Source organism: Cynocephalus volans, chromosome 7 (assembly GCF_027409185.1).
Source record: "Cynocephalus volans isolate mCynVol1 chromosome 7, mCynVol1.pri, whole genome shotgun sequence".
NCBI classification, from domain to species: domain Eukaryota; kingdom Metazoa; phylum Chordata; class Mammalia; order Dermoptera; family Cynocephalidae; genus Cynocephalus; species Cynocephalus volans.
The window spans coordinates 15426952-15715309 of record NC_084466.1 but is presented as its reverse complement, the minus strand read 5'-3'; the positions used below and the strand labels follow the sequence as shown (position 1 = coordinate 15715309).

The window sequence follows — 288358 nt, the reverse complement described above, 5'->3', positions numbered from 1 at the left end:
TGTTGGTGAGCTTCAAGCGGGGGTATAACTTATAGATACAAAAGGAAGTCACTAGAGTCACAATGCATAGACATTATATTATTTAATATAGAAGGATTACTCTGGTCAGAGCTACTTACGACAGATCTTCAAATTCCTGAAGTCACCTGCCCTTTTCTCACTGCATATTTCATCATGATAATTTGTTTTACCTTTTCCTCATATACACTATTTCCAAGAGCTTATTTGCTGTCCTGGAGGACCTCTTATTCCATATTTCAGAGATCAAGCACACACACACACTCTGCTTTTGAATCAACCCTTTGTAGTTTCTATGCAACGCTGAAAGAGTTCTTTCTTTTCTCTGGCACTCTCTCTGCTTTTCCTCTCTGGAAAATTTTTGTAACCACATGTGTACATTTAGTACTATGGCCTCTTCTTTAAGAGGTAATTTATGGAAAACCAATCCATGAGCATTATGAGTGCCAGTGTTATAAGTCCATGTAATCATATAATTTCAGGATCTGTTTCAGCCAGAAAACAGAAAAATCAATCTTTGGTATGACTGCACAATCTTCAAATCCGTGTTCAGAAGGGACTACTTCGTATACCAAATCATGACAGCCATTGTTTCACCTGCCTCCACTCTTAATGTTTGAGTGGAGAAATAATTTCTGCTAAAAATTATATATGGACATGCTACCTATTCTTCCTGGAAATATTTTAAAAGAGATTCCACCCACCTATCACATTGTTCTGCAGGATGAGTCATGAGCACCGTAATGCCACAAAAGGCAGATTCTAACACATTTACTCACGGCCCTCCTGGCTGGACAGATCTGCTGCTGTTCAGATCTGCCCTGCTCAGTCTTGTGACAGTGACGTGTACTTTCGTGGGCACAATGGCAGTATGATGACTCCATTCCACTTCAGCCTCTGTCTTCTTTCGAGAGCTTCATTCTTTTCCCCTCTCTCTGGCCATGGAATCTTGCTTCAGTCAGTTTCCAATATCCAGTTGCCTGCCTTCCAATGAGGGTTTCCATGACAACTTCCATTTGTCGTATTATTGACTCTGTTCCTCCCTTTGGTCTCTCCTTTGTGACACTGAGCTCTTCTTTCCATGTTAGACCTAAACATTCCTGTTCCCTTCCCAGCCTCTTTGTTCTTATATTATGCTTGACTTTGATCCCAGCCTCTGAGCTCAATTTGTATATTGAATTTTGTTCTCAGATCAACCAGAGAATCAGAATCAATGTCCTATTTTTAAACCCTACCCTATTGCAGAGTACTGGGTCACATCAAGGGTCTCCTGCCTTTTAGATGTGGTGGGCATTAATGTTCTGCCCTGGAAAACAAGGGTTAGATAAGAAAGAATCAAGGGAGATCCACCTTTCCCCTGCAATAAACATACACATACAAGGTCACCTTTCGAAATCATTCTATGTGTTTAACCAGTTGAAAACTCATTTAATCATCATTTCTTTCTTATTTAATTATGAATGTCTTTTTTCAGGTGCATTCTTCTGATTGGGAATATCTATCAGCCATTTACACCTTAGCGTAAAATGACTTTATCACCTAATGACAAATTGGAAGTCCTGAATAAAGGTGGAAGATTGAAGAGAAGTTGAGGGTGGGGAGGGCAGCAGAGGGCATTTTTAAATGTGGAAAAGTGGGCAGCAAGAAAAGAGATGATTCTGTAGGGAGATGTTCCAAAAATGAAAATCCCAGAGCCTGAAAAAATGAGACAGCACTTTTTATGAGCTGGAGGTGCTGTTGACAAAGGGAGGGAGCAGGGCAAAATCACATATTTTGCAGATTTCTTCAGCACATTGGTGGCAACACCTGCAACTGACTGCTGTAAAGCCTCCTGCCTTTTGCCCTTGGCGTGTTGTGGGGCAGTTGCTGATGTCTGTGCTTGTGCTGTATGTCACCAGATGCAATGTAATTCCTCTTTGTGTAGTATTCTTAAAGGAATAGCAGACATGCAAATGCAAATCTATCACACTCTACTTAGAACACAAACTGTTCCTTTCATATTCTCACCGTCTTTCCTCCTTTCCACTGTAATCATTTTATAAAAATGGCTCATTAGCAACCATTCCCAAGAGGTTCTGCTGGTTGCCTTCCCATCCAGAAGCATAGAGTTAATGGCATAAACATAAAAAGGCAAAATAGGCCCATTGTCTACATAGTTACATAGGATGCATAGATATTTTCAAATCCTTGAAATACCAGACATCTTTATATATTGGGGAGAGTAAAGGTTCTGGACTTAGAGTGATCTGAGTGTGGGTCCTTATCCTATCTCTCATCTAGCCAGATACCCTGGAGTAAGTTATGTCACTTCTTGGAGCCTGAGTTTTACCCAGGAAAAAGGGAATAAAAATATCTCCCTTTTAGGGTTGTTAAGATTATGAGATTAAGCTTGTAATGTGTCTGAGAGAATGTTAAGACCAATTAAATTTCAATAAATGTTATCTTTAATATACACTGGTGAAAAAAATGAAGACATTTTTAGTTTTCTTCATCTTTTGTCTAGAAAATTTTCTATCAATATGCAAATCAATAAATGTGATACACCATATTAATAAAGTCAAACACAAGGACCATATGATCATCTCTATAGATGCTGAAAAAGCATTTGATAAAATTCAGCACTCATTCATGACAAAGACCCTCTATAAGTTAGGTATAGAGGGAAAGTATCTCAACATAATTAAAGCCATATATGACAAACCCACTGCCAATATCATCCTGAATGGGGAAAAGCTGAAAGCTTTTCCTTTAAGAACAGGAACTAGACAAGGATGCCCACTCTCACCACTCCTATTCAACATAGTGTTGGAAGTACTAGCCAGAGCAATCAGAGAAGAGAAGGAAATAAAGGGCATCCAGATTGGAAAAGATGAAGTCAAACTGTCCCTGTTTGCAGATGACATGATCCTATATATCGAACAGCCTAAAACCTCTACAAAAAAACTGTTGGAATTGATAAATGATTTCAGCACAGTAGCAGGATACAAAATCAACACACAAAAATCAGTAGCATTTCTTTTCTCCAATAGTGAACATGCAGAAGGAGAAATCAAGAAAGCCTGCCCATTTACAATAGCCACCAAAAAAATAAAATACTTAGGAATTGAGTTAACCAAGGAGGTGAAAAATCTCTATAATGAGAACTACAAACCACTGCTGAGAGAAATTAGAGAGGATACAAGAAGATGGAAAGATATTCCATGCTCTTGGATTGGAAGAATCAACATAGTGAAAATGTCCATACTACCCAAAGTGATATACAAATTCAATGCAATCCCCATCAAAATTCCAAAGACATTTTTCTCAGAAATGGAAAAAACTATTCAGACATTTATATGGAACAATAAAAGACCACGAATAGCCAAAGCAATGCTGAGCAAAAAAAATAAAGCTGGAGGCATAACACTACCTGACTTTAAGCTATACTACAAAGCTATAATAACCAAAACAGTATGGTACTGGCATAAAAACAGACACACTGACCAATGGAATAGAATAGAGAATCCAGAAATCAACCCACACACTTACTGCCATCTGATCTTTGACAAAGGCACCAAGCCTATTCACTGGGGAAGGGACTGCCTCTTCAGCAAGTGGTGCTGGGATAACTGGATATCGATATGCAGGAGAATGAAACTAGATCCATACCTCTCACCGTATACTAAAATCAACTCAAAATGGATTAAGGATTTAAATATACACCCTGAGACAATAAAACTTCTTAAAGAAAACATAGGAGAAACACTTCAGGAAATAGGACTGGGCACAGACTTCATGAATACGACCCCAAAAGCACGGGCAACCAAAGGAAAAATAAACAAATGGGATTATATCAAACTAAAAAGCTTCTGCACAGCAAAAGAAACAATTAAAAGAGTTAAAAGACAACCAACAGAGTGGGAGAAAATATTTGCAAAATATACATCTGACAAAGGATTAATATCCAGAATATATAAGGAACTCAAACAACTTTACAAGAAGAAAACAAGCAACCCAATTAAAAAATGGGCAAAAGAGCTAAGTAGGCATTTCTCTAAGGAAGATATCCAAATGGCCAACAGACATATGAAAAAATGCTCAACATCACTCAGCATCCGGGAAATGCAAATCAAAACCACATTGAGATACCATCTAACCCCAGTTAGGATGGCTAAAATCCAAAAGACTATGAACGATAAATGCTGGCGAGGCTGCGGAGAAAACTCTCATACATTGTTGGTGGGACTGCAAAATGGTGCAGCCTCTATGGAAAATGGTATGGAGGTTCCTTAAACAATTGCAAATAGATCTACCATACGACCCAGCCATCCCACTGTTGGGAATATACCCAGAGGAATGGAAATCATCAAGTCGAAGGTATACCTGTTCCCCAATGTTCATCGCAGCACTCTTTACAATAGCCAAGAGTTGGAACCAGCCCAAATGCCCATCATCAGATGAGTGGATACGGAAAATGTGGTACATCTACACAATGGAATACTACTCAGCTATAAAAATGAATGAAATACTGCCATTTGCAACAACATGGATGGACCTTGAGAGAATTATATTAAGTGAAACAAGTCAGGCACAGAAAGAGAAATACCACATGTTCTCACTTATTGGAGGGAGCTAAAAATTAATATATAAATTCACACACACACACACACAAACCGGGGGGGGGGAAGAAGATATAACAACCACAATTATTTGAAGTTGATACAACAAGCAAACAGAAAGGACATTGTTGGGGGGGAGGGGGGAGGGAGAAGGGAGGGAGGTTTTGGTGATGGGGAGCAATAATCAGCTACAATGTATATCAACAAAATAAAATTTAAAAATAATAAAAAAAAAAGAGAAAGAGATGTTTAGACCACCTAAAAAAATAAATAAATAAATAAAATAAAATAAAATAAAATAAAATAAAAATTTCAATAAATGTTATCTTTAATATACACTGGTGAAAAAAATGAAGACATTTTTAGTTTTCTTCATCTTTTGTCTAGAAAATTTTCTATCAATATTCATTCAAAAATTTATCTACCAAAATAATTATTGAGTGACTCATATGTAACAGCCAGTATAAAATTTTATGTCATTTCTTTTTATGAATTTCACTTGAATATGTGACTTGGACTTATTTTGAAACCACATTGTTTGAATAGAGTCACCTTTATTAGACCCACGATATTTTTAGTCTTGTTGACTGGTTTGGCATTCTATGCTTGCTTACTGTATTTGAAAAACCAGTCATGAGTCATCGTATTGCCCAAATTGTCCTGAGAGCCCCCAAACTCATTCATTTCAATGCAGTCAGTATTTACATGCCCCTTCTGTGTGCAGAGGCTAGTGCTGCCAGATGCTGGGAGGCAAAGAGTGGTTAAGGAAAAATAAAACGCTGTCTCAAGGAACAATAAATATGGCTGAGAGCCAAACACTGGGTTAGCAAATGACTAAGAAAACAATGAAGTGAATGCAGTGAGCAAGTGGTATAAGACATACAGAGAGAAAGGTTAATTCAGGCTGGGAAAACCAATTAGGTTGTGAGGTAGCACTTACACTTAGCCTTGAAGAATGAGCAGGATCTGACCTGGGAAGATAGGAAGAGAGAGAGACCTGCGTATGCAAACAAGTTTAAGCATCTATGTTGCCATATTCAAGGAAACAATGAATTTGGCTCAAGTTATAGCTTTGGAAGCACAGAATCACAAAGTTTTATAGCTGGAAGAGACTCTAGAATCCAATTCACTCATATAAATTGCCTGTGCTAAAGGGAATTATAGGGAATATATTTAGGAAGACATGCTGGATTAATCCATGGAAAGCCTAGAATGTCACTTAAAAAGTCTGGACTTCATATCACAGGTAATGGGCATTTTCTGGAGGTTATTGAGTAACAGATTGAATGTATTTGCAGCCCTTATTTCTCTTTTGGATACTTCTATAGCAGTGGTTCTCAAACCTGGACAAATACCTGGAGAGCTTGTCAATGTACTGGTTGCTGGCCCCAGAACCAGAGTTTCTGATTCAGTACATGAGGTGGGACCCAAGAATCTGCATTTCTAACAGGTTCCTAGGTGATGCTGATGCTGCTGGTTTGGAGATCACTCTTTCAGAACCACTGCTGTATTCTATACTACTGGTTCTCAACTCTGGATGCCTATTCAAATCACAGGAGGAGCTTTTAGAAAGTACAGAGGCCTGTACCCTACCCCAGATCAGCTCATCAAGAATCACTGAGGTGGGGAAACAGCTAAAGATAATTTTGAAAAACTCCCAACTATCTTAGGTCAGCACTTCTCATATTTTCCCAAGTATAGGAATCTTGTTATGATCAGATCCCTTTTTAGTAGGTCTGGGTTGAGGCCTGAGATTATGCATTTCTAACAAGCTGCCAGCAGATGTCAATGCTGCTGATCTGTGGACCACACTTCGAGTAGCAAGACTCTAGGAAGTTCAATATTCTTTCTTGTTTTTTCTTTCATTTTTCTCTTCATGTTTCCATTCAGTGGTTAATTCAGTCTTTTTCTCTCCACCCCAAATGCCATGTAATAACGCACCATCCCCAAACCCTGATTTGAATTATGCCTAAGAAAAAAAACACAGAGGGATTCGGATTTGTTCCAAAACAGCTGAGTTGACCTGGAGGCAGGACTCTGGACAAATGCTGCTGGGCTGCATGTGGCCTGACGCACCCTGACATGGCTCAGGGGAGTGTGTGCCACCCGCAGCCCAGACGCGGACGTGTCGCCTGAAGCCTCTTGTCCCCACCAACTGCTAGGTTTGGTCGGGGCCACCCACACTCCCTCCTCCAGCTCCTTCTTACAAAATCCTGCACTTCCCTCGCTCCCCCTCTCTCAGTGACTTGCTTTTATTTGCACAAATTACTCTTTGTTATAAGCATAATTCCCAAAGAGAGAATAAGAAGCTTTCTGGAGTATCTATTAATCATGAAGGAGATTGAAAGCTGGGAATAAGGAAAGGGAAAAAGAGATCTATAAACAAAATGGAAAATGCCTGTTTGAAATGGAGACTCTCTCACAGGACAGGCCCCTGGAAGGACGCGCAGCCCTGCCCATTACCTTAAATACCTCCTCCCTTTTCGTCCTGTGTGCATGTGGGGGGGAGGGGGAAGCAGAGGGACTTTTTCCTTTTATTTTCTTCCATGAATTTTGACAATGGTTTGAAGTGTTCTTAGCTAGAAAAATATACTTGGAGGAGCAAAAATGATAGCATTTCAAGATTGTAAGGAGAATCTCCTTCTCTTACAACTTTAGGTAGATCAACACTAGGACACCCAAATTATTTCAATTAAAGGAAGATATCAGAGCACTCACTGCACTGTGCTGTTAGTGAACAAAAAAAGAAAACAGTAATTGCTTTGCTAAGCTGTGTTTATATGAACAAAAGCCTCTGGAAGCCCTTGAAATTCTTTATGGGACCTTGCTTATGACATTACTACTTAGGAGGGGGAACTGATCATTTATTTACTGATTATATGTGGGTGAGGAAATTTTTGCAAGAGTTCCAGGAGCAACTTCTAAGTGGACACGAATAGAGATACATGCAGAGGCTGCAGGAATTCAGGCCAATTGTGAGCCTCTGTGATACTCACAAATTTGGGTCATTCTCTCAATTAGTTTAGCTCCTCATCTGCGTGAGTACAGAAACAAAAGCTACTTGGAGCCCTTGCGGGTTGGCAGAGCATCTTAAAATACCCTCCTAAAGAGGCAGCGCTGTAAATGCAAAACAGACTTTTAAAGTAAACCCAGCAGGGCAGCACTTTGGAGTTTCCAAAGCCAGGCCGCCCTCGTTCCCAGCTCTAGGTGTTTTGAAACGTCAGTACTCTTGACCATTAGAATCCTCCTCAGTGAGCCCGCTTCTCGAGGGAGGAATCAATCATTCTGAAATTCAGTCCTGATGTCTACCATTCCAGATGCAAGCTTTCACAAGCTCTGCACCCTGCCCCTCTTCTCAGGCACTATCAACCTTTCCGTTGTGCAGGAGGGAATTAGGTGTACTTAGTGCGCTGGCCCGGGAGTGGTCGTGCCAAGCATTTGACACGTGAAGTTGGATCAGGACTTTAATCTTGGAAGTTGACTGGGGCCTGGAATGGTATACAGTAACAAATGCAGTTCTCTCAGAACTAAATCCAAATTCCATTCTGTTTGTCTCAGCCGCTTCTGCCACCAGAGCAAACTTTTATGTTTTGGAGCATAAGTACAGATCATCTGTTGTGCTTTAAAGTGGGTGTGATTTTTTTTTTAAAGGAGCTAATTCGGTTGTGCAATACCATCAAAAGGAGCCACTTGTAAATTATATTTAGGTGTGTGTATGTTCCCGCACTTGTGGCGATGATGAATCACGGCCATCATCGTTTCATTATGTAACTCTACACTTACAAGAAGGGCCCCAGCCCCTGCCACACATCAGAGGCCCCTACCCATGTGGGCTCCACCAGCAGAAGGGTCTCTGCTCTTCCCTCCACCTGTCCTGGCCTTACTGTGGGGAAGAGAGTGGAGTGACCAACTTGTCCCTGTCTGCCTCAGACTTTCCTGGTTTTAACTGAAAGTCCCGTATTCAAACGGGAATGGCAGGTCACCCTAACAGGCCTGACTCTTTTCCCAGTTTTGGCCTCTGGTGCTGAGGGCGTAGACAGCAGTGTTGGGTCCTGCAGCCTTGGGTTCCACCTGGGCCTCCCTGCTCCAGCAGGAAGATCCCATGCCCTGGAGGCAGAAGGCAGATTTGAAGCATGACAAGGTCTCCTCCGGGCATGCAGAGGAGGTCAGGTCTCCCCTTCCGTGTGGAACTCTGGACAGATGTGGAACTAAGGATTCCCTGTGTCCAGGGAGGGGAGGGCCCTACTGGTGAAAGCTTTCTAATTCCATTACACTGCAGCAAGAATGTAGCCAGGAATCATTATGTATGGGGGGGAAGAACATGAGGTTTGGAGCCAAACCGGGCTCAAATATTAGTCATACCACTTCTTCATTCAGTTTCTGGGGTAAATTATTTAGTCTCTCTCAGCCTCAGTTTTCTTGTCATTAAAACAGAGATCATGAATCTTAGATTCAAACTTCTCAATAGTATTTCCTGTGTTAAAAGGCTATCAATTCCAATTTACTTCTCCTAGACTTCAGAATGAGGTAGTAACCTTGGCTTTTTGACCAGGTTTGTGTTGTCTGCCGAACCTCCCTTCTTCTCTCCCCCAGCCCCCACCATCTCTTGCAAGTCTAATGTGCTTTGGCATTCAAGCAATTGGTACTCTCTGTGCTCATTAAAGTAAAACCACTGCCGTAACAAATCAACCCCCAAACTTCAATGCTTAATGCAATAGAAGTTTGTTTCTCACTGCTGGAAGCTGAACATAAGTGGGGAATGGACTGTTCTGCTCTATATGGCCATTAAGGGACCCAGGGACTCTGTCTTCTTCAGCACGATAGGTTGGAGAAGGTATATTCACTTGTCTTGGGAGCGACGCATATCACTAGAGTTCATGTTCAGTTGGGAAAAACTAGTCACATAGCCCTCCCCAGAGGCAAGAGAGTCTGGGAAATTTAGTCTCTGGTTCAATCATTTTCCAGCCGCAAACCTAACTAGGAATGGTCATTCCATGGGCTAACTTCTTCAGACTTCTAGAATGTGTGGGCACTGCTGTGGCATTCAGAATAAAAAGATGATTAAAACACAGCCCTTACCCTCAAAGAGCTTGCCTTAAATATTGGTAAACTATCAACCTTTCCATACTGCTCTTCTCTGGCTTAGAACAATAAAATTCAGCCTTTTGGATTGTCCTTATTGATGAGGGTAATAAACACAGAGTACAGGGGAAAGGGAAATCAGCTAATAACCAAATTTGAAGTGAGAGGGGTCTTGGAGGTCATCTGTACAAAGACTTTTGTCCCTGGATAAAAAAAAAAAACATGAAACCCAGAGAGTTTAAATGACTTGCCCAGATTCTCCTAGTTCATTAGTGCCAGAACCAGGTTAAAATCCTGCTTTTTTAGTCTTCCAGTACCAATGTATCGGGGTCTTTCTGATGACTGTGCAACAAATAAGAATTTATGAGCTCAGCCCTTTATAAATATGTGTTTAGGCAGACGGGGCTAATGGTGAGTGGAATTTCCCAATGTGGTGCTCTTTGTAGATGACACAGTCAGTGTTCCCCATCATACCTACGGAACATATGGACATGATTGCTTCATTGGGAAATCCTCTTGCTTCTTTGGAGTATTATCTTTACATCCAACTTGGATTCTCCCTACATTCAATCACACCTCAGCTCACACACCCCAAAACTCTCATCTTCACCTCAGGTAATACCTATCAGGTTTAGTATGTCCCATTTGAAGTCTGATGAATCTCACAAGTTTGTGCAATGGTTTGTTTCAACATACAGTTCTCTCTACGATGTATACAAAGGCGCAGGCCAAATCTATAAATTAGCTTATTTTATATTTAAAAGCATAGTTTTTGTGATCTCTCCCAAAGGACCCAAATGCATTGACCCAAATGGCCAAGTCAGTGTGATCTGTCAGCTCTGGTTGGATTGGCATTGTCAGCTTTTACACAGAGATATAAGGGGGCTTCTGATATTGGGAGCTTCTGAGAGTGAGTGGTAATCCTGACTTGCAAGTCTCCAGGCAAGTGACATATCTGATATGTAAAGCAATATTTTCCTTAATGGACATTTCCTTTCACAGAGATGCTTCTGACCTGAAAACTTTTACCTCCAGAAACTCACAGAATAGTTCATACTTCTCAATTACACACTGATTTGTGAGGCTAGAACTCAGGCTATTCCTGAAGATTCCAAATCTCCAAACTGGAAAAGTGAGAATAGTGTAGTTATGTCAGAACAAAGCAAGGAAAACCAGTTTACAATATTTTAGGCGAGCTCCTTGAGGGTAAAGTTCATGTCTTAATTATCTTTTTATTCCTGATGCCCTAGATTGGAGCTGTTCAGCAAATTCCATTTCTAATTTCAATGAATATGGCAATTGAGACCATACAGAAGCTTAATCTATGGTTCTGAAATTAAGGAGAAGCTATATATACCCTTCAGTTCTGAAGCTGCTCTTCCCAGACAGTAAGTCTACTTTGAACCAGAGCACGTCAGTAGAATTTCTAGACCAGATCAGTTTGGGGGCCTTGGAATGAATACACATAGACACACACACACGCACCCTAAAAATGTGGCACATAAACAACTGGGAAAGGTTAGAAACCCTATAATCAATTTCCCAATATGTAGATGTCTGTGCTTCTGGTTATGTGGCTGAGTTAAAATTCCCTGGAGAGTCTCAGATACTATTGCAGTCTAAAATCCATGCACTCAGCTGTTCAGCTGGAATAAACAGCACTGGATAGAAAGGCTAATTTCTTCATATATAAATAAAATGAAGTTTTCCTACAGTCTTAGACTTGGATGTTTTACCTATAAGTAATTACCTATATTTCTCCCAGAAAGCTACCAAGACATCGATTTATCTTCCACAGACCTGTTTTTGATTGTGCTAAAATGGCCAAGTTTCTCCTAAGGTGACCAAAAAAAAAAAAAAAAAATTCATTCCATGTGGCTGGCATCAGGCCCACTGAGGTTTTCACCAAGAGCAAAAGTACTTTGTGTGTATATCAAAAACAGTAGGAAAGAACTGGCTCTAATTTTCTCACCAGTATCATCAGGCTAATGGTATTCCAGTCAATTAGTTGGCGTTGTTCTCTCTGAAGTGTACATCCAGAAGGACCCAACTTAAGCTGGCCCAAGAAACCTGTCCCTTGTTCTAGATTCTAAATCTGAAGGTATATCATTTATGCCTTTTACACACAGACTCTTGAGGACTTCGTCCTACTGTTCATACAGTCAGTTATTCAACAAAGATTTATTTTGAGCTTACAGTATGTGGGGCATTATGTTGGGCATTAGGAATTCAAAGATGAGTAAAACATGGACTTAATATATTCGAAGAGCTTACCTTAATGTCTAGAGAAGGAGACAAATATGTTACCAGACATATTCATATGTCTTCATATTGGGAGAGAGACCAAGTTCACTTGGGATGACATGCAGTACTGCCCTTTTGCACAACTCCAGGGGGTCATGTTCATGATTTTCCTTGTGATTGACAGCCCTTAGGGTACAATGTGAATGATTCCCTGGAGATGTGCATCATGGTCGCTCTGGGAGGGATCACAAAAAGGCTTCCTAGAGGATGAGACACTTGAGCTGATCCTTGAAACAATAGTAAACAAAACATTGAGGGGCATTGTACGGAATAGCCCAGGCAATGGGGTAAAAATGGGGAACTGTAGATAAGAAAGGCTTGAGTTCAGTAGACAAGAAGAGGTGTGTAGGAGATGAAGTTGTAGAAGGAGGCAGAAACGAGACAGGAAGTGTCCTGTGTGCCACATCGAGGAGTTTGAAATCCATCTGGTTGGTTCTAGAGAGTCTTTATTATGGTGGTGACTTGCATTTTTTAAAGTTTGCTTTGGAAGCCATATGGAAGATGGACTTGTACAGGGAGGGGATGGAGTAGTGGGCTGGAGAAGAGGGATATTTGTTAGGATGCTATTGAAATAGCCCATGGAGAAGTGATGGAAATTTGAGTTAGGGTGATGAGGCAAACACTGATTCAAGATACTCAGAAGGTAAACTTCATAGGTTTAGGTGACCACCAGGATGTAAGAGATAAGCGAAGGAAGTTGCTGGGATTGAGAGCCCTGGGTGAATGATAAATCATTTAACCAGGATAGGCAACCCAGAATGAAGGTGCATTTGGGTACAATGATGATGAGTTTGGTTTTTGGAAATTGGGACCACCAGGAGGGCCATGGAGATAAGTCTAGAGCTGAGGAGAGAGGTTTGGGCCACAGGAAGCAATTTAGAACCATCGGGGTTTAGGGCATGGTATAAGATCTTCTCCTAAATTCCCAATTTCTTCCCTTCTCCACACTCTGAAATGACTTCTGATGAACTTTCCTGGTGACTTAACTTTTTCAAAGCCATCACTGGGAGTCTATGCAGTTTTAACTGTCAGATTAAACTACCACTTACATGGCCCTCCACTTATGGCAACTCCAAGTCCCTTCCTGAGATTTCTCTCTCTCTGTTTCCCTGATTGCTTCTAGCTAAATCATTGAATGGACTTTCTCCTGAGCTCTGGCTCAGCATTATGCAGTGAAAAAATCAAAAGTCTGACTCTTTAGTCTCCCCCTTTCAAGACATGTGTGGTCTTGTGCAAAATATTAAACTGCTCTGAACTTTGGTTAACTTACCTTTACCAGCAACTCTAATAAAAACCTAAGCAAGAGGTTTTTGAAGTTTAAATGAGTTAAAACGTAATGTTTAGTATGCCACATCAATTGATGCTCAACAAACATTAAATGTATTAGTTCATCAGTTTCATAAATCAGAATCTGTTAGATTTGGAAGGAAGCTTGTACACTATCTCACTTAATTCTATCAAAATACATAAGAGAGAACTGGGCCCCAGAGAATGAAAATGACATTACCAAGGTTACATGGCCAGTTACTGACAATCTTTGGACTCCACATCCTAAGGCTCCTTTCTTCCAGGTTGTTTTGGAAGCGTCATTAGGTCCCCATATATCAGCTTTATTGGGCTTCCTGTGGAAGACTGGAAGATGAAGGCTGTATTAGTTATTAATCACTGCACAACAAATTACTCCAAGATTAGTGGCTTAAAACAGCATATTATCTATTATCTCACAATTTCAAGTCAGAAGTCTCAGCACAGCTTAACTGAGTCCTCTGCTCAGGGTCTTACAGGGCTGCAATCAAGGTGTCAGCTGGGCTGTGTTCTCATCTGGAGGCTCAAATAAGGAAGAATTCACTTGCAAGCTCATTTAGGTTGCTGTCAGAATTCATCTACTTATGGTTGTGGGACTGAGGTGCCCGTTTTTTTGCTGGTTGTCATCTGGGGGCCACTTGCAGCAATTAGAGGCCACTCACCATTGATGTCCTCTGACTCTCTCACACATCCTGTCATGACATGGCGTCTGGCTTCTTCAAAGCCAGCAGGAGAGTATCTCTCTACCTGTTTGCCAGCAAGTCGTTTGTATATAGTAATGGGACATAACTGTAGGAGTGACATCCCATCACCTTTGCCACATTCCATTGTTTAGAAGCAAGTCCACTGTCTGCCCAGCTTGAGGAAAGGTATTACACAGGGCATGACACCAGGGGATGGAGACCATGGGGCCATCTTAGAATCCTTCCCTCCGCAGGTAGGTCATGAATTTCATTGTGAGAGCATCGTAGAGCACAGTCTGGTTGGCCTTCAGCCTCCTCCTATCACAACCCCAAACACCCAGCACGTGCACTGCTTTCAAGAGAGCTGGATCTGCAAGGGCTCTGGAATAACTGTGGGCACAGACCAAGGTGTCCTCAGGAGACCATGTTAGGCCTCTGTGATACCAAAGGACAGAGTGGAGCTGATGCCAGTGGGGGGAGGGAATGTATGTGTGTGTAAGTGTCTATGTGTATGTATGCAGATGTGTATGTACGTGTGCATGTGTATGTCTCTGAGTATGTACGTATGTATGTAAGAGAGAGAGAGTATGTGTGCATGTGTGTGTGTGTGTGTGTGTGTGTGTGTGTGTGTGTGTGTGTGTAGCATTAGAGGGGCTCTTCCTGAAAGCTCATCAAATGATACTTCCTACCATTCCGGCATTTTCTGGAATGGGTTTTTCCTGAATTGTTGGTACACTCTGTGACACGAGTCATGCTGCCTCTTTATTAAAAATCCATCTTCTCCAGCTGAGGCAAGGCAAATGTTTACCCATGTCTGACTCTGGTTCCAGCCTTAGCAAATGTCTGTGCTCCTCCATGGAGCTACCTATACACACTGGGCATGGCTAAAAAGGAGGGGACAGTCTGCTCTTTCTCAATCCCTAGGGGACTGAAAAATTACAACATGCTTTCTCTGCCTCAGGCCCCTGCCTGGAATGAACCCTGCCCACTACCACCTGAGGAGTCTTGACCCTGCTACCTGCTGCTAGACCTTTCGGTAGCTCCTCCTGTCCGAAGCCCACATGCCTCACCTTGTTCTTTAAGGTCTACCGAGCTTTGAAACGGCCTCCACACCCCACGTCTCCCCCTTCCATACTGTAATTTCCCACTGCTCCTCAGCACCCATGCTCTGGCTAAGCCAGGCATGCTACACGTGCACAATGGCCGTATGTCTACTAGTGTGGTTCTGCCGTCCCTCCCACCCCATCACAGTCCCCTCCTTATACTACTGTCCATCAAAAGTATAATGTCTGTCTTCTGAAGCCCACCTTAAATCTCACTGGCCCCCTGACCATACCACGGTGAGCATTAATCTGCCCCAATTTTGACCTCTCGTTAGCATTCGTAACACTGTGTTCTGTGAAATAACATATGTAAAGAAATCAATGTACATATATAGTGAGCCCTGCAAATCCATAGGTTTCTCAACCCGAGGAATCAACCAAGGGAGGATCAAAAATGCAGTGAGGCCTGCAATGGATGCCTCAAATGTCTGAACATGCACAGCCTTCTTTACCTTGTCATTGCTCCCTAAACAATACAGTCTCACAACTATGTACATAGCATTTACATTGTATTAGATATTAAATGTAATCTAGAGATGGTTTAAAGTATATGGGAGATTGTGTGTAGGTTATATACAAATATTACAACATTTTATATCAGGGACTTGAGCACCCTTGGGTTTTGGTGTCTGTGGGGGGTCCTGGAACCAGTCCCCCAAAGATACTGAGAGACAACTGTGTGTGTGCTTTTTTTTTTTCTTTTTCGTTTTTTTTTTTTTTTTTAATTGAAACATAATTGATTATACATATTTGTAGGGTACGGAGTTGAATATCAATACCTGTGTACAATATGTGATGATCAAATCAGGATAATTAGTATATTAATCATTATAAAACATAATCATTCTTTGTGTCCATTAACCAATTTCTCACTAGCCACCACCCCCCCCCCACCTCTAGTAACCACAGTTCTGTTCTTTCCCTTTTGAAAGTTCAACATGTTATTATGATTTTTGTTTCTTTCTTTTTTTTTTTTTTTTATTTTTTAGCTCTCTCTTATGAGAGAGGTCATGTGGTATTTCTCTTTCTGTGCCTGGCTTATTTCACTAAACATAATTTTCTCGAAGCTTGTCCGTGGTGCTGCGAATGGCAGAATTTCATTCTTTTTCATGGCTGAGTAGTATTCTATGGTGTATATACATATTTTCCTTATCCAGTCATCTGCCAATGGGCATTTGGGTGCTGTTTTGATGAGCTGTTGACGAGGTGAAGATGGATGTCTTCCCATTCTGCAATAGCAGGGGACAGGGACTGATCACTTTCAAGTCCTCCTCCTCTCCCGCAAGCTCCTCCCTGCTCCCCACGTACATTCTTCATGCTTGTTGGGAACTGGAGAAATGCTTCATGGTTCAAGTGCCTTCTTAAGCACCTGGGAGACACTTACCTGAGGCTGGTGTCTAAGGTCAGTAATGTCGTAAGTCCTGATAAATATCTGCTGAGTTGGGTGTCCCCTTCTTTTGATAGGTAATTCCTAAGCCCCATAAAACCTGCTCCAACTGAAGGGGCTCCATCATCCTAACAAGATTTTGCTGTGCTAAAAGTTAAAAATGGAACTCGGGAGAATTATCTTAAAGCTGCAGTGTGAATGTTTATTCAGTCGTGTTGCACAAACGTGGGCTTTCAGAGGGATTCAGTGCTTTCTCCGCTCCCGTTTGTGGGCGGCTCAATAAAGTGGGAAGGCTTCAGCATTAATTCCTATCAGAGTAACATTGCAAGTGGTAGAATTCATTGGTTTTCCGTTTTACAGAACGCAAAGTGCCTTGATTATTGAAATGAAATAACACGTTATGAAAGGGTCGAAGGAACTGGAGAGTTCTTGTCTGAGAGGCACCCACTGAGCCAGGAAGTCTAGTGCTGGTCACTGAGGAGGAGAAAGGGAAGGATCCAGAGGCAGGGTCCGTCACCTGCCCAAGCCACTGAGTGCCCCCAGTAGGTGTTCCAACGTTGCTCCCCCACCTTTGGTCGTGTCCTGTTTCCCTTTGTCTGGGTTGACTCTCATTTCCATTGATGTCAGTTTGTGCCCTAAATTACCTATTAAGCCATAGGCCTGCCAAATTCAGGAAGAGTCCCCAAGGAGCTTAGAGGTGGAGAGAGAGCTTTCAGTGCGTTGAATCCACAAGGTGGAGAAGAGCAAAAGGCAATTCTGTGTCTGGGAAGACCCCAGACCCATGTCATTGAGAGGAAAGTCAGTGTCCATGGTAGCTGTCCTCCCACCCATCCCTGGCCCATCCTTGGGTCAGGGCAGATTTGGGAAATTTTGGACCAGAGCTCCTGACCTCCATACAGTTCCTCTTCTGATTGCTTTCCCTCACCCCAGACTTTCTCAAGAAGTCTCCGTGAGAATTTAATGGAGAAATGGGGACCAGCAAATGACCCCTTAACTCCTTGCAGGATTTAGCAATTGTAACAGCCTCTCTGTACTGTTCTTGTCCCATGTGCCTGGCCCTGTGCTAAGCACTTTATGTATGTTTATTTGCCAGGAAAATGTATCAGAGAAGTATCCTTATTATCCAAAGTTTCTGATGAGGAAATAAGACCCAATGACAATATGTGGGTACCCAGCAGCACACAGAATAAGACAGTGTGAACCCCAGTCTCCTGACTTTAGAGCCTCAGCTCTCAGGTGGCATGCTATAGCATTCTTCTAGTCTAAAGAAAAAGTCTCCAAAAAATCCCTGTTTTAGTTTTATCTCTTCATCGCCCCATTTCCCATAAAATTTCCACTCCTTTGTACTCTCTTTTCTGCTTAATGCCCTATGTCTTTAGTCCATTTGGGCTATTATGATAAAAAATACCACAGACTGGGTAGCTTATAAACAGAAATTTATTTCTCCATAGTTCTGGAGGCTAGAAAGTTGAAGATCAAGGCACGGGCAGATTTGTTGTCTGGTGAGGGCTCATTCCTGGCTCATAGACAGCCATTTTCTGTATCCTCACACGGTGCAAAAGGTGAGGGAGCTCACTGGGGTCCCAGCCTTTTTGACCCAATCGCCCCCTAAAGGCCCCACATCCAAATACCATCACACTGGGTATTAGGTTTCAGCATATGAATTTGGGGGGGAACACAAACATTCAGTCTATAGCACCCTCCCCTCCCCATCAAACCAAAGATTAGACAATACTAATTAGTTTACTCCTAAATATACCCTCGGTGCTGAAAGTCTGTTCATACTTATAGCTGTCTCTTATTGCTGACAATCACGTGGCAAGTACAGGAGACAGAGAATAATCATCTCTTGGTCTAGCCTGATAGGGAGGTTCCAAGAAAGGGGAAGATGGTGAGGCCTGGAAAGAATGAGCCCACGGGGACTTTGGCCTGGGCTTTACAGTGACACACAAACCCTTGCTGGTGGGCAGTTCATTCAGTGAGTTTGAGTTAAGGCGTGGGATGTTTTCACAACTACACAGCACAGATTACCACCGCCTGAACTAGGTGATCAACGTCAGCACCGCGGAAAGTGGGACCGCCTGCGGCTCCCGATGCGCTCTGCAGTGCAGGGTGCAGCGTAATCAGTGAAGCAGTTTTGCCAAAAATGTGAATTAAATTTTATCTAACTTCCAGTTTACAGGAAAGATAGGGGTTAGAGAACCCGAGTAAAAGACTCAATGCTCAAGTAATTAGACAAGTCGAGAAGGTGGGGCATCCATGAGACCTCTGCAAGCCTCTTTGTCTAATCAATAACATGAAAATAAAAATGTGGAGGTAGGAGGTATGAAGGGTCTGTTCAAGATTAAAAGAGAATAGAGAAATATAACGACCAAATGCAATTTATGGACATTGATTGGATTGTACTTTGAATAAGTGAGTCATAAAACACATTTGGGGAACAATTAGAGACATTCGAATTTGAAACGGATTACATAATATACAGGTATTATTAATTTTAAGTGCAGTAAGGATATAGTGATTATATAGGAACATGTTCGTTTTTAGAGATGCTACTAAGGTCTTCAGGAGTAAAAAGTCACGATGTCTGAAATTTACTTTAAATACTACATCAAAAAAATAATAAAGTATATGCATCAAAATGTTAACATTTTCAGTTCTAGGTGATGGGAGTATGTTGTTCGTTGTGCTGTAATATCGTGATTATGATAAACCTAATGAAATGGAAAATTACAACCTTGGTTTGGCAGTGTAAAAGCAACGTAGTGATTTATAAGACCTATTTACGAGATAATTGCCATAAGTACAATGGCTATTAGGCATATTGTGAGTATGTCAGATTCATTTTGGTAAGTCCTCTTGATTCCCAAAACACCCCGTTCAAGTGCACTGCTGTAGGTGGAGTGGAAAGGATCTTCTTGTGTGGCATGGCCCAACTTTAGAAGCACATGGAGGGAACATTGAGACTCCGAGGACACCCACAGCCAGAGGCCTCAACGGGCAGATTTGGGAGGCTGTCCCGCCACTCAGCTGCCCCATCAGAGCAAGGCATAGCAGCCGCGGTGGCAGGCAGGGAGGGTGCAGTGTCCTTCTGCCCTCTGGGGTCTCCTGCCCTGACCCTCTTCCCTCTGGTTTTCACCGCTGCTGTTACATCCATCTCCTTTCCTACATGCACGTGGGCCCATTCTCTTGCTTCACTTTCTGTTACATGGAATCCATTGCTCAGTATTTTCTCCCGCTTAGATTTTCCAGGCTGGTTTTTCTCCTTCCTGATGTTTTCCACCATTTTACTGGTTCTTTCTTCAAGCTTTTCTTGTTGAATTTTTGTATGGCTCTTTCATCCCATTTTTACTCCACTTAAGGATTCTATCATGATTTATACTGCGGTTCTCTATTTGACAACTTTTTTTCCCCCTAGTACCATCTGCCTCTTTGTAGAGGACTGGTGATGTACATACACATTCACAAACATGTGCACACACACACATGCCCACACACACACCTTTGGTAAAGGCCATGTCAGATTTGACTTTGTCTGTGTACTGAGTGATGCTTAGGAAAATGCTTGGCAACAGTGAATTGTTCTTTAAAACTAGACCGTATATTTAGCATTTGGACCATGTTGGTGAGTTTCATTTTTGCTTGAAGTCACAGTATTTTCTTCCCAGTGGTAAGAGCAGCTCGAATTCACCTTCCCCTGTTGCTGAATTCTCCATTTACTTCCCTTATGTTGCATCCCAGTTTGTTTGGGGTAATTTAGATTTTGAGCCATTCTTCTCTTGTTGGAGTCTATAATGCCTCTTCTAAATTGAAATTGAAATTCTTCCTTCAGGGAGCCAAGAACTCTGATGTTTCTAAATTTACATCTGGGTAACAGATTTGCTGCAAAGTTGGACTAGTGGGGAACAAATTCAATGTTTCAGAAATTTTACAAAGAGTTGCATTCCTCAAGGTCTCATCCAGTGAGTTCCGTCATCGGGGGACAGATGGTCTACTTTAAGTATAATCAGGAAGTTTCAGAAACATGACATAATGTTTATCTCTACAAAGATTTTTCTCTTTGGTTTGGCTTCTGAGAAATACTCCATGTGCCTATCTCTCTCTCTCTCTTTGGCAGATTCTGACAAAAATAATATCTAGAAAGGCTTTGCATTGTCTTTTATAAAACAGAACATATTTGCATCTAATATTATATATTGGCAACACTTTAACATCTTTAGATTGTAAAACCTCAGTTTTTTTTCTCTTATGAAAAATAATATGCTTTATTTTGAGCAAAAGGATGACCCACAAGCTCTCTGAAAAGACACAGTTATAGGAGAAGGACCCAGAGGTCACCATTTTGACACAGAGTTGGGATCAACTTGTCCTTTGTGCTACCTCTGACATTTAGACACAAGCTCTAGCTGCAGAGTCTCATGAGTGTGCTTCTAGGATGGCAGCAAAGGATGGCATTTAATAAAATGGGTCTGACTACATGATGTATGTTCAGTAATTTATAAAAAATATCTGAAATGCAAATCAATTTCAAAACATCTTCATAAGAGCAGAAGAATGCCCCCAAAACCAACTGTGCCAGTTCCTTTTGAGGAAGCAGTATTTCATGTATTTAGAGGAAATCATACATGTTAGAATTTTTTTATTTGCTTTCTATGCTGAATGTTCTTCATTTTTCTTCTCCTGTATTTTTTTTCTCCTGTCTTGAAATGTAAATATATTTTGTCTACGGTTTGTTTGGAACATCTGTGCCCGCTACAGTTTGCACATACCTTGTCAATACTCTCTTATATTCTGTAGGATCATTTAATGTAGTTCAAAATCCTCAAAGCTTTTAGTGGATGGGCAAGGGCCAGGGAAAGAGACTATTGTGCTAAACCTTGAGTGTAAACACCCCTGGAGCACAGAATGACTCATGTTCTCTGTGACATGAGTCACTCTCATGCAAAACTGGAGTGTTAGCTACTATGTTGCCTGTGGCCCTTTGTTTGTTCAGGAGGCAGATAGAAGGCTGAGGCTTCTGTGCAGGCTGCCGGCTGACTGCGGAGCCTGGAGCATTCACTCCAATCAGAGCAGATCAGAGCCTGACCACCTTTTCTCCTTAGATTTTATATCTCAGAACATTCAGTTCCTTAGCTTATATATATATTTAACATAAGGAACTGAACTAAAGAGAAGGTTAATTTGCAAAACAAACCAAAAAAAATTGACAAGCCACTCTAAGTAGCACGCTGATAGGGAAAAGAAGAAGAAACACAAAAGGGATAAAAACCCAAAAGATGTTTGCTTTCTCATTTGATGAGAATTAAGGCTGATTTTAACACTACTTATTTATTATTAGCTGTATATAAAACTAGAAAGTGATTGATTTCACAGAAAAGTTTAAATAAGAAAGTTTAAGATAAAGTATTAATACTTGTGCATTTTTTCACTCATTAATCAATAGTACTTGATTTCCTACAAAAATGGTACTTAGCTTGTCTTATTGAGATAATGTATTCACCTCTGATTTCTCATGTGTAAACAGAATCATGAAATTCTGGAAGCAAAGCCCTTCTGTAAATAATTCCCACTGGGTTATGTATTTAAAAGTGTCTGGAACTACTATGAAAACACAGTTCTCAGGTCTTAGGTCCTCAAAACCCAGAGCTGATGAGGCTAGACATACCTCCACACACCCTGTGAGTCAGGTCTACACTCCCCACCTCCCTACACAGGTCCCCTTGAAATAGTCTTGAAATAGTGAGTGGCTGGCTGAGCATGGGGCCTGCATGTTCCCACACCTGCATTTGCCCTTTGCCGCCAGCTTTCCAAGGCATCTCCTCTCAGCCTGACCTCCACTTCAGCCCTCTATCTCAAATCAACAAATTGAAGGGACTCTTCCCAGGGAATTATAACTTGTTGACTCACCCCTAGGGGAAATCTGGGATATATCTAGTAGCTCATTGCTGTGGATTGGATGTCTCCCCAAACTCTTTGAGGCTTGGTCCTCACTGTGACAGTGCTGAGGGTGGGAAATCCTATTATGTTAATTGAAAGGGGGAGGGGGCCTTGAAGAGGTGACTAGATTGTGAGGACCATGCCCAAATAAATGGATTCATCCATTGATGGTTTAAAGGTGGTCATAAGCATGGTTCTGAGGGCTTTTAAAGGAGAAGGGGTGAGGAGTTAGCATTCTCTCTGTGCTGCCATATTCCCAATGTCACACCCTGCAGTGCAGAAGTCACCAATGAAGAGGGCCCGCACCAGATGCCTTCCCTGGACTTTATGACTTCCTGACTTTGAAACTGTAAGCAATAAATTTTGTTTTCTTATAAATTACCCAGATCTAGGCATTTTGTTATAAGCAAGAGAAATGGAATAATATAGAAAATTGGTATCATAGAAGAGGGATGTTGCTTATAAAAAATACTTGAAAATGTGGAAGTGGCTTTAGAATTAGGTAGTGGGCAGAAGCTGGAAGAATTTGTAAGAACAGGATAAGAAAAGCCTTGATGCTGATAAGGAAAGTTTGGAACGTCTTAGAGAATGGTAAAATGGTGGTGACAGAATACTGATAGAAATACGGACAGTAAAGGCTGTACTAAGGTGATCTTAGATGTAAATGAGAAGAAGCATTTTGGAAACTAGGGCAAAGATCACCCTTGCTATGAACTGGCAAGGAATTTGGCTGCATTGTGATCATGCCCCAAAACTTACAGAATGTGCAACTTAAAGGTGCTGATCCAGGTTATCTGGCAGAAGAAATTTTTACGCAGGAAAGCATTCAGACAGCTGCATGGCTACTTTTAAAAATCTATGCTCAGTTATGGTGGCAAAGGCATCATGTAAAGCTGGAATTTATAATAAAAAGAGAAGCAGAGCATAAAGACTTGGAGAATTCTCAGCCTGGCTATGTGGTAGAGAATGAGAGAACATGTTCAGGAGAAAATTCCAAGGGTACAGTGAAAGGACTGCTTGCTAAAGACATTAGCATGGCTATGAGGCAGCTAGGTGCTAATAGCCAAGACAATGGGGGAAAGGCCTTGAAGGTATTTCAGAAGTCTTCCAGGCTGCCCTTCCCATCACACCCAGAAGCCTAGGGCACCCATAGGCTCACTGCCCATGGCCACCACAGAAAGCTGCTTCCAACACCAGCACACCAGCTGATGGGGTTTTTCTGTTGCAACTCCTACTCCACAGTTTCTGCTCAGCATTGCTCTAGGGAAGGCTGTCTGAGGTGACTTCATCCCCTGCAGCAAATCTCTTCCTAGGTGTCCAGGCTTTTTCATGCATCCTTTGAAACTGGGATGGAAATTCCCATGCCTCTATAGCTCTAGCTCCAAGGGAGCCATAGCAGCTCTGCCTTAGCACCAACAGCTGGGAAACAGAGGTGTATACCAGGCTGCATCCTTCAGGGAAGAAGGGGCCTGACTAGGCCACACAACTTAGGGTCCTGATCCTACCTCTCTTCTGCTTAGAGGACTTTTATCATATTATCCCAGAGATTATGCATTAAAAACCATGAATAATTGTTAGATAGTATTCTGTTAGTCATGCCTCAACCTGTGTATTTGAGGCCAACATTATTTTTACATGAAAAGAAACTAAAAGATATCCATTGGATGGTTTGAAACTGGACAGTCCATTTATATTATGAAATCACAGTTTGTTGCAGAAAAAAAGCCTGACAAGTCATCGAGTCCTGAGTTCTTCAGCCCATGCCCTGAGGTGCTGTAAGGCTTCCCCCAGCTCTCTTAGGACTGCTTCCTGAAACAAGGCAGAGCAGACTGAGCAGATGACCTACCCTGATTTTCACCTGAGCAGTTCCATTTTTATCAGATATGTATAGCAGTCTTCCACATAAGATTTTATTGGAAGAAAGCATTCCATTTTCTAAAAGAAAAAAAGTTTGCCAACAATAGATCCAGTCCCTCTTGAACAGGGTACCACAATACTTCTCTAATATTTCATCCAAGCATTTGGTATGAAATTATCTGTTGATTCAGAAGGAAATGAGGTTTACAGCTTACAAACATGACTTATGAATGAAAAATGAATGCAGGAAGACCACTGCTGGCCAGGCATCTCATATGATCAGTGGGCCTTCACATTAGTCACTGGGGAATAAAAGACCTATGGAGAGGATTCTGCAGAAGAAGGGCTCGTTTTCTTATAAGGATGATTGATACAGGAAAATTGCCTGAAGCTTTGAATTTGTATAAAGCCTTTTCTCTATTCAGAATCCAAAACCACCTTCTAGTATTTTCATTATAAGGTACGGCTAATCTCTCCTCCTACCCAAAGCCAGGAACAGCTTCCTTGGGTGCCCAGGATGTGTTCTGTTCCCAGGGGAGCTCAGCCAGTCACCTACACATCTGAAGATAAGCTGGGCAAGACCAAAATGAAGTCTTGCAATAGTTCAACATAATCAAGTCAATAAATGTGACACACCACATCAACAAAATCAAGGATAAAAAATGTATGATAATCTCAATAGATGGAGAAAAAGCATTTGACAAAATTCAGCATCTCTTCATGATAAAGACTCTCAGCAAATTAGGTAGAGAAGGAAAATATCTCAACACAATAAAAGCCATATATGACAAATCCACATCCAATATCATCCTGAATGGGGAAACAAGAATGAGAACAAGACAAGGATGTCCACTCTCACCACTCCTATTTAACATAATATTGGAAGTACTAGCCAGGGCAATTGTGCAAGGGAAAGAAATAAAGGGCATCCAGATTGGAAAAGACAAAGTCAAATTGTTCCTGTTTGCAGATGACATGATCCTATATATAGAAAATCCTAAAGACTATACAAAAAACACTTAGAATTGATAAACCATTTCAGTAAAGTTGCAGGATACAAAATCAGCACACAAAAATCAGTAGTGTTTTTATATTCCAACAACAAACTATCAGAAAGAGAAATCAAAAAAGCTAGTCATTTACAATAGCCACAAAACAACAACAACAACAACAGCAAAACCTGTGGGATAAATTTTACCAAGGAGGTGAAAGATCTCTCAAATGAGAACTATAAATCTCTGTTGAAAGAATTAGCGAGGGCCAACCCTGTGGCTCACTCGGGAGAGTGCGGCGCTGGGAGTGCAGCGGCGCTCCAGCCGCGGGTTCAGATCCTATATAGGGATGGCCGGTGTGCTCACTGGCTGAGCGCAGTGTGGGCGACACCAAGCCAAGGGTTGCATTCCCCTTACTGGTCACAGAAAAAAAGAGAGAGAGAGAGAGAGAGAGAGAGAGAGAACGAAAGAATTAAAGAGGACACAAAAAGATGGGAAGACATTCCATGCTCTTGGATTGGAAAAACCAACATTGTGAAAATGCCCATAATACCCAAAGCAATCTACAGATTCAATGCAATCCCCATCAAAATGTCAATGCCATTCTTCACAGAAATAGAAGAAACAATCCTAAATAGCCAAAGCAATCCTGAGGGGAAAAAAAAGGTGGAGGTATAACACTAGCTGACTTATGTCAAAAGACCCCAAATAGCCAAAGCAATCCTGAAAAAAATAAAATAAAAAACAAAGCTGGAGGTATAGCACTAGCTGACTTCAAACTATACTACAAAGCTATAGTAACCAAAACAGCATGGTACTGGCATAAAAACAGACACATGGACAAATGGAACAGAATAGAGAACCCAGAAATCACCCCACATTCTTACAGCCAACTGATCTTCAGCAAAGGCACCAAGAACATACACTGGGGAAAAGACTGGCTCTTCAATAAATGGTGCTGGGAAAACTAGATATCCATATGCAGAAGAATGAAATTAGACCTGTACCTCTCTTCATATACCAAAATTAACTAAAAATGGGTTAAAGACTTAAATATAAGACCTGAAAATATAAAATTCCTAAAAGAAAACATAGGAGAAATACTTCAGGAAGTAGGACTGGGCAACAACTTTATGAATATGACCCCAAAAGCACAGGAAACAAAAGGAAAAATAAACAGATGGATTATATGAAACTAAAAAACTTCTGCACAGGAAAAGAAACAATTAACAGAGTGAAAAGACAACCTATACAGTAGGAGGAAATATTTGCAAACTATGCATCCAACAAAGGATTAACATACAGAATATAAAAGGAACACAAAACAATTTAACAGTAAAAAACAAATAACTGATTTAAAAAATGGGCAAAGTTGCTGAATTAGCATTTCTCAAAGGAAGATACATGAATGGCAAACAGATACATGACAAAATGCTCAACATCACCCAGCATCAGGGAAATGCAAATCAAAATCACATTGAGATATCATCTCACCCCAGTTAGACTGGCTATTATCAGAAAGACAAAGAATAACAAATGCTGACAAGGATGCAGAGAAAGGGGAACCATCCTACACTGTTGGTGGGACTGTAAATTGGTGCAGCCATTATGGAAAACAGTGTGCAGGTTCCTCAGACAACCACAGATATACTGCCATATGATCCAACAATTCCCACTCTGGGTATACACCCAAAGGAATGGAAATCGTCATGTCAAAGATACCTGCGCTCTTATGTTTATTACAGCTCTTTTTCCAATAGCCAAGAGTAGGAGCCAACCTAAATGTTCATCATTGGATGACTGGATAAGGAAAATGTGATGTATTTACACAATGGAATACTACTTTGCCATAAAAAAGAATGAAATTCTGCCCTTTGCAGCAACATGGATGAATTTACAGAAAATTATAAGTAAAATAAGCCAAGCACAAAAGGCGAAAAATATAGCATGTCCTCACCCATAAGTGGGAGCTAAAAAATAAATAAATTTTAAAAAACTAAAGAAAGATACGACAATCACAACAATACATTGAACTTTCAAGAGGAGAGAACAGAACTGAGGTTATCAATGGTGGGAAAGGGGGAGGTAGAAGGGGGTAAGGAAGGAATTGGTAAAAGGCCACAAAAAGCGATTACAATGTATAATGTTGACTATAATAATTCTCCTGATGTGAACGTCACATATTGCACACACGTACTGATATTCAACTCTGTACCCCACAGATAAGTACAATCAACTATGTTTCAATTATATAAAGAAAAAAATGGCTTGCAGGCTTCTTCTGGCTTGGATACTTCATTTTTTCAGGAAAAACCACACTGGCCATCTCTCAGGTAAGTCCCATTATGTCTGTTTGAGAAAAGGATGTGGGGGATGGGGACCTTGCTGTGCTATGGGTCATGGCAGACTTCTATTTATTTTGGATAGTTTGGTAGGAACAAGTAGAGAGCAGCAGCATCTAGAAGAGCGTGATGAACACCAGATTCTATTAGAAAGAGAAGGCAATGGCCGCTATCCAAACAGAAGCAGAGACAGGAACAGCATCTGGAAACTTGGAAAGTGAAATGAACCACAATGTTGGCTCTCTTGTGTCTTTGGTTGGGGGCAAATAGGCCAGTTGCACCAAGTTATGAGAAGTACCGAACAGTACTTACGGTGCCAAATGCACTGTCCGTTCTCTTTATATTATCACAGACTTAGATCCTTAGAGGAGTGCTTTCCATCTGTGGATTGGTGAAATTTCCAAATTCAAAATGTATGGAGAAATTTGGAGCTGTTTCTAGAATGCACATTCATATTGGCAGTTGTCCCTAACTATTTCCATAATCATTCTTCCCACCCAGCACTGTAACTCTGGCTGAGTATAAGGCATAGCTCACCAGTGGCTAGGAATGGCCCTACTTTGACAACCTGGAATGATTTTTATTTTCTTCCCCACTAACTAAGAAATGCTCATATTTACTTGATTCTTCAGCTTGCAAATGAAACACTCCATTTCATATCCATTTCTCACGTTGGTTAGAAAAGATATTTGGCACTGTAAAGATATAATAGAACCAACGAAAACTATCGCTTTCTCTACCCTTAACATCTAGAGGGGAAAGGAATAGCACTTTGTCCGTTTAGGTACCCAGAGAAGGAGGGCATTGGGTTCACACAGTGGAAATACAGATCTTGGTTCGCTCAATGTCCAGGGCTAGTTTTCTTGAGGAAAGAAGAAGAAATTCATGGTTTGGAGACAAGAGAGGTGCCTGATTGGGTTGCAGAGTTAAGGGGCAGTCACGAAAGACAAGGCACATCATGGGGGAGCAGGTGGGGAGTTGGACAAGGAAGGCACGGACCCCCTTACTCTAGGTAGCAAAGGGAGGGAGCGGAGCTAGGACAGCAGAGTCAGCTCAGGTCAAGGCTCTGTTCAGCCTAAACCACCAATGCACAGATTTGGCCTTGGATGGAACAGGAGCCTGCACGGCTGAGGATAAGTGGTTGAGAAAGAGGACGCTGAGCAATGGTTATTGAGAGGAAAAGAATAGCAAACAGGCTCGATTCCCAACCAATGCATTGTTTGTTGACAGTGCTCAGTTGAAACCTCTGTGAAGACAATTTTGAAAAAAGTTGGAGCCTTGTTGTATCATTAGGAAATGTTCTGAGTAGAGTGGTAGCTCTGTGTTTCTTAGCTGAGACAATTCTGCGTGTGGAACCTGGGAAGGAAAATCTCTGAATTAGTGCCCTGTTCTATCAATTTGTTAAGGCCCAAAGAAGTTTTAAAACAATCCATGGTTATCTGCCACTATACATTTGTCCAAACCCAGAGGAGGTACAACACCAAGAGTAAACCCTGATGTCAACTACAGACTTTGGGTGACAATGATGTGTCAGTGCAAGCTCCTCAATTATAACCAATGTACCACTCTGCTGGGGGATGTTGACAATGAGGACTGCTGTGCTGTGTGGGGCAGGAGGCATATGGGAAATGTCTGTACCTTCTGCTCAATTTTGCTGTGAACCCAAAAGTGCTCTAAAAAATAAAGTCTATTTAAAAAGAAAGAAAATAAATTCATGATGATACAGGCTAAGAGGCAGCATCATATAAAAGATGGATCAATATTACCATCTTCCATGGAAAATTTCAAGATTTTTATGCTAACATATACCCTGTATTTTCACTGTTAGTAAATGTTCTTCATAGGATGTGATGGAATCCAAAATGATATTCTGTAGTAATAATTACTATTATTAAAAGTGGGTTCATTAGTTCTATTCTTAGCATGAGTACATGTGCACTCGTGTATACATTAACGTACACATGCACATGTAAGACTATTCCCCATTCAAAAACAAATTAAAAAGGCCTAGACAGGAGCAAAGGCTTCAGCTCAACTCTGGACTTCGCGACCTTCCACACAATATGTTTGCTGCGTGTGTAGATGTGACGAAACACGCCTGTGCTGAAGCCAAGATTCACTGTCACTGTGCCTGTTTCTCTCGGAGATGCAGAGCTTTGCCACTGAACCGTGTGGGTGTAAAACAGAGGGGAGAGAAAGTGATAGGACAGGATTCAGCCCTGCAGGCAGTAAGGAGACGTAAAATTAGGTTTCCTAAGGTACCTTCTCATTAATGATTAAGCGAGTATACGTTCATGCTTCAAATGGATGTTTAATGCCTTGTTTTAAGTGAGGTGAAGGTAAATCCATCTGCTTTCTTGTATGCTGGGCATGGCTAGTAAATATTTAATGTCAACTCTGCATCTTCCTCAGGTTCTCTAAGTCATTCTCTGCTTTCTCAGGGAGCAGCCCTGGTACTTCCCCAGAAAGCAGACCCTGCCTCCTTGAGCTAAAGCTTCACAAGTAGCCACCTTGGTGTGTCTCTGAGCCGACTGGGGCCAGGCGTGCTACCCGCAGTAATACGATAATAGCAAATACTTAAGGAGCTTATGAGTCATCCTGTGGGCTAAGAGCTTTGCCTCTTTTTTACCTACTCCTCACAGCAGTTTTACCAGGTAGTTCTTGTTATTACCTCCATTTTACAGAAGAGGATGAGGTTTAGGAAAGTCAATTGCCCAAAGACAGTCAACTAGAAATTGGTGGAGCAAGGTTAGGACCTGCATATATCTAACGCCAAATGTCTGTGTTTATTCACGGACAGACAGCTTACTTTTCTACCCCATAAGGTACGGCTTTTTTCCTAAAGGCACTATTTTTTTAGCCTTACACAATGCAAAGATTTTTTGCAGCCTTTTACCAATTTCTCCCTAACCCTCCCTCCTCCTCCCCCTTTCCCACTCTAAAGGCATCATTTGTCTTCCTGGTTCTCATACTTGAAAGTTATTTCTTAAGAGGATGGATGCCTTTCCTTCCTGTCCCCGTAAAGGAGTTATTCTCCCCGAAGTGAGATTAGGAAATCCATTGACATGATTGTCCTGAAATGCACCACCATGTCACAAACCAACTCACCATGAAAGTCACCTGAGAGTCTGGGCCAACAATTTAGAACATGTTTTCTGATTGTACTTTGGTGCTGTGTGGCTGCCTACAGAAACAGGGGTGTTTTTTGTCTCAGAAATTGTTGCCAATCTCATAACCAAAAGTGGAGAACTTTTCCAGTCCACAGTAATCAGCCATCCTACACTCACTGCTGGTAAGTGCATGGGGCACAGAATGTGAGGAATCAGCAAGACTTTTTACTTGCCCAGCATAAGTTTGTGTTAAGTAATCTGCCCAGAAATACCATTTGTTCTCCAGAGTTATTCATGCTGAGATGCCTCCTTACCTTTTGGAGTTGAAAACTGAATTTAACAAGATGAAGGGTGTGAGCATTGAGGCTGCATAAAGCAGGTGCAAGATTAGCTATTTCTCAATTGCCAAATAAATTCTGACCAATTTATAGACCTACAGGTAGTGGCTCAAATCCATACAATCTCTTCAGGTTCCCTTGATACTTGGAAACTTTTCCAAGAGAAAAAAATATATGTATTTTACAAAGGCCGAAAAGAGTGAATTTTCAGGAAGTCAGAGAATTACCAAGTTTGTAGCAATTGGCCAAGCCTTGAATATACTCAGGTAAATGCTTAACTATACATAGTGACTCCATTCTCACTTAATGTCGTTCTGACCCTGTCCCCAGGGACAGTCCTGACCAATTATTGGGCTTCTTTATTTGCCTGGCCTGGCAAAGCTAAAAGCCATTAACTATAGTCCAAGAAAGGTGACCTTGGCTGTAAGTCTGCCCAGAAGCTTTAGAGTTACTTCTGGGTGGGCCCGGGGAAGTAGGGGTATTTCTGGACCATTCAAGACTCTTGCCCTGCCCCTAAGGCAACATAACCCCTTTAGTTAGACTTTTGGATAAAGAAGGCAGAGTGAGTTTGCGTTTATGTTGCTCTTCCCTCAAATCACTAAAAGGACTACACAAGGTGGGAAAAAAAAAAAAAAAAAGACATCAGCCCTCAACAATGAGGAGCAGAGGCAGCAGAAACCTAATTTTGGAAGCTGGCAAGCAGGTGGATGAATTGTTACCAACCTGGCAGATCCCAGAAAGTGGAAACCTAAACCAGCAGCGGAGGAAGCCAAGAAGCAACCTGAATTGTGCTTCGGAAAACCAGGAATGGTGGTGCCAGGTGCTGTTCAAAGTAGGGGTGATGAGAGAGTTGGAAATCGGAGAATTGTGTGAAAGTCTAATGAAGAAGCCATAGAACCCCCGACTCCCTCTCGCATTCTGCACAACTCCATGACAGTGTTCCCATCCCCAACCCTGGCAGAAGACTAAAAATTTATCTCTTGGAGGGAATAAGAAAGAGGAGTTCTGGCATAGGAATACACCAGATACAGCTGGGGGAAGGTGTAGTGTGTCAGTGGTGCTCTGGGTATGCTTAAGGTCAGCTTGGAGGGGGAGTCTAACCTGTAGTCACTGCCAATTGCAGTGGTGTAAATACTCCCACCAACGCTGGTTTCAAACTAACAGCAAAAAGTCTCTGTTCGTAGAGTTGGGAAAAGATACACAGAAATGTGTGTGTGCACGTGTGTGTGTGAACTGGGGCAAACCTGCTCCAGGATCACTGAGTATGTTGAAAATAGAGAAATTAAGTAAAAGTTTACACACAGAACTCTGAGAAAACCTCCGTCTTCAAACCCCTTCTTTATTTGATGCCCATTCTCGGGCATCCAAGATAATACCTTGTAAGCAGTAGATTGAAAGGTTTTTCCCTGAAGAATCTGACCAATTGGGAGAAAGATAAGAAGGACATGGACATACTTGAAGTCATGAGTTATCCCATGAAACAGCCAACCAGATAGTGAATTTCATCTAACAGCAGCTCACCCCATAAACATCTTCCAATGGCACTTTATAGGCCCACTCATATCTATGCAGATGTACAAAGACGACCAGTGATTTTAGGAAATCTGCCAACTTGAAAGTCTGAGATTAAAAAAAAGAGAGAGAGAGAGAAAAAAGAATTTGGAATAAAAAAACAACAATGGAGAGAGAGAAACTCTTCAAAAAGATTGAAAACTATTATTACATTCATGAAATGAGAAAAAAGGAAGGCTTTTTAAAGAATCGTTCAGAGAGCAGAAAGGAGTCTTAGAAATTAGAGAACAAAAGGCAGGAAGAAGAAAAATCTCCATAGATGAGTTGAAAGACAAAGTTCAGGAAACCTTCTTGAATGGAGGAAAGGCGAATAAATGAGCAATGAGAGAGAAATATTGTTTAAATGGTGTATTAATCCAGGAGGTTCAAAATTAAATGTTAAGAGTTCTATGAAGAAAGAAAGAGGAAATAGAGGAAAAAAATATCTGAGAAATGATACAGATAAAACTGTGAGAACTGAAGTTCTTCGCATGTGTATTTCACCGTTATTAAAGTACTACCAAGTGTGGACACTATACGTGGGGACAGCCCGAGCCCAAGCACACCATCCTTACATTTCAGAATACTAGAGACAAAGAAGAAATTCATAAAACTTGCAGAAAGTAAAAACAAGCAATCAAGATTCACTATAGCATTGGACTTCTCAATACTGTGCTGGAAAATAGAGAGGAGTGATCGATGCATGCCTTCAAAATTTTGAGCGGGATATGATTTCCAACCTCATATTCTATCCTCAGCCATACCATCAAGTGAGAGGACAAACTAAAGACATTATCAGACACGCAAGGTCCAAAAATTGTCCTCCCTTGTACCTTTCCTCAAGAAGCTACTGGAGAGGAAGATACTCTGAAACAAGGGAGTATTTCAATTAAAAAGGACATTGGATCTAGAAAACGAGGAATCAAACACAAAGAGCAGCCAAGAGAATCCCTCAGGGTGGTGGTGGAGAGATCCCAGGATGAAATCTCAGCAGCAAATCTAGAGAGCCTGGTTGCCGAAGGAGGAGGGCAGAGGGCTCTGGAGTGATGTCTAGAAAAAGAAGAGTCAATTGCAGACTGAATATGTGTGCCTGTCACAAGATTTACATTTATGGTAAAGAGTTTGGGGTTTAACCAATAATCAGTACTTAGAAAACTAAGCAACTCCCCTAAAAAAAAAAGGAACAGCTAGTAACTCCAGGGAGCCAAAAATATAGTATAAGAAATGTAATAACGCTCAGCTGTGAATAGTGTTTTCCACCCTCATAGCAACGAAAAACACTGTATATCGATTCAAACAAACATCATAATATAATTGTATAGGAAGAACATGGGCAGAGGTGCTTGTCTCTGTGTGTATGTGTGTGTATTCTGGGAAGGGAAAGTGTGAAAAACCTAAATTCTCTTCATCTCTAAAGAACTGAAGAATTAAGAAGAAATAATACAGCAAATGATTTAGATAAATGTAGATATAATCCAAAGAAACAGCCAAGAGATGGGATCAATCTAAAGGTCCATCAATGGATGAACAAATAAAAAAAGAAATGCGGTGTGTGTATCCAGTGAAATACTATTCAGCATAAAAAAGAGGACAATTCCTGGAGACCTTCATGCTGAGTGATGTAAGCCAGGTGCAGAAAGACGAATACTGCATGATCTCACTCACAGGTGGAATTCTAAAAAGTGTTTCTTATAGCAGAGTAAGATGGTGGTTACCAGAGGCTGGGAAGGGAAGGAGGAGAAGAGAAGGGGAGGGAAAGAGGTTGGTCAATGGGTACAAAGTTACAGTTGACAGGAAGAATAAGTTCGGGTCTTCTAGGGAGACTATAGCTACTAATAGTGTACTGTATATTTCAAAATTGCTAGAAAAGAGGATCTTGAACGTTATCACCACAAAGAAATGATAAATGTTAAGGTGATGGGTATGTTAACTACCCAGAGGGGATGACGTATGGGTTGAAACAGCACACTGTACTCCTTAAACATGAACGATTTTTTAAAAAGTTAAGGTAGTTGGGTGGCAGGTGAGAAGAGGTTGTTGAGATTTTTTTTTTAAATAAGCCTTGTAGAACAATTTTCATTTTTAAGCCATGAACACATAAAATATTGATTAAAAAGTTTGATTGAAAAGATTTTAAAATTTCGATACAATAAGAAATAAAGAGGTTATATTTAGAGGGGAAAAAAAACAGAAAAATGTTAACAAGGCTACAACTGTCTGTGAATGCCTGAGTATTCTCTGAAATGACTAGAACAACGGATAATAGATACCCCTGGCAGAAGCAAATCGTAAAGTGCCGTGTCCAGCCCCCTTGATCTGCTGCCCATTCACAAGAGGGGGGAACAACTTGATCGTGTCCACCTTATCCTGAACTTTCCTAAAATTTGGATAATTTGTCAATGTGCTGGCTTCCAGATAAGTTGTGCCTAAAAATTTCTCCTGTATGTCACCTCTGCCCTTTGACATACTTCTATGTGGAGGAGACCTGCCAAACTTTCTAATAGTGACCGATTTCTAGGTCTGTTGCATCCCCTAGATGTTGACTCTGTGAACTGAGTTTCTTGTAGTAAATATTTCTGTAGGATAAATGCCTCGTGTCAGACTGTGCAGTCTGCTCAGGAATAAAAGGTATTTATTCATTCCTTCATTAATTCAACATTTTTGTCTAATGTGTCTAGAAGCTGGGGAAATTGATAAGTGAAACAGGCAGAATTCCTTCCTCCTGGAGCCCAGAATCATGAAAGGAAAGTAGAGGTGTAAAAAAATTTAGATTGGCGATGGGCTAACCTTCCAATTCTCGTAAGAAACTTGGATAAGACTTTTAGCTTTCAGAAGAGAGTTTTAACCCCATTTTTCACCTAGTTCATTTTTTTGAGTATATGAATTAGCACCAGCAGTACAGAGGAGGGGTGATTAAATCTGCCTTGATGTAGCCAGGGAGGCAAGGCAGAAGTGTGTCTTGTTCTGCTTTTCTCTCTCGTGCCTAGCAGAGTACCCGGCACATGGTTGGGACTATGTAAATGCTTCCTGGATGAATAAATGGGGTAGGGATGGATGGATGGATGGATGGATGGATGGATGGATGGATGGATGGATGGACGGACGGACGGACGGACGGACGGACGGACAAGCTGATTCAACTGAAATTCACCTTGGTTAAAGGAGGCATTTCTAAGATTAGAGGGACCGGTACTGAGGACTGTGTAAACAGTGTTGAGGAGGTGATTCTAAGAGTGTAAGGGACTTTCTTTAATTCCAAAAAGGAAAATTTTTTGGACAGAGCTGATTCCACAGCTCCCATGCAGTCAGGACATGAGTAATTTTGGCTGCCATAAGTACAATTTTGAGATGAGCACAGACCCCCAGGGGGCCACGCTTTTTAAAAAGGGCTCATTTTTAGAGCTTTTTGTTTCACTGGTTTAGATTTCAGGGAACCAGGGGATTAATTACACACATGGACTTGGAGATATTTTAGCTATTTTTATTTGAGTTGGAAACACATTTTCCACTCTCTCATCCCAGGTTGCTCCCCTTACCAATGGTTAACATGTATTTTTAGATTCAGGTTTTAAATAACTTTTCTGTCCAACATCAAGTTCTACCTTCACTCATTCTCACCCTTGTCCAATTCCAAAGTCATTATTTTTTCTGGGAAAGAAGTTGTTTGCTTACATTTAAAAGATACTATTGTTGTTAGGGGAAAGATCCCTGCTATGACATTAACTCCAGGGTAAAAGGGCCTTCTGGAATTAAATGACTGTCTTTCAGGCCAGTGGCGTGATTTAAGCTGAGTTGTAAGGAAATTCCAAAACTTATTTAGCTCACCTTGCTTATCTGGCTGCTTTTGTGCTTGCTGCAAGAGGCAAGAAGAAGCCCCCCTAATAAATTTCAGAGTACTTTCCTTAAAAGGAATTGTTGCTTCAAGGTAAGAGTAAATGTAGGTCCACCAAAACAGGATGCCTCCCTCTTGCTAGAAATTAAGAGCAGACATGGCCTAATTTCTTTGTTTCTGTCTAATTGCATTTAGTTTGCACTTAACTCTGTGAAAACTCACTATGGGAAATGAAGTAGCACTAACTTAAGTTGCTTGACTATGAAGTGCCTAAACACACACACACACACACACACACACACACACACACACACACACACACACACACACAGAGTTAGGCAGGTGAGCTCATAAATTTGCTTAAAAGATACACGGTGCCCCAAAGTGCTGCTTTGTCAGAGATGAGCTAACAATACTTACTGGCTTCTCACTTCTATGGATAAACTCTTTGGAATGAGAATCAAGAATCTCGGCTTTCCAAACTTTTTCTTATTAGCACGGGTGCAGCAAGAGATCTTTTGGCTATATAGCCTGCTGAAGAGGGATTTATTTCATTTTTACTCAACAAGACTTTACTTCTTTAATCTTTTTTTCCCTGACACCATAGCTTAGGCAAAAATGAGAAGAGTTCATTCCCACTTAATTATTCAGATGGATAATGTCATGCAAAGTTCTATTCAAATGGTGATCTGTGAACAGTAGCATCAGGATCACCTGGAAGCTTTTAGAAATGAGGACTCTCAAGCCCTACGCCAGACATACCGAAGCCCTTCATCTTCTTTTCAACAAAATTCTCAGGTGATGCGTAGGAATAGTAAAGTTTGAGAAGCAGTGGCTTGGATGTTGTCTCTGCAGACTATGCAGACTGGTTCCAGTAGCATTCAGCACTGAGAGGAAAATGAATCCAGTTGGGTTTCGTACTCTGTCTGCTGAGAAGCTGGTATCTTCTCCTGCCCACCCACCTCTACAGGCTTTTGGGTGTGTGGCTCGGCTCTTGCTGCTTGTCTGTTATAGTCATTACGTCAACTGTTTCTGCAGCTAAGTTGCAACTCACCACTGAGAGTGAGGGTAGCCTTCAGAAGGCTCCATGCAAGTGTCGGACTTCAAGTCTGAAATTCCCAGAGTGTGTTGGAGCTTTCAGCTATTCAGTGACTTTTACACTTACCTTTAGGGCAATAACATCTTGGGGTCAAAGAGCTTCAGGTAAAATTTGTACACACAACTGAGTTTTCATTATAATTCATATTATAACTAATATTTTTATAAGTGAACAAGCAAGTTTAAGCATCATCTTGCAAGTGTCTAAAATATGCATTTGTAATGGAATAGCACACTCTAGATGATCATGAATTATATCATTGCACTGATACAATATAAACATTCCTAATACAACTGGGAACTTGAGAGCAGCTGACAAATGAGTGCTTACCGTGTCTTCATTCAACCCAAGCTGTGCAAATTACCTGGCAGTGGTAGACACACTTGCAGGGTGTTTGAAATCCATTTTTGAATACAGTCAGAGTGATTTTTTAAAAAGATAAAAGCTTATGTTTTAACACAAGGACACAGGGTCTGAGGAGTACATCCAACTGAGATCTACATCAAACCAATTCTAAACAGGAAAAGGATGGTGGGAGAGCAGGAAACAGACTGCTTGCTGGATTCCAACCCCGCATAAATGGAAACATTAGGTACGTAAGCAGTGGCTCACATACCTGAGTTCTCCCAAAGAAAAAACTCCTACATAGAGAGCTGAGTGTATTTTCTATTTAACACCTGTGACTTTCAACATGTACATTCACATATGCAAGTTTCTTTTTCTTATGACTGCAGTTCCTGCTGCTTGTTGCTAAGGGAAATTATACAAATACAAAGAGCAGGTTCTAAAACTCTGGAGTAGATGGATACCTAGTGTCTTCACTGTTCTTTCACTGTCCTTAAGAGGAAGGAAAAGAACTCTGTGCAGCTCAGCCTCTCTCCGCCATCTCAGACTAGCTGTAGTCAACATACTCATCTGTGCACATTGTTAGCAAGAGTGACAACCTGCAAAAGGTATTTCTTAGTAATTTATTTTTATGACCTAACATAAAGCAGGTTTATTTTTAATTCTTCACTTAGATCTGGGTGACCAGAAAACACTTTAGATTGTCTGGGGGAGAGAGCAGAGTCAAGGCACTTGGGGAAACGGTGGCAGAAAACAAAGCTCTTGAGAATCTTTGGCTTCCTAGGTACTGAATTCTGACATTGCAGAGAACAGGGAGGGCCCCACACTGAGATACAAGAGAAAACCTTGTCCTTTCCAACCTGAGCACACTCCCACCTTCAGCTGCAGAGTGATGAGAGTTGCAGACCTCCACCACTGCCACCACTGCCACCACGACTACCACCACCAACAAGGAATGTGCTGCGTACTTAAAGGTTTGAATGAAAACAAAGCAATAAGCAAAAAGAGCATCACACAACCAGGGTGAAGTGTCTGTGGCCTGAAGGATAATATTTTTTATGATCTGACTCACCCTCCTTTTTTCCTCTCCAGGCTAGAATATTTGTGGGCTGGAATAAGAGGACAAATCAAGGCCCAGGTACTGTGTATTTAAATTTGTAAATTGGATATTTGTATTTTTTTAATTGGGTTATTTGGGTTTTTTGCTATCGAGTTGTTTGATTAGTCCCTTGTCAGATGCATAGTTTGCAAACATTTTCTCCCAATTTGTAGGTTGTCTCTTTGCTTTGTTGATTGTGTCCCTTGCTATGCAGAAGCTTTTTAGTTTGGTGTAGTCCCATTTGTCTATTTCTGCTTTTGTTGCTTGTGACTTTGAAGTCTTGTTCAAAAACTGTGTTGCTCTGTCCAATTTCATGGAGCATTTCCACTGTATTTTCTTCTAGTAGTTTTATAGTTTTAGGACTTACATTTAAATCTTTAAATCATTTTGAGTTGATTTTTGTGTATAGTGAGAGATAGGGGCATAGTTTCAATCTTCTGCATGTGGAAATCCATTTTCCCAGCACCATTTATTGAAAAGGCTGTCTTTTTCCCAATGTATATTCTTGGGACCTTTGTCAAAAATCAGTTGGCTGTAAATGTGTGGATTTATTTCTGGGACCTCTATTCTGTTGCACTGGTATACTTGACCATTTTTATGCCAGTACCATGCTGTTTTGGTTACCACAGCTTTATAGCATAGTATGAAGTCAGGAAGTGTGATGCCTCCAGCTTTGTTCTTTTTGTTCAAGATTGCTTTGACTATTCAGATTGGTTTTTGTTTTTTTTTTCTATTTCTGTGAAAACTGTCATTAGTAGTTTGATAAGGATCGTATTGAATCTGTAGATTGCTTTGGGTAGTATGGACATTTTGATGACATTAATTTCCCAACCCATGAACAGGAGATAGCATCCCATTAATTTGTATCTTCTTCAATTTCTTTCATCAACGTTTTTAGTTTTTATTATACAGATATTTCACCTCCTCGGTCAAATTTACTCCTAGGTATTTCACTTTTTTGGTAGCTATTGTAAGTGGGATTACTTTCTTGATTTCTTTTTCAGATTTTTTTTATTGATGTATAGAAACACTATTGATTTTTGTATGTTGATTTTGTATTCTGCAACTTTACTAAATTCATTTATTGTTCTAGCAACTTTTTTGTAGAGTCTTTAGGGTTTTCTCTATATATGATCACATCATCTACAAGTAGAAATAGTTTGACTTCCTCCTTTCCAATTTTGATCCCCATTATTGCATTCTCTTCAGCAAAGGATCTGAACAGACATTTCTCAAAAGACGGCATGCAAATGGCCAACAGGCAGAAGAAAAAGTGCTCAATATCACTTATGCAGGGAAATGCAAATTAAAACCACAATGAGATATTAATTCACTCCACTCAGAATGGCTATTATCAAAAAGACAGAAAATAAATGCTGATAGGGATGTAGAGAAAAAGGAACTCTTATGCATTGTTGGTAGGAATGTAAATTAATACAGCCATTATGGAAGACATTATGGAGGTTCTTCAAAAAACTAATAATAGGACTGCTTTATGACTCAGCTACCCCACTATTGGATATATACACAGAGGAAATGAAATAAATATATCAAAGAGACACCTGCACTGCCATGTTCACTGCAGCACCATTCAAAATAGCCAAGACATGGCATCATCCTAAATGTCCATCAATGGATGAATGGACAAACAAAAAAGGTGGTATACATACACAATGTGATATTACTCAGCTTTGTTTTTTTTTTTTTTTTTAATCCTAACATTTGCAGCAACGTGGATGGAACTGGAGACCATTATGTTAAGTGAAGTAATCCAGGCACAAAAAGACAAATACCACATGATCTCACTCATTTGGGGAATCTAAAACAAACAAACAAACAAACTGTGGTTCCCATAGAAGTGGGGAGCAGAATAATGGCTACGAGAGGCCAGGTGGTGGGGTGGTGGGGACGTGGGGGGGAGGGGAAGTGGTTGATTAATGCATACAAAGACACAGTTGGATAGGAAGAATAAGTTCTGGTGTTCTGGGCTGACCACAGCTAATAATATTATATTGTATATTTCTAAATACCTAAAAAAGAGATTCTTGGACATAATCAGCACAAAGAAAAGATAAATGTTTAGGTGATGGATGTGCTATCTGCTGTAAATGAATTACTATATAATACATGCATGTATTTAAACAACACAATGTATCCCACAAATATGTACAATTAGAAATTAATTAATTAATTAATTAAAAAGTCAAAATAAATAAATAAGTAATAAATTTGTTAATTATAAGATGAGCAGTCTACCAGCTAAAGGAGCCACGTCTCCCTGGGGGCAGCCTTGGCTCTCAGGAGCCTGAGAGGGTGCTAGCGCTCATCTATCTGTGGTGGGGCAGGGTGGTGGTGGGCCTAAGCCTGACCCCTCAGCAGTGACGGGACTTGCCAAATCCAGGAAGGGGACTGACTTGTAAAACTCTACCGATGCCAGGTGGCAGGTGTCCCTTCTCCACACCTCACATTTCCAGCTTAAGGCTTCCCAAAACTTTACTACCTGAGCAGATGGGGGTGGGGAAGCTGCAGTTATCAGGGGAACCCAATTTGCCTAAACTCCCACCTAGGTGATTTGGGGTGGCCGACTTTAGACAAAAGCAGCCTATGGCTCACGAAGCAGAGGCTGTGACTGTAACCAACCTGCACACAGCAGCAACTCTCAGCAACCACCCCACCCCCACCCTCCAGCCTGAAGGACCCAGATTGGCTCCTGCGTCCTTCTCAGATAATTCCCATGTGCTCAGCTGGTCACCAAACTTGCAAATAATTTCTTCTGAAACTGAGGGGGAAATTGCTTTACGTTGCAGTGTGTCAGATACACAGGGACACTAGAGCATGGGGTCCAGTGCTACAGGGTGTACTTGCCCAAGTTCAAGGTGACACTCCAGTCTCATCTTGTGCCACTGCCAACAATAAATGACTTTTTGCTGATAGTGCTGCCTTTGCCTGGAATGCCTGTTACCATCACCACATACACACACACACACGCACACACACACACACACACCTGCTCACACACACACCTTCCCCAGCTTGGCAATTCTTCCTCCTCCATCAGGACCCAGATTAATTCCACTTTTACCCTCTTCATAAAGGAAATAACTGTTGAAGTCCTAACCCCCAGTACCTCAGAATGTGACCTTATTTAGAAATATAATGATGGAAAATGTGATGAGTTAAACTCAGATAATGTTATAACGAAGATGTTGAGGCCTTCATTCTCAGAAGAAGAGGGACGTTTGGACACAGACAGACCGAGGCAGACATGCCCATGTGATGACAGAAGCAGAGACTGGAGTTTTGCATCTACAAGCCAAGCCAGGCCTGGGACTAGGCAAGGAGGTATCCTTCCCTAGAGGCTTCAGAGGGAGCACAGCCCTGCTGACACCTTGGTCTCAGACACTGGCCTCCAGAACTGGCCTCTAGAACTTCCGTGATTTAAGCCACCCAGTTTGTCATACTTTGTAGTGGTGGCCCTAGCACACTATTACACTAACCATTCTCAAAACTTCCCTTCACAGTTCCTTGGGTGCATTTTTTAGGGCACTAAACACATTGGCGTAGTTAGGATTTATATGCCTTTTGGTGCCACTACTCTATCATGGTAACTGGTATCTCCTAGTATAGTGCCTGACACACAGAGGTACTTAATAAGCACTGAATGAGCGAATGAATGAACAATTGAGAAGGTTCATGCACAAGGAAAAATTTTTAATGCTTATTTACGAGTTTGGGTAAGGCAGCAGCCATAACACGGGGGAGAGGTGAAAATCCCGCAGTGTGAGTATCCCTGCTGTGCTGTAATCGAACAGAAACTTCTTTTAAAAGTATTACATTAATTTTTATATTCTTCCTCTTTAGAGAGAGCCAAATTTAGACACATTTTTACAATTAAGAAGCAGACGATTGATTTTCCCTGTTTCTAAATAATGCCAAGGGGAAGAACACCTGTTACTTCTAAGGAATCCAGTTCTGATTTCACCCCTGCTCTGGTGCTTGCCAATGACCAGGTCTCCTGAGCCGCACAGGAGCAGGGTTTGGTGTGGGCCTCCTGGGGGCAGAATCAGCAGCTCTCATTAAGTTCCCACACTTAGAAAAAGAAAACAAGCTCTATTTCCAAAACAAACTTTAGGGAGCTATGCAGAAATATAACCTGAGGGAAATGAGGAGGAATGAATAATTTTAATAATAATACCTTAAAAGGGGAAATGTCACCTTAATTTAATTGGGGCTTTGCAATTGCATTTCTACTCTGTCTGTGACACAGTTAAACTCTATTATCTAAAGCACTGACCCAAGATGAGCTACTTTTTCTAAAAAAAAAAAAGAAAGAAATCTTCCTGACATCATTTTACCAGTGTCTTTTGTTAGTTCTTTAGTTTTGAATTAATTATTCAGAGGAAAGGAGAGTGAACCAGAATTTCAGTTGGAAGGTACGAGGCATGCATGGTTTGAAAAGCTTATTCAACACTGCAATATACATTTGTTCCTAGATAAATAATTTTTTATTGAAACATAATTGATTATACATATTCATGGGGTACAGAGTTGAATATCGATACCTGTGTATATTATGTGATGATCAAATCAGGATAACTATATTCATCATTCTTTGTGTTCATTAACCAATTTCTCCCTTACCTTCCTCCTCCTCCCCCTTTCCCACCTCTAGTAACCACAGTTCTGATCTTTCCTTCTGAAAATTTAATGTTTTATTGTCATCTTTCTTTCTCTTTCTTTCTTCCTAGAAAAAAACATTCAAACGTTTTAATAATACAAATTATGGAAAGTAAAAAGTAGCAAATCCTCACTAACAGGGACACAAAGGACAGACATCTTCTGAGTATCAGCAACTCCCCGGCATCAAGGATACTCCCCAGGAAGGATACTGCTTATCAGAATCTTGAACTTGAACACTGCGTGGTATATTTATTTAAAAGAAGCATATGCTTCAAAAAGTATACCACTCTGTCTAATCTTCTTACTTTCTCTTCATATAGTTCACATTGACCATGACATGCAGAGTCTCCCTCTGGGGATCAAGAGTATAGAAGTCTGTTCCCAAACCCAGGAGCTGTAAGCTGACCCTTCGGGTAGACTTACTCCATCACTGACTGTGCACGCCTCCTCTATGGCTACTGTTCATCCGCATCTACAGATAAGTAAATAGAAAGCCTTCTGGTCCCAGGGGATAGTCGCTATACACACACAAAGTAACAGTCACGATGTTTGTTAGAGATCTGAAGGAGTGGAGAAAACATTGCGTGGGTCTCTTTGGAATGTCCAAATGGTATTCCATGTTGGCTAAAGACAATATTAAGAGCAGACATAGTGACCTTTTTATAACTTAGGAGATAAATTGTTTGAGATGTTTCCTCCTGAAGTAAATAAACTATCAGGTAACATATGAATATTATGAACTCAAAAAATTCTTTTAGAGTCTTTTAATACATTCGTGCACTTATGGTCGTGGGTCTCTTCCATCTTCACTTAGTACCAGGTGTGGATGAGACAGGCAGCTAAAGCATAGAGCACCCAAGAACAAGCTGACAGTTCTTTCCGACTCTGGGGAGTTCTGATTTGTAGCATGAAAAGGAGAAAAACCCTTACAACGTGAAGTTTGCACCACCCCGATGGTCTCGTTCTGCCCTGATTCTCCCCACTGGGCTCTGCTCGCACTAATGAACTTGAGATAAGAGAAATGCCTTAAATGTGCCTCCACAAAAAACTAGGGTTCAATAATATTTGTTGATCTAATGAATAAGTGAGTATTAAAATATTAGGCAGTGGCCTGCTGATATTAAAAATAGTAATGAATTGATAAAATAGCAAAGAGTCTTTCAGTTTAAAGTCTAAGGAATTGAGGCCAAAACCAAAATAGCAAACTAAGTCAAACTGAGTGTACGCAAAAGAGACTGGTAAATTGAATTGCTATCAGTATTGCCTCTTGATTGTAGAATTCACCTGCATGCTCCACAATGCTGCCACTATCCAAACATGGAACGATTAATTAGTGCTTAATTTTAAAAAAAGCAAAAAGGTGGATCTGAGAAATGGAAACAAGGAAGTATAAATTTTCGTAGAAAAATCTAAAAAGTAAAGGGATAAAGGATTAAAAGAAAAAAATCTATAGGTAATGGATTCCCTTTATTTATAAAAGTTTATTTCATCCTTTTCTGAAAAGTAACATTAACCTCAAATTGGACTTATGTATTGTATATTTTTTAAATAAATAGGCTTATTTAACATATTTAGAAAGGTTACAGCTAAATTTTATATTCAATCAGAAATCTGATGACTCAGCTAAAGGGCTGCATTCCACATGGGTCATAGGCATGGACTTAGAAATAATGTTTTTCTATCCTTCAGTGTTCTTTACGTCCCAGTGGGTAGAAGACCATTTTGAAAATAGAAATGAGGTTGAGGAAGGTGTATGTTCCACCGTGTCTCAGAAAGGATCTGTAATTGTCCCTTAACCCATATATTTGTCAAATTTTAAGTTGACTAATTTCTTCCCATCTTAGCATACATTGTGACAGGGAAAAAAAAGAGGGAAAAGTCTTAAAGTTTTTGTTTATATATACTTTTGTTAAAAAAATAAAATAAAATAAAGTGGTCCAGAAATTTTAAAAGATCAGCTTCAAAACTTGTCAAATCCAATTAATACCCAAATTAAATTTTATTCTCCTTGTGGCTCTCCAGAATTGTCAAAAAATAAAGAACAATGCAAAAAAAAAAAAAAAAAAAAAAAGGGCCGAGCCCGTGGCGCACTTGGTAGAGTGCGGCGCTGGCAGCGCGGCGACGCTCCCGCCGCGGGTTCGGATCCTATATAGGACTGACAGGTGCACTCACTGGCTGAGTGCCGGTCACGAAAAAACGACAAAAAAAAAAAAAGAACAATGAATAAAAAACAGGTATTATGTAAACAACAGAGAAATGTTGTATAAGCATTGCATTCCCCATTCCTACCTCCCTTTCCTGCTTTATTTTTTTCATAGAACTTTCTTCTAATATTGTAAATCATTCTTAATTCTGTTTATTTTTCTGTATCCCTGCTAGAAAGGAAGCTCCATGAAGGTGTGGATTTTTGTATGTTTTATTTCCTGATGTATCCTCAGTGCTTAAACAGTCACTGGCACATAGTAGGCACTTTAGAAGTATTTGTTGAATCAAATAAACATAAGGAAGAACTACAGATATCACGTAAACAAATGACCACTCAGAGTCCCAATTTTCTATCAGCATTTATTTGGAACAGAATATGATGCAGTATTTCTTCCAGGACTACCAAGTCATGTTTTACAGAAACAATCAATTAAATAACATTTCTATGGCACTTCAGCAATTTACAAAGTGATTTCTCATACATTGTCTCATTTGATCTCCCAGAAGCCTCTTGGAGAGCTTTTTCTATTCACACCATGTCACATAGGAGGTTACTGAAGCTCCAACAGGTTAAAGGGTTTGTCCCAAATCACCAAAGACAGAGGGTGCTGGAGCTCGGACTTGAAGAAAAATTCATCTACTCTCTCCTCAGCTGCATGGCTTCTCATTTCTGGATTTCCTTCAGGCTGCACAGGCTACCCAGAACTGCCCTCTACATAGCATTCCTGTAAATGGCCATTTCTGGGACCAATAACTTCTTATCAATGTATCCAGGTCAGATTGCAGAATGCTCCCTAGTCTGGGGTGACTCTTACTTGACTACCATGTTCTTACAGTTTTTACTGAACAATACTTTGTCGAATAAAATGGAGGGGCTAATTATTTCAGGTGGTTTCATTTCCTTTCATTCATATCCCCCAACAGCTGATTGAAAACAAAATGATGAAGTAATGTTTCAGGCACTGTGCAAGACAGTGGACGTACAGTGGAGAACAAGAGGACTAAAGGATGGTTTCATTCCTACCTATCGATGTTCCAACACTCCCTCAAATATCCTCAACCAGAGGTAAATTAGGTTAGAGTTTTCACAAAAACAAAATTTCTCTGCTCTCATAATTTTCTGAGAAAACTCAAGCTGGTCAAAGCCAAACGTTTTACTGTATTTTGAAAGCTTTTTGTGTCCCTAAATGGCATCATGAATTCAAAATGACCATGTAATTGTCTTTTGCATTTAAAGATTTCCATCTTTCCTGGGGTTTATGGTTGTGTGTGTGAGAAGGTCAAGTTAGAAAGTATAGCTGCTCCTGCAGGCGGCCCTTCCATTTGTGCCTGGGGCCACCACTCCCAACCCTCATCTAATGTGTATGCTTAAAAGGAGCTCCCTTATTTTACTTGGCTGCTGATGGGGTGGTTTTCTGGGAGGTTAGTTTCCTGCAAGGCTGGCCCGTCAGCATGGAACTCACTATGGTGCATTCAATTTCACAATTTTATTCCAAATGTGATGGCTTCAATTTAGTGCATCTTGGAAAAGAAATAAAATTGCTAATAAAAAAAAAAAAGCATCTGGTCATTTTCTGCTTATATTGCAACCACATCCTAACACGACCACCTTAATGCATTAGAACTCAATTGTTGTTCTGGTCATTCTGACACTACATATCTTAGGGCTATCCTGGCCCCTTTTATCTGAGATACTTTTCTGTGACCATATGTCAAATTCCCTACTTGCCTAAGTTCATCCTAAATTCTACATGCTGGGAGACAATTAAGAGTAATATGTAGGCTTGTGATGACATTTAAAGCATGTGTGTACGTGTGAATGATACTAATAATTATCACTCTCATTTATTGAATACCAACTATGAAAATGTCATTTTGCTAGGTGCTTCACATGTGCTATCTCATTTAAAACTCCCAGTAATAATTATGGGACATAATTATCCCCAGACTGAGTAAATAGCTTGTCCAAGGTTGCACAGTGGAAATGCTGGAATCCAAATGTAGGTTTGGCTGATCTCAAGCCTTGCACAGGACCGTCTCTGCACTCCAACCTAGGATTTTCTCCAGAAAATTTTCTCCAGCCATGCCCACTGAATTATAATAATAGTTAATACATAGCACTCACCATGATCCAGGAACTATTAGTGCTTGCATATTATCTCATTTAATTCTCATAAAGAACATAGATGCTGTTATCATAATTAAGGAAACTGAGACATGGTGTGGATTAGGATCTTGCCCAAAGTCACACAACTTGTAAATTGTAGAACTGGAAATTGCAATCAGACAGCTTAGTACCTACCGGAGGCTCTGCTGATGACCACCACATGATATTGGCTCCTCAGCTTACCAAATACCTTTGAAGATAGTTTCACAAAACTATTAAAAATTTTTCTTTGAAACTACCTATGTTCATGTGTACTTACACTACACACATATACACACATACACACACTTACATACTTTGTACACTTTTTTGGATATCTTCACCATATGAATCATTTAGAGTTTGAAACTCCCCAAGCCAAATATATCCCATCTGCATAGAGAGACTCCATCTAGGATTGACTCCGTTTCTCCACGCAAAGAGTCTGCAGAGATTCCTGTGGACACCAAATCAAACAGATAGAAAGGGGAATGGACCCCTGTGCAATTCATTTTTGGTCTGTCACCTTATTTTCATTGGTCCACTCCATGATGAGGGTAGAAAGCTTATCTCTGTGGCTTCCACTGAGACCAGGAATAGTAGAGCAGTGAGGAACGGGGGTGATCCAAGGCCCCGAGAGCCCAGAGCTGTGCCCGACATGAGTCAAGTGTGAGAACTCTAAATAGTCCAGCTCCTGTTCCAGGTCCTCTTCCACCTAGCCCTGGCCACATTCCTTTTTCCCCCATTTTGTTCTCCAGGTAAAGTGCTAGCAATCTATTTAGAGCAGAGCTCTGATATGGATGTCAAATAAAACTGATTGATTTTATGATTCTGTAAAGGTCACCTCAAAAGGTGAAACGATTTCTGCTGCAGAAGTGCACCCATAAATCCAAGCTATTTGTGACAAGTCTTGTCCCACTGTAGGATGAATTCTTGTATCTTCACCTAATCCTGGAAAAGACTGCACATTTTCCACTAGACTTGGCTCAGGAGCTCACACTCTTCAGGTATCAGGGAAGCTAACACATATGAAGACAGCGTAGTTAAAGGAGAATTTGTAGTCCACTGGCCATAGAGTAGAATTCTAAGATGAAAAATTAAATTTTAACACTATTCTTTTGGCAAAGCAAAAGGACACATCTCACACCCATTGGTCACCTCATTACCACTAGAACATGAGGCTCCAAATGATAGTGTGGGACCAGAAACCTTCCATCTCTTCCATAGTTCCATGAGAGTAGGGAGTTTTCGTCTTTGATGTTTCCATTTGGCCCAGAAGAGTCCTTAGCACAGAGTAGATGCTCAAAAAATAATTAAGTTGAATGAATACATAAGTTTTATGAAATCTCTGATACATCTTAAATTTCTGGTATCATCAAAACTCCTTGGGCTTCTTGGCCCCACAAATAAAGGAAATGTAAGGGAGGAGAGAGATGTGTTACGTGGTATGTGTACATGTGCGTGTGCATGTGTGTTTGTGTGTGTGTACAAGCATCTATAAAAGAGATGTGACAATGGATGGGTGGCCTGTGTGCAAACTAGTCTAAAGCAAGCAAATCCTCTGGATGTGTTCTCTTATCATTACAACTTTCCTGTGACTACCAATCAAAGGTAAGATACTAGGGGAAACTGGAAGTTGCTTAAAAACATGGAACAAGGAAAAGGAATGAAACTATGGCTGATGTGTCTATTACTATGTTGGTCATACACGGGCCATGTGATTGTCCTCTCTAATGCACAGAGCTAACCAAGAGGCAAGGACTGTGGTTCCCACCACACAGGAAAAGGTTGAATGGCTTAATCCACGAAGGAATGGCAGAGCAGTGATTCCAGCCTCGTCTTTGGCTCCAGGTGCTGTCCTTTATTCTTCCCAATTCCTCCTCTCACCAACCTGGTCAGGCCCCTATTGCCACATGTCAGTCTGCCCTGCCCTCTCTTCAGTCCTTATAGCCTGAGGAGAGATGTTTGTCATATGCAAATTTGACACATGTCACCCCTCTTTAATTCCTTGAAGTGCTACCAAAGGACCCCGTGATCCAGCCCTTGCCTTTTCCAGCCTCCTCTAAGGCCACCCTCCAGCCTCCCACTGTCCCCTTCTGCCTCTCAGTTCCCCGCATGCAGCAGGCTATTTCTCACCTCCACTCCACAGCTATTCTATTACCCATTCCCGGCATATCTGCTCCTCCTATTTCTGCCTGGCTGACTTAGAATCATCCCACAGTGTTTAGCTGAGACCTCAATTCCTCCAGGAATCCTGCCTTATTCCCAGGTTGATTTAGGAGCTGTCTTCTGTGTTTCCATGGAACTCTCTAAATTCCTGTACCATAAAAAAGGGTTTTTTACTGGTTATGAATATTCATGGGGTACAAATCAGACCATCACCACTTGTGCCCAGGACATGATGGCTGGATCAATACTAGCAGCTCTAAATACCTGTGCCATAAAAATTTACCCCATTCCATTAAAGTAGTCTTTTTGCATCATCTATCTCACTAGTTCTTTAGAGGCAATGGCCAAATACTGCCTATTTTTGTACATGCAGAGCTCTGTACATAGAGCCTATAATAAAGTAAATTTTTAAAAGTTGCTTTCCTCTATTCTCAGAAAAACACACAAAAAAAGAAGATTTCTCTTAGGTAGAGTGAAAAATGTCATCATTAATGTACACTGCTTCTGGAATGATATTGGTGGGTGGGCAGGGGGTACGAGGGAAGAAAAGTAGGAGGACAGCCGGAAGCAAATGGCCTCAGCCTCCTCCTTGACAGCCACATGCTACCAACCAACCCCAGTTCTTCCTGCCTTTCTCTGGTCCATGGAAGAGGTGGCCCCTCTTTTGCTAGGTTGCATACATTCTTTAGTTCCGCTCTCTCCCCCTCTCCCCTGAGAATAAAGGAATAAAAATGGTACAGACTCACTAGGACAAAGAAACACAGGAACAAAGTCTATAGCAGATGAGAAATGTCAACCAAGTTTGGAAGATGAAAAGAGGATGGTAAAATGGCAGTTGACTTAGCACAGGGACAGTAGCTGAAAGCAATGCGCCTGCATAGGGAAATGCTAACAAGAAGCTAATTGATTTGTCCTGCAAACCCCAGCACGAATTGGGGGATTGGAGGCATGAGGTCCCTTGGGAGGCAGGCTTACAGGACACGGGCGAAGACAGGATTGTGTGCAGATGCAGCAGACTCCTAACCTCATCTGCACATTTTGCAGCCAGTTAATGAGCTCCTGTATCTCAGCATCAGGAAGTTTCTTTTCTGGAAAAAATGAAGCAGAGAATCTCTAGACTCAGAAACACTCAGACCAGTGAAAAGAGATGGTGAGTCACTGTCTGGACATCAGGGCATTCAGCAAAAGTCCACACACTGGCAATGGCATACTAGTCCCTTCTCCCACTCAGCTCACAGATTCCGGGCAACAAGTCTTGGGCCCCAGGAAGGAGACAGTAGAATTCTTCTGTTGAGAAAATAACTACCTGTAGCAGCCGTGGAAGTGTGCCTCGGGTTTCCTTTAAGAGAATCTCCCATGGAGAGCATGGTCACTCTGAAGCCACATGTCCCTGGGCTTCATCCAGCCAATGAATGAACATTTCAGAGGTACGAGCCCCACAGGGGACTCTTCCAAGAGGCAACCTTTGGGAAGGTCTCAGGGACTTCCCTGTAACAATCTGGCCAAGACACTCTCAAAACCGCACGGCGGTCGTGTGCTCTTCCTACCCGGTCCTTCCTTTCCTCCCTCCTCCCACAGGTGCCAGACCTGCTGCAGCCTGAAGGCTTTTCCTGCCGACTCCTGCCCGCTCCCCTTTCTTCCTTCATAGGTGCCTCCCCCAATCAACCTCTTACACATCTAGTCCTGACATGAGGTCCTCTTCTCAGGGGATCTGAACTGACCAAGTGGTACTGAGAGCAGTCAGAGAAAGCGGCTCATTCACCACCAGGATGGCGAGGAGGATTCCATCCTGAGTAGACCATGGAGTAAGGATAGCCCCGGCATGGGGTAGAGGCCCAACTGCTGAAGAGTTCACGTGTGGTGACCTGGAAAAACATTCCAGTAGAAGTGAATAACCTTTGCTACTGCGATGATTCCAGAGAGCCAGGTATTTAAAAGCGAGGAGGGAAACGATGCCCACAACCACAGCAGAGCTGGCTGGTGATTACCAATTTGTATCAACATCCCACAGAGGGATAGTAAAACTGAAGGCAATGCAAGGGTACTTCGAAAAGTTCATGGAAACATTCGTATTATCTTTCAATTCTATTTTTTCCATGAACTTTTTGAAGCAGCCTTATGAAAGTGTGGTTAAAGTCTAAGTGTGAGAGCCAGAGCAACTCGCTGGTATCATACGAAGAGGTGCTGATATTGCTGCAGTTGAAGGGTGGACCCAGCTAAAGAGCACACCCAGGACCTGGCAGAGTTGCAGAGCTCCAGAGATGTTTCAATGCACAGCCAAGGCAGGCTTGTTACGCTAAGACTGGGACCCTGGCTGGGAAAACCTGGAACCCTAAGACATGGGATGGGGATATCTGGATGGACGCCCTCAAGGATTTTGGCTCTGAGCACTCAGAACCTTCTGATGTGATCCTCCCATCCCTAGTAAAAGCTGTCACTTCTGCCATGCTGGAAGATGCTGCAGAGGCTTTTCCTCTGCAAGGCAACAAGGGCCTCCCTGCTCTCCTGTCTGCTAGGCAGATAATATATGGTAAATCCCAGCCTAACCTGGCTGGGGCCATGCTAGGCCTTATAAGGGAAGGAAGAGATCACTCTCCCTGGGATTTGATTTTGAGAGTGATCGATCAAGGGGCCAGAATATAAAACTGGATAAGTAAGAATATATTGACTAGGGGACCCCTACTTGAAACATAGGATTAAACATCTGGGCCAGGATCCTAGGGATTGGGAAAAATTTACTGCTAGAGAAGGCTGAATGTGCTTGGTCCACACTGAGTAAGCTAGTAATGCCTGAATTTCCCCGGCAGATGGTAGAGCTAGGCAGAAAAGGCCAAGTAGTATAGGCCTGCTGCAGTGGATACGCCATGCGAGGCCCGAAGTCCCTCCTGAGGATTACACTCCTCTAGAGGACTCAGAGGGCGCAACACTCACCTAGGCCTCCGGGGGCACTGGCAAAAGGGTTAACAGCACCATCAAGAAGTACACCTTGAGCTGCACAAGAATGTGTAAGCACTTGAAAGGGGAAAGTTTTGAAGAATGCAAGGCTCACCTCGAAATGATTCTCTTCAGCCAGAGATCTTGGTCCCTCAAGTCCTGAATGCCTCGGTAGCCTTGTGATTCCTCCTAGTAGGTGTTTTATACATAGTGTCATATTTTTTTTAATTATAATGTATAGGAAGATTAGTCTGCAATGAGCTACTTTGCCACTACCAGGAGTGGACGTCCCTCCAAACAGCTTTTTTTAGAACCTCATTATTAAATATGAACCCCTAGTCAAGGATCCACAGACAACCGAGAAATTTCACTAATTTGAGAGGCAGAGATAAAATAAACAATAGAAAAAAGACAGATGGTGAGAAGTGGCTATAAAGCAGGGAGCAAAAGGATAAAAATATGGTTATTCTTGTCAGAGAAATAAGAAGAGCTGTTACAGCAATGAAAGAACAATAGGATATCATAAAATGAAACATGTAAAGAATAATTAGCTTTTGAATCTTAAAAATTATGATAGGACAAATTAAAAACTCTATAGAAGTTCCAGAAGATAAAGTCCAGGATAAGTAGAACAAAAAGGCAAAACAACAACAACAACAACAACAAAAACCAGGGGATTAATTCATTAGGTCCAATGTTCCAGAAAGAGGAAATAGAGAAAAATGGGAGAAGAAAATTATCAAAAAAATTACAAGAGTATTTTTCCAAAATGGGAACAAATATGTTTTTAGAAAATGCCTGACAGATACAATGACTGAAAATATAAACAAGACATTCCATCATTAAACTTCAGAATACTAAGGGTAAAAATATTATCTTAGAAACTTCCAGAAAGATAAAATGTGTCACATATAAAGGGTTAGAATGACATCAAAATTCTCAATTACAATATTGAGAGCTAGAAGAAAATGAAATGATGTCTTCAAATTCTGGCCAAGAAATGATTCTCTACCTAGAATTATCTAAGACACACTGTCAATTAAGTATGAGCACATATTGCTTTCATTTCCAGACATTTAAGATCTCAAAAATTTATCTCCTGTGTATGTGTTCTTAGAAAGCTCCTAGAGAAGTTACGCTACCAAAATGACAGAGTAAACCAAGAAAGAAAAAGACATAGAATCTGGGAAGTAGGAGATCCAACCCAGACAGAGGCAGTGGGAATGAATCCAGAGGAATTTGGCCAAGAAAATGCCAGGAAGAAGCCCTTTGGCATGAGGAGAGAGCAGCCAGGGTGGACTGGAGCAGGACGGCGGAGGATGGCATGAGAATAGCTTCAACCACGGTAATAACCGTGACGATGGAACTGATTGATTTATGTGTTTGACTGTACTGAGAGGAGTATGCCGTTCTGTTGGAGAATTTGTGCAATAATTAATGATCAACAGAGAAATTTAATGAAAAGACAAATCAGCTGTACAAGAAGGAAAAAGCAATAACGGTGTACTTTGTGGCTCAACATGAAGAATAGTTATATAGTAAACATGGAATATTTATTTAAGTAAAAAATTGTCGTAGAACCATTTTGGGAAAATAGAGAAGAAATATGTGTGTGGGTCCATAGTTTTTCTCCAATAGTATTTCAACCTCATCTTTCATAATAGGGGAGTCAATAGAAATGCCTAAAATGAACATTACTTAGAAATACAAGGGTAGATACAAAATCACTAAAAAGGTTTAATGTGTTTCTGGGAAGTAGGTCTTGGAGATGAACAGTGGAAGCAGGGAATTATATTTATTCTTATTAGTCTTTGAGTCATTTGACTTTTTAAAATTTTGTACATGTATTGCTTGGATAAAAATAATAATTGAACAAAGTATTCATTACACAATAACTAAAAATGAAAATCAATAATCAAAGATCTAGTCACTTCCACTACAAGGGTAACTCACGAACATTTAAGCATGGACCGGTCTCTCCCATGTCAATACCAGCAACACAAGCCTCCCCTGCCTGGCATTTTGTCCTCTTCAGCTACGGCTCCATCTCCTTCTCTTTACAGAACAGCCTGTTTAGTGTCGACCGCTCTCTGTCTCCACTTCTCACCGGCCATTTGTTTATCCACCAGCCATTGCTATTGACCACTTTGTTGTTCAGTCCCATAAATTCTCTTCCCTTATTTGGTAATGTTAAATAACCTTCTTTTTTGGCTTACCTACCACAATTTCTCCTGCTCTCCAGTCTCCTCTGGTCACTCCTTCCCATTTCCTCACACCCCACCAAAGGTTCTGCTTTTTCTACTTGACGTGTAAATGGGCTCAGAAGAGCACTGTTAGGCTACAGCAAACTCATTCCCCAGGGAGCGTGGGGGGGGGGGTCTTCCCCTTCCATTTCCCTAACTCAGTCTTCCCTCTGGGCTCTGTTCTGGGGATGATCCTTTAGCAAAGTATTTCCTCCCTGCTTCCTTGGGTTTAAATTCCAGACTTGCCTGCTTCCCCACCTGCTGTCATCTAAGATGAGGTCACCAGGTTCCCTTGAAAGATATCCCGAATCCCTGGGCCTTTTGCTCACTCTTCTGCCCAACCCCAACTCCTGAGAGCGCTCCTGGGCCAGACAATCCAGTTCCTGATTGTCCTGGCAAAGAAACAGCCCCAAGGAAGGAAGGAACACAGCACAACAGGGGGACAGAAAGAGAAATCTGGGGAGGCTGCAGAAGAGAGAATTAGGGGGACCGTGACTAAAGATGATGCTGGAAAGTGGGCAGGGACCCAGGGATACAGGGCCTTTTCCCAGCTTACAGACTTCTGTCTGGAAGAATAATAGAAAACCATTGAGTTGTTTGGAGCATGGCAGATGCTTTCTCATCGTCCTACTGATCTCTCTCTCTCTGCCTTGTGATCTGATTTCCTTAAAAGAGTGTGGATGAAGTACAGAGAAAGTATAAGATGTGGATGAGACGAAGCCAGGAAAGAATTGCAGAGGTGAAGGATAATGGTAGTTGGATTCAGGTGGTGACGGTGACGATGAGGAGATATAATTGAAACGGAGAGAGACTTGGTCATGACTTGGTTGGGGGTGACAAGGGAAAGGCACTGAAGATGAACCTCAGGTTTTTGGTTTGAACAACTGAGGATCTAATGGTACCATTCACAGATGAACTGGACAGCAGAGGAAGACCAAACTCGGGGTAGAAGTCATACATTTTTGAGCTTGGGATGTGTTTGAGGCAGCTAAGTGTGATTCTTAAGACTTCAGCTGGATGTACAATTCTGGAGCACAGATGAGCCGTCTGAATTGATAGATACAAAATGGTGTAGTCGCAGGTGTTGTACCAGTTTTCTGTCACTGCTGTAACAAATTGTCCCAATCTATCTGTTAGTGGCTTAAAACAACACAGATCTATTATCTCTTTCCTCTCCTTTCCCCTGCTACCTTACAGTGCATATTGGTGACATTTATGCCACTTAGCTCATAGGTGGGAGACTATTGATAAGAGGTCACAATGGAGCGAGAGCAGGAGGGACCTCACTCAGATAATGCAGGCTTGGAGATGGATGGGGTAACTGGCAAGGCTTTGGGTTATCTTCCTGTTGAGAAAAGAGGTTAGTGCACTTCTGATGTGTCAGAAGAGCTAACTTATATTAGTTAGTTTGGGGCATTTTTTGAGCTGTCTTGATGGGAATGAGGATGTGGTGGATTTTAGGAAACAACAAAAAATTGGACTATATGGGCACATGTCAGCTTTTTGTTGTTGTTGGTTTTTGTTGTTACACAAAACCCATGACCTTTCCAAGAGTATCCTGAATTCCTTCGTGGGAACTATTCCCATGGATTATGTATTTGGCCTTGGCAAGGAAATTGGGTTGATACTGGGAAGGGGGATGCATGCCAATAGTCCCACCCCACAGAAAAGGATGAACATTTATTGTAAGTTATACCAAATACACCAAGTATAGATATGTCTATTGCTATATATGGAGAATAAACTAAAGATTTTTATGATGTCAGTAAAGATTTCTGATTTCACTACTATTGAATGAAAGTATACACAGTTCACTATGCAATTACTGTATAGTTAAGCCAAGCACAAATGCAGGTGTGTCACAATCCAACATTACAAAGTAGAGCTCTGTTATCAACTGTATCTTTTCAGCAAGGAATTGAAGAAATCTTAGTCTAGAGGTGCTATGGGATGTTTTTCCAACTTGATTTTCTCCTCTGCTTTCATTGTTCAGTACTGATCTCTGTGTGTCTCTCTGTCCCAACTATTTATTCCTTCTATTATAATATTTAATAGAAATTTAGCAAATTCTCTCACAGTAATTACTCAAAATTCAACAGCTATGTTTCTCAAACTCTAGTTGCCTGTGTTCTTAATTACATTGCACAGAACTTACAATTCCTCCTGTTTCCAGTGCATCCATAAAATTCCTTCTCTTTACTTACTGTATTAGACTCGGGTCCCTCTATTTGGGAGATGCAGTTTGGCAAATGTTTTCTTGTCATCCTGCTGATGTCTCCCTCTGCCTTTCTCTGAGCCCTCTCCAATCTGCCATTACACTCTGCCAAATACCCAACGGGATCCTCTCTCTGCTCAGATAGTCACTTGCGTTCCTCCTAAGCACATAGTGGCAAACACCTGGTGTTTTACTGTTTGACAATTTCATGCCCACAGTTGAGTCCACCTTGGCCAGCTCCAACCAGAAGGTAAAAATATGCATTCTCTGTACACCTTCACTTCCCGTCTTTAATCTTTCTCTTAGTGGTAGTTTTCAATCCTTTGCTAGGTGGGTGGTATGTGTTTACCTGCCTCCTGATACCAATTGGGGGGCGATTTTGTTGTCCCACCACCTCTGGCATTACCAGTTTTTGTTTGTTTGTTTGTTTGTTTTTTCATTTGTTGGATTGCTTGCATAAACACGCTTCCAGAAAAGGGAGCTGATTGTTTGGTCTGTATAGGAATTAGACATTCAGATATGAAACAAAATCCCAGTCTCTTCTCTCCACCATTATGCTTTGGTCTAATCATGCTGAAGAGAGAGTGAAACTAAGACTTTTTAAAATGGAGCTAGAGGTTTCAGCGATGGGTATAAAATACTACAGTTTAAGTGATTATTAGAGACCACTTGATCCAAACCACACATTTTAAAAATGAGAAAACTGTGGCTCATCAAATGGAAGTATCTTTCCCACAGCTAGCTGGGGAGAGAAAAGACTATTCCCCGGTCATTGGCACTGCTTCTCTGCCCTGTAAGATACAGGTAGCATCATCTTCAGAAAATTTAAAGTGTACATTCAATAAAGTCTAGCTCTTGCTATGCAGATCTTCCTAATATTTCGATAAGACTTGATAGTTTTCTCTTCTCTCTAAAAAACAAACTTCTCTTGACCTTACAGCTCCCCTGCTTCATGACATTTCATTCTCGTATTCCCTCCCTAAGCCGTGATCTCCAGCTGATGTCCTTGTGGTCTCCAGCATAACCTGTCACCGTCTTGCCTGTGTTCCCACCTCACCCCTGAGACTGTTCCTTCCCCCCAATCACCAAAGACCATCTGGCTTCCCCATCCCATGACTCCTCCATTTTCACCATTTTCCACCTCCTTTCTGCATCTCCCATTAGTAACTTATTTCTCCATCTCCTCTCTGAGTCAGACACTTATTAATTCTTTGGCATGTCACTTTTTAAAAACAGTTTTGAATTTTTTTTAAATTATAGAATGCTTGAGAATTAGAGAAAAGGACCAAAATATGACTTATAATCCCATATTTCTAATGAAACAATTATTCATTTGATACATTCCCTTTGGTCTGTTATCATATTTCACATATGTTATCTCAATTATTTTTGTTTCTGCATATTTTTCATGCTTTTAATTATTGCATAGTATTCAACAGTGCTTATACCTTAATGTACAATAATATTTAATATCCAACATAAAGAATAAAATTCATTTCCATGATGTCCTGAATTACCCTAAGAAGATTCCCTAAATGGGAGGAAAGGACAAAGTGTAGTGGCTGGAAGTTGACCTACAATAAATAGTTCAGTTCACTGAATAAATAATAACTTAATTTTTTAGAAAAATAAATTTCTTAAGTCTGAAATCCCTTGAGTGGGAATCAGGGTTTTCCAGACGACCTTTACATTTCTGCAGTAGACTAAACTATCACTCCACCAACGATGTCCATGCCCTAATCCCTGGAACCTGTGACTATGTGACCTTACATAGCAAAAGAGACTTTGCAGATGCGGTTGAGGATCTTGAGATCAGGGGATTATCCATCTAGGGCTCAATGTTATCACAAGGGTTCTTATAGGAGGGAAGCAAGAGAGTGAGAGAAAGTGATGTGACCATGAAAGCTGAGGTTGGGGTGGCGTACTTGGAACATGGAAGGGCCCATGAGCCAAGGCATGCAGGTGGCCTCTAGAAATGGAAAAGACAGGAAAGAGATTCTCTTCTAGATCCTCCAGAAGACATGCAGGTCTGCCAACACCTTGATTTTAGCATATAAAGCACATTTGGACCAGAAATTCAAGACCATAAATTTGTGTGCTATACGCTACTAAGTTTATGACAATTTGTTACGGTGGCCACAGGACACTAAAACAATCCCTCTCCACACTGTAGGCCAAGGCTTCTGGAGCTCCCTAAAAATACCTATGACTTTGACCTAGTGGCTCAGAGTCTCCTTCAGAACTCTGCCTCCCACCTCCCATCCGAATGCTTCTCCTCGTTTCGTTCTTTTGCCCCATGCCTGGGTTTTCTCTACATCCAACCCCTTTGGGTTTGGATTAGTGAACCATATCAACTTTAACGTGGATGCTCTCTCTTGAGAACTCAGCTTCTGTGTCTTCAGTATCTGGCCTTAGTACCTGGAATCCTAGGCAGGAATAGCACCCTGAGCTCAGCGCTTGTCCAAAAGGGAAGGTGAGGCAAGGGCTTCCAAATCCACAAGACATGGGCAATTCATCATTACCCAACAACTTTCCTGAGTTCTAGGCCCTTGTGTCCAATATCTTATTGGGCTTATCTACCTAGATGTTCCCGTAGATGCTTAAACTCAACACGCCTAACAGTGAACTCATGATTTCCCCAAATCCTGCCCCTTCTCCTGAAATCTCAATCCTGGTTACTGGCAATACCCAGTCATCTCATCCACACACTGAGAGTTAGTTTAGATCCCTCTGTTACCAGAGGAGAGGGTCTGGGGAGGTCAGGTACCTGGCCTCAATTCTGTCCCTTACCAGGTTCCTGATTCCACCATGGGAGAGAATTCAAGAGCAGAGTCAAAGGAGAAGGCAAAAGCAAGTTTAATGCAAAGAGTAAGTGAGGAATACACACTTCCCAGGCAAAGTGTGGGCTGGCTCCACAGTGAGCAGCAGCCCTGCTTTTGTCCTGGATCCTACCTTGTATAGTTGGCTATCTATGCACATTCACATTATCTAGGAATATACAACTAAAGGGGCAGTGCCAGTTATGTAACTCTTAGCCTTGCGCATGCTCTGTTCGTTTCCTTTGGCGCATGCGCAGTTGTCAAATTCCAACATATACACCAAATATGCTCAAAATATACTCGGTGCTCTCTGGCACCTACAGTGGAGGGTCATTCAAGGCCAAACTCCTTTTTATTGCATGTGCACGACCACTGAAAATAATCAAAGCTTCCCTCCTAAGGTCTGTATCTTCCAGTGTTGTGCTGAAAATAGGTGCAACATGTGACAGTATCTAACTCAGGGCCCAGAGGGCGGGCCTGAGCTCCCAAGGAGTGATTTGAAACTCAGGCGAGTAGCCTGAGATCCAGACTCCGGGAAACTGAGCATCTCCTATCTCACCTCCATCTTCCTGTGGAGTATACTGCATTCCTGTGTTCCCATATGGAGAACTGTGTAGTTGTTTACTATGGGATATTAAGTTTATGCATCAATCAAGGACCCTGATTGGAATAGACTTTAGCTGTTACACGAGTATAATTGAGCTATCACTAGCATGTAATAGAAATTACATGTATTATATATTAAAAAATATAATATTATAATTGGTTTTTCAGTTAATAAAACAGACCAGAATGACTATCTAACCACATGAAGTGCATGAGCTCTCAAAAGGACAGAGCTGCTTTTCTAAATAACTAGAAAACTGTACTGGGCCTTCCTCAGTCTAACCACAAGCTCTTCTCTCTCTAACTGTGGGTACTTTCTAATTCTTCTGGAGATCATAGCAAATCATACTTTTAAGATTAGGCTAGTGTTACAGAAAGAGGTTATTTCTTTTCTCATGTTACTCTGGTGATAACAATAAAAAATGATCACTCTACATCATGACATCGGTATTGATACTTTGAGCATATACCAAAAATAAAGGGGTGACATTCTGCACTCGTCACCTGCAGTGCTCAAAAGGTATTGCTGGGTTAAGACAGAATACTGAAATTGGATCCCCAGGTCTCTCTGAACGATCACTCAAGGACTTCATTGTGTAGGGACCCACTGGCTTCCATTGCCCTATTTCCACCCTCAGTTAAAATAGTGAGTATTCTATCTCCAGAGGATTTCCTGTCCTGTGCATTTTTTCCCACAAAGGATGAGATTTCAGTGATCCTACCTGACTTTTACTAACAGAGGAATACTTAGAACTTAGAAAGTGCAAAGAATATGGAAATGCATAAACCATGCTCCTTTTGGAGTATAGCCTAGAGAACATGTAGTTCTCATTTTTCTAAATGGGATCTAGCTTTATTTTCTGTTTATAAAAAACATACATTCTCATTACCAAAAAAATTAGGGTAAGTATAGACTAATAGAGATGTAAAATAAATACCATCCTAAATCCACCACTGAGATTTAGTCACTGTTTACATTTGGTTTACATCCTTCCAGGATTTTGTCTAAGTAGCAAGTAACTTTTGTCTGTGCTAGAGGGGAAAACTGAAACAGAGAAACTAAAATTTCAAAAATAGGAGAAGCTATCTCTTATTTGTGCTGTGGCAGCAAAGTAAGGAATCAGAGCCCAGAGCCACACATATTACTCCCTAATGTAATTAGGAAGCCAAACCTTTCTGTTTCCTTCCACCATTGGGAACCCTCAAACTATGCAGTTAAAAAAAAAAAAAAAAGATGAAACTAGCACATTATCTTTCCTTAAATGTGCCAAGGAATGAGACATCAGACCCTAACCCATAGAGGATTGATATAGCCCTTGATTGACTAGAGAAATCTACCAGGGAACATTTTGTTTCTCATCACCACCACTAAGAGATTCATGCCTACAGCAAGGCTGTTTTAGGTTTCAGAGGAAAAATTCTCCCTAAATTCACCCACAGAATAATTGTCCTTCAAATGAAGCTGGGAAAGGTGGGGGGCTCCTTAGGAAGCTCTTGGGCTGACAAGGACTCAGCTGCAGCTGTGATCCCTAAGGAGACAGGGGCGTCCCTCTCCTCTGCACACCTGGGCTCTCGCCTCCGCATTGCAGGGCTAGTAATCCATGTTCAGAACACCCCACAGGATGCTTCCCCAAGTAACGTCCTATAAGTGGACACAACGGCACTCCCAGACAAGCATAGTCATGCACAAATATCAGGAATTATAGGCATTCCTGGGACCATAATCACAGCCATCATCTCAGGGTGGAGAAAATTGTGGGGATACACACTGTTGCCTCTCGCCCTGCATTTCTGTCCAGATCACAAGACTCACATCTGCCACACACAGATTGCAATACGTGATGCCGTCTCCTTAACCTGACTGCTGCTCCTTACAGCTCTCTGCATCAGCCGGCTGAGTAAACCAAACATCTGCCTGCGACTGACGCATGTACAGTTTCCCCAGAACACCGACGCAGGTGAAAGCCAAGCCAAAAGAAAAAGGAAAGAGAGCCAAGTAGAATACACATTTTTGAAGCCTTATTTTTCTCTAAGTCCACCCTGATTTCCTTGGGCAAGGGGCCAATGCTTCCCCAAGCATCAAGTCAAATCTCCCTATCCTGGTGTACAAGGTTCTCTATCACCTGATTCCTGTCACCCTCTTCTGTCTCAGGCCTCACGGTCTCAGCACTTCCCGCGTCCCCCAGGGCATACCTCACTGGCTCCTCCGCTCTCACCCCAAACTACCGAAGTTCCTGGAGGAGCCACGTCCTCTCCAGCCTCCCCACCTTTCCCACACACACTCACTCTCCCTCTTGGACTCTTCCACTTCTGCCAACACCAGCTGATCCTTTAAACCACTCATGCATCCCTTGATGTAAAGAGTTTGGCCTATCACTGCAAGGTGGGCAGTGTGCCCCGTGCTTCTTGCAACTAACCCATCAAAACACCCATCCACTGATTCCAGCAGTCAGTGTAGTCGCCTGCGTCCCTCACTGTTGGGGCAGGGACTGCGCCTTCCACTTGTGTGCTACAGGTACTTGGCACGTGGCGGAACTCAGTAAATGCCTACTGCGAAGAAGGAAGAAGGAAGGAAAAAAGGATGGAAGAAGAAAGAGAGAGAGGGAGGGAGGAAGGTAGTTCAAGGTAGAAACAGTGCGTTTTAGCTTTGTTAGGAGAAAACTGAAGGTTTTGTTAGGAGAACAAAAATATTTCCTTGTTTCTATGGGAAAGGCAATATATATATAAATGTATGTGTGTATACATGTGTGTACACGTATATATAAATGTGTATGCATGTACATATATGTACATGTTTGCAGCCACATTCCTATATACACATGTGTACCTATGTGCGCGTGTGTGTACGTGTGTATACATGCATGTGGATATGTATGCATATATGTATATTTTATGTCTATATATGTGTGTGTATAGACATATTCTGGTCCTCCTGGCTCATCCATCAGCCTATCTACAGAACCCTGAGTACATGCAAACGAAATTAATATGATTACAACGTAAAGGGACAGATAAGGACTTTTAACCAATTCTCAGCAAATGGTTATTGATGTTTGCTTTTGGAACCACATGCACAGCACGTGCAGCTGGTGATGCTGTGTGGGCCACCTGCTACCTAGTGCTCTTTCAATCATGCCTGATTATAAAGATGAGGGAGGAAAACACCAGACAGCTCAACCTGCTACCTATTTTATCATTCAATTTGTGTTTGAGCAGAGAAGTGCAAACCACGAGTGTCAGCAGCGTGTGAGATGGCGTGGGGCTCTGGCCACCTGCCACAGCTGAGCCCCGGCTTAGCATCCATGTGCTCTGTTAGCATGACAGAAAACAGATTCCAACTGGCCACAGCAGGTGACAGGAGCTAAAGCTCAGCTCTTCCTGAAAGCGACCCATGCCCTCGCTGATGCTGACAATGTTCCGAATAAATTTTCCAGTTCCCTTGTTCTGTGTAAATAAACTTTTAAAAAGAAACAATCCCTGTAGTGTTATAAAAACACTTTACGAAGACCAGCATAATTATGCTCCCATCCCTTCGGATGGCACTTCACAGTTCGTTCAGTTTCACATACAGCATTTTGTTTGCTCTCAGTAATGACAGAGAAAGGAAGACAGAATCCTGTTTTGCTTTGTTCTGTTTTCCTAGCAAATGAAGAAAATGAGATCAGAGAGGCAAAGTTAATTTCCCAGAGTTGTCCATGATTAGCCTTGAAAAGCCAGGTTTATGAGGATCGGATATTTATTCCAAAACAGAAAAGTGATGGGCATAGAAGTAGAAGGGCTTTAATTTTGTCCACATACATCTATATGACCCAAGGCCAGTCACTTACTTTCTCTGGGTCTGATATTCCCATCAGTAGAATGGATACACCTGCCTTTTGCATGTCCAAGGAGAAGTTGTCCCTGGAAGAATCTGAGAGTCATGAAGTGCCAATTCCCGTGAGGGATGGCTGCCACCATGCTGATTGGTTATCACCTGCGTGATTTTTGTCCTTCAGAAGCCAATCTGTCAGAGATCGAAGTCTGAGGCTGGATTTGTAGTATCATGAGAATACCTAAGTCCCTAACATCCGATGCAAAGAGAACAGGTCACATACTTGTGAATCAGGAACTGATTTAATCTTTTATGGTAACTTATCATCTGTTAGTGAAAATACCTCCTGTTGATTTGATTACGGATAATAACACTTAAAGTTTTAATAAGAGATGGGAATTTTCATTAAAAATAAGTCAAATGAAATTGGGAAAAAATTCATTTACTTGGAAACCTGTGCTTGTAAGGAAATCACAATATTATGTATGCAATAGTGGAATGCTTAGCTCTGATAAGAGTTGCTGCCAGCACCCTGTATATAAGTAGCTTTCAATTTACATGTGGGTTGTGTTTCAAAAATTCACTTATCAGTTGGTTGTTTGAAGTTTATCATTCAAGTGACACAGAGAAATACGTTATCCACGTTAGGTCACCCTCTCCATGCCTACATAATCACAGTGTGGGAAAATGTGAGAGTAATAATTCTGCTGTGTTTTGGATTAAAAGGATTTTTGTGGACTAATATGATTATTTACCCACTGATCCTGTGGAGAAATGTATTCATGAATGGTAACTCAATGTGCCATGAGTAGACATTCCTGCTTTCAGAACAGCGAGGGAAGATGCCACCCTGCCAGTGGGAAGAGGCTGAGGAAGAGGAACTCCCTCTGCAGCTGCACCAGGCACTTGGCACATGACCAGAAGGGATCACCCACCTTGCATCTGCCATGGCCTCCCCCCAAAAAGAAGAAAATGTCCCACCCACGCATTGGGGCTGAGCACAGGACATTCCTATATATAGGACAGTCATAATTTAGGTGTTTATAGGTCAGCGAGTGACTGTAATACATTTTCTAATTTTTATTCCCTGCAATAGATATGCAAGACAGGCAATATTTAACTGTAAGTTCTAAAACACAGAAATAAACTGACCCCAGGATAATCAGCCCTTTTACTATGGCAGCTGAGTTGGCCTTTATAGATTAACATTCAAATCATCAAATGGAAGAAAACAGTCTGAGAAAATAACATCTTCAGAAACTGAGGCAGAAATGATATTAAAGGATATTTTTTCAGAAAAAAAAAAAAAGAGAAAAAAAACTTCATTGTTCATACTTTCACAAAAACATGCCAGCTATTTAATTTAGCTTTGATCTGACCCCACTCCTCCCTTTCCAGTGTTATCTTTGCTAGTAGGATGGATATGACCCTGGGCTGAAACTGATCTATCACTAGAAGAGATAAGATCAGACCTGGCTCACCTGGCAGGGGTCAAATGCAAACAATCAGAGGCAGAAGTAAGACTGGATAGTTTGGAATTGAAGACCAACCTAACACCAGAGCTTAAAAAATACCACTGCAAGGGTGAGGCCAGTGGGAAAGCAGAGGAAATCAAGCCCCTCCATATAAAGAGAGGCTGCCCAAGAATTGCTGAATCTGAACAGTCTCGTGGGTGCCCAGGTGAGCTGTCCCAATTACTGTGCTTGGTTTGGCAACCAGGAAATTTCGGACCCTGGGAAGAGCCTTTAGACACCCAAGGGTAGAATTACCCAAGGACTCCACCTGCAGAGATTCTGATTCGATTGACTTATGGTGGGCTCAGGAGCCTGAGGGCCCCATTTTGAAAAACACTCTACTAAGTGATAGTATTAGATTTTACTCCATATAAGTTGGTCAGCTGCAACAGCCCTACAGGAGCAAGTTAAGGTAAAGAGGAAGCAAAGTCAGAGAGTGTGGGGGTGCCCCGTGCCAACCAGCAGTCTCTCTGGAAGGCTGAAACAAGCCAAGGACGCCAGCAGAGGAAGAATAGAAATTCAGTTACAAATTCTGGGCTTTTGTCTCAAGACACTTTAACCAAGAGAGACTTGGTGGATATTTTGATGTGATAACTCTGCCCCAAAATACTGTCTATTTTCCACCCAATTCTAAAGATCCCTGACATTTGTTATAGCTGGATGGTCACATAAAGGACAGGAACTGTTTTGAGAGAAGGTTGCAGTTAGGGACCCGGTGTGGAGGGTCTGACTGGATGTAGACTGCGAGGAGGAGGAGGGAAGGGAAGGAAAGAGAAGCCCAGCAGGTGAGCACCACTGTCCCATGGACTGGAGAACCCTCCTGATACTTTCCTCCCTAGACATTTGGGCTTTGGGGTAAAGATGCCCCTGCCCCCTATCAGCTGCACTTCAGTTCTGCCAGGTTGGAGGCCCCCATGATGGTTGAGGGCAGGATGTGGAAAGGCAGGACACGGAGAGGTATGTTTGGAGGCAACTGGGCTGGGGAGGACACATGCCCTTCTTGGCTTCTACTGGGATGAGCTGACAGCTGGGGAGGAAGGACAGTGCAGTGGCTGAGAGAGCAGGTCCTGCCGCTGACCTGAGTTTGCTTCTTTGTGTTACCACCTCTTAACTTTGACTAACCATGGGCAAAATACTTAAATCTCAATTACTTTATCAGCGAAAGGCAGATAATTACAGTTGCTACTTGGGTTTTAATGAGGATTAAATGTGATAATCAAAGTAAAATGACTGGCAATGATTAGACGGAGGCTACCTAAAGTGGACATTGCTACATTAAGGAGTTTGTTCTTTGTGCTCTTGGTCCTTCCTCTGTTAATCCACCCTCCTTCTTTTTAAGCATTCTGACCACCAACTCAGTTCTTCTGGCATATACACATGCTGTGACCATCTCCATATTTAACACTCCAACCCAAGCTCACTTTAAAGTGAAGCTGCTTGAAAGATCCATCTACACGCTGTCATTTTCTCACCTACCACGCACTCCACCACGCCTTCCCATCAAACTGCTCTGGCCGAGGCCTCCGAAGATCGATTTGCTGAATCTATAGGCACCTCGCAGGAGGCTTCATCTCGGGGTCTCTCTGCCCCTTGCTACCCACGCCATGAGTTCCCCTGTTTCTCCATTCCACAAGCGAATGGGACTTTCTCAATATGTCTTGAGACTGTCCCTTCACGGTTATCAACACTCCCATTGCTTTCATTCAGGGGTCCTCGTTTCTCACTGAAGTTCACCCCTATTGTAGTCATTTTCCCAGTGCGTGGGTATGGTGGCCTCCTTAACCTTAGAATGTAAAATCTTCCAGTGTCTGGAGGTCTATCTGACTTTCCCACCTCCCACACACCCCGTCAATGCTTAGTAAATCCACCAAATTACGAGCAAGATTTTATTTCTAAGGTGTAAATGAATTATGTTTCCTGTCCCATTCCCCATTTGTCCACTTTTCAGCAAATGGCTTCACCATTGGCAAAGTTGTCCAGACCATAAAACTAGAAATCAGCTGAGATTAAATACTTTCCCTCACAACCACATCCAAGTTCCAGAAGACAGAATAGTGCTGCCTCCAAAGGCATCACTGCTTCCTCTATTGCCATCTCTACTGCCACCACCAAAATCTCAGCCACCATGACTTCCTTCCTGGACAACTGCCATACACTGGTCTCTCTGCTTCCATTCCTGCCTACCTGCAACTCATTATCTACCTAGTGGACAGGGACAGGTTTGGGCCAGACTCCCGAAAGACACAATCTTAAAAACCATAATCTCAAATGTTGAGATCCCAAAAGATCAAAATCCCTAAAGTCTAAAATCTCTAATGTCTAAAATTCTGGAAATCACAATCCCCAAAAATAACAATCCTTAATGTAGAGATCCTGAAGGCTGAATTCTGGGGAAGGGATTAGAATGTTTTCAGTTATATGCAGAGTAGTTGCATCATGTTGGATGGATCTATTACCTTGCTATTGTCTTTATTTGAAAATTAAGTATGGTTTGAGGAGATGTGTATGAGTGCCACGCTGACAACAGATGGACTTGTGTACATCATTTTAGGTGCATGGACATAAAAACTCAATAAATGAAGAGATGTCCTTTTTGTACATCTGCAATTGTGAAAGATAATTTCTTAAAATCTCAGGCCTTTGGACAACTGCATATGATGTGTTGACCCATTGCAGTTTTTAATCAAAGATTGTCTGCCACAGTATTCCAGATGACCACAGTTATAAAGTGGGGTGCACACAATTACCAACCACAATGAAATGCATTTTTAGATTTCACTTTTTACCTATTTCTTTATGAATACAGTTCATCTGCCCATAACTGTTACAGCCGTGTGACTATTGTTAGCACACCTGAATGTTTATGCTTGCAAATATATGTATGTTATCATTGCCTAAAGTGACCTATGAAGTGTTCTGTTATGTCATTAAAAATGTAAATAAATGCCTTCTAAAGAAAAATTTCAATTTTTTTAAATTATATTTTTGGGATTTTCGATGTTTCAGGATTTCAGCACTTGGGATTATGGCATTCAGGATTGTGTCTTTCAGGATTATGTTTGGCACCGGCTGGGGTCCTTCATGTTATCTCACTGTTTACTGCCTTTACATGTCTTCCAAGAGCATCTCCAATGAACCTCAAAGCCTTTTGGCCTGGACTTCACAGCCTGCCAGGATCTGGCTCCCAATGACCCTCCAGCACCATTTTGGTGCATCCCTTCTTTTGCAGCGTCCCTTCTCTCTTGCTGTGCTCCAGCCTCACTGGTCTTTTAGTTTCTGGAGCCAGTCAAGCTCCTCATCCATTTCAGGGCATAACACTACTTGGGACATCCTTCCAGAACATCCTTCTTCCTGGAACATTCTTTACCCCACTCTCTGTATGAGTCATCTTTCTCAGCTTTTGGGTATTTCTTTCAATGATATCTCCTTAGAGAGGTCTTCTCTGAATATGCCATAAAAAATCCTCTCCCATGACCCACAGTTCTTAGTGCCAGCACCATAGCACTTCATAACACTAATAAAAATGTTTACTTATCTTATGCATTAAAATTGTTTTACCTTGTACATCCACCCCACTGCACTCCCTTTAGATTCTTTAAATTCTTTGAGGGGGCTTCTCCATCCGACTCAAGACTATAGCCTCAATGCCTACCAGGACCTGATACATAGGTAGGATCCTAAAATGCTTGTTCAATGGCCAGATAAATTAAAACTATTAAAAGCTTCAGTGATCTCCAGAGATTACAGAGCACAGGTCAAACACACAAGGCTCCTGCCCACTCATCCAGCTCCTTCTAACATCTCACTACATAATCCTGGTACTGCAGCAATAGCAATCCGTGGGCAATCTCTCAGTGGAATGTCCTCTCTCAGGATTTTACTTCTACCTGGAATATTCTGTCTGTGTCTTGTCCTCCTTGAGAACTCAGGCGTTATCTTGTCTATGATTTCAATCATCCCTAGGCCACCCCAGTGTGCAGCTCACACCCTCAAACCCTCTGATATTCACTCCATGATGGATGGCTCTCTACTGAGAACACTTGTCTCTCTCCAACCCTGTTCTTCTTTGTACTCTGTGTACCTCAAGAACATAGTATTTGTCACCGCACCACCAAAATCTAGCACTTTACATAGCACATAATCAATGCTCAGAAAGTTTTGTCAAATAAATAAATGAATAAATGAATATGCCTCTCTGGAAAGGCTCTTAGAATCCTAGACTATTCCATTTTTAGCTTTACTGAAATCAATATGTTGATAATTTTAGGCTAGAAATTCAATATGGCATATATGGCGGATTAGCATGATGTAAGCCATGGTACTAAAATTATACATAATAGCAAAATTATAGTGGTATCAGATAATTAGATGTGATAAGTGACTTTAAAAGGTTTTAGGAGCATTTCACTAATGATTGATTCCTGGTAATCTTGGACATGTTTTAAAATTGCCAATCGACATGTAACTTGGTGATAATTCGTCTTAGTTGTGAGAGCCTTGTATTCTGTGGCATGCTGTTTTTCTCTCTAATGGTACAGCAAGTGTTGCTTTATCTATTCATTATGTCAGACAGCATCAGTAAAAGGTAACTGGAGGATAATCTCCAAGGAGTTCCATAGTCCCAGAAAGACAAATATGTACAAGTGGCTGCATTTGTTTTAACCTAGAGAACATTAGTTTTCAAATAATTTCAATTTTAATCATTCCCTTGCCATGTCCCATATCAACCCTATAAAACAATAACGAATATAAACCATCGTTCTGTGCCCTGAAAGGCAGAAGCTCTGCTTTTCCGGTAGCCTCTGAGGGGATGATAGAAAAATGCTAAGAAATTACTGTGTTGAGGCAGAGATGGATCCAGTTGATATAGGAAACGAACATCTTTGCATATAGCCTATAATTCACTGACAATTTCTGCTCAGAAATACTAAGATTGCACTACATTTGAAGTATTATAGAAGGCATTCAGAGAGTTACAAGATTATACAGTCTTTACCTTTCAGTTTTTCATCACCATTTAAAAATTACTTAGTACTCTTGCGTCATTCAGGGAAGCAGAATCCAACTTAAATGGCTTAGAAAATTTTAAGAAGACTACTATTAGGATAAAGACAACACATGAGAGATGCGGAGGCACCTAGTGATTAGCAACAGTGGGAAGCCATTGGCACCCTCAGGCCTGAAGGGGAGAAGAGAGGAAGTGCTGTGAGGGTCACAGTGACTTCCAGAAATGAGACTCAAAACAAGAAAGGAAAATGCTTCCTTCTGGGTGTCCAGGTGATTCAATCCATAGAGGATCAACTTCTGGGAACAGAAAGGTGGGGATAAGGGAGAACCAAAAGGAGAATAATGGCAAAGTTCCGCAATTCTATTACCACTACATCCCCTACACACTTTCTCCAGAACCTTCCCCATTTCCAAGATATTCTTTGCCACCAAAGATCTGGAGATCCATCCTTGAGAACCAGCAGCCTGGGGATGCAATTTATATTGAATGTCCCTCTAATGTCCCTTCTTTGATCTTTGTTATTCAAATTGTTTACACAGACCAAGGGTCACCAATTACTTTGCCCCTAGAGCTAGATTGTGGAATGCCAGGAAATTGCTTTCAGTGATACTGCAAATTAAAAAGCAGAGTCACAGAACCTCAAAAGACATTGATTATCCAACCTGCTATTTGACTGGAGAGGTCAGATGCCTCCCGTATTAACTCTCCTATCTGCAGACTCAGCCAAACGCTTTTCTCTAGTTTGGGTAGCACATGCAATTTATTTCCTAGGTAGACAAATTGTCTTGATATTGTGCTTCTACTTCTATTTCTTAAATTATTGTTTTCTGCATGCACAAGTATTCTGTCTCATAACCTACTCTTTTACTAAATCAGGACAAACTGAAGAATGAATTCATAATCTCTGCAATAGATTCATATTTTCATAAGTGAGATTATCCATTACACTAGGTTAAGAGATGATTTCTGGTTCCTAGTTATTGAGTTTCTATGTTTATTCCATCAGTGTGTCAAACTTGACTTTCGTTTATTCACTTTCCTGGAACAATACTAATAATTTCTCAAAAGTTTTCTGCCACAACTGGTTTTCTTTTCATTTGCCCCAGAGGTAATTTTCATTTACTCAGGCAGTTTTTGATCAGCTATTTTTTCCAACCAGTTGTGCTCATTTTGTACGCTTGCTTTCTAGTATTTAACTCTCTTGTTAAATAAAAATCACATAAACCTTATGTTTGTGCTCTTTGATCTACAGATGCATTACTTATTTATTTGAAGTATTTGTAATTCCCCTAATTTTAATTTTAGTAATGTAATGTTTCTCTAGAGAATAAAATTGTTGGGTATTTGGATTATATTGGGATCCAATTAAACTAGTTAAGGTCATTAACTACTTAAAACAGTTGCCTGATTTTTATCCTTAGTTTTTGGTTTTTTTCCCCCCTCTGTGGTTATGTATTGAGCCCCTAGTTTTTCACTGTGTACAAACGTTTAGCAACTTCAGATACTGCTGTCAAGAAGATTTTAGTATAAATAAGAGTCCCCAATTTATATTTCCTGCCCAGACCTCTCTGCTGAACCTCAGACTTGTACTCAGCTGCCTTCCTTCGAGCTCTCATAAGCATCTGTGATGGCTGAGTTTATGTACCATCTTGACTGGGCCATGAAATGCCGAGGTATTTGGTCAAACATTATTCTGGGTGTTTCTGTGAGGGTGCTTTTGGATGAGATTAGTATTAAATTGGTAGATTTAATACTAATGAAGTGAAGCAGATTGGCCTCTATAACTTGGGTGTGCTTCCTCCCACCAGCTGAAGGTCTGAATAGAACAAAGGCTGACATACCCCAGGTAAGGCCAGACAGCCTTCGAACTGGAACATTGGCTTTTTTCTTACCTTCAGACCCAAACTAAAATATTGGCTCTTCCTGGGCCTCAAGCCTGCCAGCTATTAGATTTATGGAGGGGTCAATTAGAAGGTTATCGATTCAGACTGGAACTATACCATGGGTTCTCCTGGTTCTTAGGCCTTCAGACTCAGACTGGAACTAAACCATCAGCTCCCTAGGTCTCACCCTGCAGATCTTGGGACCTGCCATCTCCATAATCATGGGAGCAAATTCCTTATAACAAATCTTTACATAAGTATTTTTTTTCCAGAAAGACCCACTGGATCCATCCTCAAAATATATGCAAACCCTCCACTTTTTACTATCTTCACTCCTATGCTCTGATCCAAGCCACCATAGTCTTGTGCCTACTGCAAAAATCAATAACCTCCTAATTAGCCTCCTGATCCCACCTTTGCTCTCCGTTGCCTATTCTCAATTTGTGAGTCAGATCAGTCACTCCTCTGCTCAACATCCTCCTCCAGCAGCTTTCCATGTGACTCAGAGTAAAAAAAAAAAAGACCTTACAAATTGCTTGCAGAAGGTCCAATGTGATTTGTCCGGCTCCCTCTCTGACCTTGTCTACTTCCACCCTCCCTCTTGCCCAAGTGTTTGGGTCACACTGGTTTCCTTGTTCTGCATTGAAAGTGCCCAGCCTCTTTCTGCTCCAGGCCCTTTCCACATGCTGTTCTCTCTTCCTAGGTACTCGCCCTCCAGAGATCTGATAATCAGTTCCCTTACTTCTTTCATGTCTCTATTCAAGTATCCCCTTGTTATAAAACCCTTTCCCAACCACCCCTTTGAAAAGGACAGTCCTTAACACATGACAGTTCCAATCTACCTATTTTCTCCATAGCAGCTACCACCATCTCACATATTTCAAATGCACTTTTTGATTTGATATCTCCCCCACCAAAAGTGTAAGCTCCATGAGGGCAAAGTGTTTTCTATTGTGCTCCTTGCTGTATGCCTGGCATCAAGATCCATACCTGGTGCAAGTTGGATACTTAGTAAATATTTGTTGAATAAATAAATAGATGTGTGGATGGCCATTGCTGAATGCAGAATGTATAATTGCTACACAAGATTTATGAAAAAAAAATGCTGATGGTGTGGAGAGATTGCTTCTGGCTAGAGAGACCAAGGAAGGTTCATCCCTGAGGAACCTCTGATCCACATCTCAATGGAGTAGAAAGCTGACAGCACATGGTCAAATGCTCAGGCTTCCTATCTGACACACTTGGATTCAAATCCTTGTGCTGCCACTTACAAGTCTGGTGACCTTTGGCAAGTCTCCTAAATTTGGACTTGCACAGTTTTCCTACCTCATAAGGTTGCTGTATCATCAAGGTTTGATCAAGGAGCAGAATTGCTATGTAGGAAAAAACATAAGGGAGTCACTGGAGAGACCTTCATGCAACTGTAGGAGCCAGTGGAGCGATCTCTGCAAGCTGTTGGCTCATCTACTGTTGAACCTGAAGTGTGGTGTCTATAGGTCGGCCAGGCTGGCAAATGGAGAAGAAGGCTGGGTGTGATTGAGAGCAAGGACAAATAGGAGCCCATACTGATGAACTAGAGCCCCACAGAGTGAACTGGGATCTGGAAGAAAAATTGGAGCCTGCGTCTTTCTCTCACTACCCCCTACCTTGATGCTGGGGCAACCTGCTAGAGAAGCTGGTGCCCTTCAACACAGAGTTGCACATGCACTGGCTCCAGGCCTTGGAGGAGCTGAAAGAGCAGATCTTTTGGGAGCTGTAGGAGCAATGAATTGGGATGGTGAGCCACAGCAACCAGGGGAGCTGGTAGGTCAGCCACAACGTGTGCAACCTGAGCTCACATTGAGCGTGTAGGAAGTTTGGCGGCTGGTTCACTTCCACAGCTCACGTCAAAAGTCTCCTGTGGCCAGCACCAACTCACGGCCATACAAGGAAAGGAATCTGGGGAAACATAGTTCCAGACTAGCTAAGTTGGTGTACCACAGCTCCAAGAATTTCTACTCATAGTATTTACATTGAATAAGTTATCAGTCTGTATAGAATATTAATAGACATCAGACAACGAAAAATCCTCTTGGATTATGTTTTCATGATTTGACTGCAAACAGTTTTAAAGAAATTTTAGCCACATCTCTTTAAAATTTGCAACTTACTTAATCCCTCAAACATTACTTGTACTATATTTGAGAATCCTACTTCATATTCTAGCACCTACGGACACAACTAAAAGATGAATGAAGCAATTATGGAGTGTTTTAAACTAAGTAGACCTATTGCACCGCTGTATGCTAAGAAGCACACTGCTCTGCTCTCTGTTCCTAGAGACAAATTCCCGCTGCTTTAGGGAGGTGGACTAAATGACTCCTTGGAGAACCCAGGCTGCCTGACTTTCCACTCAAGGTCCTGCAGTGCTATGCTCTTACTTATTTCCTTTCAAACCCTACCTTTGTTTATGAAAGGTCATTATTCACCACCCATCTTTATCCTGTTTCCCTGCTATGACCTCGAACTCTCTTCTCCCTGAGATTACTTCCCCTCTCACTCATTAAGCTAATGGACTAGAAAGAGAGAGGAAAAAAACTTTCTTCGAAACGCTCCTTCTTCCTTGAAGCCCTTGAGTGATGAGCTTTTAATGATCTATCACTTTCTTCTTGGTAAAACAAGGCTGAAGGTCAGAGTTATCTGCCCATAAGAAGAAAAGTAGAACTTCAAAAGACCGTCTTATCTTTAGAAACATATAAGCCCTCCCTTCTGACTCTCATCTTAGATTTATTTTTATTTTTTTGCTTTTTCCCTCATATCACTTAACAAAGCAGTAATACTTATAATGTTGTGTCTCATGTGCTTGACTCTGTTTTCTGTTCTGTGAAAAATAATAGTTTATTTTTATGTATTCTCTAAAAAATACTTTTAGGTGTGCATCTTGCTAGATATATAGGTAGGCGCATAGATGTACAGATAGATAAATGGATTGGTAAATGGGTGGATGGGTGGATAGATAGATAATGTACTGAGTGTCAGAGAGAAAGAGCTATTTCAAATCATTTGTCTGCTCTTTTTAACACCAATAATTTCATTTTTCAAAGTTAGGAAGCTTTGTCCACTAAGGAAATTTTATTTATTAAGTAAAATCCTTCAGGGCTTTATCAATAGATGTATTGAAATTATAACCTTCAAAAAGTTCTAGAATTTGAAAATTCTGATTTATAAATCGCTGATAGTTCAAACCCCTCATTTTATATATAGGAAACTGAGGATGTAAGAGTATACATGATATACTTAAGCATAGGAACCAAAACTTAATCCTAAACTTTCTAAATCCTGTTGCTTTCTACTATGCCACGTGGAGAAATACATGGCCTAAGCAACTTGCATGTAAAATAGACTCAGTTGATCAAACACCATTTAAGTATTAATGCTGGAATACAAATGATGTGATTAGTGGTTTGGAGGATTTATTTCTTCATCTGTACCAAATGACTATACCTACAAGATTATGGCCTTGTAGTTGAACTGCATCTTGATAACTGGCTGTTTGGAGGCTTTTAATGAATTATTGTTAATGTTTTTAGATATGATGATAGTATTGTGGTTATTGTTTTTTTTTAAGTTCCCTTTTAGACCATACGACCCAGCTATCCCACTGTTGGGAATATACCCAGAGGAATGGAAATCACCAAGTCGAAGGTATACCTGTTCCCCAATGTTCATCGCAGCACTCTTTACAATAGCCGAGAGTTGGAACCAGCCCAAATGTCCATCATCAGATGAGTGGATACGGAAAATGTGGTACATCTACACAATGGAATACTACTCAGCTATAAAAACGAATGAAATAGTGCCGAGCCCGTGGCGCACTTGGTAGAGTGCTGCGCTGGCAGCGCGGCGACGCTCCCGCCTGCGGGTTCGGATCCTATATAGGACTGACCGGTGCACTCACTGGCTGAGTGCCGGTCACGAAAAAACGACAAAAAAAAAAAAAAAAAAAAAAAAACGAATGAAATACTGCCATTTGCAACAACATGGATGGACCTCGAGAGAATTATATTAAGTGAAACAAGTCAGGCACAGAAAGAGAAATACCACATGTTCTCACTTATTGGTGGGAGCTAAAAATTAATATATAAATTCACACACACACACACACACACACACACAAAAAAAAAAAAAAAAAAAAACCGGGGGGGGGGAAGAAGATATAACAACCACAATTACTTGAAGTTGATACAACAAGCAAACAGAAAGGACATCGTTGGGGGGGATGGGGGGAGGGAGAAGGGAGGGAGGTTTTGGTGATGGGGAGCAATAATCAGCCACAATGTATATCAACAAAATAAAATTTAAAAAGAAAAAAAAAATTCCCTTTTAGAAATACATACTAAGATATTTATAGATGAAATGATCAGATATCTTCAATTTACTTCAAAATAACCTTGTGTTGGGTGAAAAATAGAGGAAGCAGAACTAGCCTTATGTGATAATTATTGAAATTGGGTCGTGCATACATGAGGGCTTATTATACTATTCTCACTACTTCTGTTAGTGTTCAAACATTTCCATAACAAAAAGTTAACTTAAACACTGCCACTGGACAATTAAAGGTGATGAATATAGGCTCTGGAGTTAGAATGAGAGAGATTTTAATTCTGGATCTGCCACTTACTAACTGTCCATCTATAGAATGAGGGTAAAGTACCTACATCCAGGGTTATCAAAATTAAGTGGTAATACAGGTAAATCTCCTAAAACACTCCTAGCACATTTTACCTACAAACTCCTAAATTTTACCTAATATTACTGTTATTGCCATTTGAAAAGATGCCTTATCTTCATGGCTTTTTGTTCCTCTGCTAACCTAGTGCAATGTTTAAAAAATAAGTATTAAATAAATAAAAGAAGTGTATACCATTATCCTAGGTTTTGAGATAAAAAGATTACTCACCAAAGTTTTCAGATCACATGCAGCAGGAAAGTAAAAAAGATTAACCTGCAGGATGCAGAAAGGAAAAGACAAGAAATGCTCCTGATTATAAAGATGAACTGTTAATGAAATTACAGCAATCTGGTATCCTACACCCTGCTGAGAAGCGGGCACCATTGTTTGGCCTGGGGCTGGACAATGTGCTGTCTGTCACAGCCAGTAGATTTTGTTCATTGCGGAAGGAACCATTCAGTGTTGAGTCCCCTTTGGCTCCTCTTCCCATTCTGTGCTTTTCTTCCTTCCTCAGTTCTCTTTCCACCTCTGACCTTGTCTTTGCTTAATGGAGAAGTGACATGGGTAGAGTAATGGGTAGACCAGAAGGATTTGTCTACAAGGGCTATGCTGGAGATGGAAAGCTGTGGGAAACTCTGCCTATAAACAGAACCAAGGGTCTAGCACTTTATTCATAATGTAGACCACTTGCAAATAAAAAAGTCAACATCCATTGCTTTGCAGAAAACATTTCAGGGGGTCATCAGAATTTTACCAGTGACCATTTTAGACACTCTTAAGTCTATAAACATGGAAACAAATTCTGGTATTGTTAATTCACACATACATTGGTAAATGCAAATGGATTAATAACCCTGTGAACAGAGGCCAAAGTATGCAGAATATTATGCAAGTCTCTGCCTGTCTGGAGCACCAATGGCCATCACCCCATCCCCATGTCAGTACTAGTACAAGCATAACCTCTTCTCCTACCACTTATTTCCAACCCCACCCCTCTCTGCTCCAGGCAAGGACACCCCTAGCTCAAAGTCTTTGCTCTTGCTGTTTTCTCCACCTCAAAAACTCTCCTCTCAGGTGTCTCTATGACTTGCTTGCTTACTTCCTTTTAGAGTTTGATCAAATGCAACCTTCTTGGTGTGTCCTCCCTTGACAATTGACTGATGCTATAAACCACTGCCTGTTTCTACTTCCTTTATCCATTATCTCCACTTTAGTATTCTACATAATTTTTGTTATCTTTTAACACAGTGTAATTTATTAAGTTAGTTAGTTAATTATCAGTCTCCCCGTTCTCCATGAAGACTTGCATTTGTATCTGTTTTATTCTTTAATAGACCCCCCCAATGCCTAGAAGCCTGGCACATAGTCAGTATAAAATAATATCTGATTAATTGAATGAATGATACACAAATGACTAAATGAATGAACAAGGAAAATAAGTGCTTAAAGAAATGTAAAACTTGTAATCAAAAGGTATAGTTCATTCATTTTTAACTAGCAAAGGCCAGTTTCCTCTGCTGACTATCCAGGTCTTCTGAGTCTCAGCTGTCTGAGGATCTGATTTATCCCAGTCTTTGGCAGAGTGACATATGTGCCCTTTCTGGGAGAAATCTGCCGTGTGACCTTCTCCTACAGACCACAACATAAGATCATCTTCTCAATGCACTAAGCCCTACTTTCACATGAAAGATACACAGGTGGGGTGAGGACTGGGGTTTGTTACATGGTCGCAGGGCTTATCCCCAGAGAGTTTTAAGGACTGGACTTGGATTAATGCCTTGGTCAGTGATTAAATGTCTTAGGAAAAGACTTAGCTAAAATAATAAAACATCTGTTTTAAATATTTTACAAAGTACTTTCGAAAGAAGACAATTTTATTAATCTAAGTACGTATAAGTAACTGAAGCTGTTAGCAAACTATTATCAATATGAGGAGCTTCCAGCTTCATTTCCTTAAAAACATAAAGTTCATTTTCTGTGGAAGCATTTATTTGCATAAATTGCTTAAATGTACTGTTTAAGGGGGAAAAAAACTACACTTTTTTAAGAACGTTGAAATAATTTCTTAATGAGGTAGCAGTTAAATGATCTATCAACTTATTTAGGAAACTTCTACTTCTAAGGAGGAAAAAGTGGGTTGCTGCCCAACCTTTCATCTGTCACCAAACTTCCTAAGGTCTCAGGTCCCCCAAGTCAATGCAGTTGTTTATACAGTAAGTCCATGGCTTCCACAGTACTCTGTTCTGCATATAAGCTAATGACAGAAGCACAGTGCCCCCCTTGAATTTCTTCTGTTCACTAATGTTGCTTCTTAATAGTAAGTTGGGATTTATAAGTTCTGCATTTTATAAGAGTATCTTTTTTTTTTTTTTAATTTTATTTTGTCGATATACATTTTGGCTGATTATTGCTCCCCATCACCAAAACCTCCCTCCCTTCTCCCTCCCCCCCTCCCCCCCAACGATGTCCTTTCTGTTTGCTTGTTGTATCAACTTCAAGTAATTGTGGTTGTTATATCTTCTTCCCCCCCCCCCGGTTTTATTTTTGTGTGTGTGTGTGTGTGTGTGTGTGTGTGTGTGTGTGTGTGTGTGTGTGTGTGTGAATTTATATATTAATTTTTAGCTCCCACCAATAAGTGAGAACATGTGGTATTTCTCTTTCTGTGCCTGACTTGTTTCACTTAATATAATTCTCTCGAGGTCCATCCATGTTGTTGCAAATGGCAGTATTTCATTCATTTTTATAGCTGAGTAGTATTCCATTGTGTAGATGTACCACATTTTCCGTATCCACTCATCTGATGATGGACATTTGGGCTGGTTCCAACTCTTGGCTATTGTAAAGAGTGATGCGATGAACACTGGGGAACAGGTATACCTTCAACTTGATGATTGCAAAATGGTGCAGCTTCTATGGAAAATGGTATGGAGGTTCCTCAAACAACTGCAGATAGATCTACCATACGACCCAGCTATCCCACTGTTGGGAATATACCCAGAGGAATAGGAGTATCTTTTTAAAAGACTCTAAATATGACATTTCTGATGGATTACAGCTTATATCAATTTTTCCCTTGTAAGAAGAAAACTTTCATTCAGAATAAGATCTGCCAGAAGGTGACAGCTGTTTTTTGTTGGATGTAGAATTAAGTAAACAGTTAAGACAGTGGAGCTTTTACTAAGATGATTTAATAAAGCTCATTAATGTTGATTTACATAGCTGACCCAAATAGCGTACGAAATTCAACTCTGCTGCAGCAATGTGTCATCAAAATATATTGATGTATTAAAGGCACTACCAATGTTAAATTTTAATTTTAAATTTAATCAGATCTGTTAAGACAAAAAACAGACACAAAGGGAAAAATATTGGAAAACATTTTACATTTATTTTCCTTTGTTTTCAAACATACATACAGTGCTCAGTCTACCTCATCAGGAAAGTATTAATAGTCTCATTGCTATGAAAAAAAGCCACTGAGTTATTTTTGACATTATAGATCAAAGCTATTAAATCAATCAATATAAAAGCCAATGAGTAGTTAGAGAAGAGCTTTAACTCTCAGTAAACATCCCTCGTCTCTATGAGCTGTATCCACTGTAATGAATCAGCGAGAAAGCATTTGACCCAGCAAAATCCATCCCATGTCTGAATCATGATTTATGCAGATCTGATCCTCAGAGCACAAGCCACTCAGATATTTTCTATTTCCTACTTCCAAGTCCAATTTTTTTATTTTCATTTACTGCGTGGCAACTGAGGATATCACACAGTTTACCTGATAAGTATGTGATTCATTTTTTTTTATGTAAAGATCTCTTAGTCCTCCTTCAGCTTTATGGGAGTGGAAGGGGAGGGGGAATTTATTTTACATTTGATTTCAGTAGCTCCTGACAGCTGAACTAGGCCTTGGCTTTGAAACTTGTAAAATGTGAGAATTAAGCTATGAGTTGTAATAATAAAAGCAATTGGCAATGCATATTGAGTGTTTACTATTTATTGAGCACTAACTCTTTTAACCTCTCAACAATCCTATGAAATATGGTTTTAGAGGGGGAGGGGGGAAGGGAGAGTTGGATAAAGGGCATAAAAAATAAGTGTGATTTGTAACAATGAATATGCTAATAAAAAATAAAATAAATTTAAAAAACCAATCTGACAAAGCTTCCTATTTCCCCATTGCAGAGATGAAAGGGACCCCAGGCAAAGGCACATGCTAATAGGGGGAGAGATGGGACTTGAACTTGAAAACCAATTGGAGCCTGCACTCAGCCACTATACTGTGATGCCTCTTCAATAGCAGTTATATCAAAAATAGTGTAATATTAGACCAAATGTGATAAAATGGAAAGAGCCTGGGAAAAGCATCGGATTTGGAGTCAGTGATATGGGTTCAGGTAAAGCTGTGTTACCAAAGCAGTAGTGTCAGCTTGGGCAACTTATTTAACTTGGCTAAGCCTCAGTTTCTTCATATGTAAAATGGATTTAATGAAACAGGGGCAGGTAACAAGCCTGCCTTCCTTGAGTGTCCTGTGTCATTTTTCTGTGTCTCCTTTCCCTCCACTCATCACTTTGACTCCAGCCCCTTGGGTCCCCTTCTTCTCTCCCCTGTATGCAGGCTGTTGCAAAGCTCAACTCATTATACAGCTAAAGTGCTTGGGAAAATCCATAAACGGTCAAATTTGTGCAGTGCACTCTATGATGGATGCTAAAAACTAGCTAATCAATGAGAGTGAGGTCAGAGGATAGTCTGAACTCATGCAGAGAAGCATTGTATGTTGAACTCGTTTTCCATCAGATTTGCATTTCCCAAAGTGCCTTTTTTATATGAATAGGGGTTACCAAAAGAAAAAAAATCATAAGTTTGGGGATAAAAATATTAAGTATTTATTTCTTACAGGACTTCTCAGAGCCTTTAATATACAAATGTGCCATGTGATTGTCCAAATGGAATGCAATGTTTCCCAAACAAACCCAAAAGGGAATCCTTTTTTATTTCCCTAGATCATCTTGGGGACTAAGTATTTAGCAGGAAAAACGATGGGAAAGTCTTGGACTGGGTTTGTACCAATTAATAAATGTAGGACTCAAGGATGGAGGATTGTTTCTGTGACTCAGGGAGTAGGGCAACGTACCTTTGATTCCTTTGTAGAGCTGGAACTCGAGCCTTTTGTGGAACCTGTAGCCTGGCCCAGATTACACAATAGAATTGGGTTGTTCCTAGAACTCTAGAAGTAAAAGCTGACTCATGGCTTTATCTTGTCAATTTCCTGGGATATAGAAACCGTAGTCCCTTGTCCTTACACTATTAGGGATAGTGTAGAGATGTCTCAGTGGTAGACACATGTGGGTCAGAGACTTGAGAAAGATTTGAGAGAATAATGACAAGACTAGAAAAGAGCCAGAGGAGAAACACAAAGGTCCTCCAAAGGTTGTAAGCCTGTGATCAGCCCCTAATAGGCATCCACCCTACCCTAACCTTAATCTGAAGGTGATGACTGGGAGACATGGACAGTTGAGCAGGTTGCACACTGCACCACTCCAGGGGTACACATACTTCAAGAATGGTGACTATAGAATGCTGGGTATGGCCTGAATAACCTCCTAGGGATTTGCCACTCACAACCTCTGTGGACATTAATCTCAGCAACTAAGTAAACTGAGAATGGGTTCTTACAAAGTATTATTTTGGTCAGAGTAACTGGTTTTTTTTCCAGTAAGCAGAGTCAAAGGTAGGGGCAAAAAATCAAACTGGCCACCCAGGCAAGCTAAAAAGACAAAAGAAATGAATTCTAATATCCCACAAATATATGGTTTGGATAAATTAATCATCTATTTTTATTAATTCTCTGTTTTTCATTTAGAATATTTCAGGAAGTTCTCTATACGTCTGTGTTTTGAGGACAATCTCACCCCTTATTATTTTCCTCTATGTGAACAAGAGAATCCACCACAATTCCACTTGCCAACTCTCTGCCAAAACATGTCAGTTGAGTATGAATCTGTGCTCAGCTTTCAGGATTAGGCTGTGAGTATTTACACCACTGAGAGGCCTAAATTTCACAAAAAATTCGTCTCTGCCACCAGGTTCTTTAAAGCCCCAGGATTAAGCCTTCTACCTGACGTGCCTCAGTTTCACTACTTGTGAAATGAAAATAAAGTGACCTCCCAGACTGAGTATGAAGTAATAAATCATTGTAAAGTGCTGTTCACAGAAAGTTTGTGATGAAAACTTAATAATAATCTTTTCAATATTGAAGACATAAAAATAAATTAGGCAGTCCTTTTGTCTCCTTTGAGAACAATGATAGAATCTTTATTTGGGTGTCAGCCTGTGAAAGCAATAAATACTCACTAGTCGATTCAGTATGAAAAATATGTATTAATTGCCCATTTGGTAAAATTAATAGTTTTCTAAAAGTTTGGCAATCCTTCTGTTTTGCTATTTTCAATATTTAAAAGTCCTTAAAAGAAAGACATTGATTTCTAACCAAAGAATATTTCTTCATTTTAGATGTGAAAGTTGACAATAGGGAATTTTCAGTGTGGTGCCAAGTACTAGCTCAGTGATGTTATATAACTCAAAGTATGTGTCTATAAAGCAAGGTTATAAATGCTTAATTATATTAAAAATAACTTTAAGATTAAAATAGATTAAAATATCATCTGTGTTTCTCAGTCAGGGATACAGCAAATTGAGAACTTTTAAAATTATTTTTGGAACATGATGGTTAATGTATCATGAAAGCTTATAAAGGAAGTCTTTGTCTTTTCGACATGTAGTTTTGAAAACCAAGAGCCTGATTTTGTCAACGTGTGATATATATGTGGATAGTTTTCAACTCATTGATAGTGAATTTTTCCTGTCAATATATACAAATGTTTATAACTGTAAATAAATGCAACTTAAATGGTTCTACACAACTATGAATTTTAAAGATTAGCTATGTGGAGACCAAAGCCAATATTGAAACTTTCTTTTTCTTTTCTTTTCTTTTCTTTTTTTTTTTTTTTTTTTTTTGGTGTTTGGCTAGTATGAGGAACCAAACCCTTGATCCTAGATCTCGGTGTTACAAGGCTGCACTTTACCCAACTGAGCTAACGAGCCAGCCCAGTACTGAAGCTTCTAAGTGGAAGAGTCTCAGTCCAATTCCTGTTGCAGGAAGGATTTCTGGCTGCTGTGATTCAAGGACTTGGGTGTATGGAATTGTTGTGTGTGGAAGAGAAAAGGAGTGGGGACAGGGAGGGAGAGGTTGAAGGAGTGGGATGTAACACTTGGTGCATGATCTGACACCCCATGAGAGTCCCCACTGAAATTCTGAGGAGCCACAAACTTCCAGGGAGTTAAAATCTTTTCCATCTTGCATAAAAAGCAAGTCTTGTGCTGCTGTCTCTTCACCTTCAAAATAAGGGGCTAGAACTTAGAGGAAAAGAAAAATTCCTTCCAGCCCCAGGGTCTGTGATTGTAATCTCACCATAATTGTTTTAGGTTTGGACAGCTTCACAAAATAAAATCATTGAGATCAGGCTTATTGGAGAAACTGGTGAGCCCAGGGGTTGGGGGCACAGAGGAGGAGTGTGTGGGCCTCAGCTCAGGAGCCACGCAGGTGCAGGCAAAGCTGCAGCAAAAACTGCAGTGAGCAGAGAGAGAACAAGTCCCATTTTGTTCTGTGGTAGAAAAGGGTCCTGCGAGCAGAGTTCAAGATTACAATGACTCAGTGAATATTTAAATATGGTTATTTCTTCCTTTTTCATGAAGGCTTTTAGATGCAGAGATCTATAAAGCTGTGGCCCTCGATTTTAGAGAGAGAATGCAGTGACATGAGACCAAAATGATGTAAGGTGATGACATCGGCACCAGGATGCTGTTGCTAAGGTGAGCCTGTTTTTTTCTCTAATCCAGCTGGGAGGCGAAATAATTGCCCATTTCTGGTGAAGAATATATCCATGACATGATCCCTCCTCTGCAGCAGATAAAACAAAGCCAGATGCTTTCTCTTTGCACAAATTATTTTTAAAATAAAGATAAAAAAATGTATTATAAAACATAGCACATGTCCATGGAAGAATATTCAGAACATTTTGTGTAAGTTTGAAATTTTCACTTTTCAAGAATCTGTGCCGAGATCTCAATGGATATCAAGAAGAGAGAGTTTGATGAATCAACCTGAACAGAGGTAGCAGTATTTTGAATTTAAAGAAAAGAAACAAAGTGAAATATCTAGAGGTGAAAAAGAAAAATCTGGAAGCTTATGGTGGTTGACAGAGGGAAGGCAGCAAGCGAGGGGAGTCCTGAGTGTGAGGGAAGAAAGATCAAAGCCACCGTGCTGTGGCTGTGAAAATGGGTGATGTCATCAGCACAGAGAGCTCTGCACAGCCCAGCAATAGGACGAAGAGCAAGTGGTGGGACGTGGTGACAAACCACATGCAGAGCAGTGGAACACAGAAGTCCCTTCCATGTGAATGTCTTCCAGAGCTGCTCCTGGGGTTTGCATCTTCTGCGTCAAACATGCTTCTCGACAGATCCGAAGACATGCTCTTTCACCTCCACCATCTCTGTCCAGAAGGTCTTTTCTCCACGAGGCCTGTCCTGGCTTCACAATTTAAGCTGCAACTTCCCTTCCCCCACACCTCCCCAGCTCCACTTCAGATGCCTGATCCTCTTTACCATGTCCTACTTTTCCTCTTCCTTTTTTGCTCTTTTTAACACTTAACACCTTTTAATTTGCCGTGTAATTTTTCTATCATATTTCGAGCCAACGTGGTGTCGTGGTAAAGAATACGAACTCCAAAGCCAACCTGTCTGGGGCATGTGGGCTGCTGTGTGACCCTGGAAAGGTTACTTGATTGCTGAGGTGATTTTTCTCATCTGTAAAATCAGGGTAATAGTAGTATCCTGTATTTCACAGTGTGCTCGACACATAGAAATCTCTATGTAAGTGTTTAAAAACTAGATCGTCTCTCCTGGTCCCCAACACTATGGGAGCTCCCCAGAAGCACTTGTCATGAGTAGCACTTGGTGGAGGAAAGAGACGAAGAACACATTTTCCAGAAATTGATGTTTTCGTTGGAGCATAGAATTGAGACAGGGTGAAGATCTGGAAGAGTCGTCATGCCCTAGGTCACCGGACAGCCACCAGGAGCCTCTGCTGGTCAGAAGAACTGGGCAAATAGTCTCCAAGAGATGGCGGAGTCACAGGGGCTTCCAGAGTAACCGTGGTTTCAAGAACTAAATAGAAAGTGGCATTGAGATGTGGTAGATGCCTCACAAGCTAACGGCAACGTTCAGGGCCTTGGTAAAGTAAGAAAACAGAGTATCAAATAGAAGACGTTGAGTTGAATGAGGTGAGCAGATATGGACATGGTTCAATGCACAGGAAAGAGGAAAAAAGATTTATCTCACCAGTGTGTCCCAACTTGTGTCCCCCCAGAACACTTATACTCCTTAGGTGTTTTCTGAATAAAAGGGTCTGTGGTAAAATAAATTCTTGAACCTGCTGAACTGTATGCTCCCTCTTGGAGATTCACAACGCGCACTCCCAGAATCAAAGCCCAGAGAAGACCCTCGATAAAAACACTCATTTAACTAGTTAGTTCAACAGGTTCCAAACTTACTTGGCCATGGATCCTTTTCTTCAGGAACATTTTGAGAAGGAGGGTTCTTAGATCTCGCTTTCAAGATCACTGTGTAATACTCTGAGGTCCTCAGGATCAGGTCTGCGTCTCACTTATCTTCATATCTTGAATGTCTAAGTTGGGAGCAATATATAGCAAGTATCTGATAGATCCTAATCAGAGTGAAAAAGTGGATCTAGATAGAATGGCAATCCTAGAAAAACCAGAAATCAATGGAGATTGGAATAAGAGCATTGAAAAGTCCTTTACTAAGGAACGTTATATTGTAGTAAACCACATCAGTTGTATTTACTTTTTAGATGCAAACGTCATCACAGCTGCAATTACACACACGCCACCGTCTATCCACCGTATCCACTCCATGCTCTCACTTGAGACACTGTCTTCCCTAGTCATCGGGCTCACACACTCCCATTGCTGCAGAGGCCCACCCACCACCTCACCAAGCTCTCTTTTTCTCAAATCCACCCCCTTCTGAACCCTTGAAGAAGAGGTTATTCCCATTCCATTAAAGATGCTTTCTAGGGATCTGGGCTGCTCAGCCAACATCAAAGAAACAAAAAAATCCCAACACTGTGATAGCGCACACTGTCTGGTGACACCAGGGTTGCACTATCAATTGACAGCTTGGACTTTTTTACTCTTCCCTGGTTTTCAGACACTTGGCTCTGATGGCCCTTGGAAGCCCCTTAGGAAGTACTACTCCAGCTTTGATGCTTGGCCTTGTACCTCAAACACAATTTGCTACTCATCTCATACCATAATTTGGTCCTCCCAAATTGATTTTGTTTATTTCACAAATATATATTGTCACTCCCACATGACAGGTACTGTAAAAAATATCCCAACAAACAAAACGTGATGATCCTGCCTGCGGGGTGCTTACATTCTCATGGAAGAAACAGACAATGAGCATCAGATATCAAGGAGATCATGTATTTTGAAAGAATGAGGTAAGTGCTATGGAAAAGTAGGGAAAGTAGAGCAAGGTAAGTAAATCTCTGTCCATCCAATTGCTACAGGACCCCTAATCAGCTTGACCCCACAGCCAGAAGATGGGCAGAAGGTTATGGATGGAAAAAGCTTTCAAGTAATCCAGCAGGAGGGGACCACACCATCCACCTATAGCTTCTCAGACTTAGAGGCTCTTCTCTGTCAGAAACAACACTTTAATATCAGGAGGTAAGATGGGGGCCTGAGAATATTTGTCCTTTATTGTGGGGAAGGGTCTCACTCTCGTGAGCACAGCAGTAAACATGAGGGACCCATGGTGATCCTTAGCCAGCCTAGGAGACCAGCACAGATGAGCTGCAAAGGATACCATGGTCTTACTGAAGAGGAATGAAAGGAAAAATACTCATTGTTGCATCCTCTTGGCAGTTATTTTCGCAATTCCTATTTTGAAAGGTGAAAGGTCACTGGCATGTTCCTCTGCCCATCAGCAGCTGGCAGGATCAGCTCGTTCCCTGCCTCACCAAGTTCTTCTCTCTTTGGCTCACAGGCCTCTGCTTTTCTGGAGAACTCTAGGTTTCACCCACATCTCAGAGGCTTGTAAGATTTTGGATGGCCTCAGCTTCAGAGCGAGGCACGTCCTGTAACCCCTGACCAGACCTTCTCTCTACAACTTCACATGACCCTGGGCCTGAGGACGGAAGGCATGACACAACCATCACCCCAGAAAAATCAATGAGACCATTGTCATTGGCCAACCTGTTGGGACTCTTGCCTTAGTGCCAGACTGTGCTATCAGGTACCTTGGGAAACTGTAGGGAATTCACAGGGTTTCCACGGGACAGTTTACATTTTCGAAGGGAATATAACAATACTCAACATCCGTCAGACACTGTGCAAACTACTAGCTCAAGCTAATTCACAATTTCAATATTAGAACCACACTGCATTCATTTTGATGATATCACATGTCTTTGCAAAACTGGATTTCCAGCAGTTGCTAAGATGGAAAGTAAAAGTAAACGTGGAGCAGGAAATGAGAGTAATGGCTCCGATCTGATTTCAAGCCTTGAGAATTGTCTACAATGCCCAATAGGCACGCACCAGCCATTAATAATTCATTAGGGTTAAGAATGAAATAAAAATTATTTTTTCTTTCAAATATTTTGCATTAACTTTTCAAACAGCTACAAAGTTGTTAAAACATAAACACTTATTAAGTTGTTTGTACGTAACTGTTTAAGAGATGGAATAGTTAGGTATTTCTTTTGGCCTAGGAGTACAATAAAATAAATTACTGAAGACCAATAGTGCCACAAACCAAGGAAGTTTGGAAATTTCTACCTTAGTTCATTATCACTTTTTTTGACATACTGTAATCACTCTTCAGTGAAATCTCATGAGGATTCTGGAACCTAATGGTGGTGATGGCGATGACAGCAGAGCAGTAATAGTGGTCGCTGACACACGCCCCGTGTTCTAAGCTAAGGGCATCTCGGACATCATTTCATTTACACACTTTATGCAATTTACTTCTTTCTGTTTTCCTTAACCCAGAAAATGTTAGTCCTGGTTTTCCCGTGTCTTTTGCCCCTGAATCTATTAGAGAAAATTTAGGAAACAGTTGACATTTCTTGTGATAGATTCAATAGAAAGCACTATAACTTTCTTTCTGACAATTATAAAACCATTCCCTCTTGCATTTTCAACAAGCCACACATTAAAAAAAAAAAAAAATACTGATCTCTTCTAAAGTGTGGAAATTTTCTCCAAAATCCTAAATAGAAATCAATCAGCCAAAATTAATCCAGCACTGCTCCGTGGAGGATACCAAAGACCTTAATGCATGGCCTCCACCCTCAAGGGGTTTACAGTCTGGTTTATACACGTAACAACTAGAGGAAAATAAAAGACAGTGTACTGTTTTTTATATATGCTAATGGACCAAGTGGGAAGGTATAGGTGAGAAATATTATAGAGAGAGAGAAATGAGCCTAAGATTGAATTGTCACAGACCAGGCCCATCTGCAACTGCCTTTCTGTCTCATTTCCCTGTTGGTATATACAACCTTCTCCTCCTTTCTAAACCATCTCTTCTGATCAGTCAACACTTTCATCTGTTGTAGGACATCTATTCTTTTCCACTCAGAAGCAGACTTTGTTTCTTCAGAAGTCAGCGCCATTTTAAACATCCCCAAAGATTAATTTTCCTTTTGCCTATAAGCTTGCTACCTTTGTATACCAATAAAGGAGATGATCTCATAACTGCATTGTGTCTTAGCTTTTATATTATTTCTCCTTTCCCTTCTCCAGTCCAACTTAAAAAAAAAAAAAGACTAAATCCATTGTCTCTATGGCTTCACTATCAATTTTTTGCTTAAAACCTATATTTGTCTTTGCCGCTGTATTACTAGTGCCATTTTCAAGTTTATCCAATTATCCATCCAACAAGTAGGCATCTGCTATTATAGCTCTTACGTTTTAGCTGCTGGGGACAAACTGAAGCTGATGAACATAAAAGATAGTCACTTCTCTCCCAGAGGCTAGTGAGGTACATAAACAAGTAAGACACATTTATGATAGACTGTGACAATTGCTATGATGAATAAAATGCCAAGGTGCCATGAAAGTCATGGTGGTCAGGAACGTGGTGGTCAAGAAAGGCTTCCCGGAGGAGGAGATATGTACACTGAGTATCACTGGATGGGAAGATGTTAGATGAATGTGAAAGGAATAGGAAATGTTTCATGCAGAAAGAATTCAGGCTCTAAATTAGAAAGGACATAACACATTCGAGAGACTAAAATTAGTTTAATAATACTTAATCTGAAGTAGGAGGAAAGTGAGTTCAAGAGGAATGGTGAGAGAATATACTCAAGAATTAGGCCAGAGATTTATCACAAAAATAATGGGGAGACAAGGAGTGACTTTATGAAGGTAATAGCAGCATAAGATTTGTGTTTTTAAAAGGTCAGTTTGACTGAAGTGTGGTGAATGGAGTGGAAGGCTGGGGGCGAGCCTGGAGGCAGAGAGGTGAGGAAAAGACAAAAGGTGGGGGAGGCTTGAAGTAGGGACACGGCAGTGACGGCAGAGAGGAGTGGGTGGATTCCAGGGACAGGAATTGAAAGGACTCGGGGGTATTTGGATGTTGGTGGTCAGAGAGAGTTAGGCATCAAAGATGGTTCCATTCACTGAAATGGGAAACGATAGAATAAAAAAATGATTTTAGCTTGGACAATACGAAAACAGGTATCTCTGCTACATTCCAGTGAAGAATTGGGCCTAGAAGTCAAGAGAGAGAGACGGAGCTGTAGACCTGGAATTCATCAATCCGTAGGAGATAACCGACAACTTCTGTTTCATCTTAATGCCCCTGGCCACCTCCCTTACTTTGGACATAGTCGATCATCTTCTTGATCCTTGTTCTATGTTTGGTGTCTCAACAGTTCTCCTTCCTACTGAGTGTATCGTGACCTCAGCAAAGATTAAGTTTCTTTCCATAGTTTCAGGAAACTTCTATTGAGTCATAAAAAGGAAGAAAGAAAAAGAGGAGGAGGATCGGGGGGGAGGAGCAGAAAAAAGAGAAAAGTCCAGTGCGGATCTGTGGTCCACAGTCTCAATCCATTCATTCATTTAACTCGCATTGGTCATGGAGCAACTTCTCCCATGTGCCAGACACATTCTATACTAGATTAGATGCTGGAGAGGCAATGGCGACTTCTGACACTAACAAGCTGTTTGGCAAGGTTCATTTTAAGTCAATAATTAATCAAATTAATGTATAGCTATAATAAGTGCTATGAAATGAACAACATCTAAAATCTTGCTACTCCAAGAGTCATCCATGGACAAGCAGCAGCAGCGTCATCTGGGAGCTTGTTAGAAAAGCAGAATCTTGGTATCCACCCAAGAACTTCTGAGATAGGATCTGCATTTTAACAAGATCCCTGGGGGATCTGCATGCACATTAAAATTTGAGAAGCAGGCTCTAGAGTTCATAGGGCTGTGAGAGAAAACAACAGGTGGACCTGAGCTCCTCTCGGTCAGGGAAGGGTTCCCTGAAAAACTGACCTCTGATTAGTTTGAAGAGGTAGTCAGGGGCTGGCTGGGACCAAGCCTTGTAGGTTCTGTTGAGTGCTTTCATCTTTTTCCTGAGAGCAACCCAAAGGTATCGGAAGCTTGTAGTCGTCTGCTCAGGCTGCCGTAACAAAATACCATGGACTGGTTGGCTTACATCAAAGAAATGTGTTTTCTCACAGTTCTGGATGCTGGAAGTCTGCAACTGGGATGCCAGAATGCTTGGGTTCTGGTGAGGGCTCTCTCCTGGCTTGCAGACAGCACCTTCTTCTCACTGTGTCCTTATATGAGCTCACCCTTGTGAGCTCATTGAAACTTACCTCCCAAAGGCCCAGTCTCCAAATACCATCATACTGGGGGCCTAGGACTGCCACATAATGAATCTTGTGGGGATACAGTTCAGTCCATAACAAAGGTTTTCAGCAAAGAAGTGTGGAAAAAGCAGATTTTTGTATTTGAATTCCTATCCTGGCTGAAGTGTGGAAAAGAGTTTGAAGGCATCAGAAATATATTCATATTCAGAAAACCAGCTAAGAGGCTATTTCAGTAGTTATGGTAAAAAAAAAAAAAAAAAAAAAAAAAAAAACACGGTAGCTTGGACAAAGCTGTATTGGTAGAGAGGGAGCAAAGTGAAACATTTCTGAATATTTAGGTGTTAAACTTGACAGACTTTGATAATGGGTTTCAAATGGTGGTTGGAGGAGGAGGACTGAGAATGACTGCCAGGTTTTTGGTTTGTGCAACTGGATGAACATGATATGAATTCTTGAGATAGGAATCACGAAATCAGAAAGTTTGCTCATGGTATCTTGCTAAATGCAATGAAGAATGTAGAAATAACAGAATAGCTATCATTTAGTGAGCATTTATCATGTGCCAGCCACTGTATAGATGTTTAGTGTACATTATCTTAATTAAAATACGATGCAACCCTTGCTTTTTGAGGAGAGATCAACTGGGCAGCTAGCTCCAACAAGGCTACATTGTTAAGGGTTTAAGATGGTCTGGCACAGTAAACAATGCAGAATTCTTTCAAAGGAGAAGAGCATCAGAGAAGATAATGTGGACAGAGAAGACATGACAGAAGAAAGGGGATGTGAGCGAAGGTCTAAAGATTGAGTGAGGCAGAAATAAGCCTGACTCTATCTGGAAGTTCATTTAGGAAAACAGTGGAGAAAAAGTTGAGTAGAAAAAGAGGGGCCAGATTAGGAAGGACCGTGAAAGTCTATAATTCGGATTTTATAGAAAAAAAGATTTGAATATCAAAGGAAGATGACTTTACCTGATTTAGGGAAACCTGTCTGGCAGGAGCAGAACTTGAAGATGAAGAGGCTTGAGTCCTCGAGGCCATTTTATTAGCATTCGTATTGTTCTTGTTACAGGTCAGAGTTCTGGACTAGCTGGGAGGAAAATCAACCAGACTTGATTTCATCAGAAGAGAATAGGGGAATGAGTCAAAGATGACTAAAGTTTCAACAATGAGATCTGGGAAATGGTAGTTTCAAAATTAAGATCAGAGAGAGACCAGGGAGAGGATATTCATAAACCTGTGATCACCCATTTACATGTAGAATAATATTAAGTATATTAATATTTAAAAATCATTTTCTACCTGTTTGACCACAGAGCGAATTTAAATTTCCATAAAAATTATACTAGACGAAAGCCTGCAAGTTATAATATTTGATAGATTTTGCATGGGGATGAAAAAGAGTATTATTATAAGTATAAAAACTGAGAGGAATAAAGCATGGTATTCTGTTGAAGAAAGTAGGCTACGAATCATATGAAACATTGTGTTTTTAAGATGTAATTGGAAAATAAAAAGAAACCATTACATTCCACCCTAACTGTTACTTCATTACAGATGCACTGAGCAGTTGCTTATAAACAATAGTGCATTGGGTTCGACCTTTCAGATGAATAGAAGCTTTGTTCCTGCCTGGGTATAGTCATATAACCATCATACTCAATTTCTTAAATTCAAAATGTTGTTACTGTGGAAGGAAAATGTATGCTTATTGTGTGTTCCAAATGCCATATGTCTTTGTTTTTGTTTTCAAAGCATGCAGAAATACTGTTGACTGGAAAAAAATAAATAACCCTTACTATAACCTTTCTATTTCTCTTTTCCTGCTTTATCTCAGGGAACCCCCGCACCTCCTGGAACATATTTTGTGGAGTGGCACCTGAGGGTGCCCTTCAGATCACGTGCCATGTGTACCCAGCAGTAAACATCTTCCTATAATCATTGCTTTGTTGATGACGATGTGGGCCAATGCACGGTATTCATCAAATGGCATCTAAGACGGTTAAGGCACACCTAATCCTCTCATGGGTGCCTGCCAAGAGCACAAAAGGGTAATGTATAGATAACAATTTTATTGTTCAGCATTCCCTAATTAAAGTCCTCAGTGGTCTGAAAACTTATATGACAGGTATACGGGCTCCAATAATTAACCAGTGCAATAACAGATGTCGTACAGGAAAACTGTGTGTGCTAGGGACATAAGCATGTTTTGATTTTGAATATGCACTTGGGCTAACACAGCCCCCCTCAATAATGGAAGTCATATGTTAATATTTTGTAAGGTATCCATTTCCATGGCAGACAATGAATTGCTTTTCCTTTAAAAAATATATACATGCATATGCTTTGTCAAATGGTATAACGACTTCAGTTTCCTGTACAACCTGGATTTCTTCTGAATCTGTAGAGTTTTGTATTCTCAAAAGTATTTACAGTGCATCTGCAAGAGTTGGGCTGGCTGTCTTCAGGGGCGTTTTCTTGAGCTACCCCTCTCTCTGTTCTGCCAATTATGTGCCACTTTGTCTTGGTGCTATGATTGCTTTCTTCTGAGAGGGAAATTCCTCTTTCATCAGTATGGATGCACTGTTTTCACACACTGCAAGTGCTGTGTTGCTGTGTCAGTCATCCTATTAGGGCCAGTTTCAGACGAGCAAGGCTGACGAACTGGCTGGGGATTGGCTGGCCACAGCTGGGAGGGATTTGTCGGAAGGAAGGGCTGCAGCTTACAGCAACAGAGTTTAGACTGTCTTTGCTTCATCATCTGAAGGTAAAATTTTCCAGATACGGCAGACGGCTTTCAGAGCACAATAAACAGGGACTGAGAACTATTTACATGGAAATCTCTTTCTCATGATGCAGTGGAGAAGCCTCGGTCCCTTGATTCTGCCAGATGTTCCTGGGGTTACTGTACATGGGAAGGACAGGCAGAGCTAAACAAGGTAGGAGAACCACCCCCCAACCTTTTTTTTTTTTTTTTTTTTTTTTTTGAATGTTTAAAGAGTTTGCTGCAGTATTGCTGCATTCCATGTGTGCTGCTTAGGGAAGCCAGGGAAACCGGATTCCACTAATTCAAATGTAATACTTGCGGGGGACCCTGGAGTTTTACGTAACATTTTGATTTGAGAAGAAGAAATGGCAAAGCTTGAATCTATGCCGCCTGTTTGGAGTGAGGCATAAAATGGAGTTTTTATTCAAAGAATAAATCCATTTATTATTCAAAAAAAGTCATCTGAATGCTTGGAAGCATTCTGATTTTCTTGTTTACAGAAAATGTTCATACAGCCATAGTTAACTCCCAGATAAATAAAGTTTATATTGATCCTATTATTTGAAAACAGACTTGCAATTAAGAATTTTTTTTAAAAAAATAAAAACCTCCTTGGTAAATAATCATCGATTAAATGTTTGGCTCCAAATATGTCTATTTATTAGAAATTAGGAAGCGACCTAGCTCTACAATGCTATGGCTTTAACTGAGTTTCAAAAGCACATTTTTACCAACCTAGCAAGAGGTAGCTTTCTGGCAAGTTTTTGATACTGTAGTTCAATGTTTACATTTCTTTTTCTGGCATGTCTGAGTCTTTGTTTCCAGCTTAAAAGTGGAACCATTATATTCAAAAGTAAAGCTGGGTTAATAATGCTTACTGCAATTATCTGATCTTTATGCATTTTTAATGAGAACACACAGCCAGCAGAATAATTTAATGAGGGCAGGCTAGCTTTTCAAGCCGTGTTTTCACTGTGCCGAACCATATCAACTTTCTTGCCGAGAAGCAGCCGTGAGAAATGATGAAGAAGATTTATTTTTAACACACTTGGCCCAGAAGAAGGAAAGGGTATATTTGTTAAAGAATTCTTTCTGCCCTTTTCCGTTTTAAATTTCTGCCAGGCATGAGGAAACTGGGCTTTTTTGTTAGGCCTCGGAAGCATGTGTTTACAATAAATGTGTAACATTTTTAGAATAGTTAGCAAGCACTGAAGCGAAGACAAAAATCTGACTTGCCTAACCACTGCCACAGTGAATGTTCTTCCAGAAACATTACTGTCCCTTTAAAAGACAAAGGTTAAGTATAAAGATATTTGTTAGTTGGGCAATATGTGTATGTGGGGAACAATAAGGTTGAAAAAAAAAAAGAGAGAAACAGTCTTATAATCCTTAAATAAAAGGAAGTTTCTTCAGCTATCCTTCTTGTTTTCTGAGGAGCATTAGTAGTGCTCATTTAAATAAGGGCAAGGCCACGTAGATTCTTCTAGACCCACTGTTTTTACTTTCAAGGAGAAGTGCAGGACACTAGCCCAGAACTTCTGACGTCATTCTCCAACTATTTCTGCTGTGTGTTCTTTTATTCGGGCTCGTGGAGAGGAATATTTCTTTATGTCCTGGCCAGGAACATTCTAACCCCCAGTTGGCAGGACCTGAGCTATGTTTTCATATTTTGGCCCGTCCTTTGTAACCCCTAAACCGATCCCCTTCGTAAATGGGGCATCTTCTGCTACCTGCCTCACACTGGGCTGGTCAGCACAGGTTTTCCTAAGGCTTCTGGCTGGGCTGGCAGAAAGCGGCGGGGAGCAGAGCACAGCTTTTTTTTCTGGCCTAACTTCCCCTTGGTGCAGTCCAGCACTGCTGCCTGGGTGGACAGTCCCTGGGGCCCCATGCCGAGTTCCCCCAGAGCTATTATTTAGGATCCAGGCTATGCCACCAAGTTCATGGCTGGTCGTGATGGTGGGAACAGCTGCTTTTATAGAAAAAGCTCCATGTCCTATCACAGATGGCCCCAAGGAAGGGAAGCTCCAAGCTGTAGGCTGTTAATCCCCTGTCACAGGTGGCAACCTTGGCCCCAGAGATCTGGCAGGTTAGTGTTTACTAAGGAGCTTTTTATGAAAGCATTTTGGTTAGAACACATTGGAGTTCTCGGGAGTTCCCATTGCTAGTTTGTGTCCTCCTTCTGAGTACTTATGTAGCCTTGAGCAAGCGCCTTCCTCGGTCTTTCTTTCCCTTAATAGAATTGAATAATACTTGCAACACTTTCCCTCATAATTCTAGCTTTCTGAGAGACCTTGACCTTGTACCAAAAAAAATTTTTTTTAAAGTCGTTTGTCTCTTGGCACAGTGAGCTATTTATAGTACAAAGGGATAAAACCTCGGTATTAAGAAACTGTTACAAATACCTTAGGGTATTAAGATACACAGTCATATATACAAAACCCTTCTCTCTACTTTGTGCTCATGTAAATTTCCTAGGGATATTCATTCTTAGAGCAACAAATAAATTTTCCAAGGAAACCAGAGCATTGTGGTTTGCATTTTCTCCATGGATCTGGTCTAATACGTAAGACGCTCTGCAAACGAGACTATTCAAGACATAAGCCTTGTAGTGTGCCCAAACCGTTTAGTGCTATTTTTGCTTTGACTTTTGTATTAAATTTGTGAAAGTGGAGTGAATAAGAGAAGAAACAAGAGGCAGGGAGAGAGAGAAATATGCCTGTGAAATATACTGGTTATGTAGCTTTACTGATTAACAGCCTACCTTCTCTCTGCTAGTTGTTTTAATTTGCTGTTGCTATGGTGAAAACAAATCAATATCACATGGCTACCAGCCAGAGCCAGTCTGGTGCTTGGGGAGCACCATAGAAATTCAAGATCAGGTACTCAAGATTCCAAGCAAGAATTAGGAGGAGAGGATTTGATACTGAGCTTAAGAGAATTCCTTATAGTAGAATAAGTATGCTCAATCTTGTGTGCATTTTCTCTTTCTTCCTGCACTTTCCTGCTGATAACAAGAAAAAGATGGGAAGGAAGGCATATTTATTTGTTTCTACTTTCCAAAATGACAAAAAAACCCACTATCAACGTAGAAGTAGGTTGGCCGCATTGCAAGGGGTAGAGGATTCTGAATAGAAAGATGGTATAGCTTCAAGACGTGTTGGTTGTTGAAAACATGTTTTGGGGGCCTCTAACATCTCCAGCTACATCTGCACTCAGGGCTGACTGTGTCAGAAACAGTTACCTCTCGCAGGCAGGTGGGCAGTGAAGGAGAGGGGTGTTATGGAAAGGTAGGCAGGTATGAGCACCAAAGTCAGCAAAATCAAGAGAAAGCTGTAGGTCAAAAGTCAAGCCAGGTAAGCACAGAACCCCAGGGGCACGGCCGAATAGGGGAGAGGACATTCACGCTTGTCACAAAATCTTCCCGAGTCCCTGCCTTCAGGCCCAGTGAGGAAAGAGAAGTGAAAGGTGTCATGATCATGAGCCCAGGCATCCTTTCTGGAATGGTCGGCTGAACCAGATGGGCACAGACATCCACGCCGCAGAGCAAGGAACTTGATATTTCATGCTTTGGTTTCTCCTGGAAGAATGAGACAGAAAGACTTGGCCGGGCTTTGTAAATGAGTTAGAATACCGGTTGTTTTTTTTTTCCAGGTTTTTACTCAGCTTAGTTTTTGTTTTTCAAAATGTGCACAAATTGTTGGTTGTGGCCGTGCTACTATTCCTAGTAGAGTCCAGGGTGCCGCGTGGCTGGGTCTGCAGCAGGCCTGCGCCTCCCATTGCACTGCACTGTTTCCGGAGCCTGGTCCCGCCTCCATGGCCAAGAGTGAAAGCAGGTGTGAGGTGAGGCTCAGGCTGTTCTGTAAACCAGTGCTCCGAGGCCGAGGGACAAGCTCTCGGCCGGCTTGTTCCCCTCAATATGGCAGGAATGCTTGGGAATAAAAATGTACGAAACAACTTACCCTAGTGTTTTGACAAAGAATGCGTTGTCTAAGGAGTCTTAGGTAGTACATTCCATCAATCAGTCAACGAGTGTTTATTAAACACCTCTTGGGTTCCCTGGGTTTTGCTATTTGGTTAGAATAGCAAGGCAGTTACCTAATATTGCCTTCGTGTGTGTGTGTGTGTGTGTGTGTGTGTGTGTGTGTGTGTGTGTGTGCGCAAAAATAAGTGATGCAAAAGTGTAAGTTTGAAAGACTAATAATAACTCTATTGGCTAATGTTAATTTAACATTGTTAACCATCAGACATTATTTTTTTAGGCTTGAAACAGTTTTGCTGTTTGGAGGGAGAATAGGAGAAGGAATTTTGAGTTTTAGATCTCTATATGTATGTACTTTCTTCATGTCTATTATATTTCTCAGCATAGGTGCTGTTTGAATAACATATAAAGATGTAAGATGAGCAACAGACAAATGAGAAAGCTGCAAAAGAAAAAAAAGTAATAATCCAAAATATAAGACTACTGAGAGCAATCACCGAGTCTCAGCAAACTGAGTTTCAGCCCCAAAATGACTGGGGAACATGGCACATCATCTGAAAAATCCTAAATGCCAGTCAGCAACAGGAAATCTGTCCCATGCTTCCGAGCCGCAGGTGCCTGCTGAAGCCCCCTATGCAATGCTCTCATCACGCCCATCTCTAGCCAGGAAACCTTAAAAGCAGATTTACTTTTAAGAAATAGATTTTCCTTTTTAAACCCTTTTTTTTTTTTTTACCCTAACATTAAAATCAGTATGTATTCTCTGGGCACAGTCAAGCTGGGATATTAAGGGATCTAGCTTGGGACAGAGATAAAAGAGGAGACTGAGTTTGCAGCCAGGCTGCAAGAATTCTCAGTCATGGGTCTTGGCAGACAGATGGCGGTTCCCAGGTTTGGGAGCATCTTCGGTGGGCACACTGAGTGCCGTGGAAGAGCTTTGGGGTGGTAGCGCCCTCACAGGAAAAGGGAGGAGGCAAAAAGCCTGCCAGTCCCTGTCCCAAGCAGTTTGCAGTCCACACTAGCTGGGAAACAAGATACTTACCAACAAGGTCAGAATAGTGAAGTACAAAAATGTCTTCAGAAGGATAATTAGCATATGTGTAGTTCCTTCAACTTACAAAGGGCTTTCACAGGCCTTATCTCAATTAATAGTTCAAATAGAGAGATCTCTTCTTCAGCATGGTGATGATGGTTCATGATGACGTAGTGTTTATTGACCAGCATGGTAAGATGGAGATAGTGTTTATTGAACAGCATGGGATAGTCAATGATGACATATCGTATTCTTGAAAAATACTAAGAGAATGGATGTTAAGTGTTTTCACCACAACAATAATTATGTGAAGTAATACACATGTTAATTAGCTAGATTTAATCATTCCACCTTGCATAAACAAGGATACTTTAAAAAGTTCATTGAAAGATTTGTAGTGCCTTTTGATCCTATTTGTACACAAACTTTCTGAAGTACCCTTACCTACATCAAAACATCATATTGTACAAGATAAATTGGTACAATTTTATATATGAGTTAAAACTATTAACTAAATTTGAAAAAAAAAAAAAAAAGTGAGAACCTAAAATTAGGGCAAGGGTGTGTGAGGGAAATCATCTGGAGGAGATGAGTTATAAACTGGATTTTTAAAACTTTTATTTATTTTATCAGTGGTTAATTGACTTGACCTTTGAAGCACAGGATAAACTTAGAAGTGTCCCTGGTGTACGGATACATGTCACTCTCTCCTGTCCCCAAATGCCTTCTTGAATACCGTATGCATCTAGACTAGACATTGGGGCCGGAGGCAGCCTAGATGCCGAGGCCGAGCAAGAACAGAGCTTGATGAGCTTCTCTCTCTCACTTCTGACTGCTCAGACAGCGTTCAGGACAAAGCCTGTGCTGGCTCCGCAGCCCACCTCAGTCACACAGCAGTAGATGGTACTAGAAAGTGGAATTCATTAATGGTTGTAAACAATGTGCTGGCCTGGGAAAAGACAACGATGGACCAAATTCCAAGTACTCCATTTTCTCATGAGAGCATCTCATTGAGCTCTCTTAAGCCTGCTGCCAAATAGAGGAAAATAAATTAATATTTTAGGGGCATGTGTTATAAACTAGGCGCTTTGCACACATATCTCATAGAATTTGAACCTTGGAAGAGCAGGAGAGTCCCAGCTGGCCAATAGAAGAAAAGCTGTGAAAGGCCCAGTGACACGGTCACAATCCCACAGCCAACATGTGGCCGAGCCAGGGTTTAAACTCGGGCCCAGAAGCCCCCCATGCTCTACAGGTAGATGGCATTATGTTCTCAGCTGAACAAATAAAATTGAGAAAATAAAAATAATTCATCTCCAGAAAGAACTAAAAGGTAAAAATGGAGATCAGTTATTTAAAAATCTCAGATGTACATTATGTAGTTTACATTATAATAGGTAAATACTAAGTGTAATAGTATAGTAACATCTTATGTGTATATATCATTTCAGTTTTTATGCTGATTATCTCTTGTAATGGTCACAAAATCCCCTTTTTGTCCTTGTTTTATGAATTAAACAAAAACTGAATTTGAGTGAGATTAAGCAACGTGCTAAAAGTCTCATTAGCCAAAAAGTGGAAAAGTTAGTCCTCAAACTTACCGGGAACCCATGCTCATGGTATTTAATGAGATAAATGAAATTATGCTGCAGTCTGCCGTGGAGTTTTCTTGTAATGGATGTTGCATAGTTGAGTAGAGCCCAACCCAAGCAATTTTGGGAAGACAGTAATGTTTTTAATTAAGATATTGAATTATTCTAAAGATCTATAAATTTCTGGCATCTGAAATGCAAGCTTCAATTAATCAGACTAAAAGTATTGGTAAAGCATATATTATATAAATGATTTACTACTCATAATGTTAAATATTCTGAGAGCTCAGAAAAGTAGAGCTCCATTTGGGTTGGAGTAATAGATACAGCTTCCTGAAGGAAGAACAACTTCCTCTGTGACTGAATGGGTATATTGTCTCTGGGTCAGCATTTCTAATGTGGATTGTCTACACCCCAGGCCAAGGACAAAATTATAAACTAGGTAAAGAAAGGAAATACCCGTAGTTGAATTTATATCTTACGTATTATTTAGTTCATCCGTTTAAAATGTCGATTTCATGTATGTTTGATAATGTCTGTGATGTATTAGTAGTGTCATGCAAGGACAACATTTATAAATAAGCAGCTATGTGCATAGTAGTTGTTTCTGTTAAAAAATATTTTTCTGATAGGGATGTATGATGAAAAAAGTTTGGAGAGGCCAGTGTCAAAATCTCAGAGAGGGACACATGATGCAGCGTAGGGGCCAGTGAGGAAACTTGACTTTGGAGAAGAGAGATTGTGTGTTACGGAGCAGTGGGGAGTCAGGTTAGGTGGGGAGGGTGGAGTCAGAATCCAGAAGAGCTGAAGAGCCACGTGGAGGAGTTTAACTCATCACCTATAACATCAAGTCTAACGCTTTACATAGATTCAGTTGGGACTTCTAAGATAGGGTTAGAGGTTAGGACATTGGTAACGAGTAATGCCACTTGGCCAGAAAGCTTTTGCAATGTTCCAGGCAGTGTGGGGGAAGGAGTTGAATTAGCGTGGACATGTGAGGACAGAGGAGCAAGGGCAAATCCAAAGGGCGTCTTGAAGGAAAAATAACAGAAGCTAATGAGGTTAGAAGAATCGGCAAAATGACGTCAACGTTTCTAGCGGGAGAGAGATCGATGGTACCCCAATAGAAATGGGGTAGACTGAAAAAAGGACCAATCAACGGGAACAGGGGTGGAGGAGGTTGGGAGATGGTGAGGTTTCAGTTTGGGGAATGGTGACTTCAGCTAATGATGGGCCATCCAAGGGGAGATTTCTCATAGACATTCGACACTGTGTGGATGGAGAATAGCCCGGACGCAGGGCTAGCCTGAGACACAGCTGTGTGGAAACCACAGCTGAATCCTTGAATGTTCACGACCTCGTGGAAGAAGAAAGCCTAGATCGAGACAGGCGGACAACCAAGGATGAGCCTTGGGAAAGACAGCCAGGGGCCTAGGAGAGAATACGAGCTAGCAAAGAATCAGGAATATAAATACCCACAAAAGAGCAAAAAATGGTTTTTAAAAAGTGAGTAACCAATACTATTAAACACCATAGCCCTGTCTCCATGATTCCATGGGAAAGGAGCATAGCCTCCTGCCCCGAACCGCCCTACTGCACAAAGGTGACCCTCTTGGCATGAGTCTCTGGCAGTGGTCCTCTTGGTGGCGAATATGCATTCAGTATCATGTTTACAGCCACAGAATATTGGATGGATAAGGGAAACTTTGTATCTTTATTATGTACAGATGATTTTTTAAAAAGTAGATCTTCACTAATAAGCAAAAGAGAACATTTCAAACCAGCAATTATCATGAATTCTGTATCTGTCTCTCAACGTATATATTTTGGGGATGTTACTGGTTAGGACAGTAATTCCAAAGTGATCTAAGGTATCACTAGGCAGTGGATATCCTGTTCTCAAAGACCCTTAGGATTCATTTATTTCTGGGTCTAGCAGGTCTCAGTTGAACCCAACCAAAAGGACTACTCTAAAGAAAGTATACTTTCAAGGTGAGAAATTTCTTGAAGTCTGCAAGTTGTCAATGCCTTCATACCAGATGTCTTCAATGAGTAAACTAGAACAGCACTCAAACTTGCCTGTGCCTGCAGATCACCTGAGGATCCTATTAAAAATGTAGATTGCAATTCAGCAGGTCTGGGGTAGGACCAGGATGATGAGGAGAGGATGCTCGTAGTTAGGCTCTAGAATCCAGTGGCTGCTTTGCATTAATGTAAGTGGCAGCAGGTCACTTGGTCTCTGATGGCTCTTTTGCAGGCTAGGACCTACCTCCTCAGCACAGTAGGCCTTTCCAGGCAGCTTGGGCTCAGGGTGGAGCTGAGGCTGAGCTGATGTATTCCACCAGCCTTGCACCAAAGCTGCTGGGGTCAAAGGCATGAAGGCAGGCCCTCCAGCAGTTTCAAGCAGTGCTGTGGCTATGCACAGCCAGCCCGTGGCTGTCTCCCCAGGCCTAGATGTCTGTCCTCTCTGTGGACACAGACTCTCACAAATTCCCCAAGAGATTTGGTCGCCACCTCCAGGAAAGGCTGGTGTGTTTGTTTACATGTCTGCTCCAGAGATTTTTTTTCCTAAGAAATATATGTGTCCTAAATCAGCCTTAGATTCCCTTTTCTCTAGATGGTGGTCAGAACTGGAGCCTGAAAATCTGATGTGTCTACTTCCATCCTCAGACCCTCAGTGAATTAGTTCCAGGAACTCTGACAAACTCATTCATTCCCTGAAGATGTAGACAATGTCATTCTCTCCAAAGAACAGGAAGAGTGTAGAGGAAATGCTATACACCATTAAAATTGCATTTGTTTAAAAATGCTACTTTTAAAGTCCAGTAATATAAATGAAGATGTTATTAGAAAAGATAGCTGTCTAACGTAGTAGTGTAAGTGAAATGTCCAGGCCTGACTGCAGGCTGTCTCATGTCTCCTTGTAAGTCTCACAGCTTGTGCTCCTGACTGTCCTTCATCCCCATGGTGCTTCCTTTTTTCCGTGCTGCCCACATGCGGCTCCTCTTTCCTAGAGCCAGGAGTCGAGCTAAACTGATTTAGAGGAAGTCTTCCCTGCCCAGATGCCCATTTAGTCCACACACAGATGGCCCATACTTTTATGCATTTTTAATTTCCCAATAACCTTTTAGGAATGAAATGGAACACGTTTATTGAGTTCACTGAGTGCCTACTACGTGGCTGTGAGCTTTATGTACATCAACTTAGTTAAACCTTTTCACAAAGAAAATGAAGCTTAGAGAGATCTAGTTACTTGCCCAGGTCACACACTAACCAGTGACAACAAGGGGTGAAACACCCAGACCTTGTCCAGTGGTGCTTACCTGGGTCTTGCAACGAAAGGGGGTTTTTCACAGTTGCATGCTGTGAGCAGAACTCACTAAATAGTTACACAGAACGTAAACAAGCAATTACTGGCAGACTGTTGCAGGCACGAGTTTAGTTTAAGCCGGGAGTCTCTGCTCACAAAGGGACTTGGTAAATCGCCAGGGATGGTGAGGGCATCGTCTCCATTGTTGGTCGTGATTAGTTAGCCTTTTCCTTACTCTTGAATCTTGTGTGTGTGTATGTGTTTTGTGTGTATGTGTGTGTTTGTTATGGATGACACTTAAATAACTTGATGGATCTCAATTTATAGATCCCTTAAATGGATATCACAGGTAAAAGCTCATTATCAACAGCAAGATCTATTCAAAAGGGAGATGCTCTGTGCTGTTGTCACTTTGCTACCCCCATGAGAATTCTTAGAAATCCCTTTTCTGAGTCCTCAACTTCCCTTCCCCATGCAGTGCTGTTTTCTTTGGTGCGTGGCTCTCCAGCTCCATCAAGGACACATGTGGCTCTCTAGCTGCTCAGGGGTCTCTGCTGGCTGCTTCCTAAAGATTCTCTCTTCAGGCTCACTCTCTCACTCTCTCTCTCTCTCATTCTCTCTGCCTCCTCCTGAGCTAACCTGTGGTCTCTTTCCCATGTCCTGTTCTCTCCCTCAAGTCTGCATCTGGCATCCTAGTGAATGGCACACATAGATGCCCGGTGTTTCTGGGGTTCTGTTCACACCTGACTCTTCGCTGGCAGAAGGGATTATTTCTTTTTCCCCTTAGGAAACCCATCATTTGAACCCTAAGGTATCAACTTCCTGCCTGCCACCGCAGAGACCATCCCCCCAGGAAACAAAACAAACCCTATCTCTAGAGTTTCCCTGTTTTTTTCTTTAAAGTTCCCTGGTGCAAGTAGGCTGCAATTAAGAGACAGGATCAAAGGCACTAGCTGCCTCTGGGGCTGCTGGGAGCAGTGGAGAGCTTTGGTCTTTTAACCATTTGCTTCCCACAACCTGCAACTCCAGCTGCTTCTTTGTTCCTCTGGGTACTCAGGTACCAGAATGGTGGCTTGCTGCAGAAAGACACATGAGAATCGGTGGAAGATTCTGTGAGCCCCTCCTCTTTGAGATCCACCCAAACAACAAAAACCACAAACGTTAAATGAAGATTAGAAAGGAATCCCCAGTGGGCAGGCATCTGAGGGATGACCTAGCAGAATTCATGTCCCCCTCACCCCCTCCCTGACAAGCAGGTCCTAGCTACCATGCATCTTCCTCTATTGACCGGACAGTCGCGACCCCATAATGCATAAGAGCCATAATGTTTTGCTAGGAAATTCTTCCTCGTGCTAAAATGAAACGTGACTCCTCATAACCTCACTCCTCACCCTTGTTCAGGCCTTTGGAGTAATTCTAAGCAGGTCACAAGTCTCATTGGCAGGGGAGCCCCTTTGCATATCTGAAGATGTCCAGCTTCCTCCGACAGGACCAGTATGGCACCTCCCCTGTTCAGGACATAATACTTTTATTTATGCAATCCAAGACACTCTGAGTTTTTCTGGCAGCTTTGTCACACTGTTGACCCATAGTGAACCTTGAACTGGCTGTGATAGAGAAAGGGGCGGCACTCTCCATCTTCCCTCAGCCTTGTTCAGGCCTGAGCACAGTGGGAAGAAATTGGTGGGTGAAGGGGAGGCGAGGACGGACAGACCCCCTCCACAGCTGCATGGGACGCTTTAAAATTGTCTTCAGTCCCAATAGTAGGCTACAGCCACCTACAGAAATTCCCAGCAGTGTACTGGACACTGGCTTGCAAAATTACCCGAAGGACAATCGACAGCCAGACAGATAATTTGCATGACTACATATTCAGAGATAGATGGAGAGATAGAGACGTATCTTCACACAAACAATTTGATTAGCACACTAAGGCAGCTCGCAGAGATAAAAGTACATGTTTTTGGTTTTCTGGCCCGACAAAACGGTGATCATTTTTACAGTCGCTCTTGTCCTGGGGAGTTTCTCTGTGGCTCCTGCACCGAGTCTTCAGCAGCTTAGAGGCGTACTCCGCCATCAGTAGGTGCCAAGGTCACTGAAGGAACTAATTAATCCCCGCTCCAGTCAGCAGCAGGTCTTGCTAACCTGCCTTCCTTCCTTGGAGAGGGAGAAACCAGGAAGGATTTTCTCCCTCAGTTCCACCCAGGCCTACGTGGGGACAGGCCAAGCCAACAAGGGAAAGGCGAGGAGGGCCGTCGAGCCATTTCCCTGCAAGGTGGTGGGCTCTGATCTAGAGAAAGCCCAGTGCCTGCTCTAAGGTTTTCAGAGTTAAATCGACACAAGCCCTCCAGTTTTTCTCAGGAAAACTCTCAGGTAGACATTTAAACTAAAGATCCCAGGCCCCCGCTCTATCATAAACTGCCTTTTTTTCCCCCCTCTCTCTCTCCCTACTGCTAGTTTTATTAATGCCCTATAAACCCAGCCAGCACTCTTTGCCGAAGAATTTGCCATTTCATGAAAACTGCCCATTTTGTAGCTGACCACTAAAGAGCAAGATTTTTCCCCACATCAGAGTGAAACTTTCATTGCATAACCCAGACTACACTAAATAATTGATCAGAAAAAGTAACTAAGAGGAGTAATTATTTTTGGAAACACTGACGACCAATAAACCAAGATATGAAGTCGGAGAATGTTGCCATGTAAAACCTTGCAGATCCTGGAGTTAAGGTTAGTTCCCTTAGCCAGCTACATGTTGCATCTTGAGTGAATGGTGCTGTGGCTGTGGATTTTTATTTGACGTTGGATCTATTCCTTCCAGTTTGACAAATTAGCACAGAAAGACGAGGAAAGCACCCCCACGGCCTGTGTGCTCTGGGAGGTCAACAGCATGGGGTGCCTGTCGTACAGCAGCCAGGGAACTTGCATCTGAGCACCCTGGTCCTCTCCCTGGGCCCCCGAAGCTGCTGAGGCAGGAGGGGCACCAGCCTGGGAGTCAGTTTCCTATTACAGTTTGGCAGAGCCCAGCAAAGCCCAGAGTTAGGTTTGTGACACTCTCCATCTCACTTACTGTTTAAAAAACAGAAAAAAAATCAAAACCATATGTTCAATGCAATATCAGGCTTCTAGTGAACATGCTGCAATTAAATAATAACTGTCGACCTATCCATGTCTTTGAACACTATGGGCGTCAGGGCCAACCTCCCTGGCTGGGGAAGGCTGGGGAAGGCTGGGGCAGCCGGGCCGGGCGAGCCTGTTTGCTTCCTTCTCAAAATGGCACGTCGCTGGAATCCTTCCAGCTTCTAATGGGGGAAGCAGAACTGACTTATTTCCCTCCCTCACGACTCCTTCTTCCCCTCACATTTTCAGGACTGAGAATTAGAAGCACTTTTCTCCTACACACAGAATTACTCGCTCACATGCGCTTTTTCCCCTCCCTGCTTTAAAATGGCAATTGCTGCCAGAAAAGGCTTCTCTAAGAAGAACATGTCCTGTCCTGGCCAGAAGAAGGAAGGGGTTAATTTAAAACATAGCCAGCGAGATGGTTCTCAGGAGAGGGTTTACCCTTAATCTGGGTGTGGGTTACACAGATGTGTTCACTTTGTGAAAATTCAGTGAGCTGGACACTTCGGATTTGTGGTCTTTTCCATCTGTACTAAAGAGTTCAGAAACTGTAGCTGGCCATCTTACACTGTCTGCTGTAAAACAAAGGAAAAGGGAGTTGGAAGTGGCTCTCATATCCTTCTTCTGTTCCCACTCAGCCTCCCTCCTAATCTGCTTCTCTCCTAAGCCCTGGACTTCCAGCACTAGGTCTTGGTCCCCCTAATAACCAGAACCATGAAGGACCCTATCAGCCAGCTTGTCAACCTGCCCTGGGCCCATGGGAAGCTAATGCTTCAAACTTGAAGCCTGAAAAGAAAGGAAATCATCAGTGTTAAGTAATTATAATGACAATAATAATAATAATAATGGCCACTTTATTATCATCATGTACAAAATATTTCCTTTTTTCTCCCTGTTTTTCTTTTATTCAACATGTGAAAGTTTTGCTGAAAGGGTTTTGTTTTGTTTCTATTTGGCAGTCAAGACTAGTGGAAGGAAGGAAGAGTTTGGGAACCACAGATGACAATGCCCCGTGCCCTTTCTTGCTAAATAGTCCTAGATGCCTGTTAGTGTTAGTCCATTTTAGCCAAGGGGGTGCAGATCTCAAAAAATAAATAAGGGTGGGTAAGGATGGCAAGAATCCAAAACTTACAGGCCAAACACTGATTTGAATCCTGAACTCCCATAGGATTTGGTGACCTGGAGTCACCAAATTGCTTGGAGCTTTGGTTTCCTCATTTGCATAAATCAAGATGATTGTGCCCACCTCTCAGGATTTTTGTGAAGATTTGGTGAAACAATGTCCCAGAAGTGCCTTACACATGGTGAGGGCTCCTCTGTCAACAAGAAGAGTCTAATGACATTGTTAATTCAGTCATAACCTGCTGTGCCAGGTTCTACTTAATAGAGTTTTTCTTGGCTACAGAAAAACTTGCAGGAGAAAAAAATACTGTGTGAATGGTATGGGAAGAGGAGAAAAATATTTCCTAAATTTCCCATTTCCTTTCGTCTTGTGGAATTTATGCTCTAGAATGACAGCTAATTCATGCCACAATGGAGGGATAAGGTACCCCATGAGTAGATTACCACTGTCCAGGTGAGGCCTGGAAGGCTTCTTGGAGGAGACAGCATCTGATGTGGCCTTGAAGGAAGTGGGCGATGCGTGCACTTGGGAAACACCCATGTGTTTCAAACACCCATACAGGTGTCTCAGCAGCATGTGGTGCAGTCTCTGGAGCATGCAGCATGGACTAAATTGCGGACAGTCTTGAATGCCACACTTGGGTTTCAAACCTCATTCAGAATGCAGTTGAGAGCCACGAAATGTTTTTGAGCAGGAGAGTGATGGGGTCAGACTTTGCTTTAGGGAGATCATTCTGTGAGCACAGGATAGAGCTGAGAATCTCAGGCACCCAGGCGAGTCACAAGGGCGTGAGCTGGAATATGGAAAGAGAATCAGGTGGGAGGCAAGGCGCTGATGCAGGAGAAACTTACCAAGAGCATGGGCAGCATTTGTTGAGGCCAAGAGAAAGGGAGAGAGTCTAAGACAACCTGGAGACCATGAACTTAGGAAACAGAAACATTCATGATGCCAGTGCCAGAAACACGCGGGAGGACAAGGGAATACAAAATTGGCTCTGGTCTTTACAAGTTTGAAGTGAAGTTCTAATGTCCTCTCGGAAGTACCGGTCTAGGCTTCTATAGTGCGCAGAGCTAGATGTGTATTTGGGATTCATCCACAGAGGACTAAGGAATTGAGATAGCTAAGGAAGCAAGTATAATCTAGAGAACAGTTGATTTTTCAGCCTTTGGGAATGCTTACCCGTATGAGGATTTCCTAGGCACACTTCCACTGGCATAGAAATTCAAGGTGAAGAGCATTGCAAAGAGGGCACTGGGAACACAGGTATGGGCCTCGTGACCTCTCTCAGTGCCTTTGGATCTGTGAGCAGGAGTCATGCTATTCCCTATGTCCTAGATTAGGATTTCCTAAAACCAAGCGATAATGGGAATTATCGCCAGATCCTAAAGAAAGTTCAGTAAAGAGGAGGACTCGGCTTGGTATGATGACGTGTGGAAGTTGAGAGGACACCCTTGACCCTTGGGAGAACACTTTTGGAAGAGTGGTGAGTGGGAAGCTGAGCTGCAATGTCCCAGGAGAGGGGCAAGTGAAAACATTTAGGGAGGGAGAGTGGAATGTGTAGGGCAATCAAAGGCACAACAGCGGTAAGCGGAGAGGAAGCAGGGTTTAGATGAGATGGTTTCGGTTTGAGGGGGAGGAGTGCTGGGCAGGCAGAAGCACCCGGTGCAGCTTTGAGCCCAGAGAGGCCACTGGGGATGGATGGGCTGGGGCCACTGGGAAGAAACAGATTTTTGAAAATTTGTAGGAATAGGTTTGATTCTGCTGTAACATGTAAGGTGAAAAACATCAGATACATTTGAAAGAAGGTAATAAGTTGAGGTCTAAGTGCTTCTCCAGGGAGGCTCCCAGAGGCCTTTACCTTGAAATGAATTCCACTCTATTGGTAATAACTGCAGCCGGGGCATGCGGACGTACCGCATCAGTCTCCATTACTAACTTAAGACGAAGTTTGCGTCACTACAGGCTTAAAGAAAATACAGTGACGGCTGCTGCTGCCTTCTAAAGTGTGATACCAATGTTCTTTGTTGTACTTTAGTGATTTTATTATTTTCCTTCGCTTTTTCCTTCATCCTTCTGGGTTTCGGCAAAAGGCATTGATGAGCCTACACTCTCATGCTTCTCCTAAATATTGTAACAAAATCTGCCAATAGAGATGTTACATATGGAGCATTTTAAATAACTCCTTATTGTAGTAATCCTCATACGTTCTAAACTTGAGCCAATGTCTGATAAGTAGTAGATGCTCAATAAATGTTTGGAGAATACAATTAAATGATTGAAGTGTTCGATTATTGAGACAGGCATTTCTATAGATGATTAGCTATGAATCATCAATTCATAGTCCATTATCTACCCAAATACACCCATAAATTTCTATTACGATGAAGAGAATGCATTTTTCTCCGGGGAGCCTGCGCATTTCTATGAAGTTGTACTTCAGAACTGAAGAGAAGCCAGCTAAACCCCAACCCCTTCAACCAGGGATCTTTTTCAGTTTAACTTGAGAGAAGAAGTTTGTCTGATGAAGGCAATGAGCAGAGAGAGACGAAGGGTGAAATTCATGAACTGGGAGTTATCTGCAGTGTCCTAACTTTTAAAATAAATTTTAGTTGCTTAATTGCTGTAGGATAGATACTTCTGGTTATGTTCAGCTGCACAAAATGTACAGCACATCACAAAATGGATTGACCTATTTTTTCGCCCTTGAGGGCCACTTGAAAACTAAATAAAAGACAAGTACATCCACAGTCAAAGCCGGATTGATTTGCAGCCATTGGGACAAGGTCATTTTTCTGTATTATATTCAATTCTCCACCCAACTAACCCCAGGAAAAGAAAGTTGTGTTTTCTTTCCATACCAATTTCAAAAGCTCTTACCAGCTACTCTAAAGCTGGTTTTGTTGGCTGCACAAACTCTTGGGAAGTTTGTTAAAAAGACAGATTTCTAGGCCTTCCCCCCTGAGATTTTGACTTGGGAAGTCTGAGTTGGGGCCCAGGAATCTACATTAATTGCAAGAACACACAGTGATTTAGACACAAATTATACACAGACCTCTTGGCCCAGTAGTTAAGAGACCATTCAAATCCTGCACTCAAATTCTGGCCTTGCCACAGGCTACAAGCACAACTTCAGGGAAATTCTAAAATCTATTTGAATCTCAGTTTTCTCATCTTTAAAAGGGAGCTAGTAATACCCTCTTCTCTGGTGATGATTAGAATTAAATTGGATAAATAACTTTCTATAATGCACAGACTACACACTCAATATATAACAATTAACACATATTTCTCTGGGGTGAACACGAAGCTGTTGGAGAATAACCCCCAATTAATGCTGCAGACCCTCCAAGCAATTCCAGAAAGAGCAGAGAATTCAACATGACTATTTCTGCAAATTCTTAAAGTCTCGCTATCACTCACAAAGCCCTTATTGTTCTTTTAGAAAATTGCAAGAAGGCTTTATATTGTACAAAAGAATTTTATGCTAGACTTTTGGGAATGTTTATATTTGGTAGGAATGGTAAGACACTGGAGCATGTTACCCCAGCCTGAAGGAATCCTGGTATTTCTAGGATGATTGAAATGCAGTTGCTTTTGAAAACAGGAGGGCTGGGCTACATTTGGAAAATTTCATACAGTGCTTGTGTGAAAATGGAGCACTTGAATGAGCTTCATGATAGGCCATGCCTTGAGCTATTTTTGCAGTTATAAAATTGATTTTTTCCTCACTTGGGCTGTTTTTAGGTTGTTCAAGCAGATGGTAGCTAGCTCACAATGGGACCAAACTCCTGAACTTAAACTTTTACAAATGAATGAATAAATAAATGAATGGATGGATGGATGGATGGATGGATGGATGGATGGATGGATGGATGGATGGAGCTGACTCACAATGGAACCAACATCCTGAACTTAAACTTTTGAGAATGAATGAATGAATAAATGAAAGAATGGATGGATGGATGGATGAATGAATGAATGAATTTCCTCTAGGGCCAAGAAACACTCCCACAACATCTGCCAGTCCATTCTGACTCTCACATCCTTGAGTACAGCTTGGCCTCTTTGTTGCCTAGAGAATGAGTAAGCAAGGATTGCTGTAAGGTGTTTCCTGGAACCAGCTTTCTTTCCTTCCTGGATGTAGTGACCCTGTTGCCTGTGTTGGAAGATTCAATATCACATGCTTTTTTGATCCCACTGAGAACCCATCAACAGTAGAGATACTTTCACAAGTCAGGTGTTTGCTGGAACTCCGGATGGTGAGATTTGGGTCACACACAACAAGAGAAAAGAAGTGCAGTACGGACAGAGTCCATTTGATCAGCGCAGAGGAAGAAATAAGAACAGAGCGAAAAAGAAATTCAAAAATAGAGGAGGGAGTGCAAAGGGAAAGGTATGATACTCTGGGATCTAAAAATCTTGGTTTCAGCTTTTACTTGAGGGAGATTTTCAAATTTTTCTAAATCAAAGTATATCTGCAAATCTTCAAATCTATTGTGAATCATTTTCAGAAGGCTCCGTCTCTCCATTCAGAGAGTATCTAATTAACGTTCAACTGTGTGTCTAGCGCCCTGATGCTGTGTGATGGAAACGAAACAAAGATGATTGTTAGCCAGCAATTAAGTGGAGGAGTTAAGACACACATGCATCCACATCACACATATGTGTGCACGCGCATTAACACACACATGCCTGTGTGCATGTACCACAAAAGCCAGTGGAGAACCCTGAGACTAAACTGCCTTTGCCCTGGGCCCCAGACACTATTTAATCTAAGATGGAAGGGAGGGAGAGGCCATCAGAGTTAGGCCAGTTGAACGTGACTCCAGTTGGGGTGGGCCTTGTGTTGAGTGTAGAAGGTTGCCTGGATTTAGATAACTGAATATATCCCATATCAAAGGAAACCGCTCAAACAATAGCCAATAGGAGGAAATGAGCTCTTATCGTGTTCACACAGGGAGTTCCTCAGAAAGGAAATTGCCTGATTCAGGACACTTCCGATGCCTCCTGAGGCTGTAAGGAAAGTCTGGGCCTGTGTTCCCTCAACCCAGGGTTAGCTGCAATAAATGGGTGGAATTTTAGCAAACCCACCCACACTTCTAAACTTTGATTACAAAGTGAGTCTTAGGGACCCAAAAGGCAATTCCTTGTGCTTTTCCTTGTACTTCAGGGTATTTGGGTCTACAAAAAAGTAGAGAGCAGACACTTGGCTCAAACATCTTGCTCTCTTTATAGCCAAAGCTCCTCTACTCCTTAGGGGCCATCAGTCAACCAAGGCACAGTGCATGCCCCACTCTGCAGCGTGCTTACTGGCTGCATGCTGTGGACCAAGCCAACTGGGATGAGGCCCCTTGATCAGCTCAGAGGGGTTTCATATTTAGGCCCCTCAGCTAGACAACTGTGTTATCCACCATCTTCTATCGAAAATATAATCTTGACCTTGAGCTTTTGATTTTTCAGGGCATAGCCTGGTGTCTGGTACTTGTCCTGGGACCCATGGGGAGCACAGAGACATTCCCAGTCCCCAAGGAGTTTAGGGCCTAGAGGAAGAGCATACATTCCAGTTAACATAATAAAAAATGGAAATTTTCCAGATCTCTAGAGTCCCACGGGTGTGGTACCAATAGAGCAGGACTTTTTTTGTTTTTTTCTCCTTTATGTTTCTTGATTGACAGTTTGAGTACAGTAAAGCTTGGATCTGTGGGGATGGTACTATAACTGGCATGTATTATGGAGTCCTTTCCCACTGACATCATCCTCTGAAAGTGGTGCTGATGGAAAGAAAAATGAAAGCAAACTAAGCAGAGCTCGAGCCGGTGCCCCCCTCCACTGGAAGCCTGCGCTCCTGGGGAGGAGTCACCATCTCGCCCTCTGACTCAGCCTCCACCTCCAGCTGGGCATGAGTTCAGAGGGCTACCAACCCAGTCATCCTCTCCTATTACCCCCAGCCCCCAGCCCGAGTGACTGTCTGCAGCAGTGGCAATGGCAGTTGTGGACAGTGGATACGGGAGAGAAAGTAGATCAAAAGATAATACTTCTTGAACACATCAAGCTCCACTGCAGTTTGGGTGGACACACTTTCAGTTTATCCTGGAGGATGAAATATCAAGGTCCTTAAATTTTCTTGTGGACTGCTCTTGGATCCTGCATTGATTTGGTCAGTCTGCAAACCCTAGATGAGTAGCCAGCAGGTGCCAGATGCTGTTCCGGGTGCTGGACTCAGTTGACTCATGTCCTGGTTCTGGCCAGACACAGCTGCGGCAAGGTCAACCCCAAGGAGTTGAGGACGCAAGACAGGGGACGCAGAGGCCAGGGAGGGCAGGAGTGGCTCTCTGAGGAAGTGGGGTTAAGGGACAGGGTTGAGAATGATTTTCCAAGAAGGGACGTTTAACTGGGCCTTGGAGGATGCACCGAATGACAGCAAGCAAAAAAGGGGAGAAGCATAGCACAGTCTCATACTCTTTTCCTAATTCCTTTTAATTAGTGGCTTCTGAAGCTTACCAAGTCTTATCTATAAACTAAAACCAATAGGCAATTGAGCATAGAACAGTTTCTTTTCTTCTTTTCTTTTTCTTTTCATTCTCTCTCTCTCTTTTTTTCTTTCCTCTCTACCCTTTGAGTGAAAAACAAATGAATTAAGAGTTAAATTTGCCAGCAAATAGCATAATACGGATGCACAGAAACAAGACTATTTTATCCAGCATGGATAGGGCTGGGCAGCTGAGACTGCTACCCTCTGGCATGGATCTCGTTTTGTTATCATTCATCAGAGTGGCAGGAAAAAAGAGAGACAGTACAGCTTCTTCTCTGTGGATTCCTGCTTGTTCTCCCTACACTTCTATCTTCCACAGCATCAAAAGGCAAGAGAAGGAACCACACCCTTGTCCTTGGTCATGATCCTCCCCTCTGGCTAAAAATGACTAAAGAAAAAAAACGATTCATCTCATGTAATACTGAATAAGGGTGGTTTCAAAATTCCTCATAGTTGAAAGGCTAATTTACAGGATTAGGTCATACAAAGGCTTGTAAAATTCCAATGTGATTCTTTAGTTATATTTAGTTTATTTCAAATATTACCCCACACCAAAACCAAAAAAAAAAAAAAATCTGAAAACCCACTCATGAAATTAATTAAGTTTTCTTGTATAACATTATGATTTTTGTAGCTGTCCTGAATAATTTTTAATTTTGAAAGCAACAAGTTGGAGGATACAGAGAGAAAATGAGGCCAGTCCCCAATAATACTGCTGAATAGATCAAGATTAGGGAAGCTGAGGAAAGCATGTCCTCTGCTAAGGAAAGTCAACTTATGTCCCAGATGATCCCTCAGACTATTGAAGTTCACTGCGAACCATGAAACTTTGACTTTTTTATGTCTTAACAGCGCTTTTGTGCCTTTGTTTTACAACATAGACCAACTGATAATGTGCCTTGTTCCTCATTGACTTTGTAATCTCTTTCTTTGACACAAATATAATGGCCTGTTTGTTTTGCTGCTGGTGCACACTGGTCAAAGAATCAGACATTTGTTTCACGGTGCTTGTTTTGAAGAAATCAGTTCTGGGTACATCTTTACACTGCCCATAAAAACAGAGGCTTATCTGGGTGGGAGATACACCAGGTTTGCACTGGGATCGGCTTACATTCATCCACAGCTATAGAAAATGAAATAGAAATATAATCAAATTTCATTTCCATCTAATTACTAAAGACCCTGAATTATAGACTATTCATAAAGATGTACAGTTTTATTAATTATAATGACATACAGCAATTCGAGCTGGCCAAGAGAGTTTTATCTAATAATGACCCTTAAGAAGTTCTTATTAATGAATATGATAAGAATGACTGATAAGTAGTATTATGAGTATTTACATCTAAATGAGTGGTAATGAAACTCCTGAGAAGTTTGGTCCCATAAGCAGGGTAAATATTCCCATTACAGTTATGTTAAGATGGTTAATTTATTCAGCAAGAACACCTCCTCTGTCCTTTCATGTCATAAATAGTTCAAAGGTAAACTTTAGCCTAGTCTGGGGGTGGCTTCAGCGTACAAGGGAATTCTGATCAGCTGGTGGTGGCTGCTTGCCTGGAAACTTGTTTTGAGAAGTTCCTGAGTGCCAAGTCTCGTCTCACAGGGAAAAAGTGCTGGCATCAATTAGTGATGTCTGCTGTGGACGGGAAAGCGGGGAAGGCCGGGCCTGTGCCTTTCATTTGCTTCCTTCGGCACCGGCCCTTCCCAACGGTTCCAAAGTGAGGAGACTCAGGAAAGTCATCCGGTCCCCTACAAAATGACAATGGTTTCTGTTAAACTCTTCCTTCTCCTGAATGTGAAATTTAGGCATGGGGAGGGGCTGCTATACTGACATGAGCCCTTTGAAATGGTATTTTAATATTTTGTTTTAATTTCATGTGTAATTATTATTGCAGTTTTTGAAAGAAGGTGAAAACATGCTTATTTCCCTCCATTAAAACAAATCTGAATTTCAGAGCCAAGTCCACACAGTACCACAATTCTTTAACTTTGCAGTTAAATAACAGAAAATGAACAGGACGCAGGAGGGGAACTAATGTCTTTAAAGCACCTACTGTGGTGTTCTAGGCACGCTGACATTTACTTTCAAAAAGAATTTTTTTTTCTAATTTAATGCTCCTAGCTGCCTAAGAGGTATATAGTATTGTCCCATTTTGTAGATAAGAAAAGTAAAGTTTAGAAAGATCAAACTATTTGTTTGAATCTGGAGCTTAAATTGGAACTGGCCTCTAAAGCTGGCTGAAATTTCTGTTTAGAGTTCAGAATTTAAACATTTGCCACTTGTCCCAACTTTTAAACAGGACTCTCACAGTGACATTTTATGTATTTACCAATAAGGATTAGAGAACTTAAGCATTTTGAAAGCCCTCAATAAAGGTTGGCTAGTGTTATTTCTAAATATATATAATGTATATTATATATCCAAATATATATATACTGTATATACATATGCCCATATGTGTGGATGAACGCGCATTGAACGTCTAATGTCTATTGCAAACCACTTTGCCTTTTTATTTCGAAAAGAAAATGTGAATGCCTACTCTTTATGTTAGAAAATTATCTAAAACCTAGAAAGGGGAAAATTTTATAGGAGGATAAAGATTATAAAGTATACAATAAAATCACCAGTGTGTGCAAGAAGCCAGAATATCGTCCTGACATTTTATACAGTGTATAAATTGAATTTCTAATTCAGAGGAAGTCTGCTTTTAGTTAACCACTGTGAATAAACTCCTGTTTCTAAAATTCTCAGTCTATCTTTTGGTGGGAGGGGGGGCAGTGGGGCTAGTGGTAGAGAGAGGCTTTTTCTCTCTCTCTTTCTCTGAGAAGGCTTTTTTTTATTAATTTCTCTAGCTGAATTTTTGACCCTGTAAGGAAAAAGAGATCTATTGTACCGAACCACACCACAGGACGGGATCCCCCAGATGGGTTTTTTCCTTCCTGCTGAAGGACACAGATATCGGCTTTATGAGCTGGTTACAGTCAGCTTTATTGCAAAGCCAGTAGATTTTCTTAATATACTTATTGCCGTTCTGTAAATAGCACAGGGGCAATCATGAATCTGAATCACTTATGGGGTCACAATGAGACCGATACTGGTAATCTTGGGAAGAAAGTGTTGAGTAGCCTAAATAATGAAACCAGTAACTGGAATTCGTTCTTATGGTACAGTCTGACAGTCTCAAAACCAATCCGTTGAGTACCTATTGTCAACCTCTGAAATTAATGAGATAAGGCATGCTGGAAGTACTGTATTCACTGTATAAAATTCTGTGTTAATGTTAGCTGATAATATTAATGATAATAATTGTATTAAAATTCTAATTAAGACATGAAGAGAGCTCCGAGATTGCCCAGCATGTTTCGTTAAAAGATGATTCATTAAAAACTGCAATATGCTTTATTTGTTTCTCTATTTTCAAGAATACTTACAGGAACAAGAACCTGAATCCTGGCTTTATGTTAATAATATAAAATCCTTAAGGGAACAGACTGACTTTTGGTTTGTTTCTTTTCTTTTCTTTTTTTAATGGTATGTTACCCTAAGTTTTAAAATTCTGTATTGTCCTTTGAGTCTCTTTAAAAGAGGGACGGGAGAAGAGATACACTCTAAGGTGCAGGAAAGGAGACTGCTAAGTTTTAACTCTGACCTTACTATAGCTTTTCATGCTCTTAGGGAAGGCTTCATTTTTGTCATACCTGTTTGTCTTGTTTACTGATTGAAGTTCATGACACAGCCTGGAGCATCAATCAGTACATGTACAGTATTCCAATGTAGAGTGCGGTTGTTAAGGAAGTACTGTTGTTTATATAAAAACTGTAGAACTCTAGATATTTTTAAACAGCTAAAAAAAAAAAAAGCAGAATGGCTAACGAATTAATAATGTCACTCCATATTTTAAATCACATTTTGGTTTAGTGGCATCATTTTTATTTTAAACAGCTTCATAAAAAGTTAATATTTGAATCTGCAAGCCAACTAATTGCTCTACTTGTGAGTTTTACCCCTAAAAGGTAGGTTTACCCAATCTAGAAAACATTTAGTCTCAATTTAGTCTGAATCAAAACATATATGGCAAATCTTTAACACATGTTCTAAAGTTGATTTGTCATCAGACAACCTCATTCTAATTTAGCGTTTTTATGCTGCACTAGAAACGGTGTTTCTTGGCAAATATGTCTTTCCATATTTATTACTCCTGGTTTTAACATGTAATTATTTATTCTTTGCATAACAATTTACTTTTCATAATATTTCATAGTCATGGTTGAGGTGCTTGTGCATGGTTGAATAGCTTAGTTGGTTAAAGCATGAAATTGTGATTACAGGTCCCTGATACCACAGAGTCAGGTTATACCCCAAACCTTAGCTAACCATGGCAAAAACATATGCTATGGGTCCCCAAAAGGTCCAAGCCATAGCATAAAATCTCTAACCATTTAAAACACAAAAAGAAACTCTATGTTTACAATTGCTGTTAAAATAATAAAATCAAGGTGACTTTCTTCTTAGAAACTCCCTTTTCTTCCTCTAAAATTCTATAAAATCAAAGGAGGTAAAGAGAAGATGGAGCAAAATTCTAATGTAATGTTCAAATTGTGCCTTAGTGGTTAGTTTTATATTAGTTATGTTTTATTATTAGAAGCAATAATAAGCAGTTATAATTTAACATTTTTTATGCCAAGTCTATAAAAAGTGTTATGCAAATTTTACTATTAATAGAAAGCTACAATTTGCAAGCCATTGTCACTCTATTTGTTCTCTTATTTTAATCTCTTTTCTTAAAAGTTGGCCAGCTCTCCCCCCACCACAATCCACTTACTGTGAGTTGGAATATTCAAATAAATATCATGCTGTTTAAACTGTATCTGACCTTGTCACTTATTTTTCAATAACAATTATAATTTCTGCTACACAATTTGAACAGCAGGCTGTGATATATAACATGCCTATCGTATCATCTAAATGGGCACGGTCACAATAACAAAAATGTATCCAGAGTTAGTAAAATAACGTGATTTTCATATTTCGCTACTTTCTTGCATTTGAGATTGTTCAGTCTGGAATGTGTCTCCACATTTCATAAACGACTGTCCCCAGATTGTAGTAACATTTGACCTATTGTTCAATTTTAAATGAGGAAATGACATGTTTGCAAACATAAAAGCCCAAGGGGCATTTTTAGAATTTTTGTCTTAGAATGTTTTTTGTTTTATTTTATTTTCTGATGATAAAATATTTGCTTTCAAAAGAAAAAAATATTATATTTAATATCATACGGTAAGCATTTGGACCTGGCATTCTGCATTGTTAGAAAACATGGTTTTTAAGAGCTGCTTAATGTCCGATAATATGAAGATACCGTAATTTACGGTATGTCCTGTTGCTTAACATCTACATTGATTCTAATTGTTTATTTTCATAAATTATGCTGTGATTAAATTCCGATACATAAATATTTAATCCCATGCCTGAATTTTTCCCTTTAGGTTATATCCCTCAAAGTGGGATTCCTGGGAACTGTTGATTTTTTTTTTTTTTTACCCTTTGCATATATGAGAATATTTTTCATTTTCATGTAGGAAATATAAATGATTGACTATATTATTTGGAGTACTAAGTTTTCCTTCAAACTTCTATAGACATTTTTTTATTGACATTTAGTGTTTTATGCTGCAAAAGAGAAGTTATAAGCCAATTCCATCAATTTATTTGTAGTTAACTCTCGTTTGGGCAGAGGGCCTAAATAATTTTAGAAATCTTCCTTTGTCTTTATAATTGCTAGGATGTTACAAGTTAGCAGAGCTTTTCATTGGCTTTACCCAGGACACGGAAGTCTCTTTGGATCTTCTTTCTCAGCTCTTTTTGGAATTTCCAAAAAGATTTCCTTAATTATATCTTTTAATGATTGCTTCTATTGCATTTGTCCTTTTATTTTTTTATCTCCAGGAAGATTAATAATTCTCAGGTTGGATCTTTGTTTCCTAACTTCCATATCTGTCAGTAGCTCTCTGATCATTTTAATCTCTTTTTCATTTTTCTCTATATTGTGTAAATAAATATGTCTCATGTGTATTTATTCTCCACCTCACTGATTCCACTTTGTACTCTGTGCATTTTACTGCTTCGAATTCAGGTTTTAATTCTGATGTCCAAATGTTGGTTTCCTCACATCTCTTTCTTTTTTTTTGTCGTTTTTTCGTGACCGGCACTCAGCCAGTGAGTGCACCAGTCAGTCCTATATAGGATCCGAACCCGCGGCGGGAGCGTCGCCGCACTGCCAGCGCAGCACTCTACCAAGTACGCCACGGGCTCGGCCCTCACATCTCTTTCTTATGTCAACCAACTACCACTTTTATTTCTGGCCGTATCTTAGTCCCTTTTCAACTCAGTCTGTTTTCTTCTCGTCTTCCCTTTCCTATTTCATAAGTTCATGGAGAAAGGATGAGCTTTCTTGAAGTTTACTGAAAACACAAAGCAGGATGCTACCTGACAATTACTTAATTTTATTTTTTTTAATTGATAAATCTTGAGCTCTCCTTCCTGGCCCTCCTTTTGGTTTGCAGGATCTTTCAGTCAGTCATATTGGGTCTTTGTTGCATCTCTACATTAGCTGTCTGTCTGTTTTTTATTCATTCAAGACAGGGCAGAGAGATCTTTTTACAGCACTTCACTCGCTGCTTGACAAGTCTTCCCCTCAAATATTAAGTAGAAGACTGCTTGATGTAAATTCAGTTGAGTTCAGTGGTGCAGAGCTTCAGTCTGGAGTACAGGGAATTCTGGCCCTAGCGTACCCAGCAGGGATATGTGACCTTTGCTGAGTTTCTAATCAGAAGGGGTCACTCCTCTCTACCCTTTGCTCAGTCTGGGTGCCAAAGATACAAATCACCAAGCCTCCTTCCTGTTGCTATTTCCACTGCACAGGGGAGAAGAACCATTAAACTTTCTGGTTGTGGTTTGGTGTAGCTACTGGGCAAAATTTAGAGGGTTTTAGTACAACTAGGAGAAGCACAGAGACTTTAAGACATATGGATAGTACGTTTCCTTGTTTCTACCACTGCTTTAAGTTGTTTTTCCACTGGAGATTTTGTGGGAAAGTTAAAGAGCTACTTGTGCTCAAATTGACTTTGTACCAAAAAGTCAGAAACTTCTAGTTCACACATATTGAATCCTTTAATAATTGACCTTTTTGTTCTTTGTTTGCATTGTTTCTTATTCTCAGAAGTACCTGCATGCCTGTTATCACTGAAAGATTCAACTATGTTTTCTTTTGCCCTTTGGTGAATTATCTTTTTTAATCAAATCACTTGGTGCATCAGTTGGTGAATAGTACAAGTTGAGTTTATAAATTAATTTATTCTCTATTTTTCCCAGTTTTCCAAATAATAATTATGGAATAAGGCATCCTCTCTTCATGTGTAGTATTTATTATATTGTATCCTGAATTCTTGTGTATACTGCCATCTCCTTTAAGAAAATTTTAATCAATTCCATTGATTTATCTGTCTGTTCCCTCAGCAGCTACAAACTGTTTTAATTGTTTTAGATTAATAGCACATGTATCCAGATGTATTAAGGTCAATACCATATATTATGAATCTTTTTCAGGAATTTATGTTCTGTCCTCATCTGTTTCTTCTTTCAGAGAAATGCCAAAATCATTTTTCACATTCTTATTCATACTCATAACAACCTCCTCCAACAATAAAAAAATCCCTGAGATTTTATTAAAATTGTACTGAATCGACAAACTAATTCAGTAGGAACTAATATTTTTAAATGATAAGATGGCTGATCTATAAATATCTCTCAATTTTATTTAAATATTACTTTGTATCTCTAAGTAAAGTTTGTTAATTTTTATGCTTGTCCAGTATATTTTCAGTTAGCATTGTTTTCAGCAGTTTTATGTTTTAGGAAGCTATTATGAATGAAATATTGTTCTGTTATATATTCTACCTGATTATTGCTAGAAAATGAGAAAACTATTGGTTCTATTTAACTTTATTTAGTTATCTCATTTCCGGCAACTTAACTGAACTCACTTTTTCCTTGAAAGAATGAAATTTAATTCCCTTGAATTTTCTCGGTATATAATCATATCATTTGAAGATCATGATAACATTTTCTCCATTTTTCCAATAGCTAGGCCAAATATTCCTTTTATATATTAATGCATTGGTTGCAGCATTTCTTGACTTTTTAAAAATTTTGAACAGCTTATCTTCTTAAAATTCTCAAAAATAAATGGTTAGTGACAGAGGTCTTTCTATATTTTGTATCCTGTTGTGAATGCAAGTTTCCCCCAGGAAATCTTAAACTAATTCTAGCAAACAGCAGCAGATTTTTCATCTTGCTAACTGAAATCTGAGACATGCATCTCATAAATATCAGTTTTATGACATTAAATACAAAGTTCAGGGTAATACATTTAAGACTGATTGTACATAAGTTTCCTGCTTCACAGAAAATATAACATTGATATAAATTTAAAATATAGATAACCAACTAATGTTTTTTCTGTTTCATCTATCCATCCATTTATCTCCTCGACAAATTACCTATTAAACCCTGTGCTCAAAGCAAAGAAAAAAATATAGTTTCATCCCTACAGAATCTCAGCCTAGCTTCATTAGGGATACACTGTTCTGCTCACATTGTTTGCTCCAAAATGTTCATGGATTTAATAAATAATATCAAATGAAAATATATGTACTTAAGTTATGATATTCTAAGTATATGCTTATGCATTCAAACTTGATCCTTTGAGATAGAGACATCCGTGACAGGTGAATAAAAACAGATATCACTAGTGGATCCTTTTCGTTCACTAGCAGAGGCCTCTCCAGTTTCTTGTGTCTTCATCAAGGTCTCTCAGTCAAAGAAAAGTTTGGAGTTCTACAAATAAATGTGCAGAAATTAAACATGTTTCAAGGTTTCTAGTTTTCCCATTCATTTAAAAAATCCTTTTTGTTAATTCTCTCTATATAAAATAGTGATACTCAAAAATTCTCTTTGAGACAGTAGCTCATGAAAATTTTGGTTATGAAAGTTTCAATTAAAACAAAAACCGGTGTTACTAGCTTACTCTGTCTCTAAAATGGCCTCTGAAAAGCATTCGCCTCTATTCAGAAACTTTTTTTCAATCTAAACATTTGATTTGAACTTTCCTTTTGACTTGTTTTGACCCTAAGCCTAGTTCCCTTCCCCACTGGTTTTTCCCCACTCCTTTATATTTGATTCTTACAGTTGTAGGGATACAAGATTCTCTACAGTTCTAAATCTGCTTTGTAACTTATCCTCATAGTACAAATTCTTTTTTTAATTTATTTTTTATTTATAACTGACACAATAATTGTACATATTTAGGGAGTGCAGTGCGATGTTTCAGTGCATTTATACATTGTATAATGACCAAATCAGGGAAATTACCATATTCATTACTTTAACGTTTATCATTTCTTTGTGCCAAAAACACTCAAAATTTTCTCTTCTAGCTATCTTAAAATATACACTGCATTCTTATTAGCTATAGTCACCCTACTGTGTAATCACAGAACACCGGAACTCTTTCCTCCTGTCTAACTGTAACTTTGTTCCCATGGACCAAGGTCTCTCGGTCCCCCTCCTTCCAGCTCCTCGACCTCTGGTAACCACTATAAGAAAAATAGTTAATTTGGTGAATTTCTTAAAGCGGGACAGACTCTTGTCAGGTAGTATGAACAAATACAACTGAAACCCAATAGATGCTGCATTTCACTGGTATGACAGCGCAGGTGCTCTGGGCTGGCCCTGATTTTCCAGTAAATAAATCGGTACCCTGGATTTCCCTGCCTCAAGGGTGGCACCACAGCCAGAGTATGCACCATGATCAGTTCAAGCATTTCGATCTGGAAAAGCATTACTTTCTTCTCCGATGAGTGTTAATGATTCAGATGAAATGATTAGCCTTAATGAACCTTGTGCTTCTGTTGTGGGGTTAACAAACCAAACCCCTGGGGGCACAAGCATCTCCCTAAAGATCTTTCCCACGACTAGGCAAAAAACGTGATTCCTAGCATGACTAAGGTGGAAGGGGCCTTGGAGACCCTGTCGTGCAGTATTTTTCAAGTTTTTCCACTTAGACAGTTTTTCCTCCTTACAGCAGGGAAGAGAGAAGTTGGTCCCCTCAGAGTTAGTAGGACCAACAGAAGGTTCCCTATTTATCTAAAAAAGTCTTCTAAATCTTGCCTTCTCCTCCATTATATATCTTTGCTCTAAATGTAAAGAACACATTTTAAATTACTTACCACTTCAATTATCTGACTTATCCCCAACAACTTTTTAGTAAAATTGTTGCTTCCATAAGCTGCACTTAACGTTTACCTCTGGCTGTGAAGTTTGACACCCTTTGCTTGGTCGAGAGGCTTCTTTTGTGGTTGAGTAAACTGAGGCCTGGAGAGGAATTGTGACTCACTCCAATCTCCCTGCCTGCATGTGACTGCAGGCACTAACACTCAGCCCTTCTAACTCCCAGCCCTGCCCATTTTCTGACAAACATTTAGCCAACTAGGCTACTCCCAAAGGCCAGCCAAGTGTACTTCAGAGGACTTTACTTTTTCCACTTTGGGAAAAGAAATGCTGGCTGCCCTTTCATTCTGAAAACTGCATGGGACCTAATAAGCTAACTGTGTTTTTGGTGGTGAATGAGGAGAGATGAACCAGTTATCTATGAAGCAACCATAATCCTCTGGGGGTCTCGCACATTCATGCATGCTTGGTAACCAAAGTGCTTCGTGGGGAAGAATAGAGCGTCAGCTTAAGACAGATAAAAGTGAACCCTTAAAACTACCAGCTTGGGGATGTAGATCTTTATTATCAGTTTTCTTTGAAAATATTGGAACTGCTCTTTTAGAAGCTGGATGAAACTGCGGAATGCATGTTAACAGGGTTGATGGGGTGTTGGTTATAGCAACTAGCACTGTGAAGAACTCATAGTCAGACTTAATAAATATTTGGGCTGATGAGTCATTCTTACTGGAAAAAGTGAAGTAGACACGACTATCTCTGCCAAATACTGTAGAGGTTGTCAGAGTGACCTCAACCAAAATTTCCACCATCAATGTTGCAATCTTCCTACCATAGCTGGGTAAGGACCTCAGGAATCAGAATGCCTTATTCTAGTGTACTGCTTTAAGTCTTCCAAATTCTTCCACAGACAGCATATCACTAGAGTCTCAGCAACAACCTAGTAGAGATGAGACATCTGAAGTTTCAAGTTAAGTGGCTTGCCCAAGGGCACATGGTTGTACAAGCTGTGTCTCTTGACTCTTAGCAGTGTGTACTGAAGCAATCCATTTCTCATTTACAGACATGCTTTTATTAAATCCTATGTAAGTCATTTTGATTACGCCAAGAAGACACATTTCAGTAAGCAAGACATCATTTGTATCTGCACATACAGAGTTTTATTGTAATCATAAAAATTATTTCACATTTCATGCCTAGTTAAAAAGAGACTGTATTAGCAAAATGTACTTTAAATACAAAAGCATTACTGCATGGTCAAGTTGCTTTTTCATACATAGTGTTAATGACAAAACAACATTTCAGTTATAGGAATAAGTACATAGCTATGTAATAATCTGCATACCAGAATATGGTATTATTCAGACGGTACCTTTTTTTCTCATTGTATCTTGTCAGGTTTGGTTTGATTCAAAGCTATTGGTTCTCTTAGAAAAGGAGGTCAGACCAGTTTGAGGAACAGGCTGCATCAGAAGAGCAATAGAAGTTTGCACATGGGAACCCGGATGATAAAATCGCTTTGGAAAATAATGAACAAGGAACTTGAGAGCTTGTCTTGAGAGTGGTATCACAGGTTAGGCCAGGTTATTAATTTTCCAACTCAGCAGTATGCCTCTTAAAAAACACTTAAGGGGAAATAGATACGTTTTTGAAAGAAATGCAATTGGTAAAGGGGAATTACAGAACTGAACAAGGTCCACAGGCCAGTGGACCTGAGAGAACAAAATTACTTACATTTAAGTAAGATTTGTGTTTTCGAGAAAATGTGCAAAATATGTAGTTAAGAGGATACTGTTTAGCACACTAAAATAGATGTCTAAAGACGTCCTGGTTCATCTGCATAATTCCAAAGCACCGAGCCTCTCTGTGGTTTGTGGTTTGTTTCAGTCACACTGGGTGCTTGGTGGCATGACCCAGCAAACCCCATGTCAACAGCAGGCACAGCCTCATGTGCAGGCTGTGATCATCGAGTTTTACATTTTGCTCCTCCATTCACAGGATTTAGGGGAGTATTGGCTCATTCCTCAGTTTCCCCTTCTCTAAAATGGGAAGAAGCAGGTTTGCTCCCTCAGAAGTTGCTCGTGACCAGGGGCAGAACAGCCTGTGACTGTGATTTTTTTCCTTTCTCCCGTTTCCCTTTTGCATTCCTCAAAGTGGTAGCCCATTGTTACCATGGTGACACAGCACAGGGTGACGTTGCTTAGAAATAATGGCAACTGGTGGCAGCAGGGAAGCAGAGCCAAAGCGGTGATTAGCCTCTGAGGAGCACTCATCTGGGCAGAGTGGCAGCGAAGGAAACTGTTCTGGAGTAAAGGAAGGCAGTGAGGACTGGACAGCGCTGACGCCACCTGCATCCAGCATCGGCAACAATGCCACCTAATAACACCTGGGTGTCAGAGGGCTGACATTTATATAGAATACACATTTCGTTGCAAGGGTTTTGTTTTTTGTTTTTGTTTTTATTTTTTATAGCTCGGAGCTGGGGCTTTAAACACAGTAAATATTTGTTGTTGATTTCGCTATCTAGCAGTTAGCTCGATTTCCTGCAAGATAAGAGGAATTGTTGAGTCAGACTCATTTCTGTAGCCAACTTCATACTTATGGCTTGAGTCATTCCTTGTTGATGGTGATTAAACAAAAAAATATGGCAGGAAATTGATTTTTTTTTTTCACTTCCAAGGTGAAGGAAATAACAAAACAAAACCTTGTTTTAATAAATGGACCTCTCCCTAATCCTGCATTCTTGGGTTCTGCTTTTCTGCTGAAGTCAAATGGTGGGCTGCAGGGGAATTTTATTTTGTTAAATATTAATGAAGTGCCATCACCTGTGCATCTGACCCTGCTATCTTTCCCATAGTGTTCAAATGATCGAGTAGCATTCTGTGTCCTTCTGGGGACTTCTGAACCTTCGGACCCTCCAATACACATATCCCAGGTCTGGTTCTGTGCCAGAATCCCCGCACTCTGAAAAGGTAGTGGGGCAGGATTGGATGCAGCAAGAGGCAGGAAAGCTGGGAAGTTCTTCCCAGTAGACCATCCCTGGGATGTACTCAACAGCTGGATCACAAATCTCGAGCAGGAGACCTGTCACCACTGCTGCAGGGGACCAGGCCAGAAGAAGTCCTGCTCCCTCTGGCCTATTGTCAGAGACACGTTAACACCCCCAGGGTCTGCTGCAATGAGTAGCCACATGGCTCAAAAAATGATCTCTCCTTGCCAGAGAATACCAAGGCCAAGGGATGGGGCCTCTCAGAGCTAGTCTTATTCAGGACCATCTTCGCGTCTACTCAGACTCTCCGCATCCTTTCCAGCTGACAGCCTTCAGGAGCCAGCACTGCTCCCATTCATGATGCCCAAGACTCTCCTCTAGGGCTGGGACCACAGTAGCTCCCCCAACAGCACGATGCAGACTGAGCTGGGGGTGCTGGTGAGGTCTCGTTGCACAGTAGCATTCTACATGCTGTGCTAGTAGAGGAGAAGGTATAAAGAAGAAGAATTAAACCTCTGCGGTACCAAGTCCCTGGACCCGTGTCCTTTTTCACAGCCTGGGGTTTAGCATTCTGTACACACCTGTTCAAGCTCTTCACCCCTGCTCCTTTCCAGGGGCTGAGCACTACAGGCAGAGAACCCTGCCTGCCACCTCCACACCCCACCTGGATCCCCTTTTGTGCTGCCCCCTTGGGTCTGGACTCTGGTGTAGGATTAATATGGGCTCCATGAATGTCCCCCTTCCCCCAACACAGATGCTTCTTTTAGGTCCCACAGCTCAAAAGGACTGCTAAGAAATCTAGGCCAAACCCAGCCAAGCTGATAAGATTTCCAGAACAGTTCCTAAAAATATATTTCTCCTTAAATCAGCCCTGCCAATCAATGTACAGTCACAAAACTTTGAGGACAGAAGTGACTCTAGAAACTGTTGAACCCCCTTTGTTTTAAAGCTAGGAAACTGGAGTCCCTGAAATACATAACAATAAGAAGAATAACGGTTGAGCTGAAATACTTAATAGTAAGAACAACAACGGTGGAGAAATATTTCAAATCACATCATGAAGAGGGCAGAAAGCAAACCATGAAGGCAGGAGCAGACTGAGTGAAGTGTGTGTGTTCATTCACTCACTCATTCAGCAAATATTTATTGAGTGCTGACTATGTGCTCAAGTCAGGTGTTGCTCTAGATGTCAGGGATACACATAGACCCTGCCCTCAAGGCATTTTGGTTGGGAAGAAACTGAATAGATAACCAAGTAAATACACGTGAGTGTCAAACAATGATAAGGACTTTGGAGGGAAGTAAAGCAGGGTGAGCCAGGGTGAGGAGGTAGGACTGATGCAATATTACATCAGGAAAGGACTCCCCATAGGGTGATATCCAGCCTTGTGATATCTGGGAGAGGAGTATTCCCAACAGATGGAACAGCGAGGTCAAAGCTCTGCGGCAGGACTTGCCTGGCTGCTCAGGGACCAGTCAAAGGTCAGGGTGGGAGGGGAGTGAGCAGGAGAGAGTTGGCCAGAGAGGGTGTGGGGCTGGTCACAGAGGTCAGTGTAAGCCATCACAAGGATCTTGACTTTCACATGCAGTGAGGTGGCGAGCCGTTGGAGGTTCCTGGGCAGAGAAGTGACATGATCTGATGACATTTTCAAAGGGCCCCTCGGGATAACTTGTTGAGATGTGACCGCAGGGGTGAGGACAGAGGTGGAGGCATCGGCAGACTGGTCAGGAGGCTCCTGCACTCACCCAGGCAAGAGGTACAATAATGGTGGCTTGGGTAAAGGTGGCAGTGGTATAGGTGGTGAGAAGTGACCAGATTCTGCATCTGTGAGGAAGGTGACACCTATGGAATTTGCCGATGGATCACGTGAGGGGTATCAGAGAGAGGGAGGGAGGGAAAGAGGAAATAGGAGGGAGAGCAAGAGAATACAAATTTGGGCATTGTCACTGTCTAGTGGGATTTAAACCTGTACAACTTTAAAACCAGACAAGACAGTGGTTCACGGAGGCCTGGTGGATTTTGCAGCCAAACCGCCTGTGCTCCAGCCCTGACTTCTCCTCTCCTCCTTCCCACCCGCAGATCTGCTACCCTCGCCTCCTGCCATCAACCCGGGCCACCAGGGCCCGACACTTGGCTCACTCTCCTGTTTGCTACCTTTCATGTCAAAAATGTTTTCTCCCCTCGTTCTCTGTAAATGTCCGTTGTTCAAAGCTCTGCTGGGGTCTTACCTCGCCATTAAAATGCTAAGCCCAGGACCGGCCCATGGCTCACTCGGGAGAGTGTGGTGCTGATAACACCAAAGCCACGGGTTCGGATCCCTATATAGGGATGGCCGGTTAGCTCACTAGCTGAGCGTGGTGCTGACAACACCAAGTCAAGGGTTAAGATCCCCTTACTGGTCATCTTTAATAAATAAATAAATAAATAAGCTGCTAAGCCCAGCGTGAGCACCCTGTCCGTCAGTCGCCGCCTGTGACTTCCCCGGCGCTGTCCACACCTGCCTTCCTCTTCCCACTGCTCGCGTGTGTGCTGCTCGTCACATCTTGGACGGGATTGCTTGTTCTGGTAGAAGAGCAGCCGCTTGCTCATTACTCATTTGCAGAGCCCCTGCGATAGTTACGCGCTGAGTCACGATCATTCCAGCTCCTCTCAATGGGGGACACCAGCCATGCCCACTGTGACATCACTCACACGTGTGCGCACACCGCAAGGTGTTTATGGTGCACTCAGAAACAACTGCACGATCGCAGGTACGATTTCCACCCGGGAGAGAACAGACCTTTCCCCCACGCCTCGACAGCGATCGTCTCAGGATGGACTCCCTCAGACCTCAGGCCTTTTTGTTCCTTTAAATTGTCCTGTCTCCAAGGCCTTGCCTTTGAGATTGTCAACACGCTTCTACCATTGGTGGCCAAGGGTAAGAGGAGAAAGTGACGAAAACATAATCCCTCATTTCAGAACAAATCCATGCTCTTTTTCACTGAAGGTGTGCCTCTTGGGCCCCTTGATGTCCCCTCGCTTTCTCTCGCTCTAGCGTCTACTCTTACAGTCCACAGTGGATGTCCTAAGCTTTGGGCAGTCTCTGGAAGGCCCCACCCCTGCCTGGCTTTAAGCCAGGCTGGAGCCTCCCTCCCCACCTTCTTTAGGTGCTGTGAGTGAGGCCGAGCCTCTGTTGGAACTGATGATCTTGTCCCTCTCTCTAAGGCCAATTGCAGTTCTCTGGTTCACCCCACTGTCCTGCCATTTTCCCAAGCTCCTGTCCTTCTTCTCTCCTTCCATTCAGAAAATAAAGGAATGTGGGAATGGTAAGAGAAGCAGGTGCTTCAAGTAATGCAAACTAAGAATTCTGTGAGCACACCTGAGGCTCAGAAAGGTAACTTCCCCAGGACCACCCAGGAAATCTGAGCCTATCTGGCTTCAGAGCAAAGAGAGTGAAAAATGTCCCTTGCAGCTACCTGGTGTTCTTGCAGCACCAAGAAATCCAAATCCTCCAAGCACTGAGTGCCTCGTTCCCCAGCTCCCCTACAGGGACATGCCACAGAAACCACCCCATGAAAGTCAGCAGCAACTTCATCATTGTGACATCTCGCCACCACTAGTTGTCCACATGACTTGACCTCCTCGTGGCAGTGGACTTTTTTGGCTACTCCCTCCTCTTGAAACTCTGAACCTGTCTCCCTTAAGTTGCACCATTCAGAGGATCTTCTTTCTCTCATTCTTTTTCTGTGGCTGGCTTTCTCCTTTTCTTTCTGTCACCTCTAAAGAGCTTAGTGAACTGTCCTAGACCCCGTTCAGGTCTTTTTCTTTTCCCTCCTAGATAGATCTTTCTCTCTCTCTCTGTTTGAGTCGCGGTCTTATTTTAGCCATTCTGTGGTTTTAGCTGCCATTTCTATGAACATGAATTCCAGCTCTGTATCCGTGGCCATGACTTCTATACTCCTATTTCCAAATGGCTTCCACTTCCTTCTAGGCAGAGCATCAGTGTCCTTCTGCTCACCTAGGACCCACATTGTCAAGTCCTCTCCAACTAATCTCTTTCCTGCACTCTTCATTCCTAATCTCCAAAGATGGTCTGTTTCTAATGAATTCACCTCAGCCATGACCTGAAGCACCTTCCTCCTTTTCCTTCCTCCCACTGCAATATAATCTGGGGCTGGATGTTTCCTTTCCTCCTGGACCATTCTATAACCTTTAAGCAATCCCTCCACACCCACCCTGCACGTGCTTCCAATTTTAATATATCTCAGGTGACGCTTCCAGAGAGAGCTTCCTCCAGTGGGGATCTCGTCCAGATCCTCTGGGCACTCCCCAATATCTACCATATTCCTGATGCTTGTGTGTTTCACCCAAGGCTACTTAGTCGGACTTAGACAGCCCAAGACCCTACATCTCTATTTCTCTGGGGACCATACCACCCTGAAGGAGCACTTGGAAACATAAAGGAACATATTTTTTCTATTGTTCAAATGACTAGGGAGCATATCTGGAATTTAATGGACAAGAGTAGAGGATTTTGAGATCATGCAATGAACGTGACTCCTTCAGAGTATAGAATAGGCCTATGTCTTCCGTGACTCTGTGTGTCCCACTAGACATGAACATACTTTAAAAAGCCTGTTCATAGGATGGGAATTATGATCTCAAGTCTGTTTTACATATTCACACCAAGTTTTATTTTTATTTTTAAAATATTGGACAGTCTTAGTAAAATTGAATTTTTTAAGAATGCAACAACTGTGTAAATTGAGGCAAGATTGTTCATTGTTTAATTCATTGGGAACTTTGTCGGGGACTGTTCAGCATTTTGAAAAGCCACATCACTTTTCATAGCTGTGTCCATTTGCATTTGTGCTTGTCAAATCATATTAGTGCTGCACACATAGTACACTTGTGCATAAGCCCTGACATTTTAAAATACAGATTATTTATTTTTATAAAACTGCTTTCCTTTGATATCTTAATTATTTAAAGATATGGCAACATATTGATTTTTAAAATGTGAGTTTGTTGAATACATTATTTATTGTTTTCATCTGGTGATAATAAAAATTGTTACAAAAAATTTTGTCCATAAAAGGGGGTGTTGGCATTTGTAGGTGTACGGGCAGATGAAGTGGCCATCAAGCTAGTGTCAATGGAGAGAGAAAAGGACAAAGGTCAGCTGAAAAGCAGTTCTGTTCACCAGAGGCTGTGGCTGGGGAAGGAAATGGAAATTCTATCTAAGACTTCCCTGGGAATTCAGGGCGAGATTCAGCCTGCAGCTGAATAATTGTTCTGTCTGGCTGTAGCCATTGGTTCCTGGACATCCAGGAAACTGGTAAGTGCAATGTCAGTCTTAAATGGTACCTAATACAATTGCTTTTCCTCTAATAAGAGCGTCTCCTAACTGTTAAATATTTAGATAGAAAACACAGACGCAGTGAAAATACATAATTTGAATATAAACATATTGTATATATCTGGTTGTAGTTTCAGGAGTATATTTAGAAATTTTTTGTCTTCTAGTTGAAGATTGGATTTCTTTTTCTGCCCATTCCTGGAAATGGCAATGGAAATGAACTGGAAATTTTCACATGTTAAAATGAACTCTGGATTTTATGAATTTTTCACTTGTACTAATTTAAGACATAAGATGCATGAGAAAAAATTTTAGTTGGGAATTTCTCCTTTTATTACCTTTACCATGAAACACTGGATTATCTGACTCATTGTGTGACCTTGGGTGTCCTTGTTTTTATTTCTCCTATACAACTGTATTTGGAAGTGTGTTCAAAAGAACAAAGCAGAGTGTAAAATGACAACATCATTGTCAGCCAGGATTCTTTCCCTGCTTAGAAGGAATGGGTGTTTGGAGTTAGTTTTAGGAGACGCTCTGTCATAGGTTTGTCTAATTCAGATTTTAGGAAGGCCTTTCATAGCTCATACCCACCTGCACAGAAAGAGCCTCTACTTTCTTTTACTTATACTTCATTGACGTTGGAGGAAATTATAACTTTTACTGAGTAACAGTTATTTCCACCTGTCATTTGTGTGTATGTGTGTGTGTGTGTGTGTACATGCATGGAGATGTCTTTTAAGAACAAATGTTGATACAGGTTAGGGATCATATAGAGAGTACTTATAATGTACTACTAAATATGTTTTGGTTGTAGTACATATATTTATGGCTTAGATATTATTATCCCCTTGATTACAAATAAGGAAACTGCAGCTCAGAGAGGTTAGGTAACATCACACAGCTATTCAGAAGTAGAAAAAGGACTAGAATACAAAGTAGTCAAAGCTGGTTTTTATCCCCAAAACAAGCAGCCTGTTTAAAGCACCATATTATTGATTCTTTAAATAAAGTAAAAATAAACCAATTTAAAGGTGTCTAGAGAGAAAAACCTTTTTAAAGCAATCACTTTTGAATCCCTTGGTTTTTTCTTTGAAAAGTCAATCAGGTGCTTTATTTCTTTTGTATGGGAATCTCTCACTTCTCTGGTTTTCTTGGTCCATCCACTGAGCTTCCCGTGGGAAGGCCCCGGTCAGACACCTCTTCTCCTTGGCTGTGATTATAGGGCAGTATCACACGCCTCTCCTGGAGGTCAAGTGGCTCTCAGCCCCAGCACTTGAGCTGGCGTCTCCTCCAGGTGCCTCTCCAGCCCTGGCATTGGCATTGGCATCCGATAGGCTCCGGATGCAGCCCAGTCATTGATCGACGGAGAAAGCGCATCGAGAGCTATTTTAAATTAGGCTCCAGAAATAGAAGTGGGGAGGCTCGAACATCAAGCCACACACAGGAAGAAGAAAAACGTTTTTAAGAAAATATATTTTAAGAATTTAAAAGTTAAAAATAGGAAACCTAAAGATTCTAAAAATTAGAAATAGGAGAGTCAAGGAGACAAGGTTTCTTTATTGTAATTAGATTTATGCAAAATGAAATTAAAGGCTTCTTATAAATTACTTAATGGATAATGAGTCCTTGACTGTCTGACTCAGAAATCGGTTTGTTTTGCAAGGACGCTTTAATCAGCTCCCTAGGAGGCTGATGCCTGGCAGACAGCTGGAATACCACAGATGACCGAAGAAAGTAAACCAGAGGAGCTGTGTGCTGTGGGACTACCTGCCTCAAGGCGGTCTTAAATTTTGATCAATTTCAGTCCTAAGATCAGCCGTGAGTGATGTTTTTCCCTTCAAAATTGTACAAACTATCTACAAAGTGCTGGCACGGCAGGACACCTGAGGTCCCCAGCCCGGGCTTGTCTGCAGGGCGTGGAACGGAGGGAGGTCGCCTCCTTGCAGCATGAAAGGACAGGCTTTCCAAACTCGCCCTGCCACATAATTTAGTGGCTGTAAAAGAACTTGAGCTGCAAATTCTTTTATAGAGTCAAAAGCCACAGCTTTCTAAAAATCTAACACTCAGAATAATTTAAACATATATTTGAAAAATGAAGTGTCATGTGAGTAATGACCCTAAAAATAGCTTGGGATTATTTTGTAGAAGTAGACAGTAAGTCCTTTGCATTTCAGGAAATACTACAGAGCCTTGTTTTTTATCCTCAAACTGCAATCTTGCCTTTTCTCTAAAGATGATTCAAGCGGTGAACCTGGAGATCACACACTGTCCGGAGAGATGGGGTGCTATGAAGTAGCCCCTTCTGACTGAGGACTGAGCCGCTGGTCACTGAGGGCCACCAGTCCCCTTAAGACAGTCCTCTCTCAGACAAGGGACCATAAAAGAAAGCTCTGCCCACCCTCACCAAAGGCCTGCTTCATCCCGAATAAAGTCTGCAGGGCTGAGTTAGGCTGTTTTCCAATTCTCATAGAATGTAGTCTTATCTGAAACAAATCTCTCAGGTGTTTTCTGTTGATCTCATTTTGTTTTGTTTTTATTGATCAGAAACACAGCCCCTGGGGAAGCCCATGGCCAGCCCTCCCACAGTGTTTCTGTGGGAATCAGAGAATTCCAGACCCTGCAGGCAACTCAGAGCAGACATCTCTGTTCCTTCACAGCCAGCAGGAGGCCTAGCACCCAGAAGGGTGGCAAGGACACTTATTACAGGGGCTCTCAAAATCAAAGTCACACCCTGGAGGGCTTGTTAAAATACAGATTGCTGGGCCTCACTTCTAGGCTGGGGCCTGAGAGTCTGCATTTCTAACAAGCTCCTGGGGATACCGCTGCTGCTGGCCCAGGTGTTACACTTTGAAAATCTCTAGGCTAAGGATTCTGGGTTTTGAGACTCAAATAGTTTATCTTTGGCGCAGCTTCTCACCCTCAACCTACTTGGCAGCAGCAAAGTAAGCCATTGGCACCTGCTGAAATTTTCCTGCAGATAATACTGAAATTCCCTATTCAGAGCATTATTTCTTTAGCTTAGACTTTGGTCCATATTAAAATGCCAATGTTCATTGGAGGAGCATCAGGAATTCATTCAACAAATATTTGTTGAGCATATTCTACATACCAGGTACTGAGCTGGACTCAGAGGATTCAGAAATAATAGACAAAGTCTGTTACATACACAGGGCAAACACTGTAGGAGTTTACACTGGAGCTGGGGGGGCGGGGACAGTTGCGTAAATCAATATTTACAGTTCTCATGAATTAGAGAATAATGATATCTATTTAAAAATAATTACCAGGCAGTATTCAAAGATGGGCTGCAAAAGAGGGCATAAAACAGGCTGAGGAGGACAGAGGAGAGAGCTCTGCTTCAGGGGCAGGGTTGGGAAGGCTTGCAGATCAGACAGAATGGGACTCAGACAAACCTTCACAGGCAAACTCATGTCCTCTTTTGGGAGGGGGCCTTGAAAGGGTTTCTGAATGCCTGGGAGGAAGAGGAAAGGCACGCCAAAGAAGAAGCTGAAGGCCAAAGACCTAACCAGGGGCAAGTACTTCCAATTTTGCCTAGGTTCTGCACTGGAATGAGCAAATGGGGGGTAGGATTGTTTGGAACGTTGGAAATAAAACTGAAGCACAAGTCGAAAAAGCAAGTGAGGAAAACAGAAGCACAGGCAAACCAGCAAGAGAGACTTCATAAGTAAAAAGAACTGGAAAGCGTTTGAGCAGAGATGCTGTTTCCTGATGCAGCCCAGAAACTTCTGGGAAAGGTTGATGGTGCCTTGCCTATAATTGGGGACAATGCCGGCATGCCTGGGACCTTTCTGACAATGGAAAAAGGTGTCCTCTCCAGACAGACACATTATTAACAGGGGTCCCTCTGGGCGCATGAACTTGAAAATGCCACCCCTGCCTCCCTGCTCACCCAGGGCACCGGGGAATGGAATAGGCTGCATTTTTACCATTCCCTCAAAGGAAGCAGGTTCTCCATCAGCGTCAATGTCCCCCAGGTGTCCAAGCAATGCCTCCCATCCAGGGTGACTGCTCCGGCTCTAATAGGTTCCATTTGCTTCTGGGTTAACAGTAGCTGGAGGAAGAAAGTAGGCTTCAGGCCTTTGTAGTGACACAGAGGATCTGTACTCTTGTACTTGGGGAGACCTTTCTGAGGGTTCCCTTGGGTTGCAGATTAAAGGCAGTCTAAGAAGTGAGGGCTGCTCCAGATAAGGGGCCCCAGGTGCCTTGTGCAGTCAGGTCTTTGATTTCTAAGGCACTGTCCTGCACTCAGAGTCTGTGGGTGGAGCAGATCCACGCCAGACTCAATCCCAGTACAGAAACCTGCTGCAGACAGAGAGGAAGCCTGAAAGTGGATTTCACCAATGAATATTTATAGGACAACTGTTTTTATCACCTTGCATTGGGACGCTTTACTATTTACAACATAATTTTCTATTTCCCTTACAATCTGTCCTTCATGGCAGCAACCATGGAAATACAGGCAGGAACTATTATCACATTTAAAGATGAAGACGGTGGATTTCAGAGAAATTGACTTACCTAAGGTTATATGATAAGAAACCCTTGCAAAACAAGAGCTGGAGGCTGGTTCTTAGGACAGGGTTCTTTCCACCATTCCAGAAAGTTCTGTGTTGGTAGATAGAAGACATGCAAAATCCTCTGAGACAGTACCATCAATAGAAATATAACGTGAGTTACATAAATAATTCTGAATTTTTTAGTGGCAAAAAGAAGCAGGAGAGATTAATTTTAATATTATTTCACCCAATATATTTTAAAAATTATCAATTTGTTATGTAATAAATATGAAAAAATATTAATAAGATAGTTTTACTTTTTTTTGTACTAAATCTTCTAATTTAGTGTGTATTTTACACTTAGAGCACATCTCAATTTGGTTGCTAACTTTCCATTGGAGATACTTGACCCGTATTTAGATTTTATAAAATTTACAATTAAAAAAGTAGATTCATATACTCTAGTTGGTCCAATCATACTTAAACACTTTCCAGTAACTAAATCAAGGGTCAGTTTTTAAAATTAAGAATAAATAAAACTTTAAAATTTAGTGACTCAATCGTACAAGCATTTCAAGTGCTCACTAAGAGCCGCACGCAGCTTGTGGCTTCTGTGTTGGACAGTGTAGGCTCAGCATATACCCCGTCCTTGCAGGAACTTGCAGTCCAGTAGATCCAATATTTACTTAGGTCTGTGTGTTGGCGTATTTTAGTCCTGTCCCATGATAACCATGTTAAAATTTGGTCTTTCCCATCTTTATCCACCATCGCTCATCTCCTTTGGTGGCCCCACCCGAACATAATTCAAGTCTGCTCTCTCTTCCTAGTTCCAACAGCTGTCTGCCTGCACCCACCCCTTGTGACGCCTAGGGAGGCGGTGCCTTTGATAACTGTAGCCATATGACTTGTAGGATGGGAACAGAAAACAATCTGGCAGAAGGAGTGGGTTCATGAGGGGTTATGGTAACAATACGTTTATTGGTGATTTGATGCACACCCCTTTCTTCTGGAATGCCTTTGACTTACAAGTGACTCTGGCCATCAAAAAGCTTGGCCACCCCTCCTTTTAAAAGCAAGTTGATCTTACAGACAAATGCTGCTTGATCTCACCTACATGTAGAATCTGAAAAAGTTGAACTCATAGATGCAGAGAGTAGAATGTTGGTTACCAGGGGCTGGGGAATGCAAGGATTGGGGAGATGTTGGTCAAAGGGTATAAAGTTTCAGTTAGGAGGGATAAGTTCAAGAGAGCCATTGTACAACATGATGACTATAGTTAATAACAACGTGTTGTATTCTTGAAAATTGCGAAGAGTAGATTTTAAGTGTTCTCACCCCAGAAAAGTGATAAGCATGTGAGGTAATGCATATGTTAACTAGCTCAATGTAGCCATTCCACAGCGTATACAGATTTCAAAACAACATGTTGTTTACAACAAATACATACAATTTTACTTGTCAATGATAATAATAATTTTTTTTATAAAAAGTTTATCTTAATAGAGTCTAATCATCTAAATTCTGGGTTTTCCTAGTAACTAAAAATGGGAATCTGTTTCTCCCATGGGGAAAAAACAAATGCCTTCTTAACTAAAAGTATAAGCAATAGTGTACACCAGATTGAATTGAATGCATTGTTCCTGTATGGTTTTTCTGGAATATTTGGGTAATTATTCATGCCATCTGTGCATAAATAGATCTGTCTGCCTGTATCTCTCTTGCATGTGAAGCCTTGGGAGAGACTCCACTGCCCTTGAGGACGGGCAGATACTTCATCATTGTTATCCTATAACCTACCTTGGGGACCAGTATGTAGGACGCAGGGACACTGTATAATATTTTGCAAATATGAACCAAATGTGTTAGTGCCTCACCTCCACTGACACAGGCAGAGATGTCTCCATCCCTGGCTGCCCTCAGCCTTTGTTCTCCACTGGCGTGGAGGAGGGGTTGAGGTAATGAGGATGCAGGTCTGGGCTGGTCTGTGAAACCCGACCCACAGTAAATTTGGTTATTACACTCATCTTCTTAAGCTCCCTAACTTAAGCTAGTTGACGTTAGCTGCTCTGAACACAATGCTGCCAAACAGACAAGCAGGAGCCTGCCTGGCGCCCTCAACTATTTTATAATTGAACTGAGGTATGTGTCATAGCTTTCAAGGTGGCCAGTTTCCTTAAATGCACATACAATTATAACTCACAGAAACACTTTTACTAACAAGCAAAGGAATTACTGGGATGAAGTAGAATTTCCCACCAGTCCCAAGAGATGTCCTGCTAAATAAATGTTCCATGATCGGATAAGCTGGAGAGACACCCTCGTGGCTCCTCTGTTTAGAGCCTCAGCTGACACAGCAGCAAACTCAACGCCAAGAAAAGCCCTATTGTGAGGACACCCGTTTGGCTTGATTCACCAGGAGCAAACTAAACTTAGTTGATCTGGGACCCAGAAAACACTTGTGAACCACTTAAGAATGACTGCTCTCTGAACGTATTTGGGACATGCCTATTTTAAATAATCTACCTCCGGTCTTCATTAAGTTCTTCTTAGTTAAAATTTTTTGGAAGGACATCAAGGCTAACCAGATACAAAGATACTTCAAAAAGTTGTGGAAAAATAGAATTAAAAGATGATATGAATCTTTCCATGAACTTTTTGAAATATCCTCATATGTAAAGTAGCTTGTGGCTTATGCAATGTTTGAAAATAATCAACTTCTGGACTAGTCCTGTATTCATGCTTGTCCCAGGAATGTTAAATCTGTAATGTTTTAATAGATTTATAATCCTTAATAAAGTTAAAAGAAACTAAATGTGCTGATTTTCAGAAATATAAACCTACTAATTATATTTTTATTGTAGACAAGTGTCTTAACTCCATCATTGCCTACAACAGAGCTTTTTTAGATTGTGGCCGTGTTAAAAACTAAACCGAACCACTAAAACTAACTTGCATTCATTCATTTGGCCATCAGTTAAGTCGGTCAATAAATATTTCTTAAGCGCCTAACAGATGCCATGAACTAAGGCACTAGGAATATACAAATGAAAACTACAAAGAATAGTCCTTGCCCAGAGAGAGCTAACACCATAAAGGAGAAGACTGACATGAAGCAGGTAATAACGGTAGAGAGGAAGTATTCAGAGATCTGAGAATAAATTCCAGGAGGCTCTACCTACCCATCTCTAAGTTCTAATCTCAGCAAATGAGAAAGAACATAAAGAACAAAGAGCCCACACTTCATCCAAAATGACGATATCTTTATTACATAGGAGACACAGCCCAAATAACTGTTTATAGCGTTGCCAATAAAATCAATGGCCTAAATGTGAAATTAATTGGAAGCCACAGTTCTAATACACTGTTTTGGCGACTGAACACATTAGATTGAATTGTTTCAGAAGGCCTAATTATCGTGTCTGCCACACTCATCTATTCAAGTCCCTCCTAACTTTTGGACCGCTGCCTAGATCATCCTGCAATACGGTTTCGGTTGCATATTCTTTTTATTTTATTTTTTTAATGTATAACTTTCTTCACGCTACTCAAAGCTCTAAGCCACACTTTTGCAAATTCTACATAAAAAGAGCTGAAGTGTTTGTTGAAGTGTTGATTTTATTGAGTTTGGGTGCAAGTTGATATTTTATTTGTGTTTTGCAGGTTCATGATTTGAAAGTGCCTGTGTGAAGTCACTTTTGCTGCAGACTTCAGCTTGGGAGCTCTTTCTGTGTTCACATCTTGTTTTTTCTCTCAAATACACTTTACCCTGACCTTATGAGTGGATGAAGATACCTCAGTTGTCTGGTTTTGTCAATTGCTTAATTTCAGAATTGAAAAAGGAGGAAGGAAAATTCTGCTAAAATATGAACATCTGAGTGGCTTATGTTTGAGCACCGTCAATAGCTGTGCGTGTCGGAACTAAATATTCTCCCAAGGAGTGCCATGATATTGGAGGCAATTTATTAAAAACAGTTGTATCTGCAAAACAGTGAAGAGACTCAGACATTTATAGCCAGAGATGACACTGAGCATGCTTTTATTGCGGCCCGCAGTCTTCAAGTGGAACATATTGATTGATGAGTGACTGTCTGCCAATAAACTCTCTCATCACTCTGCTTCCTGGACTGGACTTCATTAAGCGATTTATCACTTACCTTCAGACTTACATGTGGGAGTTTTCACAACAGTAGTTTTGGAATCATTGGAACTTGGATTGACTTCATCATTTAACAGAAACTTAACAGAGTCCAAATTACTTTATCATCATGGCTTTGAACGTTACCCCAGTCAGAGACACGAAATGGCTGACGTTGGAAGTCTGCAGACAGTTTCAAAGAGGAACGTGCTCACGCTCTGATGAAGAATGCAAATTTGCTCACCCCCCGAAAAGTTGCCAGGTTGAAAATGGAAGAGTAATCGCCTGCTTTGATTCCCTAAAGGTAAGAGGATGCATTTTATGTGTCATTTCAATGCCCCATTTGACTTCCAAACAGCATGCTTTTCCTTGCACTTCTACAGAAGTTTAACGATCACTTTTAGATTTCTGTTTTCTTGGTTTTGGTGACTATTGGGAGATTTTCACTCAACCTCTTTCCTTATCAGACATATATAAATTTTTCACATATTCATGTTTAAGTTAAAAATATATGATGGTGTATTCTGGTCTGACATGACATTCATGTACCCAAGAGTTTTAAATCAAAGTCTGGCTTGTGACAACTGAAGATAAATATTTTATTAATTTTTGTTCTTCTGGAGGTTATATAAAGGTGAAGATATCGAATGTGTCACTTTTATGTGCCAGTTACTCTGACTTATCTCTTGAAGAATTTTCTGTTCTTGTGGTTTCTCTCTTGATCAAGGGCTTCCTAAAATACTTCTTAATAGGTTTTTCATTCTCTTTGAAAATGTGTCATGGCTAAAAGAAGTTATTAAGTACACACTCAACAATCAATGCTTGTGAACCTACTATGTGTAAGTTATATAACAAAAGAAACAGATGTGATTCAGATGGTACCCTTGATGAGCTCACTGTCTAGTAGAGAAATATGGCGTATCAGCAAATATCTGTGATGCAAGAAGGGACACATGCTCTATGGGAGGAACAGAAGGACAGCTGGCTTCCAGCTGACTGTTTCAAAAACGTTTTTGTGGGCTGTGACACCTGAGTTGTATACTGAGTTGGGTAGAGTTTGGACTTGAAGAAATGGGGGGATTTAATGACAGATCTAGTTGGAGAAAGCGGAATGATTCAGCTCAGAATGCTTTGGGGTTTATTTAGCCCTAAAATTATGGTGCTGTGAATCCCAGATTATCTTGGACAATCTTAAGGGTATGATGATGTTTTTCAATAGCGATAAGACAAAGAGCTTAATGTTTACATCTGCGCAAGACTTCAGTAAACTTACCAAACAGCATTAAAAAAAATTGATGATCAATGCTCTTAATACGTGATTTGAGAAATCATAGTGCTGTGAGTTTATAAAATAGTGTCCTTAGCCTATTCTTGGGTGTTGAAGGGTCTGGTTAGATCCTTCAGGAGAATTTCATCTTAAGTCAAAAATGTCCTATACAACTTATGAGTCAAAATTTATAAATAACTTACAAATATAAAAAACTTATAAATATGAGACTTCAAACCATATACTTAAGTATATCTGAAAGGGAAAATATGTCCATACACAAAAGCAGAAGAATACATTTATAGCTCAACAGAAGTCTTTCAAGGGTAAAAAAATGTGACAAATTAGATCTATCTACATCAACAGCTACCCCTATTTTATTCCTTTTTTAAAATTATAAAGTGTTTATTACACTGGATTTTTACCTTTAAAATTATGAATCACTTTGCCTAAACTGGAGATGAACAGATGGACAAATCACAATTCATATAAACTCTAACAGTATAAACAATTTGTATTTTAGTATTTATTTTGTCTTTAGTAAAAAAAGTAAAGCAAGTTTGTATTTGATTCTGATTATCACCAGTGGTAACATTCACTATAAAAAGCAGTGTAGATTTAAAACTAGACCATAAGAGCTTCAAGATATGAAAACAGGTCAGAGACGAGAAACGAATCTTCCGGGTCATCCCCAATTCCTTCATTTTATTAATCAAGCCTTCTCTGGTCACCATTTTTGCAAGTTTCTTTATATTCTTTAAACTATTCAGAGAAATACAGGGAAAATATTCCTGACCTATTAAGTCCAAGTATTTTTTAAATATCAACAGGGCAACAGCTTCCAGATCCTTATAATTCACTATATCACTGGATTTACCAGGACCACAGTTGTTTGAGGAGTCCAGCCCACGGATAAAGGATCATGAATAATTAGGTTTAGGATAAAAACAAGAACCAAGCCCTGAGAATGTTGAACACTGTTCAAGTAAGAAGGAGTTTTAAAAACTATTTCCAGAAGTGTCCAGTAGAGCCATTTTCAAGTGTTGAAGCACGGTTATATATTGTTATTCGTTCACTTTCAGAACTGTGAAATTTCAGTTCTTTTGAGTTTGGTATTATATATTTTCAAAGTTGTCAAACTGAAAAGAATGCGAAACGAGCCCACAAGCACAAGAATAAGACAGCCCTGAGTCTAAATACCTGCTTAACCACTTCCCAGCCTTGGGTGGATTATTTATGACATCTTATCTCTGTTCCTTCGTCAGTAAAATGAAGATATTCACCACGGAAACTGGCTAAAGGATGTGAAGCCCCTAGCATTGTCTGGCATAAATCACCTTGCAAGGTTGTTGTAAGGATTACACACCCTTACAACTGGACTGACAAATTAGTAGCTAAAAAGAAAAAATGATGACGATCATTATGGAGCTATTTAACATTATTTCATTTACTGTATTAAAAAGGCAGTGTTACTCAGTGGAACTGGCCTGTAGTGGGAAGAAAGGGCAATGGCTTTGAAGCCAGGTAGACGAGGGCTTGAATGAATTCTGGCTGGGACACAGGATAGCTCTGTCATTTCAGAAAAGTTCTTTTACCTCCTTGACTTCAGTTTCCTCTTGAATAAAACTGACATCATAATTCCTCCTTCATAAGGGTACCGCAAGGACTACCTGCCTGTGATATCCCACACACTTAGCCCAGGGCTGAACAAGTTAGGAACTGACAATGTTAGTTTCTTTCCCTTAGTAATAAAGTATCCCAGGACAACCTCTGGTTTTGATGACTGCCTTTAAAGGCAAGATGTGTGCAACTCTTAACAATCAACTGTGTGAGCGATAATACCTTAGTCATACGAATTAGTCATGAAGTTAAAAGAAATAAGATTTGAGGCAGACATCATTTTTGTTGCTATTCATTATGAGATATTTTCTGCAAACTCTGTGGGGTATATATTTATATTCATAACTGTGAAAGGAATCTATGTTGGCCTGTCAGTATAGGCGGGACTCAATTGTGAGCCTTTTTTGTTGTTGTTATAAGTTATTTGTATATATAAGTAAACTTTCTGTAAGTACATACTAAAACAGATTTGTGGGTCTTTGGAAAGAGATTTGCCGAGGTCTTTGGAAAGAGAGTTGTACACAAGTAAATGCTTTTATAAAAGATGTTTTAGAAAATATGGTAGAGTTCCTACAGTGACATTTGTCCATTATTCACAACTGTTACCTTGTTGCATTTTGTGTGAATCACTGGGCACACAAGCAGCTGTGATTTTTTTCTTTTTTTTTTTTTTTTGTGGAAGTTTCAGTATTATTATGAACAATAGACATTATTTAACTATTTTTCTAAAGGCCTGGTTACATTTCAGAACACTGTGTTCCACAGATTACATTAACTTGACAAGATGCAAATTGCTTCATGAGCCATCAACTCCCCTGCAGCAAAGGCCTTCACCAAGTTACCCTCCTCTCTGATATCTCTAAGATCCATAAAGATTTTTCCCTTACAGTTAAGATGTCTGAGATTTTTTTCCAGTTCTTTTTCCTATAACTAATAGGAACTAATGTAGACTATTTTGCAAATGGAAACATTCAGAAAGGAATACATGAATTAATTTTAGACTTATTGAGACCAAAGGTTTCAGTATTTACCACTTTCATCAAGTATTTATTTATCATCAAGTATTTATTTGCTTAAACATTTGAATTCAAACTCAGCCTAAAAAATGAAAACAATTTTAAACACTGCATTGCTAATTTTGATTAAAAACATTCAAGAGTATTTCTGGAAATTGTTTAGACAATCTTTAGGAATTTAGACATAACCTTTCACAATAAAAATTTATTCAAAGACAGTGTGATCCTTTTAACACCTAAATTAGATGATGATATTCTTCTGTTTAAGGTCTTCCAGTGACCTCCCAGCTCACTCAAAGACCAACATTACAAAGACTGCTTAAGCCCTGTGAGATCTGCTTCCCACGCCCAACCACCTGACTTCATTTCTACTGCTGTCCCTTCATCCAGTCCCCTCCAGCCACCCCGCCCCTTTGCTGTCCCCTGAATATGCCAAGCAGGCTGCACCTTAGGGCATTAGCACTTGCTCTTTGCTCTGCTTGGAATACCCTTGCCTCAGTTATATGAACAGCTCATCCCCTCATTTCCTCCAGGCTTCTGATCAAAAATGCCTTCTTAGTGGAGCCTTTATGCCCAGCTTACTTCAAACAGTAATTCTGCCATTGCTGGGATCCCACTGCTTATTCACTTTGCTTGAGAGTTCTAACTCTTGCCAGCATCTAATACACTAATAGTTATTTGTTTGTGGGTTTATCGTCTGTCTCTCTTCTCCACTCTGTCAGAATAAAAGATCCACATGGATGGGGATCCTGCCTGTTGTGATCACTGCTGTATCCCAGAGCTTAGAATGGTGTCTCATGCATCGTACACGCTCAATAAATATCTATGGAATTATAGAGCGTGTTCATTGGAAAAGTATTTGAGCTTCTCAGGGAGGATTGCCACATGTGGTAATACTGGGGCACACCGCACTCTAGGGGTGCCTTTTTATCATATTTATGTGACTGACACCCCCTGGACCTCCTGCAGTGCACACCTGTGCAGCCATGTGCTGTGACCCTGTTGTCGGTATTCTAATAGATTTCAAAATCAGGGAGCTCTGCACAGAAATTTGAGACACACTCTGGGTGTATAATATAACATTGAAAAACTGACAAGTAGATCATTTTATTTTCTCTGCAGGATAATTCAAAATGCACTTAATGGGGGAAACTACTTTTCTTATTTCCCATTCTTTTTAAATTTCAAATATATAAAAAAATAGTCTTGCTCATTTAACTATAACGTGATGAGTATAAGTTAGCTGTTGGCAGCTAAAATTAGTCTTAGTATTTATGGATAAGAATTTCAAAATTAAAAGTGGTAGATATGTGATCATTTTGGACAGTTCTTAAAAACACATCAAAAAAGATATGAAAACATATGATTGGCCTTGACCTTAAGTTTGTTTTCTTGAATTGCTACTGGGCTCTTAAATAAAGGCTAAGTTTTTTCAGAAATTGTTTGCGTGGGGCCGGCCCGTGGCTCACTCGGTAGAGTGTGGTGCTGATAACACCAAGGCCACGGGTTCGGATCCTATATAGGGATGGCCGGTTTGCTCACTGGCTGAGCGTGGTGCTGACAACACCAAGCCAAGGGTTGAGATCCCCTTACCGGTCATCTTTTTATAAAAAAAAAAAAAAAAGAAAAAAGAAAAAAAGAAATTGCTTGCATGTTCTCTAAATTATATGCCTAATTTTGGTCTGATTTGCAAATATAATCACAGACAAATTTTCTATCAATAGTAATCATTGTAGTCATACAGTGCCTACTGCATGCCAGGTACTTTCCATGCATTATCTATTCCTTCCAATAACTCTGTGAGGTAAATATTACCAAATCAACCTTATAGAAATGACTACATGTTCACAAATTTGAATAATTCACTTGTGATCCTCAGACTTGTAAATAGTGGATAAGGGGCCTGACTCCAGGTAAGTGTGTCTCCAAAACCTGCACTATTCCCCTCTCCTAACATCTCTTATGGAATAAATCATTGATGCAATTAATTCTGAAATTCCTAAATAGCTTAATAATATTCATGTCTAACAAGTTTAGCATCTTGTGGTGCAAAAAAACATTCTAAAATAGGAGCCCCCAGGAATAAACCTGTTTAGGTACTAGAAATTTAAATATTTAAAAAAGAGAGAAGCTGCAAGAGAAAGCCAGGCACACGTTGCATTTATTTTTGTTTGTGTCTGTGTGCAAATATTATATCATCACTTACAAAGATCTCTGTAACAAAAATGGTTTTGGTCTAAGGCGTTAGTGTGTGTGTGTGTGTGTGTGCGTGTGTGTGTGCCCATGTGATCCTGAAATGTCTAAGTCAGCTTCATCGTGTAATGGAGTGCAGGACAGGTCCATGCTTTAAGGGTTCTTGGACCCATCAGCAGTACTTCCTACGGAACAGGTCCATTTCCCTATCATCTGGCTTCTGCCCTCCTGGGTAAATCAACCACTTCCTCTGTGTGCCCTCACTACTCAGACCTCGAAATCACAGTTTACTCCCAGAAGTTCATGTCTAGTGCAAGCCTATAAAGCTTCTGACAGATGGGATTGTGTCATATTCATCTTTGTGCCCCAGAACCTAGCATGGCATCTGCCACACAGCCGAAATGCAATATTAATGAGTCAAAGAATGCATGAATTCACAAAGAAATCCCCACAACTTTTCAAAATGGACCTATCATCACCAGTGACTTCCAGACCCAAAACTTCTTTGCATGACATTCACCATTTTCCTTAACATCTCTGTTTCACTTTGCAGCCTTGGTCATCCAAGGAAAATTCTCTCCTGCTACCCTCTGGCATTCTAGTTCTTTTACCTCTCTCGCCTCCCTTCCTGTTTTAGCTTGAATGCCACCACTTCCTCCCCTTCCGCTTAACTGTGGATACTCTTCAAGACTCAGGATTAGTCTATCCTATTTCAGGTTCAGTGCTCAGCTCTGAAAGTTTACTTGCATTCATGTGTTCAATCCCCACATCTGTGCTGACGAATCCCAAATCTGGGTGTGTGGCCTTTCTTGCCACCTCTGTGGCTCCAACTGCCTATTGAACATCCCATCCGGGTGGCCCATCGTCACCTCCAGTTCAGCATACCTAAATCCAGATTGTTCATTCTGCCTCCACCCCAAGCCATTACCCTACTCACCCACCCCCATGCATTCTTCCCCAGGTACAAAACCTGACCACCATAGCCCAAACCCTTAATCTTTTCTTTCCTTTTTTTCTTGTTCTGGCTGTAGGGAAGTATAACATCTTTAAGAAATAATCAAAAGTATCAAGTCATTACCCAGAAAAGTGCCCACACCTACAGACTATTGCAGGCAATCTCAAGATCTCAAGGGTTTCGTGTTCACGTCTAAAAACTATCTACAGGTTGCAAGTTAAGAAGCTTTCGTCTATGGAGAAATCTGGAACATTAAAGTGGGCACAAGAAGGCCAGAGGGTCATTAAAGATACCTTTTGGTTATTTCACAAATTTGCCTAGAGCCAAGATTAACACCAAATTCCTCCTAGTATTCAGATATTCCGTGCTAAAGGAGAGGAAACATTCAGCTTTCAGGGCAAGAGGAAAACCTTTCCTCTTTATGTGAGAGGAGGTGGGATCAGGGTCGATGCCTGGAGTGAGCAAAGAAGTGAGGATCCTCAGGGCGCCGGGCATCCGCCTAAATGTCTTGCTTAGGGATGGCACATACGCACCATGGCAACGTCACCCTCCTGGGGACTCAGCTTCCACCAGCAAAATGCCTATATCCCAGCCCAGTTTAAAAGTAAGAGTCAAACGAGGTCGTCTCTATATTAGTTTCCTGGGGCTGTTGTGACAAAGTACTGCAAACTGGGTGGCTTACAACAACAGAAACGTATGCTCGCACAGTTCTGGAGGCTTGAAGCATGAAGCCATGGTGTTGACAGGGCCAGGCTCCCTCTGCAGCTCCAGGCAAGAGTCTCCCTTGATCCTTCCTGCTTTTGGTAGCCCTGAGTGTTCCTTGGCTCCTGGCAGCATCACCCCACTCTCTGTCTCCCTTTTCCCATGGCCGTCTTCATGTGTCTCTTTTCACATCGTCTCTTTCTGTTTGAGTCTGTATCCAAATTTTTCTTCTTGTAAGGGCACCAGTTATATTAGGTTAGGGGCCCACTCTTCTGCAGTATGAGCTCATCTTAACAAATTACATCTGCAACAACCCTATTTCCAAATAAAGTCACATTCTGAGGAACCGGGGGTTAAGACTTCAATGTGTATTTGGAGGGAACATAATTCAACCAATTACAATAATACGTAAATCTAGAAAACATCAGATATTAAACACGGTAGCGTAATTCAAGTCTAATTATTGAAGTTGGCAGGAAAGAGGAGGCTTAAAGGACTCCACAGAGAGTTTTAGATGCTGAGTAGGACGAGGAATGAGATAAGCTGGCCTTCTACGATTTCAGCCTTCTGCAGTTAACACGTGTATGAATAGATACAAATAATTCATAGAGAAAATAGTAAAACTTATTTTCAGCTAAAAACTAATGGAGTACGATATCAAATTTTAACTTTAATTACATTCTTTAATAACTACATTTGTTTATTACTCGCCTTGGGTGATGATGCTAACTTTTGTTAGTCTGTAGACTAATTCTTATGAAACCACTTCTCATTAAAGCTTAAGGAGAAAAGAACATTTATCATGTTAAAGGATTTGTTTAATATTCTATTTTTTCTAAACTTGGAAATAGTTAGCATTTTGTCAGTACCCTTCCTCTTTCATTCCAACTTTTGTTATTTTAGGATTTTTTTTTTTTTTTTTAATACAGTGACACAATAGGAAACAAAGATTTAAAGCAAAAACCCTGGCCTGGGAATCTGCATCTGAGGCCTGGCTTTGCTGCATGTAACTTTACATCATTTCACCTCTGCGCTCCAGATGCTGCACCAGTAAATACTTGTTAGTTTGCTCATTCATTCATTCATTCCCTCTTTAACCAAAGAAGAGGTACAAACCAAAAAGAAACCAGGAAGATAATCTGAAAGAATGACTCAGCTCTCAAAGCTAGAGAGGCTCAGGGATTGCTGGAGACAGTAGAAAATTAAGTAGAGCACATAACCTTTCTAAAGATGGCAGTGCCACTCTGCAATAGACAGCTGTTGCCTTCCTGTGACAATCCAGGTGATTTTTAAAAAGAACCAGGGATCCAGATTTTGATGTGAAGTCTCCCCATTTCTGCATCTTGGCAATCAATTAAAATATTTTAAAACTTTGGAGTCCAAACAAAACACATCTACAGGATGGATTCAGATAGTAGACTGACACATTTAAACTCTGAAATAAACAAATTTCAGGACAGGTGCTACTAAGTCCTGCGAATGTAGCAGTGTACACTGCTCCTTCCAACAGTAGAGACCACTGAGGGCCGAGTGCATTTATAAACTGCTCTTGACCATCTTTGAACGACTTTATTCATTCTCCTTTGGTGATTTCACTCTCACCTGGTTTTCCCCTACCTCACTGGCTTCTCCTTCTTTGTCTCCCTTCCTGAATCTTCCTCCTTCTCCCGACCTCTAAATACTGTGGTGTTTCCAGGCTCAGTCCTTAGACATCTTCTCTGCATTTTTCACACCCATAGTGGACACCCTACTCTTATAATTCACTAAGTATGTTTTTGCCTTAAAGCCTTTGTACTTGCTGGCCCACCTACCAGAAAACTTGACTCCCTAGAAGACCTCATCCAATCCAATGACCGTAAACATTTTCTATATACTCAATATTTCTTAATTTCTATCTCCATCCCTGATTTCCCTTTAACTCTAAATTCATGTATTCGATTGCCTACCTGACATCTCTACTTGGATATTTAAGTGACGTCTCAAATTTAATATGTCCACTAACAGCTTCGTAATTCCCCATTCAACCTTCTGTTCTCAGTGTACCCATTCTCAGTAAATGGTACAATTCATTCAGTTGATCAAATCAAACATTTTGAAACCCAGTTTGATTCTTCTCTTACCATTACTGCCCTATCCTATCCATTGTAAATTCTATTCTCTCTGTCTTTAAAATATATTCTTTTCATCACTTCTATCATGACCACCTGGCCCAAACCACCATGTGTCTCCTATGGACTACTGTAATAGCCTACAGTAGCTCTCACTTTTGCAATTCTCTACCCCAGCAGACAGAGTAACCCTTAAAACATAAGCCCTAGCATGCCACTCTCCCACTTACAATCTTTCAATAGCTTTCCATTTCATTTATAAAATCAGAAGTCCCTTAAGGCCCTATGTGATCTGGTCCCTATTGCATTTCTGGCACCATAGATTGGCCACTCTCCCCACATCACTGTGCTCCAGTCACACTGGCCTGTTTACTCTTTGGGGCCTTTGCACTGACTGTTCCCCCCACCTGAAATGCTCTTCCCCCAGTTAACTGCAAGCCTCAGTTCTTCACTTTGTCAGGTCTTTGCTTAAATGTCACACATCTACCCACAAAAGCAATGCCAGAACTTATCCTTTTGTGATGTTATCTATCTGTGTCTCGTTGTCATGTATTTTCTCTGCTAGAATGTAAAGTTGTGAGACAGGGATTACACTGCAGTATCCTGTACCCGAGAGCTGTTGGGGGCACAATTATCTTTGTAAGTGAATAAATATATCTTTAAATCCTAAACTTTTAGACACAACTGTTCCAATAAAATTCAGATCACTTTTCTGGCTACCTAGTACTCAATTTCTCCCATTAATTTATAGACAGAAAACCATCAACATTAAAGACTTTGTATAAATAAGGTTCTTCGGTTTACAGCTGAGTAAACAGTTATGAGTCATATTCTTGTTTATAGCTGTCCAAACAGGCAGGTCACAAGGAGATTGTCCACAAGTGTCAGTGAAGAGCTGTCAAAATTCACGGAGTGCCTTGTTGGGCAACTGTGTGGTTCCCACAAGCCTGGCCATAGGCTAATGCTGATATTTAGTAGAGTTTTCACTAGTCTGCTGCACAATAAGGACACTGAACTATATTTTTCTCATGAAGGTAAATTCATTTAATTTTTTTCATTTTTAAATGATAAAATTTATTTTTTATACCAAGATCGTTTCTTTCTCATTTTTCTGATTATCATAATATTCCTTTCTTTAATAAAATGATTGTCTTAATAGATGAGTTTTGTTTTTCTTTTTCTTTAATGCCTTTGCTTGGTAAAAGAAAGAGTAGGCAACTCTATGTCCATTTCCCACTCTACTTATTAAATATTACTGCTCAAAAAATTTCAAAGGCAGGGACTTATCTGTGCAAACTACATGGACCAAAATCCACACCACTGGACTCACTCCTTTGAGTCATACACACTGGAAGGGTTTTGTCATAAGGAAGTGACCGTGAAATCTACATGTTACCTGAGAGGACCCTAGAAGTTCCTCAAGTCTCTTTGTTGTTGTTGTTGTTGCTGTTAGCAAATGAGGATACCTTGATCCATCAAATAAGCTAATTTCCACATGGGGGTGGAGAGAAGAGCCTGGCCAGAGACTTTGAGACCTAGGATGTGTTTCCTTTGTTGTACAGAAACAAGTCCCCAAGAAGCCAAGGGCAGGAGGCAGACAACAGCAGGGTCTAAACCACGGCAGGAGGGCGCACCCCTGGGGCTGGGGTGACCAAGCTTGTTCTGAAGGATCTACACCAGTAATGAACTTTGCCTACTTTACAATTTCCCCATGAACTGACCCTGCTAATACTGAAGAGCATATTCTTTCCACTTGGTTTGATTCAATTTCCTCCGGCTCAAAGACTACAGTCCAGCATGTATTCCTCTTTCTCATCACTGTCATGACTAAGAAGAATAAAACTGATACTCTCAGGACAGATCCTCCCCCTGAGCATTGACCTTTGGGATTCAGGGAGTGAGTAGATGTTGACATATTTATTTGTGATCAAACTTACCTAAGCCTTCCTGCCTGACCAACTAGCATTTTGGGGATATGACTGATGAGACCATTTTCTTATGACTGAGATCATTTACCCACACTGAATATTAAGCCCTGGAGAAGATGAGATATTGCCAGGGGAAGGAGGAAAAGAAAATGACTTGAAGGCCTTAACCTAGTTAAAGCAAAGCAAAATGGCTAGATTCAACTTCAGGCATGTTTATATTTCATTTAGATTACTATCATCTAACTGCAGCATTTCTTATTCCTAAAAAAAAAAATTGCATTTTCTTTTTGACCGAATAAGTGATGTGGATGCTAAGGTACATTAGTAATCAATCTTAATAAAAAAAAAAAAACCTTATTTATCGAAAAGTAGAATACAGAACATATAGGCTTTTTGAAAACGTGCATCTGGTCCACATCTTAAATCACATTCAGTGGAATATTTCAAGCACTCCCAGCCCTTAATAAACCATTAACCATGGCACCAAAGAGATCATTTCCATACCTGCCATGAAACTAAGCCCTGACCCAGATGCTTGGGATCTAAAATTAATCAGAAGCAGCCCTCATTTGAGACATTTAATTCACGTGGCTTCTCTCCCTTTCCCACTGGACACTCAGTGGTTAACAGGAGCTGTGATATCTGGAAAATATTGGGATAACAGAATTCTTAATGAAGAAATGTAGTAAGTCTAACATGTTCTGGGTGGTATATTTAGCTAAAGAGAAAGACATTTCGCTGCCTAGAGAATTTTATTATTTTTTAATTTTATTTTTATTTATTCATTCATTCAAAATATTTTAACATTTACTTGTACACATTTGTGAAGTACAATGTGCCGTTTCAATACACGCATATACTGCACAACGATTCACTTAGGGTAGATAGCATAGTTTTATAAAATATCTTTATTCATTTATTTGCTCTACAAATACTCACTGAGCCAGTACTGAGCACCAAGCACTGTTTTTGGTGCCTAATCAAGAGACAAGGACCTTATTCTCGTGACACTTGTAGTCTAATAGGGAGGCAAGAGCATCAGCAACAGAGTGTTAAAGTAATTGAACTGGAGACCAGGTGTGAGGAGCCCCTGAGTGGACAAAGCCAGTCAGGCGTCACACGTGACCTTGACCTTGCTCAACTTGCAAACAGAAGTGAAACTTAACTTGAGCTATTTCATGTTATCACCCATATTAAAGAAAAACAGAACTTAAGCTCAACCTGTTGGAAGCAACCAGCAAACATAATTATACAGGGGTACTTCAAAAAGTTTGTGGATAAATAGAATTAAAAGATAAGACAAGTCTTTCCGTGAACTTTTTGAAGACCTCTCCTGTAACGAGGGACTTTCCAACAGGATAGACCAGATAAGGTGACCGGGTAATGGTAACCAATCACGTATTTTCTTTGCTTACCTTCCTTGTTCATCCTGTAAAAGCCTCCCTCCTGCATTCCCTCAGTGGAGCTCCCACTTCTGGTTTGGAGCTACCAGGTTCATGAATCACTGTTTGCACAAATAAACTCTAAGATGTTATTATGCCTCAGTTTACTTTTTAAACAAACGAATAAAATAATCATAGTTTATCAAAAGTGCTACTCATTGACGAAAGATTGAGTGTCCACAGTGTGCAGGCATCAGGCCAGGCACTGGAAATAGAACATGTTATCAAAGTAGGAAAGTTTTCTGACCTCGAGGGGTTTTCATTCTAATGGGAGTCACAAAAACAACCTGTAGAAACACCCCTCCTCTCCTCCCCACAAAGAGTAGTTGTTTACCAACTGTGAGAAGTGCTGGATAGGAAATAAACAAGGTACTCTGATAGAAAGCAATACTACTAGGGAAGACTTGGTAGGAAAGGGTGGCCTGGGGGGCTTTCTGCAAGGAGTCGCCCTCTGACCTGAGACAGAAGGAGGGCCTCTCAGGCGCAGGGAGAAAGCTCAAAGCCCCAGATGAAAGCGCTTTGCCAGTTCCTGGAAACAAGAGGCCTGAGACGATGAATAAGAGAGAAACTGTGTAGGAGTTTGAATTTTATGTGCAGCACTAAGATTTGAGCTCAGGGATGACAAGCTCTGGTTTGTCTTGTGGGAAGGCCGCTCTGCTGTGGAAGGAGTGGCAGGAGGAGGCAGGGCCAGGAGGTCAGTTTGGGAGCCTTTGCATCGTCCAAATTACTGGCAATGCTGCCTGGCTGGCCTGGTGGTGGCAGAGACAGAGAGATGTTTGCAGATTGAAAATACAATTTGAAGGTAGAACTCTTAGGAAAGATGCATCATGAGAGATTATTAAAAGGAACGACTAATATGCTTCTTATCTCCATTTGTTCTTTACCTTTAAGGCATCTAACCTGATTGTTTGAAGAGGGAGCTAATGATCCCTTCCTCTTAAGGAGCATCTCTCCTGGCCCTGTTTACCCTGCTGACCATTTTATTCTTACTGTTCTCTAAGACTGTTCTCTGTATAGTCACTCCGGAGCTGGGGGTAAACCAGAGCTCAAGGGAGAGCTTGGTTTATTAGCTGAGCAGACTTAAATTGGCCTGCTTATATAGAGAATCCTTCTAAGTGCACCTTGCATAACTGAAGCTCCTATTATTTTGGGTTTCCCTCGGTCAAGTCTTGAGATTACCTTAATGCTCATTAACTTTTTCGTAGGCATTTTTAACAGAAAGTCCTAATTGATCATTTGTTTTCCAGACTTATTTTTTACTTCCAATTTCAATCCTAGATAAAAACCTAGATTATTTTTACGTGAAGTTTAAATCCACTTCTTTACTTACATTGTAGAAAATGTTGTCGAGAACCAAATTCCTCTCACAGAGAGCCCCATGTCTTCCTGAAATTTCTAAAATCTCTACATGAAGTAAAAGTAACTTCTTTATAAGTAGTTCAGTTTCTTCTTATTTTTCTATAGGTTTTCTTTTCATTTAAGTTCATCTCGATTTACATTTTTCTCAGAGAATCATTTGATTCATTAAGTTTTTCTATTCTATTACACAAAATAATTTCTAAATAATTTCTTTTACTCATTATAAGTCATTCTTCTCTCTAAATATTAAGTAGATATTTTTATAACTCATTTGTTTTCCTTCTATCTTTTTTTAATTAAAATTTCCAGAGGCATGTCTGTTTTATTTGAAGACCTTGTTCTTGGTCTTAGCTATCAATTCTAAAAAAAAGATAAATTTACTTTTTTCTCATTATTATGTTTCTTTTATTTTTTACTTCTTTATTATTTTCTTTCTCCAGCTTCCCTTAATTTTTTTTTTTTTTTTTTTTTTTTTGTATTTTTCCCTCCCTAAATTCTAAGTAGAATGTTTAGTTCTGTTCTCATAATTCTTTTTTTCCTTAAACGGTTTAGGGCTGTAAATCTACTACATAAAACAGCTTTGGTTATATTTCGTAGGTTTTCATTAAACAACATTCTCACGTTTGCTATTTTCTAGTTTGCTTAACTCAGTCATTATTTATGTGACTATTTCTACAATATCCAAGCAATTTGAGTGTTTTTTTCTTCAAAGTTCCACTATTAGTTTCTAGTAATATTTTATTATTAAGATAATGAAGGCTTACAATTTTTACTTTAGAAACTCACTGAAATATTTTTGGTCCAGATATGACCAGTGTTTGCACATGGTACATGCTGTTTGAGAAGTTGCACTTCCTGTTCTAAAGGTACAAGGTTAAGGCAATGTATAGCTATTTATTTGAACATTAAATAATTCAAGTGCTTTATGTCTGTAATTATTTATTTTTGTCTCAACCTGCCAGAGAGTTATAGTTATACAAGAAATTTCAATACAACTCCCATGTTTCCTTGTATTTCTTATAATTTTTTAATTTTTTTTAACATCAATATGCATTGTAGTTGTTTTTCATGTCCCTTTACCAGTTCCATTTTCCCCCTTCCTTTCCCCTCCTCCCCCATCAACATCATATCTGTTCACTTGTCTTAACAAGTTCAAGGAATTGTTGTGATTGTTGTGTCTTCTTCTCCCCCCCACCATTTATTTATTTGTATAGTTATTTATTATTTATTTTTAACTCCCACAAATAAATGAGAACATGTGGTATTTCTCTTTCTGTGCCTGACTTGTTTCACTTAATATAATTTTCTCTAAGTCCATCCATGTTGCTGAGAATGGTAGTATTTCACTCTTTTTTATAGCAGAGTAGTATTCCATTGTGTAGATGTACCACTTTTTCCATTCATCTGATGATGGACATTTGGGCTGGATCCAACTCTTGGCTATTGTAAATAGAGCTGCAATAAACATGGGAGTACAGGCATCCCCTCGACATGATGATTTCCATTCCTCTGGGTATATTCCCAGCAGTGGGATAGCTGGGTCACATGGTAGATCTATCTGTAATTGTTTGAGGAACCTCCATACCATTTTCCATTAAGGCTGCACCATTTTCCAGTCCCACCAACAGGGTGTGAGAGTTCCTTTTTCTCCACAACCTCTCCAGCATTTATCATTCTCAGTTTTTAGCGAATTAGTATTTCTTATAATTTTTGCTTTGTATAGAATGATGCTATGCTATTCTCTGCTTAGCATTTCCTGACTCTGTGGCTTTTTTATGGTTCTACCTTATATCAATATGCAATTAACCTTTTTATCCTTTATTTATTTATTTTTATTCTTTATTTATTCTTTTTTACTTATTTAACATGTGTGCCACTCCTGCTGCTTTTCTTCATGCTTTCATGATATATCTTGTTCCCTTCCTTTATTTTCAACTTTATTATATCTTTTTTATCTCAAGTAAGCATTTCTTTGAATTTGATTTTTGATTTTCATTATTCTTGAAATCTTATGTTTCTTTGATTATATTTACACACAAAAAGTCAACATAACTAAGGGACCTCTGCATTCTTCTTTTGGAACTTTTATTAGGGACCTACAGTCTAGGTCATGACCCTCACTATGTCAGGTGACAGAATTGCACCACAAGAGATAGAATTCATTTATCTGCAGTGTTTCAGATGAGCTAGAAACACAGAAATTAATAGCCCTAATGGCTTAATGTTGTTTTGTGGATTACTGTCTAGCATCTACAAGGATCAGGTTTGATGGGAGAGGAGGGGTCAACCTGCCCACATCAACTCTATCATGTACATCTGTTAGTAGCCACAAGTGTAATGCAGAAGAAACCTCCTCCAAAAGGAAAAGGCCTCTTTAATCTCCCTAACCTTAAATATTTTCAGCTGGAATCCCATAGTCGCCTCCCTTTTGTCTCTTTTTAATCCCACTGCCTCCAAAACACCTCACTAATCAATGACTCCGTGTTTGATGTGCCATATTCCTTGGCAATGTAACACTCAGTTCTTGTTCACAGGGATTTCATAACCTAACTGAGGAGACAAAAAGCTGTGCAAAATTAACAGTTAAATACTAAACTATTTGGTACTAATTATTAGCAGAAGAGAATTTCTTAGAAAAGAGAGAGAAGTGTTAGCTGCAATGGGCAGCCAAAAACCAGCATGGCAGAGAGCTGTATGGGTGAGGTGGGATTTAGCTAAGCAGAAAGACTGATCCTCGTGTTGTGTACCCTCTATCAGTGGTTCCCAAATGCTATTCCTTTGGGACTTCTGGAGGCACCTGTTCAGTAGGCCTGGGTATGGATCCCAGAAATTTGTATTTTTAGAAGCTCTTCAGTGATTCAGTTCCACTCCCAAATTTAGAAAACATTTCTTTAAATGATCTCATCACATATTCTGAAATTGTTCTTATTCTGCACAAATCTAAGTGTCCCTAAAGGTCTTACTGAAAGTTTCCAATTATCTCACAAGGTTCAGATAAGGCACAAAATCTATGGTAACGCATAGATAGCGTTTTACAAGTCAGGATAAAAAAGATCAGGCACTTGCCCACACCCTTTGACTTCTTGTTCCTGTGCTAATTTTAATTGCAGTGGCCAACAGCACAACAGCCTGTAAGTCATTAACTATAACTATAAATTAACACCACCAACCAATCCAAGTTGTTGCCTGTTTGAAATACAGACTGCCCTCTGTGCCCGTGGGTTCCATATCCACGGATTCAACCAACTGTGGATTGAAAATATTAGGAAAAAAATTGCATCTGTACCCAATATGTACAGACTCTTTTTTTCTTGTTGTTATTCACTAAACAATACAGTCTAATAACTATTTGCATAGTATTTGTATTGAATTGGATATTATAAGCAATCTAGAGATGATTTAAAGTATACAGGAGGATGTGTGCAGGTTATATGCAAATACCACATCATTTTATATCAGGGACTAGAGCATCCATGGATTTTGGTATCCACAGGGGGTCCTGGAACCAGTCCCCGACAGATACCAAACAATGATTTATATTAGGCTGTCATTAGGAGGGGAGAGCAACCAGTATGAAAAAAATGGGAATGAATGAACAAATGAACTAAATATGTTTACTCTGGAGAAAGAAAGATTCAGAGAAGAAATGATAGCCCTCTTCAAGTATTCCTATTTGGCGTGTTGAAGAAGAAGTAAACTTGCTCTGTATAAAGAACAGGGCTAATGTGTGAGGTCTGTAGGAAGACACATCTTTGTTCAATATAAGGAAGAAGTATATCAACCTGCATTGAAGGATAAGAGTTCCCATCTCAAGAATTGCTCAAATAGATGCAAGCCTGGGATTGGTTTTTGGATTGTCTTTTAAGGTTCTTCCTATACCAGAGGTACTAAGAGACAGTCCCATGAAGAACTAATTACTACAATGGCCAATCCCCAGCTTAGCAATAGAAGTTTTCACTGGTGTCAGTGTTGGAGTATTTGGTTGCCTAGCAACCAGTAAGTATCTATGATGCATCAGAAAACCATTAGGCTATTTGAGTTGATTGTATAGTTCCTAATACCACAACCGGTTCATTTCAGTCATGATAGGTATTCCCATTACAGTTTGGTACACATCAAAATGGATTTGAGCTGCAACGTGCACAGTTCTTATCACTATCAAACAGTAGCCAGCTGCCCAGCTTAGCCATGATGCATACAATAGAAATAGGTGTTTGATCCATGCAGGAGATGACAAGATAAGGGAGTAAGACTGGAATAACAGTTTGGGAATCCATAAAACTGTTAAGTATATTTAAATCCGGTAGAATCCTTGCAGTGATGCTGCTACAAGTTGAATCATGAACTCTTCAACTTTGAAATTCTGTTAATTTTTAAAAAGTGACTAATGCCAGCATTTAAGGTATAGAATGAAGTTTAAATACATCACATACTTTAGTCATAACTTTCTTTCCACCGTCTCCTAGGAAACCAACAAAATATATCTGGATAGTTTAAAGTTTGATCTCATATATAAAGGGCTATTTTACATTATAAGAACCAAAGAACTGTTATTTGTCAAGCTTCCATGTTAAACATCTGCCAAGATATCTTATTAGGTTTTCTTAGTAATAATGACTCAGTACATAAAAGAAACCGTGGAACACTGTCAGATCCTATCCATACCAAATAATTGAGACACTCATTTCCTTTTCTTTGTTTGATCTCTCAAACTCAAATCATAATTTTAAAAAGTGATTGTTTTGATTAATTTTTCTATCTCCCCAAAAGATTTAGTACTACTTTAGGTAAATTTTTATTAGCCAGTCCAAGACATTTGTACAACAACATAATTAATAGCACTTTTAATGAAAATGATGGTGTATTAAGTGGTAATTTTTGGATGAGTGTTCTTCCTAATTACTTATTAACCTTTAAATCAGATATACACAAGGGAACAGAACAAGATTCATGTCTTTGAGTATCTGAAAGCTTTTTCAAGGTGCTTTTTATAAAAAGAAATCCAGAGAAACTTTTTTCCCCCTGAGGAAACTTAAAATTCTATGAGGAGTTAACTGTGGTATGATGCTTAGCACAATAATATGTTATAGAAGTTGTCAGTGTATCTACGCTTGGCACTTCAGTGAATCATCATTTATAGAAGTATGGTTTAATGTAGTAAAGATGGTGCCATTAATTTTTCTTTATCATTTAAATTTGTAGCCAGTTGCAAAAGTTTCTGAAAATCGAAAATATACTATTATTCGTTGAAATGATCTATTTGAATATTTTAATATACATACTAGAAAACGAGGAAGACTGGACCCACAGAAGATTTCTAGATCTTAGGTGCCAAATATCGAGTCTGACTTTATGGAGCTGAGACAGGTTCTATAGATAAGGTTGGATGTTGTTAACCTGACCCATTGCCATTCAAACAGTAAGTTCATTTAAATGATTGAACATAAACTAGATGAAGAGACAGATAACTGGATTTCAGAGGGCAAGAATCCAATTTTATTTTCTCTGAGGGGAAAAGGCATCCCACTCTGGGGGTCATCTCTGTGGCCCTGTCTGTCTCTGAGTTTCCATTTGGCCTTTCTCTCTATGTAGTGCTGTTGAATAAGAGTTAATATTTGAAGGTCAAAGTTGCTTTTTCACTCCTTCTGGCGACTACTTTTCTACCTGTTCCTTATCTCTGGGCCTGTGCCCTGTTAACTCTTCTTCTTTTTCCCTCTGTCTCTGCCTTCATTCATTCATCTAACAGGAACTTATTGAGGGCCTAATATGTGCCAGGTTCTGTGGGTACAGCAATGAAGACTCCACTCCTGCCGTCACGTTGTCCACGGTCTGATGGGGGACAAGGTGAGCACCAGGCACCTGCCACACAGTGTGAAAAGTAACAGGAAGGGTATCTGTGTCCCTAGAGTGTGGTAAGATCGGTGGCATGTGCTCTGGAAGCACATTGAGGGGCTAGCCAACTCAGACTTGGGGTTGGGGGAGCTCAGGGAAATGTCTCAGGGACTTGACTACGAGAATGGGGGTGAGAATGGTTACGAGGGGCAACAGGGCCGTCTCTGACTCTTCCTTCTCTAACTCCAGGAGGTCGCCTGTTCTCTCAGCCACGCCGTCCCTGTCCTTCTGTCTGTCCACCTTCCATGTCTCTCTGTTGGATCACTATTTGCCTAAAGAGTAGCCCTGTGAGAACCAGCCATCAAACCATTATGCAACAATAAAGAATAAGACCCAGCTTAAAGGCCCTGCTGCAGGTTGAAAAAAGAGTCTGAATATTCATTCTCCTACTGTGGCTTGCCTCCCAGTTCCAGGGCTGCATGCAGTTGTAGACTGAGTTATAACTATGGCTCTGCACGTCCTTCCAAACAAGCCAACACTGCCAAAAACAAGATGCAAAGACAAAACACTGAACTGTAGATAGAGCAGCAGTAAATAAATAAACACACACATAAGTAAGTAGATATAAAAAAAAATAGATGGATAAACAAAACGTTTCTTGAAAGGAGAGAGAGAACAGACAAATGAAAGGAAATAACAACAGCAGCTGCCATTTCCTGAGTCTGTCCTACCCGCAGGGACGGTACCAGGCCTTTTCAGTATAATATACGGAGCTCTTAAAATAGTTCGGGAAGGCAGATTCTTTAAAAACACAAACAAAACCAACTCCTGGAACAGTTTTTGGCACAATGTATGAACTCAGTAACTATTTCTTGAAAAAATGAATAAATCTGTCCATTGACTTGGTGTCTATCCGCTCTTCCTCCCTAGAATGTAAGTTCCTTGAGGGCAGGAGCCTTGGTTTGTCTTTTGCTATTTTCCAAGCATCTAGAATGGAGGCTTGCACATAGTAGGCACTAATGAGTATGGCTTTTCTAAAACTTGAGGAAACTGAGGCCTAGCAAGCTTCAGTATTTTATGCAAAATCACATGTAAACTGCAAAGATTTCAGACTTGAACCCAAGTCAACCTATGCTCTTCTTCTCCCTACATCACACCCATCTGGCCTTTTCCTTCCTCTTCTCCACAATCATTCTGTAGTTATCTCAGGCCTGCTCATATGCTGGATATACTTTTCTGTCTGTAATTCATCAGTAAAGTTCTTTTTAAAGTATTCAGCACAGTAGCATGCACTGGTGAATATTTAGCACATACTTATTACAGTGGGGAGGATGGAAAAGTTTTATTCCTCCTGTTCCTGCTGAAAAAGCACCAGAGGAATACACAGGCAGAGTGGATTGCCTGTGGATTGCTTGTCCCTTGAAGCTGCAGTGGAGCTTCTGCTATAAAGACAATGCATTTTGGTCTTAATAATGTAAAGACAAACTCACTGATGAATTACAGCTCATTCTTACGATCACCTAAGGTCATTATGGCAACTTGGTATGTGTAGGCAGACTGTAATCTCATGATATAACGAGCATAGTGAGCTGAATAACTTGTAGGTACCTGGATAGTCTGGGAGGAAGGCAGAAGGAAAGCAATGAAATATTAGAAATTACAGGATTAGGACTGAAAATTGTTGTGATTGTCTAAAAAAGTCCAAATGAGTCAGAATTTCACAAAGCATGGGTGTTGATATTTTGGTTAGATTCCAGCTACTTGCATTTTTTTTTCCCATTCTTCTCTCTATTTTTCCCATTAGCTAAGTAAAATTTAATATTGACAGTGTTAGAGGGAATTATGCACTTTCATATACTATGGAAGTATAAATTGGCTTATGTTTTTTGGAGGACAGCTTGTAAATATATATTATATTCTTAAATGTTCATACTACTCAACTCAACCATTCCATTTCTAGATATTTATTCTAGAGAAATACTTGTGCATGTCAAAGAGGCATGTACATGGATGTTCATGTCAATAGTATTAATAATAGTGAAAAGTAAAAACAATCACAAAGCTCATCAGTAAGGTAACATAGGGAGGGAATGGGTTGCATGAACTGTGGTTCATTGATATTATGAAACTTTATGCAACCTTTCAAAAATAAGGAAGAATTACCCTATTGATAAATTTATTTATCTATCGCTCTATCTATCTATCATCAATCATCTATATCAAACACATACACGTGTGACTTGGAAAAATCTCCAAAATATGTTACTTAATAGATATAAAAAAGCTTACTACAATATTGTGTACACTATTGTCTGTTTATATTTAAAATACATTCAAAGAGATATATTCTATGGGTATATATATAATGTGTTATATGATGTGTTAATTGGGTTGCAGCAGATAACTTGTAACAAGAGGCTCAACAATCACATGGCTTTTAACCATATGACATAAACCAATGAACAAGAAACTTATTTCGCTCTCATTGTAGAATGTGGTAGGTGTTCCACAGTCATTCAGGGCCCAAGTTCCTTCCATATCATGGCTCTGCCATTCTTTAGAGCCCAGAGCCTTGGAATTGCAAGATCAAGGCTGAGTCACTGATACAGCTAGGTCTCAACCAGCCTTAAAGGAAAGGAGAAAATATGGAAGAGGCCCACTCACTATCTTAAGGGTCCCAACTTAGAGATTGGACACACACAACTTCCACTCACAACCTATTGGTGAAAACTTGGTCAAACAGCCATCCCTTATAGCATGGAGGCTGGAAATGCAGGCCCTGGCAGGTGACCATGTACCCAGCCATAGCTCTATTATGGAGGGAGTAAAAGAGAATACAGTGTGGTGACCAGCTAGCTATCTCCTCTACCATATAAAGAACATAAACACAAATAGAAAACTGTGGAGAACATGAAGTTTTGTTCTAAAGTGAGGATGGGGAAGGATATCAAAGAAAGTCTTTGCTTTATCGATTTTCTTTAAATTGTTTAATGTGAGTAGGAAAGATTATGACCAAGGTCACATGCCCTCATTTGCATAATCTCCTGTCTAGTTGAGTTGGTAATAGCACCATGCAGTCCACTTGGCCTCCCAACTGACCTCTCATAACTCTGGCAACATGGCCTTTCTCTTTAATTCTTCACTTACAGTATCTTTACCCCACTATCTCTTCCATGCTAACAACTAATGGAATGCTTCAAAAATGTGGATACTCAACACCTAATGGATTGTAATTTATTAAAAAGTCAGGTTACGACTGGCCTTGTACCCTTGGACAAAGATTTTCTCATTCACTCCTTCGCTTGCACAAATATATTGGGCATTTACAACCATGGTGGATACAGTAGGAAGTTGGAGAGATGAAACAGAATTATCATTGACACTAGCTTTCCCTTTCAGAAACATCTATCTAATAGGCCAAACAAGACATCTGCATCAGAATACATGAGTAATAATGGCATACCCAAGTTAGGTGGTTATTAAGCTAAGTCGGACTTCGGAATGGGAGATGATGACTAGGATTAGGTTGTTTAAGTGAAGGTTCCCTATTGAAATGAGACTGGAATTAGGCCCCCAGCTGTATGTGATATTTCTCTAGATGTAAAGACATTAACATGCATTGAGGGGATGGAGTGAATATTTATTGGTTGCCTGCTACATGCTGAGCATTGTGCTGGCATGTTGCATGGAATATTCCATTTATCTTCACAACATGTCATTAAAATAGGTACGGCCTGTGCCTCACTTGGGAGAGTGTGGTGCTGATAACACCAAGTCAAGGGTTAAGATCCCCTTACCAGCCATCTTTAAAAAAAAAAAAAAAAAAAAAAAAAAAAACACTACCCTAATTTTAGAGATAAGGAAAATGAAGCAGAGAGAAGTTATGTTAATGATTCAGGATCCTGTATGTAGTAAGCCGAAAAGGTGGGATTTCTGTCCAGATCTGTCTATTTTCTAGATAGATCTAGATCTATCTGGTTTCTAATTACCTAACTGTGCCTCTGAACATTTCAGGCAGGAGGGAAAAGCAGGAGCAACATAATGGAACGGAGCTGAGTCTGGTCTGTTGAGGTGGGGAGAGAGCAGGTTGAGGGACAGGGTCTTTCCATATGCATTTAGGTTGAAGTCACCTGGTGCCTGAAGTGCTCTGGTACAAGAGGGTTGAGTTATTTACAGGAAGTGCTGTATCATGCTTCCCTTGGCATTGAGTTCTCTCCTAGCCCTGGGGAAAGAAACCCTACAAGGCAGTCCAGCTCTGTCAGCCCAATTTAACAAATCAATTTAGATGAGTGGTTTAGTTAACAAAATACACCACCAGCCTACATTAGTTCATCAATAGCAAATGCTGACTAAGACTCCTGCCACCTTCCTGTTTCATGAGCACCGGTTGTTTGTGGTTACTTGTGGTCACTACAAAAGAGGACAGGTGGGGTCTTCCTGTTTCCAGACCTACATGGTCATAGAATAGTAAGCTGTGCCCCTCTCACATGTCTTCTGGCTGGACTCTTTCTCAGCTCTTCATGAGGTGACCAGATTCCAGTGTTTCCTTAGAGACTGTGCCCTTTAAAACCCCTCAAGATTTCTGCAGCAGCTCTTCAGCACACCCTTGCACTGGGAGTTTGCCGTGTCTCCCTGTGCTGCAGCTGCTTCCGGCTTCCCCTCTCATCTGGAAAGGCAGAACGGAAGTTCTCTTCCAAGGCTGTTTCCCCTCCTTTCTTATTCCAAGCCATAAACAATTCCCAAATGTTCTTGAAAGAGCTTTCCCCTAGAAGCGGCTCATTATTTTTGATTAGTCAAAGGAAGAGAATCCCAATCAATTAGGCAGAAATGATGGATATGCTTTTACAGAGTGTTACCTGTGTCATATGGAGGACCTGAATGCCAAAAGGAGCAGCTTGTACTTTTTTCCTAGAAGTATTTTGGTTGTGAGGTATGGTTGGGTGAGGAAAGTTGTGGAGGTCTTTGAGCAGGAGAATGACAGATGAGAAAACTGACGTTCACGATGAGTGATCGGGTGAGAACGGATAGGACTAATTTCAAGCAGAAAAGAGATTGTCTCGCTACTGTTTATGGAGTATAATATATGCCCAGCACTATGCCAAGCTCTTAAAAGGCATTATTTGACTTAATCCTCACAATCAACCTTATAAGATTGTGCCCATTTGTGGATATGGCAACTGAAGCTTAGAGAGTTGTATTTTTCCTGTGGCTGGTACTTGACACAGTTGAGTTTGATGCTGAGAATTTCAACCCGGATACAATAGATGTAAGTATGTCACTAGAGTGAGGACAGAGAAGCTTCCTGGAGGCTGTCATGGAGGATACTTTATCAGGATCCAGACTCCACTGGCTCCAGGAATAGAGTGGAAAGGAAGGGAGAGGGTGTTCGCAGGAAGGCTGGCAGGCCGAGCTAAAGAAGACAGTGAAGAGGAGAGAGAGGGCACTTCTGGGTGCCCTGTAGACCAGGCACATTTCAGCGGCTATGCCATCAATCCCCACAACGACTTAGTGAAAAAGTTCTTGCGTTGTAATTTTGGGGTTGAGGAGACTGGTTCACAGATTTGAAATAACTCTACAGCTTCCAAGCGGCAGAGCAGGGATTCGAACCAGGCCCTGCGTGACTCCCACTCTGGATCATTTTGCACCTCCCTGCACTGCTTCAAATGTGCCTCCAAGCTTGAGCCTTGGGCCTGAGGAGGAATCACAATCCCGCTTCCAGAAGTTTGGAAATTGTGTTGGAGAGAAAGACATGTGGGCAGGCCTGGAGATGATAAGTTTGTTGGAGGTGAGGGGGCTTGGGTATATTAGGGTAGAAATTTTTTAAGTGTCGGGGACAGGAGCCAGTGATGCAGATTTGGATGGCAGAAGTCATGAGACATTTGCCAGCGCCCCAAGGAAACAAGCAGAGGCAGGAGGGCACTAGGGGCTGGGTGGGGGAAGAGGATGCCTGCAAATATGGGCCAGGAGAAACCATAGGCACTGGGAAAAGAGATGGAGAAGGGACAGTTAGCTCCACAAAGGAAAACAAGAGAGCCCCATGGTCACAGACACTCAAAACGGAGAACATGTAGCAAAGACTCATAATCCAAGCACAGCTCAGCTGGTAGCTGTCAGTTCATTCAACTGCCCAGGCTGCTACCCTGATGTTTTGGATCATGTCTAATCTATTAAGAATATTTTACATTCCATTAAATGCTGTAACCATGAAGGACAATGAAGTATTTACTCTCTCAGGCATCACTGCTTTGGGTGGTGAAATGCCCCGTGTTCACAGTGGCTGCCTCTGACTGGTTATTGTTTTCCAGTAAAGTATTTGCCGAACATTTGCCTTACGTAAACGAATAGAAAAATAATAATAGAGTGTACTCCCTCTGAACATTATAGGAAAGTGTAGGCTTCCATTTAATGAGGTTTGGAGACAACATAGCAATTTTGATGTCCTGTCAAGCTTGCTAAATTGCAATTGTACTAGGATTTTACACCAAGCCAGAACCAGCACGTCCCAGGGTGTAAATTAGACATAATTGGATATGCACTGACTCTTTCAGGTCACTGAGATATAATTTAATGCTATAATTGAATAAATGATACTGTTGTGACCTGAAAAGCCCTTTCCCAAAACTTTTAGGTTATTCCCAGGAAGTAACGGGGGAGGTTGAGTCCATGTATGAGTTTATTACAGTCAGTATTTTCTACACCCAACCCCAGACCTGAAGAATGGCTCCAATCCAAACCTATTGGTTTATATTTTTAATTGTGGAAGTAGGAATTTGCACTTTTAAAAAATACTCTGATTAATTCAGTTGGAAAGCCATATTTAGAAAACACTGTTGCTATGATTTGAATATGTTTTGTTCCCACCAAAAGTCATATTGAAACTTAATCCCTAACGTGGCAGTGTTGGGAGGAGGGGCCTTTAAGAGGTGACTTTATTCACCTAAACTTTGCGGGGATTGACTTCATGGGGCTAAGTTCAGAAAGGGTGCATTTGGGTCATTGCTTACACTAACTATTTGTATGACTTAAAATTTGTATGAAAAGATTTACTTACCTTTTTAAGTAGGCCAAAAATATAAAAATAGATGTATTTGCTTTTTACTTTTAATATACTGATATTCGCTATCATCCCTTGGTATGCTATCAAAATTCTCTAATACACCCTAACCCTGAACAGGAGTGTGATGATCTGACAGGTGAAAAATTTTATAATATATCACAGTGTAAGATCTCTAAAGACCCAGTTTTGGATCCCAGATCTATCGTCTGTAAGCCAGATGACCTGATGCAAATCATTTGCTAAGTGGCAATGATAATGACAATATCTAGTCGGCTTAGCTCACAGAATTGTTATAAAAATCAAGTGATGCGATAAAAGTGACAGTGCTTTGCAAACTATTGAATGCTTACAAACATAACCCATTGCCATATAAAATTAAAATTACATGCTTTGTGGTATTACCTTCAGGACAATCCATGAGAAGAAAAAGGTGGAGGGGTACCAGCTCTGCTTAATTTAGAGAAGCTCTACTTAATTTTTATGCCTTATATCTGATTTATATATTGATCTTCTACATAAGGCTTCATTGGAAATCTGCTGCTTTAATTAAAAAAAAAAAAAGGTAGAAAATCACTCTTCTGTGTTCTATTGGGCTTTCTGCCCATTTTCTTCCCTATTTTAATTGCCAGCCTGCCCTTAAGCAAATAACTGCTCATTATCTCATTCAGAGAAATTTTAAAAAGGTAAAATTTCAGTTAACTTTCTGCCTTGACTTCTTATGAGGAGTTCTGGTTAAATTGTTTGGTTGAATTTAAAACTAATGGCTAAAGTGTATTTTTAGATCAATTGCTATTATTCTCAAATTTTCTTTTTAATACCCCTATGCATAATTAAGAAACTGCTATAAAAGCATTTCTTCTTAGCTAATTACAATCTGCTACTTGCAAATAAGAGTGAAATCTAAAACATACACATCTATCAGGCAAATATGAGCAAATCAGAAAACAAATTAGTTCCCAATGCTCAGATAATATTAGGTTGATATAATTTTAGGTTAATTACTTAAAAGGCTAAATCACTACTTCAAAATCCCAAATCATACATATGCAGGCTTTCAATATCTTTTATCATATGGTGTGTTTCTCATGAAAAGTTCAAGACACTTGATAGACAGTTACCCAAAAGGAACTAAACAGGAGGGAAGAAAAGAAGGGACAGAAAGGAATAGAATAAATTCATTAATTTCTCCCCCTCCCCTGCACACAGTGGTTAAATGAAAAAAACAAAAGAAAACAGACTCCAGTGGTGCTTTCTCTGCCCCAGCCCTGTGGAGTGCTGACTCTTAGCACGCTAGCTCGGCAGCTTTGCCTTCTTCTGCTAGTCTGCACTCACTTCCTTTTTTCTACAGAGGAAAGAGGGAAAGATGGAAAAATTTCTGACATTAAAACTAATTTTCTCTCCTCTTCGCCCAAGATCCCTATCCAGAAGGACCTAATTTAATAGGATATTTCAGATGAAAGATTCTCCAACCTTACTTCCCACTGCCTCCTAACCCTTGCTCACTGCATTGCCATCTGGTTTCTGCTCCCAGCACTCCACCAAAACTGTCCTTGATGAGATCACTAATAACTGGGTAATTGCCATATTCACTGGTCATTTCTGCAACCCTTAATTTTACTTGCCCTCTCAGCGGTATTTGACACTATTGAGCACTCTCACTTTCTCACTTTCTCCAAACCTTACCACCTTCTCTCTCCTTTTCTTCAAGACACATATTTCTAAAGCCTTCTTTTACCATCTTAAACCAGACGGATGATGGTCTCCTCTTGCCACCACTGTAACTTACACTATACTGCAATGATTTGTTGACACTATTGAGAGGCTGGTGCTGGGCCACCATTACAAATGCCTGGGACAAAAATGGGAACCTCACTCCTTGTCGATCCCCATTTAACTTGCTCCATCTGAGCAAGGAACAAAGGAACAAGTACTTCTAAAAAAAAACCTGAAGGGATTCCCAGTGCCACAAAGAAGGAGAGGGAGAGGAAATATGTGTCCTGCTTATGAGCTCGTTTTCCATGTGGAAAAAAACATGCATGGGGAGTAGGGTGCCTTTGGACATTGGTCTCCTGGGGCTCAGTAGAGCCTGATGTTGGTTGCCAAGCAACAAGAACAAGGCTCAAGGATGATAAGTTCTTGTCTAGATGGGAAGCAAATTTGGATGGATTCACAACAGGGTTTCAGGAAGTTATGGAAACTCAATCTTGATTAGATCATTGGATGTTCGTGAGGTCCACTTGCATGCCCAGCCCTTGACACTTCTGATTCTTATCAACACAGCGTCTTATTCATCATTGTTCTGGGTGTGTTTCTGTCACCTCCCCAGTTAAATTGAAAACCTTTTTGGAGGATTGAAAAAGAAGACTAAATCTTATGGGTTCCATCTCCCAGCATCCAGCATATAGTATATGTTCAATAAAACCATATTGATTGGATCAATTGATTATTTGACCTACCATCCTAGTTAGTTGTCAAAGATCCTCCTTTTATTTTTCTTGGTCATCACAAGTTTAGTGACACTTGTAGAGGCCAACTTTGCCTTTCAGCTTTTAACTTCCATTGATTTTCCACAGTGTGTGCCAAAGCCTTAAATGGATTCCAGTTATTTAGAAGAGATGTATATTTTTCTTCTACACATTTTAGCAGAGGTGTATGGGGGGGGGGGACCCTTGAACGTATTTTTTCTAGACTAAACCAAAATCAGATAGATTTTCCAGAAATGTATGAATGAACAACTAAGTGGTTACTTTGGAAGCTGACATGCCATTATATTGGATTTCAGAAAAGTCAAGTAATTCCATACCTCATGAGACTCCAGGTGGAAAAAAAAATGTTTAGTCAGCAACAGGAAAGGCAAAAATAAATTCAAAAGCTCTTTTGTGCAGATTTTTTATATAAAAACTGAACAATTTAATGTAGAAGCAGTATGGCAAATTATATTAGTCAGTGAATGTGAGTTGCTTTTGAGACAAAAGAGTATTCATAACATTTCTGCTGTTTCAAGATAAAATAGTTCTCTTTCTTGATCATAGAATCATAAAAGCTTGGATCTGGAAAAGACTTTAGAGAATTACATTATTTTCCACCCACATGCCCAGACGATCACTCCTCCAGGGCAAGGATCATATTTTCTGCTTCTTCTTCAAAATGTCCCCAATGCTGAGTCAGACACGGTGCCCTCAGTTCTCTCAAATAACAGCCAATGAGGTAGATGCTGCTCATTCAGAGATAAAGGGAAAAAAGAGAGTCTTACCCTCACTTTTCTGGATTTGTGTTTCTATTTGGTAACAACCCATTTTGAGCCATAGAGCTATTGTAATAATAGGGATTATATCTTTGGGATTTTCCCTGTGTCACTCATTACAGTGTCATGCAAAGAGCTACACTGGTGCTTTTGTGGCCTGATGAGCCTTGGCCGGCTGCCATAATGCCTACAGGTCCCCGTTCACAGAGAATCTGCACATTGACCTGCCTATTTAAAAACTGTTGCAAAGGCCTTACCTTTCTGTCACCACAGCACAGTGACTTATGATGATTCCAGATCAATACTCCTCTCACAGTTCGTCTAGAAAGTCCTACCAGCTGTCACCTAAGGGTAATTAACACATCTCTCTCAATTATGCATGCTGGTGGAAGAATTTCAAACATTTGGCTGGATAACAAATCTATCCCCTACCTTAGAGAAAGGTCATCCCTCTGGCCATCTGGTTATTTACTTTTCTTTAGAAATAAATTTCATGGAATTTTCTGCTGGAAGGGGAAAATGATAAGGACAAAGGTAATTTCCTAATAAAAATGATTATTTCCCACTCAACAGTGTCCAGGCTCATACACCAACAGTCTCAAATCTTACATTCAACCATTATTTTACTTATTCCACTATCTATTAGCATACATCATGTGTAGTCTGCACACGATCATGCCAAGGGCTGTTTTAGATGACCCTAAAATTTTACTATTTCTGATCTGTACAGCAGAATATTTATTTTACCTCTTCTGTGTTCAGAAAGGGTACAAGCAATCACTTTGGGGGGAGTTGAAAAAGCAAAGGCACTGAGAAGATGCCAGAATGGGTAAGGTCCTCCTCATAAGGAGGGTACAGTCTAGCAGGAGGGAACACACAAGTGATTGTAACACAATGGTCATGACCCTTAATTGCCTGCAAGGTAAGTAGAACGAAGCCCTGTAGGTGAGGACTTGTTTCTGAGTGGGACTAGGAAGACGTTGGGAAGGAAAGGGCATCGGGGATGGGCCTGTGCAGGTGCAGTAAGAGTGCGTTCCAGGCAGAAAGAGCTACCTGTGCACGGATATGGAGGCAGAAAAGTGCAAGATGCATTTGGAATCAGAGTAATGCAGCTGGGCTGTTATGTAGAAGGCTATGGGGCATGTAGAAAGATCACACAACAATGATATGTTGAAACGGGGCTATGGCAGAGCTTGAACACCAAAGTGAGGAATATGGACTTTATTTGGTAAGTCAGGACAATGAAAGATTCTGAGCAGGGAAATGAAAAATCAGAAAAATGAACTTGGTGACCAATAGTAGTTGAATTGCATCCCCCCAAAATTCATACGTTCCAGTCCAAATCCCTGTGCCTCAGAATGTGACTTATTTAGAGGTAAAGTCTTTACAGAGGTGACCAAGTTAAAGCAAGGTCATTAGGTGAGCCCTAATGCAGCATGACTGGTGTCCTTATGAAAAGGGGAAATTTGGACACAGAGACAGACACACCTAGAGGGAAGACAATGTGAAGAAATAGGGAGAAGTCGGTCATGCATACGCCAGGGAGAGAGGCCTGGTGCAGATCCTTCTTTCACAGCCCTCAGCAGGAACCAAACCTGCTGACACCTTGATTTTGGACTTCCAGCCTCTCCGGGACTGTGGGATGAGAAATGCTGGTTGTTTAAGCCATCCAGCACATGGTGCTTTGTTACAGCCACCGAGCAAACTAACACAGTGGCAGTGTGTGAGACAGACTGGAGTGGGCAGAATCTGTTCCAGAAATGAAGTAACGTGGGCCTCACAGAGGATGGTGGCACTGGAAATCAAAGGAAGAGAGAAAGACAAAGTGTCGTGGAGAGAGACACTTTCTGGCTGAGCTCCTTGACAGAGATGTCAAGGTGTAAGGAACAGCAGAAGATCAGCTCTGTGTGCTTTGCTCAGGGTTAGGATGGGGTGTGCAAAGGCCTGGGTTCTAGTTAGTTCTGGCTCTGACTCCAAATAGTTCAGTGATCGCAGACAAGGTACTTTCTCTCTCCAGCCCCAGTGTCTCTATCCTAAAAGGAGGGGATTGCACCAGATCATCTTGTAGGTTCCAGATCCCAGAACATTTTGATTTTATGATGCTAATTACATGAAGTTTTATGTCTCTGTGTGTATGTGAGCCCTATAGCCCACTCATTTAGAAAAGGAAGTTGAAGAAATTTTTAAAATTCAGCATCGTTTTTTTTTTTTTTTTAAAGGAACAGGAACAACAAAGTAGAAAATCAACCCAAAGGAAACAAAAAATATATTACAGGTCACCTGAGATGAACTCATTATTGGATTTGAACTTCAGCTCTGAGTTTCCTGGCAGTTAAGGCAAAAAGAAAAACATGTGCTCATTGTCTGATAAATCAATGTAATATGATTAGTTCTTGAGGAAAACATGTAGATATGCTGAGTGCTCAGATAAGATTACATTTAAGAACATGCCGATTCAAGAGCCTTGCAAAAATACGTACTCTCTAATCCAATAATTCCACTTACACTGAGGAAATAGAAAAGAGGGGGAGAGCGAACTGTGTGTGTAGAAACACTTGTCACAAAGTAATTTATGAAAGTGAAGAACTGTAAAGAGGCAAAATGGGAAAAAAGTGAACTTAATTGTGGTGCATTCATCCAACCAATTATAATGCAAGTGCTGAAAACAATAAGACTCTTCAAAAGCAGAGAAAAACAAGGTTATGATAGGCTCAGTGAGAATAATCAGGAGATAAAACTATATGTTCACCAAGATTATAACTATATAAAAGTATGACAAATATCCAAAGAAAGTCCTCAAACATAGTCGTTATTATGATAGGGTGATGCTCTTAAGAGTTAATTTCCCTCATATTTCTCAATTTTCAATAATGTTTACAATTAAATTTAAGAAAAAAAATCCAGCCCCATACTTAAGCTCTACGTTTTAGCTATGCTTTATGGGATTACATTTTTTAATTAAAAGAAAAGAGAAAGATTTCAGAAATGCAGAAATAGCCAACTGAAATTGTATTACTTGGAAAGAGCTATTAGCCAATCTCTTGAACTAGATTTGGTTTTTTAGGAACAATTTTTTAAAAGCACGTGTGGGTGTGTGGTGGTCGTGCGAGGAGCTGTCGTTTGCTTAGAGGTCGATGGAGCTGGCAGAATTAAGCACATGCTGAAATACTGTTAAGGGGCCAATGATGGGCTAGGGTCCCACAGTCCTCTGCCCCTAACGCCCTCCAAGGTCTTCACATTTTAGTTAAATCTCTTCAAGTGAACCCTGGGCACCTGTATTCGTCCTCTTTCATGACCTGCCCATTCTCCAATACAGATCATTCTTCTCCGTTCATTCTCGATCTTATTATTTCTTTGAAGTAAGGAAAAGAGCTTCTACTCCTGGTATTAATTTGAATGAAACCAACTAATTTGGACCAAGAACTAGTTCTTAGTGTTGAGCTGAAACACTGTAAAGTTTTAAATTTTCAAATACCCAGGGCACGTGAGAACATTCTCAAAACGTTCCAGCCTAGGCAACAACTCGGGGGAAAATGATTCATGGAGGAAAAGTATAGGTGCACATGTCAAAAATTGGCCCAGCCTTTGGCAAAGTGCTTCCAAACACACAAAAACCAATCAGTGTAATACACTGCATTAGTAGAATGGGGGGGGGGGGGGGGCACGTCATTTCAATTGATGCATAAAAAGTATTTGATAAATCCAGTACCCTCTCATGATCAAAACAAGTTTTTCTTCTACTTACAGAACTTCTCCCATTTTGCCTCCCTTTTCAGGGTACTTTTCCTAATTTCACATTTTTTACACATTTTTTCATGATGTCTACTATTTTCCTTCTACTCCAGCATCTTTTACTGGAGGCAAGTGATTAACAAATTACTTTGCACTGAAGTTTTAATGATTTCAGGGTTATTTTCATTGTAAAAGGCCTGGCCCAGAAACAGTATGAAATACGCCCAAGAAATGAGGCTATCACGGTGGACCTTAAAGACCAGGAGACCCCAGAAATGTCTCTTCTCACTGGTATTAATGACTCAAGGTTTGCTCCAGCCACAGCCATTGAGTTTGGAACTCAAATATCAGTAACCCACACTTACATTCATTTTTATTGCTTATTATCTACTACTTATAGATTTTCGAAGAATTTAAATTTCTTTAACTTTGAAAAATTATTTCTGAGCCCTATACTACTCGTTATGTTTCCTCTATCTGTTGTTTGAGAACACGCCTTACAAAAGTTACTGTTAATTCAATTAATGGTTATACTTTTGAATCTGTGTGTTATTCCTCAGAGTAGAATTTATAACTTTGGAAAGACACTTTTCAAAGTCTTTTAACAAGACTCTGTACTCAGTCTACAAGCAGTGCTGGGCAGCTCATGCCATTGTGTTCCCCTAGTGAAAATCCCCCACCCTCGGGGATAGCAATGGCCTACGGAGAGAAACACTGACAAGCTCAGAGGAAAATAAGTTCTAGAAAACTCTCAGTAGGAATTGCATGTATATATGCCAAAAAGAAGTAAATGCCCCAACACCTCAAGACCATGAACTTGAAAATGAAGGCTCCCAGTGGTGCCCCTGATATTCTAAAGATCCAGTGGCTCTTTGCATACTAGCATTTGTCGAGATAAAGGCAGGTCCAATGTGTTAACTTAAATCCTGAAAATAGAAGTTGAGCTGTCAATTGGATTATTCTGAGGCAAGTTTTCAGTGGTTTTCCCTGATTTTCTTCTTTTTCATGCATCTAGCACCACTCCTACCCACTCTCCCACACGTTAGGTCCTGCCCCCTCACAGGAGAGAGAGCAGGAGGAACTCAATTCTCATCAGCCAATGTTCTCTTTGTGGGACACTCCATCAAATTTTTAAAAATAATAATAAAAAGGATTTTATTGAACAGAAGGGTGAGACGGGGGAAATGGGATTTGAGGATTACTCTGGATTGTGAGGTGTAAATTGTGCTGGCAGGAGTGTGACCAGGACTTTTCCCTGCTCTGTCATAGCGACCTTTTCTCCTCTTGCTGCTCTTAGAGGAGCGTCTGTAGCCTGCTGCCTAAACAGTGTCGATGGATGGCTTTCTCCCCACCGCACTGCTCCAGGAAGTGGTAGCAGACATGGCCTGATTCATTCCCAGCTGTTTGGATTTTAAGGCTGAGATGAAGGCTGCTGGGATAGCCGCCATCTCCTTTCCAGGAGGGGACCGGGAGAGGTCTGGGCTGGCACACTGGAAATAGGGTGGCATGCTGCGTCCAGGCTTCTAGTATTCAAGCCCTTCACGCTCTCCCAGACGCTGCCCTGTACCCTGATCACAAGGGCAATGCTAAATGGAGATCTGCATGAGATCAGCAGTATTTAGCAACTGGGAGTTTGACATAATGCACTTTCTCATAATTTATTAAAGTTGCTAATACATTTAAAAATATGTGAAGACCATGGAAACCTCTCGGTAATATGGTCCAGTGCATTAACCCTCCATTGATTTTGCGTTTCAATAAGAGTAAAAGCCAAAGCCCGTATGATGACCAGCAAGGCCCACCATCTGGGTGCCTCTCTCTCCTCCCCTCTCTAGTCTTAGTTACTGCTCTTACCCTCGCTCACTCTGCTCCAGCCACATGTCCTGGTTGTTATTCCCAGAATACTCTGGGCACGCTCCTGCCTCAGGACCATTGCACTTCCTGCCTCCTGTCCCCAGAATCTACCAGGCTTGCTTCCTTCTTCCCTCACATCTCAGATGGCATCTTCTCATTGAGACCTTCTCCGGTCACTCTATCAAAACTTGCAAAGTTCTGCACCCACACACCCACCGTCCCCTCTCAGGTTTATTTTTGTCCCTAGCACTCATCGCCATCATACTCACTATATATTTTATTTTTTGATTTTGTTCATTTATTGATCTTGTCTGTCTTCCCCCATTAAAATGTAAACTCCATGAAGGTGGCCACTTTTGCTTATTTTGTTCATTGCCTGCCTCATCGCCAATGCTGAGAACAGTGCCTGCCACAGAGTAGAATAAATTAAATATACATTAAATGAGTGAATGAACAAAAAATGATAGTAAGTTCTGTCCAAGGACATGATTATTGGAAGCCCCTTGCCGTAGTATCTTCCTTCTGCTGAGATAATCTGCAGCTCGGGCACTGAGGTCAACTACTCTAGTGTCCAAGGGAGAAAGCTGGATGACAGAGTTTGAGGAATGTTGTCCTTGGCTTTTGAGAGAGATAAGTTAGAATTCTAACTTTACCACCTGCTAGCTCTGTGACCACCACAAGCCATTGACTTAGGTCAGTTTCTTCTCTGGGCCTCAGTTCACTCAATATGTGAAGTAGAGGTAATGATACAAAATTCCAGGGTTCTAAGAATCAGAGTCAAAGCATGTAAAACTTCAGGTATATGAGTATAGTAAGCCTTCATGTAAAAGAAACCTATTTATATATATATAAATTATTTGTATTAATTTTTAGAAGTTTGGATTATTGGCAAAGTAGGAATGCATATATTTTTTGGCATTTTCACTTTAGGGAACACACTAAGTCTATTTTAAAACTCCTTACAATAGCCTTTTTTTGGGAAAAAAAATGCCTCCTGCATATACTTGTAACAAATTCTAGTGTGTATTTGTACTATTTCAAATCCTAAAATAGAAAGAAATAGCTTCTAAAGCAGTTAAAATCACCTTTAAGGTATACTTGTTCACCCCAGATCTCATCCCACAAAGTTTACACAGGTCTTGCCTTGCAAAATCTGTGTCTTCCAAAAACTCATCTGTGAGCAAACAGTGACTGAGCACGTGTGCTCTCCCAGGCACCGGGCTCTCTGTTATCGGCTATTGTGAGTGGCATCTGCTCATGAGCAACTTACAGTAAAGGTCTGAGAGGCGACCCAGCACTGATCCTGACATCGATAATGGTGACAGCAGGCATTAGGGGTTAAGTGCCACCCCAGAGGTATAGAAAAGTGCAGAGGAGAGGAAAAGTGCTTTCTCAAGGAAGGCTGGGGAGTGGTTGGAGAATCATTCATGTCAGGGAAGGTCAGTTAAGCTGGGACTTGGAAGGGAAGTGGCATGTGGACAATTCAAAATGGGGAGGAAGACAGCAGAGAGGAAACACCTTGAGCAAACTCACAGAGGAGGCAGAAGGAAGAAGGCCTTGGGTATTCCCAACTCCAACAAGGACTTGGATCAGGGTCACATGAAAATGAAGCCATAGGGGTGAATTGGAAAGGAAGCAGGCAGTCTGACAATGTGGAAGGCCTTGGCAGGTGAGGACATCTGAGTGTGATTCGGGATAAAATGGGGGTTCTCTGGGGTTCCAAGGAAGAGAGTGATATACCCAGGGCCGTAATTGAGGCAGTTCGTTCATGGCTCTAGTTGCTTCCAGTACCTTCCACATGCACACCTCCAGACCACACCTGTCTCCTGAACTCTACACGCCTGTGTCCAACTGCCTACCCAGCGCCTCTCCTTCAATGTCTTGTAGGCATCTCAAACTTAGTAAGTGCAAAGCACAGCTTCTGCCGTTTCCCTCAAACTTGTTGAAAGCACGCCTTCTGCATCTCAGCTGATGACAAGCCCACCCCTACTGTGGCTCCGGCCCCAAACCTTACAGCCATCCTTGACGAATCTCTTCCACACTTCACATCCAGTGTGTCAGGAAATCCTATTGGCTCTACCTTCCAGATACAGCAAGAACCCACCAGTTCTTGCCACCTCTGCTGCCACCAGCCTGGTCTAAGTCACCATCGTTCCTGCCCTGGCTGATTACCCCAGCCTCACTGGTCTCCCAGTGCGACTCTTGCCCCTGCTGTCTGTTCTTAATACAGCAGCCAGAGTCATTCTTCTAGAATGTCCATCAGGTCACACCCCCCCTCTACTCAAAATTCCTATTTCCTTCCAAGAGGAAAAGACAGTCCTTACAACAACCTACAAGACTCTACCTGATCAAGCTTCTGTTGCTTCTTGGATGGCCTGCCCTGGCCTGACGGTGTAAGTGGGGATGACACAGGAGACAGGGTGGGTAGTTATCCAGGGCCAGCTAACTCAGTTAGGGAGACGTGGGCTTTTCGATAGAAAGCACCAGTCACAGATCAGCCCTGTGGGGTCCAGGAAGATTCACGGTGCGCCAGGGCCAAGGACCATGTGCTTCTCACTGCCCCCACTGTCCCAATGGATCATAGAGGCAACCAGGTGACATTGGGCAGATAGAAAGAAACAAAATACTGGTTCTATAAAAACAGCTAAAACTCACATGCCCCCACAATGGAACCCACAAAGTGTCAAACTATGACATGCCTAGGGCAAGCAGGTGTTTCATGTTGGGGTCATCAAAAGGAGGTGGACAGTTCTTTACCCTTCACCTGACTGTTCCTAGGGAAACTTCCCTCACTGGGGCTTTCAGCCCTTTCAATAAGCAAAGCATTGATATATGCCCCAAACGCACATGCATAACTCTTAAGCAGTAGTATTACGTATGTATAATCCATTTACCTGTCTGAAATCCAGGTGCCTCATTTGCAGATTTTGAAAGCTGGTGATCTTCCTGTAACAGAATGGTCCAGAGGCTGTTAGTGGTGCCTCCTTCTGCCCTCGCAGGTGGAGATGTGCCGAGAGTGGCCTACTTGGGTTATTCCCTTCAATTATTAGTGTGATGTATTAAAATTCAACCATATTCATAAAATATACTCAATCATTTTAATTGGATTTGTAAAAATGTATGATTTATGAAACATTGCATAGATCCTTCTGGCTAATATCAGACTTAAATATTACTTATTACTAAGGTTTCTTCCCTTCTTCTATTCATGTGTATATGCATTGCAGATCCATGTATCTAGAGCTTCTCACAGGTAGGAACACTTTACTTTTTCATCTTTGTGTCCACTTGGACTTAGCACAGTACCAGACAGATGGTAGGAATCAATAATTTATATTCAGAGAATATAGCAGTTCTGGAGGCAGGCTGAGTCGGTTCAAATCTTGGATATTGCCCTAACTAGTTCCTTAACCTCTCTGTGCCTTAGTTTCCAGATTTTCAAAATAAGGATAAAAATAAGACCTACCCCAGACCAGAGACTTATTGTGAACACTAGAGAGATCACTCATGTAAAGCACTCAGCACCATGCTTGGCACATCATGAGAATTTAATAAACGATAAATTATTTTTGTAATTACATGAATATGTGAAATAAGTACAGTGATCAAGAGCAGTGGCTCAGGGATCACACTGCCTGGGTTCAAATCCTGCTTCTACCTCTTGCTACTTGCAAGCCCTAGGACAAGACTGTTAATCTCCTCAGTCCTCCCATCTACCAAATAGAAATATTGATGGGACCTCCCTCTCACACAGGTTTTTCTGAGATCATGCACGGGAAACACTTAGCACAGTGCCTAGCATGCATATAATAATAAATATTCAATAATAATAATATTGGTATTTATTTGCATTCAATAAGTCTTACCAAGAATTATTACTATATATGTAATTTTCTTTTTTAAAAAACCATTCGACTCTTTAATAATGGATCAATTCAATTTACAAATAAATTTGAGTAGCAACTTCTGGACTATCTGGAGCTTAAGTATCCGACCAGTAACAACAGATGGGGAACATATGGGATTTGCTCTGAGAAAATATTTCTTCCACAGACAGTTTACAGGGAGGTCCTAAGAGGGAGAGGAAGTAATGTCATATCTCAGTGTTTGGCTGGATTTGCCCAGGAGAGTCCTGAGTCTGGGCTTAGTTCTGCCCACCAGGCCAAAGGGACATAGATTCAGATGCTGTGAGTCTGGCTGTGTTATTTCAAGGTCTCTGCCCTCCCTAGGTTTGGAGAAACACCCGGGAGCAAGAAGGCTGAGAAAAATGAGCAGGTGTCTGCTGAAGGGGACCACAGCGAGGGCAGCCCAGGGTGGTGATCCTTGGAGCATCTGGGGGTGGGCAGCGGCTGCGCAGCGGTGGGGGGTCTTCCGGATGGGGGGGTCTTCCCCACGGGCAGGGTCTTCCGGATGCAAAGGCAGAAAGTAGAGCTCCACCCCGGGAAGGAGCCTGAAGGAAGGCAGGTTCTCAGACCTGAAACTTGGAGGTAAAGAGGGGAGCCGGTGGGACCCTTGGACACAAGACCTGGGACACCAGTGGGTGAACGAGGTTAGGCGGAAGGCAGTGCACAGATCCTGTGTCCCTTCAGGATTGGTGCTAGGGACTTGGGCCTCGCTGGGGGAACTGTAGCCAGGCCTCAGCTATGGGGAGGAGGAAGGAGGAAGGAAGAATCAATGGGGGGGCGGGTAGGGAGGGCGCGGTAACAGGAGACCCTGGGCTGCTAGAGCAGGCCTCTTTATCCCTTGTTCCTCTTTGTGTCAAAGTGCCTGTAAAGGTGGCCTGACTTCAGGAGCGACACTGCAGAAATGCATGTCTACCTTTGTTAAAGCCTCTTCAAAATGCTGGCCACATTTACCCATTTTCTTTGACTTCCCCCCTGCTTGACGGAATGACTATTTCCCTCTCCATGCAATTTTAATATCCAGGACAATTTTTATCAAGTCATCCTCTGTAATCAGAATATAAAAATTATCCCAACATTTTTCTTTGAAAATGGATCTTCAGAGACTCAGTAGGCCTTTATGCATTACTAATGAGTCCTTTAGTGAAACATTTTGTCTCTTACTAAAATAAATCTCTCCTATTAAATCTTCCCTATGAAAAATCTGATAGCATTTAAACTGACTAGTTTCATCGGTACAAAATCGTTATACGTGATAGGGATTTGGGATTTGCTATAGTTTATTTCTGAGCAAACAGTAGATCTTGGTACCCAAGTTCATGAAAAAATTTAGAATGCACATTCACAGCATCAAATCTTACTGTTAGAAGATACTGTAGTGTTTTGCTGGCGTAACCTCCAATCGCATGAAAAAAGTATTATCTAGCATTTCTTATAGGTGACTCTATTAGTATCCTAGAGCTGCCATAACAAGTATCATAAACTGAGTGGCTTAGAACAACAGAAATTTATTCTCTTATAGTTCTGGAGGCTTAGGGAGTTGGCAAAGCCATGCCTCCTCTGAAGGTTCTAAGAAAGGACCTATTTCAGGTCTCTCTCCCAGCTCTGGTAGCCTCAGTCCACGGCTTGTACACGGCCATCTTCTCCTGCTGTCTGAACACATCATCTTCTGTGTGTGTGTTTCTGTGTCCACATTTTCCCTTTTTATGAGGACACTAGTCATTCTGGATTAGGGCCCACCCAAATGACCTCATCTTGACTTGATTAATCTGCCAAAACCCTATCTCCAAATAAGGTCACATTCTGAGGTACTGGAGGTTAGGATTTCAACACATCTTTTCAGGGAGACAAAGTTCAACTCAGAACACTGACCACCCAGTGTCACCTCCATAAAGCTCATTTTCTCACAAGGTCACCCATTCTGTCATAAACAAATCTTTCACATGTTGAGACAAAAGTCTGTTACCCCATAGCTTCTCCCACTGACTACAAGGGGCAGTGAAAAGGACACATGTTTCAGTAACAAAGGACCAGAATTTAGCTCTGGTTAACATTAACAACATGACCTTGGAAAGGAGCTTTAAATATCCCAGAGCTCATTTTTGTTACTTTTAAACTGGAGTAACATATCACAAGAATGTTGTGAGGCTGTAATAAGATGCTGTGTGTGAAGAATGCTTTTTAAGGTGTGATATGAATGTACCATTGCGAGTTTCTTAAAAGTGGCTGTGCACAGGGTGCCGCACAGACGCCAAGGCCAGTCTGCCTCCTGCCACAGTCCAGCGCTGCCACTTACGGACTGTATGACCTTGGAAAGTTATTTCTCTTCTCCGTGCTGTCATTTCACCCATAAAATGGGACTATTAACAGCACCTCTTTTAAGAGATATAGTGAAGATTAAATGTGTATGATCTTCAAGAAACACTTAGGAACTGCGTGATACATGATATATACAGAATTTTTTGTAAGTCTTTGCTATTTTTATCCAGGGCAGGGCCACAGCTTAGTGTCCTGTGTGCAATTCCATCCCAGTTTCTGGCACAGAGCAGATGCTCCGAAACTGTCTCTCAGATGCATAAAGGAAGCATGACACTTGCTCCCTTAGGAGACCATGATAAGTCCCCGCACGTCTTCCAGGGAACTTGGCTCATGGAAAGTTATCTTCCTCCAGCCAGCACCTAAACGCCCTTGCCTGGGGCAAGCTGCCGCGCCCTGCACTTCCTAGGCTGTTTTTCTGCAGTAAGTGCAGCTTCCCCTGTGCAGCGTAGGTCTGCAGGTCATCCCCAAGCCACTAAGTAATCCAAACCAGCCTGAGAGGAATGCTCTTTCCTTGTGTTACTCAAATGAATGCATCCTTGAAATACTCTACCTTCCCATCGTCTTGCAGTGCTTCTTGAGCCAATCTTCCTTCTTTTCTCTGCACGTTTCCCACTCTCTCCCCTTCACGCCCCGCCCTTCTCCCTGCCTCTCTCAACTCTTCTCCCACCTCTTCCAGGAAGCCTTCCCAACTCCCACACAGGCAACCAGGGCACTCTGACTTTTGCACAAGGATGTTTATAATCAGGTGTGATAGTCAAAATATTTTACAGTTAAGTACCTACCAGACCCCCTGCTGTGCTGCTGGAATCCAGGAGGGGGCAGTGCTGGGATTTGGGCACAGGACCTGAAGTGGCCTTAGAAGTGGGGAAAACACTTGACACTAAACAGGTTTGGGACAGAGGCTATTTTCTACCTGGGACAGAAGTATTTCCAGTATTTTAATAAACGGCATAGCTGTACAGGAGCACACCCGCTAAATATCAGCCTTTACGGCCAACTGTCTTTTGGTGTCTGAATTCCAGGAACCCCTCTGTGGGGCTGGGTGATTCACCATACGGCACTTTAAATCACATTGAAAAAGACTACGCAATATCAGAAGATAAGCAGTAAGCTTTTTGTCTTTGGATAGACTTCACTTATTTTAAAAATTGACCAGCTTCTGGAATTGGTAATGACTGATAATCATAGAAATAACAGCCAATTCTTACTGTGCATTTAGTTTGTTCCAGAAGCTATGTGAAGGACTTCATAAGGCTTCCAGAATTAACCCCCCATAGAGTGGTTGTGAACTACCCTGGCTTGACTTAAATCTCCCAATGGTCAACTCTTACTCTCCACCCCACACCCCCTTACCCAACTAGATAATCCGATAAAGATCTCAGCTTAAATGTTAGTTGTCTCTGTCTCTGGAGTCATCTCAGACCCCTAAATTAGGGAGAGTGCCCTGTGATGGGTTCACACACACCCTGGGTTTCCCCTAACATGGCATCAATCACTCTACTTTTATTGTCCATTTAATGTCACAGAGCTTGGCACATGCAAGAGGTTCCATAAATATTTGTTAAGGAGGGAGGGAAAATCATTTGACAACATGCACCAAGTGCGCTCTGTGTGAAGATCCCTGTACTGTGGGCTTTGGAGAGAAGTTCAGAAAGCAAGCAGAAAAGGCCTGCCCATGCCCACAGGAAAAATCCTAAGGCTGTGATATTAATACTTCATGGGGCTTCTGTTTCACACATTTATGAACGAACATAGTGTTGGAAAATCTAGACATTGTGAAGTCAAACACCCCTAGACTGGTTTTGTGTTAGGATGATATATTACACAGTCTGCACTAACCAATGTACCTCTGTGACTCAAAAGACATTTATATTCTAGTTAAATAAGATAATTTTCAAATGAAGCATCTGGTGCCCAGAAGTTCATTTCCTTGAATTCCTAGAGAACTGAGGTGCTACTTTTGGTCTCACCAATTTCTCTTAACTGGCTCATTTTCAGTTAACATTTAAAATTAAGAGAATGAACAATTCTTACCAGTAAAGACTGGGCTTGGCCCCTTCAGGATGCGGACAAACAGCTGTCCCCAATCACAAGACAGAACAAGTACAAGAAACTGAGCAACCAAAATCCACTAAAACACAAAACAAAAACGGCTTAAATATACTTTGAAATGGCAAACTACCAACAATTGACTCACTTTGCCTTTCCTCCCCATTTATTAATTTTTATGTTTTGTTTATTTTAAATGGTCACAAAATTAATGGCACTTGCCAGTGCCAACAGTGCTAGAAGGAAGAGGGTAGCTGCGTTGGCATAACAATGAACAAGTCACAAATCTATTCCCAAAGGCCCTGTGAGAGCGTCAAGGTTTCCCAGCCTCTGCTGATAACAAGCTGCCCTAAATGCAAATCCAGAGATGAGAAGACTGGCGATCATCTGCATTTCCCTCTGAGACAGTAAAAGCACTAGCCTTGGGGGAGAGTCCACGTGGGGCATGGAATGATCCATTATGCCTATTTGTATGGTTTTGGGGGGAAGAAAATGCAAACTGACTTAGACCACTCACCTAGGTAACTTGATTTCCACTTTTCCTTATCTGCCCCTCAACCTGTAGCTGTGCAATGGTTGGTGGTGGGTAAAACTGGAGGTGGGGGTGACTGCCTGTCAGCATTTGCGATTTTTCCTCCTTTACCCATCAGTCTACGTTGCTGAATCTTTCTTATATCTTCCTATATGTTTCCTCTACATCATGGAAGCAACAGAGGAAAAGAAACACACCCCAGAAAAGAGAGGATCATAAATATTCCATTTTTATCTGTCTTTAATAAGTACAACATTTTATGCTATTTACCAAAAAATTACTGCATATATAGACTATAAAAGACGAATTGCAATATAAATTAAACCAAATAATGAAAGAGGAAAAGAGCCTATTATAGATTCATGCATAATATCGATGACATGGGCAATTGTTCATTTTGATGGAGGTTCTGGTTATCATTTGCCTATAATGATTCCCTGAATCTACACTTTCCTCCTAATTCTGATGCCCTGGCATGGTTGTATTTTATTTGCTATATTATGTAGCTGTAACTAATAATACAAGGAACTCATGGGGTTCAATTAGTTTATTTAAATTCAGAAGAAGCCTAAAGGCCAAATCTGTCACTTGCCTTAGAATAGAGCTATTTCAGTCCCATAGTTAATGTTATAAACTAAGCCCTGATGTAAATAAATATTTTATTCCCCTACACTTTTACTTGCCCATATCTTTCTGGAAATGTACTGGAGAAAGAAGAGTCAGGCCAAATGTTAAGCTCAGCCTTAGCCTACCTGACTCAGACCCATAAAAATGATGAACCAATAAAAATCAGCTCACCGAGTCAAATCACAGCCTTTATTTTCTTCCCTCTTTCGAACACCTTGAGAGGTTTCGAAACTGGAGGGAAACAGAGGCTGTGAACATCCGATACACTCAGCCGGTTTAGTCGCTTAGAAAATATCTGCTAAACAATGTACGTGGCACAAAGACCAAAGCAGGGTTCTGTTGGATCACGTTTCACTTCCAAGCTGTGCACGCTGTGGGTACTTAATAAATCCTCCTAGACTTCATCAATTTTGACTTAATTTGCCACCTGTGCTGAGGCTCCTCATGCGTCCTTATATGGACTTCTCATAATTCTCAGAACGTATGTGGACCGTTGCCAACATACATCCCTAGTGTCAATTTTTACTGTAACTGTTGGTTTATGTGGCTTTCCCGTTTTACTAGATTAGGAATATTCAAGGGGGAAATAGATGTGGGAAAAACACAGATAGCAATTTACGTTTTTTTCCAAGCAACTTCTGCTGTCTCTCGGGCTCTAACAACCCAGAAGGTGTTGAAATGTGGGAGTAGGATCACCCCCATTTGACAGATGAGAAAATGGAGCCACAGACTGTTCTAAATTATTTGTAAAAGTTCATATAACCATTGGGGGATGAAGCGACAACCAGAGTTTGAGGATTTTCCAACATTAGTACATAGTTGCTTTAAACTCTAAATTAGTCACGCCGTGTTGATCAGCCCTGGCAAGTTTCAGCCGGAGAAATATCAGAAAAACAGATCTGAGGCTCTTTGAAGAAATAAATGACCAAGGTTGGCACTTATAGTGAGAACAAGAATAACAAAGGGTTAAAGACTTGGTAGACAGGTCAGACAGAAGCACAGTGACAGAGAAACTGAATAAGTACTAGAGAGGTTGTTTTTAATATCATGTATTTTACTTAATATGCAAAGCAGGTGTTAACGGTAATAGTAATAATGATGATGATGATGACAGAGCTTAGAGAGTGCTATATGCCAGAAACTGTTCACACACTTTACACGCCGTCACTCTTAATCCTTACCAAATGTCTATGAGTTAGGAACTATTACTGCCCCATTTTACAGATGTGGTAGCTGGAGGCCAAAAGGTCCCACTTGCCCAAGGTCCTATGGCAAGAACAGCAGAGCTGGATTTTGAGTCTACTTGGGTTCCGAAACTGTTCCCTTAACATTTAGTTTGAACTGCTTCTCCAGGAGAGATTCCAAGACAGAACGTCTTCAGGAATGTAACTCCAGGGCAAGGGCATCTGTCTTGACCTCGACATTTCACTAAACTGGTCTCAGGCATGTGGAATGCAAGGAATCTAAGAGGCTCTTCCATGGCTTTTCCATGGCCAGCTTTGGGGTCCAGAGCAGGCTCCAGACTCAAAGTGCCCCTGAAGGCCACTTTCAGAGCACGTACCGTCCACCCTGGATCGTTAGAGTCAGCACATACCATTCCACAGCCTGGCCTGCTCACTTGAAAACATCATCACAGGAAAGCAGCTTGTGGCCAAGACAGAACTGGAAGAGGCAGATTTCAGAAGATCAGCTTGTGAGCCCAGCTCAACTGGAATAGTTCTCCCCCCAAATAGGCCTTTATTTGGAGTCTGTTGATCAATGACTCAGGCCACACAGACACAATTCAAATTATTCCCAAGTAATACATACAGCAGGGGCCTATTGAGTGTTTGAATTGTAGATTATATAAAATCCATTGCTTTTCCCATGGAAAACTAATGGGATATTGTTGTCTGTTAGCTATTCCTTTGGGCAAAACCTCCTATTGTTAATGGAGGATTCTTTAAAAATCCTCCAATCTGTTTTCTTTTTTTTTTGCTTCCATATTTTAATTGACTTTTTCAATTAGAAGCATACACAAAACGATTCTTTTTTTTTTTTTTTTTTTTTGGTGGCTGGCTGTTTCAGGAATCCGAACCCTTGACCTTGGTATTATACCACCTTGCTCTAACCAACTGAGCTAACCGGCCAGCCCCAAGAAAAAGATTCTTAAAACTACTTGTTTTAAAACAAGCAATTAGAAAATCTTATTTTCCAATTATGCTTTTTCTTTCTCACACCAACCTGATTCTGAAGACTTCTTAGCCAAAGCCGCGTTTATTCTATCTCACGCCTTGTAATTTAATGGCCATGTAATTCTGATAGCTCGGATTTGTTGTTCTGCCAGGTATGTATTACAGTTATTTAGCATCTTTTTTAATCCTGTGGAGAATCAACATGGGTATTCTCTATTAGAATCTTCCATGGTCGCTTGTTTTAATAAATTTAATTCAGCTCGAAATTCTAACTTGATTCTAACCAAAATCCCTAATTTAAATATTCCTGGAGTAGAGATTATTTCTGGAGGTAGAATAAAGTGACTCTGTCAGAATCCTGCTATTGTTTTTAACCAAGTGGTCTCCAAACAATACAAACTATAATAAAATTAGAAATACAAAATCTAATCATCAGGGCAAGATTTAAATGTAGCATAAAGCATAAATCTGATCTTATTATTCTCCTGCTTAAAAACTTCCAATGGCAATGAAGTTCATACCCCTTAACGGGGCTCTCGAAATTTGGATCTGGCTTCTGCCACTACTTCCTGCCTCACTGCCCATCAGTCCCCTAATTCTGCGACACCCCCTTCTGTACTGCAGCCTTAGAAAAATGCTTGCAAGTCCCCAGATGGGACATTGTCCTCCTCTGAATGTTCTCATTTTTATTTCTCCCCAGTACACACAATACACATACACATACAACACACACACGACACACAAAAAATATACACACACGCACCACGTACACAACACACATACCCCATACACATACACAAAATATACACAATACACACACATACACATCACATACAGCATACATGTGGTATATACACAATATATAGTATATGCACACATACCACACACATCACACACAACATACATATGGTATATACACAATCTATACCGCACACATACATGCCACAGATAAACACTTTGGCCACCACTCACTTCCTTGACAAGTTCCTACTCATCCTTCAGGTCTCAGGTTAAATGTCACTTCTCTAGAGACCTTCCCTGGCTCACCAGTCTCAACTCTGACCTTCTCCTTTCTTCTTTCTCAGCATTCTCCTCTGGCACACGTATCTCAATTTGTACTTTGACATGGACCTGTGGTGCGATTTGGTTACCATCCGTCTTCACCTCTAGACTGCAGGAGTCGCAAAGGGAGACGCCACCTCTTGGTTTTGCTCCCCTTTGTTTTACCAGCACTGAGCACAACACTGGGCACATGGTAGCATCTCAGTAAAGATTTGTTGAATAAGCAAATGAATGAGATCCTAGCCCAGAAGCATGCAACCACCTGCCATTGCCACACCTGGTGTGTCCCACCTGGGGTGAGCAAAGCCCTGAGGGCTTATGGGACTGGGAGCAGAACCTTCAAATTAGGCCGGGGCGTGGGCCAGTCTGACCAGCCTCAGACTCAGCCAGGGCTTCTGGCTTCCTGCCCCACAGACTCGTTGCAAGCACTCTGGAGTGGCACTCTCCCGTCCCCATCCTGTCACCAGGGGCTGAGCCCTACTTCCCTTATCCCTCCAGAAAGTGTTTCACCAAGAACTAAAAGGGAGGAAGAGCTAAAACAAAACAAAAAATAAATCCTAGCAGCCAGACAGAAGATTTCTCTAAGACGGTTTTGTCTTTATTTCTTGGACTAAAATCAGGAGACACTATTTTCCACACCCCTGTTTCGTTCCCCAGTGATGTACAAAGATGATTTCCACTCCTGCAAACTGCCAGCTCCCATTCAGCTGTGACAGCTTGCTTTGATAATCAAGTTTATGTGAATTGATGCATATCCTGACAAATCTTATGCCTTAACAAAAACTTCCTTACAAATTGTTTACGCGACAGATAGTTCAATATATTTAGACAGTAGCTTTCCTTAAGGATTTTAGTACCCTATAGGATCCCTTACTAAAATTCTGCTACTTACAGTCTCCCAGTGTTTGAATTAGCATGCTTCAGTCATCCCTGGGGCCACATTCTTCAAAATGGTAACACTAGATTGAACTAGGGTTCATGGCTGTCTCTTTAAATATGGATACTTGCAGAAATGCTCTGTAGAATGAAAAATAATTGTAAACATAAAATACTTGGATAAGTATAATTAGGTAGCTTTTATCGTGTTTGTATGTGAATGTTTATTCTGTGGGCCAAAGAGCTAGTCAAAATACTACTAAATCTGTGATCCTGTACTTAATGGAAACAAAATATCATATACCACAATTATATTTCTTTCTTTAATAATAACAACAGCATTTACTCAGTGCTTACTATGTGCCAGGCACTGTTCTAAACCTTATGCATGTGTTAACTCATTTAATCACTCAACAGCCTAAAGAGGAAGACACAATACTTATTTTTCATTGTACAGATAAAGAAAAAATTTAAGTAATTGCCCAAAGTCATGCACTGAGAAAAGGGTATAGCCAAGTTTTGAGTCCAGAACCAGTGAACTTAGCTACTTCTTTGTCTCTCTACCAATGTACAGGCCCAGGCAGATAATCATTTTCCATTCCCAAATCCTCATGTATATTTTATTATATTTAAAATTTTGCTCTGCATCCTATTATTTTATGAAGGATAATGTTAGATTCTTATCCTCCCTGGATTTTAACTATTGCTGGGGGTAATGATGCAACTGAGTCAGGCAGAACTGGATTTAAATCCAGTTCTACCACCGACCTCAGGAAAGTCCTTAATCTTCTGAGCCCATTTGCTATTTTGCAAAGGAAGGATCATTACTGCTGTTGTAAGGAGAAAATGAGATAACCATATATAAATTGTCTGGCACACAGGTGATCAATAATATTCCTGACTCCACGTGTATAAGTAAGGCCATTAGGAAATTACATTAATTCTCATGAAAAAGAAGATTTCACCAATAAATTACGAGTGCAATGTTATAAACCATGTTCTGTTAGTTGAATATAGTTTATGTAGTTCCCTAAGAGTCCCACTCGTATCAAGGGATAACAGAATTTATAAGAAAACTGTATTTTTCCAGACAAAATGTGCATGTGCAGCTAGAAAGCATTACATTAAAAAACTAGTGATCAAGTTCACAATGTTATGAGTAAGTACAGCTTAATAGCCATACTGGTAAAAATGTGAACATTTTACTAATCCCCATTCTGTGAAACCCTGCTTTCCCAAATCCTTCCATTAGGCCCACCTGTATGTTTGTGTACAAGGCTCCTAAGTGCACCTTGTGCACACGAGCCTTTCGGGTGTCAGGTTCCAAGGGAAGTGTTTGTGGGTAAAGAGAGTTTGGAGTGAGGTTGTCAGACAGAAGCCGGGGGTGGTTTATGCTCCATATAAGAAGTGCCATTCTGTTTAATCTTCCCACACCCCAGCTAATGGGCAGCAGCTATGTTTTATATCCCAGGACCTCCTCCCACATTGGTGTGAAGATTATACTTGAGCACCTGAAATAAAGGCAGTCAATCCAGTGACCGGTCACACACTCACTCTGTAGGAGCTGGCCCAATCTGAGTGCTGTTTTAGAGATTTGATTTTAGCAAACTGAGAGGCTGAGGCAATTGCCCCAGGAGGGAAGAAAGAGAAGTAAAGGAAGAGATGCCCTGAAGCAAGTCAATAGGGCAGGAGGGATCCTGGGAAGTCACAAAGCAATGTGTAAAGTTAGGATTAAGGAGAAAAAAAAAAAAAAAAGATTAGATTTGCAGAGAGAAGCAGATGAAGAGACAGAGATTCCTAGATTGCTTTGATTTATATTCGTTTCCAGTTGCAGTTCGTTTGCCTGTATCTTTACAATAGACTTTCCAATACCTGCCCTAGGATGTCTATTTGCACTTAGATAGGAAGCTAAATGAAACATCCACAACATGAACTTGAGACTAAGAAGACACATTGTTATAGATTCACATTAGCAGAAAACCAGGACCTATTGCTTCTGATGTCCTTGGCACCCATCTGGTTATCCTTGTTGAAGAGGGTGACACATGCTAATGCTGTTAACAGTACACAGCATCAGCTGATCAGCACAGACTACCAGGACTGAGCAGGGGACCTACGTCTGCCCTTCTCCATGTCAGTGGGGGAAGAGTCAAACTCCAAAGAGGAAGCCTGGGCTGCCAAAAGTGCAGCTGAAATTAGTGAGTGGGAAGCAGAGTGAGAACTCCAGATGTTTAGAATTAGGATGGCTATTAACAAATTTGTTTCCCCAGATCCACCAAGCTTGCTTTTTTAAAATTATTTTTATATCTGGTAAACAAACCCATATTCTCTTTTCTTGGCTGCAAATGGAATAATTCTTTAGGGAATGATAACATGCAAACCGGTTAACACAGTTTGCTATTCTTTCTCCAGAAATTGCATAATTCACACATCAACATGATTCTCTCAATTGGTAGTTTTGAAAACTTGGGGAGTAAGTATAAACACCACCATATGCAATTACTCTTCGAGACTGGTTTTATGCACACCTGTCACCAAATTATTTTGTTTGCTGGTTTTGCCAGCGTTAGTGTCCAAGTATTACCTGAGCTATAAACATTAAATTTGATACTGCTGTCATGGGTAGGGCGGGGTTATAGAGTGGCAGCTTTTGTGTAGCAAAGTAATCATTTGCAGGTGATTAGCTGAGTTTATACCTGGGAATTTCACCTCTGCATACTCGTTTATCCCACCAAGAAATGTGCACTCCTGCACTACCATTGCCTCTTCAAGCAGCAACTTGAAATAAGGGATGTCTTCAGCTAACCTGGAACACACATTTAAAGTTCTTATTACTATCTCCACTGCACAGATTTGTCACATAATTATCCGTATTGTGACATCACTCTGGCCTGTACAAACCAGTGTATAGCAAGTTTAAAGACTCCTTTCGACTGGTCACAATAAATATGCCTTCTGACTGCCTTTCATAATGGAGTAGGAGAAGGATCCATTTCCTTTACTCTCAGCAGTTACATTTTTTGGAATCTATCGTCAGGATTTAGAATCCATTAAAAAAGAAAATGAGAAAAAAAAAAAGCTGCTCTGCTCAACAGATTCGAGCAACCTTCCTAATCACGTAATGTTTGATTCACGTTTCCCTGTTGTGTACACACACACACACACACACACACACACACACACACACACACACGATCTTTGGCTTTGTCTATAAGGAGCGACTGTGAAATGGTGGACATTGGAGTTACAGGCTACTTAAAACAGTCCTAAATTCAAAACGTTCATTTTACAGGGCCGATGTTCGAGAGAGAACTGCAAGTATCTTCACCCTCCGACCCACTTAAAAACTCAACTAGAAATTAATGGGAGGAACAATTTGATCCAGCAAAAAACTGCAGCAGCGATGCTTGCCCAGCAGATGCAATTTATGTTTCCAGGAACACCACTTCATCCAGTGGTGAGTACAGCTTATCTAGAGACGGGACGGATGATCAAGTGTTGGTACGGGCAACGCCACACTGACCCAAGATGACCTCCCTCTACTTTATCACTTTGGTTACAATTACAGCAAATAGCTGTGAAGATCAGTAGAGGCTGGAAAACAGTTTTTTGTTTTGTTTGTTTTGGTTTTTTAATTTAAATGAAAAAAATGTGTGTGGAAATAGGAAGCAAAGACAGTTTCTAATCAATGTCTGAGAAATCTGTGTCACTCCATCTCTTTTTCATCAGTAAACTCCATATCTGAACTTTCTTAGAATAGAAAAAGTTATATATTTTCATTTAGAGTGTGAATTGATCATCTATATATTGAAGAGGTCGTGATGCCTAAAATATTTTTAGCAATGTATCAGATAGATTATTTAGTTCAATGGCATCATTTTAAGGATGAGGAAAGAGAAAAACCAGAGAAGTTCAATGATTCCCTCAGTGTCATGCAGCTAATTAATTGTGGAGCTGGGACTTGAATTCAGGCAGGTTAGCCAGGGCACTTTCTGCAGTCTGCTCCACCTGCAGCCTGGCAGGCCCCAGAGGAAGGATGTCAAAGGTAGCAATGCAAAGAGACCCTGCCTGAGTCACTTAGGTCTCCTGTCTCTCACAGCCCTGCAAAGCGTGTGGCAGCTGTGACAACAACCATGGGATCAAATGCCCAAGGGAGCTAAGTATATGACTATGTATTGTGTAATATTTTCTCCCTGATTTCACAGTGTTTGAAAGTATTTCCTTAAAGGTCTGGAAATTGTTTTAGGAATGAGGCTCTGGGGAAAGGAGTATATTTGACTTTAGTGGGTTTCATTTACATTTGTAAATTATTTGTCAAAAACAAGCTATTTTAAAAAAAAAAAGCCAGAGTGAATAAAATATGTTTTTTTAAAGTACATGCACAAAAGGCTATTGTTTAAAAATCAGTCTTTATTGTAGGAAAAGTCTGTGTGACTGAAAGCTGATAAATTAAAAGGGATGGCTACCAGTGAGTTCAATTTTCTTATGGTGTTCCTGTGAGATGGGGTGGAGAGGGCAGGGGTGGCCCAGAAAAGAGAGAATCCCAGCAGGTCGTGAGCAATTCTGCTCGTCTCAAGGTTTCTGCACAATGTAGCCAGGAACCAATTCTGCCCAGAGTAAAAGAAATGCCAGGTGTAGGGGGCTCCAAGGAAAATAAGATTCAGTCTTTTGGAAGTAGAAAGACACATGAAAAGTAAGATTCAGGCATAGGAAATGATGAAATTGGACAAGGGAAGGCTGCCTGGAGAAGATCTCAAATAAATGTGACCTAAAGGATAAGAAAGAGCCAGCCCAGATGTAAGGGACTTAACACAGAGTTCTGAACACATTTAATGTCCCAAATAGGCATCTAAGTGGTTCTGTTTAAAACTACACACATGTATAACCATAGTTCTCTTCATTGATGCACGCATGTAAATTATTTTATTATATTACCTAAATGCTAAAATAATTTAGTTATAGATATTAAATAATGTCTATGGCAATAAATTTAGAAACAGCAGGGTCAACTTAGTAAAAATGCACTAGGTGTCTCACTCGTTTGACCCAGAGACATCCTATTCATTTAGAATTAGTGAGGATTGACCCTGGTACTCAATGACAGCAATGTTTAATAGGAAAATTCCATTCCTGCTATTAACTGCTAGTTTAACTTTTTTGAAAGTTATGTTTATGTATTGTCCCAAATATTAACAAGAAGTTAATAATCACCATTTCTCTATGAAAAAAGTATATTACATTTCAATATTTTAATGGAGGTTTATAAATCACAGGAAGAATTAGAATTAAAATGTGATGTTTAGAAACCATCAACTCTACAAATTATTTCAGAGTCTTAGAAATGAATTAATGGCCTAGTACAGTGTAGTTGGCTGAATGATGGCCCTGAGAAGTGCCTGGAAACTATAAACATCACCTTATATGGACACAGGGATTTTGCAGATGTGATTAAGAATCTTGAGATGGAGAAATTCTCCTGTATTAAATTTAATTGCAAGTGTCCTTATAAGAGAGAGGCAGAGGGAGAGTTGGCACAGACAGAAGAGAAGAAGGCAATGTGATTTAGAAGAAGAGATTGGAGTAATGTGGCCACAAGCCAAGGAATGCCAGCAGCCACCAGAAGGTGGAAGAGAAAGGAATGGATTCTCCCCAAGAGCCTCCAGAGAGAGCGCAGTCCTGGCAACACCTTTATTTTGGCCCAGTGAAATTGATTTTGGATTTCTGGCTGCCAGAACTATGAAAGGATAAATGTGTGCTGTTTTCAGCCATCAAGTTTGTGGTAAATTGTTTACAGCAGCCACAAGAAACTAAAAGATGGAGAAATTGCTGAAAACCAATAAATTATAAACACAGAGTAGCAAGTGCCACACCATTTTTAGGTCTCTTTCTAAGCTAAACTAAAGCATTATGGATATTTTTTCCACTTCCTCCTCCTTCCATCCAACCCTGAACCCATTTCACTGAAATCTCTCACCAGTGTCCTCCATATTGCCAACCCAGTGTCACTTTTTGCATTCATTGTTGCTATATTCTGAATGTTTGTGTCCCCTCCAAATTAATATGTTGAAGTCTTAACCACCAAGGTGATGGTATTAGGAGGTGGGGCTTACAGGAGGTGAGCAGGTCATGATGGTGGAGCCAGACACTGAATCTGCCAGCACCTTGATCTTAGACTTCCCAGCCTCTAGAACTCTGAGAAATAAATTTCTGTTTTTTATATGCCACCCAGTTTATGGTATTTTGTTATAGCAGCCCAACTGGACTAAGATAATTTTATTTCACCTCTTAGCAATACTCAACACATGTAATCAATCTCCCCTTTGTTGAACACTCCCTTCTCTCTGATGACTCCTTCCTCCTCTGTCTCCTTTGCCCATTGTATTCCTCTGCTGTATGTTGTGCTTCCAGAGCTGGATATTTCTTTCCATCTACTCTCTGCTTTGTGGTCTCATCCATTTCTGTGGCTGTAAATTATCTACAGGCCAAGAACCCCAAAATGTATGTTTCCAGTCCAAACCTCTCCTCTGACCCTTAGGCTCATATATCCAACTTCCTATAGGACTCACCTATAAACTTCTCACAGGAACTTGAAATGTTCCAAACCAAGTTCTTTAATTCACTACATTCCCATTTCAGTCAATGGTACCATCAACCAGCAATCTCAAACCAAACCCTAGCAGACTCTCTTCTGCATTGTCTGACATCCGGTTCATCAGAAAGTCCTGGCATATCTGCCTGCAAACCCATGTGCTTCTCTACCTCCCAGCTCCCCAGTCCGAGCCACCATTAACCTTTTTCAAAAACCTTATAAGCATTTCCCTTCTAATCTTTCAATTTCCACTCTTGCAACACTCCAATAAATCCTGCATACAGCAACCAGAGGAACCTTTTAAAAACATAAATAGGATCATATCATTCCCTTACATAAAACCCTTCAATGCTTTCCCATTTCACTGGGGACAAAGCCTAAACATTTAACCTTGACTATGACCTGTAACATCTTGTGATCTGGTCCCCACCCTGCTTACCAACTCACTTTGAGCCACTCTTCCTGGGTACACTGAGACCAAAGCAAACGTTCAGTTCTGCGAACCCACAAAGTTCTTGCTGGCCTCATGGCCTTTGCTCTTGCTGGAAGTATCCTGCTACTCTTCCCATCTTAACTTCATCTTATTCATAAGGATGCCAAACCTACTGTTTGTGCGTGTATGTTGCGTGTTGTGAGTGTACCTGAGTGTGTGTGTGTGTTTTGTGTGTGTCGTATGTGTGTTGTGAATGTACATCAGTGTGTGTTGTGGGCATACATGAGTGTGTGTTTGTCATCTCTGGGCCTGGATCTACGGATGTGCTGGGAAAGCAGAGTGGAGAGTGAGAAACGGGGACAGAAACACAGGCACACGGAGTAACGAACAGAGGGATGGAACACAAGACCAGCGTTTCTTTCAGAAGTGATTTTCTTCAAGAAGGCTTCCTGTGGATGCCGTCCTCTGGCCTCTTTAGCTGTGGGCTAGCACTGAGAGATGACGGAAACCAAACGGAGCCTGTCGCAGACAGCCTGGCAGCAGCACTTCTGCAGAGACTGCGGGGCTGCTGCTCCCAGGCTGCTGTTGGTGTGATTCCAGGAACAGAATCATTTGAAGGTGCTGCCCTTCTCTTCTCACTGCTGGCTAAAAACTGAATTCAGACACCAGGATACACTGTCGGCCTAGACCCTACCTAATTTAAATCCAGGATCTAAGAACCACTTTTCCAAGGCAGCAGGGCCCCATGCGACTGTTCAGAGGAGCCCCCCACATCCTGTCTGTGGAAGGCCCGGGCTGGTCGTGGGACATGCTCCTACACAACTCCCCACCAACGCTGTCTATGCTCCAGAGACATACGGGCAACTGGTGTGTGGGGGTGTTTTTTTAATCCACTCCTTTGTTTTAAAAAATTATCAACAAAATCCTGTGAGTACAGAGGAGTGTTCATAGCCCCTGACAGGGAGCCAGGAGTCCTGGGTGTCCGTCTTGACTGTGTCTCAGCAGCGTTGACCTTGGGTTATCCATTTAGTGTCTCTGCTCTAAATCACTTTCACCTGTAAGACTGAACAGTCCTTGCTGCCAGACTTGTTTCTTGTGGATTTGAGAAGATTAAAGAAGACAGCATGTGTGAGAAAGCTTTGTAAACAGTCAACCTTTCACAGATGTAGAGTATTACTGTCCATGATAATAATAATAATAATACCGAATGCACATCTCCGCAAATTATCTTAACTGTATTTTTTAACTAATCAACTTCAGTGGAAAACACTGTATATAAATAAAGGAAAATACCCTAATTGAATCTATCTTCATAAGGCCTATGAACTTTTAACTTTCAGTTTCACATAGAAAATAGTTATTTTTCCAGCCCATTTTTCAAAAAAGAAGATATTTGCTATAGTTTAATTCAATTTTATACCTCCATGTATTATATCACTATGCTGATAACATTTGTTAGAAAATCACAGGATAATTTGAGGCAAAAAAAACCCCACTTTATTAATACTCATTTTTATGCTGTTAACGATAGCTGCTATTTATTGAGCTCTGACCATAGGAAGAGGGAAAGAGATAGCACCTTGTTTAGCCCAACCCTTTAAGTAGTTTTACTTCTTTGCAGATGAGAAAATTAAAACTCAGAGGGGTTAATTTCTTCCCCAGGATAAAAATTAGTAAGTAGCAGAGCACTGGATTTGAATTCAGGTCTCTCTCAGTCTAAAATCTGTGTTTTTACTTTTAAACACAATCATACTATTTCTCTGGGAACGGTGTTACAGCCATTACCAGTAAAATATATTGAAACATTCATTTTAGAGCATTAAATCAGATGAACAAGTAATAATATTTTGGGGAGCAAAATTAACTAATTGCAATAGATTTGTTGAGATCCAAAAAGGTTTAGGAAAATGAGTTTTGAGAGTCTCAAAAGGTTTAGGAAAATGAGCTTTGAGAGTCTCACATCCTAATGACAGTTAAGGTACAACCTGTATTTATGTCACCATACTGACCTTGGCTACAGATGATCTGTGGGAAGGGAGGATTGGAAATTTGTTTCCCTAGAAAATCAAAATGGAGGTGTGAGGGAGGGCTCTTTTCTCTAAAAGTTTACTTTGATGATTAGTCTCTGGGTTAAATTACATACTTAGTACAAGTTTTTAATAGCTATTTTCACTTCTCATCTGTGACAGCGGTCCCCAAATTTGGCCACGCATCAGATAATTTTTTCAATGCAAATTTAAAGGCCCCTGCCTAGACCTATTGAGTCAGAATTTACCTCTATTTTTAAAGATTTCCCCAGGAATTTCTGATCTAGCTGGTCCATTGAGTTACTGATATGTTGTGATTTATGACCTTTCAGAATTGATTTTTTTAAATTTCTAACCTTAACGTAGCTCTTATACAATTGCAATCACTTGGCTTTTTTAAAAAATCATACTAAATTATAAAAGCTAGCGTTACTGAAAACCATGACTTTCTATAATTACAACTCAAATGGGTAACATACACATATAAAAAAGTCAAGGAAGAAAAAAAATCCTAGCTGCTATCTATTTTCCACATTGAGAACTCATGTTGCAACTTTCTCCCAAAGCGAATTTTATATTTGATCCATAAAAATCGAAGAGCTTCTCGTGGGAGTACGGAAGCAGCAGCCTCTAAGGCCGTCAGAATCACCTCCTACAGCCCCCAGCCACTTCAGTGAAGACTTTTCAGCCTCTCTGAGAACTCCCTGCACCAACTATCAATAATTTACTGTTTTCTAACATAACCATTTATAAGAGATATTTTTCTGTTATTGCTATAAAGGAAAAAATGTGTTTGCTAAACATAGATTGTTATTTTTTCAACATTCGGGATCACAGACAACAAGAATGCTACCTGCAATGTATAAATACAGAAGTAACATGACACAGGCGACAGTCTAGGTCAATGTTAGAAAATGGCATTAACGCAGATATATGAAAACTTGAAAACAAATGGGTTAAAAATCGTCTATAACAAAAAACAAACAAATAAGAACCACTGAGGTCCAAATTAGTGTAAACTTTATTCTAAGAAAGGTCTTTAGCAGCTCACATTTTGAGCAGTTGTTCTTTGAAGGTGAAACAGGGTTTGTTGTTCTCTTAAGTGTACATTATTTCCTTTCCGAAAGGCGGAATTATTTACGTTTTTAGGGGAAGCTTTTAAAAATAATCATCCTGTCAACCCAGTAGCATTTTTCTTCTTATCCCTGGGCTAGGAGCACAGTGATAGAGAACAAATTTAATAAGGTCCTACATGCTCTTGACACGGCTGTGTTGATTTTTGTGACCTAGGGAACCAAACCAACTTTTAATGGCCAACTGAGAAATTGGTTAATTGACAAGTTCAAGATCTTCCATCCATCCATTTAGAAAGAGACAATTGGATCTAGACATAGTTGAGCTACTGCAAAAAAAATAGTAGGTCTCTATGAAAACCCCCTATGAATATTGGGAACATATATGCTAGTGATGGAATATGGAAACATACTAAGTCTGCGAAAAATAAAATCCCAAGTAAGTCCCACTTTTTGAGAATGTGTAAACTTGGTCAACTTGAAAATCAGGCTATAATCGAGGATTTTCCTTATTCCTCTCTCTTTGAGAGACATGCGGGAGAAATCAAAGACTATCACTCAGTAGTCCACAGGTTTTACTACCTTATGGTGTAACATTCAGAAGTTTAATGTGTACCCTGTAATTAGGTTTCTATGATGTTCTTTCATACTTTATATGGTTTTTGGAAGAGAGAATCTATATGGATTTCATTTTTATTAAGCAAAACAAAAAGAGGAAGTTGAATGAATGTTCACAATTCAGCATTGAATTATGCACCTAACACAGAGTTTTGTAAATTGTGAATAAATTTTGCTCAGATGACGATTGCTGGTAATTTTTTAAAGTTTTATTCTAAAGGAATCTTTTTCCTGTGTTGTCTTCTTTTAACAGCCCACTTTTCCTGTAGGTCCCGCAATAGGGACAAATACAGCTATTAGCTTTGCTCCTTACTTAGCACCTGTAACCCCTGGAGTTGGGTTGGTCCCCACGGAAATTCTACCCACCACACCCGTTATTGTTCCCGGAAGTCCACCCGTCACTGTCCCGGGCTCCACTGCAACTCAGAAACTTCTCAGGACTGACAAACTGGAGGTACTTTATATTTGTGTTTTGAGATGCATTTGTGATAGAAGTATGCTTTTATGTAAGTGAATGCTCGTGAGATATTCTTCAGTCCTGCAAAATAGCCATGTGCACACACACTCATCTAAACCCTATGCATTCATAATTCTATGGTTTGTAATTAAGAACAAGTATAAAAGAAATTAGTCTATGAGGAAAGAATAACTTTAATACAAAAGAAAAATCAGCTGCATAGAATATGTGTTTAAAAGTAAAATATTTAACAACCAATAGAATATTGAACTAATCACTATGCAGTCCGTAGAGATGGTTCAGGGTCCTGAAGGCTTCTTGTAGTGCTGGGCAGTAACCCTTGCTGGATCCTGGAATGCAGGACACTCGGGGACAGGGGTAGGAGTAAGTGAGACTACAACTATTTGCCAATTAGGATGATCATATTTCAGTCTTTTAAGAATGAGTATGGCTGCTCTAGTGTGTTCCAGAATATCAGTCCTGATTGTGCTGTTTGGAAACAAGGGGGAATTGAAGGCTGGTTGAATTTAGTTATTAATTGAGATATTTTCTTTGATTTAAATTCAAGTGGTCTATATAATTCAAAAAAACAAGTTCATATTTTTATAAGGTATAATTTTTAAGTTGTGAATCCAGCCAACCCTCCTGTACTTTACTGGGAAAAGTTTTTCTTTAATCATTGCTAGAGAATTCATCTATTAATCTTACTATTATATCCCTACAATATTTGGTAGGGTATTTTATAAAGGCGTATAAAGATTCTCATAGACTTTTCAAAGAGCTTTTTCCATTCCACTACTGACTAAAATTGTTAGGTGATATTTGTATCATTAAGACATACATGGTGCTTTACATTGGAGAGAGAATGTTCTTTCAATGTGCACTTGTTTAAATATTAACCCAATAAACCTTGAGGGCAATAAAATGTTGCTACCTAATATCCTGTCAGTGTTTTAGAATTCAGAATTGCAAACTGCAAATATTTTTAAAAATATATATTTTTTCCCCTGAGCTTCAATATGGAATATGGATCCAAATGAAGAGAATGTAAACTCGAATCGCTACTATTTTGCAAAGATCTAGCCTATCCCTATGAATACTGAATAGTCCTTTCAGGGCATGGGAAAAGTGTTTTGGGCTCCACCTGCTGGATCCATGGAGCTTTCGTGTTCAGTATCCGACTATGTGTTATAGAAAACAAATTAAATCAGTGGAGTTGGGAACAAACAGTCCTTCCCAGCAGGGCTAGTTGACAAAGACATATGTAAAAATGATTCACAGTGACTTTAGCAGAGCAGCTTTTGGTTCATTTCAAACCAGGAATGAAGTCAGCTGCATAAAAAAACCCTTGATAAATGCTTGATGGCTGGTCTATACCTATGATGCTGTCACAGATGAGAGTCATTCCATTTAGAGAGGAAGGCTTACTCAGAATCTGTGGGAACATCTTAGTAATATTTATTCTGTACATTTTATGAACTAAACAGAATGTTGGCTAGTATCCAAAGTAGAGGAAACAATTAGCAATTTTATGACTTATTCTGTTTACTCTTCAATCTTGCCTGGCCACTGGTCAGTAGAGCAATATTTCCCCACTATATTTGACTTTCACAAGTGGTGAATTTCATGTCAGAAACTCTTCATATAACATCACTGATGAACCATCACTTACACATACCAACTTTGGAATTGGATCCTAAAAAGGAATAACTTAAAATTATACCAGTAATCCCTCCTTGCTAATTATGTTTATAAATATAAGTAATATACCTATGTTATTCATGGTTTTTCATGTTGTCTATATTCGGGGCATAATTAAGAATACTCTTCAAATTCTAAAGAAATGTTTCTTTGTGCAGTAACATCTTGATCCACCAGAATTCTCAGAGGATGGAGAATTCTAGTTACTTGAGATTTCAGGATTATTTAGGATTAAAGAATAAAAAAATGTTAACACTTCCAACTTTATTCTACTTCCCTCTGTTTATTTCTTTCCCTTTATCTCTTGCCATATTTCTCTCCTTTTTATCTTTTTTTATCTTTTTTCTGTACTGTCAAAAACAATAATATAATGACCTTAAAATGAAAGTTTTAATGTCTTAGATATTGTAGTTCTTCTAATGTGTGACTCTAAATTATCATTGCAGAGCAGGGGAGAAGGTGGGAGAAACAGGCGTGTTCATTCAGATTCACCCCATTCTCAGAGAAAGGAGGAACAAGTTGGTCATGTCCCCTGATTCTTTTTGGATGTGTGCAGCTATGACCTAGTGGCTTGATCTAGTGGAAAAATTATCCCCTCCATTCCAAACAAAACAAAAACCTGTAACATCCCCACAGTTGTTGTTAGGGTAGGAGATTTGAAGACAGACAGATGGATAGATAGATGTGCTTCCCAAGGACCATGGAGACGATGCTGATTTTTCTTTGTTATTTTAGCTACCCTGCAGATTCCAGATTATTTTCTCCATATAGATGTTCACCCTGGAAAAGGGGGCAAAACCAAACTCAAATTGGTTTATCAGCGATTCTGGTTACTCGGGTTCTGGATAATCGAAATCTTCTCGTCAATAGCACAAAAGCCACCATTAAAAGAAAGGAAAAGCGTCGCTTCCGTTCCCTACGCACAGGCCACGGTGGCCGCGGAAGAGCGCTGGGGGCCACCAGGCTTCCTTCTGCATCGCCCGCTCTTCTTCCCCGTCGTAGGTCTGCAGGGAGTTCCAGCGAGGAAACTGTGCCCGGGGAGAGACCGACTGCCGCTTTGCACACCCCGCAGACAGCACCATGATCGACACAAACGACAACACCGTAACCGTTTGTATGGATTACATAAAGGGGCGTTGCATGAGGGAGAAATGCAAATATTTTCACCCTCCTGCACACTTGCAGGCCAAAATCAAAGCTGCGCAGCACCAAGCCAACCAAGCTGCGGTGGCCGCCCAGGCAGCCGCGGCCGCGGCCACAGTCATGGTAAGTGCGGCGCGCCCGCCGCCCCTGCCCGCGCCCTCCCCCGGGGAAGGCTGGCTCCCGCGGCCGGGGCTCGGGTGCTCTTCCGAACAATCGGGAACAGGGACGGCTGCTACTCCTGCTGCTCCGCTGCCTAAGTTTTGTTGTGGTTTCCCCCTTTTTGTTTTGTTTCCCCCTCCTTCCCTTCTTCGGCACAATAAGTAAATCCCTCAGGCGTAGGGAACCAAATGCGACCCGTGAGCTCTGTGTTAACTTGGGGTCCTCTTCAGAGAAGGGTGCAGGGGCCTTGGAAGGAACGGGAAGCTGGGCGCCTGAGCCTGGGAGAGTGGGAAAGACAGACCGACTCCTGCCTGCAGCAGAAAGCAGCCGCAGGAGGAGGGCGTGGCTTTGCAGGAGCCTAGCAACAAGTGACAGAGTCGGTGACTGGCTTTGCCCTGTTCCTGCTTTTCCCCCCTCTCTTTTTACTTATCACAGGGGCAATGTTTGTCACCCCCACCCCACCCCAATGAAATTTTATGCAGAATGGCAGTTCATGCAACAGATGGACTGCCTGGTGCAAAAAAAAAAAAAAGACCTGTAACCCGACTTTGTTTCCCCATACTGTCCCTTAGAGACCAGCAGCCACATCATTATTGTCACCTGGGAGCCTGTTACAGATCCAGAAACTCATGCAGCCTAACTCTCCCATAGAGACCTGAAGTGCCATACTCATTATCACCTAGGAGACTGCTAAACCTCCAGGATCTTGGGCCTCACCCCAGACCCTTAGGTTCAAAATTTGAATTTTAAAACATCCCCAAGTATTTTGTGTGCACATTAACAAAGTTGGCTACATTTTGGAATTACCTGAGGGTTTTAGATAAGGTCTGTCATCTGTCCCTTCCCAAAATTTCTTATTTAATTCATCTGGGTATGGCCTGGCCAGTGGCATTTTTTGAAAGCTCCCAGGTGATTCCAATGCACACCAATGTTTGAGAACCACCACACTAGGTTGTAAAACTTTCAAATTCATTTGTTTGAATGTGAGATTTCTGGTTTATCAGAAGTCTATTTTAATTTATGATAGGCACTGGGCACTCATTCATTCAAAACATTTAGTGAGACCTGCCATGCATCAGGCACTTGCCGGGCAGAATAAATAAATTGGGCAGGTTTCCTTGCCGTCAAGGAGCTTGGGGTTTACCAAATGAGGGCAATAATGGTCCTCAAGGACATGATGGAAATGCATAACCCAGTGGGGCAGGCAGGATGCACCAGCCAGTCCTCCCTTGGGAAGAATAGATACGGCTTCAGTTTAAAAACCACACTGTAGGCAGCGATCACCATGTCGTTCATTGGTAACTGATCAAAGTGGAAGGGTAGCTGTCATGCAAACATTCATCATCACACAACTTTCCTTTCGCTAATGTTTGTAAAAGCATGGACCTGTGATAAGTAATAAGCACGCAGAGAGAAAGGCACAGCCTGCCCTGACGTATCACCACTTCATGTGGGCTTTGTGGTGAAAAAACACCTTCCTGACCCGACAGTCTTTCCAAGCATCTTAAGCACTGGCTCCTTCATCTGTCTCACTGTTTTGTTTTTTTTTTTTTTTTCTCAAAGTCCTCGCCCCTTTAATGTTTTGTCCTCACGTCCTTCTCATTCTTATGTCATTGGACATAACACTGATTTTTCTGAGTGTGAGTTCCTATATGTGGGGGGATGGATGCATCCATACAAGGAGGTCAGTAAAAAATAGAGAAATTCTCCGTTTTGTTTTATTCTAGTAAAAGAGTGGTTTCCAAAACTCATTATAATTGGAAATGGGGACAAGGGCAGGGAAGATGAGAGTAAATGGAGAACTTAATTGCTAGTGAAAAAAGAATTCTTTTCGAGAGCAAAGGAGGTTTTTTATTGTGTTTCTTCAGTGTGGAATCCACCTAGTAAAGATCTCATCCTATGAGAAGAAAGACTTTTTTCACTGCAATCATCCTTTTAGGCCAGCCCCAGCTAATACTAACTGGTGTCTTGATTGCTGGGCACTAAGAACACATTTTTCCATAGAATTCATATTATAAATCATAGTTAGGTATCTGGGACATCCCCAAGGCTAGTCAGGACTCTGGTCACAGAGACAAAAACTCAGCCACAGTAGCTTATATGGAAAAGCGGGACTTTACTGGATCGTGTATGGAATGCCCGGGTTCAGGAACGTGCAAACCAGCAGGTCTCTCTCTTCTTTCTCTTCCCTGCTTCTCTTTGTATGTTGGCTCCATTCTCTAAGGCCAGCATCTCTACATGACACAGACCATGGCTTTGGACATCTATAGGGACGTGTTCTTACATCATTTGACAATAGAGAAAACGATATCTTCTACATCGCCTCTAATTAGGGGGGATAAAAACCAGTTAAGGGTCATTTTGGTGGCTGTCCCTGTGGTTATAAGATGCTATAATTGGCTCGGCCTGGGTCACAGTGGCCATCTCTGACCACGGGTATGAGATGAGAATCTGGGAATGTGAAAACATTAGTCCCTATAACTCAGATACCTGTTAATACAACAAACCATTATACCGATAGTGACCTTAGGGCTGAGCCCTGATTTTATCTGCCTGTTTCCTACAAGTACCAGTTTTAATGACTGTAATAAAATATGTACTTCAATCACTGAAAAAAATCTTTTTTTTTTCTTTTTTTGGTGGCTGATTGGCACGTGGATCCAAACCCTTGACCTTGGTGTTATAAGGTCACTAACCAACTGAGCTAATTGGCCAGCTCCAGTCATTGAAAAAACAATGCAGTTAGTATCCATCGATGGTAGATGACCAGGCTGAGGAGGGTGAGGGAGTAACAGCCACGCACACAGACAGGGCATGCCCCAGCCTCGCGTCTTGAAGTCAAAGCTGTGCTCTTATAGGTCCCCTTCCGCACAGTTTTGCAGTACACCCATCCAGACACACGAAGGTTATTGTGGTGGATGCCAGGAGAGTTAGTTACCATAGTTTCTTGGATTGCTACACCGTGCCCAAATTTAGAGTTCTGATAAGTCAGAGTATCTTGCAGTATCTTCGAAGACAACCCAAAGGAATGTAGTTTCAGAACAAAAGCCAGCTTCTTTCTGACAATGACATGAAAATTACTGAATCTGTCATGTCTTTTTAGTGGAAGTGAGAGGCTCATTTGAAACCAGCCTAGGTGCAGTTGGATAAAATCAAAGTATTCTTATTCTAGTAGCAGAATTACTCAGTACACTGAAGAAAACCCATTATTTAATTTCCTTATTTAAAAGGACAAATGGGAGGGATGATTGCAGTTAGAAGATATTAATATTCCACTCACCCAGCTTCCATATCTGAACCTAAAGCATTTCCGTAGTGCAACTTTTATTGTTGTCAAGGGGTTTCTCCCCTATTTTGATTAATTAAGTTCTGAAAAGAATTTAAAGCTTTGACTCCAGAAAAGGAAACATTTATTTCCTTTAGAGCCTTATTCTTTTACAATACCTCTTAAAACATAAGTATCACCCTCACCAGAATTTTGTAAATGTGAGAATAAGCCAGACAGAGCTTCTTTTTGGAAGTTTTAACACAAAGGGTGTCTGATCTTCATGCAAGCAGTCTTTGTTCACATATACCAAAATGGAAAAGGAAACAGAACAAGCTGCCATCAGCTAGATACGTTTCAATTGTTCAAGAAAATGTGCACAGGAACTTTGAATTCTATCCTGCTTGTCCATATCCTTTCATTCCACATTCAAGTGGCAACTCTGATTATTATTGTCAAGGCTTCCTGACCCCTCAGGTTTGGTCTTTGCTTGTAACACCTGGTGTGGGCCCTTGGTCTGCTCTCCTTGACCCGCAGGTGGATTGTTCCCCGATCCAGAAAAAGAAAAACCTGGCTGCACATAAGCCTTTCTCCTACTCACGCACCCTCTTACACAAAGCTGGAGGGACCAAGAGGGGAACAAGAAGGGGCACAGGGTCAGAAATGTTGGTAAGGCCAGCGAGAGTGAATGCAAACATCTGGCACATAGTAGGGGCTCAATTAAAAAGAACCTCTTTCTCTGCATTGGTGCTTGAGGAGGCTCCTGGGAAGCATTGGGCTCTGTGACCTCTAAGGTCTGTTCTAAGCCTGAAGATCTTTCAATGTGGGTAAATACAGGCCAGCAGTCATACAATATCGTCTAAAACAGAACATCTGTGTACTAAAAATCAGTATTATAACATGATTACTCATCCACACAGATTTTTAAAATATATCCTACATATACACTTCACAGTGTGGGGCGTACAAGATGTTAATATGCATGCTCTGCCTTCTAAGACCTTGATAAGAAGGTCGTCTTACTTGAAAAGAAGATATTTGCATCTAATAAACAACACTCACACTATGGAAAGGTAGAAAAACATACTGTCATGGTCCCGCTCACTTTAGAGTTCTTAGTTTCTTTACATTCCCAGATTATTCTAAATTCTGTGGAAATTGTTTCATTTAACTAAGATAGGAAAAAAGGAGAACATTAACCTTCCAGATGACTGTCCTAAGGAGAACTAGTTAATGTTTCTTATTCTACTTGGAGACTTCATTAAATGATGTTTCATTAAATCATACTTTTGTGCATAAATACCAGTCTTTGGAGACATAATCAATAGTAGATTCATTCTACTATTAGTAGACTAGTAGATTCATTCTATAAATCCTAAGGACTGAGAAAGTGAAGGGAAAAATTGAGTCCGGGCCATCCAGTTAATGTACTCAGTTGAATATTATGAGAATAGGGTATGTAGCTGTCTTCAGCTAATAAGGATTAACTTAAGCACAAAACCAAACCAAAACAAAACTCTGCATTACATAACAATGTACAACTGTGCAGGTATAAAAGATTTTAAACAAAAGTGGCATCATGGAAGTCACATGGTGTTGAACTTATATTAGAGGAAAGCATATCCAGCACACAGAAGCTTGCTTATTGCTGAGCTCATCATCTTTTTGTTTTGTTTTGTTTTAATTTTATGTTGTTTGATGGCCTCTATTAAAATCACGTTCCGAAACATTTTCTTCTCCATTGGCCATTCTCAATCTCTTCTCTACCTATAGCCTTTTCCACTTTATTTTCTTTCTTTTTCCCCCTCCATGCTTTTAATCCAGGATCATCAAATTTGTCACACCCTTTATTTGCCAAGGAAAATATCATTAATTGTTTCCCGTTTTAGGAGTTTAGTACTATCCTATTGCAAATGCCATAGCTCTACCTCAGAGCTTTAGAATATAACAGTTGTATTTATTGGACAAACCTTAGGGATTTACTTATTTTGCTACACATAGAAAAGGGGTATTTCATTTTTTATTTGCATTAGAGCTATTCCTTTGAGTTTCTTTCTTCTCGCAGAGTTCCATCATGGAATTTTTAGATTTTTGTTTTACAACAATTAACAGGAGTAGGAAAATTTTTCATTGTGGTCTAAATCAATCCATATTTGTGATTATTTCCGCTGTTTAAATGAAACTATCTTCCTAAAAATATGTTATAAGTTAAAGATATTATTTTACTTCTAATCTTTCAATCAGTTCTTTGCTATTTTTAGCTGTTGTACTTGTTCTAGCCAAGAGTTCCTCTTCTCATTAGCTGGGATGGTCACTGATTGTAGCTAAAAATACAAATAGAATTACTATATTAAAATTATTTTGACGCCTGAGGACACTAAATACCTTCTTAAAGGGTATTCTCTTAGTGTAATCCGGTAAGTTGTTGGAGATAAATTAAATTACAATTTCAAATGTAGTAGAAAAAAGAATGGATGATAAGTTAGCCATTAGAAATTGGATGATGGAATAAAAGTGGGAAATTCTGGAAATCACCTATTTAAATTCAAAACATATTAAGTTAGAAACCTTAGTCCACATTGCAAGAACCACACTAGCAGAGTGAAGAAAAAAATTGAGACAATTATGCCCACGATTCAGACAAAAAATAAAGATCCAAACCCAGTTTTGCCTAAATAATCTTGTGTTTGAATATTTTTTTGCCTGAATTTTTTGTCTCAGTTTGCCACTTCATTTTGTTAGGTTAGATTTGGATTAAAAATTATTTTCATGAAATTTTTCAACTTGGCTCTTATACTCGATATATTCATTATTTTATATTTGAAAACTAACTTATCAGAAGTTCTTCAATCGTATGGCCCTTCAAAGTTTTGCATTTTTTTCTGAAGCAATATAAGAAGTGCTTATGGTGTGTATGCAAGCTGCTGTTTTAATTAACTTTCCTGAATTTCAAACATCTATATTTTACTCTCTTATATGCTTTTAACTAAGGTATAGTAGATGCATTTTTGCTTCAATACTAATTTAAGGTGTAATATTCATTTCTTTAGAGAACATTTTTGTTGTTGTGCATGCCTAGTGTTTTGTACGTTGTATATTGCATTCAGAATATTTTTTTCCTTCTCACCTATCCACAATGCAATGCCGTTCCCATGATGCACCTCTGCTTGCTGTTTACCTGTATGTTAATTCGCTTGAATCCCATTGGCCCACTGCCATCATGTGCTCGCTGCCTGTTATTAAAAGACTCAGTCGACTGCCAAAGCAATGAAGCGACCTCTCGAAGCAACTGTAGACCTGGTACTTTGACCTTTCACCTTTCGCTTTGCATGTAGCTTTTCAGAGAACCATCTGAGATTTGTATTACTTGTAAAATATTGGTTGCAAACAATCGTTACTATTAATTTATGAAAAAAATTCAATAAGGTGTTTAGCCATCTCATTTTCATATGTAATCTGTGAAATAAATTAATCCTAACAAATTTTAATACCATTTCCAAAACAGTGAAGCAAATTTAAATTACTTCGCTCAGAAAATGTTCATTATAATTCTCATTAATCTTTAAAGAAATTGTCATTTAGTTAAAGAGTAGGTATTAATAATAACACAAATGCTTCTCCCCACCTTAGAATAGTTGAACTCATTTTAGAAGCTGAAGCCATTTTCTTGTTGTTGTTGCTTGATAGTTTTTCTTTTCCTTAGTTGAGATGCTACCGTTTTGGGTTACAGAAATCATGCTTTTGCTCTCAATAACAAATTCTCATGCATTCGACATTGCCGCTGTTTAAATTAAGGTGCATGGCACAGGCATCTCCTTAGCTGTCATTTTTAAAAAGAATGTCGTATTTGCTGATCTCTGTGGACACGGAAGGTGTGTTTGCTTTAAGTTAGACATCTCTTATCGAATTCTTCATTTCTAGGCCTTTCCTCCTGGTGCTCTTCATCCTTTACCAAAGAGACAAGCACTTGAGAAAAGCAACGGGGCCAGCACGGTGTTTAACCCCAGCGTCTTGCACTACCAGCAGGCTCTGACCAGCGCACAGTTGCAGCAACACACTGCGTTTATCCCAACAGGTGCGTGCCCTTACCGTCCCACGTCCTGTGTCCTCGTGCCCTTCCGGTCATGTGCTTTCTTCTCATTTCTTTAAGCTGTTTGGTGGCATCTAGTTGGCTTTTAAAGGTACGGTACAGCCTGAAATTCATGGTTGTCCTAGCTATCTAGATGTATTTACCTTGCTTTGAATGATAGCTAAAGACTGTCAGGATTCTAAAGCCAAATATTTGATAGAGTTAAGTGACAGATTTAAAACATGAGACACAGAGAGCAGCTAGGGCTTTTGGTTTCTAGTATTTACACAAGCCCTGTGAAATTGTTTATGTAAATAAGACCTTTTCTGTGTGACAATTGAAATTCGTTGTTAACTTTGAACGACCTAAAAATAGCAATTCCAGTAAATACTAACCTTTTTTTTCCTATTTCTATTCAGAGCACTAAAAAAAGAGGCTATTCAAATTAAAACAAACTTCTACTCATATTTTTATATCCATTCTATGTCTTTCTCCATCCTTCTCAACTTTCACCAAATTCACAAATATAGAGAGCTCTTATCTTTGGTTTCCAAGCCAATGCCTGATAATATTAGGCGCTACAATGCATTAACTCTATTATTACACTAAGATCTAGTATGTTAATCATGGAATCTTGTAGTTTAAAGGATTCTTAGTGATCTCTTCATCCAGGTGATTGTTTTACAGATGAGAAAACTGAGGCCCCCCCCAAATAAGAAGTGACTTTCCAAGGTGGCACAACTAATGACAATAAGACATAGAACCTAGTTTCCCTAGGACCAGTCCAATTTACATAATATTATACCACCCATCTAGCCTCCATATGTGGCTTCCATAGAGTTCTAAAAAATCAGATAAAAGTGAATTTTTTTAAAAGTGGCATTAAAAAACAGATTAAAATGAAGAAACAAAAATATAATGCATATCAGCCCTCCTGCATTTTTTCACCTACTTCCCTGACCACAGACACATACACACCATACAAAAACAAACACAGTCACCATAAATTGACTGTGGTTTTCACCTGTTAGATTGTGTTAGAAGCAAGGAGTGACTTAGGCCTTGGTGAAAGACCATCCCTTGAGTTCTTCATTTATAAGTCACACTTTTTCATTCCGTAACAGTGAGTTGAAGATAAATATAGATGAATAACAATTTTATCAAAAGAGCTTCTGGTGGGACTTTTCCAGCTTATTATCCATTTCCTTAAACCCCATAACATATCAGAAGGGAACTTCAGAGATAGCCGAACAAATATTTCTGCAATAGTCTGTGTTTGAAATCTACTCTTTGAAATGAATTAGCAACCTATGAACAACAATGTTTATTATAGTAAAAATATAAGTCATGTAAGCAAAAAGGGTTTTAGTGGTTATTTTTCTTATTTTAGTTTTGCACCTATCTTAAACTCATAGACCTGTAGAGGGAATCTCTAATTCAGTACTTATTACGGCTTCACTCTGGCCCTCTTACAACCTTAATTAGTATCATTCCAGTTCTGTTATAGCATAGCAGTATTTGTACTCATAATCCACTTGAAATGACATATTTGTAGAATAATTACTAGATGGTAAACTTACCTTAGGGTCCTGCGTGGTTTCTACAAATTCTCATTATAGACCTCTTGGCCACTAGGTATTTTAAGAGAAAAAAAAAAAAAAAATTAAGGAGGAATAAACTGAGGGAAAAACTATTAAAGGACGAGTCTGTTTCTGAAGAATGGGTGATATGCCATTACCATCTCCGGGGAATACCGATGAAACCCTGGAGCTAAGCCTTGAAAAAGACTGAAGCCCTCTGATGCACGCTAAACATTCCAATCAAATAACGACTGATTTGTTAAGTCACCGAAAGAATCCTCACTTTAAAGTATTTCACCTGGAAACCAACTGAATATGATCAAAGCAAGGATGAATAACATCCCTCCCTCAATGACCTGATTTTTGTTGATGAAAGGTATTATATGAAGGACCAATAGTCGGTTTTGGCTTCTGTGGTTGTGTACTTCCGCCCTCTGGTGGATTCCTCAGGAACGGCTCAAGTGTGTCTGGCAGCCCTAGATACAGTGGGCTTTGGAAGCCAGAGCGTGGGTCCTGGCCCATTTAATTCTGTGAATTAGAAGTACTTCCATCTGTTACATGATATAAATATCATAGTGGACAAACACGTGGATCTCGTGATCTGAAATGGTATTTCACCTTCTAAGAAATTTTCACGTGTCTTTTAAATGAGAAAGAAAATAATTGTATTGAAAGGAAATCAGCATAATCTTTCTTCCACTTAAGTCCGTAACAGAAATTTCAGTGTTTATTTTAGCTTGAGTTTTTATTTCAGGCTTTCTTTCTTGTAAACCACATTTCAATCTTATTTTAAAAATGAAAGTGATCGTGATCATTCATTGTTAATCATTGTTTTTAAAACTCTGCAAATCAAATAATGATGTTCAAAAATTATTTCTGTAACTTGGTAGATGGTGGGCCCATTATTTTTAAATGGAAAAATGTTTATTTTTCTATAACGTTTTACATAAACAATTATCATGAATATGAAACAAAAAGCATTTTATGTTTTTCTGCAGGTTGACCTTTATTGAAAGGTCATTCATAGTAAAGTTTTCGATGTGCTATTCAAATTCTCCTATTTACACAATATAAATTTGGATTTTAGGAATTCTGCCTGCTGGCTGTAAAGATATTAATATTAAATACTATGCAAAATATGGGATTCTTCTCCAAAACTATACTAAGATAATTATTGCCCTAGCACATTTGCAGTGGGTGGTATTTTTCCTTTTTTTCTTTTTTGATAAGGATTATTTTAACCAAGTAGTTATACTTTTTCTTCGCTATGTTAGGAAAGTGGCAAAACCACACATACTTACAAAAATAGCAGCATAATAATTCTTGGCATTTCTCTGACAGGTTTATTCTGAGTTACTGTAAGTGTTCTTACAGACATTATCTCATTATTCTTCAAGATGTTGCAGTTCTGTTAGTGGCAAGCATAGTTATTTGCATTTTGCAGGTGGAAAAACTGAGGCTGTGTCTACACTGCAAAGTGGAATATATAATTAATGGAATTATTCAGATAATTCTGGCTGACAGATACTAGACCTGAAAATATTTGCACAACTGAAGCATAAAACATTGGAGAAGGCTTTGTTCACAGAATCAGTGCCTCAGTGAAATGCTTCCATTGGTCAGAACAAAGGGGAACCACAAAATCCTTCCTGATGCATTTCGTTGTGTTGGAAGTACAGAGTGAGTAGAACAGGAGAAGTGCTAGCCCAACTACTGCCTAACGATGACAAACTATGCATGTTACGTAAGGTCATCACACAACTTGGTGAAAGATTTATCAGTGTTTAGTGGAAACTGCATCACTACAACAAAATGTATTTATTCCATTCAATTCAGCAAATATTTCTTGAACACGTAGTATGTTCTGGGTTCTGGAGCCAGTAACGAGAATACAATGGCATTCAGAACTAGGTGAAAGCAAACAGACCACAAAGCATTAAGCACTACCCGAGGGTATGAGCAAAGCCATCTGAGAGTGGAGGAGAGGGAGGCGATGTGTTCTGCCTCGGGCATGTGTAGCAGGTGGTGGTTACGGAGGACGTGGAGAAAAAAGACTTTCCAAAGTAGGAGCAGTTTGCTTAGGACTTTGAACAAGAAGTAATGTTTTGTCACTGGGGGGAAAGGATCCCAGTCAGGGGATGGGAAGAATGTATTTGAAGAATAGAAAGTTGTCCATGGTAGCCACAGTGTAAAGTACTTATAGGGTCTGTGTACAGAGCAGAGGGTAGGATTGGGGTAAAAAGGCAGAGATGCAGCTTGCAAAAAAGATTGGGACCAGAATCTGGCATTGAATGAGAGAGCCACACACATGGCAAAAGCTGTATGTTTCCAATATTCTCAGCACTATTAGGCCACATAGAGAGAGGAAGTCATCAGATTAATTTGGTTGAACATTTTAGCCACATCCAGGACTGAAGCCAAAGTGACATGACCGATATCAGCCCGGTGTGACTGCAGGAGCTGCTGTTGACTATTTACAACTCTGATGATATTCATATGCATGACACAGGAAAGACCCTGCAAAAAAGCCCCTCCACATTGGAATGCAAGAGAATAAAAGGGGATTTTTATATAGCTAATTTTGAATCCAGTATGGTTTACTTTTAAATGAACTCATTCACAAACTGGGCAATTTAATACATTTTAGGAGCAAATGGCTGCCGACACACCTCTTACTAATGGCTAAGAACATTCATTGAACAGTTGATCACCTAGTGTGTGCCCCGTAGACCTAGACAGACAGGCCCTCTGCCCTCGCAGAGCTTCCTGGAGAGGAGGAAAGATGGATGTTCAACAACCCCCCGATAAATATATAATTAAAACTTTGTATGAGTCCCATGAATGAAAGAATCAAGAGTTCAATGAGATTAAAAATAGAAAATGATTTAGATGGCATGGGGAGGTAAAAGAAAAATGGAACAGTTTTCTAAAGCCGTGGCAAGTGCCTTGACTCCTGGAAGATGAAAAGACTGGGACAAAGATTGTTCCAGGCACAGGGGAAGCTCAAAAACAGGACAATAGTGTGATGTGTTTGGTTCAACGAAATGAAAAGATTCATTTGAATCATTCACTAATCTGTCTGAATCATGGTGCCAGTGAAGAGAGGTACAGGGTGGCCTGGGGAGGTGGTCAGAGACTGGACCACAGGGGGCCTTTGTCCTAAGAGCAGTGAGAAGACACCTGCAGCATTTCCAGCAGAGGAGTGACCAGGCCTGCATTTGGAAAGGTTTACTCTGCCAGAAGAGTGGGGAATGGACTAAGGAGGGGACAAGAATGGAAGCAAGGAGACCAGCTGGGACGTTATTTCACAGCCAGGCCTAGAGATAATGGTGACCAGGACTTGAGAAGTGGCGGTAGTGATGGACAGACAGACCAGTGCAAGCTGCGGTTAGAAGCAGGACTGCTTTGGCTGTTGATGAGTTGGACCCGGGAATTTCACGAGGGGAAGTGGTGTCGGGCATAACCTTCAGTTCAGTTCAGGCTAGAGCTCTACTTAGATGGTGAGGTCCATCAGCTGCTTCCTGAGGTGGAGAAACAGATTACGTGAGAAGGACTGAACTGTGGACATGTTAAGCTTGAGGAACTTTTGAAACACCCAAGTAGAAAGGCCAGGTGAGCAGTTAGATGAAAGGACCTGGATTTAGCGAAGAGATCTGGGCTGGAAACACAAATGTGGAAGCCATGAGTTCATAGAGAGGCTTTAAATCTGTGGATTGAGTGATACATCAGAAAAAAGTATAGGGTAGAAGAAAAAGACCCATAACTGAGTCCTGAAAAACTTCAACACATAGAGATATAGAGTTCAGGGAAAGAAGAGAATTCAGCAACATACATAACAGGGAATTGCAGGAAAGAAAAAAAAAATGGCACAATGTGTGTCATCAAAAATTCAAAGGCAAGGAGTGGTTCTTTACAGAGGAAGTGGCCGAGTGCTAAACACTGCTGAGCTCAGGAACAGTTAGATGAAGATGGAAGAGTTCTTGGGGATCCCAACAATGTGGGAACTCCCAACAATATGGGAACTTTGGTGACTGACATTTGCAGTTTCAGTGGAGAGGTGAAAATGAAAGCCAGATTGGAGAGCATTGAGGAATAAATGGGGGCAAGAAAGTGAAAATGTGTGTGTAAATAACTTTCCATAAGTTTGATAAGGAAGATTTGAGAGAGAGGGCCAGAGACGATATGGTACCACGAAAGGGATTTTGAGGGGCGTGTGTGTGTGTGTGTGTGTGTGTGTGTGTGTGTGTGTGTGTGTGTGTGTGTGTGTGTTTTAAGTTAGATGTATTGGCACACGTTAGTTGAGGAATCCAGTAGTAGCCCAGTTAAATAGTCCCTTTTCGTGACTAGGAAGTCTTAGCCTGATCAAAATGTCTTCTCAGGTGTGAACAGATGAGCAGAGAGAACAAAGACCTGCAGATCTTAGATTCTTCATTTAATATCTCAGAAGGCAGTTCTGAAACCCGAAGTAGGCATGCCTACATTCGTTAAAAACTACTTCTCTGGAACCTACATGACCCCAAATTTTCAATTATCTAAATCCATGTCTACCTTGATTTTCACTCTAAGAAAGAGAAACAGAGCTTTCAATACAGTTTTTTTTCAGTCTTCCATGACAAATATTAGTATTTGTGATCAGAGTTTTCTGATACACCTACATTAACAAGACCACCACAGGTAAGGTAGTACTCCTAAGGAAGAGCTGAAATCCCTCCTCCCTACCTCCTCCCTAACCACTTAGACACAACTTTAGATTTACTAGGAGTTTTGCCAAAGGCCTCCCTCAGGGGTCACCTGTACAGCTGTGACAAAAATCCGTAGCCCTGTTTCTAACTCAGCCCCAGTTCTGCAGTCTTTCATCTACAATGTTTAGACCTTATTGCTAGGTATCACTCCTTTACAGCAGTGAATCTCATAGCAGAAAGTAGACCACATGCACATATGGGTCATTCCATCTGAAAACCTCAGTCTTCCTACGTTACTGGGATTTCAAGCAGTAATCTAAAATTCACCTGCCCTTGATTTGCAATCCTTTGATTTGGAGGACATGAAATCTTCATTACTGTTCTTATTTTTCATGTTGTTGTTAACCTGAAACGTTTTGCCATCAAACAAACAAGCCAACGTAATGCAACAAGATCAGCATAGTCTGGGGAGTATAAAACCTGACCTGGATTTAGGAACAAAGTTCTATTTCTGGCCTTACCCTTGACTCACACTATACATGACCTTGGTGGAGTTACTGTGCCTCAGATTTTTCATCTGTAAAATACCCACTTCCTACCTTGGAGGATTAACTTGATAATGTCTGTAAAATACTTTGAGGTCTTAGAGGAAGGACACTATGGCATTATCACATGTCATTCTTAATAGAATCATGTGGATGAATATGAATAGGAAGTGTGAAAAGTAGTCTAAGGAATGAGCTTGGAATAAAATTGGCTTAAAATAAGCCAGATATATTTGTGTCTGTACTGACAATGTGAATGGCCATGAAAGATCGTGTTAACTAACCCTACTTATTTCTGGTTGTGCTTCAGTCTCACTTTGAATGTTAACTCTAAACCGCTAACCTGTTTCTTTCCTTTATTCACTTTTTCCACCCACCATTGCATGACATCAGGGTCAGTTTTGTGCATGACACCCGCTACCAGTATTGGTAGGTTTCAACCTTTTTTGTCTTTTATATGATGTACAATACCTTCACTTGTTTGAAATTTATTTCAGAGATGGTAGAAATGCCTTAGGAGATAGTAGATCTGAAGGCTTATTTGGCTTTAGAGTTAACATATAGGTTTTTAAAAATGTACTTGTATGTTTAAGAAAATGATTATTTTCATGTGACCTCTTGTGCTATAACGATCACTACAGAAACATAAAACCACAAGTACGAGTCTGCTTTTTAATAATTTGTGTTTTGTTTCTCTTTATAGTTTATATGGTGTAGCATTAAAAAAAAAAAGCTTACTTTACTAGAGAGGCAGGCTAATTTCATCAATGTTTTAAAGTTTCATAGTGGTGTGCCTTTATCTCCTCTTTGCTGTGTGTTAGAGTTATCAGAGTTTCCCAGAAATATTTATTTTTAAAAAACTATAAATGGATGTATTTTGAAATCAAATGTCTGAGCTGCCTTGCTTGACAATCTTTTTTAGTTTTAAGCGTTGATTTATTTGTGATGATTTTTTTGTACTTCAGCATTCTCTTAGATGTTAAATTTTAGTAGTACATAGTTAGCCTCACACATTTTAATGCCTTGGTACAAAAGTCTGTCTTTAGGACATATGGATTAGTTCCACTTAGAATCAAGAAAAATAAACAGTGGCAAAATCTGTCTGGCTATTTCACAGTAACTGTGTTAGAATTTACATCAAGGCCATGATTTTTGCTCCACTGTTTATTAATCCAAATAAAACACAATCTACAGCAATTCCAGTTCATATAAGCAATCGCAAATTGAAAAAAAAAATCAATTTAACCACGATTAATTCCAAAGAACATCCTATCCCAAATTAGACCTACACATTGAGCCTTTGATGTTTTAGAATTCATGATTACAAATGGATATCATATATTCTTACTTTCTTGGACATTACCTTTCACATTTTTAGAAACAACCATTATTATATACACTATAGATCTATTGTTAGAAATAAAATGTTTATAAATACATCAACCAAAGTTATCTGCTTTGGCCTTTCTGGGAATCACTGATTATGTTTTAAAACTTCCTTTAATTGTACTTGTAATAAGCTATTTTCCCTTTTTTATTTCTCTCCCATGCTTCCTTGCTTTGCATTGTGATTGCATGCCATCTGCTGGTTTAACCCATGATGGCTTGCTGCTCTGATATTCACCATGCCAAAATACCACTTCTATTACCATAATGCTACACCCTCCTGTTCATTGCTCCCATGGTTCCCCTCCTGAAAGTACCCATGATGCACAGCGCTACGTCCGCCACTGTCTCTGCAGCAACAACTCCTGCAACAAGTGTCCCCTTCGCAGCAACAGCCACAGCCAATCAGGTTTGCTCCTTTTAAAGCTTTCTTTCACAAATCCCAAACTCTAAATGAGTGCTGATATTAAAAAAAAAAATTCTCGGTGAGAATTTTTTTTTCATGTTTATCCATCAAATTTTATTTTTTTTAATTAGTTTATAGCAAGCATTTATGGACAGGTTGCACTTATTTAGAGTTAACATTTACTGCAAATAATGATGTAGCTATGTTTTGTGTTGCACTGTTTGTTTTCGTACCTAATATTGTGTAATTAACCTGACAGGCTTAAATTCCTTTTAGTACAGCATTACCTATCCAGTGGTTTGTGAATTACCACATAAAACCTGTAGAAGCGCACCCATGGGTGCTTCAAAACTGGCTCTATTTTAATTTGGTTCATTCAGACCCTATCGCCTGTTGTGAAGAAAAAAAAAATTCTCCTCTTGGAAAGTCTCCCCTTTTTCCTAAGTGTCAAATCTGAGGTCTGAATAATTCTTATTGACATTTGACCTTGGTCATAGGTGCTGGTTCTCACTTTACAATCTGTTGATACTGAAGTAAGAGCCAAACCACACTGGAAGAAGAGTAACGGGCCACTGGGTTCACAAAGGCTGGATATAACTGATTAGGAATGTTTAACTCTGTTGGTTTAATGCATGTGCAAATAAGGCCATGGATGTGTTATTTCTTAGTGACAGCCAGTTGGGCTATTCCCTACTCTGTGGTCACAGCTGACCTTATCCCTGACCCTAGCCACCTGCCCTACAAACATGTGCTCCTGGTCCCAAGGAGGCGAGTGAGAGGATGAGTGAGCACAAACTCTCACCTCGCCTAGAAAAGCACCTTTTCACGCATGCCCTCCCTCCATAGAACAAGTTTAGTTTTGTGTTTTGGTTTTCGTTTTTAATAAAATCACCTGCATTAATAAAAGATAAGAAGAGTTATAGGAGTAGGCTTGAGGAAAGGGCCTAGCTCATAGGAGAAATTGGGGAAAATGGTGTCAGGACATACGTGGCAGATTCCAAACTGCATTGTGCAGGCAGGAAGGGCTGATTCACGCTTCTTTCCACATCCAAGTGCATACATGGCTCCAGTGCTGTAGGTTTCATCACTAGAAAGAGAGGTGCATGTGCACGGGAATGCAGGAATAAAAGTTAAATCCCGTTACAATTCCTGCTGTGCCCTCCGCGTTGTGATAGAGCGGTAGAGAGCGAGGCCGAGGCCAGATGGGCAGCAGAAAGGCAGAGAGAAAATGTGACCGTTCTTCAGCTCATCACTCCCCTTCTCCAAAATGCCAGCCTCTCCTCCGAAGAAAGCCAACTCAGCTTGCAAACAAACAGAACAGCAGATGTTACGTTCCTTAGCTGGAGAGACTGAAAAACAAACGATGGGATGGGAGGAGGGAGAGAAACTTGCTCTCTTTCCCTTATTGGGTTTGAAGCGCATCTTCTCACTGGCTCATTCTTAAAAGGGAACCTGAATACCTGGTCCTTTTAAGTCTAAGGCCTGCCTGTTGAACCACGTTTATGTGATTTTTGACCCAATTTTTGTTACAAAGTCCCTTCATAAAAAAACAAGTTTGAAGTATAATATAGTAGTACTTGTTACGGAGAAATTGTACCCATACCGTATGGTAAGTTGAGCATTTCTGACACTTAGAGATCTTTTCTAAGAACGGAAAGAAAGCCGAGATAAAGAAATCGTTTGGAGTTTCAGGATAAATTCCTTCATAAATGATAAATATTTGACCATGTGTCATGTATATTTTTCCAGCCTGGTGATTCTTTGGGTCTGTTTGGTAGAAAAAAATTTGAGAGACTGCACACGTATGTGTAGGTTTGTGTATGCTGCTAAGGAGGCAGGGGCAGGAAGCGTGGTATATTCAGAAGCTAAAATATATCTCTTTAAAGGAGGGTGTGATTGGTAAAGGAACTAACAAGCTTAACTTCAGTCTAATCCAAAGAAATGTAATTAAGTAGCTTCCAGAATCCTAGATTCTGTGTTTTACAGTTTATCATATACACCAGTTGCTGCTGGATTGTACGTAAATGACAAGGAAGAGAAATCCTGTAGTAGCTCTTGATGAAGCTCTCTTTGCACATGAAAACCAGAAAAAAATACATAATAGTAAATATAAATTTTCAAATATGATATTCTTTATGTATTTTCAACAAGTTTCAAAGAGTAAAGCTCTACAAAAGAACTTGGAAACTCTTTTAGCTCCCAGGAATAGGAAATTCAGAGATTGTTAATGACTGAAATAACAATTATCATCTTGTTAAGATTTCACCCTTTAAACTCAAATCAAATCATATCCATGTGAATTATGTAAGTCACTGAAACACAATCAATCTCCAGTTTCCTAATTTCTGAAAGGAAGACTAGAAGTAGGTGATTCTGAAGTCCCTTCCAGAGCTCTGATTTCCAGTGAACCCGCGGTTCCATGACTATTATGTCAGTGCCAAAGCATGAGGTTGTAAAGGTAAACACAATGGAGTGGAAAAAGGAGCGAACAGTTCCAGAGTTCAGAGAACGTTAAGCATCCTGTCTTCTTCTCCGTCATTGAGTGATCTGTTATTAACACAAAATGCAGTAGGGTTTTGACAGGTTTTCGGTTAATTTAATCAATTCAGGCTGTCAGCTCAAATATTTCAAATCTCATAGGTATTTGTAATTAGACTCAAGTCATTCATAGTATAAGGAAGATAGACTAAAACATCCCATGAGTTTCTCCAGTCCAGTGATCTTTACATGCTACCCCATGGTGAGCCCAGCTGAACAAACAGCAAATCTATAAATTCTATCCTTAGGATGAATCAAGGTGCCACCAGTGAAAGTTCTAACTGAACTCAGACTGGTAGTTTGAAATTAAATAAAGACAAAATCCAAACACATTTGAGAAATATAAAAATTTTTTTGGTTATCTCTGGGAGTAAATATGTAATCAAGAATACAATAAACAAATTTTCTAAGAACTATTTCCCATTTCAGTTAAGGTCTTTGGGCTTTAATATACAAGTTATATATAAAAATGATAATATTATTATTATTACAAACCACCTATTATGTACCAGGTATGATTCTAAATGGCCTCTCTCTCATATAATACATGACATAGTATATATGAGACCATTTAGAATCATACTTGTTACATAATAAGTGGTTTGTAATATAATATATGATATATTATACATTATGTCATACATTATATTCTATTATATATTATGTGAGAGAGGATAGATAGTTATAAATATCAATACTCACTTAACCTTATAATTTTATGAGATAGGTATAATGATCATCATTCCCATTTAGCAGATGGAAAAAGTGAAACAAAAGTTAACTACTTCAGCCAAAGTCACACAGCTAAAAAACGATCTTGCTGAAGTTGAAACACAGGCAGTCTGACTCCATAGGACTTGCTCTTAATCACCGTGGTACACTGCCTCTCTCCATAATTATAACTACACAAAAATCACTTCTTTCACATCACAAATAAAACTATCTTTTGAGTGACACCCGATAGCAACAAACTCTGTGGCTATAGGGGGAAATGAAGGCAGCTTGCTGATGCAGCTCAAACTAAGGTGAATCCTACACTGGGGAGATGAACTGAATTTGAGCATAGCTTCAAACTAGTTATGTAAAATAGCCAGACTGTGTTTTGAAACCATATAGTTGACCTCATTGATTCTATGTGATATTATAACCAGTGAAAATTATCAATAATTCCTATACAACTAAGATAACCTAAGAAAAAATTAGTCATTAATCTTAGTGAAGCAGGTTCATGGGCATCTTTTGTAATAGACTTTACTCATAATCTATACTAATCATCTCACAAATAACTTGGTAACAAGGAAAATCAGAAAAGAAAATGATGGGTAACATGTAAGTTAGTCAATTTCAGCCCAGTAACTAAGGACCAGAATGTGTAAATCCATAGGTGCCTATATTGAAACAAATTTACTCTTAGAATGTACATTAAAATAGGTAGATGTAAACAGCTTAGTATATGGATTACTTAGTTTTTTTCATATTATAAAAAATTTTATTTAATTAAAAGAGTACAGATTTAAATTCCTGTAATTTGAATTATTATAGTACTCTATGCTGTAATTGCTTTAGTATTTTTTATTTCAAATTTCCATTCTGTTTCAAAGCTGGAGAAAATAATTTCCAAATAAATATATTTTGAGTCTTCGTTTCTTCATTTATGTGCAGAGATTATTCAGCTTACCTTATAACATCCTTAAAGGCCCAATTAAAATACAATTTACACGCTGAATCTTTCCCTGATGCCCCCTTCCCCCTCTTCAGCTAGAAGTACTTTTTCTATCCTCTGAATTCTACAAGGACATTGCCTGCACATCATTAGATAGGAAGAAAGATAAGCACAAGTGTATGAAGAAAGGTGGGGTGGTATAAAGTTTAGCTGGAGAAAAACTAGCATTTGATTGATCAGAACATCAGTTTGCAGGAGCGGCTGCTGCATTGACTCCAATTGTGCAGGAACTTAATGCCAAGTCAAAGGGCTCAGCTCTTATTTGGCCACTGTAAGGTTTTCAAGCAGGAGAGTGATGGAAACAGAACTCTAGGAAGAGTGAGCAGATGGGTTCGAGGCGGGAGAGTCTGCAGAGACCATTAAGAGGTTTTAACAAGAGCCTAAACTGGGACAGTGGCAGCTGGCAAGTGTCCTACTTTGTCTTGCCGTTGCCCATTACAGAGGGAGTAGTGTTACTTTTAGCCAAAGAGAAACATAAAAACAATTTCACACTATGGCAAAACCTGTCCAAGTAAATGTCACCTGGCACAAAGAGAGATTTGGGCTGATTTTGAAGGTTAACCAGAGGCCCTTCTGAGACAGCAGTTGGGTGGACTCCCTGGTCGAATATGTACAGGGCGCTCCCCCACAACATGCGGCTTCCAACTTCCTACCTAAAGGGGACCCCAAAGCTACAAAAGCTCAAAGCCCACCCCCAGGCCTCTGCTCAAAAGAAAGAGTCCCTTCAGATGTGAAGTGAATACGTATTGCCCTTGTAGAGAGCATTAGAGCTCTGTGGACAGTGAGGGACATGATTCATTTAATTCATTCTGGTTCGTGAGTTCTTGCTAGGAAGAAAAATTCTTACAGATCGATACCGGGAATCTTGTTATGGAGCACCCCAAGCAGGGCCTTAAAAGCCAATGAAATCAGATTATTTTTCTGACAGTATGTTAACCAACACTTAATCACATCTCCAAAAAGTGATGATTCATGTTTAAAATTATGACTTCAAGGTCTTATCACATCTTCTGAACGCTCCTCCAAAGATTAACAGAGTTGGCCTTAGGAAGAATTTATTGAAAATTAGTTAAGCATCACAAAGACTGATTACGTTTTGTAAGCATGAGTATACTAATTATCCTGATTTGATCACCACTTATTGTATGCTTGTATTTAATTCTGTACCCCACAAATATATATAATCTGTAAAAAAAAAAAAAAGTATAAAAAAAAATTATTTGATAATATATCATACATACATAGCCCTCTTTATTTATTGGATTCTTTGATAAGTCAGAAAATTCCATTTTACAGACATGCCTGATATAGGTTAATGATAATCAATTTCAACAATATCTTATCAGAAAAATAAAGTAATTACATGTAACCAGATTCACATGCCATGCTTTATCTGGCCTGCTATCAATTACAAAAGAGAGAAGAAAGCAGCTTAACATTATCACACTTTACTTATGCCTCACCCATAAATGTGAACATAACTTCAAAGCTATTTGCATATAGATTCTTGCATATGTAAGTTAACCCATACTAACCAAGAAATCAAGAAAGGTAAGGTCATGTTTTACTTCATCTCTCGTCGCAGAGTTTTATAAAACATATATTATTCAATGCCATCTGTCAGGACTATATTCAGACAAATGGAGGAGGAATTAAACATTCTTCACTATGCACCACTTGACCCATTTCAGGCCTGTGTTTGTTTCATGAGAAAATTCTTGGTTCTACAAGGCCCCAGTGTGGGAGAAGCAGGCTCCTGTCAGATCTCTCTCCTGAAGTACACGGTAAAGCGCTGGCCTCTGTGTAAAGAGGATCAAACTGTGAAACGCTCCCTTCTCGCAGTTTGCTCGTTCCTGGGAACAGATTACAGAAAGCAGCTGGGCCCCAAGTATGCCATTTTTAAAAAAAGCAGAGACAGCAACTGTCAGAATCCAGCCCTTGTAAATAGTGCTCTGGGCTGAGACCTCTCTGTCAGCATTATACTGTTAATGTTGCTTAACCACCTCTAACTTTTTGCTTATATTCTAATTCCAGAGGGGGAATTCAGTTTTGGTAATAATCTGGTTGCTTCAAATGAGGCAGAATTGCCATATCAAATATTTTGTGGAGAAGGCAGGGGTGTGTGTGTGTGTGTGTGTGTGTGTGTGTGTGTGTGTGTGTGTGTGTGTGTGTGTGTGTGTGTGTGTGTGTGTGTGTGTTTATGGAGAGAGAAAGAAAAGGATTGAGGGTAAAGCCTACTGTATCTCTTTGAGTAAAAAACAAACCTATAAGAATTATGGCATTTGCAAGATAACTAAAGTTAATGCTATTGGTTAAAGCTGCTTGGCAATTTGAGTCTAAATTCCATGTGTAATGTGGCTAGGGCATCGGAATCCAGATTTGCTATTACTATGGTAAAAAAAAAAAAATTTAAAGGCAGAGAGAGTTGAGGGGGTACTCTGTCTTGGGTGAACTTGGATCTGAGAGCAATATAGAGGCAGATAAATTTTTTTCTTCAAGAAATGAGAAAATAAGGCAATAGACCTTTTATTTTCTTGCCTCAGAAGCAGCTGCTTTGCAGGTCTACCATGAGGCTTAATTAATAAACGTATTTGCAGATTCCCTCAGGAAAAGCTAAGTTATGTAAGTGTCATAATCCAGTACATTTTCATTTTTCATGAATAATTGACACCTCGTGGTGAGAAACTTGGGTAGAATTCTTTTGTATATAGCACCTAAAGCATAATATCAGTTCCAATTTTGTGCAGCTGAAGAGAAAATGTCAAGAGTCCTTATGTGGAGCTTTCCTCCCTGTGGGTCATCCTACTTATTACACCTCAAATCCCTCTTCTTTTGCATTTTGATGGAATTTGGGGAGAATCTTTCTAGACTGAGAAGTCATATTCCCAGTAGGATTTTGGCTTTTGTTGGTTGTAGTAAAGTCGTACTTTGTTTCTCTAATTTTAGGTTTTTCATTTGAATGGAATGAATATATAGTTCATCTTATGTGTATGTTTCTTTCCAGCTCTACATTTGTGAGGAAAAAGAGACTAGCTGTAGTGCAGGAATTCAGATCCACTTTCAAGGGCTGAACGATGAGTAAGGTCTCATTGTTTACCAGAGTTGCTATGAATAGAGTAACATTTTTATTTGTAGGTATTTGTCTACCCAAGTCTGCCACTGCTGCCTGCCTTCTCGCACTTGTACCTGTGTGTTTGGGGAAGCTGCCAGCCTTTCTGTTCAGGTGGATGGGGAGAAGGGGCAAACCTGGCTACGGCTCCACTTACCAAATATGATGCTACCAAGTGGCAAAGACAAGTTGGCACAAGGTCTGGCCCCTCAGCCTCTTCTAGCATTCCCTCTGGGCCACACTGCTGGAGGCAATGACTTCCAAGGTCAGAGCTGTCTGAGTCTGCTGATCATTTAGAGGCCACCAGTTTGGGGAGATGTTAAAGATAACTCAGGAGTTCACTGCCTCATCAGAGATGTGAAACAATCAGAGCATGTCATTAAACAAAATAGAATAGTCCAGTACACAAGTGTTGCTGTGTGGGAAGTAAGCTGGGGGGGGGGGGGGCGGGGTGGTCCCATCCCTAAAGTGGCTGGAGAGGTAGGTCTGAAGGATGTGTAGGAATTAAACAGATGAAGGACAGGTGTGGCTGTTCCTAACACCATGACTAGTTTGAAATTTCAGGGGGGTAGATAAGATTGGGGAAAGGGGAAAAGAGAACTCACACTTATAAATGCACCAGCCTTACATATGGTATATCTCATTTACCGCTGGCAGGTGGGCTATATTGTCCTGCTTTTATATGTGTAAAAAAATCAAAGCTCACATTTGGCCGTAGCTCTAATAGGTAGTACACCCTGCATTTGACCTTGAGTCTAAATGACATTGAAATCAATGCTTTTTCCCTTCGTCCCAAGAGCATGGTTTAAATAGTAATTTCAGAATCAGTCCCATACTTTTATCTTATGATAGAGTCAGATAAAGCAGTTCATGAGTACATCCAATCTAAAGAAGGGGCCAGTTGGCTTGTGTGAGCTAAACGACTTGCTTTAGGCCACACTGCCCTAGAGTGGAAGACGCCAGGGAGCAGGAAGAGGATGGAGGGAGGAAGTCCTAGAACATGCAGTTGAGTAGGTAACGAGGGGGTAGGTTAAGGAAGGCAGGATGAGAACAGGACCGGAAATGCTTAATGGGAAGCTTGGGAATGAGAATCTACTGAAAGTGAGTGGGCAGGTACAAGCTGGGGTAGCTAGCCTGAGTGCAAGGTCACCGGGGAGGAGGCTGCTTCATCCATGAAGGGATGAGATCAGGATAGAGAGAAATGAGGAAATCCAAGGAAAACAATATGAATAATTCAGAACCAGGAGAATTCAGAGAGGCTTCACGATCCTTTGCTCCATTCTCCAGCTTCTACAGTATCTGTGGATTTCAGTGCCTTCCTCCTCCTGCCATATAACCCTCCTCTGAGACGTCTCTCCCGCTGGCTTTCATAAAAAAGCATGTCTACGTACATCTTCACCTTGCCAAGTGATTGAGTACCAATCACAAGTTTGTTGACTGGTATTCTCTCACATTGGTTTGTGACCAACTACAGCAACTCCAGCATTTAGAATTTATCATCCTTTGACATCCCGTGTAATATTCTGGAGCTTTCAGTCTGTTTTATTTTCAGTGATCAAATTATATTATTCTTATCATGTCTCCCTTGCTCTGGAGTATTCAAAGATCTCAGAGCTTATGTCGATAAGCCTCCTGTAATTGAATCCTGTCTTCACTATTCACCACAGTGCATTTCTGGAAGCAGAATCATTAAGCGGATGGTTGTAAAATGTCACCTGTTTTCCCCTAGTCACAAGCACATCAGTCATGGTGGGTCTGACCCACGACCAGCATCAATTAAATCAGAGATATGAAAGGCAGTAAGTCATAAGACCAAATTTACCACAATCATGCCAGACCTCCACAATAACAAAGGAAAGAGAAATTATGATGTGAGTTATATTATAAACTGGAATAGGAGGCCATATCGGCCACGTGGCTTACCCAAGTCACATAAATAGCAAGAGAACCAGATCTAGAACCCGATTATCTGTGTCCTGCCTAGGAGCAAAGTTTTTTTCCCTTTTACCCCACTACCTTCCTGAGAAAGTGCTTTAAATGATCATGGAAGGGGCCCCAAGGGACTGCAGAGCATACAAACAGCACAAACATAACGCAAGCAGCTACCCTGCACGAAGCACTTGCCAGGTGCCTGACACTGTGCTCAGCCTTTCGGATGAATCATCTCACTGAAACCCAAAATGGCCCTGTGAGGGACTACTATTATCGCCACTATACAGGTGAGGAAACTGCAGTCTAGAGAAACTTGCCCAAGATCATACTATTGAGTGGCAAAACCAGTTTTAGAACTTTCCCTAAACTCCTAAACTTCCATCTTACAGTGAGGAGAAGGCCCTAGAGTAGTTAAATGACTTACTCAAGGTTACATGAGGGATTAGAAACTCAGTCTCATATAACATCACGCTTAGTCCTCTTCTCCATCAAACCACAATTCAGCAGGAATATACTAGCTCTACACTTTTTTGAGCAGATACTGACTTTGCTTTAGAAACGTTTTTGAGGAATCAGAAAGATACCCAGAGAAATTAAACTTGATTCCCTCTTTTCCTCCAATTATTTTTTTTCCAGTAAGTTTCCTAACTGTTCCCTTAGTCATTCTTTCAATATTTGTCATTGTTATGCTGAAATATGTGAAAGGGCCAGGAAGCACTTTAGTTATGAGGATTCAGGAATGGCTTGAATCGATTCCTATTGTTTGTATTCTTTTCTTTGCCTTTCTCTGACTCCTGCAACATTAAGGATGGCCTTGAATCAGAAAATAAGTTAAAATAGGGAAATCTAAGAAGTATGTAAAAAATGAGAAGAAAAATTCCATTGTATTCCTTTGCCTTGGACAAAGGTGTTTAAGAGTTGGTTGGGTTTGGGTTTGTTTGTTTAACGTGAACTAGCAAGTCCCCGCCTTCTTTCTGTTGCTTATGTTGGACCTATGTGAGAAGAGGTGAATAAAGGCTTGAAAATTGAAGGGCAGATGTTTATTAGACAAGACCAGGTGTACGAAAGTGTCTATAAATATTCATTTAAGCACGGTTATCTAAGAATTATTAATAAATACTAATACCTTGTAAAAATATTCACATTTTGTGGCTTTGATTAGGAAATTAAAATAACAAATATTACCATATAATATTAGCAGTATTTATTATGTGCTTAATATCACCAGGCACACTTGTCAAATACTTTATGTAATCCTCACAACAACCCTTATGAGTTCAGAACAATTTTTAATTACCCTTATAGAAATGAGTAGTACTAAGAATAAATGATGTTGAGTAACTTACCCATAGTAACACTCCTAGTAAGCCCAGAAACTGGGTTTGAACCAGGTCTTACTTTGAAGACTGGGAGTCCTGTCCTCTCAGGGACATTGATCATCATGCACTGATGGCTGTCAATACTTTTGTAATAGAAGATTTTGGTTCAAAAAATGATTAATATGAATGGACAGTCAAGACTTTAATGAAAAATCAGAGAAATTCTGTCCATATAGTCATCAGCGACACGCCAGGATATACATACACAGAAAGAGAAATAAGTGCGCTTGATATTTTAAAAAAATCTTAATCTCATGAAAACCAAGTTTATATCCAAATGTGCAATAGTATTATTTGAATGCCCATTTAAACAGAAGCCAAAACCAAATTTTATTTAGGATTATGAATCCTGAAATCATAGCCTAAGGGAAGGGAACCAACATTTATCAAAAATCACTATTACATATCAGACACGTTATTTCATTTAATACTCAACATAACTGTGAACTGTCTTATCTATTTTCTAGGTGAGAACAAATCTTACAGAATAATTTGCTTAAGATTCAAGTAGGTAGGAAATGGGACAGGTTTAGATCACAGTTCCGCCTGTCTGCAAATCCTGTTCTCTTGGACTCCACCTTATTTGAATTAGACTGGAACTTGTGGCCACTGCAGCACTGAGATGAACCTCTTTGTGTGGCTCCCCTTAGAAAGCAAGCCGAGGATTTTAATGATGATTCAAGTGCACAGAAAGAAAGAGCCAGGGCTCCCACTTGGAAGCCAAAAACAGGAAGGATGAATGGAAAGGTGGGAGGAAGGGAAAGAAAGGAAGGATTAAGGATTGGCAAGAAATGGGAATGGGGATTTACTGTTCAACAAGTACAGAGTTTCAGTTTGAAATGATGAAAAGTTCTGGAGAAAGGTTGCACAACAAAAGTTCTGGAGAAAGGTTGCAAACAAATGCAACTAATGCCACTGAACTGTATATTTAAAGTGGTTAAAATGGTAAATATTATGCTATGCCAATTTTACTACAGTTTTTTTTAAATGGACAAACAATCTGAATGGGCATTTCTCCAAAGAAGAAGAGATTAAGGATGGGCAAGAAAGATGTCTAATTGCACCTAGGTGTTTGTTTTATTAAATCTTACAGTATTAAATTATTCTTTTCACATGGAAAATTCTTTATTGTTGCCATGCTTTCCTTTAAGGGTTCTGTTTTCACCAGTCATGTAACTGAGTGCACATGGGGGTTCTTCCTCAGTGAACCTCGTCCATTGGCAGCAGGGTCTATTCTGAGATGCCCTAACAAAAGCTCAGTGTTTACTCGGTGGCAAAGTATCTTCATACCTTTTCTCAACAAATGTATATTCAGAGGCCCCCATGTGCCATGTACCATTCAGCGTTCTGGGAATACCGCAGTGAATAAATAGTCCATGTTCCCAAGGGTCTTACTGTGGGGGGCAGGCAACAAAGATGCAAATAATTACAGTCAAAGCAATTGCCACAAGATAAGGATCGTAGTAAGTAGTAAGTGGAGATGCTGACAGAATGGGCCTAACAACTGAGCTTTGATGGGGGACAGTCAGTAATAAAGAGATAAAAGAGAACGTGGGAGCTCTTCTCCTCCATATATTTTCCTCCTTTGGCTTCCATTTTGCCATCTATTATACCAGGATATTTTGGCACTTCCTGGGGAGTCATTGGGCAGCACTGATGGAAACCGGGCTTCACGACCCACCACAGTGCAGACGTGCCAGTGTTATACAAGCAGAGTAAGAAATGGGCTCAGAAAGGTCACAAATTTGGTTGGTGGCACAGACAAGCCTGCTGAAATCCCACTCCAGGACTCTTTGATTTTTTTCCTTTGCACCCTGATTTTACACACAATTGAGTGGTTTTGTTAACACTTCTCTCTCTCTCACTGTCTCTGAAATACACACACACACACACACACACACACACACACACACACACACTTAGAGGCAAAGAACTAAAAAGGAAAAAAAAAACTTATTTTTGCTGAAAACTTTGTTAAGTGGCAGCATCGTACCCTCAATTTGAGAAATGTTCAAGGTGACTACAATACACAAAAACGTACTTCTGTGTCCAGTTCATAATGTTAATCTCACCGTGCCTTTTATTGAATTTTAGCATTTGGTTGCTTTTCTGCCTTTAGTGTCTTAAAAGCCAGTTCTTAGCAGGCTGAATTATATATTCTGCTCCACTGGTAAAATGGATACTGCGGCCAAAATGTGCCCAGGATTCTAAGTCTAACATAATGGTAGTGGATACAAAAGCAGGGCATTGAGCAAGATTGGGGACTTCATGTTAAATCCAACAGGATCTTGTATCTGTGATTTTTTTTTCTCGACCTGAAACTCCAATTTATTAGTGTGACCAAAATCCCATTTTGAAAAAAAACTCATATTGTATAAATGAATGTTTTTGAAATTTCTTTTCAGGCTGCATAAACTGATTTTTAAAAATTTTGCTGTTGCTTTAATTTAATTTTTTCTTGGACGTTCTGTGAATTTGCACATCTATGAATGTTTTTTATTTATTTTTTATTCCTGAGTTTCCAGTTCATGTCTTTTAAAATATTTAAGATATCTTTATGTCAAAAATAACTCAGCAGAAATAGATACCAATTTATACAACAAAGTAGGTCTTAATATTGTGTTACATAAACATAAGTAGGTTTTTAAAGGTATAAGTAAGGTTTTTGTAGATTTTATGTTCATGTCCAGAGGTCGCCTTCCATGAAACAACCTGAGATGAGGGCAGCCTATTAAATCTCAGCCTCGCTTCCAACACATCTCAGTGTAAATATTATAAATATTTTGGAATATTTTTTAAATAGTATACATTTAAGAAAATATTAATAATATACATTTTTTGGCACAAATAGTATACATTGTTTCTTGATATAGTAGAGGAATTTAGCCTTCCTTAATATACAGACAGTCCCTAATTTTAAAAATGTTTGTTCACGTTTCCTTTGTCACAAATTTTCCTATAGAGACAGAGATGGACTTGGTGGTTAAAGTTGACCTACCACAGTTTATTTAACTAATGACGTTGTTCATGAATAATACTACGCTAACAGCATGGTGTCAGCCAAATACCATCCATGTTCACGGATGTTTCTGTATCTTTGGGATTCAAGAAATATGTCAAAAGCATATGCCTAACCCAAACCCTAGACAGCCACGTGACAGATAATCCTTTCACCTCCTCCACTGCTAGAGGTAGAGGAATCATAATCCATGGTGAGTGCACTACTGGAATGTTAGTTGGGGAAGGTTTGTAGAGTAAGAATGTGAAATATGGTGCAGAATCAAGAACATCAGGTGAGGGACAGGAAGATAAAATCCAGCACCCGTTCCTGGATGGCCATCAAACCCATTCCTAACACCCTCTTTCTCATTTTCCTTGATGCTATGGTTTGATCTGCTTACTTTTTTTTTCATTTGTTTTCACCTTCTCTGACAGCTGCTGAGCAAACATGATCTCACAGCTTCTCTTTTCCTGAATAAACACACAACACTCTTGAATATGTTCTTGTTTTTAATACTTCTGTAACACTGGGGGAAAGGACTAGGGACAAAAAGTCTCCCTCTCATATCCCTTTACTTTCTTCCTCATTCATATCCTATAGGGAACAAAAGTCACTCTTGGATGACATATGGATCCTTAGATAGTCTGAGGACTGCTTTCCCAACTCAGCGTGAAAGGCACAGAAGCGATCCTCCAAATTCCCCCAGCGGAGTTAGAATTGAGAAAGCCTGGGGCTGAGGTGGGAAAGGGGATTCTAACTCTGAGTTGAGCACAAAGACCTCCCAATTCCTCTTGCTTCCCTTCTCCTCCACGGATGGGCCAGCCCTGCATCCTTGAAGGGCAGGTAGAAGGTTCATGGGGAGGATGGGCTTCCCAGCACCATGTGTAGGACTCACAACAATGGAAGCAAGCCAACTCTCTGCACACAGAGCGTGCCTGAGGAATGGGTCTTCCGAGGGGAAACTTGTCTGGTGCGCATAAGTCAGAGATTCCCTGTAGAGTTATATCCAAAGCCTTTGTCATCTCAGTCAACCACTTTACAGTTATGGATGCCATTTTTTTTTAAAAGCCATCTATTTCATTTGAATAGAATTTGGTAAAACATCAAGGTTTTTGGGTTTGGTTTTTTGCTCTTTTTTTTTTTTTTTTGTAATAAAATACACCTGGTGTAAAAACCTGCACATCATCTCAGAGATATATTTCCTGACCAAAAAAGTCACTCCGGGATGACCTAGGGATTTTTAGGTCACCTGAAGACTAGATTCTCATCTCCATGTGAAAGAAACAGAAATGATCCTCAGAATTTCCTCAGGGGAGGTGGAATTGAGAGAGGCTAGGTCAGGGGTGGCAACATAATCAGACCTTACTGCAGTACTCGCAAGAGTCTACACGGACTCATGCAAAGAGGGGAATCTTATTCACATCAAGAATTCCTGTTTACGGATTTTATTCAGATCATCTAAGTTGTCAATGTGGACCCTGTTCAATAATCTTCAGTGAGGCTGTGTTATAGCTTTTCATGCAAAACTTCAAGTGTTGATGTTTTAAAATAATTTTTCATATATTAGAAAGTATATCTAAAATCCTTTGTTTGAATATAACAGTGGAAAATATTAAACAGAAATCGAAAATAGAGGAGGTAGAGCTGAGAATGTAAACTTTTTAGAAACAGAGTAAAAACGATAATCTTGACAAAACCACTACTTAAGGTGCTGCTAAATATTATGGACATTCCAACCAACCTCAACTTGCTCTTCTCAAGATTGTTTGGTTTGAGACCTTTCTCCTAGGACCACAGTATATGTCTTTTTTGTACAGATAAAAATACATTTTGAAAATAAATCAAATATAATATGACGCTGCCCTTCCTCAGAACAATATTCCCCTCAAATAATGAATAGACTATTTTTCAATGTGTCTTTCCATTTACCACTAATTATTTCTGAACTCTTTATACAATTAAAATTTATAAATGATTATGAACTAGGCCAAAGAAAGTTTTTGAAAGTGTACATTTATTAACATGTATAATTATAATTGCTTTAATGAATTACTTTTTATCTGATACCATATGTCTACCAAGACCAAAGACGTTTGCTTTTGACTTTAGTAATCCATACTATGATTATGTACCAAATTATACTGGAATCAAAAATGTACAGATGCCCCTCTGCCTTTGTACAGTTTGCTTCAACCAACATACATCACAGGTTTTGCCTCTCGGATAAGATCAGGGAATGTCAGACAGCAGTGGCTGCCGTAGAGAAGAGGTGTGAAGTTGTAGGGAGAAGCTGGAGAAAATAGGAGATGGTGGAGAGACTGAAGGAGGGAGCAATGTCAAGGGAGAACAGAAAAGAAGAACCTGTGTGATAGAGGAAGAAGAAAACTGCATAAAGGAAAATAGAGATTGAGAGGGTGAGCAACGGGACAGCCTCCTCAGCTTGACCATATTTTTAGGAATTTCTCCATTTTCTATTTTTAAATTAATAATAGATTTTACATAAGGAGACAGTGAAATATCCTTTCTTTAATTGCCTTCTGAGGAAACAAGACCTCGTCACCATGGAAAAAGATCTCTAAGAAATCTATCAAGTCTAGAATTTTCTTCAGGTGGAATTTTTGTTTATCTGCCCTGTTTCCCTTCTCTGTGAGTAATTCTGCTTCCAGCCTGGAATATTTTTTCTTTTATTTATATTTAACAGGGAGTGGGAAGAATGAAAAAATGGGAGGGACATTTATTTTTCTTGGATATGTCCTGTCCAAGGGGTTCTTTTCCCACCTCCATTGCTATCTTTCCCTTGAATGGTCTGGTGGTCTTCTGTTGATGCCAGCATTGTGGCATTGTGTCCTCAGTGACTTCCTATTGATTCAGCCATCCAGGCAGTCAACAATTAATAAGTGATTCCTGTGTGCCCAGCCCTATCCTAGACACTTGGGATACAAACATGAATGAGATATTCCCCCTGTCCTTAAGAAATTCGATTTTGCTGCAGGCATAGTTAATGTACTATCTCTACTTGGAAATATCCATTTGAACTTCCATGCTAGTAATATCAAGATCCATCGAGACTCCATATTTCAGCAAGGCCACACAAATATTTTATAAGGTATATTTTATCTATGTCTCCAAACTCAGTATTACAAAGACAGTATTTGATGGCTATTCACAGGAGGATTTAACTAAAACATCCATTAGTCCTCTTTTCTAATTGTTTTGTGGTTTGGATACACAAAAACAGTTGGTCTTTTCACTGAAATGTTTTTCCTATCAATTAAGCAAAGCAGGAACAGTTCTTACTTAATTTAATATTAAGATATCATTTTAAAAGATAATTCATCAGCCATTCCTGATTCTTTGCTATAAGCACTTTTATGTAACAAGTGTAAATATTTCTAGAAGTCATCTACAAGCTCACAATTTCCAAAATTATTCACATGTACAGTTCCTGGAGATCAACCAAAAGTTAGAGAACTCAAAAAGTACTAATATAAGAAAAAGAAGAAGAAAAGCAACCACAATAATAAAAAAGACATAGGAAAACAAAAAAATGAAAAACAAACAAAAGTACTTGGTACCTCTGAAACAGAAAATCCTATGCTGACTTGTCTTCTTTTGCACTTTCCTGCTTGAGGACTAGTTAATCCAACTATTGAGTTCATCGTGCTGATGAGTTCAAGATCACTGAATGTTACACTCTCCGCACAGACTATTTTGCTTTCACCCAAGTGCATTTCTCACCTTGCCCAGCTCGTTTTTAAGGGCACAGCATGGGTGAGGGATATGGATGGCTCAGCCTAAATCCATTATCATGAAGAAAGAGACAAGATATCATGCATATTTCGTAACTGGTGATTCAGTCAAGGGAGGGCTAGTATTTTCTTTTTAGGTAGAGGGTGCCTGTTGGTCAGGTTACCCTATTCCTTTGAGTGAAAGCTAAATGTCTGAAAGTTGCAGGATTAACTCTCCATAGACCTTCTCTCATGATCCCGGTCAATCTCTTCATTGCTGTGCCGGTGATGTTGCCTCCAACCTGGGCTGATGCTCCTCTCTGGACGCTGGCAACCCAGACTCAGTGGACATCTCCTCCAAGAAAGTAAGGCTGATGAGGACACAAACTGGCAGCTCATAGCTGAATTCAGCCTAAAGATGTACTTGACCCACACAGAATTGTTTTCTATAACATGTCCTAATTGCTGAATTTTCAACTTCTTTTGGAAAATGGAAAGGTCAAGCAATATAAATCCTAGGTTACTGCAGGTAGCTATTGGCTGGAGCTGAGAAGCTGCTTCCACACTGTTCAGCTGGCCCACTCACTTAAGTGCATTCCCTGCCCGGCCCAGTAGGCTTAGTGTTGAGACAGTATCTAACCCAGCCCACTTTTTAATAAGCTTGACTGCCACTGCACTGCAAGTCAATGGTGGGTACTTCACTTAGAATACTAGAATGGTTACATGGCTGCTCGTAACAGATTTGATGGGGAAACAGCCCATCTGATGTTTTTGGAGCCATTCATGCTTCACCTTCAATAGATAAAAACAAGACTGATCATGTACTGGGGTCATATGGGGGTAACTTCAGGATACATATTGAGCAGAATCATCAGATTCTTAAATCCAACCATCTAAGGGAGATAGTTTAATTCACTTAGTATGACTTCCTTTCCTCATTGATAAGTAGACACTATTGCAGCCAGACTGACATTTTTGCATCACAGATACTCTTGTTACAACTGGCAGGGCCACTAAAGGTTTTTGAAAGCATTCATGATTTGATATCAAGTATGTCTTTGTTTTGAAAATAGAAGGGCAGATTTTGTGGGCATCATCTGTTCTGATTTTTGTGTGTTCTTTTAGAAGATAAAGGAATTGAAAATAATGCTTTCAGTTTAGAATTTTGATTTACCATCATAGATTGGCTAGAATCTTATTTAATAATTTAACCACGTTCTTCTGTCATGGTTCTCTGTTATGTAAAATATTACTTACTTGAGGAAATAGTCTATCAGGAAGATAAGTAGAAATATGTCTTGTTCCATGTATTTGATTTCTCTGCTATCATCCTAGCTTACCAAGGTTGCTCAGAAGCTGGAGCAGGGGCACTGTGCCTGGGTGGGATGTTCTGTTGCTGTAAGCAGACGCATTTGTAGCATCCATCTGCAGGAGGCCAAGGGCAGGAAGTGGTTGGCCACCCAGATGAGGGCACCCTGAGGAGAGGCCCAGCAGCCTCATAAGGTCCTCAGCAATCTCTACCCATCTCGCTCCTCCAGACAGTGGCCACTGTCTCCCACCCAGAGCTCCAGGCTCCACTTACCGTTCTGGGCCCTGCCCCACGGCCTCACCTATCCCTGATTCCCTAGCTCACAGGGGTTCTTCTGAGCTTTCTCCTCAGCTGCCATCAGAAGAGAAACAGACGTGCTCCTTGGAATCACTGCTTTCCCCGGTCCTGTCTCAGACGGTCACCTGCCCTGGAGGGGATCCCCATGTCAGCCAGCAGACTGAGCGTCTCTAAGCTCGGGCTGGCTGTGCACACACTTTGCAAATTCGCGTTGTATTTTCCATGTCTGCAAAATAAGATCACAGTACTGACCCAACTCCTAAGGCTCTGGTGAAAATTCTCAGAGCCTCTTGAAAACTAAAGGAGTACATATTAAAATTCAAACAAAAACAACGATGCTTCACAGAGGGGACTTTTAGGAGACCCAGTTTGGTAGCTGTTTTTCTGCCTTAGACATACTCTGGCAATGCCCATGAGTTTCCAATTGCCCCTTCCAAGGAAGCACGGGTTACAATGCCTTGGAGGTGGATTAGAGAACTTTGGGTATCAGCCTCAGCTTTGACCAAGAGCAGGACATGAAAGAAGCCACTGACAGTTGGTGTCTTGAGCTCACTTTGGTGAACTGTGTTTTAATTGACCGTTTTTTTGAAATGGACAAGCTCAGGGCTAGGGTTTGTCCATACCAGGGTGATAGCACGTGTGCCAGAGCCATATATAAGCCTGTTATTTTAAGGATTAAGTTTCATACCTATATTGAAATATTAAGGCATCTTCTGAAGCTTTCAATCCTCCTGGCCACAAGAATTACAATGAAGATTGAAGAAGTTTTTATATCTATAATTGGTAGGGAAGAAAATGTCTTGAAGAGAGGCAACAGGAAAACACACAAAATGTACCTATTCATCTTGTTTTAAATTATGTTTCTTTAGTGCTAATTAGAAATATAATCTGCCTAAAGAAACACCATATTAAAAGCAAGACAGAAAATCTCCCTTTCCCTCAAAGTAGCTCCCCCTCACTCCTGCAAGCAACGCACACCTGCACGCACGCACGCACGCACGCACGCACGCACACAGGTCTCCTCTTCCCTCTAGCAGTGTCCTGTGGGTGATCTTCCAGCTGGATCCATCCTACCCTCCACGGGGCCCTAGGCCTGGAATGTCCTATGCCTCCCACCATCAGAAGCCGCAGAGGGGCAATAGTTAAATAAGAGGCACTGAGCTGGTAACTGTTCTTCATCTGGATTCTTGTTCTGGCTATATTTCCAGGGTGTATTTCACCCCAGAGTACATTTAATTCAAACTCTACTAGCAAGCTATATTCTTCAGGGAAAAAAAATTGAATAATCAAATGATATTTTCAAGAAAAATGCTGCCACCAAAACATGGAACTTACAAGGAAAAGTGCCCAAATCTCTCTTACCTTCTAATATCAAATCTCTTGAACCTCTTGAAGTTCACAGCTGCTAGGAGTGTAATTTGTTTTTTATACCACACATAGGAGTACAGTCTACAAGACAGCTAAAGACACAGACTAGGTTATAGCTAGAGTTTTCTGGTCTAGATATCAGGCAGCAGTCACAGTTAAGAGTTCAATAGTATTGGAGCTCATTTTTATTTATGTCTTTATCCGTATAATGGCCCATGGATAGATGGGGGCAGAGGGCAAAGGCAGTATGGGTGAGTCTGGTAATTGCTTTTAGTTAACTTTGAGAACGATTTACAGTGATCATATATACAATGATCATATATATATCTCTTTGACAAATACAAGTTCAAAGCATTGTTGTAACTAATTTCTGTTATACAAATTGACACCATTCTAATTTGCCTATTTCTGTGCTTTCTGTAGAATTCTTTTCTTTCCAGGTGGTTAGGTATTTCATTCTATATGGCATTTTCATTTCAGTTAATAAGCAAGAATGTAAATAAATTCTAAAACATTATATATCAGTTTTTAACACTGCAAGATTTTTCCATATGTATTTTAGAGAGATTCTTGCTAAAGTAAAAGAACAGAAAAAAGAAAAACAAGCCATGATTTGATGTCCTGAGGCACATTCTTATTTGGAAAACTTACAGATAGTAGTGAAGCTAAAGGATAAAATAGGAAAATTACTGTTTAATAATCAAATATCTAAATCTAAAACTGAAGTTATTAACTGACCATCTAGAGAATTTGAATATTACCTATGTGCAATGAGACAAGGGTACTTCAAAATGTTGATGGAAAAATAGAATTAAAAGATAATACAAATCTTTCCATGAACTTCAAAGAACTATGGTAATATCGTATGCAAATTCTAGATACCATAATAATATTTACATATAAAATCATTATATCTTTTTATCATTTTATTCATATCTTCTGGTATGCAAGGCAAGGAATGTTATTTTTTCTAATTAATTTTAAATTCCTGGGAATTTTCTAAAAAACAAATAATAACCTTATTATCTGGAGTTTTGAGTTTCCATTTAGTATAAATGTCAAAAGTTCTTCTATTTTTATCAATTCTATACATATCTGTATGTTTGAGTAAGGTAAAGGATACTCATATTTATTTCATGGGAGAAACTACTTGAGCATACTAAAACTGTTGTATATAAACTCACTTAAGGGGAAAAATAGGCACTATAAATTCTAACATAATGGGATAATAAATTATACTTGTAGAAATGAGGCTTTTACTGGAAATTGAATCGCAGTGTGCAGAAATATTAGCTGACCCTCACCATAAAGAATTTTTTCCAGTTATTTCCTAAACAAAGACTCTCATCTATTTAATAAATAAACATTTTGTTTATTAATTACACAAAGTTTGGTCAAAGCAAGTTTAAGAACTTGGCTTTTAAGCTTGACATTTAATGGACTGGACCACACAGGCCAAACTCCCTCTCTTTCGCAGGTATGGAGTTGGAAATGAACTTAGAGATCAAACTCCAGGGACCACAGTTTGCGTTTGATAGTTTAGCTTTATCTGTATGTGGATTTATTAAGAATGTTTTAACTGCTTTATTAGATTGTTATCCCTTTTTCTCTTTAATATGTGACATTTAAACATACCCTGAATCTGAAACTGGTTGTTATTCTATCTTGGAAACAAAATTACTTTTCACGAGAATATATCATTGAGTGATAAATGCAAGTTAATAGATAAATAATATCTGATTTATTATAAATTTTAAAATATTAATATTTAAGCCTTACAAACAACTTTTCAAAAACAAACAGATTTTCTAATTAGACTTCCTGATCGCCATAGCAAATATTAATTGGACAATAATGTGACTGTATAATAAAGAAATATAAAGCAAAAAATTAAAAAAAGGAATTGGGGTCAAAATACACTGCATGCCCACACATACACTATCACAATTTTACAGAAAATATTGTGCACTTGAATCATCATGCTTTATGTAGCCACATAGAAGTGGTTAGTGTAAAATTTTTCAGCATGAAGGGTGGGGATTTGCAAAATTATAATTGCATCAAAATTATGATAAATTGAAGAAAATTTCCATTTTCAAAGAGTAAAACTTAAAATCATTATTTTCCCTCACAGAAGAGTGTCTAAATCACGCTTGTCTTTCTCTTTAACAGATAATTCTGAAATAATCAACAGAAACGGAATGGAATGCCAAGAATCTGCATTGAGAATAACTAAACATTGTTACTGTACATACTATCCTGTTTCCTCCTCAATAGAATTGCCACAAACTGCATGCTAAATAAAGATTTAGTTCTTCTGGACAGACCACAACTCTAAGAAGCTAGTGCTGCTATATCATATATGAGTATTAAATATGGTATGCTTAGTATATTCCAACCTAAGATAGTTAACTACCTGAGACCAGCTGTGATGTTTAAAGACATAAAGGATAAAGTTTACTTTTAAAGGGTTCCTAAACATAGTTTCTGTCCTAGGAATATTGTCTTATCTCCATAACTATAGCTGATGCAGAAAGTCCAACCAATGTACTCATTTCGACTCAATATTTCAAATTTAGCAATAAACAATTAGCATTAGTTTAAAAACCTATTCCAAGGGCAGGTTTGATTCTAACTCCAATTATTGTCATTTCATTTACCCACTGGATCAAAGGGTATGTTTCACTTCTTGGCAAGATGAATGCTGCAGCAAAGACAAGAAGTGAAGTAAAACCGATACCTGTCCTGCAGGTCTAAAATTTGAATGGAAATTCAAGCACAAGTACTGGGGACACATCAAAGTGTGGTGTTTGGTTTGCCTGGAGATGCCGCATTGACTCACGTGATTCTAGAATAACATTAAATAGATTGAAAAAGAAACTTTGCACGGTATGAGCTTCATACCCCACCAAACAAAGTCTTGAAGGTATTATTTTACAAGTATATTTTTAAAGTTGTTTTATAAGAGAGACTTTGTAGAAGTGCCTAGATTTTGCCAGACTTCATCCAGCTTGACAAGAATGAGAGACCCATGCCAACAGTCTAATCTAAGGGATTAGTCTTTCAAACTCACCATCCGGTTGCCTGTGACAGAATAACTCTCCTAAACTAAAAACCTAGTCAAACAAGGAAGCTGTAGGTGAGGAGATCTGTATAATATTCTAATTTAAGTAAGTTTGAGTTTAGTCACTGCAAATTTGATTGTGACTTTAATCTAAATTACTATGTAAACAAAAAGTAGATAGTTTCACTTTTTAAAAAATCCATTACTGTTTTGCATTTCAAAAGTTGAATTAAAGGGTTGTAACTGACTACAGCATGGAAAAAAAATAGTTCTTTTAATTCTTTCACCTTAAAGCATATTTTATGTCTCAAAAGTATAAAAAACTTTAATACGAGTACATACATATTATATATACACATACATATATATATACTATATATGGATGAAACATATTTTAATGTTGTTTACTTTTTTAAATACTTGGTTGATCTTCAAGGTAATAGCGATACAATTAAATTTTGTTCAGAAAGTTTGTTTTAAAGTTTATTTTAAGCACTATCGTACCAAATATTTCATATTTCACATTTTATATGTTGCACATAGCCTATACAGTACCTACATAGTTTTTAAATTATTGTTTAAGAAACAAAACAGCTGTTATAAATGAATATTATGTGTAATTGTTTAAAACATCCATTTTCTTTGTGAACATATTAGTGATTGAAGTATTTTGACTTTTGAGATTGAATGTAAAATATTTTAAATTTTGGCATCATCGCCTATTCTGAAAACTAGATGCACCAACCATATCATTATTTGTTTGAGAAAAAAGAAATCTACATTTTAATTCATGTTGGTCAAAGTCTAATTACTACCTATTTATCTTATATCGTAGATCTGATAACCCTATCAAAAGAAAATCACATTCTAAGTGTAAACTTACATAGTGCTTGTATCGTTGCATTTGTTTTAATTTGTGGAAAAGTATTGTATCTAACTTGTATTACTTTGGTAGTTTCATCTTTATGTATTATTGATATTTGTAATTTTCTCAACTATAACAATGTAGTTATGCTACAACTTGCCTAAAACATTCAAACTTAATTTCTTTTCTCTTTTTTTTCTTTATTAATTCATTTAAACTCATTGAAAACATAGTATACATTACTAAAGCATAAATTACGGGAATCACAAATATTTTTGTAGAATAATTGTAACATTGTCTTTCTTTTTTTTCTTTGGTTTCATGATTTTGATTTTAAAAATTATTAGCACACAACTATTTTCAGCCCTTTAATAATGGAGCATCAAAAACATCACCTGTATCCCCAAATATAGAAGACTATTTTTTACTATGATATCCATTTTCCAGAATTGTGATTATAATATGCAAAGAGTCATAAATATGCCATTTACAATAAGGAGGAGGCAAGGCAAATGCATAGATGTACAAATATATGTACAACAGATTTTTGCTTTTTATTTATTTATAATGTAATTTTATAGAATAATTCTGGGATTTGAGAGGATCTAAAACTATTTTTCTGTATAAATATTATTTGCCAAAAGTTTGTTTATATTCAGAAGTCTGACTATGATAAATAAATCTTAAATGCTTTGTTTAATTACAAAAACAAAAATCACCAATATCCAAGACATGAAGATAGCAATTCAACAAATACTGTAGTTAAGAGACTAACTCTCCACTCGTATGGGAACTACATTTCACTCTTGGTTTTCAGGATATAACAGCACTTCACTGAAATATTCTTTCAGCCATACCACTAGTAACATTTCTACTAAACCTTTCTTTAACACTTAAAGAATTTCCTCATTCATTACCTTACAGTGTAAACAGGAGTCTAATTTGTATCAATTCTATGTTTGGGTTGTAATATTCAGTTCACTCACCCAATGTACAACCAATGAAATAAAAGAAGCATTTAAAAGGATTGCATAGTTGTCCTCCTTTTTGCGTTGAGACAGATTGATAATTATCCAAACAAAATGGTTTTTACAGTCACATAGATGGCTAGCATTTGGTAACTTCAAAGAAGACCAAAAACTCTGGTCTTCAAATGGGAGATTGATAGTTATTGCTTTTGCTTTGGCTTTTTAACAGCAAGAAAAAACAATTAAAAATGGTAATTTTAGAAGTATTTTTAGTGTTCTTTGAAATTAGAAATAAAAATAAAACCGACCACTCAGCCCTCTTCTTTATGATTATGACTGATAATAAAGAGATACGAGCATCAGGAACTATATCAGTTTCACCGACAGACAAGAAAGTGCCCACTAATCTATAATACAGGTTTCTGGTAAGAGCTCGAATAGATGGTGTGACTTAGACCTGAGGCTGCAGAGAGAGAGGCGGAATGGTGAGTTCTGTTCTCTGCAGAGGTCCCTGTCAGGTGCACCAAGGACAGAACAGATGCTCTACAAACAGATGGGGATGTGCATCCCAGCTATCGCAATAATAATCCTCCCCATCCTAACAGGTGGTGGGTGGACAGAAGGAGCCGCAGAAGTTCCTTCCTCGTCCCCTTTGAGTCCCACAGTATTTCTCAAGGACGGTGCTATTGGCCTTTGGGGTGGAAACATTCCGTATTGTGCTGACGTTGGCAGAAATCACCTCCTCTATGGACCAAGACAAGAACAGGAGAGAGAAGGTCTTCTCCACGGCACATTTCGAGCTTCAGGCCTTCTGAGTGGTTGCAACATTCCTTCCAAGGGTAGAAAAGAGAAACATTTAGCAGATCAGGCATACACAAATAAAGGAGCTTGTATTTTTAAACTGTCCCATCAGGATTTCCAAGGGTAAAAACACTGTAACACCTTTGTGGATATTTGAAAAACTGGCTGTATATTTGGATGAGCAATTTTTTCACTGTAATGCAGAAGAAAACCTGCTATCCCATCATGATTCCTTACAAAAAAAATTATCTGTTAATAGTAAGCTCAAGGTGCCAACTTTAGAGAGCAAGTTATTTTAGGTGAAAAATCTAAGACAGACTGTACTTAAAATCTTTCACACCTGTTTTTATGAAGTGTAACTTTCATCAGTAGACTGACATTATGGAACTACATCAATATCAGAAGTGGAACTTAAACCTGAGAGGATAAAAAACTACTTTAGTTCTTCAGCATAAAAAATATTTAGGTAAAAAATATCAATAATCCTATAATTAGCTGCCAAAAGAAGAGTGTTATTTTAATTTTGGGCTGTCCAAACTAAAAATAATTTCAAACCCAGAAATATACTCTTTCTGTTATTAACCAAAGTTCTTTTGCAACACTACAGCTTTTCAGAGCAGCCAGGAAGACCAAAATAAAGTTCAACATTCTGATATTTATAAGAGGAAGATACTGGTTCCATAAAGAATGACTTCTTTTCCCCCTTAAAATATCCTAGTGTCTCTGAACTATTAGGTGACTGTTGCTGTTGGACCTATCTCCATAGAAATGACTGAGTCACTATGAATAAGTATGATTCATACAGAAGGAAACATAGTAATGATGTCCCTCTGTGCTCTTGGTGTGGGGGAGGTGGGTGGCAGGGACGGGAATGGATAAATTGAGAATGTTCACCAGGACCAATTTATGTGCCAAGCTCTATGCTAAATATTCTAGATAGGTTTCTAACAAGCCCGTCCTGTGTTGGTGAAGAGTACTGCTGACTGGTAAGTAAATTCTAACTGCTACAGAGATTCCTACTCAAGGTTCATAGAAATTCTGCTGTGAGAAATAGCTTGATTCTAGACCAATGCTACCTTTCAGTGTCTGTCCTAGGCTGAAGATCTTTGACACACCTCAATGGCATAACCAAGGGACGTGTGACTTCTCTTTCTTCCTCTGTTGCAGCTATTTTGATAAATGACTGTCCGCCCATTTGAAGTGTCCCTTCAGCACCTCCCCATGTAAATTTCATTTGTGCTATTTCACCTAAATTTTAGTAAAACCATGCAGACATCCCCTCAAATTTGGTAAAAACCCATAGAGCTATTTTCATGAGATAGGGTATAAACAGAAAGTAAATTTTGTTCACATACATTTTACAAGATCCTTAGTGTTACAAAGGATCTATTACACCCATGATGTAGAGGAGAAACCAAGACTCATAAAAATTAAACAACTCTTTCAAGATCAAACAAAGAGAACTCTTCAAGCCCCGGCTTGTCCTACTCTACAGCCATGCTGAGATGAGCTTTATTTGTGGCATTCTTTGGGTGAAAATATCATTAAAAAAAAAAAATCCAGAGTAAAGCATTCATCCAGGTTTAAGGTGAAGCTATAACAAGAATCTTTTACTAGACTCTTTTACTTTTTAAGGTAAGCAGATTTTCTTCCCTGTCCCAAGAATATGATTTATGAAATATTTTGAAACTATGGACTGCAAAGTACTATTTCGGATTTAGGACAGAGCCTAATTCTTTATTAGGACCAGAGGCAACAAGAGGAATGTTACATTGCATCATCTCGCCAGTGTTATCCAAATTTTTTTTTTTTTTTTTTTTTTTGGTCAAGCTTCCATATGGTTCTCCTGAAAGAAAATATAATGAAAGCCACTGAATTTTTCCCAATAATAATTTGGCATTGAGTCATGATGCAGCCAGTCCCATAAAAGCAACCCCAGAAAAGATGTAACTTGGCAGTCTGGGAAACACAGTCAGAGAGAATGAATTTCCAGCTAAAGATCACGGTAGAACATGTACCTCAAAAACCCAGCTGTGTGCAGAGGCTGAGAAGTTGCATGTTGCTGCTGCTGCTCCCGTTCATAACTTTACTGTGGGTCTTTCCAAGACTTTGGTCTATATAAACAAAGGAAGAGATTTACGTTAGTCTTGTAAACTAAAATGACCTAAATTAGGGCTATCTAACTTTTCTTTTGCTAGAGTACCTTCCCTTCAAACAAAAGTTCACCCCACAAAAGTGCAGCAGCCAAACAGGGCAAAGCGTTCTGGTTGCAGGGGGCTTCCCACTCCCAAGAGCCCCTAATAAGGTCTGCAGTGTAGAGATGGAAACCCAGTTATTGAAACATAAAATGTGTGGCTGTACAGAAGGAGAAAATGTGTTCAAAGCAGCACGACAGCTTAGGAAAACCTGGCTCTTCAGCTCTAAATGTGTCTAAGTGAATTGATCGGATATATACAGCAGTAACAGACACACTGCAGAATAAATATATATTCAACACTCTCACACACACAGATTTATGAGGAGAGCAATCTCACATATTATCATTCATAAACCCAAAGTCGAGAATTTTTCAGATCTACAAAATGGAAAGCTCAGCGTCCACATTCCACAATAGTTTAGCAGTTAAGAGTTAAGTTTCTGGTCATACTGGCCAAGTCTAACTCTCAACTCTCCTTTATAACAGCTTCTAAGCATCAGGTTTTTTAATCAATTAGCTGCATCTAACAATCGGATCTAACCCACTGGGCCATAATGAGGATTAAACACGAGTATATCTGCTGGCCACAAAGAGTAACACTTAGCAAGCTCTCAGTAAATATCAGTTACTGTTCTTAAAATAATATTAAAATGAGCTCTTGTGTTTCTTCATATGTATTTATTTCTTTGTTCTATCCTAACATAACTTAGCAACCAAGAGGAACCTCCTCTATTTCCTCGATGACAATGCCAAAAGCTGATGGGCAAATTAAAGGAAATTTATAATAACAGAATGAGACTACAATTACTTCAATTCAACAAATGTTCACCGAGCCCTGACTAAGCATTGTTAAGCCCTTCAAGGGATGGGAACATGAGCCACATCCAATCCTCTGCCCTCAAGGAGCTTACCATGTGGCAGAACAGGAAAAATAAACCTGTGAAAAATAGAGAAAGGAAAGAGAATATTTTATCCGTTTCCAAGGGCTGCCATAGCTTCAAACAACAAATTTGTTTTTACAGCTCTGGAGACTGAAAATCCAAAATCAAGGTATCAGCAGGGCCAGACTCCTTTGGGGAGTGTGAGTAGGATCCTTCCTTGACTCTTCCAGCTTCTGGTGGTGGCCGTCACTCCTCAGCAACCCCAGCTTACAGCTGCATCGCTCCAGACTCTGCCTCTGTGGTCACATGGCCTTCTCCTGGTGTATCTGTCTTTACATCATCTTATAAGGACATCAGTCACATTGAATTAGGGCCCAACCTAATGACCTCATCTTAACTTGATTACACCTGCAAAGACCCTATATCCAAATAAGGTCACATTCACAGGTCTGGGGGTTAGAACACTAACGTATGTTTGGGAGGGGGGCACAATTTAACCCACAGCAAGTAATAAAGGAGCTTGAATAAAGATTGCTTTCTGTAGATATCAAAGTATTAATAAAAGGGTTTCTGTGGCTTTTTCAGTGAGGAAGTACCACACACGTGGAATATGATGACCAAAGCCACAATCCCTCAGGGAATGCTTTGTGTTTTTTTGTTTGTTTCTTTTTGTTTTGTCTGTAGAATGAGGCAGATGGACTACAAGATCTCTAACTTCCATTCTGTGATTTACGAACACCTGGCACATTTTCTACTGGACTCAATGTTTATTTTATTTGGTAATTTTGATTTGCAAATAAATTTCATTGTTTATAAATTTTCATAGACTGGACTAGTTTTACTTAGCCCATGTTGCAGGGATAGGCCCTTTCTTTCTTTCAATATGCATGAGAAATTTTGGTAATCATTCACAAGCAGTGTTAGCCAAGCTCAGCTCGAGAAGCCACGCTGTCTGTCTGACTGCAACAAGAACAAATACATCTAATATTTTTTGTGCCCTTATATTGCGATAACCTCTTAACATGAAGTGTCGCATTTAATCTTGACAACAACACTCCGTAGTTGTCTGTATTATGAGCATCCCTGTTTACAGATGAGAAAACTGAGCACTGGAAAGGTCAGATAACCTAACCAAAGTCACAATGTTTGTAGTAAAGTAGTGATTCAAACCTAGGCAGTCTGACTCTAGATCCACAGTGCTTTACTACTTCATTACTCTAAATGTGGCCTTTGAACCAGACACAAGACTACCTGGGGACTTGTTAAAAACACAGAATCCCCAGCCCCCACCCCAGGCTTACTGAAGCAGAACGTGCATTTTAACCAGATCCCAGGAGATTCGTAGACATTAGAGTCTGAGAAGTGGTGCTATGGCGCTCAGTACAAACTCCCCTTTAGAGGCTCTGTTGACTCTAGAAAGCAATTAAGGAAGACCATTTTGATATCCCTCCGTGATAACAAAACTCAAAAGAATTGTGATCGGATGCAAACTACAGCCTCTCTGATTTTAATCTTGCCCCTTCTTGATCCATTCTCCACATAGTAGCCAGTACCTTTATAAATTTGTGGGGCCTGAAGCTCATAAAATCGGGGGGTCGGTGTTTAACTAAAAAGAATCCCCAAAACAAATATAAAATTAAATATGAAAGTAAACATGTAGAAAAACAATACACCATTTTTATGAATTATCCATTGGACACACCTCTATAATATATTTTGTTTAAATTTTTAACTGCATCCCCTTTGATTACATCCTCCTATGATAATGCTTTTGTAACACCATTTTCTACACAGGGAACAGAAAGGTAATTCAATCTTACAACTAGTGTGGTTGGTTGAAATTTTCTTTTTAATATCAAGGGTTTTGTATTGATAATTTAACAAGCAAACTTCACACACATGCATACACACACATACCCACTGCTTATCATACAAACACAGGGATTCTAAGTTCTATTTTGCACAGTTTCCATCTGAAAAGGAAAAAAATATTGAACATTTATAATTATTTATGCTTTATTATCCTGACAGATAAGTATCAATAAAGACCAAATGTTGTGCTTAGAATTTTGTGCATCTGATGACTAAAAGAATTTTCCACAGACCAGCTTCTACCACCTATACTTCAAATCTTTTCTCTTCCAATACCTGCTTACTTCCAGCGTAGCGTCCTATAGGATGCACTCACGTTGCAATGCAAACCTCTGGCCCTGTGCCTTCATGTCGTGACACCAGGTAAGCGAGCACATATACTCAGATGGCTAGCAACAACATTAACCATACATAGAAATGATGATGAGCCATATGATTGTATTTCACTAAACCCAAGCTAAATGTATTCTAATCAACTGCCCTGGAGCCAGATCTCAAAAATGACCATGGCCACTCCAATGTCACCCCACAAAAGGCAGTGTGATGAAAGGGAAGTTAGTGTAGAACAAGAAAAGGGCGCTAAACAATTGCAAATTTTATAAAACCATAACCATGAACAAGTACATAGCTAGGTTTCTTCCCAGGTCCTTGAAAGGACTCATGCAAGTGGGAGGTCCTGAAGCTTAAGCTTCATTAGTTTCATAGTAAATCTACCTCCATCCCGTACTTATAAAAACAAACAAACAACAACTCTTCACCATTCACTGGTTTCCCACTGCTCTCAGGACAAAATTCACAACCTTTCCCCTGGCCAACACCATCTACAACCTCATCCATCACCATGTTCCCCTGAGCTAACTACTGTCCAACTACCCTGACCTCTCTTATTTCTCAAGTACATGGAGTCCTTTCTGCTCCTGAATTCCTGTTCCTTCTGCCTGAAATGATTGTCTTCTCTCTCTGGTCATGGCAGAATCACTTTTGTCTGAAGACAATATTCTTCGGATCTCGAGTGGCTTATTCCATCTCACTGCTGGCCTTCACAGCACCTGTCACATTGGAAAATTATTTTGCTCATCTGTTTCAGTTGCATTATTTGTTTCTTTCATTGGAATTCGCACTCCATGATGGCAGGTCCCTATTTTATTCACCACTATATCCCCTTTGTTTAGAACAGTGTCTGGAACAGAGTAGGGTTTGATAAGTATTTGTTAAATGAATAACCAGTAAACCCATGCTGTCAGAAAAGACAGGCATGGATGGAAATCTGGAACTATGAAATTCAAATAGTTTCTCGTTGCCTTTGCCTACACCCAATCTACACTCTTGGCTAAGGAGCTAAACAGAGGTTCATTCATTTAACAAATAGTTTTGACCCTCTAGTTTGTATATTACAAAATGCTAGAAAACATGAAAAACACAGAGCTTATTTCCTTATTATATTGTAAACAATCCTAAACCATCATAATCTAGTTATAATCTAGTTAAAGAAAGAAAAAACAAATACATGAGGACAAACTACAATATATTGAGAAATTTCATGATGAATTCCAAATTATTAGACAGACAGTGAGTGCTACGAGAGACTGGTGAGAGCTGGAGCTGCAGAAGGCTCCCTGGTGGAGAAGTCTCTCAAGGTGGACCTGGAGGACTAGTAAACACAGAATTTGGCAAAGCAAGCAGCATGAGAAGCAACAGGAATAAAAATGCAGTGGTTGATTAGAATAGATGGGAGTTCCACACGCAAAGAAATGAGAAGCACACACGAAACAGGAGGGGCCATCGGCTTTTACAAGACAGCCAGAACTCAGAACCTAACAGTGTCCTGTCAGGTTCTGGGTCAGAATAAAGTCCTTACTCCCTAGCATCCAGTGCAGTCCTTACTCCCCAGTGTCCAGGAGTGCTACAGCAGTCAGCCTGCAGCTGTCAGTCCTCTTCTGGAATTGCACTGATTAAAGACAGATGTCTAGCTCAAGTCTCATTCCCTCCCCCAGTATAGCCCTTGTCCAGTTGATTCACAGAAGAGTGGAAAGGCCCACAGCCTTGCCCCAAATCCAGGCAACTCTGAAGAGTTATCTGCAGCCCCTCGTGGGGCAGGCCGAGACCTTTGCTGAGACTGCACCATGGCCCAACTTCTCCCTCTGTCTAATCATGCTTCTTTCCTTTTCTTCCTATTGGATTGGTCCCAGGTAGGTTCCCCAATAAACTTCATGCACACTAATCTCTATCTCAGAGTTTGCCTCCCAGAGAGTCTACACTGTGACCAATAGGCAGATCTATCATTTATCAATTTCATTATCCAAACACTTGACTTCCTTTTAAACTGATGCAACAAATGTACTTAAATTCAGAATTTAATTCTTTTCTGACAGAGAAAATTACTTGTCTGTAAAAGTGTCATGCCTGCTTAAATTAATCATGGAAGAAAAAAGAGAATGGTATGAAGAAAGAAGTCAAAACTGAAATATTTTTTTATTGTGGATTCAAAAAATGGCAAATTTTTTAACATACTTTTAGGAGAAATATAACTTTTATTAAACAAACAAACAAAAAAGCTGGTCAGTTAGCTCAGTTGGTTACAGCACAGCCTATAACACCAAGGTCATGAGTTCAGGTCTCCATACTGGCCAGCAACCCCCCAAAAAATAAAAAATAAAAAAATTTTTTAAAAGTTACCAGTGATTCAATGCAATCCCCATCAAAATTCCAATGACATTTTTCTCAGAAATGGAAAGAACTATCCAGACATTTATATGGAATAACAAAAAACCACGCATAACCAAAGCAACGCTGAGCAAAAAAAATAAAGCTGAAGGCATAACACTACCTGGCTTTAAACTATACTACAAAGCTATAATAACCAAAACCGTATGGCACTAGCATAAAAACAGACACACTGATCAATGGAATAGAATAGAGAATCCAGAAATCAACCCACACACCTACAGCCATCTGATCTTTGACAAAGGCACCAAGCCTATACACTGGGGAAGAGACTGCCTCTTTAGCAAATGGAGCTAGGAGAACTGGATATCCATATGCAGGAGAATGAAACTAGACCCATACCTTTCACCATATACTAAAGTCAACTCAAAATGGATTAAAGAATTAAATATACACCCTGAAACAATAAAACTTCTTAAAGAAAACATAGGAGAGGCACTTCAGGAAATAGGACTGGACACAGACTTCATGAATACGACCCCAAAAGCACGGGCAACCAAAGGAAAAATAAACAAATGGAATTATATCAAACTAAAGAGCTTCTGCACAGCAAAAGAAACAATTAACAGAGTTAAAAGACAACCAACAGAGTGGGAGAAAATATTTGCAAAATATACATCTGACAAAGGATTAATATCCAGAATATACAAGGAACTCAAACAACTTTACAAGAAAAAAACAAGCAACCCAATTAAAAAATGGGCAAAAGAGCTAAGTAGGCATTTCTCTAAGGAAGATATACAAATGGCCAACAGATATATGAAAAAATTCTCAACATCACTCAGCATCTGGGAAATGCAAATCAAAACTACACTGAGATACCATCTCACCCCAGTTAGGATGGCTAAAATCCAAAAGACTCTGAACGATAAATGCTGGTGAGGTTGCGGAGAAAAAGGAACTCTCATACATTGAAGACTGCAAAATGGTGCAGCCTCTATGGAAAATGGTATGGAGGTTCCTCAAACAATTGCAGATAGATCTGCCATATGACCCAGCCATCCCACTGCTGGGAATATACCCAGAGGAATGGAAATCATCAAGTTGAAGGTATACCTGTTCCCCAATGTTCATCGTGGCACTCTTTACGATAGCCAAGAGTTGGAACCAGCCCAAATGTCCATCATCGGATGAGTGGATACAGAAAATGTGGTATATCTACACAATGGAATACTACTCAGCTATAAAAACAAATGAAATACTGCCATTTGCAACAACATGGATGGACTTTGAGAGAATTATATTAAGTGAAACAAGTCAGGCACAGAAAGAGAAATACCACATGTTCTCACTTATTGGTGGGAGCTAAAAATAAATAAATAAATTCACATATACACACACACACACAAAAGAAAAAACGGGGGGGGAAGAAGACATAACTACAGTTCCTTGAAGTTGATACGACAAGCAAACAGAAAGGACATTGTTGGGTGGGAGGGAGGAGAGGGAGGAAGGAGAGAGGTTTCGGTAATGGGCCACAATAATCAACCACATTGTATATCGACAAAATAAAAAAATAAAAAAAAAAAAAGGTACCAGTGGAAGTCATTGGTTCAAATTTCTATTCTTAGTCTTTTATACTTCTGAGCCCTATGTCAATACTTTATTCAAAAATCAACCCCCAAAAAAAATATATATATATATTACTTCCATGGAGGCCACGTATAAGATTAAAACAAAGTACATTAAGTTTGCATTTGTTAAATACAATCTTGGAACCAAATTCAGTTGTAGAACATAAGGGGTGTAAAACTCTAGAATATAGTCTGCTCCACCCATCAAAGTCATTTCAAAGTTAACTGAAATGATTCTGTGTTGTTACATATTGTTTAAAAGTTTAAGTGGGTCGCACTTGAGAATTAATACAGTTGATATGTACTATGGATAAAAGCTTCCATTAAGACAGCAAGGAGTAATTAAAGAAACATACATGTAATCAATGTTCAGATTACTTCAACTCCTCCCAGAGTCATCAATATGTTTTAAATGCAAACCACATATTAGGTGGTTTTGCTCTGGTAAAAATCTTTACAGAGATCAATTAACATACTTAGGGCATGAGTTAATGGCTAGCTGAGGAAACAGGAACTATAACTTTTATACGTTCTACCTACAGGAGCCCCTGTGGGTGACAGGAAACTGGTTTAATATGGGAGCCCTTTGTTGATCATTGGCCTGGGCCAACATTGGCCACACGTCCTTCTGCAACCTTAAAAGCCACTATAGCATAGCGGCCAAAAGCATGGAATTGGTAGCCAAGCTAGCAGAGTTCAAATCCTGGCTCTCCACATTCTGTCTGTGTGATCACAGGCAAGGGAGTGAAATTCCGGTCCTGTCTTCCTTCTCTGTAAAAGGGAGCTGATGATAATGGTATCCATCACATAGGGTGGCTGTGAAAATTAAATGAGATACTTACTACACACAAAACTCTTAGAACCGTGCCTGGAACATTAACGTATCAGTGATCCTTGAAAAACAAATCCAGTTTTCAAAAGTTTGCCTTTCAAAATGAGTTTCTCTGTCTGTGTCATTGGCCAATCAGGACAGCCTCTCAGGACTACTCCTGGTAAGATTAACTGTGTCAGTCTGGTTGCCTTGCAGTGGAATTAGGTAAACCAGGGGCCAGTCAACAGACACTGGCTAAACTCAGCAGACGCATCAGGTTTTTGTTTTTGCTTTTGGCTGCTGGCCAGAACAGGAATTGAGCCCTGGACTGTGGTGTTATCAGCACCACTTTCTAACCAACTGAGCTAAATAGCCCCAACTCAGATCTTTATATTTTACAGTAATGAACATTCCATGTCTCAGGGCACAATGGAATAAATACATTGAATGAGTCTCTGGAGGAGAATAACAAAGACAGCTGGATAAAATATTAAAATATTCCTTTAAATGCACTGTGGATCTATCGAGAAAAGAAGAAATGCTTAGAGGCTGAAAAAAATGGGAATGCTTTAGCATGAGATAGCACTGAATCTACTCTCTGTCTCGTGGCATCTGCCCAACTCTGGAAAATTAGAGTCTCCACATGGCACAGGAGACCAAAAGAAAGACTCAGCCTGTCCCAGGAGGAGAGGGCAACAGAAAAGTAGGACCTATAGCCTGAGCCCCAAAGGGTTACTTTGTGAGGCCCAATCAGTGCTCACTCGCCTGTCTCAAGCATAAAATTTAAGGGAATATTTTCAATGTAATATTTTTAAAAAATCAAAATTAGTGCAAAAAATTTATAACGAAAAATTTAAAAATTGTAAACACAGATAGGCTGATGCTGTTTATTTGATCTGTGATCTAGGCACGGATAGTAAAATTAGGACTCAATGTCACTCACGATAGTATCAGTTTAATGGAGAAAAAACATATCTTCTGAAATATGCAAACATATTATTAAATGAGATAATATCCATTTATGATAAAATTCCTTGATGAACTAGTAATGGGAAGGGAACTTTTATATACTGATAAAGAATATGTACAAAATGCCTACACCAAACGTAGCAATTAATAGTAAAATGTTAAAAGAACTACCTTTAATATCAGGAGCAAGTTAACTTGCAAACCATAGCTGCTTTTATTCAACATTGTACAGGAGGTCTTAGCTAGTACTGTAGTAAAAAAAAAAAAAAGAAATAAAATGTGTGAAAAATAGAAAAAAAATAAGCAAAGCTCATTATTACCAGATGATATAATTTTTATGCAGAAAACACCAAAGAATCAACAGATACATATTTAGTTAATAAATGTGCTTATCGAAGGATTAACTAAGATAATCCTATTTGTTGCAATAGATACATATCAGTGGCTCAACAAAAGAAAAATTTGTTTCTCAGCAAATAAAGCTAATTTAATGAAGAGCAGATGAGGGATGGGACTCTACTCCACAAAGTTACTTGGGAACCCAACTGATAGAGATGCCACCCTATTCAACGTGTGACTTCCAAAGTCTTCTGGGCATGAACCTCCAACAACATACAGGGCAAAAGAGAGTGGGGGGACCGTCGAAGAGGTTTTTATGAGCGAGACCTCAATGTGGTGTACGTTACATCTGCTCACATTCCATTTGTCACAAGTCAGTCATGTGGCCACATCTCACTGGAAGGAATGCCAGGAAGAATGATGTAAGTACAAGAAGAAAGGGAAACAGCTTTAATGAAAAGTAAGGTTTTTTTTTCTTTGCCACATAAATACAAATTGTATAAATATACCCAACAGCAATTTAAAAATCAGTTTTTAAACAAAATACCAGTGACGATAGCAAAGTATAATACACTCAGGAAATAATGTGACAAAAGATATGCAGATGCCTTTTGAGAAAATTTTCAACTTTTTTGAAAGACCTTAATAAGCAGAGAGATATCCCATGTGTGTGAATGGGAAAAAGCAGATCATTAAGATGCCACTTCTTCTAATGTTAATCTACAGCTTTAATGCAATTCAATCTAAATACTAACAGCTTTGTTTACGGTACCTGACAAACCGATTCTAAAATGCATATGGAAAAGCAAAAGACTAAGACTAGCCAAAAAACTCTGAAAGAGAATCAGGTAAAGGATTTTCAACCCTGTTGTACTAGGCTAATGTCACAATCCTGCTGACGGGGCCAATTGTCGAGCTAGGGTTGGGTCTGGAGCTCACAGACCCCTCAAGCCTGTTCACAGACTGGGTCACAAACCCTTCACATGCCAGGCTGGGTCCCCAGACCTCTCACATGCCAGGCTGGGTCCCCAGATTCCTCACATGCCAGGCTGGGTGACCAGACCACTCATATGCCAGGCTGGGTGACCAGACCACTCATATGCCAGGCTGGGTCACCAGACCCCTTACACACAAGTCTATGACCTAGGTAACTGGCAAACAGGTCCTTGGAAGCTGTAGGCTCAAGAACATGGCCACGCAGAGCAGCAGACACCCAAGGCAGTCACCAGCCAAAGTGGTGGCACCACCCATGTGCACTAACTCCACCCACACACAACCTATTCACAAAGAATGCGCCGCACCACCCCCAACCTGCCCCAAGGTGAGGGAGCCTGACCAAACTATTCTATTTTCCCAACAAACCCCTACCAGGACTAATTATAAAACCATAATAACTAAGACAGTGTGGAAATGATATAGTGATAGGCAGAGTTGACCATGGAACAAAATAGAAAGGCCAGAAACAGTTCATGCTTATAAGAAAATCTGACTCATGACAGAGTGACAGACGGGCACTGAAGATCAGTGGGAATGAGAAAATTGTGCAATAAATGATACATGGGGCATTTGGTTACCTGATGTATAAAAAAATATTTAGGCTGGATTCCTACCTTCCACCATGAAAATCATCAGGTCCAATTAGATTAAAGTTTAAAGATGAAAAGCAAAACTATAAATCTTTGAGAAGATAGTATGTAAGAATATCTTTACCACCTTGGGGATAGAGTAAAATATATTAAATGTTTTTTAAAAACTTCAAATCTTCAGGAAAAAGACTGATACATTTAACTACTTTAATATTAAGGAATTCTATGTATCTAGAGGCTCGAAAAGAAGATGAGAAGACACAAACTAAGAGAAGATATTTGATACATATATGAGAGACACAAGATTAGCATTTTGAATGTATAAGGTACTCCTGCAAATCAGTATGAGAAAAGACAACCCAATATAAAAATGGGCAATAGATATGAACAGACATTTCATAGAAGAAAGTATAAATGGTCCCAAAACATGTGAGAATCTCTCTACTTCATTAATGATCAGGGAAATGTAATTTAAAACTACAATGAGATACTACTTCACACCCATCAATCAGATCAGCAAAAAATGTAAACATTGAACAAGAGCTACTCTCGAATAGTGTTGGGAGTTTAAATTAGTATCATCACTTTAGAAAACAATTAGGCATTACCTAGTAAAAATGAATATGTGCATGGGTAAAAGTCAGGGGTAGAGATTTAAGCCCCAACTTACCAGTGATAACAGCAGCCAGAACTGACAACAGAAAATGTGATTGAATCTGCCTATATCAGTAATGAACACCAATGCTCTAGTTTGAATGTCTCCAAACATGGCAAGAGGAGTGGCTTTGTAGTCAGATTGCCTGGGCTCCAACCTTGTCTCCTGCCATTTATTAACTGTGAGACTTTGGCACGACCCTTAAGCTCTTTGTGCCTATTTTACCATTGTAAATGGGGACAATAAGATTGAATATTTAATTCTATTGAACACTGAGTGCTATTATGATTACTAATTCTATGAAATTTCACTGGAGGTGAGGACAAAAGTAAAAGGGGATGGGAGTGGCACAGCCTGGAACAGCAACCACTCGGAACACTTGGAGTTCACTTATTATCTGGGTTTATTGTCTCTTCAGGACTACTCTACAAGCAGCAGGTGCTGTCTCAGGTGAATGCCAAGCTTGGTATATATATCTTTATTTCTTAGCTAGAATATGTCATATTCCTAACAATTTCACACAAGTCAGGAAAAAACCCACAAATTCCATGTCCAGCTTCCAAGCACAAATGAAGAAAATGAAGCTGCTGCTATTTTAAAAGCTAATTACTAGTAAAATATGTTCAGATTCACATTTCCTGTAAAATAAAATTCTGCCTTTGAAATAAAGGTCTCTGGCAGAACTATTCAACAACACCTTCATTCTGAGCAGGGCTTTTCTTTTAGTACAGAACACACTGTACCCTGCTCAGAAAATGACTGATTTAATTTTGAAGGGGAGACAACTGAAGCACATAACTGCTAACATATTTAAAAATATCTACACCATATCACTAAAGAGACATAGATGCTGGTGAGCTCTTTCACTTTTTAAAGTTTTATGGTGATTAAGTGAAATAAAATATGTAAAGATATCCAGTTTACTGTCTGGAATTGAAAATAATAAAACAAATATTCAACCACAAACCATCAACATTTGGAGTACAGGTTTTAAGAGACCTGACATCAAATTTCAGCTTCTCTGGAAGAATGTTCCTTATAAATATTTTAAATGATTCAACATTGTTAACTTTAATATGTTTTCTAAATGTACATTGTTGGTTCTTCTCAAAAAGCTGTATTAGTTAGTGAATAAGAAGGAAGTTAAAGAAAACATCATTTAGAGCTTTTTGTTTCCTAATGATATAATTCAACATAATTCCAAATTGTGTGTGTCATGATTCAGACCCTGTACCTGGTACAGTCCAAGTAATAAAAATTCCTTCACTAAGTTGAATATAGTGAGTTTGAGCTCATAATTTTAGTTCCAAATGTCCATATATCTACAAAATTGCACAAACTTTCGAATGCTTCCAAATTGCTTGATGTCAGGAAATAGTACACACTAATCCTCTCTTCTCTTTGCAGTAAAAAAAGATGGAAAGAACAGTGCTCACTTGCCATCTCCATTTCCTTATCTTTGATTTTGTCTCTTCATTTTAGAAGAGCATTATGCAATATTTAAAATATAAAAAGGTATACAGAATAAAACAACAAATGCCCATGTAGTTACCTCCCAGCTTAATAAACAACATACTTACAACACAAGTGAAACCCCATGAACGTTTTTTGATCACATAACTCTCCCTTCTGAAGTTACCATTCCCATGCATTTCTTCCCAACTTTATTATGCATGTACCCTTAAACCATACAAAATACTGTTTTGAATTTTTAAGCTTTATAGAAATGGCGTCATGTATTCTTCTGCAACTTGCTCTACTCACTCAGCATTATATGTGCAGGAATCATCCATGCCCATGCATGTATAGTTTATGTTAATTCATTTGCACTGCTGTACAGAGTTCCACTGTTTAAATATACTGTAACTTATGTCCTGGTTTAGTGATGACCGTAAATATTCATTCACTACTGTGAATGGACATAAGCTGTCTCCAGTTTTTTATGCCACATCCTCTCCAACCTTTGATATTGTCTATTTACCTTTTTGTCAGTCTGCTATTCCATTCTGATTTAATTTGCATTTCTCTGATTAGTATTACAGTTAAGCCTCTTTCTTAAAAATTCCTAGCTATCTGAGTTTTCTCATCTGAAAATTGTTTAACATACCAATCTTTTTTTTTTTTTTTGAAGTTTTTTTTTGGTTTTTTTGGTTTTTTTTTTTTTACTTTTAAGATCTTCAAATTTATCAAGCCTTTTCTTTATGATTTAATAAATTATTCCTTACCCTAAGGTCATAAACATATCTTCCTATAGTAATTTTGCCTTCCAAATTATACCAGTGAGAATTGATTTTTGTATATAAAGTGAAGCAGGGATTCAATTTCATTTTATTTTTCCCTTGAGTATAGTGAAATCCCCAGCACCATTTATTGAATACTGTAACTTTTACCCACTGGTCTACAATGCCCACTCAGACATAAATCGATTTTTTATGTATGTGTGAGCTTCCTACTCCTTCCTTCTGGAAGGATGTTTCAGTTTCTTTTACTTGAAGTGAGGGCTGGCCCGTTAGCTCAGTTGGTTAAAGCACAGCCTTATAACCCCAAGGTACTTGAAGTGAATCCCTTAGAAGTTCTTGCTAGAAAAGTCGTAAGTAGTAATCTCTCTTAGAAATGTATGAAAATATTTGTCTTTTCTGAATGACATTTAAATGGATACACAATTTAATTTTCCCCAGCATCTTAAAGATATTGCATTGTCTTCTAATACCTGTAATCACAGAGATCATGCACGAGAAGTCAACTGTCCGTTTGACTTGTTCCTTTATACACAATCTGTCTTACCTCTGTAGCTTTATATTTTATCCTCTTTATCTTTGATGTTCTGCAACTTTAATATAAAGTTTCTAGATGCAGATTTTTTTATGTATCTTGTTTTGGGTTCTGTGTGATTTTCCAAACTTCAGATTCTTCTTTGTTTAACTCTAAGAAATTGTTAATAATTCTTTCTAATACTGCTTCCCTACCAGGCTTTTTACTTCTTCCTTCTAGAACTTCTATTAGCGGTATATTGAAGCTTCTCATTTATCTCCATATTTCATTTCTTTTTTCATATCTCCCATTTCTTTATCTCTTGGTGATGCATTCTGTAAGGTTTCATCAGATGTACTTTATGAATCACTAATTTTCTCTTCATCTGCAGCCACTCTATTGTTTCATCTGTCTATTAATATTTGTTTTAATGATTATGTCTTTCATTGTTTAAAATGCTTTTTTTTTTTTTTTCAAATCTGTGTACTCTTTTCCCCCCAAATGTCCAGTTCTTGAAGTAGAGACTCTACTCTTCCTTTTATACCTTTGAACATTTATCACAAAGCCTCTGGGAGACTGCGCTGTTTAGTTTTTAAGTGTCTTTCCCTTGCAAGTGAGTCTCCTCCATGCTGTGAGGTGTTTCCTCTGAGCTTGTCCTCAGCCCCGTGTTTGCTGTGGCATCTCTATGCTCTTCCTTCGAGAGATTCTTTCCCCACCCAGCCTCCAAGGCAGATGGAGCAATTCCACCTTCTTTACGATGCCAGTAGGTGGGGCTTTTCTGGGCCACCAACAAGACAGTCCCTATACTGGGTCCCAGCTCCCTACTAGACAGAGGAATTATAGATTGGCCTCTGGCCCCAAGTGGGCATCATAATACCAATTACTAAGGTATGCCCCCTACCCTAGAAGCTGAATGGATGGCTTGAAACGTCCTTGACTCACTTATATTCAAATTAACATGCCCACCCTTGGGAAATTCATTCACTTCTTTAGGATAAATAGTAATATGCTAATACATCGACTTCTGTTTACTACTTTAGGTGACTTTTACCCCTCAGTTCTGGCAACCAGACAGTATCCCTCAGAGTTCTGCTAACTAGTTGGTAAAATTTATATTTTAGCCACCATTTCAATGTGTCTAGATGGAAAGTAGGCATGTCTCAGTTCAACTCATTCAACCATTTCTAAATGCTCTTCTTCCCTCCTTCCCTGGCTCACCAGTCTCCAGCTTTTCCCTCTGTCTCAGGTTCGTGGCCTTTCTTTCTCATTTTTCAGTGCCATCTTCTTCCTCTGTTCACACCACAAATTATCATGATCTCAAAGCTTCTGACTTTGGTCATCTTATCTTCATATTCTACATGTTTACTCTTGAGAAATTAATTTAATTCCTTGGCATAGTAATATGCTAATGACCAACAAATCTAGGCCAGAGCTCTAACCCCATGGATTTACCTCTGACTGCTCACATAGGCACCTAAAAACTTCACAGGCACTTCAGTCTCAACATATCCAAAACATATAATGATTAGTCTTGTAAAAATCTTTATTTAGTTTTACATTCCCTGTTCCTTGGTGCGGTACTTTCATCTATCTGCTCAGTCACTAAAGCCAGAAAGAAACCTAGGCAATACCACAAATTTGCCCTTTCTCTCAGCAGCTATATCCAATCAACAACAGACCTCTACATATTCTACCCATCTGGTGACTCTCATGTCCACCCTCTCTTCTCCACGATGATGGCCTGAGTTTTGGCTCTGAGTACCTTTCCCCTAGACTGCTATAACAGTGGCCCAGAAGATCTTCCATCCTCCCTTCAGTCTTGCCTGCCTGGCTTTTGTAAATATTCACAGAAAAGAAAATATATCATGAGATCTTCTTATTTCTCTTACCACTGTACCATGAAACCACCAAAAGGAACTTCAAAATATCATATGCTCATTCCTGGTCTAAAATGACTTCTAGACAGCAGCCCAAGAGTTAGCCTTTCTCACCTTTACATGATACACAGGAAAAATTTTTTAAAAGAATGAAAACAAAGACTGTCAGGCATCCTATTGCGAAACCATGTCAAGAAATTCCACTGACAAAATTCACGAAGCTGAATCAAACATCAAAATTCATGGGTCATACTGAGTCACACTGAGTCTTGGAAAAGAGCACATGCAGGCCTCTAAGGCAGCAGAAAGAAGCGTTGTTCCTCCTCCACGGCCCTCCATGGGGGTCAAGGAGCTGGGGTCATTACCAGCCAAGCCACTGGGCAACCAGCCTCTTTTGCAGTTAAAATGTTTTGATGCAACCTGAGTATCGTCTGCCCCTCTTACAGCCAACAAAGCCCATGTCCCCACCCCAAGTAGATTCAAGCCAAATACCCCTAGAGAGTAAAGGGATGAGACCCAAGAAGGACACCAGCAACTCGGCTAGCCTCCCTGTTAGTCTCTCACCACCTCATCCAGATAGAATGAAAGCTATTTTACTAAAGCACACTAAACTAAACCTTACTAAAACTCTGATAAAGATAATCTTTCCTGAAGAGATCCTACCTAGAGAATAAAGTCCAAACTATCTTGCACAGCATTTAAAGCCTCCTATACAGGCTCAACCTACCTTTATAATCTTATTCCTCATTATATCTCCATACACTGGTAACTCCATCTACAGTATTATTCAATACTTCTAAGAAGGTAGGAGAACATTCTCTGAGCTTTCCTACCTTCTTGTCTAGGTTTTCCTTGTTCCTTCTGCCTATAAGACTCTCTTCTTCCTCTTCAAGCTTGCTGAAATCTTCCCCATTATTAAAGATCCATCTTTCAAAGTCCAAATCCTTCCCAAAGTCTTCCAAAATCCTTAAATTGGAATTAATCTCTCCCTCCCCTGGCTCTTATAACATTTTCTTTGTTCTTCTATTTTAATACTTATCATTGTCTTATTGCTAGCTACAACTTTGCTTTTCCCACTAAACCGTGAATGCTTTTTTTAATTAGCTAACACATACCATAGTGCCCTCTGTATTAAAGATATGCAACAAACATATTGACATAATTGAAGATGCGGTGAAAATGAACTACAGAGAGCTTCCTGCTCAGATCTCAACTTTTACTGCTCTACTTTATATTTATCTTCAAAACAATAGCTGAGTTTTGTCACTAAGCCAAGTGGCAGGCTGAAAAGGAACTAAATCTTGAATTTCCTTTGCAATTCAGAAGAGGAAACCCATAGATGACACCTTCTCTGACAAAGGAAAAAGGAACTAAAGGTCACAAAGGGGTAGGGGGTAGGCCGAGGTCATAGAACAAAAGGAAATCCCATTTTCCATCTCCACAAAGTGATCATGCTGCTGTGCTCTTCTGTTGCATTAGAACAACAAAAAATGTCATGGAAGTCAGCAGATGCTACAACAGTGGGAAAAGCAGGAGTGATACAATTACAAGTAGCCAAGGTGCTCAGCGGGGCAATCTCTGATGTCAATTTTAAAGCCAGTTATGTATTTGCTGCACAATACAGAATCATCCACTCAAACATCTTTCATAGTTACATCCAAATTAGCTGATGCTCGATGTGAAGGTTGCTGTTCATTTACATAATCATCCCAGTGATTACAATAGAGAACTTGTCCTTATTGGTCTACTGATTCAATGATGGTTTTCAAAGGCACAAAAGCTGTGTTTTGTATTCCTTTTCTCACCAAATTCAAAAGCAAAATTGCTCTTGCTTTTCAGTCTTTGATTCAGTAAACAGTCAAGTTCCTGCTATGCTACAAGCAGTGTAGCAAGAACTAGAAGCAAAATGATGAGAAAAAGCAGGCATGGCGCTGACCTCATGGAGCTTACTTCCCCTTGGGAGAGACAGACACCAATAGAATAATTTCATGTATAAATATACATTTTTCTGCTCTCAGTGGAAGTTTGGTGGAAAGCATATGAGACTCCACAACAAATGGATCCAAGTTTGCCTGGAAAGTTAGAAAGCTTCCCTAGAAAAGGCTTGTACACTGAGATTTGGAGGTTGAGCATGAGTTAAATAGGGAGATGAGGACGGAGAATGTTCCAGCACAAGCAAGACCTTGCTGCCTGAGAAAAGATATTTAGGAACACTGAGGAAAAATCCAGCTTTAAAAGCCAATTGTTGTGACTACAGCATACCATCCTCTCTATATCTGCAACGTTATTTGGTGGCCAAGTTCCTGGGATTCTACATAGTATTCTATCCAATAAAAGTTAATTTAGCTGTTTGGAAAGCTTAAAAGTGAAGACCGCTTTAAGAAGTTGGATGCTAAACATAAGTCTTAATATGAGGTGGGGTTAAAAAAAAAAAAAAAAAAAGATGTAAATAGCTGAAATAGCTGCCCTGAAATTTTTGAATTGTTTCTTACTTTGTAATCCAACCTCTTTGCCCCTCCTCCCCCCCCCCGCCCCCCAAGCCCAGATACATAGTCACAGGGCCTAAAAACTTTCCTTTCTTCTGCACTTTCAGATGAAAGGCAGCCACACAAAAACAACTCAGAAAGGATTTCATCATCAGTTTTTCTAAGCATTCGGTCCCTGGGCTTACTGACCAAGCTCATATAACATTCTGATACATTTTACTTGAAGATCTTAGGATAGAAACCAACATTATGGGGGGAAAAATGATCAGGTAGTAGGAGGCTGGTGGGTTTTGCACATCTGAGAGTTCATTTCTTGAAATTTCCAAAGTTTGTTTTACTGATTCAGAATGACTTTTGAAACCATTATTTAATTCAATGTTTTATACCTGCTGGCAAGAATGTTTTGATTTCTGCCTTGGCAGGGGCAATACATTAATCTCTTCTCAAAATCCTGACACGTAGGATTGGCACAGCATTTATTAATTCACCTTTCACTTAAATTGGTTTTCTTTTTAGCTGCACTGCACACAACATCTTGGACCAACCATATGTATGTTTTTAGCATAATGTAAGATGGGGTCAAACCTCTACTTCTTGAGCTGGGTTTAATAAATAAAACTAATAGCTGAGATTGATTACCCATTTAGACAGCAAACTACAAACCTAAGATGGATTGTGTAATTTGCAGCTCTCTGACATGTATTAAATTTCCAGACATAAGATAAATAATTCATGTAAATAAGCAGAAGAAGACACCCAAGAATGAAGTTCGTGGTTTTCCTTTTACAGCAGGTGAAATAAATGACAAATTTCATTAATTCTTGTCTTAGGATGTCCTATAAATGCATTTTAGCTAACCACTGCCTAATTGAGACCTGTGAATTGCTTAAGGAAATTCTGTTGTCTGTCCTTAACTAAAGAATTTCTTAATTAAATGTCTAGATCCCTCAAAAAGTGATCTCCACATCTATATCTTTCTCAAACTACTCTAAAGTCAACCTACCACCTTGTTATTTAGAGAATTAAAGTCCCTCAGATAACTAAGGGAGGGAAAAAAGCAGTCATGAAAGATAAGAGAGCTAAATTCTTCTTTTTCAGTGCCCGCCAAGTAGAACCCAGTGGACAAAATATGGAGTAAATGCTAAATTTTGTTTGTACTTCTTATTTGCTTAAGTTAGTGCACCTGACATAATCACTTAGCCCTTCAGGTTTTTCAACTTGAAAGAAAGGGACAAAAAGTCTGTTCCTTTTTAGGATGGCTTCTGGTTTAATTAGATTTGAGGAAGCCAAGATAATCCTGACATCCTCCAAGAATGTATATAAATAAGAAATGATGTGACGGTTTCTCATAGCCTTTAATGAAGAACTATACCCATGGGCCCGCCATTGGGACATCTCACACTGGGATTAGAGAGTGGCTAGATTTCTAAGCCATCAAGAACAGGAACTATGACTAGGTGATGTAGATCTCTGGCCCCAGAGATGCAAAGATGAGACCTTCTAGATCCTCAGCAGCTCAGAGAGTACTGAGTACCAGTGCTAAGCACTCACTACCAGACTCAGTGCTTTGCTCAGTTAAGTCCTCCCTGAGTATCTACAAGGCAGCAGACTAGATTTTTCTGGAATGTTTTCTAGAATGTTCTTAAGATGAAGAAAGTCCCTGCTTTTCAAGATTTTATAAGTTTATGGTAGGAACTGTAAACACCTAATCTGACTTTTTTTTCATCTTTAGAAGAATCTGTAATATTATTCTCAGTTTAAGATGAGAAAAAGGCACAGAAAAGAGAGAGAGTTTAGTGACTTGTCCAGTGCAACAAGGACAGTGAGGGACACAAATGAGATTCCAGCCTTTACTCCACTCTCTACCCTGTTGTTTACAGAGAAGCAGAGAGACTTGCAACTGGGGCTTTCTTTTGTGTTAAATTTTCTTCTTCTCATAGGATTAAAAGTTAACTAATCTTACCAGGGATGAATGAGGTTGGAATTTTAGAAGTTCTTGGGCTCTTGTTTAAAAATGCCGGAGCAATGACAGTTTGGGGTATAAATTCTCCTGAGTACCCATATTTCCTTTAGATACAAGGACCTGAGATTGCTAGGTGTCTACAGGCATTGTATCGAGCTACAATAACCAAGGAGTCCCTCACTACACACAGTATTGAATCCGTCTTTGAAAATTTTCTGTGAAGGTTAGAAATGAAGGAAGAAATAAGAACATTTTCAGTACATTTGGATGAAAGCAAAGGCTTTGTATTATCTGAGTAGGGGGAGAGTTTAGGAGAGTTGATCGGTATCTTTGAGAACCTTCCAGCAGGTTTGCAGCGCAAGCACCTGGGGGCTATGCCACAGGCCTCGAAACTGGGGCACCCTTCTGCAGTCCCTCCCCTCCCCCTTAAATCTGAAACCAGCACCTTCAATGTCAAGCCCTTTATTTAGGGCTTCTTTTCCCTCTGTAACTGTTGATATTTTCAGATTGCCAACTTCTCCAGCACACTGACTGGGATATATGAGGCAAGAAGAAAGCCCAGGGAACTCACAATTGCATCAATCCTTAGGTCACAGGGTCCCGGGAGGGCTTGCTTTCTTCTCTCTATCTTTCAGGGTCTTATGTTTGTTTTATATATTATGTCCAGAATTTTTAGCTGTGCTTAGTGGGAGAAACAGTAAAAAGTATGTTTATTCCATCTTTCTAGAACTGGTAGTCCCCTTAACTTGCCTTTTTAAAAAAAAAAAAAATTGTCATAAAATACATATAACATAAAAGTTGCCATTTTAATTATTTCAAGTGCAGAACTCGGCGGCATTAAGCAAATTCACAATGCTGTGCAACCATCACCAACATCCATCTCCAGAACCTTTTCATCACCCCAAACACAATCTCTATACCTATTCAACAATAATTCCCCATTCCTTCCTCCTCCGTCTCTGGTAACTTCTAGTCTACTTTCTATGTCCATGAATTTACCTATTCTAGATATTTCATATAAATGGAATCATACAATGTTTGTCCATTTGTGACTGGCTTACTTCACTTTGCATACTGTTTTCAAGGTTCATCCATGATGTACTAGGTGTCAGAATTTCCTTCCATTTTTAAGGCTGAGTAATATTCCATTGTATGGATATACCACACTGTTCATTCATTCATATGTTGATGGACACTTGGGTTGTTTCTCAACTTGCCCCTTGAGAAGGTAGTGCTGAGAGCTAAGGGGAGAGGGGAGAGTGGACGTGTGCAAAACTCTCACCTTGGTTTATCCTAGTCCCTTGTCTCAGTGCTACCAAAGGCAGCAGACCAAAGAGAGCCTGACTTTTGGTATGCCAGCCACAGGATAACGAAACATCCTCAGTCAGCTTTCCTGCAGGAAGCCTGAGAGAGGCTACTTTATAACTCACGTGGTTGGCAGACTGGTGCTTACTTACTTTAATAACCTCCCAATATGGATTTATACACAATGTAGTCTGACACTTTTTAAATGCCAGGAAGAAAAAAAAAGAAGAATATTGTGAGTGTGTGCACATCCCTGCTTCTCCGGGCCTCATCAGTCCTTGTCAGAGCACAGCCCTACTCAGACTGCCTTGGGGCCATCACTGAACCTCAGAGAACCAGTCAACATAACCTGCAGGGAAAAACAGAAAGGGGTAATCCCTACAAGCATGAGAGTGTTTGTGAATGCCTTTACATAAACGTATGTTTTGTCAGAAGATGCAGTTAAGGTATCAATTCCTATAGTTGAGAGTAACAAATAAAAGACTGCATAAAGCCTGTAGAAACTGAGGAATGGAGAGTAGCGTGACTCGATGATAGAAACCCCAACTCTGCAAGCACAAGGGTACATCTGCATCCTGACGTGCACCCCACACTTCTTCAGGGTTGAGTTAATGTAGATTGATGGAACTTCTTATGGTGACCCCAATACTCCTAATCAAAAGGGAACACTCCACGAATCCTACATAACATTTAGTGATTATTCCTAGCAAAACAAATAATCCCAGTTCCTCCCCAAAGTTTAAAATTTGCAGTCTCACTGCCATGAGTTTAAGGTTTACAGCTTCAATTCAAGATATTAAATATTTTAGGGTAGGAAGCTGTTTTACTTCATTTCGTTTTCCCGAACAACCTGCTGAATTGTAATGAACTCAGATTTTCGATACTGGCTCTGGTTTCCTCTGTGTCAATTCTGTTCATGACAAACATTAGACACAGCATTCTGGGAGATTTGAAGATAAAAAGTCAAATCCTCATTTATACTGAAATCTGGATACTAAACTGATGAACAACGGCCCTTGGTCCCATTCCAAAAACTTACAAATGTTGGATAAAATGTATCAAATATAATTACATCAAAGCCAAGACTGGAAGACAGAATGGGAAATCACTGGATACAGAAACAGAGAAGAAATTCAAACCTAGAGTGGAAAGTAGGAATTGGGGTTGAGGTTGTCCATAGGGCCATAGGACCCCAACATAAGTCCAGGGCCTGGAGAATGAAAGCAGGTTGGGGTTTTGACACCCATATAGTTCCCACAGGTTCCACCTTAGTCAGGGAGGTGGAGAGCTGGGTTATAGCCAAGGACCTTAAAGAACTATCAAATCCATGAAGAAGGAACTAGAAGTTGGCCAAAAACTATTAAATCTAGATGCTTTTTCTCAAAAAGAATCGGATGGTAAATTTTAGTTGGAAAATGCCTGAAGAAAGGGTCTTTTGACACCTGAAAATTCAGAATCTTTACTAAGCAATGACACCTTTGATCCCTGTCTGAGTCATACCTTTGTTTTTTGTTTGTTTCGTTTTACTTTAAATTAGGACTAATTGAGACAACAGAGGTTAAAAAAAAATCAAGTTGTGAATTCTGCTTCTGATGCACATGAGATGAATCATCATCATCCACATTATCAGCCCTCATTAATATCACAGTTATATTCTCTAAATGTGATCATCGATAGTCCATGCCAGATATCTTATAAGCACATTGTAGGAGTGGCTTTCACCAAAATAATGTTTGCAAGAGAAGTAAGGCTCAAGCAAAATGAGTTTATTACTAATAAAATTGTTCTGCTTCATTAACAAAATGATTGAGAGAAACTTAACACTGTTTTCAGAGTTCATTGATCCAAGTCTCTGACTTCACTATCAGGAGCCCTGTATGGGGCAAACATATCTGCAACCCAACTATAAATATGAAGCCACTAGGATTCTTAGGAGTCACAGCATCATGGCCAGCCCATGATGGATGGTTTGACAATGACCATGAATGGGATTCTTCTCAGTGGGAATACCGCAGTGCTGATGAAGTGCTCATGGATTTGTTTTCTCAACTGTCACTCTTCACTTACAGACACTTCTGTCGTCTACATGCACTATATAAAGCTCTTCTTATGAAAACATCTCTGTCCCCTCCTGTTAAATGAAGACTTTGACTTCTATTTCCCAAAATTATCTTAACAACAACAATAATAATGATAGTGAATATTATTGAATATACAAGGGTACTTCAAAAAGTTCGTGGAAAGATTTATATTATCTTTAAATTCTATTTTTCCATGAACTTTTTGAAGTACACTTGGACATTAGAACTTGTGCCATGTGATTTATACACATTTTCTCATTTAATATTTGCAGGTAAGGGAACAGTATGCCTAAGTAATGTTCCCAATGTCATATATCTAGAAAGTGAAAGAGGGCATTTAGGCTCTGATAATGCATATAATTACAGATGTGTTTTTATCCAATGTAAGTAATTGCTCCCTCTAACTATAAAAGCCAATACTGGAAATAAAGAAGCTCATTGGCAATATTCTTAGTTTAATTATAAGAAGGTACAGTGCACAATTGTGATATAAATATTCAATAATAATATTAACATTCTAATAGGAAGAAGAACTAGCATTTATTGATTATATACATCTATTTATCTGGTACATAGCAGATACTATTACATATCACTTACTCCTCATGATATTTCTAAACTGTAGCTATTCTTTGCCCATTTTATAGTTGAAGACATTCAGCCCCAAGCATTCAGGATGGTCAAGTAACTTTGGCAAGTTCACAGAGGAAATAAGAGACTGGATTCCAGTCTAGGTGCCTGATGCTAAACCATGCTGCCAGGTGACTTCACAAGTGCCTTATTTAGATTACTTTCACACTGAGTACATATGCACATAACACATTTACAATATTCTTTCATGGACATTTATAGTCTCTATTTTATATTGAACCTGAACCAAAATAATCCAAATTTCTCCAAAAAGTATAATTCTTAGATATGTGTGTGTCACTGAGTATAGACTGGTAAGAGCTGAAAGGGGCTTTAGGGTAAGGTAATATATCCTCTTAATCTTAAAGGTAAAGAAAGCAAAGCCCTGGAGAAACCCCCGTGTATATAGCTAGTGAACAGTGGTGGGATCATGGGCAATTCTCCAAAGTGGCAGATAAAATTTGATTTGGTCAAAACATGCCAAGAATCTTTGTGCTTCTCAATATGTAAGTTACTCAGAAAGAGTGAATGCAAAACCTAAGAGTAGGGTGACAATAACATCCAGTTTGTCTGGGTCAGTCCAAAGGCTTGTTGTCCTAGTTTTATTACTAATAGCAACCCTTTTTGCTCTCAAAAGTGTTCAAATTTAAACGATGAATTAAATGGTCTGAAAGTTTCATTTTCAAATTGATTTAATATTTAAATATAAAGCTATTTTAGAGATGACAGAAAATTTACAAATGTGACGTAGGCTGTGATCCAGAAGCCCTGAATCCCCTCACTGTAGATGGGACAATAAGAAATTCCCTCCATTCACAGGAGAAACTTCCCTTGTTTTCTGGGCAAGCCAGGTACAGGAACTAGGTGACTTCATATTACTTTTCAGTTTCTTCAGAAAACAACTGGAGAACTGTTGCTGCATAAGAACAACAATAAATGGTAAGCTGAAGCAAAAAGCTTTCTTCTGTGTTTAATAGCTACAGGAAATACTGAAAACCTCCTGGATTGTCCGCTCTTCAGAGGGCTGGCACCAGCTCTATGCCTGGATCTCTGAGATAAGCTGCATCCCAGGCCTCACGGTGCATGACCTGGCTATCGCCTGGAGCTTTTGTGCTCCATTTTGTTATTAAATCTGCATAGGAGACAACATTTCAATCATTACAAAAAGAACAAACTATCTTCTCCATGGAAGCTGGCAGGGCCCTCTAACTAACACCTTCATGCAGCAGCTCCAGAAAACATTGCAATTAGGTTCTGAAAAATGCTTAGGCCATCATATATAATTAATGCTGACAAACTGACAGTAGAATGCTGTTCACTTCCAACGTAAACCTAATGGAGGTGCAAGAGAACACATACTAACAGCATAACCTTGTCCTCGTCAGGAATCTTCTGGTCGTAAGTAATAGAAACCCAATGATATTAACTTAAAATATTAAGTTTAAGGTTGAGGTGGAGAAGGGACCTCACATGACAGTTATAGAAAATGCAACTGGATCTCCTTATAAGGAGGAACGCTCTCTGGAACTGAGTGATACATTACTGCTTTTTCTCTGCCTCTCTGAGAATCTATTTCACTCCTTGACATTTCTCTGTATATTGGCATTGTCTGCTGATTTACTTGTATACAGAGTGCCCAAAAGGCTTTCCCAGTGTAGCTTTCCCTTACTTCCTAGTTCAAATACCTAGCTCTCTGGATTCCAGTTCTAGATTCCTAGGAGGAAACAAATCTCACTGGCCCATGAGCTAGACACGTCGTGCCAATGCTTAGACGGATGGGCTACGACCTAAGACCTCATGTGCTACAAACACAGGTCCTCTGGAGCCTGGCAAAACCCCCAAAGGAACCTATAAATGGATATAAATGGTCATGTTCATTTTTACTCTATGTCTCTAGTACCAAGAATGCCTATTTTCTGTTTTTCCCAAATACATTTGGAAATAAATTGGGCATATGGGCACACAGAAGCATCATGTTCTGAGTAGGTAGTAATGCCATTTTAGCACACTCAACTGTGCCTCTAAAAACTTCTGTACAGAAGTAGATCAGATCATGTAATCCATGAGAGTCATGCCAAAGGTCCCCACCCAATGCAGCAACTGTGGACTCACAATGAGGAGGCTGGTGTCCTTTACTCTCTACCTTGTCTGCTTTCATCTGGCTATTCTTGCCTAGGCCCAATTGAAGTTTCTGTGCCACTCACCATCTCTAAACTTTCCTATCCTGCCTACACCAGCCCTCAGGCTAAAATGAAAGAAGAGGTCTCTAACAAGGGGATTAAAAACATAATAAATATTTCCTTAGGTGGTGTGTCTTGTCTTGCCATTCAGAGGTCCTTGATTTCTAAGCAACAAGAAAATCTCCTGAAATGTTAAGGAGACATGAGACAAAACTATACCAAGGGCATGTTTAAGATTTTATAAATTATCCTAATATTTTTAACCTTGATGACATATCTTTTAAAACTCATTTGCCTTACTGATTTGTTTTACTGTTAATTTATTTTTTTACCAAATTAGAACTGTCTTACTACTTGTGATTGAAACAGAAGTTAATGTGATTCTTTTTAAGAATGATTTCACATGCAGTGAGATAGACAATGGAAGCTTTGCTACATTTTCCACTATTTTGTCAGATTCAGAGTTTGTTTGTTTGTGTTTTGGTGTAAGGATTTGGTTAGAAAATTAACAAATGATTGACTAAAGGACTGCCTGTTGTGGTTCTTGTGATTAAGCCTATGGTACTGCTCTTTGAGGAATTACATTTTAGAATTTCACATTGTTATGATTTTATCTGGTTTAAAGTTTAAGTTTGAAATTTTAAAACACTGTTGATTTTAAGTACTGTGAAAGGAGAAATAACATCCTTTAATAGGAAGAATACAATAACTCAGTAATTTGGAAATTGATCATAATTTCAATACCATTTAACTTTTTATATTTAATCCAATTCAGTGAACATTTATTGAATACATACTATTGACTAGCATTATAGCTTAAGCATTATAGGTGTTAGAAGATGAAAAAAGTCACAGCTCCTCTACCCATCCCACCCCCAAACATTCATAAGTCCACATACTAGGTGAAATGACAGATGGCAGTAAAATTAATATACTAGAAAACAAATTGTGGTACATATGAGAAGAAAGGTATATGGGAAATATAGTTAGAGATTAATTCTAGTTTAAGGGACAGATAGAGAAGTGGAATTTAAGTTAAATTCTGGATTTTGTACAGGTAATCTCATCATTCAGTACCCTTAGTAGAAATTTTCAGGATTACTTTAAATATGATTTTTACTTCAGAAAATAGAGAATTAATATTGTTAAACTGATTTCAACCCAGGAGCAAGTTAGAATCATCTAGAGAATTTTGTTCAATATACACATGCCCAACCCTTCTTCCCTCAGATTCTTAATTGGTAAGGTTTGGGGGAGATTTTGGCATTATTCCCCTCCACCACCTCCCAGAGCAAGACAAAGCACGAATACCCAGTAAAGGCTGTTTATAGAGGTGTACTTCAATGTAAAACACAATTTCTGTAAAAACTCTTTTTGGACAGACGATGTTAAGATTTCTTGGAAAAATCTCATTTGACTCTTAAAAATTAGAAATTTAACAATATAAATTTTTATTTAAGGTTTTCTAATTATAAAGTTGCTGTGGTTTCACTGTCTCCTAAAGCTCATGTTGGAACTTAACCCCCAATATGGGGTAGAAGGTGGGGCCTTTAAGAGGTGATTGGATCTCAAGGACTGTGCCGTTGTGAATGGACTGATCCATTCTTGGAGTAATAGGTTGATGGTTTAATGGGTTGTCACAGACGTGGTTCTGATTGCTTTCAAAAGACAGCAAGTTAAAGTTAGCTCTCTTGCTGATGCCATTTCTCACCACCTGATACCCTAGTTGCCACAGGACTCTGGAGAGATTTCCCACCCAGAAAAGGCCCTTACTAGATACACTCCCTGGACTATGGACTTTCCAGCCTCCAAAACTATAAGAAATCCATTTTATTTCTTTATAAACTTCCCAGTTTCAGGTATTCTGTTATAAGCAACAGAAACAGACTAATACAAAGGTTATTTTATATGTATTCATGAAATGTACCCTATTCTTTTCTGGAAAATAGTGGAGAAAAAAACTAAAATAGATAAATAGTAGGTATCTAGATGGATAGTTAGTGACTGGAATGACTTAATATTCTCTGTTTCTACTTTTGCAGGAGCCAGGGTATGAGTAGTACTATATACAGACACATTCCTAGTCATGGCTGATTCAACAAGCCAAGGTTAAATGCCTTTGTGAGCCTTGACCCAACCTTTACCCCATCAATCACAGATCCACATAGAACCTTAAAACAACCTACAGCTTAATATACAGAGCTGCACTGAGCACTTTGAAACTTTGCTACTTCAGTATAAAAATATTAATCATAATCATAGCCTTGCAGCATCATAAATTGCTCATTTTAGCTCCTTTCTCTTTGTCAGTGTGTAGTGAGGAACTGACTTATTCAGTTTCAGTCTTGGAGCTGATTGTTGTTCACGTAATCTAATTATGTTGACAGATTAATATTTTTTAGATAATTTATATATATTGTAGAATCTTTTCATTGGAAACATTAGTTTGCATGGGAAATAGCCAAAAGCTTTATAAAAAACTTAATAAATAGCAGAGAGCAGTTCCAACAGAATGTAGTCAAGGCATCATGCATTTGTGAATAATTTAACTTTGTTCTACTACCTGGTACAGTAAGGAAAAGGCTTACTCTCCCTGAAACCTTTCCTCAGCTTCTCTTATCCAAATGTAGACTGTAAGCTATTTCACCATCAGTGCCACTGCACAGAAATAGCACTTGTACTAAGTAAACAAGGCTTATCTTTTTCAAATAATGCAGCCATTTGAGTGTGGTTAATTATTCATTGAGTGGCTAATATTTAGTGAGGCTGTGTGAGAAGCATTACTTAGGATAACAATAAAAGATCATATACTGTTCTGTAAAAGTAGGAAACTGATTTTTGAGATGACACTGGAAAGTAGGATGAATAACTTTCCTGGATAAGATAACCGCATGGCTGCTGGTAAGAATAACTGCATGGACCTTCAGCTGTGGCTCTTCCCTACGGGGCCTCCAAACCACTGTTGCACACGATAGTGTGTGAAGCTGAAAGAAATTGAAGGAATCGGATGAGGAATGCAGCTCCAAAGTTTGGAAAATTCTTGCAATCTCTTGAAAATAAAAGGGTATTTGAAATAAGTTTAAGAATCTAATAATTGTAAAGGCTCTTATTGTTTATATGATTTATCATGTGAAGGGATTAACCTTATTATTGAAGGAAAAAAGCGTATGACACAAAATACACTGGATTCCCATGGCTTGCTCATGTTCATTCTGAGGACACACCCATGTCATGACTTATGTCCTGATTTAAACTATTTCCTTCTATTCTATTTGTTTTCTTTTCCTGCCAGGTAAGCATAGTTGAATGCCCCAAAGTTGACAGGATGATGGTGCAATTTAACTGCATATCTCCCACTTACATTTTAATTGGAAAACACAAACACACACACAACACTTTTACATCAAAACTAAAACCCTAAGTGTAGAATTTCAGGCAGCAGTCAGTTGATAGAAGAGGTGATTTTTCAGATCATTCCTGCCATTCCTAGGCACTTCTAGGCATATAAACTGCCGCCTAGCTATCCTATTACAGACCTACACTTTTTAAGCTGAAAGCTTCTTTGGGAATAAGGCCATCTTTAGAGGACATTTATATCTCCTTCACCTTAATCTTGAGAAAATCCCCACTCTTTTCCTTTATTTTCATCATCTGTGTGTGCAAAAAACAGGATTTTTAGAAGCAAAATTACAGTCTATTCATTTATTTTATTTTATTTTATTTTATTTTTTTGTGTGTGTGACTGGTAAGGGGATTGCAACCCTTGGCTTGGTGTTGTCCGCACCGCACCGGCCAGCCCTATATAGGATCCGAACCCACGGCAGGAGCGCTGCTGCGCTCCCAGCGCCGCACTCTCCCGAGTGAGCCACAGGGTCGGCCCAAAATTACAGTCTATTCAATCGTTCGTTTATTTACAAACATTTTATGAATTTCTATGATATTTTAGGCTATGTGCTGAGTGCTGGTAACACAAAAACGAACAAAGCCTGTCCCTTTCCTCAATCAGTGGAGAAGACAGTACAATAATGTGCTACTGATGTTAAGAAAGAAGTCTGTTCAGGGTTACACTTGGGGTCACAAAAAGTGAGTGGCAAATTCTATCTCCAGTAATACCAAGATGTGTTCATATGACCACGATAGCTTAACTTTTTAAAAGTATTCTTATATTTGTACAGAAAATAGCATTAGAGAAATTACAACCCTGTTTCACCAGAAACCACATAATGCCTAACAAACTTCTGATTTTTATTACAAGCATATATTATTGTTTTTCCACTATTACATTTGATACATCTATGGGTTGTTGTTTCTTTTTTATTTCCAAAATGTCTCAGTAATCTGTCACTTGTCATTCCTTACAGTCTTTTGGTTGAAAAGATTTTTCTATGCCGAGGTATAAAAAGGCATTCTAGGCAAAACATTTTAAATTACATTATTTACCAAAAAGACTATCTTTATATATTACTGGTCTATTGAAATTGTTCTTTTCAAAATCCATTTATTTTCACATAATGCATGTCAGTAAGTTACCATAAAAAAAAAAACATAAGCAAAAACTGTTTACCTACCTGTCTTCATTTTTGCTACTTATTTTTCTTTCTCCTTCTATTTGTGAAAGTTTGAATGCTTTGTTCTTCATGCCCTCAAGTCCATAATTACTCCTCATGACAATTTTTATGACACCCACATTATAAATTATTCATTATTTTAAATAATGCCTTAATTTCAAAAGTACCCTTGTACTCCTACTTTTTCTTCTGTATTATTTTTCCCTATGCTATTTTCATACCTTTTAAAATCTTGCACTGAGACTTCTGGCTTCTGACTTTTTCCCTAAAGAATCGAGTGATTCCTTATTTTGTTTATTTCATTCTTACTTCACTCCTGCTTTCTTCCTTTGCTCTCTCTTTTCCTTACATCTGGAGTGCTTCCTGCTGCCCCATGTAGCCTGTCTTTTGGCCACTTCCTTCAAAATCTGAATTTCCTTTACAGCTTTCCTTGACTAACCCACTCGTTTACTCCGTTTCTCTTGATCTCTACGAATTCATGTATAAACTATACATATTATCACACACTTGGAAAGTGGTTTTTTTTTTGGTATCTTATTCAGTTAGTTATATTTTTATATTTTATTATTTACTTATATTTTATTAGACATGCTTTCTAATCCCTGATTTTTTCTTCCTCTATTAGCATTAATTATATCTATTATTACATAATGTAAATATGTAATTGCTTGCTTAATGTCTGTCTCTCCTTCTGGAATAAAAGCTCTTTTGGCTAACTGTTGTATCCCTAAAGCCTACAAAAATATACATAGTAAGTCCTCAATTAATATTACAATATTTTTGAAATACCAATAAGGATATTAGTAGAATGAAAGTGCTCACAAATACTTGCTAATTTTTTTAAACCCCATTTTGTCTGGAATCCCTCACTTTTTATAACAGTTGGGATGTATTTGGCTACAAGATGCAGAAAACCTAACATGGACTTAAACCAAAGGATATTAGTTGTTTACTTAGCTATAAGTGCAAAGGTGGGTAGTTTCATTGTTGGTTTGACAGTCCAATGTTGTCTCGGGACCTAAGTTCTTTCCACCCTTCTCCTTAGCCATCAGAATCTGGCGGGCTTTCTACCTCAGCTATAAGGCATCATAACCCAAAGATGGTGGCTACATTCTCTTATTTCAATGTGCAAAGCAGGAAGCAAGGAGAGTGACATAAAAAAATGGGGATATCTCCTCACTCTTCTCAGAATCCGAGATCTCCCGAGCCCCAGCTGCTGCAATGACAAGAACTGAGTCACAAGCCTACTTGTGGACTAACTGTGGGCAAAAGGGAAAGCACTGCTGTTAAGGCCAATCCCAATTTATCCCCGCTTTTTTGGCAAAAATAAAGGGAAACTTCTGGGTATGTAAGCAACACTGTGCCTGCTCTTCTGCTATGTTAAATGAACCACACCAAAGCACTGTTTTCCTCAGAACCATCGAGCTTCTTCAGGCTTTATCTTTTTCTCCCTACGTTTTATCATTAAGTCTTTTCTTTCAGAAATTTTTTCTGCTTAAAATTGCCTTTTGAAACATTACTTTCTCAACAATAGGTTCCTTTCATTAACTTGTTTACATACTCAATTTCCACATTGTAATTTTTTCTTTTCAAAAGCACTGAGCGAGATCACATTTTCAAAAGAACAAGTTTATTTTTCCTCTTCCTTTCCACTCTTCATTCATACTTCTGTTTCTCAACTGTATTAGGAGCTTCAGAGGACAAGAAAACGTCATCTATTTTCTTTATAACTGCCAGAAGCATTTCATAGGTGCTGAAAGTACTTGCTGTGTCTTTCTCTTTATGGTTCATCAGAGACATGCAGGCTTTAATATGAATCAGGGTTTTATAGCCAATAAGTATTACAAAGTCCTCTTCTCACTTGTTTATACTAAATTCTTTGCATATTTGCTTCTTTCTGGCGTCAGAAAGTCCCAGAACACAGTGTATTTCCCATTTCATTCCACCTTTTCCAACATCTTTCACAGAAGAAAGGATTTGGGTTTCCATGGTAACGTAAGTGTGACAATTGAAGGTATCTGGATATAGGTGAGACAACTCCCTTTCAGATCCAGTGGGGAGAGGAGAAATGAAGTTTTTCTTTCTTTTTTTCTTTCTTCCAGCAGTGCACTTTTGAAACTAAAGGGAACCTGCAGTGTCAGTGTATGGTGTTAAGTTTTCACCACCATACAGATTTACAGCTCTTGGGGAAAATTCAATTTCATTTTATCTCATTTTTGTTTTATCTTTCCCACAAATGAATAAAGACATAAGTTTTTATTTCTAAAATCACTCTCAGGATAGTGTATGCTGGCATAGGAATGAACATTATTAAGGGATCAGGAAATAGACACCCATCTCCACCCAAATCTTCAAAACTCTCTACACGTCCTGACATTCTTTTTACAGCAGCTAATCTTTCGACCAACATTCCACATACAGCCACAAATCAGTAAGTACCATCATCCAAGCCAGAAGAGGTGAGAAAATATGATCCTGTCATGTTTCTTTTTCCTTTTGGGGGTCTCATTACCTTTATGGCACTGAGAATGAAAACTGAGGCCCATCAACATGAGGAACATAAATGAGCTGCAACTACCCTATGGGCTGCAGTTTCTACATTTCTCCTTATCAAAAAAGTCAGCACTGATGAAAGGTCAGGGAAAATAGCCTGAGAAATGTCAAAAAGCTCTCCTACTCTCTATTATGCTAAGTGGAATGACTAAGGAGCCCACTCAACTATTTCTTTTTTCTTTTATTTTTGGCAGCTGGCCAGTATAGGAATTCTAACCCTTGACTTTGGTGTTATAACCTACTCACTATTTTTGTGACAACTTCTATCAGATGCACTCCAATCCAAACCTTCCAACTTCTGGGGACCTAGAAGTAATGAAAAGAGTTGCTTGGGGTTACATTCTAGACCCACAATCCCAATACAAATACCTCAAAAAAAAGGCACTGGACCTTTATTCTTTGCAAAGTAGATGGATTTTAAGCTCCGCTGTAATGCAAGGTACTACAGATGCTCCTCACTTATGATGGAGTAAGGTCCTGACAAACCCACTTAAGCTGAAAACATTGTTAAGTTAAAAATGCGTTTAATATACCTACCCTATAGAACATCATAGCTTAGACTAGTCTACCTTAAATGTCCTCAAAACACTTACATTAGCCCCCATTTGGGCAAAATCAGCAAAAAGGCTATTTTATAATAAAGTGTTGAGTATCTCACATAATTTATTGAATATTGTCCTGAAGTACAGTTTCTACTGAAAGTGTACTGCTTTCGCACCATTCTAAAGCTGAAAAATCGTAAGGTGAACCACTGTAAGTTGAGAACTGCCTGTAGATGGGTTGTCATGAAATATACAAAGAAAGAACGTTTGATGTTTCTTAGCTCTATTTAACCCCAAACAAGCCTAGGAACTTCTTATCACCAAGATGCACAATTTGGGTCTTAAAGGAGACAATCTGCCTTTCCTCAGAAAAGAACCATAGCTGCCACTAAGCTAAAGTAACCAGAAATAAGCATACTAGTTTTACACAAAATATTAGACTTCTAAAAAGCTGGGTGAGAAAAAAAGAAAAGAAAAGAAACGAAAATAAGAAAAAATAAATAAAATGCTAGGTGAACTGTATTATAACATCTTCTTGAAACATTCCTGCCAAAGTGCTTAGATATGAAGCATCCATGTGAGCTCTCTCAAGTTTATTCACTTTTTTGCATCACTAGCTTAGGATGAAATATCAGATCCTCTTCGATTTCAGTTTTAGGAGAATTGAAACTTACCTGATTCTTCTTTTTACAATCTGCCTTCACTACTGATTCTGGTGGTTCAGATATAACGTCTTATTTTGATGATATTGAATCAAGAAATAATGAGTTACATTTTATTACACATTTTAAATTTGACAGGATACTGCCCTCATTTTAAAGGAAAACTTGGTGTGTGTTATACTATTGCCAGGTAATGCAAATATAAGTTATCCATTCTAACATTACGGAGTGACAGGGCAGTAGGACACTGCTAAATCTGAGTACCTCTTTGTAACAGTTTGATAATAGACAAGACGGTCAAATAACACCTGGTTTTTAGAGGAACTCAGAATAAAATACTTTCAACATAATGACCTTGTGAGAAAGTGGGACCGTGGAGAGGGATGCCGTGATCTAACATTAGAACTTCAGAAATTTGTTCAAGAAATGCGAAATAGCAATGGGCAGTTGCAGACTAACTCGAGAAGGACATAGTTTAAAGAAGGTAAATCCAATAACCAGTTATTACAAAAAATAACCCTAGAATGTTTGGGGTTGTAACGTCTCCTAAATTTGACGTTATGGGTAGGGGAGGGTGTGTAACTTAGATCTAATGCTGGAGACAGGACGCTAAGTTTTAAACTGAGTAGTAAAAGAAAAAAAAATGTTTTAGCAGGTACGCATGGAGGACCAAGGCAACCGCTGCACGACATCTCCTTAAGGACCAGAATATTTCTCACCCTAAAGACAAAAGTCCCCGTTTTCTCGATTCAGCCCACGATTCAGCCCACATCCCTCAGCACCATTTCTATGCCCATCATTTAGGCAGAACGCCAGGCAGTCGACGTTAAAAGCTGAATCCATCACTCTCGCCTTGCAACGCATCTTGTTCCTCTGCCAGAATAGTACACAAGGACCGACCCTTCAACCTGCCCCTCCCAAACCCCACCAACCGGGGCTCTGTCTCCATACTGCCGGCCCTTGGTGGCAAGGAAATCGCGAGTTCTGGTTGGCTCAGCCGGAGCCTCCGTCATTCTTCAGCTCACCTACGATTGGTTGGCAGAGCGTGCGCAGGAGCAAACGCCCAGCCTGGGAGGTGGGTTGGCTCATTTTGCGACTAGAGTACTTCCCGATTGGTTAAAGGAAGGGGGCGTCACGTGCTGTGAGACGGCTCTCTATTGGCCGTGAGGCCCAGAGACGTGATGTGGTTGGCTAGAATGAATCCCAGCTTCCTAGTAGATACCCCTAGCGGGCTGTTGCTGAGTTGTCCCTGGGCCTTCCGCTTGCCGCTCGGGAATCCTCTCTCCAGGTTTTCCAGGCGCCGGTGGCTGACAGGGCGTGGGAAGCGCTCTGCTTCAGTCAGGCACTGGAGGGGCGGGGCTAGAGGGAAGTGGGCGGGACCACGGCGATGTCATCGGGCGTGGACCCGGCTTCCGTGGTGTCTGGCGCCCGCCGATGAGCACCCTCGGGCGCGC

The 288358-nt window shown here is 40.0% G+C and overlaps 1 protein-coding gene across 6 annotated transcripts; it reads left to right on the top strand.

The window, feature by feature from the left end:
- Positions 1 to 95618: 95618 nt before the first annotated feature.
- Positions 95619 to 248956, top strand: MBNL2 (muscleblind like splicing regulator 2). Of its 6 annotated transcripts, none has more exons than XM_063103041.1 (9): positions 95619 to 95839; positions 134740 to 134960; positions 143159 to 143937; positions 196776 to 196940; positions 204477 to 204677; positions 207384 to 207647; positions 214195 to 214248; positions 214870 to 215023; positions 246173 to 248956. In XM_063103041.1, exons 3-9 carry the CDS (start codon positions 143764 to 143766, stop codon positions 246298 to 246300), a joined length of 1140 nt encoding a protein of 379 aa, XP_062959111.1. In that variant the 5' UTR covers positions 95619 to 95839; positions 134740 to 134960; positions 143159 to 143763; the 3' UTR covers positions 246301 to 248956. The 6 variants fall into 6 exon arrangements, with proteins under 6 accessions (XP_062959111.1, XP_062959113.1, XP_062959110.1 ...); XM_063103043.1 differs by lacking the exon at positions 134740 to 134960 and adding an exon at positions 223525 to 223619 and having other exon boundaries at positions 246173 to 246277; XM_063103040.1 differs by lacking the exon at positions 134740 to 134960 and having other exon boundaries at positions 95620 to 95839.
- Positions 248957 to 288358: the final 39402 nt, after the last annotated feature.

Coding starts and splice junctions, on each gene's coding strand:
- MBNL2 (XM_063103041.1), top strand. CDS start 143,764: ATGGCTTTGAACGTTACCCCAGTCAGAGACACGAAATGGCTGACGTTG. Junction 204,678..207,383: donor TCAGGACTGACAAACTGGAG/GTACTTTATATT, acceptor TCCCCGTCGTAG/GTCTGCAGGGAGTTCCAGCG. Junction 215,024..246,172: donor CACTGCGTTTATCCCAACAG/GTGCGTGCCCTT, acceptor TCTCTTTAACAG/ATAATTCTGAAATAATCAAC.